General features: G+C 43.9%; 3 protein-coding genes across 3 annotated transcripts; 1 reads left to right on the top strand and 2 right to left on the bottom strand.

Annotated features, from left to right (window-relative positions):
* Positions 1 to 27,235: 27,235 nt before the first annotated feature.
* On the bottom strand, positions 27,236 to 45,601 carry TASL (TLR adaptor interacting with endolysosomal SLC15A4; the record flags this gene model as incomplete). Its single annotated transcript, XM_082247831.1, has 2 exons — positions 45,471 to 45,601; positions 27,236 to 28,137 (listed from the first exon to the last, which is right to left on the bottom strand). The coding sequence occupies exon 2, from the start codon at positions 28,133 to 28,135 to the stop codon at positions 27,236 to 27,238; it is 900 nt and encodes a 299-aa protein (XP_082103957.1). The 5' UTR covers positions 28,136 to 28,137; positions 45,471 to 45,601.
* Positions 45,602 to 118,168: 72,567 nt separating this feature from the next.
* Positions 118,169 to 250,594, top strand: LOC309547216 (glycerol kinase-like). The gene is made up of 19 exons (XM_082247022.1): positions 118,169 to 118,335; positions 153,965 to 154,038; positions 163,207 to 163,313; positions 164,023 to 164,100; positions 175,696 to 175,775; positions 181,874 to 182,011; positions 184,696 to 184,805; positions 186,200 to 186,266; positions 187,779 to 187,814; positions 190,901 to 190,968; positions 198,569 to 198,611; positions 201,183 to 201,263; positions 202,964 to 203,042; positions 203,132 to 203,228; positions 205,820 to 205,904; positions 212,910 to 213,030; positions 216,650 to 216,793; positions 219,589 to 219,675; positions 250,037 to 250,594. The coding sequence occupies exons 1-19, from the start codon at positions 118,258 to 118,260 to the stop codon at positions 250,048 to 250,050; spliced, it is 1,587 nt and encodes a 528-aa protein (XP_082103148.1). The 5' UTR covers positions 118,169 to 118,257; the 3' UTR covers positions 250,051 to 250,594.
* On the bottom strand, positions 188,413 to 189,027 carry LOC309547217 (large ribosomal subunit protein eL20-like). The gene has a single exon (XM_082247023.1). It carries the CDS (start codon positions 188,997 to 188,999, stop codon positions 188,469 to 188,471), a length of 531 nt encoding a protein of 176 aa, XP_082103149.1. The 5' UTR covers positions 189,000 to 189,027; the 3' UTR covers positions 188,413 to 188,468.
* Positions 250,595 to 288,358: the final 37,764 nt, after the last annotated feature.

Raw genomic sequence — 288,358 nt, 5'->3', positions numbered from 1 at the left:
TAACCTTAAGACAGACCCCTTGACTTTTCAACCGACCCCTGCGGATATTGACGACTTTCTCGCACAAATTGAACTCCCTTCCCTGGTACCCCAAGATATTGACTCTTTGGATTTATTCACGATGCCATTATGGCATTATACTCCACGCCCTCTGCTGTAGTCCGTACAACGGAAGCTATTTCTACTTCGTTTAATATCACTAATGGCACTCGTCAGGGATGTCCACTCTCCCCCCTGATATTTAACATGATTATGGAAACTTTAGCCACACACATCCGCTCTAATCCCAAAATATCTGGTATACATATGGGAGATCAACATCATAAAATTAGTCTTTTCGCGGATGATGTGATACTTATGGTATCAGAACCAGCTACGTCCCTCCCGGAAATTCAAAGGATTCTTCAGTGGTTTGGTAAAGTCTCCTTTTACAAAGTCAATGAGTCCAAGTCCAACATACTGGGTATTGGCATCAATGCCACAATACGTAACTTATTACAACACCAATTCCCGTATGCGTGGACAGATCAAAGCATTTCTTATCTTGGCGTGCAACTGACTGCATCTACGAAAAAGTTGTTTCACCACAATTTCCTCTTGGCTCGCACTAAATTGCAGGACAATCTCAAACATGTGGCTTCCTTTGAATTCTCCTGGCTGGGTTGTTTAGCCGCGTTTAAAATGATGTATTTTCCCCAACTACTGTACCTTTTTCGTGCCCTTCCGATCCCCCTCCCAAAGTCTTATCTTAGCTCCCTTCAGTCCCTAATCTCCAAATACATATGGCAAAACAAAAAACCTAGATGTGCTCATGCTAAACTGATTAAACATCGTTTGGCGGGTGGGGCGGGATACGTGGACATCTCTGACTATTACTTGGCATCAGTATTGGCTCCACTGCAAGATTGGTTCAGGGAAACCCCTAATACATTGTGGAGTGCGATGGAGGCCACATACTGCACCAGACAGAAATTATCTGATTGGTTGCTGGCGACTACCCTAGGCACCAAATTGCCCTCCTTTCTCCCTCCGTTCATGACTGCTGCAGCTAGGGCGTGGAGAACCCTTGTAACACAAGATAATTCAGCTTCTAAAGGTACCCCACTCAATATTCCATTGTCGACATTACACTCGCTTATACCCCACATTGACGTTTCTGTCTGGCTAATTAAAGGCGTTACCCATCTTGGGGACTTATATGAAGGCCCCAAACTGATTCCGTTTAGCACACTACAAGCGAAATCCGACCTTCCCAGATCCGCTGTATTCACGCATCTTCGGGTGTCACACTTCCTTGATTCCGTGCACTCAGGGCCCGTGACTGTTCCTTCCCAGGCTTGGCAGTTCCTGTCAGATTCAGGACACTCTAACCAGAAAGGAATAACGGTCTTTTACAATCTTCTCCAGGGTAAGACTTTCTTCTCCAAGTCCGTTCCCCACGTTCAATGGGAAAGGGATATTGGTCAAGAATTTACTGACAAGCAATGGAGCAGGGCTATCCGTTCCATCTATTTGGCTACCAGTTGTGTCAAACTGTGGGAGTTACACATAAAGTTTTCCCTCAGGTGGTATCTCACGCCTTCCAGGATATGCAAGTTCAACCCCCAAAACGACGGTAAATGTTGGCGTATGTGTGGTCACGACGGTACACTTTTTCATGTCCTATGGAGCTGTCCAAAACTTGCCCGTTACTGGGCCCAGGTCTTTGATTTACTGGAAGAAATCTTACACTGTCCACTCACAATCAAACCTGGTCTAGCACTGCTGAATCTTGAGATTGAGCAGATTCCTACCCCCTACAGAAACGTTACGACTCACATTCTTCTGGCAGCCAGACTTACTGTAACACGTGCTTGGAAACAACCTGAACCGCCAAATTTTAAGGGAGTCATTGACCTTGTCAATACTCATCACACATTTGAAAGCTCAATTTCCCTCAAGAACCATGCTAGGGCCGCTGTTGTAGCCCGTTGGAAACCGTGGTGTGACTGGATGGAGCATTTGACACCAAGTTCTGGTTTATTATAAATGCCAACCTTGACATGTTTCCTACAGTACTCTGAGAGGATAGGAGCGACCACCCAATCACACTCCTCGCGCCTGGGCACAGTTTAGTTCCCGTTAGGGGTGCTCAGGGGCGAGGAGCTAAGCTAAGCTCTGTCTAGTATGATGGTGGTTCCTGTGAATGTTCTAGAGGTATGTCCCCATAGGCTCTAATACAACGTGTATGACAAGGGTGTAACATTTTTACGGTGTTCGGAAAGGCGAGGAACCCTGCATAATGTATATGCATTGTCTAGTTGATCCAGAATGTGGTTGCTATTTTGTGCTGTCTCTACCTAGCTCCTTTTGCTCAAGTTAAGAGTATACCTATTCACTGCCACTGACTTACACAAAGCTAAATTACTGTTACAATTGTTATGACCGTTGATGTCTCTGTACCATCTCTTACTTTATTTACATTGATGTATGTACCCCTGCTATGAGTACGAAGGTGGTAGCTTGTACGCTACTTGTTTTGTTTTGTATTGTTTTGAAAAATTCAATAAAAATAAGTTGAAAAAAAAAAAAAAGGGCAATTATGCCGTGAGAAAATGGGGGACTGCCATTGCTTGCATTCCTTTTAGGCTGTATGTTGACAGTATGGGGGTTATTTACTAAAAGTGGAGAGTGCAAAATGTGGTGCAGCTCTGCATAGAAACCAATCAGCTTCCAGGTTTTATTGCCAAAGCTTAGTTGAACAATCTGAAGTTAGAAGCTGATTGGCTTCCATGCACAGCTGCACGAGATTTTGAGTGCTCCAGTTTTAGTAAATATCCCCCCAGTGTATTTATTGGTTTGTGTCACTGACAAGGAACTGTTTACTTTGCCATTACTTTCTGCATACTTGTTTAGGGCCTTCTTACTTTATCGGGCAGCAGTAGTGTGCATTATAGCAATGAACAGTAATATATGCTATGCACCAATAGTGTGAATGACACCCCAACTACCCTTGCCAATTGACAGCCATTGAACATTGCAAAGCACCACAAAGCAAACACATTACTATGCCTTGTAGTGCATTGTGTTGCAAGAAAAAGTACAGGCAACCTTTTTTGGTGCGTTAGGTAAAAATCATGCAATGCATGATAACATGCAGATTGACGCCAGCACACCACAGCACAGCAGTAAATGGGCCTTTAAGGTCAGGGATGTAGGCAGGGCTTTTTTTCTCAGAGAATGGGTGCAGGAACTCCCCCCTTTTGAGTCACCCTTCGTTTCTGCTCTCTACTCACCTCTGAGCACTGTCTCTTGGTCCTACCTGTTACCCACCTCCCAGTGCCGCCCCTTTTAGAAAATACAGAACCAAGTATCATTTTGTGCTACTAAGTGATTTGCACTGAATTTTTTAATAACAAGAAAGACAGTAAAATAGATCCCCTGCAATGAGCAACAATAGACCCCAATTCAGCAATAGTAGACCCCCCAGCAAAAATAGATAGATCTTCCAAACAACAATAGATCCCTCCAGCAACAATGGACCCCGGCAACAAAATACCACCCCAGCAGCAATAGAAACCTCAGCAGCAAGAACAGATCTCCCAGAAGCCAGCATCAATAGATCCTTCTGGAGCCAGAAACAATATACATCTCCATCAACAGTAGATCCCTACAAGCAACAATAGCCAGCATCAACATAAGACACCCCCACCAGCAACAATAGACCTACCTAGGAACAATAGACCTCCATGTAACAATAGATTCCCACCAACGACAATAGATCTCCCAGCAGCCAGCATCAATAGACCTTCCAACACACCCCAGCGCTGCTTGCCATTAAAAACGATCATTGCTGAGGGTTCAGGATCTGCGTCCCCCCACGTTCCCGCTGAAAAAAAGCCCTAGATGTAGGAAGTATTTTAGCAGTACAGCTAGGCGACTAGGTTTAGAAGGAGATTAACAATTGCAGCCTTCATTTTCATCTCGGAACTCAATCCATTTAATGGAGGAAATAGAAAAGATTAGATATTTTGGATTCTCTTTCTTACAGTTTTCTGTTGCCAAGCAATAAAGTTTATCTAAGCTCCACTGATAATTTACATTTTGCATATTGACACACAGAGGTATAAAAATGTTTACACTGTGAGCCCACTGCTTCAAGAGGCAGTTTAGGGATTAGGAGGGTAAAAAGAATTTTGGGGTTAAAGTGGAACTGAATGTAAAACGTGAAGATTTAGTGTGTTATAGGCAACATCTAGAAGTGGTAATTGTGCTGGAGTAGCACGTCAAAGATTAAACCTTTGTCGTGAATTCCTCTTGAAAAATAGCAGTGCACTGTCTGACATAAGAGTGTGCCTAGAAGTATCCCTGTTCCTAGATCTGTACTATATTGTCTAAGGCCCTGTTGCTTCTGACTGCTAGTTTCTGGGGAACTGAATTGAAATTTGCTGATACCACTATTATGCTGCTCGCTGTTCCATAATCACCAACAGTCCCAGATTAGCTGGGACAGTCCCGATATTCAGACATGCCCCTCGAGATGTCTATGTCTCACGGTGTGTTCTGGCATCAGGGCTCTTTCAGTACAGTGCCCAGACTCCTCCCCTCTTTGTTTTAACCACTTTACCACCAGCCACTGTGCTGCTACTGCGGCACAGTGGCTCGTTATCATCCAGCGACGTAGACCTACGTCGCTGGACTCCTCCCCTTGTAGGCGGCGCTCGCGCGCCGCCGGAGGCGCGCTCTCGCTGTTTTCATTCACAGCGGGAGTAGGGCCAGGGGAGGAGCGGAGGTGATTGCCGCCGCTCTTCCCCGATCGTCGGGGAATCTAGTTTGGAGATCCGCCCGCTTGTGTAAACAGAGCGGGCGGATCTCCTAAGTGACAGGGAGTGACAGATTGGAGTGTTCAGCATAGCTGAACATCCGATCTGTCCCTGGCTCACTCAGTCACCTCCCCCCCCACACGTTAGTAAGCACCAGGCATACATTAACCCCTCCCTCTCCAATAAAATTAACCCCTTCCCTGCCAGTGTCATTTTTACAGTAACAGTGCATATATATATAGCACTGATTACTGCAGTAATGTCAATGGTACACCCAAAAGTGTCAAAAATGTCAGTCAAGGGTCCGATCAGGGGCGTAACTACAGGGGTTGCAGGGGTTGCAATCGCTACCGGGCCCCATGCTCCAGGGGGCCCGGTAGCAAACCAGTGGGTGAACTTCTAGGATCTCAAAGGTCACACTTGCGACCAGGCCCTGGCATTTCACCACTGTGGGAAGGCCCCAAGATTGCAGGAAGGGGGCCCACTGCAGAACTTGTGAAAGGATCCTGATGCGGGACCATAATAAAAGGCCATGCAATGAGATTAAAGAGCCCCAGGATTAGTGGGAAGAGCCCCGGGCTTGAAGGGAAGGGCCCCGGCCAGGGGTCTTGGGGGCCCTTCATGGTTTCTTGCATCGGGGCCCTGAAGGTTCTAGTTACACCTCTGGGTCCGATCTGTCCGCCGCAATGTCGCAGTCCCGCAAAAAAATCGCAGATCGCCGCCATTACTCGTTAAAAAAAAAAAACACCAAAAATGACAGAAATCTTTCCCTTAGTTAGTAAACGCAATAACTTTTGCGCAAACCAATCAAAATATGCTTATTGTGATTTTTCTTACCAAACATAGGTAGCAGAAAACAAATTGGCCAAAAATTTTAAAAAAATTCGATTTTTACATATTTTTTGGGAGGAATTTCATTTAAAAAATGTTAAAAATATTGTTATTTTTTCAAAATAAACGCTCTTTTTTTGTTTATAGCGCAAAAAGTAAAAATCGCACAGGTGATCAAATACCACCAAAAGAAAGCTCTGTTTGTGGGAAAAAAAGGACGTAAATTTCGTTTGGGTACGGCGTCGTTCGACTGCGCAATTGTCAGTTAAATTCGCACAGCGCCGAATCGCAAAAAGTGGCCTGGACGTAAGACAGCAAAATCCTCCGGTGGTAAAGTGGTTAAAAAAAGGCTCCTCTCATTTACATTGTACCTGCAATTGGGTGCACACCTTGCCATAGGATGAGATTGTGCTGGAAGGGGACACAAAAGTTCACTTGTACTGAATCTTTGCTGAAGGGGGGGAGGGTTCTGTACTGGGAGGGGGGTTGGCTGTATTGAGGGGTCTGAACTGAGGGGGGAGAGAGTCTGTATTGAGTTGTTTGTATTGGGTAGTGGGGATGAGAGTCTGTACTGAGGATAATGAAAGGTCTGTTCTGGTGGGAAGGGTGGATTTATGTGAGGGGTCTGTGCTAGGGGAGCCTGTGCTGAGGGGGCATGTGCTGGGGGGTTGGTCTGTTCCAGGGGGGAGGTCGGTCTGTACTGAGGGGTCTTTGTTGGCAGCAGTTGATCTGTGCCAAGGGGTTTTTCCTGGAGGGGGTCAGAGCAGAGGGGTCTGTGTCAGGGGGTGGAGGTGGAGTGTCTGTACTGAGGGGTTTGTGCTGGGGGTTCTATCTGTACAGAGGGGTCCCTGTTTTGTATGTGGGTCTGTACAGAAAGGTTTGTCCTGGGGGAATCTGTACTGAGGGGGTAGTCTGGGAAGGGGGATTTACTGATGTTAGAGGACATCTGAGCTGTAGGGGATTTGTACTATGAAAAGGGGGTCATTTTGGTTGTACTCTGAAAGTGACTGGTGTTATGCACTCCTAACTCCTACACTGTATACGCTTGCCCTCCTACTAAACTGGAGCGGTTTAGTGAATGGTCAGTTGTCCATTTTGTTCTGCAGTGATGTGTGGAAGGGGCTAGTGGGATGCGTGTTTTACCACATCGCGCAAATCTGTTGTTTTTTTTTTAGCAGCTCAGTGCATCATTCTGTGGGCTGTGGCATGTAGTTCCTTCCAGTTAGGTGAGATGAGATAAAATGCTGCATTTTTCCATTCCTTAGTGCACCTCACCTATGGGCTGCATTGAAGTCAGTACCTAACTGGATGGCATCACATGACACAGCACAGCAGAGCAATTGTTTTCCATGTGCCCTAGCAGTGACTGACATTCTTCAAGTGTGGGCATGACATGAAAAAGCAAAGCCCTGCCTCTACCAAGATGACCACCACCATAAGAGACAGCACTGGGTCAATTCAGTAACATTTATCACTTGAGGTATTTGCGTTTATACAGAGTATCTTATGTGTTATGTGTCAATTCACTACCAGTAAATACTGCATTTGTGGCAAAAACTGCAAATGTGGTCATTCCTGCAGTAACCATTGCAAAACAAAATGCGATATTACATGAAAGTCAATTCATTAAAAAAACAAAAATACTAATTATCTTGTGGCCTAGCCACTCGCTATTTAACAAATGTATTACATAAGAGTTTAATAATTTTGCAGTCTAGTTTTTACCATTGCTAAATGGGACAGTTCCAGCTCAAGGATGCTGGTTGTCAAAGAGCTGGCACCCGCTGGCATTCTAACAAGCAGTGACTCATCCCTGCCTGTGGGGATGTGGTCTGGTATGATTCTGGAAGGAGGAGGTGTATGTCCCCCCCCCCCCCACCTTTCCTGACCTGTCAGACTGCATGCTCAGAAAAGGTTTGTTATGGAATGGAAAGAAAAGGGGGTTCAATAACCCCCTTTATCTATGGGATAGTGACAGGTCTAGCTCAAGCAAAATAGAGCTAATTTGGCGGGCTTAGAATGTGAGGAAACCTTGTTGCTGGGGTAGAAAAGGTCTGTAGCGTTCTGTTTGGTGAGAATAAGCCCCAATCAGCTTAAGCCTGCCCCTGTAGCTAGGAAGATTAGGTAGCATACCTGTTTGTTCCTGTACTTTCCCGCCTCCAGAGCTCGCCTCAGCACTATTTAAGGGGACTCACAGTGACCAGACCTCACATTACCTCACAGAAGTCAAGCCGTGTTGTTCCCCTCCCCCCCCTCCCCTTTTGTTTGTCGCGGCCAGTATATTATTTGTAGGGTCACCTTTGCATAATGCAAAGGGGGATGATATTTTATTGGATTTGTTTTAATAATATGTTTTAAGTGTGGATAATTGATTTATGTATTATTTATTTGTTTTAACCTGGGCCGTAGTGGCCGGGTTATTTTGACTGCTTTGAATTGATGTTTCAAGTTACAAGTGTTTTTTAAACAAATAATAAACGGCCGCGGCCTTTTTAAATCCAACAGTAAAGTGTGTAGTGTCATAATTTTAGTATAAGTTTTAGAGTATTAGAAATCCTGTCTACTATCCCATTTGGGGGAAACCTCACAAAATTTTTTGTTTTTTAAACACTGTCTTCATGCCTTAAGAGCCGGTTCACACTGGGGCGACTTGTCAGGCGACCTGGTCGCCTGACAAGTCGCCTGCCATAGATTAGCACAGGACCCATTCTAATAGGAGCGACACAAGTCGCTCCAACTTAGAAAAAGGGTCCTGAGCTGCTTTGGGGCGACCTGGAGCGACCTGCATTGACTTCAATGATATGAAGTCCGTGCATGCCGCTCCGAGGTCGTGGTGCGATCTGAGCACCGCGACTTCACAGGTCGCCCCGGCAAGTCGGGTCGCGCCTGTGACGAGACCCTTGCTCGCCCTGTCCGCTCTCCCGACACTCCTCTGTTTCTAGTAAGTCCGCTTGCCGATCGCAACGTCTGATGGTTCGGTCAACCAAGGATCCGGGATCCGAACTACAGCTATGTGCCATCCGGAATCCATTAGAACAAAACACCAGGCAAGCTGTATGTACGTTCAAACAGGAAGACCATTTATTGGAAGAACACAGCACACTTTATACAGAAAGTGGAATATACATGCAAATGAGGGCTTGAAATGAGTCAACAGGGATTGGTCAGATAGCTTTGACCAATGCAAATGAGGGCTTGAAATGAGTCAGTAGTGATTGGTCAGATAACTTTGACCAATGCAAGGAGACAGAAGCCCCAGGGGGCAATCAATGTACACAATAGTCAGACACAGAACAATGGTTGTCTAACGAGCCCTGAATACACATCACTCTGTGTCAATACCTCCCTTAGCAGACAACAGGTGCGGTCATTAGCATTAGCCCACCTGACAATAGTTGAATGGGGAGCCACCCCCAGACAGTCCGGCTCCTCAGAACTTCCTGGGATGACCATATTAGGAATGGGCTTCCTGCTCAGAAACCTCATGGCAAAGGGAACAATTGACCTTGCTGACAAAAATGAAGCAATTCAACCCCTCACCCATCTGTCTATAAATTCCAGTGATGGTGAACACCATCACATATCTTCCCCCGGGTAAACAGTCCAACAGCCACAGTGGGACCCCGAACGGGTCAACTCGAGGATGTTGGAAAAGTAGTCTTAAGGTTCTAGGTCTGTCTGCCGGGATAACCCATCCGCATTCCCATTTTGAGGCCCAGGCCGGTATTGTATGGTGAAATTGTATGGTTGCAACGCCAGGCTCCACCGTAGTAATCGCCCGTTCTCTCCCGCCACCCGGTTAAGCCATATCAAGGGATTGTGGTCCGTCATGACGGTAAAAGAGCGTCCATACACGTAGGGTTGCAATTTCTTTAAAGCCCAGACTAAGGCCAAACACTCTTTTTCCACGGCAGCATATCCAACTTCCCGGGGTAACAACTTGCGGCTGAGATACGCCACCGGGTGCTCTTTCCCGTCCTCACCAATTTGGCTTAGTACAGCTCCCAGTCCGAACATGGAGGCATCTGTATGAACGACAAAGCGTTTGTTAGGATCGGGTGCCGCCAGTATGGGAGCTTGCGTTAGGGCGGTTTTTAACTGATGAAAGGCTGTCTCGCACTCCGAGGACCACAGGACCTGTTTCGGGAGAGTCTTTTTGGTCAGGTCCGTTAGGGGTTTGGCTATGTCACTATAGTGGGGTACAAACCTCCTGTAGTACCCTGCTGTCCCTAAAAATGCAAGTACCTGGGTCTTGGTTCTGGGAATCGGCCAGTTTAGGACGGCCTCTATTTTGGCAGGTTCTGGCCTCTGCTTCCCACATCCCACTCTATGTCCCAGATATTGCACCTCAGACATCCCGATATTACATTTGTCTGGCTTTAGGGTCAGGTTTGCGGCTCGGATTCTATCTAGCACTATTCCCAGGTGTCTAAGATGTTCCTCCCAGGTCTGGCTATAGATTGCGATGTCGTCAAGATATGCACATGCAAAATCTTGCAGACCATCGAGGAGTTCATCTATCATCCGCTGGAAGGTAGCCGGAGCATTCTTCATCCCAAATGGCATCACCAGAAACTGGTAAAGGCCGAACGGGGTGATGAAGGCCGACTTCGGAATTGCTTCCGCGTCCAAGGGAATCTGCCAGTAGCCCTTACACAAGTCAATAGTCGTCAGATAATGTCCCTGGGCTATTTTGTCCAGCAATTCATCCACTCGGGGCATAGGGTAGGCATCTGTCACAGTACAGTCATTCAGTCGCCTATAGTCCACACAAAATCGGGTCGTGCCATCCCGTTTTGGGACTAATACTACAGGGGACGCCCAGGGGCTTGTTGATGGTTCGATCACCCCTAACTCGAGCATTTCCCTAATCTCTGCTCTCATCCCTTCTTGCACTGCTCCGGGAATCCTATAGGCTGGTTGTCTCAGGGGCTTCTGCCCAGGAGTCTCTACCTTGTGCACAGCTATGTGAGTATACCCAGGGAGTGCCGAGAACATCTCCTGTCGGTCCTGGAGTAATTCTCTGGCCTGTTCTCGTTCTTGGGATCCTAATCTATCTCCTAGCTGTATATCCTCCACCCCCCCAGAACAGTTATTGATTTCGGGAAGCTCCAGCATCGGTAGATATTCAGAGTCCCCGGTGGCCGGAGCGCATATGGAGGCTACTGCCTCAGCCCTCTCATTAAAGGCCTTCATCATATTAATGTGGAACGTCCTCTTAATGTTGGTGTCTGCACAGCTGGCAACCACGTAGGTGGTATCGCACAGCTGTTTTACCACCTGATAGGGGCCCTGCCAGGAGGCCTGCAATTTATTTTGCTTCAGGGGTTTTAGTACCAGGACTTTCTGTCCAATATAAAAGCTGCGATTCCGCGCAGACCGATCATACCAAACCTTCTGCTGACTCTGGGCTGATTGCATATTCTCATGGACTAGCTCAGTAAGGTCCCGCAGTCGCTCCCTGAGTTCCAAGACATAACTAAGGATGGGGAGGCCTTCCGGATCCTCTGCCCCCTCCCACTGGGCCCTTACTAAGTCTAAGGGTCCCCTAACCCTTCGCCCATATAACAGCTCAAATGGGGAAAACCCTGTGGACTCTTGGGGTACCTCTCTATATGCAAACAGTAGATGGGGAAGGTATTTCTCCCAATCCTTCCTACTCTCCACGAAGGCCCGAAGCAGCTGCTTCAGGGTCCCATTAAATCTCTCACACAGCCCATTAGTCTGAGGGTGGTAGGGGGCGCTCTGGAGGGGTTTAATCCCACAGAGACGCCAGAGCTGCTGCGTCAGTTCCGCTGTGAACTGGGTACCCTGATCGGACAATATCTCGTGGGGAAACCCTACCCTAGTAAATACCCGCAGTAAGGCATCTGCTACTGTATCCGCCTGGATATTGGATAAGGGAATGGCTTCCGGGTAGCGGGTGGCGTAATCCACCACCGTAAGAATATACTTCTTCCCGGTGGCACTGGGGCGGGCCAGTGGGCCTATAATATCTACCGCTATGCGGCTAAAGGGTTCTCTAATAATTGGCAGGGGTTGCAGCGAGGCTTTTGGGTGATCCCCTGTCTTCCCTACTTTCTGACAAGTCTCACAGGTCCGGCAATATTCTCGCACCTCCGCATGTAATCTGGGCCAGAAGAAAGCATGAGACAACCGACTCCGGGTCTTGGCTATCCCTAAATGTCCGGCCAAGGGGATGTCGTGAGCCAGTCGCAATAGCTCCCGTCTGTACTTCTGGGGTACAACTAGCTGTTTGTGGGGGCCCTGTCGCTTCCCAGTGCCCATTCCCTCAGTGTAACGATAAAGAAACCCCCCCTCCCACTCTATTCTGTCTTCCCCCACCCCACCTGGATCCTTGCCCGCCCTGTCCCGATAACCCGCTAAAGTTGGGTCACTCTGAGTCTCTTGCCTAACGTCAGAGGGAGAATCCCAGGACACGGTGTTGTCAATTCGGGGTAACGTAGGAGGATTTGGTCTTACCTGGGTCCCCATAGGAGTGGAGTTGCCTTGGAGTTGGCTCTGACGTCTGGTGGTTACGGCCATGGCAGCCTCTGGGGCATACGAGGAAGTTAAATGGCCCAAATCATTCCCCAAAAGTACTTCTGCGGGTAACTCGCGTAGTAATCCCACTCGCACATGTCGCTCCCCTGAGCCCCAATCCAAGAGGACTTGGGCGGTGGATAAACGTAGCACCTGGCCCCCTGCTACCCTGACTGCAACAGTCTGGCCGGTCCGGGCTGACTGGGGAATCATGTGAGGCTGGATGAGGGTAATGGTAGCCCCGGAATCGCGGAGTCCCTGGGCCGGCTGCCCATTAACCCATACTGCCTGGCGATGGTGCTGCCGATTATCTCCGGCAGCAGCTTGGACAGGATCCGCTTCGAAAAGTTCGCCGCACTCTTCCTGAACATCTCGATGGTTGGGCTCATTCTGGTAGCAATGAGCCGCTGGTCTGGACGGATGATTAGTCTCTCGATACCTCGTGGATTGGCTAGGGCAATGTCGTTGCAGATGACCAGTTCGGTTACAGGTATAGCACTTAGGTCCGGTAGGTGGGTTGGGTCGGGCTGGGGGTCTCGAGGCGGACCACGGAGGTACTGAAGTTGGCTTAGAGGCTGGTAAACTGGGCCGAGATAGTGGATAGCGCTCGTTTTCACCTGACCTTCGAGAGTCCAGATATTCATCGGCCAGAGTAGCTGCTTGTTGTACCGTCTGTGGTTGTTTATCTCGCACCCAATCCCGTACTACCGGAGGGGTGTGGTTAAAAAACTGTTCTAATAGTACTAGCTGGGTGATGTCCTCTATGGTATGAGCGTGGCTTCCCTGGAACCAGCTCTTAAGGTTCCGCTGCATATGATGTGCCCACTCCACGTATGTTGTGTTGGTTTGTTTCCGGGATTCTCGAAACTTAATCCGGCTGGCTTCGGGTGTAATGGCAAATCGGGCTAGCAAAGCTTCTTTTACCCGGTCGTAGTCTTTAGCGGCTTCGTCCTCCAGGGCCCGAAATGCATCTGCCGCTCTGCCAGTTAAATTACTCGCCAGTAAAACGACCCAATCTTGGGACCGTACTTCATGTATCTGGCATAGTCTCTCAAAGTCCTGCAGGAATGCGTCAATTTCCTCCTCTCCTTCCTTAAATAGTTTGAACGCCCGAAAGGGCAACTTACGGACAGTCGCTGCATCTTTAAGCGTTTTCTCCGATTGACGTATTTCTGCCATTTTCTGCTCATGTTGCCGCTCTCGTTCCCTCTCTTGCCGTTCTCGTTCTTTCTCTTGTCGCTCATCCTGCAGCTGGATGTCTCTAATGGCATTCTGTATGGCGGTCTCTGATGGGTTAGCACCATATAATGCCAACCGCTCCCGAACTCGTTGCTGAAAAAAGTCTTCAACTGACCGGGGTCCTGCATCACCATCCCTCTGATCCATCTCGGCTAGCTCACTGATCAGGGTGGCCTTGTTCTTTGTCCCACCGGTCCCTCCGCGGCTCTCAAGTAAGTCTTTCAGCGTGGCTCTCCTGCATGCTGCATAGCTGGTCATTGACTCTGGTGGTCTGGAGTGTCCCGGTAACTGGAGAGCAAATCCCACCGCTGCCAACCAATGTGACGAGACCCTTGCTCGCCCTGTCCGCTCTCCCGACACTCCTCTGTTTCTAGTAAGTCCGCTTGCCGATCGCAACGTCTGATGGTTCGGTCAACCAAGGATCCGGGATCCGAACTACAGCTATGTGCCATCCGGAATCCATTAGAACAAAACACCAGGCAAGCTGTATGTACGTTCAAACAGGAAGACCATTTATTGGAAGAACACAGCACACTTTATACAGAAAGTGGAATATACATGCAAATGAGGGCTTGAAATGAGTCAACAGGGATTGGTCAGATAGCTTTGACCAATGCAAATGAGGGCTTGAAATGAGTCAGTAGTGATTGGTCAGATAACTTTGACCAATGCAAGGAGACAGAAGCCCCAGGGGGCAATCAATGTACACAATAGTCAGACACAGAACAATGGTTGTCTAACGAGCCCTGAATACACATCACTCTGTGTCAATACCTCCCTTAGCAGACAACAGGTGCGGTCATTAGCATTAGCCCACCTGACAATAGTTGAATGGGGAGCCACCCCCAGACAGTCCGGCTCCTCAGAACTTCCTGGGATGACCATATTAGGAATGGGCTTCCTGCTCAGAAACCTCATGGCAAAGGGAACAATTGACCTTGCTGACAAAAATGAAGCAATTCAACCCCTCACCCATCTGTCTATAAATTCCAGTGATGGTGAACACCATCACAGCGCCTATGTGAACCGGCTCTTATATTCCCCTGTCAGGGGGAAATCCCAGGCTGACAGCTGAACGGGCAGGGGTGGGTCACTGGATGCTAGGATGCCAGTGGGTGCCATCTCCCTGACAACCAGCATCCCTGACCTAGAACTGTAACATATAGCAATGGTAGGAATACCGCTTCTAAATGTTTCACATTCTACTGCAGCCGGTGGTCCAGTCTACGGTAAAATAAGGTGCAAAAAAAAATGTTTTGCAGTAATTAACAAATGTTCTTTAGTGAATTGTCTATTTCTGCGATAAATACTGCATAACTTATTTGAACAAAGAATTTCATGCAATATATATCTCTTAGTAAATTGACCACACAATGTGAAATTCCGAAAGAGTGTTGTAACGCAGCTTTCAACAGATTTATGTAAGTCTTTGTGAAGTGTAAATGAATGTGTCTCAGAGTTGTCTCTGAAGATTTTTGTCTCAGGCTCAAGTTCACATGTAGGCGTTTTGGGGCGTTTTTCTGCTCTAGGATCAGCTCAAAAAACGCCCTACAAGACAAATCCTATTCATTTCAATGGCCCCTGTTCACATCTGAGCGTTTTGACATTTTAAGCAAAACGCCCAACGCTCAAAAAAGTACACAAGCTTCTTTTTGGGCAGATTACAGGCGTTTTTATTTTTTTCCATTGGTCACTTGTCAACCTAAAAACGCCTGCACAAAAAAGCCTGTAAAAACGCCTGTAAAACGCCTGAAAAAACATCCATAAAAATGCCTGAAAAAACGCCTATAAATAGCAACGCCAAGATGTGAACGTAGCCTCAGAATCATCATACGCGTGCAATACAATTTACTCCAACATGGAGGCCTTATTTGCCTCCAATTTTTTTTTTATCACCACTAAGGTGGTATTTCTTTTATAAACTTGTTACAAAAAATAGCAACAGAGAGTAACTATGTGGCAAACAAGAACTACACGAATTTGATATACACATTGGTACTAATAATAAAAATGTTGGAATTTGGTGTAAGGCTTTCAACTACACCCACATCTCCAGAAACGTGTCACAAAGGCCTTATTGAATCATCCCCACGGTGCAGAACATGTTATGACAAGTCAGTAAGGTTATGATCCGCTTCAGGGAGTTAGGAGGCAACGGGTGACTGGTCCTTTGCCCTGTGCTGGCCTTTTTTTTGGGGAACCCTCATTAAGAGAGGGGGGTCGGCAATGGAAATACTCAGATAACTGAACATTACTATTTATCTTAATGTACACAATAGGGGTGTGCGGTGAGGTCAGTTGCTGCTGAGGCACTGGCTAGTATCAGAGCCAGATACAACCCCCACATTATTTGGTGAATAAACCCCACATCACCATTAAGTGAATAAACCCCACAGCATAGTCGAGCGCTGTGAGATGAAAAAAATTCAGCTTCATCTTCAGCCAATTGGCTTACGCTTAAAAACCCGCGCGTCAGGACGCAGGCAGTTATTCAGATTTCTGCATTCTGTAACAGCCCTGTAAATGCTGAGATTTCACTGGTCAAGTACAGGGCTGTTACAGAATGCAGAGATAAAAAATAAAAATTACTCTGTGCTCTATATCGCTACCAACAGTCCTGATTTTTTTAAAACAAGTCCTTATGTTGGGGCGCTTTTCCACTGCATGGAACCATACCGGTTCGGCACGCTTTTGTGCTTTTCCACTGCTGGTACCGCATGGTATAGGGTCGGAACGGTTCGGTACGGTACGATATAGGTTTGCTTTTCCACTGCATGGAACCGAACGGTACGGTACGGTATGGCTCTGAAAAAACAGTACCTACTCGATTGTGGTTCCAACAGGTACCAAACTGGTACCATATCCCACAATCCTTTGCATGCAGTCACTACTAGCCACTGATTGGTCAGAGAATCCCACCCACTCCGTTGTTATCCCACCCACTTAACTTTAGTACTACTTTAGTGGAAAAGCAAACCTATACCGTACCGTACCGAACCGTTCCGACACTATACCATGCGGTACCAGCAGTGGAAAAGCAAACCGGGCCAAGCAGGGCCGAGTAGAGCCGAGCTGGTACGAGCCGGTACTTGCAGTGGAAAAGTGCCATAAACTATAAGAACTAATGAAAGTGCCATATATAATCTATATAATAAAAGAATAGAACCTGAACCATTCTCTGATTATAAAGATTATATATAGCACCTTCATTAGTTCTCATGATTTACTAATTTAACCGGTTCCCGACCGGCCACTGCCTTTTTACTGTAGCAATGTGGCTCTGCTGCGCGAATCGATTAGTCTTGCGCAGGCAGCTAGGGGGTGAGTGCACGCCGGCGCGCTCCTGCCCCCATTAGGCAGCGAGGAAGCCGATGCACGGGTCAGGCGGCTCCGATTGCCGCCTGACACCCGCGATCGCTCCCCGCTGAAAGAGAAGAACGGTCAGCTGTGTTTACAACACAGCTGACTGTATTAATGTCACGGGTCCCCCCAAAAGTGTCAAAAATGTCAGTTAGGGGTCCAATCTGTCCACGGCAATGTCGCAGTCCCGCTAAAAATCGCAGATCACCGCTATTACTAGTAAAAAAAACCAATAAAAATGACATAAATCTTTGCCGTTGTTGGTAACTTTTGCGCAAAACATTCAAAATACGCTTATGGCGATTTTTCTTTTTACCAAAAATATGTAGCAGAAAACAAATTGGCCTAAAATGTTAAAAAATGTGATTTTTAAATTTTTTTTTGAGAATGTTGTATAGCAGAATGTGAAAAATATTGTTTTTTTTTTAGAATTGACGCTCTTTTTTTGTTTATAGCACAAAAAATAAAAATCGCACAGGTGATCAAATACCACCAAAAGAAAGCTCTATTTGTGGGAAAAAAAAGGACATCAATAAATTTATTTAGGTTCAGCATCGCACGACCGTGCAATTGCCCATTAAATGAACGCAGTGCCGAATCGCAAAATATGGCCTGGTCATAAGTGCTGGTTCACATTAGGGCAATCACAGAGATCGCATGTAATTCGGAGCGCACTGCTCCTAAAGTTACATGCGATCTCTGTGCGGTGCAAATTCAGCCTTACAGTTTGTATGGCTGAATTCGCACCGCAATCGCACTAAAAGACGCACAGGTCCCTTTTTTTGGTCCGCAGCAGAATCGGATCGCATGGTGGTTCACACTAGTGCGATCTGATTCTTTGCGAACTTACAGATCGCACTGCGATATGCGATCTTATCTGGGGGTGTTGTTAACCTTTAATTGACACCGCCAGCGTATCGCATATGGCAGTGTGAATTGCCAGGGGTGCAGATGCGATGCGGGAACACGCTGTATATTCGCAGCGTTCCCGCATCCCACAAATGCGAACCGGCACTTAAGGGGGAAAATCTTCCGGTCCAGAAGTGATTAACCAGCAGAAGGATTTGTTTTAGCATATGTAAACGGTGTTCAAACCACACATGTGAGGTATCACATAGTATTGCAGGGACAGTATTGTGATATCATAACACTCCAACCAAGATATAAAGTTATATATAAAGCTATATAAAGTTCAGATAAGAGAGTGTTCCTCTGGACACCATAGGATAGATTTACTAAAGACAAATAGACTGTGCACTTTGCTAGAACAGTTGCACTCAGTGGCGGCCCGTGCATAGGGGGCGCCAGGGCGCCGCCCCCCCTACCCCCTAAAAAAAAGAAAAAAATTACAAAAAGAACAAATAAAGTTTTGAAAAAAAAATCGTGTTCGCCGGCCTATGTGCCTATGTGGTGGCTATGGGGGGGGGGGGGTTTACGACCCAGAAGAGGCGCCGATTGGCTGCCTTCTGGGGGCGTAACCTGGGCGCAAGTCATTGCGCTAGGGCACCCCCACTTTCCTGATATCCTGGCTGTGATTGGTCCAGTCTACAGCCTGGACCAATCATCATCCAGGACATCCCATGGCCCCATGCTGACCCTGCTGACGTTGCGTGCGTCAGTCACGCACTGACTGGAGTGGATACTGGACGGTGGACGGACGGTCACGGCGGGAGTGACGGCGGCACCGGCACTGCAGAGCGGAGCGGAGAGGAGACCGGACCGGAATCTGATCCATCCAGACCAGGCAGTCACCAGGCCGCGCAGCGTCTCGGAGCGGAGGTCATCTGGAAGAGACACCACACCAGTGCAGTGAGTGGAACACGAACAGTCAGTCCAGTCGGTCACCACCGGTAAGTGACTCCTCAGTCGCAGTCCTCTCCTGTGTCAGTCCTCCTCTCCTGCAGTCTTCTCCTCATAGTTACATAGTTACATAGTTACATAGTAGGTGAGGTTGAATAAAGACAATAGTCCATCCAGTTCAACCTGTGTAGGTATGTGTGACTGTAATCATCTAACATAGCCCTTTATCTCCTGATCCTTGAGATGTAAGTCTCAAGGCCCGTACACACGTACCGATCGTCGGCATACAAACGTCGGTGGACGAAGGATCTGCCGATTGTACGCGTGTTAGTATGGTGCCTCCGACAGATGTCTGCGCACAATCCGCGGACAAAAGTCTTTCGTGCAAACATGAAAATATTTGTATGCCGACACCAGAACGGACGATTGTTCGCCTGTCAGTACACAATTCGGCCGACAGACCGCAGATTTGCAAGACTGGGCATGCTCAGAAAATAGAAAACACAGGGAAAGTTAACCATTACATGACATCACTTCTGCAGTCGGCGGACAAAATTCTTGTGCTGTCCTTGTGCTGTCTTTGCACTTTTCAGCAGACACCGACATCCCGGGGAGAAAAGAGGAACATTTGTATGCCGACCATCGGTACGTGTGTACGGGGCTTAAGAGTCTTTTGAAAGTCACCATACTACCCGCAGAAACCACCTCTTGTGGTAGACAATTCCACAATCTTGTAGCCCTAACAGTAAAGAACCCCCCACGTTGCCTGAGGTTAAAACGCTTCTCCTCTAATCGCATTGTATGTCCTCGAGTCCTCATGCAATTCCTTCGAATGAACAGCTTTTTTTCTAAGCTGAGATCCCCATTAAGATATTTATAAATTGCTATCATGTCCCCTCTCAGACGTCTCTTCTCCAGGGAAAATAAATCGAGCGATTGCAGCCGCTCTTCATAGGTAAGGTCCTCCAATCCCCTAATTAGTTTAGTTGCCCTTCTCTGGACTCTCTCCAGCTCCAACACATCCCTCCTGAGGACTGGCGACCAGAACTGGACAGAATACTCCAGATGCGGTCGGACCAGAGTTTTATAAAGTGGAAGGATTATAGTCTTATCTCTGGAATACATCCCTTTCTTTATGCATGCTAATATTCTGTTGGCTTTGGAAGCTGCCGCTTGGCATTGCATGCTGTTGCCTAATCTATCATCAACCAAGACTCCCAGATCTTTCTCCATTTTTGAGTCCCCCAAGGGTTCCCCTCCTAACATGTATTGTCATGACCTATCACTAAATCTAAGTCATGGTTTCTCACTAAATCACTAAATGTGAATTTGCCATCACCAATGCCATCCATGCCTGTACCTACCTGTTCTGCCATGGGCTGGGTCAATCCATCCATCCATCATGGATGGTTGGATGGACCCAGGCCAGGCCAGAACAGGTAGGTACAGGCATGTCACGGTGCAAGATTTATCAAGTTACCCAGGCCGGGCCCAGACCAGAGTGTGCACAGATATCCTTATATATATATATCATCATGGATGGATGGATGATACATCCATCCATGGATTGATATATATATAATCATAGCTCTGCATTGGGGACATGTATACTGGTGGTCACTGGCTGCACTGGAGACACGCAGGCATAGCTCAGCATTGGAGACATATATACTGGTGGTCACTGCACTGGAGGCACGCACGCATAGCTCTGCATTGGGGACATGTATACTGGTGGTCACTGGCTGCACTGGAGGCACGCACGCATAGCTCTGCATTGGGGACATGTATACTGGTGGTCACTGGCTGCACTGGAGGCACGCACGCATAGCTCTGCATTGGGGACATGTATACTGGTGGTCACTGCACTGGAGGCACGCATGCATAGCTCTGCATTGGGGACATGTATACTGGTGGTCACTGGCTGCACTGGAGGCATGCACGCATAGCTCTGCATTGGGGACATGTATACTGGTGGTCACTGGCTGCACTGGAGGCATGCACGCATAGCTCTGCATTGGGGACATGTATACTGGTGGTCACTGCACTGGAGGCACGCACGCATAGCTCTGCTTTGGGGACATGAATACTGGTGGTCACTGTTTGCACTGGAGGCAGGTACGCATAGCTCTGCATTGGGGACATGTATATTGGTGGTCATTGCACTGGAGGCACGCACGCATAGCTCTGCATTGGGGACATGTACACTGGTGGTCACTGCGCTGGAGGCACGCGCGCATAACTCTGCATTGGGGACATGTACACTGGTGGTCACTGCACTGGAGGCACGCACGCAAAGCTCTGCATTGGGGACATGTACACTGGTGGTCACTGCATTGGATGCACGCACGCATAGCTCTGCATTGGGGACATGTATACTGGTGGTCACTGCATTGGAGGCACGCACGCATAGCTCTGCATTGGGGACATGTATACTGGTGGTCACTGCACTGGAGGCACGCACGCAAAGCTCTGCATTGGGGACATGTACACTGGTGGTCACTGCACTGGAAGCATGCACGCATAGCTCTGCATTGGGGACATGTATACTGGTGGTCACTGCAATGGAGGCACGCACGCATAGCTCTGCATTGGGGACATGTATACTGGTGGTCACTGCACTGGAGGCACGCACGCATAGCTCTGCATTGGGGACATGTATACTGGTGGTCACTGCACTGGAGGCACGCACGCATAGCTCTGCATTGGGGACATGTACACTGGTGGTCACTGCACTGGAGGCACGCACGCATAGCTCTGCATTGGGGACATGTACACTAGTAGTCACTGCACTGGAGGCACGCATGCATAGCTCTGCATTGGGGACATGTACACTGGTGGTCACTGCACTGGAGGCACGCAAGTATAGCTCTGCATTGGGGACATGTACACTGGTGGTCACTGCACTGGAGGCACGCAAGCATAGCTCTGCATTGGGGACATGTATACTGGTGGTCACTGCACTGGAGGCACGCACGCATAGCTCTGCATTGGGGACATGTACACTGGTGGTCACTGCATTGGAGGCACGCATGCATAGCTCTGCATTGGGGACATGTATACTGGTCACTGCATTGGGGACATGTATGCTGGTCACTACATTGAAAGGGGGCATTTATACTGGTCACTTTATTGAAGGGGGCATGTACTGTGGGGTTTGTGCTAGGGGCCTGTACTGTGGGGTTTATGCTTGAGTTGTTTGTGCGGGGTTTGTGCTTGAGGGGTTTGTGCTGGGGGGGTCTGTACTGTGGGGTTTGTGCCACTCTCAGTCCATGTATCCCATAATAGGATGTCTCTCACAGTATATCCCATAATAGGGCCCCTGTTCCCTATTATGGGATATACTAGTACTGATAAACCCCTTAATATGTGATATATTGGGAGAATTGGTTCACGCAAGCAAAATACAGGGGACAAAATGGGTGGAGTCTATAAGGGGTGGGGCTTCAGAGAAATGGGAGGAGTCAAAGTGGAAGGGCGGGGTCTTGCGCCCCCCCCATCTTAAAACTTCACCAGCCGCCACTGGTTGCACTAATTTCCCCCAGAGCTTAGTAAATGTGGTAAAGCTTCACCTGGTAAAGAATGCCCAATCGGGTGCAAGGGAAATAAATAAAAAAACTGAATTTTTGCTTGCACATGATTGAATGATGGAAATCACCAGAGCTTTTCCACATTTACTAAGCTCTGGGAGAAATGAGTGCAACTGTACTTGCAAAGTTTGCCTTCAGTAAATTCACCACTTTGCTTTAGGCTGGGTTCAAACTTAAAACGGATGCAGCTCACAGCAGAAGTCTGGTGTGTCCCTGTTCTCCGTTTCAGGGACAAATCAGGCCTGAATTCAGACCTGAAACTGAGCCAAAGACATGCAGGACCCCTGTGCAATTTGCTCCACAGCCGCCACGGAGATGTGGGAACCGGCTCTATTGAGAGCCGGGCACACTCTCCTGTCATGTGAATTGGATGTGGCATTTTTTTTAATAAAATGTTTATAAATAGTAACATAAATTAAAAAAAAAAAAAAGGTGGAAACAATAGAAAAAACTTTAAAAAAAGTGAATAAATTGGACCAAATATAACTGCCCCATAGGAGATATACTGCTACAGGGCTGCCCTACTGTGCAGAATCATGTATATATACTGTACGTGAATCTGTACTTCTGCCTAGGTGGGCGCGTGCCACCGGGTGGATGTCCGCTGGATATCGGCCAACAGCTGCTGATCGTTAGGAAGGGACACAGAACAGAGCTCTGCCAATGTAAACAACGGATGGGATGGGATGGATTTTTGTGTCCATGCAAAGCAGGGAATAAGATCCATCACTTCCCTAAATAAGCAGCACACATAGTAAAGTAAAACACTGACTAGGCACACAGTTGCACTAGATGCTTAACCCCTTCCCAGCCAGAGTCATTAGTATAGCGACAGTGCATATTTTTAGCCCTGCTGGCAGAAAGTAAAAATTATTGTTTTTTTTTTTTTCAAAACTGTCGGTCTACTTTTGTTTATAGCGCAAAAATTAAAAAATGCAGTGATGATCAAATACAACCATAAGAAAGCTCTATTTGTTGTAAAAAAAATTATATACAATTTTGTTTGGGTACAGCGTTGCATCACCACGCAATTGTCAGTTAAAGTAACGCAGTGCCGTAGCAGAAAAAAATGGCCATGTCATGAAAGGGGGTAAATCTTCCAGGGTGCAAGTGGTTAATCATGGTAGAGTCTTTATTACATATTTATTACACAGGTCTGAAATAGAATACGTCAGCTAGTTCAACAAAGTATATATCCCTTAAGGAGTGAGTGCATGTACAGGTAGGTGTTGGTACCCAATATTCACATTCAGATGCCTTACAGTCTTTTTTCTTTTGTTTCATTAAATAAATGAACATAACAAAAGCATTAGTCATAATAGACTACCCAATGCAAACATACTCATTTCAACCTTTTTGGAGTACAAAGGTAACAAGTAGTAGAAATTTATGTTAGGCCCCTTTCACACAGGCGGACCGTTCAGATCCGCCTGTCTGTTTATTTGGCGGATCTGAACAGATGCCCCATGCATACCTATGGGGCATCGGATGCCAGCGGAGACATGTCCGCTGACATCTGATCCGAACCGATCCGTCAAATCTGGACGGATGGAAACCCTATTTTCCGTCCGTCCAGCGTATGGGATCGGATGAGAACGGACAGACGGTCCGTTCTAATCCGATTCCCCCAAAGAAAACAGTGGGGACCTGACAGCTCTGTCTCCGCAAACAGCAGGGAGACAGAGCTGCCATCCGCCTGCTCAGCGGGGGATCGATGGACGGACTCTACAGTGTGAAAGGGGCCTTAGGCTGCCTTGGAAAAGTATGCATAGAAGAAAGAACTTCTCTGGTTTTCTCTGGAATATCACTACTCCCCTGAACAATAACACATGGACAGTACTGATAAAGCCCATTGGGCCAGAACCACAACAGTGTCATTTACTTACTTGAGCACCAGAAAAAAAAAACTTGTCCAAACGATGCAGAAGCTTTTGATATCTTGGATTAATCTATCCAGATCCAAACTTTTGTGTGTACAGAAGTTTACTTCCATTCATTTTTATAGATAAAACAAAAGGGAAAAACAAAACCAGTTCTGGTATATCATGCACTGAGTTTAGTTGCTGCTTGGATTGCACTAAATACTGATCATTGAATCTAAATATAATCTTGCTGATTTTTTGGCTTTGCGATATTCTATCTTCCCTCTACTGAACATGTCTACTTTAAGCTAAACTATATTAATATTTGCATAGCTTTTTGCTGAAGTGATTACAAATATTAAATTAAATCTGTTTGGGTTCCACACAAAAGTGAAAGCTCCGCTTATCTACTTCCTCCCTCCCTCCCTCCCTCCCTCCAGTGCCTCCTTTGGCACCTTTCGGGGGGGGGGGGAGTGGATAACTGTCAAAAACAAGTACCCGCTCCCACTTCCTTGTAAGGGCGCCGCGGGGACTTATGTCATTTGCGGCCCCTCCTCCTTCCCCCCTCTGCCTTCTGGGAGACACAGACAGGTCCCAGAAGACAGCGGGACCATTCAGAAAGCGCAGGGCGATTTGTGCATGCACAGTAGGAAACAGGCTGTGGAGCTGCAAGGCTTCACTTCCTGTTTCCCTTAGTAAGGATGCCGGAGCCTGCACCCGGAGCCAATGGACAGGTTCGGCTTCGGGTGCAGACATCGCGGGCTCCCTGGACAGGTAAGTTTCTTTATATTAAAAGTTAGCAGCTACGGTATTTGTAGCTGCTGACTTTTATTTATGTTTTCAATACAGGCTGAAACTCCGCTTTAATTTGCTGACATGCACAAACAGGTGGCCCGGAGCATCACCAAAAAAGAAAAAACATTGTGGGGGATAGGGACATCCATTTATTGCACTAGGAAGAGGTGGTCCTGAGGGTTCAAATGGAGAAGGTAATTCATTGTATGAGAGATAGAGAGACTCACAGGACTTAAATATGAGCTACACTGAAAAAGTGATTTATTTAGATACCAATGTTTTGACTAGAGGTAGCTCATCTCCGTCAGGGCCTTCATAAGTCAAATATAAACCTCTATACAGAATGGATGCTAGAATCTGAATGAAAAAGAAACAATTGCGGAAAATATTTATCAATGAAGTAGGGATCGACCAATTATTGGCAAGGCCAATATATCGAGGGTCGATATTGACTTTTGTTGATATATCTGTATCGGCCCCGGAACTGGCCGTTATTGCAGATATTCCAAATATTGCTCATGTAAAGGGTAGCATAATTCCGTTTACAAATGTTATTGAATATGCCTCTCACTTATGTACAAATTAAAGATACAAGCAATTCCACATTAGCAGATCTGCTGGCAGATTGGTATCTCTCACTTAATTGCCATAAGTGATACCCGGGTGATACCGCTCCGTTCGGCATCCACTCAATACTGCTGTCTCTCACTCACTCCATCTCCCATCCACCAGATACCAATCCGTCTCTCACCCACTTGCCGTAAGTGACACCCGGGTGATACCGCTCTGTCCGGCATACGATGACGATCTCGGAGGTAATGTGGTCACGCCGGGCGTGACCGCACACGTGACCTCCGAGATCGTATGCCGGACGGAGCGGTATCATCCGGGTGTCACTTACGGCAAGTGGGTGAGAGACGGATCAGTATCAGGTGGGTGGGAGATGGAGCGAGTGAGAGACAGAGCAGTATTGAGTGGATGCAGAACGGAGCGGTATCACCCGGGTATCACTTATGGCAATTGGGTGAGAGATACCAATCTGCCAGCAGATCTGCTAATGTGGATTTGCTTATATCTTTAATTTGTACATATGTGAGTGGCATATTCAATAACAAATGTAAATGGAATTATGCTATGTTACATCATTTTACCCTTACATGAGCATCACCACCTAATGGTTGGAGGAGGAGAAGACTAGTCTCGGACCCTGACATAGGACGTACAAAATATCGGCCCATATCGGCCGATACCGATATGCAATGGCCAAAATATCGGTATCGGCAAGGAAAAAACGATATTTATCGACCCCTACAATGAAGTATAACAGCATGCATTGAAGGCAGTTAATATACATTTACTGGACCAGAGTTTTATTCTAAAAGAAGAGGCAAGAAGAGAGAGACAGAGAAAAAGAAACAAGAAAATGAATCCTAAACATGCCCTAAGGCTTGTTTCACACCTATGCGTTTTTAATGCTTTTTGCAGAAATGCACTACAGTCCATTTAACATGGCTTCCTATGGGATATGTACACAATAATGCTTTTTTCAGCCACTGTGTTTTTGGAAATGGTCAAGGACTTTTTTTAACCAGTTCAGGTCCCCCCCCCTATAGCAGTTTTACTGCTACAGGGCGGCACCTGTCTGCTAGATCACGTATATATACATGATCTGACACTTCCGGGTAGGGGCCGTGAATGCACGCCGCCTGCGGCTCGCTTCTGCTGTGATTAACGCAAATTTGTCATGATTTGACTAAAAAAAAAAAAGCATATGGAATGCAAAGCGCAGAACGTATCAAAAAACGTGTGAAAAAATGCATCATAAACGTGTGTACGAAAAAAGCACTGCAGAAATGGATCAAAAGCAAACTGCAAAGGTGTGAACCGAGCCTAAAGTCTGACACGCATTACATTTTACATTTTTGTGCCATGTATGTAGTGGGGACACGCTATATTATATTTTGCAAAAAAAATGATGATGAAAACCATTCTTCTGCTTCCTTGTAACACAGGATCACCTCAAATGGCAAGTCCCATGTGCAATACACACTAGAGCAGGATTTCTCAACCAGGGTTCCTCCTGAGGTTGCTAGGGATTCCTTGAGAAATGGGCAATTTCTGCCTCTCAGATAAGTTTCCAATGACACCATTGTTCTATTTAGCTATCTGTAAGGGGGTGATTCTTCCCAATGATGACAAGAGAAAGGAGTATTCTTCCCACTGACTGTCACACAAATGTGTCATGAGTTGTAGATTTTTCATTTTTAGCAGGGGTTCCCCGAGACCAAAAATTAACTTCAAGGGTTCCTCTGTGTTGAAAAGGTTGAGAAAGGTTGCACTAGAACAATGTGAGCATGTGTATCTTTACACAAATCTGAGGTCTGCATGTAACTTCCAGCCCCGTCTATGCCTGCGGTTAAGTTAAATTGGATGATATCTGCAGATCAGGAGTACTGATACAATTAGATTGTTTTTCACTTGCAAGCCTGAGTAGATAACTGATGACCATGTCTTTAGCTTTGTTGGTTTCCATATTTTGTTCCCGTGACAGCTGCATGCTGATCTGCTGCACATTGTTCATGATGAGCTCTGAGGCCATAATATGAGCAGATGTACTGCAGCTCATGTCCATCATGTACTGCTTGTAGAGTTCAATGACTTTCCTCTCCAAGTATTCATTGAGAATGGAATTGGACAAGGGTTGCTCTTGGATCATGATGCTCTTGTCTTTAATGCTGCTCACTTTCCAGCAGGAGGACTCGCGCTTACAAAGCTTACTAGGCAAATCATTTGTTGCTACACATAGGGAATCCATAGCTGGGGGAATCTGAGAAGATTGAAGAAATGGCCCCTCACCAAATTCAAAGCTGGGTTTGCAAGTGTATTCAGTCATTACTGAGTTTATAGCCATGACCTGATCCCCAGCTACATGCAAGTCATTATAGTCTCTACAAATATTTTTACAGGATGATGGTACCAGATATGTCTCTTTATTGGACTGCGAGTTTGCACTTTCACTGTCAGGGAATGATTTATCAGTTTCATATACAGGATTTTCTGTTTCTTGCAACAACTGTGCCTCCATGGCGCTCTGCGCAGTATCTTTCCCTTGTGTTTCTGGAGCTTTTTGTTCAACAGATCCATATCTCCTGAAAACTCTTCTGCTTCCGGTCTCATATGCAACGGTATAATTTAGAGTGCACACTCCGGCCAGTTCTTTTCTTTCTCTAGTCACCGTTACCTCCTCCGAATGCAGTTTTGCTATGCCATCTTCACACCATGACCGAATTTTGCAAAGGTATCCCTCAGATAGCATATCTGCAAGAAAGAAATAGGGTTCATAAATCTCTAAAATCCACAATAAAAACAGTCCACTCAAAAGGTTTTTCTTAATGGCATCCAACACACCTGTCTACTTTTATTGACATTGTTAGGAGCTTAACCTCCCTGGCGGTATGATTATGTCAGGAATTATGTACCAAAAGCAGTACAATTTTTTTCATGGAAATTTGGCGTTATGTATTATAGGCCTACAATTCTTAGTAATTACTGACTTAAACCTGACCAAAACAAGAGTCTAGTAGACATCCCAGATGTGATAAATTTGAAACACAAACGCATGAATTATAATCTAATCAATAATATAATTTTATTATATAATATATAATATAATATAATATATATATATAATACAATTATATTATTGATTAGATTATAATTCATGTTTTATATTATACATATATATATATATATATATATATATATATATATATATATATATATATATATATATATATATATATATAGGTGTATGTATATATATATATATATATATATATATATATATATATACATACATATACATATACATACACATATATATATATATATATATATATATATATATATATATATATATATATATATATATGTACATACATACATATATATATATATATATATATATATATTATATAAATGTTATGTGTGTGTTTTGTGCAACGTTCAATGTTTGAATTTCCCTCCCTAATTCCGCTCCCATGCAGCATTGCTGCTGCTGGGAACGGAACTAGGAAGTCATCACACCGATGGAGGACGGACGAGCGACGGGGATCTCAGATGACTGGCGATCTCAGCAATAGGAGATCATCGCTGGATCGTCAGGAGAAGGTAAGAGACCGCTGCGCACTCTGCCCATCCACCCCGAGCGTGACTCGGGGATACCGATCCTAGCACAGAAAATCCACCCCGAGTCACGCTCGGGGTTACCGCTAGGAGGGTTAAAATCTCATCTTGGTCATACAGACATCTAAGCCACCACATTTAAATACATACAGCGTAAAGGTTTGTATCCATCTTAATGCAAAACTCTGAATCCATCAGACACAAAGATGTTTTAAAAACTTAATCGAATAAATAAATCTTGCCCAGCAAGTCAATTTATGATGTCAGTTTTTAAGCACTACAGTAGAAAAAGATTTGGTGGTACTGTTCTGGGATGCATCACTAGAAGGATCACCAGCAGAAGGAAGGAGTGTTAAGATATATGACATTTTGTTTATATGCCCTTATACAGCTTATCCATTGATCTACAGTCATATGAATATGTTGTCTGTTTGTTAACCAGGAAGTGTTTAAATAAAGTTGCACTCACTAAAAAAAAAAAAAGAGAAAAAAGAGGCAGCAGAGACTGCAGTGTGTGTTCCTGAGAAAACTAAAGCATGGTGCCTGTGTAAGTCTGTCCTCCATCAAAGATCTGCTATAATCCGGTTATCCTATCTCTTAAGGAAAAAATGGCAACAGGTTATGGGCCCAGGAGAGAGGGAACAAGCCGATGGAACAGGCTGCTTTTCGATGGAGATGAGAAAAATTATGAGCTGTGGGAGACAAAATTCCTAGGCCATCTGCGCTTGATGAATCTTAAAGAAACGATCCTGCAGGAACCACCAGACGGAACAGACCCTGTACAAGACAGGAATAAGAATGAGGAAGCTTATGCTGAGTTAATACAATTCCTGGATGATAAAAGTCTATCTCTTATAATGAGAGAAGCAACTGATAATGGAAGAAAAGCGCTGAAAATCCTGAGAGATCATTATGCTGGCCAAGGTAAGCCACGTATCATAAATTTATACACAGAACTAACATCTCTTCAGAAGTCTGAATGTGAAAGTATCACAGACTATATCATACGCACAGAAACAGCGATTACAGCACTTAGAAATGCAGGAGAGACCCTCAGTGATGGACTATTAGTGGCTATGATTCTTAAAGGCCTGCCTGAATCATTCAAACCATTTGCAATCCACATAACACAAGGTAAAGAAGATATGACGTTTACTGACTTTAAAACTCAGTTAAGGATTTTTGAGGACACTGAAAAATATCACAGCAGCACAAGCACTGATAATGTAATGAAAATCAGCACCCCTGTTGTACCAACAAGGGAGAAAGACATCATTGTCTGCTACAGTTGTCATCAGAAAGGTCACAAAGCTAATGCATGTCTTTACAGAATGAATAAGAGGAAGACAAAGTGGTGTAATTATTGCAAGAGCTCCACTCACAGTGAGACATTGTGCAGACGAAAGGCACGAGACAATGTAAAGCAGGTAGTGGATGATACAGAACAAACATTTGCTTTTAAAATAAGTGAAGACCAGTTAAACAATCCCAAAACAAAAAGCCTGATGGTAGATACAGGAGCAACATCGCATATTATCACAGACATCAAGAAATTTAAAAGATTTGACACCTCGTTTAAGCCAGAGAAACACTACATGGAGTTGGCAGATGGGAAAAGAACTTCCGGTGTAGCACTCAAGAGAGGCGACGCTGAGGTATACCTAATGGACAGTAAGGGAAGACAAAGGAGGACATTGCTACAAAACGCATTGTTTATCCCCACATATCCACAAGACATTTTCTCTGTTGAAGCAGCAACAAGAAATGGGGCGTCTGTTGAATTCAGACAAGATGACAGTATTCTGATCCATAAGAATGGTACAAAATTTGTTATAAAGAAATACAACAGGCTTTACTATTTGAACACCTATAAGGAATGCGATGACAGTTGTTACGGTTGTTATGATATTCAGACATGGCATGAAATCCTAGGTCATTGTAATTACGATGATATCTTGAAACTACAGAATCTAGTAGATGGAATGAAGATCCAAGGTAAGGTTGATAAGTCCAACCTGAATTGTGAGATTTGTATCCAAGGGAAATTTGCTCAGAGTAGAAACAGGGAGCCTGACACCCGTGCAAAATACCCACTTGAACTAGTACACACAGATTTAACAGGTCCTATAGAGCCAGTTGCAAAGGACGGATTCAAATACGTCATAGGATTCACTGATGATTATTCTGGTGCAGTGTTTGTATACTTTCTGGAAAACAAGAGTGACACAGTTCTAGCCACAGAGAAGTTTATCGCTGATACTGCCCCCTATGGGATCATCAAGAGAATGAGGTCAGACAATGGTACCGAATTCACATCGAATGACTTCCAGTCACTACTCATAAAGAAGAGCATAAGACATGAGACTTCAGCACCTTATTCACCACATCAAAATGGAACAGCTGAAAGAAACTGGAGAACACTGATAGAGATGGCAAGATGTATGCTAATAGAGAGCAAAGTACCAAAAGAGTTATGGACATATGCAGTGATGACAGCAGCTATGATTCGAAATAGATGTTTTAACAATCGTTTGAAGCAAACGCCATACAACATACTGACAGGGAAGAAACCAGACTTATCAAAAATGAAGATTTTTGGGTCAGAATGTTTTGCATACAAACACGATAAGAAAAAGCTGGATCCAAAATGCACAAAAGGAATTTTTGTAGGATATGACAAAAATAGTCCTTCTTACCTAGTGTATTACCCTGAAACTGGCAAAGTCTTCAAGCACAGACTAGTAAAATTCGTTGAAAAGGATGTAATCGAGAAACAAACTCAGACTGAGCTGTTGGACAATAATGATGATTTCTATGAGGAAAGGAGTGTAATTCCTGTATCAGGTCCAATGACTAATGAGACCCCAGATTCTTTAGAGAAGATTGTAGAGGACAAAGATGAAGACCATGGTACAAGATACCCTACAAGAAATAGAAAAACTCCTCAGTATTTAAATGACTATGTACTAGAATCTGTTGGTGATGATCAGGTACTAATGAACATAGATTACTGCTATAGAGCACATGATGTACCTCAGACCTTCAGAGAAGCTATGGAAACACCCCAGTCACAAAGTTGGTTAAATGCAATGAAAGATGAGATGGAGTCACTAAAGGAGAATGATACCTTCAAATTGACCACACTACCAGAAGGCAAACATTCAGTGGGGGGTAGATGGGTGTATGCAATAAAAAGCAATGCAGATGGAACTGAAACGTACAAAGCCAGATTTGTGGCAAAAGGCTATAATCAAGTAAAGGGAACCGACTACATGGAAACTTTTTCTCCAACTGCGAATTTTACTTCATTACGCATTTTGATGCAAATGGCAGCACAATATGATTTAATCTTGCATCAAATGGATGTGAAGACAGCTTACTTACATGCCCCAATTGATTGTGATATATATATAGACCAACCAGAAGGTTTTGAGATCAAAGATGACACAAATAAAAAGCTAGTTCTCAAACTAAAAAAGTCACTGTATGGTCTTAAGCAATCGGGAAGAAACTGGAACAAGATGCTACATGATTATCTATGTTCAAATGCATTCATACAAAATTCTGTAGACCATTGTGTTTATGTCAAACAGAACAGAGATGAACAAGCAATATTACTAATATGGGTGGATGATCTCATCATTGCTGCAAGCAATGAAAAACTACTCAATGATGTGAAGTCAACACTTGCGACAAAATTCAAAATAAAGGATCTTGGAAAACTGAACTATTTTTTGGGCATTGATTTTAGACAGACTAGTGAAACGGTGAAGATGAATCAGAAGAGATACATTTTGAAAATGATAGAAAGATTTGGTATGTCAGATTGTAAACCGAGATCTACTCCTTGTGAACAAAAATTAGATTTCGATGACAAAAGTGAACTTGCAGATGTAAAAAGCTATCGGGAGATAGTAGGCAGTTTGATTTATGTGGCTACGTGTACAAGACCGGATTTGAGTTGGACTATAAGCAAACTGTCACAACACTTTTCACAACCAAGTGTACAACACATGATCACGGCCAAACACGTACTGAGATATTTGAAAGGAACTGTCAATTTTGAACTATGCTACAGAAAATGTAAAGAGAAGTTAAAACTAGAGGCGTATAGTGATGCCAGTTGGGCCTCAGACCAGATTGATAGGAGAAGCACAACAGGATATTGTTTTAGCCTGACTGAAAATGGACCTCTGATTTCTTGGAAATCAAAGAAACAACCAACAGTTGCACTATCTTCATGTGAAGCTGAATATATAGCATGAGCTGCAACCACACAGGAGAGTCTATATCTTGCACAACTGCTGAGAGAATTGGACAGTGAATGTCAGTTTGAGCCAGTGAAGATTTTTGAAGACAATCAGAGTGCGATAGCTCTCGCAAAGAACCCAGTTTACCATCAAAGATGCAAACATATTGACATTAAATTCCATTTCCTTAGGTCTATTCTGAGTGAAGGCAAGATAGATCTTGAGTATTGTTCTACGGATAAAATGGTAGCTGATGTTATGACTAAACCAATAACAAAGTTTAAGCTTGATAGATTTGTGAGTTATATTTTTGGAGTATAGAGAGTAAAATGATGTAACTGTACTAAACTATTTTTCATAAGCAGTATAAGAGCAAGTGGGGGTGTTAAGATATATGACATTTTGTTTATATGCCCTTATACAGCTTATCCATTGATCTACAGTCATATGAATATGTTGTCTGTTTGTTAACCAGGAAGTGTTTAAATAAAGTTGCACTCACTAAAAAAAAAAAAAAAAAAGAGAAAAAAGAGGCAGCAGAGACTGCAGTGTGTGTTCCTGAGAAAACTAAAGCATGGTGCCTGTGTAAGTCTGTCCTCCATCAAAGATCTGCTATAATCCGGTTATCATATCTCTTAAGGAAAAAATGGCAACAAGGAGGTTCTGATTCCCCCATTATAGATCTTTAGTGAGACCTCATTTAGAATACTGGGGTTGATTTACTAAAGGCAAATAGACTGTGCACTTTACAAAGTGCAGTTGCTCCAGAGTTTAATAAATGAGGTAAAGCTTCACTTTGCAAAGAAAACCCAATCACATGCAAGGAAAATAAAAAAGGAGCATTTTTGCTTGCACATGATGGATGATGGAAGTCAGCAGAGCTTCTGCTCATTTACTAAGCTCTGGAGCAGCTGCTCTTGCAGAGTTCAACTGTACTTTGCAAAGTGCACAGTCTGTTTGCGTTGATGCCCTGTTCACACTTGAGTGTTTTTCAGATCGTAAAACGCTCATCTCTGAAGTCTCTAAACACCCAACAAGCACAATTCCATTCATTTCAATGGACCATGTTTATATCTGAGCATTTTGTTGCCTAAAGTAAAATGCCTGAGCTTCTTTTTTGGCAGATTACAAGTGTTTTTGTTAGATGCCTCCAAACACCTGCAAAAGACACCTGAAAATGCCTTAAAAAATGCCCAAAAAAACAAAACGCCTGAAAATGATACGCTCAGGTGTGAACCAACCTCAGTGTGTCCAGTTCTGGAGACCTCACTTACACAAAGATATTGATAAGACAGAACGAATCCAAAGACGGATTACAAAATTGGTGAAAGGTCTGGGGGATTAAACATGTCGAGAGAGACTTCAGGAACGTAATTTGTAAAATCTGGTGGAAAGCAGGGAAAGGGGAGACAGGACTGAAACCTTTAAATTCCTCAAGGGGGTGAATAATGTTCAGGAGGGCAGTTTTTTTAATATCACATTAAAATCAAGAACACAGGGACATGACCTCACACTAACTGGAGGAACTTTCAAAACTAATCTTAGAAAGTAATATTTTACTGAAAAGGTGGTTGATGCTTGGACTTCCAGTAGAGGTAGTGAGCCGAGGTAGTGAGCCAGTCAACAGTAAATTGCTTCAAACATGCTTAGAACAAACCCAGATCTATACTTAGACAAAAAAAAAAATTGGTGAAAAAATAAAAACAAAACAAAAAATACAAAACATGTATGTAAAAAAATAATAAAAAAAATAAATGGGCAGACTCGATGAGCCACTTTGTCTTTTTTCTGCTGTCATTTTTCTATATTTATGTTTCCAAGTGCTATCCACTGTTCCACTACTTGTGTACATTATAATTTGCATTTTCCATAGTGGTAAATGCACATGGGTTTCAAGTCGCCAGTCAACCCAAAACTGATAATAAAGTAAATCTGTTACTTATTAAAGTTTATTAACATGCCATACTTACAAAAAAAAGAATAGGAATACTTTCTTCTCCTGCTGCCAAACATAACTTTCCTGCTGCTATATGTGTTTGGCCAGCCTAACTTTATTAGTCTGCATGAGTACATTTCCTGTTGTTTTTTTTTTTTTTTTTCAAAAATACTTGCACTTTTAAAATGAAAGAGCAGTCTTTTGGGAAAAGGGACCCTTGTGTCTGCTTTAGGACCCATTCACGCTATCCACACGATAAATGCTTAGCTTTATCATGCGGGCAGCTATCAATTTTGGCTGTACTGAGTCATGAGGAGGGGTTGTCATGATGTGCTTTTCGGTGCATCACATAGTTTCCTTTTTTTGTTAGCTTTATTTGAGGTGCACAAAGTGACACCTAATGTTTATGTCTCCGCACAGCTGGGTGGTGATAAACAGTGTCTACATTTGTGCCATGGTAAAATGCAGCATGTCTGCATTTTAACACCACTCACTGCACCACACCTCTGGGCTGCACTGCAGTGTAAATGAGACACGTAGAAAACAATTGCCCTATTAGTGACTGGCATCCAAATTTCAGTCATCACCCTTATGCAACAAAGGATACCATTAACTCATAAGTCCTTGGTGGACTTTAAAGCCTAGTACACAGGGGCTGAATGTTGGGTGGCATTGGCCGGTTCAATAGAAACCGACATTCGCCCTATGTGTACTGGAGTTTGGCTGGCTTCTGTTGAAGGGGCATGACAAGAAAAGGTCTGCCGATCGGCTCCCAATCAATGCTCTCAGCCATTGGCTGACTGGAGTTTTCGGTGGGGGGACATCCCCCTGTCAGAACACTATAGAAACAGCTGTACTAATATTGTATAGTTAGTACAACGGCTCCTCCTGAGCTGTCAAGTACTTTTCATTTAGCCCTGCTGGAACCAGGTCCCTTTCCAGGAGGCCACCATTTTCCACTCCAGATGGCCATTATGCTGGTGAAGGTGTAGGCAGAGGTGAACCCTATACTTATTTTATGGCAATGCCCTAAAATACGACCATTTTGGCAGTATGTCAGATTACAGATTAGGAAAATTTGGACATCGATTTTCCTGATGCTCCATTATTCTTTTTGTTTCATGTCCCCTCTTTGCCCAGCAAACATAATAGGAAATATACTTTACCACATTTCCTAAAAGCAGTCAAATGATTAAAGTATAACTAAACGCAACGAGTAGAGATAGATTTGAACACCTGTCAGCTTTTATTGCTGTCTGTGCCTACATTAGGTAGATTACCCCTCTCTATTTGTCCTATTTACCATTATCATTGAAAGTGAAAGTAAAAAAAACATCCCAAATTGTGGGTTGTCCTCAGAAAAGAAATATAGGGAAAATCTTCCAATGGTGACACTAGTTCTGATGACCTGGGGCCCCTCTTGGCATTTCGTTAATTTGCAGGGATTTCCTCTCACTTCCTGTTTGGCAATGGGACAGGAGGTGAAGGGAAATCCCACAAACTGACAGGTGTTACAACCCTCTCTTGCTCTATCCAAAATGAAAAAACATTTTTTTTTGCTTTTAGTTCTACTTTAATTGCTACATTCCGAAAATGACTTGCTATTCATATCAGACAGGACTAGGTTAGGAACAGGGACTGACTGGTAACTTTTGGCCCAGGGGGCAAGTACAAACCAGAAGCCCATGGTGCAGCGACTCGCCCCCCCTCCCACTCTCCTTCTTCCCCCACCTCCTCCTGACTCCTGACCCCTATTCCATGCTAAAGCTCTGCTCCAGGTAATCTCTACTTTGCAGCCAAATCCGGGTTCCCGACCTGGCCAGCGGAGGCTGATTGGGAAGAGCTGGCCGGGGGGGGGGGGAGTCTCCAGTGGGGCATGGAACCGGCCTGTGGTCAGACACAGTTTACACCATCCATGCTGGGGGGAGGCCTGCGCTCTGTCCTTGTTTTCATCCCGCACTCGGTATGTAAGCAGCGGGGACTTTTTACTTTCCTCAACCAGGAACCCTTTAGGTATGTCTGTGGCAGAAGCAGTGCAGCCTTTTTATGAGGCATCAGAGCAGCCCGGGGGGCAATTGCCCCCCTGCCCCCTGGCCCAGTCCTCCTCTGGTTAGGAAGGTGACTGACATCATGGAGTCCAAGCTTTGGGTTACCACTTGCAATGACCAATACGATAAGTTTTATAGTATATGGGCTATCTGCCATCACTATGTGACATGTAAATAATGTCACAAAACAGTAAACCATAAGTAAATACTCCCACAAAAACCCCTTAGACAGTTATAATTGTTTCACTTCATCAAAAAAGGATAGTTGTGTATTTCTGTGCCACCTGTACACTTCCATGTAACCACATAAATTGGGAAGTAGTGCTTTCGAAAGAGTGACTGTGGAGTGCATGCTAGTTTCACTTTTCAAAAAATCCCCAGCGGCTATATTATTTGAAGATATACTTACACACTGTATCATGACACTTTAAAGTCACCATAATATATTCATATTCTTCCACAATGCTTTAGATTAATGCTAGAAGTATTCATTGAAACAAGCTTTATAGGGCAACCACACACAGCCAATCTGTGCAAATAATTGTGACTGATTTTTGCATCTCTTTTAACAATTAGACCATGTAGGGATTAAAAGTGACCTTCATCCAAATTTTCATTTGGGTAGACTAATGTGGTGTGAGATTGTCTGTCAAACAATAACAATTTTTATTGCTCAAATTGTCTCTGTTAGTTACAATTAATTCCCCCCTCATTTCCTGTTCTCGTGACACCTATATATTACTTTGAAGTATTCACTACCAAGCCAGTGACATTGTCACCAGCCCTGAGAAACTGTCCAGCATCCACTGGAAAAGTCCTGGTGAAGATTTATAGGAAAAGTGATGTTGTTTATTCAATAGATTTACTGTAATGTGGTCTTTGCTGCTCAGAGGTAGTACTACATTACAAAATTAAATGGTTGGGAGGTAAGAGCCCACATAGGAACCCTTCTGCATATTGAGCACTATAGGTCCGGTACCACATCCTCCATACATATACAAAAAGAAAACCCTAACTAAAGAAATGTAGGACTTTAATGGTACCCAAAAAAAAAAAAAATAGGGTCGCTCAGACCTTTTGATTCCTACCATGGATGGCACAATGCACATAGGTTGTAGGGGGACCCTAGACCCAGATCAATATAGATGTTATTCTGGATGGCTTCATAAAATCTGCTCTCAACTCCAGTACATCAATAGGAAACATCCCTTGAGGCTCTGTTCACAGCTAGGCATTTTTGGGCGATTTTCTGCTCTAAGCCTCAGCTCTAAAAACACTCAACAAGACAAATCTCATTCATTGCAATGGCCCCATTCACTTAATGTAAAAAAACAGTTTTTTATAACTGCTTATAAAGTATGGCCCCGTTCACACTGGGGCGACGCTACTTGCTGGGGCGACCTCTTAGGTCACGGCGCGCTGCTCGCACCGCGACCTCGGAGCGGCCGGCACGGACTTCATAACATTGAAGTCTATGCAGGTCGCTCCGGGTCGCCCCAAAGAAGCTCCGGACCCTTTTTCTAAGTCGGAGTGACTTGTGTCGCTCCTATTAGAACGGGTCCGCAGCTTCTCTATGGAAGGCGACCTACGGCGACCTGTCAGGCGACCAGGTCGCCTGACAGGTCGCCCCAGTGTGAACGGGGGCTAAGCTGGGGTTTATTTTTGCACAGTTTATTATTTATGCACAGATTATTTCAAAAGAAAAATATTTTTTATTTTTTTATTTTTGGTACAATCACATTGCACTTTGTATAATTTTGCACAGGCACTTTCAGTACATGGAACACTTTGTCATTTAGTATTTTTTAGAGATAGGTTACCATTTTTTGGTATCATATTGTTAGTAGAGCCACTTTGCACTTTTTGCATGGCGCACTTTCCATGCATATGCACTTTGCTTTAGGTTTACATACGAATAATTTATTTACATCTATTACACACAGACACATATAATTAACACATTTTTTTCCACCACCGGTGGCATATATTATTCTGAGCACTTTTTCATTGCATCATAGTGACGTGGAGATGTGGGGATAATTTGGGGGTTTTGCGCTGAATATCACTATTTTTCTTACTCTGATGCAGATTATCTGCAATTAATCAGCTGCACATCCTCATCCCTTTAACCACTTGCTGACCGCCGCAAGTACATATACTGCAGCGGTCAGCCCCTCACAGGCAGAGTGACGTATCGGTACGTCACTAGCCTGGGAGGGTCTGGGGAGTGAGCGCGCGGTCACGCACCCCCCCGCGCGTGTGACCGGCGGACCCGATGTCCGCCGGTCACTCTGCGATCGTCGGGGGAGAGGGAGAAAGGCAGTCAGTTCTCCCTGTGTAGAGACACTGATCATACGGTTCTACTATGTAGAACCGTTGATCAGTGTAACTACACCTCAAGCCACAGCCAATCACAGTTAGAATCACGCCTCTAGGGACACACACAGCCCCTCCCTCTCAAATAAAGTTAACCCCTTCACTGCCAGTGTAATTTTACAGTAACAGTGCATATATATAGCACTGATTACTGTAGAAATGTCACTGGTAACCCCAAAAGTGTCAAAAATGTCAGTCAAGGGTCCGATCTGTCCGCCGCAATGTCGCAGTACCGCAAAAAAAATCGCAGATCGCCGCCATTACGCGTTAAAAAAAAAAAACACCAAAAATGACAAAAATCTTTCCCTTTGTTAGTAAACGCGATAACTTTTGCGCAAACCAATCAAAATACGGTTTTTGCGATTTTTTTTACCAAACAGATGTAGCATAAAACAAATTGGCCGAAAATGTTAAAAAATTTTGATTTTTACTTTTTTTTTTGGGAATTTCATATAAACAAATGTGAAAAATATTGTTATTTTTGCAAAATTGACGCTCTTTTTTTGTTTATAGCGCATGATCAAAAAATCGCACAGGTGATCAAATACCACCAAAAGAAAGCTCTGTTTATGGGAAAAAAAGGACGTCAAATTCGTTTAGGTACAGCGTCGCACGACCGCGCAATTGTCCGTTAAAGTCACGCAGTGCCGAATCCCAAAATACCCCCTGGTCTTTTAGCAGCCAAATCCTCCGGGGCTTAAGTGGTTAACAATTGGCCTTGGGGTCCTTGGCGCTTGATTATCTTTTTCTATCCATAAGCTAGAGTTTGGCTTCAGTTTATTAGTATATTTAAATCTGCTAGTACATCTAGCACTCCCCTGCCTCATCTGACCGTGTGGTCCTTCATCCTTCAGTGTGGTGCTTGTATAATACAGAATGAGCATTACTGGCCAAATATACAGGGAAAACAGAAGGGAAAAAGCCTACAAAAAGAAAACGAATGCAGACAGCACATCCAATGTTTGGTAAGCTACAACATATTACATTTTTGCTAAACAATACAAAAAGGTGCGCTCAGCTGCAAATATGTGAAATCAAAAAACTGCTGCAATCAAACACTCCTTGAATAACGAGGAGAAGAAACGTTGTAAAATAAATAAGATGCGCTGTTTTTGACTGAGATATTACCCTAAAAGTGATTCGATAACATATGCAATAAATAAAATGCAGATAAGTAAACTCTTGTCACCTGGAACGAGGTAACAAGTGAATGACATCAAAAATCATTTTTTTTAATAAGTAGCCACGATCTGTTCACAAAAAATGACAAATAATAAATAGTGCAAACAGTTCATAAATAGTCCAGTGCTCCACAATTCAATGTGTTTAGTGAAAAGATGACCCTCCAACTGTTTGTAGTGCAGCTGAAATAATCCACAATGGAACGCGTGTCACCGCTGTGCTCTATATGTGAAAATTGGCTGCTTATCAAATCAAATGATCCCACCAAAAAATCATATGCGCCTTAGTGGAAGCGCCTCTGAAGACAAGTGGTCAGCCAGCTCCAGGGAATGTATCCAGGCTTATGGTGCCCCAGTATCTCGGTAATCACATCATGTGGTTATAAAAGATAATGGAAAACAATCATAGTGCATTAATGCGTACAAAGCTGGCTTATTGACCACTTCTGGACCGGAAGGATTTAGCGCCTTTTTGACCCGGACATTTTTACAAATACGGCACTGCGTTATTTTAACTAACAATTGCGCGGTCGTGCGATGCTGTACCCAAATAAAACTGATATTTTTTTTCCCCACAAATAGAGCTTTCTTTTGGTGGTATTTGATCACCTGTGCGATTTTAATTTTTTGCGCTATAAACAAAAAAAGAGTGACAATTCTGAAAAAAAAAGAAAAAACAATATTTTTTTACATTCTGATTCATAACATTCCCAATAAAAAAATTAAAACATCTAATTTTTTCTTCATGTTAGGCCAATATGTATTCTGCTACATATTTTTGGTAAAAAAAATCCCAATAAGTGTATATTAATTGCACAAAAGTTATTGCGTCTACAAGCTAGGGGAAAGATTTATGTAATTTTGTTTTTTACTAGTAATGGTGGCGATCAGCCATTTTTAGCGGGACTTTAACATTGCGGCAGACAGATCGGACCCCTAACTGACATTTTTTACACTTTTGGAGGGGACCAGTGACATTACTACAGTGACCAGTGCTAAAAATATGCATTGTTACTGTACTAATGACACTGGCAGGGAAGGGATTAACACCAGGGGCAATCAAAGGGTTAAATGTGTCCCTAGGGGGTGCTTTCTAACTGTGTGAGGGATGGGCTTGCTGAATGAACACAGAGACCTGTGTTCCTAAATAAGAGGAACACAGGATCCCAGTGTTCATAACTGACAGAACAGTTCTGTCTCCACGGGAAGCGATCGTGGATTCCTGGTGGCAATCACGGGCCACCAGACCCGCTGATCAGCTTCCCCTGTGGCGAATGGGTGCGTGCGCCCCCCGATAGCGGTCCCACAAAGCGGCATACAGTTACGTCATTTCACGGGACAGAGCGGACCTGCCGCAGTAAAACTGCGGCGCGCAGTCATTAAGTGGTGAAATAAAAATTGCACTTATATCAAGGGCAATGAATTTTAGCGATATGCTCTGAATTGGCGTATACAACAGTGTGTTCCAGGTCCTGCCAACATCCAGCAACTTCGCACCGCCATTGAAGGCCACAATCAACAACCTGATCAACTCTATGTGAAGGAGATGCGTTGCACTGCGTGAGACCAATAGTGGTCACAGCAGGTTCTGACTGGTTTTCGGACCTACCCCCAATACAGTAAAACTGCACAAATTTAAAGTGGCCTTTTATTGTGGCCAAACTAAGGCACACCTGTGCATCATGCTGTCCAATCAGCATCTTGATATGCCACACCTGTGAGGTGGATGGATTATCTCGGCAAAGGAGAAGTGCTCACTAACACAGATTTAGACAGATTTGTGAACAATAATTGAGAGAAATTGGCCTTTTGAGTACATAGAAAAAGTCTTAGATTTTTGAGTTCAGCTCATGAAAAATTGGGGCAAAAACAAAAGTGTTGCGTTTAGAATTTTGTTCAGTGTAGATGTAAAAGACCAAATGGTATGCACAATCATTCCAAGTCCAATCAGATGCACTCCAGATAAACAAAAACCCAGGCTGCCAAAGTAATCGGGGATGTTCACGATTAACCCCTAATATTGGGTCAATGACACATCTCAACTCGTTTTGCTAGTTGCAGGCCCTATCCTATATTAATTCACATGGACATATTGTTGTTATAAAATCATTGCAAAGTATATGACAAATGTACCCCATACTCATTCATGTAGGGAATGGCAGCTAGGAGCCCCCTTGTTACAGGGGGCTTCCAGTTACCGAAAAGCCCCCCACCGGCAGACCCCCACAACCACCGCCCAGGGTTGTCGGGAAGAGGCCCTTGTCCCCATCAACATGGGGACAAGGTGCTTTGGGGGGGGGGCAGAAACCCCCCTGAAAAATCCAGCAGGAGCTACAGAATATAAAAGAGAAAAGAGGCACCTCTAAGTGTAGCAATATGGTTACATTTAATGAAGGTACAACATTTAGCAATTCACATGGTTGATGATTAAAACAAGCACAAGTATGCAGGCATCCAGGGTAAAGCTGGCCACAGACTGTCCTCTGTACCACCAGCTCTCACCACTGTCTGTCTGCAATCGTGACCGAGAAGACTACCCTGCAGTTGAGCGATCTGAAAGCGAGGCATGAAGCACTCGTGGAGCGCAGTGTGGAAGGGATGAGGTCGATGGCGTTGCAGAGAATGGTGTATGTGGACAGCTTAACCCCAGATGCCTGCATACTTGGATGTGCCTGTTTTAATCATCAACCATGTGAGTTGCTAAATGTTGAAGCTTCATTAAATGTAACCATATTGCTACACTTAGAGGCACCTCTCCTACTCTCTTGTGACATGACGCTACTTGTATATCAGTACATCGTTTGTTTATCAAGTCACAATTTATTAAAACATTTTGCTTATCTTGCAAAGTGCTCTTAAACCAAGTTACTCTCAATCCAAGGTTTTACTGTGTAGAGAAAAAATCCCCAGAATTTTGAAAAAACAAACAAACATGTTTTTCTTAGTTTCTGTTACAAAATGATGAAAACAAATAATCTTTCTTCATACATTTAGGCCAAAATGTAGTCTGCTACATTACTTTGGTAAAAAATTATCCGAATCCGGGTATGTTATTTAGCCTGTGTGAATATTAAAGAGTCCACAAACGATGGTATATATTTGAAAATGAATCAATCCCGATGTACTGACAAAATCTCATTTGTTGAGGCCCTTAAAATGCCAGGACAGTACAAATACTCCCCAAATTGCCCCTTTTTAACATCAGGGGTGATCAAAGGGTTACATGTGTCCTTAGGGGGTGCTTTCTAACTCTGTGGGGGATGGGCTTGCTGAATGAACACAGAGACCTGTGTTCCTAAATAGGAGAAACACAGGATCCCTGTGTTCATTACTGACAGAACAGCGGTCTGCTGTGTTTACAACGGCAGACCGCCGTTCTGTCTTCACGGGGAGTGATCACGGGTGCCCAGCAGCAATCGCGGCCACCGGACCCACTGATTAGCTTCCCCTGTGGCGCCCCCACTAGCGTTCCCGTGTAGCAATGTACAGTTACATTGTTTCGTGGGACAGAGCCGACCTGCCGCAGTATATATAATGCTGGCGGTCGGCAAGTGGTTAACTTAATTATTACTAGCAAACTTAAAAGAAATTAGTTTGCTTTTATATAACTTACTGTTCAAAAGACAATGAGTAATGCTGGCCATACACTATACGAAAAATCGTTCAAACTCGTTTTGAAATAATGAACACTCGGCTGTGAGGGCAAACGATTTTGCCATCGTGTAATGACCGAATTTTGATCAAGAAATCATTCAATGGACATAAATGAATCCCGTTTTTTGTTCGTTTTGTCACATATGCCTAGTGCAAACAGTTTTGATGAGAAACACATTAACCTTTCAATTTACTGTTCATTCGGCAGAAATTTTCCAAACTTGTACTTTTTTTTTGACTCAAAAACATTACAGCCGATTACTGATTTGTGCCCATTAACTAGCCAAAAAATGCACAAACTGTCCAGATTTTTGAACGATTTTTCATCTAGTCTATGGGCACCATTAGGCAAAAATAAATACAGTGTACATTTATACATGTTATGAGTTTAGGATTAGAAATGTGATTAGGATGACTTTGTTTTGTATCAATTCTAAAGGGGGGCAGCTGTCATAAAGGTAGCTACAATGTAATCATTCAAGGGATGATTTTGACTGTGCAACACATAGGACTTGTTATTTATATTTCACATTTATATTTCACATAGGACTTGTTATTTATATTTCACATTTATATTTCAAATAGGACTTGTTATTCAGATCAACAATTAACCATGCTTTTTAGATGAAATCCATCTTTTACCAATGAAGTCAACAAAGTGTCCAATCTTTGGCTAACAGGAATAAAATGTCACAATCAGCCCAAGCCTAATGGGCCATACACGCTATACAATTGTCTTTAGATTTTTTTCCTTTAGATTTACCAAAACCATATAATATGAGGTCAAACCTAAACACTTTCAATTTGTATGCAATCGGGCAGGTCCCTGAACTACATAGTTGAAGGTAAATCTACAGGAAATCTAACAACAAAAGTTGTATAGTGTGTATCCAGCTTAATTGTTTCTGCACTTGTTGTCACCCAAAGCCCACGTGGCTCCACTATAAATGTGCACTGGTAGACGTAATTCTCTGTCAATGACACTGTGTATATGAATTAGAGAACGTATTTAGTTTCCTACCTGGAAATATCCGTCTTGTATTCCAAGAAAGTAGAAGCGCTTGAAAAAAAATATTGAATGCCTATCCCTTTGCTGAGCCAAAGGTTCTGAGCAGTATGACAGTTGTACTATCCCTCTAAAGATCTGTTAGCACAGAAAAGGAAGTTGCTATTGCACAAATCTTAATATTGATGTTCAGTGACATGAACTTCCTCTTTTTTTTGGTGTGGTGAATGCAGAACTTCCACACTATGTACAGTTGCAGTCATACACTACTGGCTTAAACAGCATAATAAAACACAAATAAAGAAATTAATACACTAAAAAAATAGATTTTTTTCAAGGCAATTCAACTTAATCTAACTTCTTGACATTCATATAAAGCTGAGGTTTAGTCTGCTTATATTTTTCTTTTCCTGGTTTTTTTTTCCCTCCCCCTTTTCCCCTCATCAACATTTATTCTATTTTTTTAAATAAAGCTTTTCTATTTTTATTACATACATTAATATAGTGCCAGTGATGTCACCACTGAGTCTCTGTGCTTCTCTATGTAATGCAGGCTGATCATTGTTGGTGAGAGGGCCTTGCAGGGCTCTGTGCATAGCTTTCTGAAAACATTAACCTCCTTAGCGGTATTCTCGGGGTTAACTTTCAGTACCAAAAGCGATAACCCAAAGCCACACTCGGGATTACCCCAGAATGTTACTCACCTTCCCTGCGATCTCCTGCCGTCCTCCCCGCTGTCCTCGCCACCAGGGCCGGTGCAAGGATTTTTGCCGCCCTAGGTGAAACCTCATTTTTCCGCCCCCTTGGCTCCACCTCCATTGCCCTTCCCACTTATTCCCCTACCCTTTTATTCACTGTTACCAAGGGGGGGGGGGGGAGAAGGGGGGGGAAGAGGGGGGGAGAAGAGGGAGGAGGAGGGGGGAGGAGAAGAGGGAGGAGGGGGTGGGAGAAGAGGGAGGAGGGGGGAGGAGGGGGAGAAGGGGGAGGGGGGAGAGGGATGAGGGGGGAGAAGAGGGAGGAGGGGGAGGGGAAGAGGGAGGAGGAGGGGGGAAAAGAGGGAGGAGGGGGGGAAAAGAGGGAGGAGGGGGGGGGGGAAGAGGGAGGGGGGAAGAAAGAGGAGGGGGAGAAGAGGGAGGAGGGGGGAGAAGAGGGAGGAGGGGGGGAAGAGGGGGGAGGAGGGGCGGTGAAGAGGGAGGAGGGGGGAGAAGAGGGAGGAGGGGGGAGAAGAGGGAGGAGGGGGGGAGAAGAGGGAGGGGGGAAGAGGGATGAGGGGGGGGAGAAGAGGGGGGGGGATAAGAGGGGGGGGAGAAGAGGGAGGAGGGGGGAGGAGAAGAGGGAGAAGGGGGGGTGAAGAGGGAGGAGGGGGGGTGAAGAGGGAGGAGGGGGGAGGAGAAGAGGGAGGAGGAGGGAGGAGAAGAGGGAGGGAGGAGGAGGGGGGAGAAGAGGGAGGGAGGAGGAGGGGGGAGAAGAGGGAGAGGGGGGAGGGGGAAGAAGAGGGAGAGGGGGGAGGGGGGAGAGGGGGGAGGGGGGAGAAGAGGGAAAAGGGGGGGGAGAAGAGGGAGGAGAGGGGGAGAGAAGGGGGAGAAGAGAGAGGAGGGGGGGAGAGAAGGAAGAAGGAGGAGGAGGTGGGAGAAGGCAAAGGGGGGGAGAAGAGGGAGAAGGAGAGGGAGGAAAGTTGAGAGAGGGGGGCTTAAAACGGGGGTGTAGATGAGAGAGAGGGACCTGAGAGAGGGAGGTGAGTGGAAGGGTTGAGAGAGAGAGGGGGGCCTGAGAGGGGGCGGGGGAGTTAGGGGGGAGATAAGAGAGATCCCCTAGCCCTGTCTCTATCTGCATTATCCCAGTCTCTGTCTGTCTTCAGATCGGATCGGCATATGTATGATGAACAGTACCTTTCATGCAATGCTGTCAGTCTGTCTCTTTGATCTGCTTTCAACTTTCCAGTTCCAACGACTCCCACAGCAGCCTGCGCGGCGTGCCTCCCACTCGTCTTCTGTCACAGCTCGGTCCTCCCAGTCAGACTGTCCTCCAGCTCTTCGGCTCTTCACGTTAGAGAGTGAAGATGAAGTTGGAGCAGTCCATGCTCTGGAAGCACGGGTACACTGCGCCCGCTGCTTCTCGTCTTTTCGGGGGGCGGGTCAGGGGGGGCGAGGTAAAGGAGGAGGTGGTGCTGCAATTGGAGCTCTTCTCCCGATTCTGCCCTCAGCCGGCCCCTCACTGATCACAGCCGCGTGGCAATGGATGTTCAGCTGCCTGCAGCCCGAAGGTGCTGTTGATTGCTGCTGCGCCGCCACAGACAGGGCCTGTGTTAGACAGCGGGGTAGAGGATGAGGCGCACTGACAAAGTCCAGGCGCCCACTCCTCCCAGTGGAAAGTAGGTAACCCAGCGGCCGTAGCTGCGCCCTAGGAGGCAGTGCGCTCTAGGCGGTTGCCTAATTTGCCTAGCGCTAGCACCGGCCCTGCTCGCCACCATCCTCCCTGGTGTCCTCACAGTCTTTCCCCGCTCTGTGCACGGCCGATTGCCTGCACTTGCCATCCGGTTCCCTTCCCTGCGAGCGTTTGCGACGCAGGGGGGTAGAACCGGCGGCAAATTCAAAAGTGTAAAAACACAAATGACATGATACAAAGCTGTGATCCTAATGGATTACACTGTACTGTATCATGCCATTTCACCACAGGATTTCACCTGGTGACTTTTCCAGTGCCCTGCCTGTGCTTTTCCAGTTCTTTGTGCCTGGAAAATTTTGAACGACAATGGCGTCCAAAAAGCGTTCTTTTTGCGCAAAAGCGCTTTTAGACGAACTGGAAAACCGTGACAGCTATGCTGAGAGGACTTCGGGAGGACCGCGGGGAAGGACGGCGGGGGATCGCAGGGGAAGGTGAGTTTTAAAATGTAAAACAACAGATTTCCATGCAAAAGAATGTACCGCTTTTAGCACAGAAATTTGGACATAATCAGACTGCCAGGGAGGTTAAAGCATCCTGTCTTAGCACTCTTCTCAAAAGTTCTAAGCCCTGGAGCAAGTAGTGGGTTGGCTCCTGGGTGAGCGATATACAAACATAAAAATGCCTCCTCCATGGACAGGTGCCAGTCTGAAAGAGTAGGTTTTCCTAGGTAGACTGCAGACCACCATAACTAATGTCCATATGTGATGCTAATCCTCCATGATTATTTCAAATTTGAAATCCAATGAATGAGTGGGAGGGGAGGGGCAGTCTGGCTGAAAAGAAAATGACTTGATGTTGCTGGATGTCCTCCAGCCAATGAGTCAGGAAAGTTTGGCTGTAGCTGACTTACTGAAATTTCTAATACTCCTTATGAGAAGCTCTAAGCATCAGAATAAGTACTATCGGGGTAGCACAGTGGCTAAGTGGTTAGCACTTCAGCCTAGCAGCACTAGCGTCATTGTTTTGAATCCCAACCATGGCACTACCTGCATGAAGTTTGCATGTTCTCCCTGTGCCAGTGTGGGTTTCCTCTTATACTCCAAAGACATGCTGGGGGATTTATTGGCTCCTGTCCAAATTGGGCCTAGTATGTGTATGTATGTGAGTTGGAGACCTTCGATTGTAAGCTCCTTAACCTCCCTGGCGGTAACCCCGAGCGTGACTCGGGGTGGATTTTTCATACCAGGATCGGTAACCCCGAGTCACGCTCGGGGTGGATGTGCAGAGAGCGCAGCGGTGTTCTCTTACCTTCTCCTGGCGATCCAGCGATGATCTCTCATTGCTGTTACCGCCAGCCGAGATCCCCGCCGCTCTCCGTCGGTCTCCGTCGGACTGATCACTTCCTAGTTCCGTTCCCTGCAGCAGCAATGCTGCTTGGGAGCAGAACTAGGGAGGGAAATAAAAAAAAAAAAAAAAAAAAAAGTTGCACAAAACACAAACACATTACACATTTTATATTATATATATTATATGCACACACACACATATATATATATATATATATACACACACATATATATATATATATATATATATATATACACACATATATATATATAATATATAACGCATGAATTATAATCTAATCAATAATATAATTTTATTATATATATTATATATTATATAATAAAATTATATTATTGATTTGATTATAATTCATGCGTTTGTGTTTCAAATTTATCACATCTGGGATGTCTACTAGACTCTTGTTTTGGTCAGGTTTAAGTCAGTAATTACTAAGAATCGTAGGCCTATAATACATAACGCCAAATTTCCATGAAAAGAATTGTACCGCTTTTGGTACAGAATTCCTGACAGAATCATACCGCCAGGGAGGTTAAGGGCAGGGACTGATGTGAATGTACAATGTATAGTAAAGCCTTCGATTGCGAGTAACTTGGTCTGCAAGTATTTTGCAAGGCGACCAATTTTGTTTTATAAATTTTAACTTGATAAATGAGCGATGTCTTGCAATATGAACAGCAGCTAAGTAGAAGCTTGCGGTCACTCCGGGTACGATTTAAAGTAGTGTGACTTTAACCACAACTTTGTATCAATTCGATATAACTTCAGCACTACTTCTGTGATATTTGTAACAATTCGATATAACTTCAGCACTACTTCTGTGAGATTTGTAACAATTCCATATGACTTCAGCACTACTTCTGTGAGATTTGTAACAATTCCATATGACTTCAGCACTACTTCTGTGAGATTTGTAATGATTCAATATGACTTCAGCACTACTTCTGTGAGATTTGTAATGATTCAATATGACTTCAGCACTACTTCTGTGAGATTTGTAATGATTCAATATGACTTCAGCACTACTTCTGTGAGATTTGTAACAATTCCATATGACTTCAGCACTACTTCTGTGAGATTTGTAATGATTCAATATGACTTCAGCACTACTTCTGTGAGATTTGTAATGATTCAATATGACTTCAGCACTACTTCTGTGAGATTTGTAATGATTCGATATGACTTCAGCACTACTTCAGAACTACATCTGTGAGATTTGTAACGATTTGATATGACTTCAGTGCTACTTCAGTGACAGGGGCTGTCCATGTCACAGGGAGGAACAGTGATGTTATGAACAAAAGTTTACCTAGCAAAGGGTTAATATTTAATGTTTAATATTTAACTTCTTTCAAGCTTAAGTAAGAGCAGCGCCTGTAGCAATATGGTTACATTTAATAAAGGTACAACATTTTGCAACTCACATAGTTGATGATTTAAAGAGGCACATCTAAGTATGCAGGCATCCAAGGTAAAGCTGTCCCCATTGACAGTCCTCCGCACCCCCGGCTCTCACCGCTGTCAGTCTCCAATCGGGACCAGGAAGACTACCCTGCAGTAGAGCGATCTGAAAGCGAGGCTTGAAGCGCTCATGGAGCGCAGTGTGGAAGGGATGACATTGATGGTGCTACGGAGGACAGTCTATGTGGACAGGTTTACCCTGGATGCCTGCCTCCTTAGATGTGCCTGTTTTAATCATCAACCATGTGAGTTGCTAAATGTTGTACTTTCATTAAATGTAATCATATTGCTACACTTAGAGGTGCCTCTCTTCTCTTTTAGGCCCCATACACACAGGGCCTCAGAAAAAAACGAGTGGCAGAGCCACTTCTAATGCCAGGAAAAAGCAGCTGTACAAACGTGCTTTTAGTAGCTTTTTCCATTGCCGTTATTGCATGTTTGGCCACGTTTGGCTTTTAGCAGCATTTTTCTGCCTCCATTCAAAATCAATGGTTGCCTAGGAGCCGTCTTTGATACGGCGTTCAGCCCATTGATTTGAATGGAAGTCGCATCATAAGTCAGATCCGACAGGATGATCCGACTTGTGGTGCGACTTGCGCTCTAAGAATCTTGAGGCGGAACTCCATGCCAAAATGGGAATAAAAACGGCGTGGGGGGTCTCCCTCCAGGTTCCAAACCAGGCTCTTCGGGTCTGGTATGGATTTTGATGGAAGTCCCACGCCGAAAAAACAGCGTGGGGTCCCCCCCAAAATCCATACCAGACCCTCATCGGAGCATGCAGCCAAGCAGGCCAGGAAATGGGAGGGGACGAGCGAGCACACCCCACCCCAAAGCACCTTGCCCCCATGTTGATGAGGACAAGGGCCTCTTCCTGACTACCCTGGGTGGCCTCTTCCTGACTACCCTGGGGGTGTGCGGGCAGGGGGCTTATCGGAATCTGGAAACCCCCTTTAACAAGGGGGCCCCCAGATCCCAGACCCCTCCCTATGTGAATGGGTATGGGGTACATAGTACCTTATACCCATTCACCCCATAAAAGGCAGTGTATATAAATAATGACAGGAGACGTTTTGAGAAGTTTATTAAAAATCTTCATCCAGTCTTCTCCACTCTGGTCTTCTCCCCTCTAGTCTTCTCCCCTCTGGTCTTCTTCCTCTGCTCTTCTCTCCTCTGGTCTTCTTCTTCCTCCGGTCCTCCTCCGACGATGTCTCCGGTAATTATGCCGTCTCCGGTCTATGCAGCTTGTTATATAGCCATTAGGGGCGTGGCCTCCCAGAGAGGTCATTCGGAGAGCCCGTCCCCTTATGTCATCACCCTATACTCTGTAGCTTCTGCTGGATTCTGCGTTGTGCATTCCTCATTGACACTTTTTTTTTTTTTTTTTTGGATGTAGAACAAATTCCATTATTTCTTATGAGGAAATTTGCTTTGATATTCAAGTACTTTGGATTACAAACACGTTTCCGGAACTAATTATGCTTGCAATCCAAAGTCTTACTGTATATGTAAAGCACTGTGTAAATTGACAGCATTAAATACAGTAAATACCTGTAATAAATAATCAGTACAGTATATGAGTCTATATAAATATGCAAGTTTGTCCCCACTGTCATTTAGACTATCACTTGTCCCTTAGTTTGATGACATTTGGTCTCACTTCTTGTGTCTACAGATTGGCAAATGGAGAGATATCTCTCCAATGGGATACAAATGGCTAAAAAGAAAAGGGTTTAATCATCCCCTATTTTCCTTTCTCTCTAAAAAAAGAAATAAATAAGAACAATAAAGTTCCTAATTACCCAACAACCACAAATACAACTTTAAACATCCAACCTTAAAATGTCCCTTGCCCTTGAAGTGTTAACCGACGTTGTGGCAGAGAACTAGAAATGTGCAAATATGTGTGCTCCTAGTTCCTAGACCCGCTGTCAATCACAAAAATTTGGTCACAGAGTCCTAGACTCAAGGTAACAGAAGCTTGGTCTTGGGCATATAGGCTTTCAAAATCGAATAAATATAATGTAAAAGGGAAGATTGGTAAGCTCACCACAATGGTAAGGCAATGCAAAACAAGTGCAAATACCAGGCAAATTAAAAGGTATTGCTCCAACTGCTCACTGTCCCTGTTGACAGGGTTTCCATTTTCACCCGGTCTTCCTTTCAGGTTCGTGGGCTCCGAACCTGTCTATATTATAGACCTATAATATAAGGTCTATAATATAGACCTTATATTATAGGTCTAATTGTGTTCAGCACAGTGACAATCTTTAGCACTCACTGTTAGTGCACTCACTGTTAGTTATCAGCACTTAGTTCATAAGTTTAAATCCCAACCAATGCAAATCAACACACTGCAATGTAAAACATGTTCAATACTGTCTGATATTTTCAATTTTACAGATTTTACAGATGATATTTTGGTCACCTGCAATTGAATTGGAGGTGGTAATTAGGCATTTGTCTTTTTAAGTACTGTATATCCTTCATTTTCAAACTTAAGCCATAATGGAGGTGATGCCATCTTTGGTATTTGAACCCATGGTGAGAGTAGTTATAGGTGGTAAGGCTAACCATTAAGCTATTGGGATCAGCACAACTAGTCTTTGGATTTGCAGCTGTCCCATGATTCACAAATGAACATAGATCAAGAGAATCTATATTCTCCTAAAATACAAAATCATTGCTCAATTCACAGACATTATGAGACGTGACTTGTTTTGCAGATAATTATCTTCTTAGCATTGATGTTAGAGTCATACCGCTGTTATATATATGTCAAATATTTGGAATGTCTCATTCATATTTGACTCCTGTGCTGCTTCCTGGGCTGCCTCCTGGGCCACCTCCTATTCTGCTGTTTCACAAAGGGGAGCAGCAAAAACCGCCAGCCCCATAGCTAAAGCATTTTCAAGCTCTGCCATTTTGGAATTAGGGGGATCTCGCTGGCTCACCGGCGTATATATATATATATATATATATATATATATATATATATACACACAATCGCAAACAATTAGCCATGCCCAAGTGTGCTATAAATTGACCATATGGGACTGTGGGCTTTGTGTGGTGTTGGAGTTGGAGTGTGGTGCAGTGATTTGGAGCTTCGCTGTTTGCTTGGTAAGCCAATTGTACTGACCTATTTGTCTATTAAGGTCCTGTTATTACTTAATGGAATTTATTTACTTTTGTTGTTTTGTCACTTTTGTTGCTTAGTGGGCTGAACCAATACTTACCAAGACTCAGGTCCTGAGTTCAAACATATGTTGCCATATGTGTATTTGGATTTGCCATTGCTACTTCACACAGGTGGGGACATTCAATTACATATCATCTGAAGCTACAAAGAGAATATTTGTCATGTACTTGAGCTAGAACTGGAAATGTTTAATACATGTAACGCTGCGGAATAGCAGATCTCACTCAGTAGTACTCACAAAGAAATGTCTTTGTTGAACATGTTTACAAAGATAAATAAGATTCTTACTAGCAGCTAAAAATGTACGGCATAGGTATGGTGCTTAAACTATTCCTATGTTGTACAGAAATGCACAACCAGTAATCAGCATGCATATGCGTAACACACACAATTGTGATATATATTGGCCATTTTGGATTGAGAAAATGGAAGCAAGAGATGAATGGCAAAGTGTAACAATGTGATGCATGTAGAGATCAGCTTATATTAGTACTATTTATTATTTAGACAAGCCGTGATTTAAATGTTGTACCCTGACATGAGTCTCTACAGATGCTATTAACACACACTTAAAATCTCTCAAATGTCTCAAGACATGTCACCTACCCCTTTAAGTTGCCTCTGATTTTTCAGCTGTGTGCTTGCAAGCACATGTGCAATTTACATGAAGACAAAAAGCAAGTCCACTTCCATGTATCGTAGGTTCACATTCTGTCAGGTTCCTGTTTCCCAGTTTGCAGCTCCTTCCTGTTCTGGGTTATCAGTTTTTTAACCTATGCTTGCCAAATACCACGTCTCTCGCCCTGATACTCACACAAAAAGCTTGATCAACCTCTCTTTTAATGTTCCTCTTCCACCTTGGGATTCAGTTCACACATGGCAATTGGATATGGGTTTCCCCACATCCAATTTGTCTGGCGGAAGAGTGTGATTGGCTATCAATGGAGCTGTATCACACCTTTGGAAATGGTGTGTTGCGTTTTTGGCTCAGTTTCATGCAAATGTCTGTCAAAATGCACAGCTGATTTGCACATTAACCCTTTGAACAGGGAGGCATTGCGACTTGGCAAGCAACTACAAAATTGCATGTCCAGTTGTTTTCCTCTGCTGGCCATTCAGATTTTTGCTAATTAAAGTGGCAGTGACTTCAAAGTGGTTCATGAACTACTTTGGACCAACTTTTATGCAAGTTGAGTGCCATAGACGTCAATGTCAACCTGCAGAAGTTGCATGAAACTCTTTTCTAAATGTTAAATGCAAAAGTTGTCCATTATCACTGGGCAAAGCCAAAGTCGTATCCAAGTTGCACACATCCAAAGATGGCTCAAAGTTGGCCCAACTTCGCAGTTGAAAAACAGAAAAAGAAGCATGAGTGTCATAGCCAACCTCTTGGGTGTGTGCATTTCACCTGGCCTATTAGCAAATGCCTGCAGCTTCTGCAGTTGATGGCAGACTAGTGACTTATTTTTGGGTTTGTCCCCTCACTTTTTAGTACTAGTCTAAAAAATGTGGCACTTACCTTAATTCGGTGTCTGTTTGTTGGTGTGCATATCTTAAGTGTCTGTGTTCCAATGAGTGCTGTGTCCTTTCAAGTGTGGCTAATGATCTTATTCTTTTTCCTTTTCTGAAGTTTTCTTCCCCCGGCTGCTTCACCTATGTTTTATTTTCATTGTGCGTTTGGTAAGTGCCTGTTCCCCTGAGCGCTGTGGTCTTTCAAGTTTGGGTACTGACTTCTTAATTTTTCTGTTTCCTTTGCAGATTTATCTGGATTTCATCACTCCCCCGGCAGATTCGCCAGTTTTTTGTTTTGTGCATTTGGTAAGTCTCTGTTCTTGAAGCGCGTTTTAGCCATTAAAGTTCTGCAACTTACCTTGTGTCTCTTTCCTTTGCAGATTTTGGCCAAATTCCCCCTTGCTGCTGCTGCTAATCAGTCAAACTACCTGCCCACCTGGTCCTCCCATGGTCCCCCCCAAGAGTTGTAAGGGGGGGGGGGGCACGCTGCTTCTCCTTCCAGCCCTGGAGAGGGTACTTCTGGAAGAGGCAGTGTGGCTACTGGCTCCCGGCTTCCCAATTTCACCCCCACAGAGAACCGTATCCTGGTCAGTTAGTATCTTCGAAACCACAATGGAATTGCAGGGACCAGGGCCCAGATCACTTCCAAAACGGAAAAGCAACGCCTGTGGGGGGAGATTACTGACGCTGTAAAGGCAGTGGGTGACAGTGCACTCTGCGAGGAACATCTCAAAGCGCGTGCAGGACATCAGTGGTGCCATCAGGAGGAAGCTGGGTGTGTGGGCTCAGGAGGGGCATAGTTACATAGTTACATAGTTAGTGAGGTTGAAAAAAGATATCAGTCCATCTAGTTCAACCTATGATGTATGTGTGTGTTTGCTTTTAACCGTACATTGTATACCCCTGTATGCTGTGGTCTTTAAGGTGTCCATCTAATAGTTTTTTGAAACTATCAATGCTCCCTGCTGATACGACTGCTTGTGGAAGAGAATTCCACATCCTTACCGCTCTTACAGTGAAGAACCCCTTACGCACTTTAAGGTTAAACCGCCTTTCCTCAAGTTTTAGTGAGTGGCCACGTGTCTTATTGTATCTCCTTTCTCTGAATAGTTTGTTCCTTATGCTCGGGTCGCCAGTACAGTATTTGTACATTGATATCATATCCCCCCTCAATCGTCTCTTCTCCAGAGAGAATAGGTTCAGTGCTTGTAGTCTTTCCTCATAGCTGATGTCCTCCATTCCCCTAATTATTTTTGTTGCCCTTCTCTGGACTTTCTCCAGTTCCAGCACATCCTTTCTGAGGACCGGTGCCCAGAACTGGACAGCATACTCCAGATGTGGCCGGACCAGAGTCATGTAGAGCGGGAGAATAATCTCTTTATTTCTGGAGTGAATCCCCTTTTTTATACATCCCAGTATTCTGTTGGCTTTGCTTGCGGCGGCTTGGCATTGCATGCCACTGCCAAGCCTGTTGTCTACCAGTACCCCCAGGTCCTTTTCCATCCTAGACTCACCCAGAGGTTCCCCCCCTAGTGAGTAGCTTGCTTTCTGGTTTCTGGCCCCCAAGTGCATTACTTTACATTTTTCAACATTAAACCTCATCTGCCATGTAGTTGCCCACCCCGTTATTTTGTTCAGGTCCGCTTGCAAGGTTTCCACATCCTGCATAGAAGATATTGGCATGCCTAATTTAGTATCATCCGCAAATACAGAGATTGTACTAGATATCCCCTCCTCCAGATCATTTATGAATAAATTAAACAGGATTGGTCCCAGGACAGAACCCTGGGGGACCCCACTTTCCACACCCGCCCAATCCGAGTACTCCCCATTAATCACCACCCTCTGTACTCTCCCCTGGAGCCAGTTCTCTATCCAGGTACTCACCTTATGGTCCATACCTACCTTCCTTAGTTTGTACAGTAAGCGTTTGTGGGGAACGGTGTCAAAGGCCTTTGCAAAGTCCAGATACACCACATCCACAGGCTTACCTTTATCTAGGTGGCAGCTCACTTCATCGTAGAAGGTTAATAGATTGGTTTGGCACAAACGATTTTTCATGAATCCATGCTGATTACTACTTATAATACCGCATGTTACCAGGCAGGGCCTGGATCCAGCATGTATGCCACTTCTTAACCTCCCTAGCGGTATGATTCTGTCAGGAATTCTGTTCCAAAAGCGGTACAATTCTTTCCATGGAAATTTGGCGTTATGTATTAAAGGCCTACAATTCTTAGTAATTACTGACTTAAAACTTACCAAAACAAGACTCTAGTACACATCCCAGATGTAATGAATTTGAAACACAAACACATGAATTATAATCCAATCAATAATAGAATTTTATTCAAGAAGGCAAGGAAAAATAATGAAATTTGTCAAAGAAATTCAATACACATCCTGAGTGTGAAAAAGTTTAAAGCAGGGCACTAGACAAAGTCCGACATTGCAATCTGTGCAAAAGTACCGTGTTTCCTTTCGGACTTTTCTTCCATTGCCATCCTTTTTAGAACAACAGACGACGCACATCCTGGTAGGCGCCAACTTTTTTGGGGTGGGCGGTACAAAGTCCACAAAATGACGGCCTGTCAGGCGCTCTGGATTGCCAACATCAACAGCACGTCGTCCGGGTCTGTTTGCAGATACTGATGATGGTGTCGGGTGGTTGATGAAAATCTGCTCAGCCACCTTCCAGACAAAGTCCGAATGAACGAGGGGTATGGCAGTGTTGGCTTTGTAAAGAATATAGGCGTTCCAGAGGCACTGTTCTAGGAGATGCCTAAAAATCTTTTTATAATACTTTTTTTGTTGCTTCCGCATCGCCAGGTAAAAGGTCATTGCCTGATCGGCTCGATCAACACCTCCCATCGTGTGATTGTAGTCGATCACGACTTGCGGCCTCAGCATATCTGCTCCCTGTTTTGTGCGGACCATGGCAGTGGTGGTGTTGTGCACGGTGCTCATGAGACACACGTCCTTTTTGTCTCGCCACCGCATTGCCATCATTTTACCCTTTTGAAAGGCAACCATCTCTCCTTTTTTTAGCTTTTTCTTGCTAAACATGGATGGCATGTCCCGCCGGTTTGGCCTAACAGTGCCATACACATCTGTTTTGTTTCGGATCAAAACTTCAAATAGTTCCGGAGAGGTATAAAAGTTATCTGTTGTAACACAATATCCCTGGTTCAAAAGGGGGTCCAGCAGTGAAAGGACAGAGGATGTGGCCATCCCATAGCCGCTGTACTTGGGATCGAACTTTGTACCTTTCCCGGTATAAATTACAGCATTCCATATGTATCCTGTGGACGACTCACAGAGCATGTAAGATTTGATCCCGAACCGCGCTCTTTTCGATGCAATATATTGGATCCAGCTCAGGCGTCCCTTGTAGGCCATGAGACTTTCGTCCACACAAACATCCCTGTCTGGCACATAGGTCTGCTGGAAGTTTTTAACGATCGTTTGGTACACCTCCCAGATTTTCTTGAGTTTGGGCGCAGGATGCGTGGCCTCATCAAACTCCTCGTTGTTTGCAAAATGCAAATTTTTCATAATCAGAGAAAATCGGTACTCGGACATCACTGTGCCAAAAAATGGAGTGGCCAGCATTTTATTCGTGGTCCAATACCATTTTTGGAGTGGTTTTCCCACCACCCCCTGAAGGATGATGAGTCCTAGAAACTTCCAGATGTCCTCGCTACTGACTGGTTCCCATTTTCTGGAACGGGAAAATTTGGCGCGCAGCGTAGCGCACTGCTGCTCCTGGTAACGATTGGTTTCAGCGACTATCTTTAGAATTACCTCCTCCGTTAGGAATAACTTGAGGTACGCCAGGGGGTTGTCTCTCTCCACGTCAACCTTCATCCCCGGAGAACCAGTGAAAGGGAATCTCGGGGGCGCTGCCTGGTCCGCGTCGCTGTCCAAAGGGCACCAAGTGCGCACATCACCTAGGTCAGGTGCGGGATCATCGGCGTCACTTTCGGGATCCGTGTCGGTGCCAGAGTCAGATGACAGATCTCCGCACGACTCACTGTCGCTCTGTTCTGCGAGCAGCTCCGTGTCGCTGCCGCTGTCGCAGTCGCTCAGCTCATCCAAAAGCGCATATGCGGGACAGCGCTTTTTTGATGCCATTTTCCAATTATTTTTATTCACGCAAAGGACAATGGCAAGGGGGCACTGAGAGGGCACTGTGTCTTTTACCACTTTTAGCAAAGTGATACAGTGTAATCCTCTCAGATTACACTGTATCACCTCCCTTTTATATGTTTGTGTTTTGGTGTTACTTTAATTTTTACTCCCAGTTCCGCTCCCATGCAGCATTGCTGCTGCAGGGAACGGAACCAGGAAGTCCTCCTACCGACAGACGAGCGGCGGAGATCTCACTGGCGGTCACAGCAATGAGAGCTCATCGCTGGATCGCCAGGATAAGGTAAGAGAAGCTCCGCTGCGCTGTCTGCACGCTCTGCCATTCACCCCGAGCGTGACTCGGGGATACCGCTAATAGAAGAAAATTCCTACCCCGAGTCACGCTCGGGGATACCGCTAAGGCGGTTAAGGATTACCAGCAGAAATTTCTGCCAATCATTGGGATAGACACAAACTTAGAAATATCATTCCGTGGGGATACTGATAACTGGCAGAGTGGTAATTAACTAACTCTTGGATCTTACTTGTGTGAGTTGTTCTGAAATTTGTAACTAGTATCCTATCTGTAAATTTAGTGTACGTTTATACTTGTCCTGCAAATGTTCTTTCTTTCCTTTTGTCTGTCCTCTCCAGGCGGGAGCGGCACCCCTTCTTGATTCCACCCACGCAAGTAATGAGGAGGATGGCACCCACATGGAGGAGATGATGTTCATCCCTCCTAGTAAGTCAAAAATGGGAATGTGCCAAGCAATGTGTAAGACTGTTCTCACCTCTACAAATGCTAACTCACATGGCAATGCCCTATTTACAGTACAACATCAGCAGGAGGAGGAACATAAACCCCCACTGCAGCAAGGCCTGGAGGAAGGTCTTAGTATGTATTGCTAATGTGATGTGGATAAATCTTTGTGTGACTCCAGATTAGCCAATTAACATTTTTTTTCAGAGTGTTGCCCTAAATATGTGTGTCCCCAAAAAGACAGGACAAGTCATTAATGGGTCCCCTGCTTTAGATTCATACCATGCCTTTTCAGACACACAACTCTGTTATTTTGGAGTGTGTTAGCAAGTGTCCTATGATCCCTGCAAAACAATAGGAAATCAGTTTGGAATGTTTGGGCCTAGTGCTTGATCAATTAAACCCATTAAACCATGTTTACAAATGGCAAATAATCCTTACAGACGAATGTTTGTTCCTAATCAATGTATTGCCCTTTTTTGTAGAACATCTGGCCCCACGTGAAGGAGGAGAGGAGAGATTGGCGCAAACAGATGGTCAGAACTGCATACAGTATCTATGCATAGAGCAAGGTATGGCAAGGTGGGCTTCGGTACACAAAGTCCGGTGTGGCTTGCTAAACACTTCGATGGCTGCCTCCAGTGAAGGGTGAAGTAACCCTGTATGACCCAAAACAAGAAGAGAGAAGACCGGGCGCCGATCTAAGTGTAGCAATAAAACATTTTATTAGCAATAGCAGGAGTACTACTCACAGGAGTACGGTAAAAACAGGCATCTCAATAATGGTGTATATGCAGAGTTCGTCCAGGGGGTCCTCCCAAGGTCCTGTTGGAGCTGGTGCTGAGAGGGATAAGCTGCGGTCTCCTGGTGCGGGACGCGCTGATCGCTCTGTGATGATCCGGCAGCGTGAGTCCGTAGGATGGAGGGCCGTGGTGTCACTTCCTGGTCGACTCTGTGTGCTTGAACGGCGACGCGTTGCGGAGCATGCGCTCCTTCTTCAGGCCGTGCAGGGGCCATATTGGATGTGGGCTTATATGCCAGTAGTGTGGGGAGCTGGGGTACGGTGGCTCAGTACGGGCAAAAAGATACTAGCACTGCAGCAAAGCGCCTCGAGGATGTGTGACAGGCAGGGAACAGTGTGGAAAGCCGGGATGAAGAAGAGAGCAGATGAGGGGGGGGGGGGGCGGATGAAGAATGTATGTAGCTGAATGGGATGTTGTGGAAGTGGATCCTTAATTGGCGACATATATTGTGGTTGGTCCCAAGAGTAAATGGCATAAGTGTGGGTCTGTAATAGATTTGGGAAAGGGGATTCTGATTATCGATGGGACTGGGGATAATGGTGATGGCCGGGATCACTAATGGAAGGTTGGAAATTCAAATTAAAAATTAAAAATTAAAAAATTAAAAATTAAAAATTAAAAAATGAAAATAAAAAATTAAAAAGGAATGTCACAGGTGTAAGGAAATACGGACCCGTATAGCCACATACACATGCACTATCTGCATATATATGCATGCTCACGTGTCCACGCATAAAAGATGTATATATAAAAAAATGTATATATAAAAAAATGTATATATAAAAAATCCTGTGCGGAATGTATATAAGGATATAAAAATACGGCCTGAAGAAGGAGCGCATGCTCCGCAACGCGTCGCCGTTCAAGCACACAGAGTCGACCAGGAAGTGACACCACGGCCCTCCATCCTACGGACTCACGCTGCCGGATCATCACAGAGCGATCAGCGCGTCCCGCACCAGGAGACCGCAGCGTATCCCTCGCAGCACCAGCTCCAACAGGACCTTGGGAGGACCCCCTGGACGAACTCTGCATACCCACCATTATTGAGATGCCTGTTTTTACCGTACTCCTGTGAGTAGTACTCCTGCTATTGCTAATAAAATGTTTTATTGCTACACTTAGATCGGCGCCCGGTCTTCTCTCTTCTTGTTTTGGCCCACATGAAGGAGCAGCTGGAGCTGGAGCTGGCGAGGATTCTGCATCCAATGTTGGGGTATGTGATCTTACGTAACAAGGTGGACATGTTCCAAGAAAATGTTGGTGATGTTACTTGGATGTGACCTACATTCTCCACTTTTAATTTGTGCAGGGACATTCAGGCACTGCACCTGCCAATCCACCTGCAGCAGATGAAGCAGAGCCTGAATGTCCGGTAAGAATTTTCATTTTCTAGGTCCCAAAAAGGTTCCTACAATTAGAGACAAATTCCATTCCTGCCAGGCTAGGATTTGCAAAAGCCAACTTGATGTGTGCCGTGGCTTTTTGTGGAGTGGAGTATTGCTTAGGCATGATTTTCTACTAGCTAGGTGCATTTTCCACGTATGTGGTGTAGTAGGCCACTTTGTGGAAATCACAAGAATGAAGCTAGCAGTCTTGGGCAAGATTTGAACTGTTTGATGTCCAAACTGTTAAGCCATTGTAATATTTGAAACGCTGATATAATGTGAATTCATTATTGGAAGTGTTCCTAGCTTGCCTACATTACTATGAGCAAGTGTTTGTTGGAAGTCCATCCACCTGTCCTATTGTATGCGTATGGTGTTTCTGATGTGAAACTATTTTTGTAGTACCTTTTTTTTTTGCCAGCATTGGATGCAGCTGGATCTGCACCTCTCCCACCTCCTCATAATTCCCTTACAAATCTTGCATAGAGGCTGGCTACCCAGATAGAGATACTAAATGAGCAAAGGAGGCCTGCTGAACCAAGTGACTTAGTGAGGTTACTGGGGCTCATACAGCAATCTGTGCAGAGGTTGACTGAAAACCAGGCAATCTTGAAACAGCTTCAACAGGATGTGCTTCAAAGCCTGGACACCATGGCCAGACATCAGCATACCGATCCGATGTATATAGGGAGTCAACTACTGGCCATACATCAACTGTTGGAACATCAAACGGCAACATTGCTGCAGGCCTCACAACCCGCTCAACCTACAAGCAGTGGTGGTTTGAGGCCCACGACAATGTTGTCATACACTAATTTGTTTGGGTTTGGTGCCTCAAACCAAGGAAAAGTGGGACTTTATGGGCAAGTAGAAATGAGAGTTTTGCATATATAAGTAAAGTTAAACAATTTATTAAAAGATTGCATTTGAAAGAATTACACGTATCACATAGGCCCATTGGTGAAGAAAATATCAAGTTGGTGACATGGGTGAAATGGTGACTGTTTAGAACATTTTTCTCTTTCGTTCCATGCGTATGATCAGGCTTGGAACTTTGCAGAGAAAATATATGAAAAACATCCTACGCGTTTCGGCTGGTTATAATAATAAGCCTTTGTCAAGGAATAGTCACCATATATGAAAGTACAGTAAAATATATTTAAAGAACACATATGCAAACCAAGGGATACATTTCCATTGGTGCAGTATGATCGGGTACATACATATCACTTATTTGCCTGATTGATGTATGGAGGTTGGTTCCCTCGGGTCCCCGAATCGCATCGAGAACTTTGTGCTGCTTCTGCGGATGGTATATATATATATATATATATATATATATATATATATATATATATATATATATATATATGTGGGGGTTAATAATGTGTTTTTATGGAGTTCCATCGAAATATAGTGTAAGGATTCATAGTTTACTCACAGGCTAATTAGCAGGGATTAGAAGCTGTGCTGGGTGAATCCAAAGGTTTCCCTGATTCCCATCAAAAAGTTTTTAAAATGTGACTGGCAAGAAAAAGAGTGACAATATCAAATTTATGGTGAGTGATTTTATTGTGGAAAAAGCCAAAAGTGCAGATGAAAAAGGATTCCTCCTATGTTTAAGGTAGGATTTGCAGGCAGGTTCCACGATTAAACTCACTTTTTGCAGTCTGATAGCAGTCTTCAAGGTCCGTTAGGCAGAGCTTCCAGAGGTGTGCATCTCTCCCTCACAGCGAGGGAAGTGACATCCAGATTAGTTCCCCGGCCTATTATAGCGGTTCACGCATGTGCAGTACTCTGCTGCGTGATACCATGTGTCACGGCCGTCACGCGGCCGTGTTCCCAGTGCGCGTGTGCCTGACTGGCTATAGTACCTGCCGACACAGAAGGTGGAGCTGATGCCCCGAAGGGAATCAGAGGGGGTAAAGATGTGTACCATCCTCTTAGGCTCCTTGAAGCCCCGGTCTGGGGGACCCCAGGGCTTTCCGTGCCAGGTGCAATTCTGGTGGAACAGATGAGGGGCAAGCATTCACGGTATCAGCATTACAATAATTCTTACAGAAGTAATTGGTAAATACTGCAATAATGGAGAGAACAATAGTGTCATTTTGTTGTTAGTATTAGTAATTAGTATTAGTATTAGTAATGTATACGCAAATAACATCATGCTCTGGCAAAGATTTATTGACGATATTCTCATTATCTGGAACGGACTAGAAGATATGATTAACGACTGTCTCAAAGAAATGAACAAAAAACCAGTACAACATGTTCTTTACTATGAACTACAGTAAAACTCGAGTTTCCTTTCTGGACACCTGGATTTACAAAGATGAAACCGGACAAGTGATGACAACGTTATACAGGAAAGAAACAGCAGGAAATACAATACTGCATGCCTCCAGCTTCCACCCTACACCTCTCAAAAAGTCCATCCCCTATAGCCAATTCCTAAGACTAAAAAGGAACTGTACCAATTCAGAAGACTTCCAAAACGAAGGGGACGCCCTCAGAGAACGCTTAATGCAAAGGGGTTATATAAAAACATACCTAAGTAAGGCCTTCAATAGGGTGAAAAAAAGAGACAGAGAGCATATTCTCTTCAAAGGAAATAAAAACGCAGAAAATACTAGGAAGGAAGAAAAACAAACAAAGCTTCCTCACCACCTCCTCACACACCCAACACACAATGTAGCAAAGGCTAATCACCAATGTGCTGCTCCTCTGTCTGGCAGTTGATAAATAGGTGAGTGGCGGGGCCAAATTGTGATGTCACCTGGTGGCCCCACCCCCTTGTCACATTACCAACCAGTGCTTTTTTGTTTTGGGCTGGCGAGGCAACAAGCGTCCTAATTGACAATGGATCTCCAAGATGGAAAGTTATGTCTACTATTGTACCTTATAGAAAGGACTTTTCAAAAACTCATTATGTAATTATCTTAGAGAATCGTGTGTGGCTGTGTCTAATAATATTAATAATATCAGCAGAATATGGTATCTTTGTATACCAGACTACTTTTGGGGTATGTACCCATTAATTTGTTGTACTAAGTTACAATTAATACCCTTTCCTCTATTTTACTCTATCCTGCTCATAAACAACAATCAACATTAATGTAATTTTTATTTATACTTTTTCCCCAGGGTGTATACCCCTTAGTGACCTTTTTTTTTTAAAGGCACGCGATACATTAAATTGTGACTTTTTCCAAAAATCCTTTCTTTCCCTGTTGGGTTGAAGTTTAATAACTACACAGCATCAGTGGATAGGGTATGTTTTATATGTTTATTATACTATAGTAATAAATCTCCCTCTTTTTCCTCTTTTGTTTACTTTGTATTATATGGGTGCTGATGTGCGGGATATGGGCGCCTCCGCCCCCTCTCCCAGGGATAAGCTTCTTTCCGGGCACTTATGTCCCCCTATTTTACATCCAGGTGGTGGTGGCACTGTGTGGTGGGTACTTTGATTCCAGACCACTTCATTTATGTATAAATTCATGTTTAAATTGGTCACTTTGTAGTACACTTGTTGATTGATTATATTTTTTTACAAAACTACTTATCTTTATTACAATGATTGTCTATTTGTTCCAGTTAGATTGCTAAAGCTCCTGAAGAAGTGGCAAAGCTGTGGAACATGTAGAGCGTGGATGGGCTTATACTCGGCAGATACAGATTAGACCTAATATTGTTGCAGTTGCTACATTGGGAAAGTATGGATATATTGCCCAGGAAGCCTTAAATCCATTTGCATGCTTAAACCATCGCACTGTGAACAGCCAACTGTATGCTCTGTAATTATTTCCAATGTCTTGTGTTATTTTTGATTTGTATGACAAATATACTTTAACCTTTCTTTTTTGTTAAATTAATAAATACATTTTGATACTTTTTAATCTGCGACTTCTCTAATACAATTTGATACGGTACCATTAAAAGTCCCAAATAGTCTCTCTGTGGTATATAGCTGTGGCTTACCTCACTCTATATCACTTCTCAGGACAGGAGGGGGTGAGGCAGTTTGTGGACCATGCAGTATTAATTGTTTACATGTAATTATCTTAGTTTTATTGTGCAATTATTTGGTGCTCAACGCAACCCATTGTCATTCACGGGAGGGAGGGGCTAGGATCTGGGGGCACACTTGTTAAAGGAGGCATCCAGACATCAATAAGCCTCCTGGCCGCAGAGCCACCATAACCACTGGCCTGGGTTCTGTGGAAGAGGCCCAAGGTGCTTTGGGGTAGTGATGGCAGGTTTGCTATGGATTTGGTGGGGGCCCCCATGATGTGGATTTATGATACCTTTTTGCATGGGGTTTCCCTTAAAAGTCATACAAGGTCACCGTATTCATTGGTGTGGGGGGGGGGGGGGGTTGAGAAATGCAGGATGTTTTATTAGGTTTCAATTGGCATGAAAAAGTCACCCTTAGAAATTGGCAAAATATTTCCATATGTGATTTGGCATGATGCATGGTCTAGATACGGTACCGAATACCGATGCACCACTTTACAAGCAGACTAAGGCGAACACCCAGGCACTTTATTTATTCAAAATGTTTACTTTTCTTGTTTCACTTTAAAAAATCCTTAACCCCTTGGCGTAGACTACCACTGGCACTTTATGGGGTTTGCTATGGTTGGCACCTCATCCCTTTAAAAACATACACAAATTACACCTTAGGATTGGCTCTTCTGGGAGGTGGGGCCTATGGCCATTTGACACCCCATGATTGGCAGTCACATGATCTACAAAGTCCCAATTACAATTAGTGAGCATGAACTTGCAGTGAGCTGCCAATCACTGTGCTAGGAGTGTGCAAGACCAAAGGTGCGCATTCAGCACTGCTAGCAATATTGCATGCAAATATGCAAATACTCGGTGACCAGGCCCAGTTGATGACAGGGTGCATATTTGCGAGTGCACAGCACCAACTGAATCTAATCACTGCTCCTTTAAAAATAAGATTGAAACATATCAAAATATATACACACACATATATTTATAGATATATACATACACACACACACACACACATATATACAGTATATAGATATACAAGTAGCACTGCAACCTAGAGGACTGCTGGATAAACACCTTATGGATTCCCCTGGGTTACCCGCAGCAACAGCTTGCAGACACATCACTTTAAGTACTTGGCTCAGTCAATGATCAGTCCAGGGGATGTTGTTTTGTAGTTTTATTTAGAACTGGGATAGGAGAAGGGATGAGTGGGATAATCCAACTAGTAACTATTCACAGTCTTGAGGACATCTGACTTGAGGATACGACAGCCGCTGCTTCACTCTGCCACTGGAATGAAGGTAATTAAGTGTTCCTACTTGTATTTATCTTCAGGGTTCTAACTTGGAACCCCCTTTCTCTCTCTCTGTGAATCTGACACCCGTCCACTGACTCCTACTCTCTGGAGTGGTCCCCTTCCTGGGCAGCCCCCGGGCAAGTTCCTCTTTACTCATGGACACTGTTTGTCCAGAGTCACCAATGCCCCTAGCTCCACCAGTCAGCTTCTCTTGGACCTCCAGATTAAGCCACACACTCTGGTTCACCAGGCTGACCGCCTGTGACCACCATCCACTGCTACAGAAGGGGAGACAGCCGTCACCCTCCTTCTGGGACCTGGCTTCCCACCCAAAGACCCTGAGCACGTGTCCTTGGCTTTATATACCCTGCCCCATAATGCACAGAGACAGGCAGTCTGTCGCATTATAGTGAATTAGGCCCCATTGTCTCCAGCCGATGACATCACTGACAGATGCGTAGAATGCTCTGCATTTAGGGCACACTGAGTGCCATGTCATGATAGTGACTCCTGTGTGCATAGGCGGAAGTGATGTCCTTGTGGCCTGGCCATTCAAACAACCAGAGAACTTGTGCTAAAAGAAGACCAGGCAAAGATGAAAGCACTGGGAGTGGTGACAGCTCAGTTCTTGAGGGCTTTGTTTGAAAGGTAGGTCTATCATAGTGTGTTAGTACATACAAGCACAATATTAAAAAAAATGTAGCATTCACTACTGCTTTAGCCCTAGTTCACAATGAATGACTTCACTTGAAATTGCACAATTTCAAAGCTGCATATCAGTGCAACTTCAGGTGCGACTTGGCTGACATCTGTGCAACTTCAAACCTGAAATTGGCAAAAGTAGTGCAGGAACTCATTTTTAAAATCGGTGTAGCACTGCACCGCACCAATTTTAACAGTTTCATTGCCAACAATAGGGTGCGACTTTTCATGCAATTTGACAGATCGGACCAGTGTGAACGAGGACTTCGTGAGATCAGACTTAGATCTTGAACATTTATCTTTCCAGGATTGCAGAGGTAGGGGGTGCAAGCAAACATATAGTACACAATTCCCTAAAAAAAAAAGTAGATGTGCTGTACATTTCTTCACATTCCTCAAATAGAGAAGTTTAGAATACCTGAACAGGCAAAAACACTGGTGTCATCAGCATCCTTTCAGATTCTCTATAGGACTTTGCTATGCAGAAGTTACACTCCAAAAAGAGAAAACAGGACAACACTTTTTATCTCTAGTAAGCACGTTATATAGTGACCCAGTTGCGAAACTGTCTATTAAGGGTTACGGATCCCCTTTCTTGCACATTAGGAGGGGCACTAGACAGGGGTGTCCTTTATCCCCGCTCTTATTTATCTTAGCCCTGGAACCATTGGCCATTAAATTGCGATCCAACCCGGACATTAAGGGCTTACAATGTGGGGGGGTGGAGCATAAGTGCGCCCTATTTGCAGACGACATCTTGATGTACCTTTCGGCCCCACTGATTTCTATCCCCAATTTACTTAAGGACATGGCGGAGTTTGCGTCCATCTCAGGTCTCCAAATAAACCCCTCCAAATCTCGGGCTCTGAACCTAACACTGGATAATACTACCCTATCTGCCCTCAGGGACAACTTTCCCTTTGCATGGCAAGAAAGGTCACTGCCATACCTTGGAATTCATCTCACGGCCTCAATAACCACCCTTTATGCCTGTAACTACCCACCTTTATATAAAAAACTACGGGAAGATCTTGCTACTTGGTCTGCTAGCCCCCCGTCATGGTTCGGTAGGTTGAATTCGGTGAAAATGAACATATTGCCTAGATTGTTGTATCTATTTCGCACTCTACCCATAATGCTTAATATGACTGATATTAAGGATTTTCAGGGGTCGGTCATCCGGTTTATATGGGGGGACAAGAGGCCCAGAGTCAATAGACGGACTCTTTATACCCCTAAACTCAGAGGGGGACTGGGGGTCCCGGAACTGAGCAAATATTACCATGCCGCTCAGTTGGCCCAACTGGTACGCTTCCACTCCCGGGACCCTCTCCCGATCTGGATGCGCATGGAGGCGGCCCACTTGGGGATTCCGATCCACCACGCGCTGTGGTTAAGAGCTAGGGACAGACCGGGGGTGCTCTGTCCTGCCCTCTCCCACTCCCTGGGGGTTTGGGATAGGCTGTCGGGCAGGCACTCCTTTAAGTCCCTCCATGCTCCGCTGGCGCCCCTACTGGGCAACCCTTTGTTTCCACCGGGTCTGACCCCGGCAATGTTTGACTGGTGGACAAACAGGGGGCTTCTCAGGTTGGCGGATTTATGCGACCACCGAGGACTATTTACCAGATCCGAAATGCAGGAGAAGTATTCCCTCCCTGAGGGGGAGTACTTTCGCTACGCCCAGATCTCCCATTTCGCAGCCTCCCTTAGGCGAAAAAGCGATATCACTACCTCCACACCAATGGAGTATCTTTGCCGCACACTAGACAAGCAAAAAAGCTACATATCTACGATTTATAATATACTCCACGGAGATGACAGTAAACTGCCATACATGTTACGCTGGGAGGAGGATCTGGGAGAGTCTCTGGACAGGGCGGAATGGAGTGCTTTAGCACAGTTTAACTCTAGATCCATACTTAATACTTCTTTGATAGAAGCAAACTTTAAGGTGTTTTTGCGTTGGTACATGGTTCCGGTCAGGTTGGCAGCGGCGGTGAGCACTGCATCCCCCAATTGTTTTCGGGGATGTGGCCAGGTGGGCACGGTGCTCCACACGTGGTGGACTTGCCCGAAAGTCCGCCGATTCTGGATCCGAGTCTACAATTTTGTTTACTCCTTGACTCAAGTCAATTTGGCGAAAGACCCCCAAAATGCCCTTCTGGGTAAACCAGTGGAGGGAGCAACTAAGCCCGCTAAGCGCCTCATTGCCTTTGTGTTCACGGCCGCTAAAATAGCCATAGCCCGCTCGTGGCGCACCCCCGTGGTGCCATTTGAGCTCTTGAAAGCCAAACTGACCTGGATCATGTTAAATGAACGAATGGTGGCAATATTGAATGATAGGATGCGCATGTTTGATAAAACTTGGGACCCCTGGATAAGGTACCTGGCGGGCCCCTCATAGGGGTGCCCGGGTGCCTTGGTAGCATTGGTTGGGTTGTTGTGGGGGGGATTTCCCCCGGCGGGGCGGGCGGGGCCTGGATGTCGACCCTCGGCCTTCTATTTTCTCCATAGCCGCTGATGTCTCTTTCTTCTCTCTCCCTCTTCCATTCCTGCTGCCCTCCTCTGCAGTTTCCTCCTTTTCCCCCAGTCTGGTCCCTTTCCCTCTATCTATTTTTTCTCTTTTTTCTTAATTTCTGATATTTTTCTGACGGTGCACGGACGACAGGCTGTGCCCCCCACTAGTGGAGGGTTTGCTATAGGGGTTGGGGTTCGCCCCCTCTGGAAGGGCGCAGTGAGTTCCCGTAGGGGCGCCATTGAGGGGTCGGGCCCGGACCGTCGGTCCTGTAGGATGTAATAGCGGGGGCGCTGTCTGTCTGGGTGCCGCTATGCTCTCGCACTGTTGGTTGGATGCCTAACTTAAGTTTACATTTTAGGTTATAGTCTTATTGACTACCCATTTTGCTTTTGTGTTTTTCTGCATTGGCACTAATGTATGTCTTGTTTTCTGAGATATTTACTGTATACATACGAAGTATTTGAGCCATGTTGGCTCCTAGTGCACTGTTAACGCTTTCTTTCCAAAAAAACTTTAATAAAAACATTGAAACAAAAAGAGAAAACAGGACATTCAGGTCAAAGCAAAGCACTGGCTGCCACAGTCAGAATGGGGGTGGAATATATCTTCGTAGAGGAGTCACACGAAGACCAGGCAGGAGAGTGAGCCCCACTCACCCAATAAAAACAATTGCATAGAGTCTCAAGGCTCGGTTCATATTCGTGCAATGCGGGAAACCTGCAAATCCACTGCCACATCGCATCCGACTCACAGGCAGTTCACACTACCATATGCGAACCGCTGGGAGTGTCAATACAAAGTTAATGACACCCCCAGATCAGTTCGCATGTCGCAGTGTGAACTGTCAATTCGGACAGGATGTGTACACCCATGAATTCGGATGTGAACACCCATGCGATCTGATTCTGGTGCAGACCAAAAAAAGGGTCCTGCACGAGTTTGGTCCGAATGCAATGCAAATTCAGGCATACAGAATGTATGGCTGAATTTGCATTGCAAAGACATCGCATGTGTAGCACCCTACAAGGTAGGTGCTAGGTAAAGTATAGTGGGCCTTAGCTGCCTAACAGCAGGGCCATGATTTTCAGCTGGGCTGCCATGTCTCCCAGGTGTAGCTGTTGAGACTGGGGAGTCTCCCCACTGTGCCCCATGAGAGGGTTCTCATTGGGCAGTGGAGAAAACCCAGCCAATGGCACACTCAGGCCTGTATCTAGCCCAGAAGGGCAGATTCTGCCGCACAGGATTCTGGGAGTGGGTATACGTTTGAGGGGAGCGCATGATGCAGCGTCTTTGGCGGGAAGCAGAGTCCCAGTAGGGAGAGTATGGCTGTCTCTCCTCCTGTCAGCAGGATCGGGTGTCTTGCCTGAGGGGACGGAGTGAGCTGAGCTAAGCTGCAGAGAGGATCCGGTGTGCCCAGGACCAGCGGAGCTGAGGGGGTCCAGTTTCAGGAAAGCATTCCCCGTTCGTGAGTACTGTAAACTGCCCCTGGGGGTCTGCCTAGCAGAGGGGACCACTCCGGTGAAGGTCCAATGGATCCAGGAGCCAGCTAGCGGTTAAGGGGGCGCCAGAGCTGACCCTGAAGTGTAGAGGGGTGCCTAGTGAGAGGACCCTGAAGTATAGAGGGGGTGCCTAGTGATAGGACCCTGAAGTGTAGAGGGGGCGCCTAGTGAGAGGACCCTGAAGTGTAAAGAGGGCGCCAGCGGTTGGGCCTTGAAGAGTTAAAGTGTACAGCGTGCAGTGTGCAGTGTACAGTGTTGAGAGTTGGCAGCACAAGCAGTTACAAAGAGCTACCTCAGTCAGTGAAGGGCTGGAGGGAGCTGTTCACAGGACTTTATGAGCTAACCAGAGTGTCAAAAGTCAAGTTTAAGCACAAATTCAGCAAGTCAGTATTTTTCAAGTGCCAGCAAGCGTTGGTCGGCATTCAGCCGGGGTCAAGACAGCGCTAACAGGCATTTTTCTGCAAAGTGTCCCAGTCCTAGTTGAGCCAGAGGAGTATCCCACTCATTCCCTTCTCCCATCCCCATTATCAAATAAACAAAACAACCCAAAGATGCCGGAATGGTCATTGTCTCCAATCTCACACTTGGTTATTAAGCTTAAATGGGCTGAAGGTGTCACCAGTAACAATGGCAGACCCAATGCCTGGAAAACCTGCTACACATGTGTTTTGTACAGCAGTGCGGTGTGAATCACATGCAATGTCTTCCATCGCACCAATGTGTCATTTAGCAGACCATGTAACTGCTATTTGGCAAATGGGGACCAACATTAAGATGTCAACAGACACCTTGTTTCATGAACTAAATGTTCCATGACTAGTATTTGTTCTTGAGGTCCCCCCTACCAGCTGCTGTGTCTGTGCAGATGATTCTATGGTGTCATACTAGATAGTATAGATATGGGATAGTAAACCTTGCACAGTAACTCATTAAAATATTCAAATCAGATGGTGTTGTCACAACAAGGATATTTATGCACTGCATATATGTGATTGGCTTTTTCAGCTACAGAATGCTGAAAAGCAGCAAACATAATTAAATGTTGTAGCAATCTACTGTAAAGTCTTTTCTATACCAGAAATTATTTTCAGGAACACTTTGTTACTCTGTATAGCACCTACTAAGATTATCAAAATAATTACGGTAATTATTGGACACATATATTTATTACAAAAATACATGACAGAGGACAACCCGCCATAGGGATGCTCTCATCCCTTCCACATCCCCCAAAAACCATGGGTCCAGTCTGCCATGCAGATACTGTATAGCTTACATGAGGGGTGTCCCAACTTTTTTCAAAGAGGGCCAGATTTGATGAAGTGAACATGCGTGAGGGCCGACCATTTTGCCTGACATTCTTTGGACCATTAAAATTAAATGCAAATTAACTATTTTATGCAAATTTGATTGCAAACGGCATACTTTTCATTTCATCTCACGGATGACAAATCTAAACTGGTGTTAAATCACTCTGCCTTTCATATCTGAAGGCCAGATTAAAAGAAAATTTGGGAAGCTGAAGTATGTCAGGAACATTGTAAAGTACATTACATATTATTGGTAATAAAGGTTGTCTGTCAACTTTAAAGTTAAAAAAATATGAACAGGTACATAACACCAAGTATACATGTTGTGTCCAAATATATTTAGAACTGATTTAGACCAACTGACATTACCTGAGATTTTACAATGTATTCATCTCAATTTGAAGCATGTGTCAGACTCGGGGAAAGGAGGACCAAAACGGGGCTTGAACTGCTATAGAGCCACTGGTGGTGATCGGTATGTGCGGTGACCCAATGCAGGGGAGCGTGAGGAGTGCCTGTTTCTCGTATGGTTGTCCTAACAACTTTTCAATGTTCTATTTACTACATTGGCATCATTCATGACTATTAGAGATGGCCTTGCGGTTCGCCTGGTGGTCGGTTCGCGGCAAATTTTGCTTGTTCGCTACCCGCCAGATTTGTGGACACATGGCGTCGTTCGCGGTCTTTTCAGGGCTGGTTTTTCGGTATAGGTCTAGTATCTTTTGAGCCTAGGGAGAGGTATCCAGTGGTTGCTTTAGGGGCAGTTAGAGATCGGCTGCAGTCACACACAAATCGCTCTGCCAATGTCCACAAAAGTCATTTAAAGTGCTCCAATGTCATTTTAGGGTCTATTACAGTCTCTTTACTATAGGGAGAGGTATCCAGTGGTTGCTTTAGGGGCAGTTAGAGATCGGCTGCAGTCACACACAAATCGCTCTGTCAATGTCCACAAAAGTCATTTAACGGGCTGCAAATTTTTTGGTATTGCTGTGCAATAAAAAGGGGGGGGGGGCAAATCCACAGTATAATATACTTTGTAGAAAGCATATTATAGTGGATTAGTACTATTATTGTGCACTGTGCCGCATTGTGACAGGTGTGGTGGTGAGACTGAGCGTTTCTGCTGCAAAACTACACACAGCGACAAAAGCACTTATAATGTATTATAACTGGTGTGATAGACCAATTGCCCCCCCCCCCCCCAATAACACATCACCACAGTTACTGGCAAATTATTTGTATAACTGGTGTAATAAAATTGTGCCCCCCCCCCCCCCCATGCCACATTTTGAAGTGGGGTGTTATCTGAGTAAACTTTTTCAACTTTTTCAAGTGTATTTGTGTCATGCAACAATATTGCCTCGTTTGTTGAGTGAAGTCTGGTACACACAGCGCCAAACTCACTGGCCAATTTTTTGACCTGCAAACATTTGGCCTCTTTTGCTGTGATAACTGTGCTACACACAGTAACAATAGTTACTGGCCAATTATATGTAGAACAGGCGGACTGACGGGCCGGCAGATAGGGAGGAGAGGCAGGCAGAACTTGCATTGCACAAGAGGTACAAAGCAGACTGCAAATGTATCAGGAGCGAGCCATCAACCATGTACAGTCACATCTGGCGCTCCCAGGATGCTGTCACATGGCTCCGCAGTGTGGGCTTTTTTAAATGTGTCCGTTGCTGACACCAGTGTTGCCATCTGCAGCCTTTGCAGTCAACGTAAAAGTCGCAGTAAGTGCAACACTCACCTAGGGACAACCGCCTTAAGAAGGCACCTGAAATCCCATCACCAAGCCCAGTGGGAGCAACACCGTCAGAACCCACAAAGCCACACTCCATGCTCTCACCGTCCAGCCTCTTCTCCTTCTCCTGTCTCCTCACAGTTGTCCAACACTCCACTTTCCATGATGCCGTCATCACGTTGTTCTGGAAAAAGGCAGGCTTCTGTGGCTCAAATGTTGGAGCGTAAAAAAAGGTGTCCGACAGATGTCCGACTACATCGGGTTAACGGCCGATGTGGACGCTCTGAGGAGGGATGAACCCCTGGACTACTGGGTGGGCAGGCTTGACCTCTGGCCAGAGCTTGCACAATTTGCAATGGAACTGTTGGCTTGCCCCCCGTCCAGTGTCCGGTCCGAAAGGACGTTCAGCACAGCAGGGGGGATCGTGACCGATAAGTGCACTCGCCTAGCTCATGACAGTGTAGACTACCTCACATTTATAAAAATGAATGAGGCATGGATCTCTGAGGAATTCAACACATGTGACCAGTAGACCAGGTTTCATTGAAATTCCTCATGCCAAGCCACAAATATCCGAAAGACCGCCATCCACCCACAACAATTCCTGGTCCTTGGCTTCGCTAAATACAGCGGCATAAAAGGCATTTCATGTCCATTGAATGGCTAATTTTTGCAGCCTATACATTTACCGTTCTGTGTACTGTGAATGCCTACTGTACCTCTAGCCATCGTATACTATGTTCTTTGCTGTCAGTTCAACCCATGTGAGCTAATTTTTGGAGCCTATACAGGCCGCCACTTCTGTATACTGTGAATGCCTACTGTATCTCTAGCCATCATATACTACGTTCTTTGCTGTCATTTCAACCCATGTGAGCTAATTTTTGCGGCCTATATAGGTCGGCACTTACTTGTGTATACTGTGAATGCCTACTGTACCTCTAGCCATCATATACTACGTTCTTTGCTGTCAGTTCAACCCATGTGAGCTAATTTTTGGAGCCTATACAGGCCGCCACTTCTGTATACTGTGAACGCCTACTGTACCTCTAGCCATCATATACTACGTTCGTTGCTGTCAGTTCAACCCATGCGAGCTAATTTTTGGAGCCTATACAGGTCGCCACTTACTTGTGTATACTGTAAACGCCTACTGTACCTCTCGCCATCATATACTACGTTCTTTGCTGTCAGTTCAACCCATATGAGCTAATTTTTGCGGCCTATACAGGTCGCCACCTACTTCTGTGTACTGTGAACGCCTACTGTACCTCTAGCCATCTTATACTACATTCTTTGCTGTCAGTTCAACCCATGTGAGCTAATTTTTGCCGCCTATACAGGTCGCCACTTACTTGTGTATACTGTGAACGCCTACTGTACCTCTAGCCATCATATACTACGTTCTTTGCTGTCAGTTCAACCCATGTGAGCTAATTTTTGGAGCCTATACAGGCCGCCACTTCTGTATACTGTGAACGCCTACTGTACCTCTAGCCATCATATACTACATTCTTTGCTGTCAGTTCAACCCATGTGAGCTAATTTTTGGAGCCTATATAGGCCGCCACTTCTGTATATTGTGAACGCCTACTGTACCTCTAGCCATCATATACTACGTTCTTTGCTGTCAGTTCAACCCATGTGAGCTAATTTTTGGAGCCTATACAGGTCGCCACTTACTTGTGTATACTGTGAACGCCTACTGTACCTCTAGCCATCATATACTACCTTCTTTGCTGTCAGTTCAACCCATGTTAGCTAATTTTTGCGGCCTATACAGGTCGCCACTTACTTGTGTATACTGTGAACGTCTACTGTACCTCTAGCCATCATATACTACATTCTTTGCTGTCAGTTCAACCCATGTGAACTAATTTTTGCGGCCTATACAGGCCGCCACCTACTTCTGTATACTTTGAACGCCTACTGTACCTCTAGCCATCATATACTACATTCTTTGCTGTCAGTTCAACCCATGTGAGCTAATTTTTGGAGCCTATACAGGTCGCCACTTACTTGTGTATACTGTGAACGCTGTCTGTATCTCTAGCCATCATATACTACGTTCTTTGCTGTCATTTCATTAGGGCAACTTTTTAAATTGCAATACTTCTGTTATGACATTGTCCATGTGCTGGGACTATTTGTGCACAGCTAGTACATCTTTTGTGGCTGAAAATATGACCTAAAAGTTCGCCTCCCATTAAAGTCAATAGGGCCCGCCGTGAACTCGCGGTTTGCGGACTTTTGAGAAAATTTGCGGCTGGCGTTCGTGAACTGCCTCGGCCGATGTTCGTCCATCACTAATGACTATTATTGCTGCTATCATTAATCATCATCGGGAGGTAATATAGTGCTTATAAGTGTTTAATACTTGTGTGCCTGATACTTTTGAACATCCCTCATAGTGTGTTTTGTTCCCACACAGCTGCTACTTGACTCCCAGGTGTTATTGCAATTAACATGGAGAGGGCGCTGGTCCTGAGATCCCAAGGGTCCTGAGCAGCGCTTGGGGATTCACAGGGGCCACAACAATAGATTTTTCCAAATTACCTGTGGAGCCGTATTAAAGTGGCACACGGGCCGGACTTTGAACATGCCTGGCTTATATTATTAAAGTATCTAGCTGCTGGTTGACCTTCAGGTAGGCTGTGGTGCTCATAAGATACCTAGGATGATCGGCTCACTGGATGTGTATATCGGACCGAGGATAACCATCTCACATATTAACCATGTGCCCTGTTTTGGAAAATCGTGCGAACAAACCTCTGTTGGAAATTGTGTGCTAGCCAAGTCTGGACACACAAGGTGACAGTCTCTGTAATGATAAAGTGTGTGTGGCAAAATCCTGTAATTAGCCTCCACTCCAGACTATGTATGGGGCTAACTCATATGCAGCACTACAGTAGCTGTCAACTCAGTGATTTACACCACGGCACTCCACTAGTGTATGGCTCAATCCTCTTTGGCTGGGTTTGGTAAACCAAGGGCAATAGCAAGTGTAGCGTGTACAAGCAAGTATATGCTGGAAATCAGTTCACCACTCACGTCAATCCATAAGAGGTGTATGCATCCAACTGTTGTTAGTTTTATGTAAACATCCACATTGGATATTCTGTTGTGTTGTCGACTGTTAATCCATAAGGTCCTTGGTATTCTCATAGCTAGGGCATGAATGGAAACCCTACTGGATCATATACACCGGCATTTACACCGGTATGGTGCCTAGACCTCGGACCATGAGGAGGGGGCGTGTCCCCTTCTGCCTACACGTTTCACCCCTTCCACTGAATCGGGCTTTGTCAGGGCGTACGCATGTACACTGCTGCTCCAAAATGTGAGTTTAGGAGCTTTTGGTGTTTTTTTTTTTTTGCCAAAGCTCCTGAACTCAACTCAATAAAAGCCTATTATGTGTCAATGTACACAGCTTTTATCAGAGTTTAGGAGCAGCAGAGTTTAGGGGCAGTTAAATGTCCCTCTCTTGAACACACCTTCAGCATTTTTCTGCTGCCAAGAGAGTTAAGGTTTAGGGGTGGCCAGTGTACATGTAACCTAATGGGCCATACACACTATAAGATTTTCTGAAGACTTTTTCCTTTAGATTTACCAAAACCAGATAATATGAGGTCAAACCTAAACACTTTCAATTTGTATGCAATCTGGCAGGCCCTTGCACTACATAGAAAAGGTAAATCTGAAGGAAAAAGTTTTCAGAAAATCTTATAGTGTGTATGGCCCTTTAGTGTGTCTAGTAGAGCTGCACACGTAACTGTTAAAAAAATCAGTCTCGATTCAACCCCCCCTCACGATTATAATCCGGCATTTCCACTATTCATACAGTGCAGGGCCATTCTCTGCTCACTCGCAGCTGTAAAAAAAAAAGAAAACCCTCCAGAAAGCATTTATTAACATTGCTCAGTGCTCAGAGATAATTATAACTAATGTATCATTTGGTTCTTTTAGATCAAAGGGATGAACTTCGGTCTGTAAATGAGGGCAGTTTAATGACTTAAAGCGGTTGTATACCTAAAAAAAAAAAAAAAAAAAAAAAAAACCTGCAAGACAAAGACATAATGAGCTAGTATGCTTCGCATACTAGCTCATTATGAAACACTTACCTTAGAACGAAGCCCCGACACGGACCCCCGGACACCGCTGTGGGAGCAGACATGATCCCTCGGCGTCTCTTCCAGGTTCTGCGGCTCCGACGCTGTGATTGGCCGGAGCCGCGATGATGTCACTCCCGCGCATGCGTGCGAGAGTGATTTTCCGGCAACTTCCCGGCAAGGAACTCTGAAGACCGTGTAGGTTTAGGAGATATTAATTGTACCTACAGGTAAGCCTTATTATAGGCTTACCTGTAGTTAAAAATAACAAAAAGCGGTATACTACCGCTTTAAAAAGACCAAGTCTTTTTCTGACACTTGTAGCTTACAAGAAAAATCTGTATTGTTTTCTAGAAAATTACTTAGAACCCCCAAAACATTATATTTCAGTAACCTTTACCTTCAATGACACATCTCAATTGCTGTAAGTATGGTTGGCCGATTTATATGACTCACATATGGATAAATTTGTGCTCCATATATGTGTTGTATACATATATTGTATGATACTAATGTTATTATATTGTATTTATAGAAGAATCTTTTCTGTGCTTCGCTTTTTCCCTGAAGAAGGAATTATCCGAAAATCTGAAACATGTAACTTGGGATGCTCATGTGAACAGGGGATGTCCATGTGTACAGTATCTAATCTGCTCTCATACTTGTAGAAGTTGTATACACCATGTTCCACATTGTCAGCACTATATTCCTTAGCTTATTGTGTGTAATATTTTATGACATTTTGGAGTGCATTGCTATATTCACTCTCTTTTAATACAACTTTTGTCGTTTTTTATCTACTATTCTTACTTCTGCTACTTGTCGACTCTTTTGAAAGTGTATTCCTTGTTAAAACCCCATTGGGAATTCTCTGTGGTCTTGTCTTCTAAATAGCCATCTGGCAGCTGAACATTACAGCCTGCTGGCTTCTGGGAGACACCTGCTGGTGGAAACTGGATCCGCAGCAATCAGCAGGTGAACTCAATCCTAACAACAGGGTTGGTTAGAAGCATAACAATATACTAAATGTTTTCATAAAAAAGAATGTTAAGATGCTCTTTAAAACCTAAACCTATGATTGGGCAGGTCTCTAAAAGTGGTATTAAACTCAAGAAAAAATTGAGTTTTTGTAAGAACTTACCGTAAAACTCTTTTCTCCGAGTCCTCTGACAGTTGCAGCCCGTTCAGTATACCTTCACGAGTGGGTAATGGCTCCCTCTGCAGGAGAAAGCTAGGCAGTGAAAGGTTAATAAAAAAACTTCACACTGAGACACACCTCTAGGGGGCTGTCCCTCAGCCATTATCCTGACACAGTGAGCACTGTTCTCCAGTTTTGTAACAAGCAGTACCGGAAGGCATCAATCCCAAAGAAAAAAAACAGAAGGGCCCGGGGCTGCGACTGTCAGAGGACTCAGAGAAAAGAGTTTTACGGTAAGTTCTTACAAAAACTCTATTTTCTCCTACATCCTCTGACAGTCGCAGCCCGTTCGGTATACCTTCATGAGTGGGACGTCCCAAAGCAGTGCAGGTGGGAGGGTTGGGAAGAAGCAACCTAAAGAAAAGGCAACGTGTCAACCAGGCCAGAGAAAAAAACGAGCCAACAGGGCAACAGCAGCTCAACAGGAGCTAACCCAGAACAAAAAACACCCCAGAAAAGAGACGTAACAACACGTCTCTTCAAACAACCGCCGCACTCCAAACTTTGCGGCCAAAGGAAGCACCCGAGGATGCCATCACATCAAGTTTGTAAAATTTTGTGAAAGTGTGCACAGACGACCAGGTCGCCGCTTTGCACACCTGAGCCACAGAAGCCTGATGGCGAAATGACCAAGAGGCACTGATAGCTCTAGTATAATGTGCCCTCACAGGGAAAGGAGGTACCTGACCCTTTAGTGAATAGGCCTGAACAATAGTCTGTCTGATCCATTTGGAGATGGTTGCATTGGACGCAGCCGAGCCCTTCCGAGGTCCCTCGGGAAGGACAAACAGGGAATCAGACTTCCTAAAAGACTCCGTGGCAGACAGGTAAACCCTGACCGCCCGGACCACATCCAAGGAATGTAAGGCAAATTCCTTGGGATGCTCGGGTTTTGCACAAAGCGAAGGTAAGACAATATCTTTGTTCCGGTGGAAGGCAGATACCACCTTAGGAAGAAAACATTCATTGGGTCTCAAGACTACTTCATCCCTATGAACAACCAGATAAGGCGAGTGGCAAGACAGAGCTGCCAACTCAGACACTTTGCTAGCAGAGGTGACAGCCACCAGAAAGGCAACTTTTTGGGACAACACAGGCAGAGGTATTTCTCTGAAGTTCTCGAAGGGAGGCCATTGCAAAACGGATAAAACCGAATTCAGGTCCCAAGGAGGCAATGGAGCCTTCCTCGGGGGAGCCAGATGACGCACCCCTTGAATAAAGGTGTGAATAAAGGAATTAGTCGCCAAGGGACGCTGGAAGAACATGGCTAAGGCCGACAACTGACACTTTATCATGGCCGGCACCAAGCGCCGATCCACACCTTCCTGCAGGAAGGCCAAAATCCTCACCACCGAGAAGGAGCGTGGATGAAACCCTTGCGATTCACACCAGGCAATATATGCCTTCCAGGTACGATGGTAAATCTTCCTGGAGGTAGTTTTCCATGCCTTCAGTAAGGTAGGAATGATAGCATTCGAGATACCCTTGTCTCTCAAAACTTGGCTTTCAACAGCCACGCTGTTAAAGCCAGCGACTGTAAAGCAGGATGGAAGATCGTCCTTGAGACAGTAGATCATCTTTCAGCGGAAGCCGCCAGGGAGGCTCGACGACCATCTGCACGATGTCTGCATACCACAACCAACGCGGCCAGTCTGGGGCCACCAGAATTCCGTGCACCCGTTCCGACGCCAACCTGCGGAGGAACCTTGACAGCAGTTGAAACGGAGGGAAGGCATAAATCAGCCGATACTGGTGACAGGGCACCACCAACGCGTCCGTGGCGTCCGCCAGAGGATCGCGGGTTCTCGCCACGAACCTTTCCACCTTTTGGTTGAGACGGGACATGAACAGATCCACGTCCAGAGTCCCCCACTCGGCACACAGGAGGCAAAACATGATGCAGGGACCACTCCCCCTGGTCCAGGGACTGGCAACTCAGATAATCCATCTGCTAGTTTTCCACACCCGGAATGTGAACAACCGAAATCGATGGAATGTGCGTCTCGGCCCAAGATAGGATCTCAGCCACTTCCTTGGCCACCCGGGCACCCTTGGTGCCCCCTGGGGGATTGATGTAAGCCACCGCCATGGCCTTGTCTGACTGAACACGAACCGGGCGACCCTGTAGCCGAGTCATCCAATGGAACAAGCAGAGCTTGATTGCCTGGAGCTCCAAGATGTTTATCGGTAAGGAGGATTCCTCCGCCGACCACATCCCCAGGGCACAAAGTGCATCCAGAACTCCACCCCAGCCCGACAGGCTGGTATCCATGGTCATCCGTGGTCATCACCGTCCACAGTAGAGGCTGAAGATTTGCCTTGTCAGAGCTAGCGAAAGGAGCCACCACAAAAGGTTTGTCCTTGTGTGGTGGCTCAGAGATATCCTCCTGTCCAACGACTAAGGTTTTCTGTCCCACCTGGCAAGAATCTCTGCCTGCAGAGTTCTCATGTGGAACTGAGCGAACAGGATGGCTTTGAAGGCTGAAACTATCAGACCCAGAGACCGCATGCAGGCCCGCAACGAGGAGAGATTGTTGTCCCTGAGAGACTTGATCTCGCCCTGTAAGGCCCGAAGTTTTTCCTTCGGGAGAAAAACCTTTGCTTGAGCGGAGTCCAAGACCATCCCCAGGTAATTGAGGGGAACTGACGGAGTCAGAGCTGACTTTTGAAAGTTATTGGTCCACCCGAACTCCTGGAGCGTCTGAACCATGACTGTCAGATCGCTCACCAAAGTGGCACACGAGTTCGCCCTTAACAGGAGGTTGTCCAGATAATCGAGGACCGCAATCCCCTTCATGCGCAGCAAAGCCAGCACTGGAGCCAAAACCTTGGTGCATACTCTGGGAGCTGAAGCGAGACCGAAGGGTAATGCCACAAACTGAAAATGCTCCTCTGCCACTGCGAATCGGAGATACCGCTGATGACCCTTGAAGATAGGAATGTGCAGATATGCATCCTTTAATTCGATGGAGGCCAGAAAGTCCCCTGGACTCAACGATGCTACCACCGACCGGATGGATTCCATCCGGAACTTTTGTACCCGCACAAAGCGGTTTGGTGACTTTAGGTCCAGAATTGGACGCACCTTGCCCCTTTGAGATCACTTAAACGATCGGGAGTCAGACGGAGATTTGATGGAAAGAACCTGTCTGCGGGGCGAGATCGAAACTCTGAACAAATCAGTTTGTGAATCTACCTGTCCCGAATTTGGGACAACCAGGGTTCCTGAAAGTACCGCAGATGTCCCCCCACCCCTGCAACAGGTGAGGGCATCCCTTCAGGCCTCGGGTTTCCCAGACCATGGCTTCCTGGAGCCGCCTGAAGTCTTGAAGGATTTACCTTTTTCCTGTGCCCCTGAGGCCCGAAAGGACCCATGATGAGCCTTGAAAGAAGGACCCCGCCCAGCGTGGAGAGATTTTCCTTTAGAGGCTTGGGGCAAAAGGGTACTTTTACCACCCGTAAGACCTTTGATCAACTCATCCAAGGTATCCCCAAAAAGGTGATTACCCACATAAGGGACATCAGACACCGTCTTCTTGGAAGCGTTGTCAGCCGACCAACTTTTTAGCCAAATAATGCGGCAGATTGCGACCCCAACTGCAGACAACCTTGCCACCAAAGGAGCCTCGTCCAAGGCTGCATCACACAGGTACATCACAGCCTGGGCCATTTGATCCACCATGTCAAGGGCAGCTGGAGAAGCCGATTCCGCCACTAAGGTGCGCCTAAGCACCTTGGACCATTCCGTAACAGCTTGAGAAACCATCACCGAAGCAAACACAGGCTTTAACAGGGAGCCCGCCACCAAATACATGTAGCGGGAAAGCATCACCAAGCGCCTATCTGCCAGATCCTTGAACACCGGGGAGTCCTCCACAGGTATCAATGTGGATTTATTCAACCAAGAAACAGTGTGGTCCACCTATGGTGACACCATCCAACGATTGTCCACAGGATCCGCAAAGGGATAGCGGTATTTAAACTGCTTAGGCACCACCAGCATATGCTTGATGCAACGCCATTGGTAGTTAACAGTTTCGTGAAACTCCTCGGGGCAGGGAAAACCTGACCCGACTTCTGGGATTTGCGGAACCCGAAGGAAACCCGCTTACCTGACTGGGTGGGCCATTCATCAATATTTAAAGTCTCCCTGATGGAGCTAATGAGTGCATCCACTATATCGCGTTCCCGCGCCGCAGTAGAAGAGGTCTCCTTCCCTTCCGAATGTGCGGACTGGGACCCCTTAGGGCAGACGTTGTCCGTGGCAACCAAATCAGGCTCTGAGTCTGAAGACTGAGAAGGCATCGGCCATTTTTTAGTAGTGCGTTCGGACATCAGCAGATCCACCCAGGATGCCAAAGTCGCAAGTGCAGCAGATAAGGAGGCCATGGAAAAGGATTCAGGGGTTCCTGAAGCATCGACCAGGTCATGATGGGAATTTGTTATCCTGGGACTCCATTTTCCAATAAAAAATTTTTTTGGAACACTGGCCCTTTAAAACGGCGGTTCCCGCGGTCCACACTGCAAATCTGCACCCCTGGTGGAGACCCCTTAAAAACAGCTATAGCCACAGAGAAAGTACAGTTTTGCATGAAAATGCCCGAAAAAAAAGAAATTGCCCCACAGTGTTGCAGTTTTTTTCTGCCTCTAAACTCCTCTAAATGCCTATAGTGTACATGGACACATAGCTTAACACGGAAGAGAGTTTAAAGGTAGAGATAAAAAAGTTCAAATGCCTGTCACCCCCAGTTCACATTGGTTTGATTTGACATGTGACTTGACATGTCAAATTGCATGTCAAATCGGAGCCAATTGCCGGCAATTGCACTGTCCGAATCAGTACGATGCTAACTTTGCAGCGCCGCACCGATTCCCAAAAGTAGTTTCTGTACTACTTCTGGTGACTACGGGGGCAATTTCCATAGACATCTGTGCAGGAACCCGCACATGTCTGTGAAATCGCCCCCAAAGTCGGACTGAGTTTAGCTAACATAGATAGACTGTGAGTTCCCCCTTGTTTCCATATTGTGATACGATTGTGATACGACTGTATCAGAGAGAGTGAATAGTATATCAGAGAGAGTGAATAGTTAAAAGTAATTGAATCTTCACCAAATAATGGATGCCATTATTATGTGAACAAGGGTTGTTTTATCAGACAAAATAGAGCTGACGGTGAGAACCAGCTGTCATCAAATTATTTCATGGGAATCAAGGCCGCTTCAGGTTGAGAACCTGTTGTTATCATAGATATGACTTGTGGGAATAAAATGAGCAGTCTTGTGGGAATAAGATGAACAGACATTAAAAACATTAAAAACTCCGCATGAGTCGTCCATGCGCCGGATATATGGACTGTGCATATCCATGCACACTGCTTACACAGCAAATATTTATCACGCATGCGTGGCAAGAATAACTTGACAGAATTATGGTATAAACGAAGGGGATTCTCTGGGGAAAATCTGGACTTTTTTGAAGATGCAAGACGTGCCTTGAGTCGATTTCCCGGTGCTCCCCTTGCTGATTGCTGGAGTCCCCCAATCGTAGAGGCAACGGGTGATGCTACAATATCCGGTGATGTATTGATGCTAATTCTTTGCTATATCTATTGATTCTGTAACAAATCATTGAATGTTAGAATTATTATTATTACAATAAATTGAATCAATTGTTTTGCCATTGATTAATTTGTGCCTATCTTGTATGATAGTGAGCGTAGTAGTAGTGGTTCAAAAACAATGTTTTATTAGGCAAAACATAAATTGGCGTAGTTGGCAGGATACTCTGAGGTTATTTTCTATAGAATTATAGCTAATGAGAAATAACACTTTGCCCATGGTTCCTTATGTGCAGGGGAGTCTTGGTACAACATCTTGAAAATTGGCTACTTGCCAAGAGGGTTAAAATGTAAATATCTTTGTTCCTATGATAGTTATAGAATACATCTTTGGACATTAAGGGTTACCGCAATTGATGTGACCATTAAACCCTATTGGCACTGAGCCAAAAGTTTTAAATGAGATTAACTTTTTATCTGATCACAGTATTTAAGTGATATTTTAGGGGCATCCTCTTTTGAAGGAGGGGAACCTCTGGCCAGATTTTTGAAAAGTGGCACTGAGCCAAAAGTTTTAAATTAGATTAACTTTTTTCTGATTATAGTATTCAAGTGATATTTTGGGGGCATCCTCTATTGAAGGAGGGGAACCTCTGGTCAGATTTTTGTAAAATTGGTATAAAGTCAAAAGTTTCAAATTAAGTTAACCCTTTATCTAACCGTAGCATTCAAGTGATATTTTAGGGGCGACCTCTATTGAGGGAGGAGAACCTCTGGTCATATTTTTGTAAAATGGGCACTTTGTCAAAAGAGGAAAATCTCAGAGTATCAATCAAGAAGAACTATAAAATCATGTTTAAAAGGGGAAATAAGGAAAAATTAGGAGAGGCAATAGAGATTCCCAGTTGGACCGAGAGTCCCTATAACATTTTAGCCCAAGAATTATCTGGGGCGGGATTAGCAGAACAATGGGATAGCAAATTAAAAGGTATTGACCCCCTCAATGTTGTAAAGGTACTCGAGAGGGTCCCTGCGAATGCAGGTGATTTAGAGCCCTTCAATGTTGTAAAGGTACTCGAGGGGTCCCTGTGAAAGCAGGTGATGTAGTTGCCATGGGCAGACGCAGTTGGATTTTACTAACTGCATATAGGAAAGTGCATAAGAAACTTCAACAGGTATTGAAAGAATACCATCAGATGGATAAAAAACTATAGAACAGGATGGCAAATTGGTGATGCTTCAGTGTGGGCAAAAGCTGTTGCGGGACAAATTGGAGCATTACCAAGATGTTGCTGAAAAATCAGCAGTTAAGGTGGCTCAGATGAAATATAGAAAAAGGAAGAGAAGGGTTAACAAAGGAAAAGTTCATAAAGTAATTGCCTCAGCTTCTCTTGATTGGGACCCCGATAAATGGGATGCTGATGTATGGGACTCATCCTCATCGGATGATTGGGATGACTGTCCTGGGGGTCCAGATTGCCCGGATCCAGGAATTAATCCACCCAAGATTATACACCCAGTAACTGGTAGACAAAATAATACTAGACATAAATGGAAATTTTGATGTTAAGTTGGGTGATGTATTTAGGGACAGGCATTACAACTAGTAAATTCCTAAACATAGGAAGCCAAAACAGACAAATTAGAGTCATACTGTATAGGAATAAAACATTTTTGCCCTGGCTCAAACAGAATACTTTATATGTTGTCAGAGTGAAAAGATGGGATGAGCATTATGGCTGCCCGTCTGATCATAGGAACTAGAGTAAGTTAGGGAGGTAAAACTAACTTAAGCAGGGAAATAAGGTAAAAGAAAGTGAGAGAACGATATGCATGTGTTGTGCACAAATGGAAAAAATGTAAGTAATTTTAGAGAGATAATTGTGTATGTGTGTGAATGCTGGAACTGTTAGTTTTACATCTTGTGTGTGTTAAGTTAGCTGTGTGCAGATGTGACCCCCTCCCTTTTCTCTTGTTCATGAAAGGAATGTACTAGGATGAGACATTAATGATATCTGGCAAGGTCACCCATGATATGACTACATGTACATCATAACAATATGTGTGGGGTTAATTATTCTAATGATAAAGAATGTGATCACAGTTATTTTGAATCTGTTTCCCAAACAAAATGGTAAAATGAATGGTAAAGTGCATACAGTATAGAATAACACATATTAAATATCCTTTGTAAGTGGAAACAATTTTATTAGTAATATAGACACAATTTAATTGATTTAGACAACCTTTGGTTGGAAAAAAATACAGGTTATTGGGAAAACCTGTAATATGGGATTAGTTTAGACTAAGATGAGGATGATAATTATAATACAGCTGTCCTAATACTGAACACAGCCAAGATGGATGGGACACATAAGGAGAGGTAAGTTGCCTGGATAGATCTGGCAAATGGATTTCATTGGACCTTTACCAGAGAGCAGACAATGTAAGTATGTTTGTACAGCAGTAGATACATACTCAGGGATACTGGTAGGATTTCCATGTCAGTCAGCCACACAGTGGAGTACCCTCCAAACACTTGACTTGCTAACACTGTATTATGGGACCCCTTTGCAAATACATAACAGATAATGGATCTCACTTCACTGGCCAACAGGTAAAAAATACTAGTCAGAATAATATAGAGTGGGTATATCATATGCCCTACTATCCACAAGCTGCAGGAATAATAGAAAGGGTGAATGGTATCCTTAAAAGTACCCTAAAGAAAACACAGGGTTCAGATTATTTTGGCCAGTGGAGGGATCATTTGTTAGAAGCTTTACAAATTATTAATAATAGATCAATCACAGACTCCATTACTCTCTTAATGAGGATGTTAACACCGAATTGAACAATGATATAGTTAAAGTAGAAACTTTAATTTATTGGAAAATGCACAAGGATGCTCAGATGCCATTTAGGGCCTCCCCAGATGCTGCTGGATTGGATATTCACTCCATTGAAACAGTGGTTATTCCGCCAGGAAAGGTGAGTATTATTAAAACAGGGATAGGGTGTCAAATTCCCTTAGGCCATTACGGGCAACTAGCTACAAGATCTAGTATGGCATCAAAGGGAGTGGTGGTCCTTGGAGGAGTTATAGACTCAGATTATCAAGGTGAGATTAAGGCGATCCTAGTGAATCTAGGACCGGAACCATGGATAGTTTCAGTTCAGGAAAGGATAGCACAATTGCTGTTAATCCCTTTATATTTTGCTCAGATGAAAGAAGGAGCAGCACCTACTACATTGACAGTAAGAGGTGATGAAGGTTTTGGTTCAACTAACACTATGAATGTAGGGGCAAAAATCTGGATTCAAAAACAGACAGGACCACCTGCACTGGCTGAAGTGATAGCTGTAGCAATAGACCGTACTTTATTAATCATGAGACCAGGAAAGGAAAAATGGGAATATATCACGCAAGAAAAATTTTATTTGCGAGAATGATTTATATACTATTTCTGTTATAGATCAATGAAAGACATGTCATAAGCCTTGGAATCCTTGGTATCATGTGGTTGGCCTCATTTGGAACAGAAGCCTGGACTCCTGGCGTTAAAGTGACAAATACCAAACAAACCCGAAGATCATGGGGATGATACAGTCTATAGTACCAAAGAAAGATGACAAGATAACTTTACATGTGATATATTCACTATTACTTTTAATGGTTCTATGTGGTCTGGAGCACCAATATCTACGGGATATGGGTCACTAACTGGAACTTTGATCGGTTTTGATATAGAGACTTTAGCTAATAAACTACATAATGCTGGCAGTAAAATCAATGATGGGATAACGCTTCAAGCATGGTGGATGCCTACTGTATTCCACCCAATTAGTGTAGCAGCTGGAGTAGATACTGTAGTAGATACTGTAATGCTTAATTTGATTAATGCAGCTAATAATTTTGATTATGGCTTTAATCGAAATATAACAAAGTTGGTAATTGGACAGTGTTTACATTGCAGACTATATATGGACAACAACAAAAAAGCAATATGCAAACAATGCTTATGACAAGAAATGAGCAAGTATGGAGGACCACGTTCATCTCCAGTATACCCCAGGATGCATGGGTGCACCTGGAAGCTTTAACCAGTTTAAGACCGGAAGATTTTACCCCCTTGCTGACCAGGCCCCATTTTGCGATTCGGCACTGCGTTATTTTATCGGACAATTGCGCGGTCGTGCGACTCTGTACCCAAATGAAATTTATGTCCTTTTTTCCCACAAATAGAGCTTTCTTTTGGTGGTATTTGATCACTTGTGCAATTTTTAATTTTTGCGCTATAAACAAAAAAGAACGACAATTTTGAAAAAAAAAAAAAATATATATTTTTCACATTTTGCTATATAACATTCCCGAAAAAATTTTTTAAAAAATCCAAATTTTATAACATTTTAGGCCAATTTGTTTTCTGCTACATATTTTTGGTATAAAAAATTGCAATAAGCGTATTTTGATTGGTTTGCGCAAAAGTTATCACGTTTACTATGGGAAAGATTTATGTAATTTTTATTGTTTTTTTTTTTCCTAAAAATGACGGCGATCTGCGATTCTTTGCGGGACTGCGACATTGTGGCAGACAGATCGGACCCCTAACTGACATTTTTTTACACTTTTGGGGGGACCAGTGACATTACTAGAGTAATCAGTACTATAAATATGCACTGTTACTGTAATAATGACACTGGCAGGGAAGGGGTTAACCCTATGGGTGATCAAGGGGTTAAATGTGAGCCTCATGCTTACTGATGTGTGTGGGGGAGGGGGGGGTTCTGAGACACAGATAGAGATTGCAGGTTCAGCTATGCTGAATCCTGTGAGCTCCTCCTGTCTGTCACTGAGAAGACCCGCCTGCTTTGTTTTAATAAGCATGGGGGGGTCCTCTTACAGTTTCTCCGACGATCGGGGAAGGGAGGCAGCAATTGCCACATCTCCTCCTCCAGCCCGACTCCCGCTGTGTCTAGCGGGTCGGAGGTATCACTATAAGTCCAGCGACGTAGGTCCACGTCGCTGGACCTAGGGGAGCTGCACTGCCGCAGTAGGATTACTGTCGGCAGTTGGCAAGTGGTTAAAGATGGTCTGTAATAATACACATTGTTTGAGAAAATTAAGTATGTATAATGTCCCTAAAACAGTGCTTATGTGTAAATTTATATGGATATGGCAAACTTCTAATTCGCTTAGGGAATTAGGGAATCCTTAAGGATCCGTTCACCATGGATCCTAGCTGTTGGTCCAAGCTACCTCTTTTTCGTCCACAGCCTGGGGAAAAACAGTGATCACATAGAGATCTCCCATTTGGAACCCGAGAGCCGCATCCCCAGCACTCATTCTTGTCTGGGTAATGAGAGGATCCGGGCAAGGAGGTTGGGTCCCTACTGTGCTGCCTTGAGCCAGAAGGGGACCTGCCCCTGGACCTTGAGGAAGAGTGCCAGTGTTGCGATTTTGAATGACCGTCTTCTAGGCATGCGGTGCATTGGGGATCAGACCTAGAAGGGCTTCAAAAGAAAAGGAGAGAAAGAAACACACAGGAAGCAAGGGATATGATGCACTGTCAATCCCCCCCCTCAGCACCCACCACAGCTGTACCCTGGCATAAGACCCCACTAGGTAACTGCTGCAAGAGGGCTGGCCCCATTTCTGCAAAAAGCATGAAAAAAACGCATTGGCGTGAACCGAGCCTTAATGTCATCAAAGTAGATCTGATCACCGGAATGTAGGGGAGAAAAGGCTGCGGAGGGTGGTCTAGCAGCACAGGGGAGCCTGTAGCAGTGGATGGCACCCTAAACCTAAACAATCACAAGGATAAGTTCACCTTTGGTAACACCAAATTTAACATGCACCCAGTGATGTAGCCGCTGCCCGCTGTCCCCCCCCCCCCCCCAACACCCCCCTCCCCCTCTCCTGTGGCAGCTGTACGGATTGGGAAGCTGCTTTTCAGGTTCCCAAAAGCAAAAAGTAATGAATGCACATTTTTTCCCCTTCAAAAAATGTGCTTTTATTATTTTTTTCTAAAAAGTTAACTTTTCCTTTAAACCTTGTAGTGAAGGGGCAGCCTCACTGCAGTGGAGAGTTTTTACTTCCCCCAGAGTACAGCTGCAGAGCAGGATTGAAGTCTTCAAAACTGGGTGTATATATATATATATATATATATATATATATATATACGTATATATATAGCCTTACTGTCTGCTAGCAATTTGTTTTTAGGTATATACTGCCTGTGGTGCAAGTGCAGAGCAGCGCACGTTCTCTGTATCTGTAGTTAGATCATTACAAACCAGCAGGAGGAACTAAAGCAGCCAGCAAGGAGGCAAATGTTTGACTCACCCGACTGTCAAATACTTGCAGAGCCTGAAAAGGGCAATGTGGTACCATTTCAATACATGGGCCACCAGGAAGACAAGTATATTGAGGCTTCTTCTACAGGTGAGCTATTCTGTAAAAAATTCTCTGTAGTGATGAGGTAACTTTAACCACTTCCCGCCCGCCCTATAGGCAAATGATGGTGGGAAGGTGGTTACATTATCCTGACCGGATGTCATATGACGGCGGCAGGATAATGCTCTCTGTGCGCCCCCGGGGGGTACGCAGAGCGGCGATCGGTGCTGCGGTGTGTCACTCTGACACATCGCATCTCCGATCTCGGTAAAGAGCCTACTGATGTAGGCTCTTTACCATGTGACCAGCTGTGTCCAATCACAGCTGGTCACATAGTAAATAGTAAGTGCCGTTGATCGGCTTTGATCAGTTCGTGCCTGACAGGCACAAGTAGAGGAGAGCCGATCTGCGGCTCTCCTGACAGGGGGGGGGGGGGGATCTGCACTGGTAATCAGAGCATTGATTGCCAGTGCAGACCCTTGGGGGGTGCCACTAGAACCACCAGGGATGCCCACCCATGACTTCAGGGATGCCCACCATGGCCACCAAGGATGGCAATCAGGGCTCAAAGAGCCCACCAGTGCCCTCCCCATCAGTGTTGCCCACCAGTGCCCTCCCCATCATTGCTGCCCACCAGTGCCCATCATTGCCATCTATCAGTGCCGCCCGCCAGTGCCCATTATTGCCCACCAGTGCTGCCTATCAATGCCCATCAGTGCCACCTATCAGTGCCCATCGGTGCCATCTATCAGTGCCCATCAGTGCCGCCTATCAGTGCCCACCAGTGCTACCTATCAGTGCCACATATCAGTGCTACCTACTGTATCAGTGCCGCATATTAGTGCCACCCCATCAATGCCTCCTCATCAGTAAGCTATTGGTTAAAATCTCTAGGTTTTTTTTTTTTTTTTGCTATCTGGGTCCCAAAGGAAAGATTTCTCTTTACTTTCTCTCTGAAAACGCAACAGGAAGTGAGAGGAAATCAAGGAAATTTCTCAAGAATTTGTTTCCGAGACAGTTGTCACTGGAACAACTATCCTCATTGGAAGAATTCTTCTCCCTATTCCAGCGACAACTCAAAAGTTTGGATTTTCATCACTTTCAGTCCTGATGAAAGTAGCTACAAAGACAAACAGAATGAGTGAATCTTCCTAACTGGGATACATTTTCTTTATTTTTTTTTCTTTGAAAACGTGAAAATTGAAAACTGCCCAATACCCCGTCATGGCTGCCCAAAACACAGCAACAAATGATTTTTAAAGACTTGGTTTTCTGTACCAGCACTCAACCCTCCTCTTTTCGCCGCACAGGCTTGGGACTAGCCATGGCAGAGTTAGCATGGTTTTTTAAATGGCACTTTCCCAGCATATTACTTTTTTGGAAAAAAACTCAAAATAAGAGCAAGATGATGAGCATCCCATTGTGGGACGCGTGAAATAAAAGTAATTGTCAAAATAGTAACCTAGAGATTGAAAGGCTGAGGGATTCATAGAATAAGCCTGAAAATGTATTTTTATATCTGCCTTGGTTCAACGCCAATTGCCTATTTTCTAACATTCTAATTTTGTAGACTGCCCATCAAAAGTCACATAGAGGATGAGGATTATCATCTAGTCAAAGTTTCTTTTAATTTTTATGGTAGATACTTTTTCTGGAAGATTTTATATCTGATTTTAGATCTGTTGGAGATTTTTACTTTTTTAATGACACAGTGGGTTCTATTAAATTTTCTGTAGTTTGGAGGTTGCATTGGTGCGCAGGCACCTGACATCCTAGTTGGAAGAGGCTAGTTGAAAAACATTGTCTTGTTAGAGCTATTTTCCATTTTAGTTGCAATTGAAATTTTTGGCGATAGTTTTAGAAAGAAAAGGATCTTTTTTTTTTTTTCTACAGATAATAAAAGTTTTATTTTACTCTAAAAACTGCTTGTCATCCAAACCCACTTCAGCGCTGGTATCTCCCATTTTTAGGTGTCTTAGCCTTAACATTTGAATCAAGGCATGGCATATTCCTGGAAAGTCTCCAATCCCAGAAGACGGTTTGGATGGGGAAACACGTCGGATGAAGCTAATTTTGTGACGTCATGGCGCATGGGCACGCTTGACGACATTGCAGACATGCTGGATAATTTTACTGCTTGATACTTCCTCATGTGTATAAGTGTAATTCTTCAAAAAAATCTAATATTTTTGCTACAGTATAGCACTGTGAGATTTCTTCCTTTGTTTTTGATATATACTTGTGCTGGAGCATGTTGGCGGAATAAAGGCCAAGTGTTACACTCTTACAGTAGGGACACTGCTGTTGGAATTGTCTGACAGGGTCGCAGAGCTCTTGTGAGATCCCATGGTTAGAGCGTCGGCTACGGAATACACAAAGCGCTATTGATCTCCTTACTGTGAGATCATATGTGTCTGGTAAGAAACTTCTTGGTCTATAAGCACTTTTTAACACTGAAGCACTTTTTCAGTATTCCCAGCACTCAGCACTTTTTTCAAGCGCCTGCTGTGACGGACGTGGGTATCAGATTCCTGTCCTTCTCACTAACTCGTATGAAAGGATGGCCAATCTCACACCACGCTGTCACTTACGTAACAATGCCACTCTCAGCTACATCCTGCACAAAGATTTTCCAGCTTGCTGGACCACAATCAAGGTGCCAGCAGTCTGAGAGCGATTGTCTGTGATTGAGCTAATTAAGCATTTAACCCTTTCAATGCCACCGCCTCCATTTTGGTTAAGTGGGAGGAAGCTCATATTTCTAGCAATATAATTTATGATTTTAGAATAATCATCTCTAACACACACTGTCACCACAGACCAGTATGTTCAGGGGATTTATTCTATACAGTAGCACTCTTCAAAAGACAGGTTCTTTGTTAGCTTGCATTAAAAGCTTAGGGAGAAGATTAGCACTTTTCAAAATAAAGTTTTAATAATGAAAACGTCAAAGTTTGTGCAAATAAAAAGTTTACAGAAAAAAAAGGTGTTTCAAAGAAAAAGGGACATAATTCAACAATAGAAAAATAGGGTAGAATTGAGGAGGAAGAATACTTGCAATCAATTTCCTGGGTGTTATCAGAGTTCAGTCGATGAGCCAGGTGTGGTCTGTTCTCAAACTTGACAGATGTCCCTGCTTTAATGGTAAAGGAGAACTGATCACTGGTTAGGGGGGTCTCCCTTTTTCTCTGGGATCAAAGGGGTGTTGACAGATGCCCCTGATCAATAAAACGGAGTGTCCATGGGCTTTTCTGAGATCATGACAATATCAGATCCCTCCTCTTTGGACAGTTTTATACCACTATTCATATCCTCCAAAATGTACCAGTTACATTCTTTAAACTGATAGTTTATCATTCAGCATGTAATTTTGCATTCAGGAATACTAAACACGGAATGTCTCAGATAATCTTGTCACCCAAGGAATATCTGACAGCTATGTTCCCTTTTATATGTGCTAGTGTGGTCATGTATGATTCGTTCAGTATGACATTTCTCATCCAAATATATACTTATTATTAATATGTCATGTTCCTGTCTGAGTTTATGAATTGTGTGTGTATTTGTTAGGTTTTGGATTGGGCAGGGCTCTATGATTGCCTTTTACGATCCCCATTAGTTCTGGTTATCCTGAATGGATTTGGTCAAAGTTTTGATGTCTCTGAGTTGAGATTACGGCTCTTTTGAAGTGTAAAACCGATGAATTCCATGAATTTAAGTAGGCGGGGAGGGCGATAATATTGCTGCGTGCATAATTGTTCTGCAAGACTGTCATGGCTGACCTATAATGACTGAACAACGTGGCCGCTTGCTACAGCTTTTTTTGTGTCCAGTATGGGATATCATTACACCTGGAAGAACCCTTTATTATAAAAAGATGAACTTTTTGATTGAATTTTTGCTTTAATAATTACTTTGATAATATGAACATTATTACATTATATAACATTGCACAATAATGCTCTTTTGCACATTATAGGAGACATCAATACCACATGCCTATAAGGTATAAGGTACAAAAAGAATAAATGGAAAGAAGTGGGAGTTGTCACCTCCTAGCAGAATGATTCTCAGTACACATATATAAGTTAAAAAGAATTCTTTATTACAAAATAGGTTTAAAAGATAGTACTGGGGATATATACATCCCTTAAAATCATGAAATACTTTCACAAATCAAATTCCAACCAAAACACCCTTGAATATAGAGGTCCTTCCCTATGCATATATAGCACAATTCATATGAACATTACATGTTTTTGTACACAGTGGCGGCTGGTGCTCAAATTTTTTTTGGGGGGGGGGGGGGGTGGGGGGCGCAAACAGAAAAATGTAATAGGCATTGCTTTGCGGCAAAAAACCCTGTAAAAAATTGCGTGACTTTGAGGTCACAAAAGTGCGAAAGGGGCCTTCAGTAATTAAGGTATAGCGTGCCCCCTTTCAATGCAGAGAGACCAGTGTGCCCCCTTCAGTGCAGAGATCATCGTGAACCCTTTCAATGCACAGTGACCAGCGTGCCCCCTTTCAATGCACAGAGACCAGTGTGGTTCTCTCTGCAGGTTCCGCTATAACCTTAGACTTGTGATCTCCCCCAGAAGGGTGCACACAGGGGGGCAGGTACACTTCATAGAAGAGCAGATACTGATGATGGGTATTATAGACAGGACAGGTGCTCTACATAGAAGGACAGATACTGGTGATGGGTATTTTACGCAGGACAGGTACTTTGCATAGCAGGACAGATAACTGGAGGTGATTGGTAATATAGACAGGACAGGTACTCTACATAAGAGGACAGATACTGAGGACAGGCATTGTAGATAAGACATGTACTGAAGACAGGTATTTTAGATAGGAGCACTGTACTGTAGATAGGAGGACAGATTCTGGGGAGGTCCATAAGTTTAGGTAGTCACCTTTTGACAGCTTTTGACAGTGAAATGACAGGAAGACCGAAATTACAGATGGATTGGTCTGCATTAGTGCTAAAGAGAGACAGGTGAGCAGATACTGTTGGTCGGCATATACTGTACAAAGACACCCAGCTAGATATAATGCATGCAATTCAGCAAGGTAGCTCTTGGTACACAGGTAAGTGATGTGTATATATATATATATATATATAGTACTTACAGTACATGCTAGAGGATAGTTGGGATTGGTGGCAGCGGTGGTGGTGGAAGGGATGGGTGGCAGCGGTGATGGGATGAGTGGCAGACGTCGGGGGGAGGGGGTGGGATGAGTGGAAGCAGGGATGGGATGGGGTGGGATGAGTGGCAGCAGGGATGGGGTGGGATGAATGGAAGCAGGGATGGGATGGGATGAGTGGAAGCAGGGATGGGATGGGGTGGGTGGAAGCAGGGATGGGGTGGGATGAGTGGCAACAGGGATGGGATGGGGTGGATGAGTGGCAGCAGGGATGGGATGGGGGGGGTTGAGTGGCAGCAGGGCTTGGGATGGGGTGGGATGAGTGGCAGCAGGGATGGGGTGGGATGAGTGGAAGCAGGGATGGGATGGGGTGGGATGAGTGGAAGCAAGGATGGGATGGGGTGGGATGAGTGGCAGCAGGGATGGGATGGGGTGGGATGAGTGGCAGCAGGGATGGGGTGTGATGAGTAGAAGCAGGGATGGGATGGGGTGGGATGAGTGGAAGCAAGGATGGGATGGGGTGGGATGAGTGGCAGCAGGGATGGGATGGGGTGGGATGAGTGGCAGCAGGGATGGGATGGGATGAGTGGCAGCAGGGATGGGATGAGTGGCAGCAGGGATGGGATGAAATGAGTGGCAGCAGGGATGGGATGGGATGAGTGACAGCAGGGATGGGATGGGATGAGTGGCAGCAGGAATGGGATGAGTGGCAGAGGGGATGGGATGGGTGGCAGATGGGATGGGTGGCAGCAGGCATGGAATGGGATGAATGGCAGCAGGGATAAGATGGGATGAGTGGCAGCAGGAATGGGATGAGTGGCAGCAGGGATGGGATGGGAGGAGTGGCAGCAGGGATGGGATGGGTGGCAGATGGGATGGGTGGCAGCAGGGATAGAATGGGATGAATGGCACCAGGGATAAGATGGGATGGGATGAGTGGCAGCAGGGGTGGGATGGGGTGGGATGAGTGGCAGCAGGGGTGGGATGGGATGAGTGGCAGCAGTAATGGGATGGGGTGGGATGAGTGGAAGCAGGGATGGGATGGGTGGCAGATAGGATGAGTGGCAGCAGGGATGGGATGGGTGGCAGCACGGATGGGATGGGGTGGGATGAGTGGAAGCAGGGATGGGATGGGGTGGGATGAGTGGAAGCAGGGATGGGATGGGTGGCAGATGGGATGAGTGGCAGCAGGGATGGGATGGTGGCAGATGGGATGAGTGGCAGCATGGATGGGATGGGGTGGGATGAGTGGAAGCAGGGATGGGGTGGGGTGGGATGAGTGGAAGCAGGGATGGGATGGGTGGCAGATGGGATGAGTGCAGATGGCATGGGTGGCAGATGGGATGGGTGGCAGATGGCATGGGTGGCAGATGGGATGAGTGGCAGATGGCATGGGTGGCAGATGGAATGGGTGGCAGATGGGATGGAATAGGATGAATGGCAGCAGGGATGAGCACTGCCCTCTCCTGCCTGCCTCTATGAAAGCACATCCTGCCTGAACGGTAAGCAGCTTCTTCTCTCATCACTCCACATGTGCTTCTTGCAAAACACACAGAGTGAGACCTCCCCCGAGAGCTGCACTGTCGCTGCCTGTGTGTTTCCTCTCACTCTGCAATCTGCATTGTCTGCACACACACACAGGCACACAGACAGGACAGAGAGGCACCACACTGAGTCTGTCTGACTGAGGCACTTACCTGTCACTGCTGCCTGGCATGCTGCTGCTCTCAGGAGTCGGCCAGTCGGGACTCTCTGGAGAGTGGAGTGAAGACAAGACGTCCTCTTCTCTTCTTCCTCCGATGCGTGCCATCCCGGAGCCCGCTCTGACCATCTGATGGCGGGAAGGTGACCGCACCGCCCCCAGCAATGATGTCCTGAATCATGATTGGTCCAGGCTGGAGTCTGGACCAATCATGATCCAGGACATCACAAAAGGGGGGTGTTGTAGCGCAGTGCTCTGCGCCCTGGTTACACCCCAGAAGGCCGCCAATCGGCGCCTCTGCCGGGTGGAAAACCCCACCCCCCCATAGCCACCAATGAGTCCGGCGCCCCTAGTGGGCAAAAAATTGATTTTTTTTTTAATCTTTTTTTTTTCTTTTTTTGGGGGGGGGGGGGGGGCGGCGCCCCTGCGCCCCCTATCGGCCGGCCGCCACTGTTTGTATATATGGAAATATCACAGTAAGGAAGATAACTCCGCCCGACGTGTTTCACCATATCAACAATACACATGTATTTGTACATATGGAAACATCACAGTAAGGAAGATAACTCGGCCTGACACATTTCGTCTATATAAACATTACACATACATTTGTACGTATAGAAACATCACCTGGGAAACATAACTCCACCCATCGGATTTTGCAATATGAACATTACACATGTATTTGTACATATGGGAACATCACAGTAGGGAAAGATAACTCCACCCAAAGCATTTCACCATATGAACATTATGCATGGATAAGGAAACATCACAGTAGGGCATGAAAACTCAACCCTATGCGTTTCACAAAACATTATACATGCATTTGTACGTATTGTAAAGAAATATACTATGTATATTAGCGCGCCAGAGAGGTGGTTTCAGAAACCTGGTATGAATAAATAATGTGTAAAAAAAATAAATAAATTCTGTGATTATTAAATTAATAGCAGCTGCTATGTAAAGTGCGGGTGCCAGTGATAAAAAGAAAAGTAATCACAATAGTGATACCTATAGCGCTTGCTATTTGCTCCCTAGTGGAGATTCATAAATTAACTATTACTAAAAATACATTGCCAAAAAAATATATATCAAATACACTGATAAATATAAATAGTGTATAAATTAATAAACCACTCATAAATAAATGTCCATCCAGCGTATGGTGATAAATTGATCATTTAATAAAATTAATAAAAATAAGTCCAAACACAACTTAGGTGACTAAAGTGCTGGTGCTTCTTCCTTTGACTTCTTGGTGCTTCCTTCACCGTGAAAAATAAATGAAATGCCCACTCACCAGATACTGTGGGTCCTATATGTCTTATGACATTAGAACCAACCGTGCTTATTAGAAGATCCTTTCCAGGTTCGGATTCCCTCTCCCTGGTTGTAGACAGCCGCTGCGGTTAGACTTCCACCATGAGATGTGTCTCCTCCAGCCACGATCCACTTAGTGGGATGTGCTTCCCCTGTAAATCACCTCCAATCACAAGCCGTGATGGGGGAATAAACGGATAGTGTGGTATTTGTACGTATGTAAACAATATGTTGTATGTATTTGTAAATACGAAAACTATATGAATTATTGTTAATTTTTGCATATTATTTTATATGAATATATGCATATTCATATATGTGAATTGTTCACTTTTTGATGTGACAGATACTTAAAGAGACAGTACACTTTCCTTTGAGTTATATATTCCTGGTATGAGCAATGAGATTGCAGACTCTCTTTTTCATTTGCAGATGAACAGATTCAGATTGATTTGTCCCAATGCAGACGAGAAAGAATGTGTTGTCTTCAGCATTTTTGGGATTTGATCTAGGTACCATTTCAAAAATATTTAAATATCTATCATTTCTTCAATGCTGGCTGGCAGTTTGGTTTCTATGGCTGTTATTTTCTATTCATTAAATGTAGAACATTCAGCTTTTTATGAGCACTACCTTTTCACTTTCATGCTTTTTTTGATGTGCAAGGGACAATTCCTGGGCTCACATTAACAAAACTCTAGCAGGCATCTCTTTTTTTCTTGAAATTACAAAATACACCTTCTTGCAACAGTTTCTTTTCAATGAGACAAACTTTGATACAATAAAGATACTTTTATAACAGATGACAGCAATCCCATTACGCTTTTTCTTTCTAAGCTTTGCTCAGTTACTATCGTTGTATGTTTTTCTATTTTTGAATCTATATTGTTTAGGGCAGTTCCCCCCAAGTCTTTTTCACAGCTTTCAGGATTTTCCTCACCTTGCCAATGTCCAAATTTTAGAAAAAAGGGTTGAGAAATAAAATCTAACTTTCTCAAAAGCAATGGACTCTGCGGACACAACATGAGGCAGTAAGTGTAAAAAAAAATTACAATCTTTATTACAAATATTCTTAAAACAACACACAGAATTATTACAAATATTCTTAAAACAACACACAGAATAAAAAAATATTACAACATCATCTACGCAACAGTAGGTCAACAGGTACCCAATCACAGACATGGAGGCATAGAACCAATTATATGAAAAGTACAGAAATCCATTAATAGAGAAGAAAATTTGGGTAGATTTCAATGGTCAGGCCAAACAACTCCTCCATGCGTGCTTGTCAAAGCATTTCACAAAATGTATTTGCTTCCTCAGGACAGATTGAGTGGGTGCTGATTAACCTTGGAAAAACAGATTAAGGCTTCTTTCACACGGTCCGCCTCCGTAGGCGGATCCGTGCTGCTCAGCGGGGGGATCAATACACAGATCCCCGCTGAGCAGGCAGGTGACAGCTCCCTTTCCGCTCTGTGTGCGGAGAGGGAGGTGTCAGAGACCCATGCATCTCTGTGGGGGAATCGGATGACAGTGGACCGCCTGTCTGCTGTCATCCGATCCCATGCACTGGACGGATGTAAAATAGGGTTTCCATCAGTCCGGATTTCACGGACAGGATCGGATGCGGGTGTCAGCGGGTGTCAGCGGACATGTCTCCGCTGACATCCGCTGCCCCATAGGGATGCATGGGGGATCCGAACAGATCCGCCTAAAAAACTGACAGGCAGATCTGATCGGATCGCTCGTGTGAAAGGACCCTATGGGTGAAAACAGATCCTGGGGGTGGACATAGGGGCCTTCAGAGAGGGACCAAAGGACACCAGATGACAAAATTATATCAAATTCTCCCAAAACCTGGGCCAGTCGGGGCCCAGCTCCCAAGATAGCCAAAGTGTATGACCAGTCTAACAAGGAGAGGAAGAGGTATGGGACAGTAGGTAGGATTCAATAACAACTTAGCATTTTTACTTAAGTAAATAAAATAAGAAGCAGACACCTGTATTATTTGGAAAATATATAGGCCGCGGCCGTTTATTATTTATTTTAAAATAACTTCAATAAATAAATATATAATTAAAAATTTAAACACACTCAACAGCCTAGCCACCACAGCTCAGGCCGGATAAATAACATCACATTTCAAGCATCAACTTCCACTCATAAACATATAAAAATGCCCTTTTGCTATAGCAAAAACGACACCACTTACCTATTATATATCTATATATATATATATTTTTTTTTTTTTAAACAGCCGCGACAAAAAAGGGGGGGGGGGATGGGGAATTCACACTGCTAAATCTTCTGAGGCGAATGAGCCCCTCTGAGGAGAGCTCTCCCTTATATAGGGGCTCAGAGGGCTCTAGAAACTTCTACCCTATACCTATTCCTATAGGTGCTCTGACCCCTGCAACACCACGCCCACTATTTCTATTCCCTCAGGATACCTTAGGAGTCCCTCCCTCTTTACCTGAGGAGAAAAGGAGGGAAAATTACCTTATGAACTATTCTACCTATTTCCCCAGCCACTCTCCCATGAGGAAAAGGGGGCTTATTACTGTTCCCCTTTTCCTTTCATGGGACAGTAGGCAGGATTCAATAACAACTTAGCATTTTTACTTAAGTAAATAAAATAAGAAGCAGACACCTGTATTATTTGGAAAATATATAGGCCGCGGACGTTTATTATTTATTTTAAAATAACTTCAATAAATAAATATATAATTAAAAATTTAAACACACTCAACAGCCTAGCCACCACAGCTCAGGCCGGATAAATAACATCACATTTCAAGCATCAACTTCCAAAAGACAGAAGGGGGAAAACTAACCCCTTCTGTCACCAACGACCCCGCACCACGGCCATATCAACACAATCCGACAGGTCTGCGTTAAAAACATCCAATCCTATCTCGGAAAGATGTACCCCATCATCCCTGTACAATCCTTCCGTACCCCCTTCCAATTCCCTATGTCTGAAAGACATAACACCTATCCTAGGCAAAAGTTTAGCCAATGACCTGTTAATCCTTCTTCTTATCTTTTCCAAACTCTTCAAATAAGGTGAAAATAACCACCTCAGCCTTTGAACGATTTCAGAAAAGATAATAACAGTATTTGGCGACGACAACCCAAAACTAAAAAGATCATCCCTGATTCCGAAGATCAATTCCAAAGTTTTTTCCTGACCAATATCGTTTCTTCCTAAATGCACGATAAGTGCATCCGGAGGAGGAAACAATGATTGTAACCTGTTTAACTCAAATAGTAGATCAGCCCAAACCATGCCCCTCCTACCATACCAGTATACTTTGAATTTCTCTGGATCCAGTCCCAAATTTTCAGAGTAAACCCTCTGTCTTGCCCTCTTGAACGCCCAAAAGATATACGAATGCCCGACAATCCAAATGATCCTTTTTCCATCTGAAAAGAATCAAACAAATGAATTAGGTCGGATGTATGATTGATAGCAATCTGACTTCCACCTTCCAACCTTTTTTTATTATTGAATCTTCCAATCCTAATCTAGATGCCTCAGTGGCTGCCCCTATCCGAAAAGAGTGTGATGTCAAATGCATTCCTGGTAAATTTAACTTGACCACACATTTCTTGAAAACGCTATTAAATTGATATTTAGATAAGTTTGCACCTGATGCATGAATAAAAAGAGCCTTTTCACCAAAACTTGGTCTTAACTCAAGATACTGTTGCAATGACTTAACTGGGCATATGAGAGAACCACTGAGAGCATGTAAACAAATAACACATCCTTTACCTACCTGGTCTGTTTTTGACCTTCTTATCTTAATCCTCACTAAGTTACCCTCCAGACTTACCTCCTTTTTTAAAATATTTAATAACTCTGAAATCCGCAAAGCTCCAAAAAATGCTAGAGAAAAGGCTGCTTTGAACAGGGCAGCTTCGAAAACAGAAAAACAAACCTCACCTGTGGCCATACATAGGTCCAAAAGAATTTTTGGTGTAATTGGACTGCGCTTATCACTGCTATAACTCCTCCTCCTATATCCTTTAAGCGCCTGCTTAACTGTAAAAAACGACACACAAGATGGTAAATTTCTCATTTTTTGAAAAAACGAAACTCCGGCCAAGATTTTATTCACGTGTGCCCAGGAGTAATTTTTCTTGAATAAACTATTTAAGAACAACATTACAAGTCCTTCAGAAAAATTATGTTCATCTTCTTTTAGATCCTTCAGAAAAGAAATCCACATCAGCCAAGCTGACTGGTAACCTGCCATGGTCGAAGGGGCTATGGAGTGTTTGATATTCTCTGTAACCAGACTTATATCAACTCCCATAACTTCCTTGGGAATTTGGTACCCACTGGATCCGCCTCTGGTAATAGTTGGAAAAATCTGCTCATCTGTTGGCGAGATAGCGCATCTGCCATGTCATTGCTCTTACCAGGCACATGTCGAGCCTTAAGCCATATATTATATTTCAGACATAAATAAATCATATATCTCAAAAGAGCAATGACTGGTGGAGACTTGGATGTTAAACAATTGATAGCGTACATTACTCCTTTGTTATCCGTACTAAGCAATATCCTTCTATTACTAAATTCTTTTCCCCATACTTCCAGAGCGACTATTATGGGAAAAAGCTCCAGAAGAACTATATTTTTCAATAGACCTTTTCCTCTCCAGCTTTGGCTCCAGCGATCTGCGCACCAATGGTTTCGCCAGATCGCTGCAAAGCCTACCGAACCAGCAGAGTCAGTAAATAATAAAAATTCTTCATCAATAATGAATTCCTTCTGCCATAAACTCCTCCCATTGAAATGTTCTAAAAACTGAAGCCAAACTAACATGTCTTCCCTAATATCGCTGGTCACCCTAATATGAGAAAAAGGGGATTTTAGCCCAGAGATTGCCAAGTACATTCTCCTGGAGAATGCCTTTCCTACCGGCATGATTCTTGAGGCGAAAGCCAGTAGGCCCAAAAGAGATTGAATCTCTTTCAAACACACTTTCTTTCTCCTAACCAGATTAATTAACATACCTTTAATCCTTTGAATTTTTTCTTCCGGCAATCTGAACTCCAGCGCCGCTGTGTCTATTGTAATTCCTAGGAACTCCAGACATGTGGTGGGATACACCATCTTTTCCACCGCCAATGGGACTCCAAACTTACTACAAATATTGAAAAACGTATTTAATAATTGAAGACATTCTAACGATTCTGCTTTACCCATGAACAAGAAGTCATCTAAGTAGTGAATCATAAAGTTAGAACCTGCGTCTTTCATCACTACCCATTCCAAAAAACAAGCAAAATCTTCAAAATATTTACATGAAACTGAACACCCCATCGGGAGACATTTGTCGAAGTAGAATTTGTCCTTAAAGAAAATTCCCAAAGAGTTAAAACAAACCGGGTTAATGGGGAGTAGACGGAAAGCGGATTTTATGTCCTCTTTAGCCATTAAAGTCCCTGCACCTAAAGCCCTAAGCTTTTCAAGGGCATCCTCAAATGAAGCATATGATACTGATATTAAGTTTGGGTCTATCTGGTCATTTAAGGATTCCCCTTTGGGAAATAAAAGGTGGTGAATTAATCTGAAAGAACCTTTCTCCTTCTTTGGGACAATACCTAATGGGGAAACTCTAAAATTTTTAAAAGGAGGTGAAACAAAAGGACCTTCCATCCTTCCTTCCAAAATTTCTCTATCTAATTTTTCTTGGACCACACTAGGGAACTGATCAACTGATTTTAAATTATTAAACTGCCTACAACCTAAACCTGAAAAGGAGGGCAACAAGAAGCCCTCCTCAAAGCCCTCAAACAGTAGTTGAGCCCTCACCTTGTCTGGGAAAACTAACAGGTAGGGCAACATTTTTTGTAATTTCACTGGGGAGGTTGCCTTTTTGAAGGTTCTGTTGGTTGTTAGCGGACAGTTTCTTAAAACATTTTGACACCGGGTGACTTCCCCCGCAAAATGCACATTCATGCCTATATCGGCATGTATGGGGCCATTTACACTGTCCATCATTATAGTTAAAGCAGATCCCTTTTCTATATGTAGTGGTGGACTGCTGCGAGGAGGGACCAGGCTGCTTGACATAACCTGATTTCTGGGGTAGAAAAAGGTTAAGCCACAATCCTACGTCCTTAATCCCCCATCTTAAATTCCTGTGCACTGACAGTTTCTGTCTAAAAGCCTCATCGTAACTATACCATCCAAAACCACTGAAGCTCTTGTACGCTTCTAAAATAATATCCAAGTGTTGGAAAAGTCCAACACTCTTCTCAGGTGACTTCTCACAAAGAACTGCAGCAAAAATAAAAAAGGATTGCAGCCAATTGTTAAAATTCTTAGCAAAAGGCCTTTCCCTATCCTCTTCTGACTTATCATCTTTTTTGTCACTCTTATTAATAAATTCTCTAGCTGATGGCAGAAGAGATAGTATATCCATAAACTCACCTCTCCAAATCTTTTCTTTTATCCCCGGTGATAGATGGAAGCCCAGCGGTGACACCTCACAAGGTATAGCTTCCTTAAGACATGTTTCAGGAATATTTTGTGACCTTGCCACCTGTCTACCATCTAATTCAACTAAATCCACCATACTCTCCTGCATACTCCTGTCTTTAGCTAAGCCCCCACAAGGTGGCGCCCATACTTCTGCTGCTGACAAAGCTGGCTCTGCAACCTGGCTACTCTGAACCAATCTACTGTTTTGCTGCAGCTCCCTAACATCTCTAGACAATTTAAATAACATTTCAGATATATTGGAGAGAATTGGCAGCGTTGTCCACTCACCATTCTCATTATCCTGCTGTGTTTGTAGTCTCTCCTCCAGCTCCTCCCCGACCACCGGGATTGCTTGACCTTCCACCGCCGGCTCTTCAGCTCTCCTTCCGCTCCCGCCCTGTATCTCTTGCCGCGGAGACTCTTCCGGCACCGGAGCTTGTCTTCCACGACCGGAGCCTTCCTCATTTCTTCCGCTCCCGGCGCCGCTTGATGACGCTGACTCCCGGTCACCGCGCCTGCGCTGTGTCCCGGTCCCGGGCCTTCTCGCGGGAGGTCTCGCTGGTGACTGTGAGTGCCGCCTGGCAGGCGTTCTCTTCCTCTTCGTCCGTCCCTCCGAAATGACGGTGCTTCTTCTCACTTGACCCGGACCTTCTTCCATCTCAGCCGTATCTTCTTCCGTCGGCGGGGCATTCAAAGCTGGAATCACCTCAGCCCGCACGTCCGCAGCAGAAATCCCACCGGCTGCTTGTCTCGCATTCCTTGGTAAGCTTAAGCACATTCGTAACCACTCTTCACCACCGTCCTCCCCTGCTCTTTCTATAATTTGTCTCAATAGGCTCATCCTCTCGCCTCAGAAGTCTCCTATACTCCAAAAATTGGCAGCTCCTGAATTCACACTGCTAAATCTTCTGAGGCGAATGAGCCCCTCTGAGGAGAGCTCTACCTTATATAGGGGCTCAGAGGGCTCTAGAATCTTCTACCCTATACCTATTCCTATTCCTATAGGTGCTCTGACCACCATACACCACGCCCACTATTTCTATTCCCTCAGGATACCTTAGGAGTCCCTCCCTCTTTACCTGAGGAGAAAAGGAGGGAAAATTACCTTATGAACTATTCTACCTATTTCCCCAGCCACTCTCCCATGAGGAAAAGGGGGCTTATTACTGTTCCCCTTTTCCTTTCATACCAGATATCATAGAGTGTAAATGGATAACCATAGAGCTTAAATTATAGATATATAGGTGCAGAGGGACCCCAAACATACGGTACAAAAGTTGGTATCTATAGGGCAAATTCGCCAAGGCTGATGTATAGCCTTGTCAAACTACAACAAAAAGCCACCCCTCCAACAATGCTTCTTGCTTGAAAATTCTCAACTTAGGCTTACTGGTCTTCAGGTAGAGATTAAAATACCTTCTCACATTAAATAAAACACCTCCAAAGGGAACGATATGCCCCGCTTGGGAGCGCTCAAATAGAGCTTAGCCAATCATCCGATAGGTTGGGGGTGCTTTACTTACAATATCCAAAGAGCTGTGATGTCCCCACCGGCCCATGTTACTATTGTTGTATGTTTTTCTGTTTTTGAAGCTATATTGTTCAGGGCAGTTTTTACCTCCCCCCCCCCACAAGTCTTTTTTGCAGCGTTTAGGGTTTTGGAGATGGTTTCTTTTAAAATGTAAATCAGGTGTTTTTGCATGTGATGTTTTATTTGAGGATAACAGACAGAGTTAGATTTTTTTTATCAAAAGTCAAAAAGCGGTGAAGTGGAAAAAGGAATTCAGCTTTATTTGAACCCTTTTCCTGGTTCTCCTATTTGCCCATGTTTCTATAATTTAAGTCAAGTCCTAACACTGACAAGGTATTTTTTTTATTCATCAAGATGGGCCTCCCTTACCTTTCAGTTTATCCCTTTATTTAAAAGATTCTTGAAAGCCCTGAATCTGGGTCATGTTAGTTTGTCATCTCATTCATTTTACATAGGTGCTGTGACAGGAGCAGCCAGATTTGGCTTAGATATAGTAATAAAAGAGCAAGCCGTGCTTAGTGCTGAATAAAAAATAAAATACTAATCTATATTACACCAACAGACATCTGAATATTGTGATATCTACACAAATACATAAAAATAATGTGTTGCACTGTTACATTCAAATACCCAAATCAACTGTAAAGGTGAAACAAAACCATAAAGTCCAAACATGAGTCCACTGTGAAGCTTAAAGTGGAGTTCCGCCCTAATTTTATACTTACCTCCATCTTCTCGCTCCGGGTCACCTGAAAAACAAATGGCTAATCGCATTTTGTTTTTTTTTTTTTACTTACCTCGTAGCGAAGAAAATATACTTACCTTACTTCCTTCTTCCTCCTTCCGCGGCCCGTCGTCACTTCCTGGCTCTGCAATGATACCTGGGAGCTGAACGTCATAGCTCCCAGGAATCATTGCGCCTGCACCGGCCCCGACGTCAGTTCCGGGGCGCGCGCGTCATCCCCTTCTAAACAGCTTCTGGGCATGCCCAGAAGCTGTGGAGGGATGACGTGCGCGCCCGGAAGTGACGGCGGGGCCGGTGCAGGGCATCGTGGGACCGAAGAAGGCGGAAGAGGACTCCGAAGAGGATCGCGCTGGCTTCAAGCTGCCCACATCTGAGATGGCAGCGCTGGACAAGACTTTTTCAAGGTAAGTATTTGTCCTAACAGGTAAGTGCAACCCGGGACAGATCAGAGGCTAGCCATTGTGGAATGCACTAGCCCTGACTGTCCCGGGGGTATTTAAAAAAAAAAAAAATTCCAGGGTGGAACTCAGCTTTAAGGTGATTGTAAACGTGATTTTGCACAGAGCAGCCCTGATCCTCTTCTGGGGTCCCCTGTCGGTGCTCCAATCCCCGCCTCTTCATCAGGTGCCCCAACGGAAAGCAGCTTTTTATTGGCACAGACAGCTCACCCCTGCCCCCCGCTCCCGTGTCACAGCTTTTGATTGACAGCAGCGGAAGCCAATGGATTATTCTGTCCAATAAGCAGAGCGACAGCTGCTGGAGCTGCTGTGATTGTGCACATCGCTGGAGGGGGGTCTGCATAAAATGCATTAAAGTGAAAAACCCTAAAGCTTTACAACCACTTTAAAGTGTTCGTAAAGGCTGAAGTTTTTTTACCATTCTATGCATGAAGGTAAAAAACCTTCAGTGTGCAGCATCCCCTCAGCCCCCCCTAATACTTACCTGAGCCTGGTCTTCCTCCAGGAATGTGCATGAAAGTCTTGGCTCTCCAGGGACACTCCCTTCTCATTGGCTAAGACAGCTGCGGGAGCCGTTGGCTCCTGCTGCCGTCAATCACAGCCAGTGAGCCAATGAGGAGGCGGAGTCGAGCTACAGCTCTGTGAGTGAATGTGCAAGCTGCTTGCTCTAAGGGCACTTGGCAAGAGGGAGGAGCACCAGGTTGGGAACCGAGAAGAGGAGGATCGGGCTTCTCTAGAAACCAACTGCAACAGAGCAGGTAAGTATAACATGTTTGTTATTTTTTATTTTATCTTACTTTAATTTAAAATCCCCTTCACCAACTTCAGTTCTCCAACCATATCTACTTGCCAACCAGTGACGTACCCGTACGTCACCGAATTTCAAGTGATCCCCTGGATTTCAAGTGGTTTTAACAGGATGATGCCCGCAGCCTCTACCATTTTTAGAGTTGATGATTGGCTCTCCTGTAAAAGAAATCCTAGCGGCTTTACTGGGATCTCCTGTCCCACTGAGAGTCCTGATTGACCAGCTGGCCGATGAACTCCTCCCCATAGTCAAAAACAAAACTAAAAAAGTAAAGCGCTTAGTATTATTTTTGATTATCACATGTGGGAAACACAGCTAGTGTAGAGCAGCAACCTCAAGTTACTTTTTAGATTTAACTACTTGCTGACTGCCTAACGTACATTGGCTCTATTGCGTGAAATCTCATATCTGTATGTAATTTCATGCAATAGCCACTAGGTGGCGTGATCGCGCGCTGACTGGACAGAGGGGGAGCAAATCAGCAGGCCTGGCGAACCCGATGTCCGTCGGCCACCCGCGTTCCCGAGAGAGGCAGAACGGCAGTCTGCCTATGTAAACAAGGCGGATCGCCATCCTGACAGGAGAGAAGACCGAGATCTTGTGTTCCTGCTAAGCAGGAACACAGATCTCTGTCAGAACACCCCCCACACAGTTAGCAAGCATCCCCTAGGGACACATTTGATCGCCCCTGATGTTAACACCTTCCCTGCCAGTGTCATTAGTACAGTGATAGTGCATATTGCCAAGCCGCCGCAAGCAAAGCCAACAGAATACTGGGTTGTATAAAAAAGGGGATTCACTCCAGAAATAAAGAGATTATTCTCCCGCTCTACAAGACTCTGGTCCGGCCACATTTGGAGTATGCTGTCCAGTTCTGGGCACCGGTCCTCAGGAAGGATGTGCTGGAATTGGAAAGAGTCCAGAGAAGGGCAACAAAAATAATTAGGGGAATGGAGGACATCAGCTATGAGGAAAGACTACAAGCACTCAACTTATTCTCTCTGGAGAAGAGACGATTGAGGGGGGATATGATATCAATGTACAAATACTGTACTGGCGACCCTAGCATAAGGAACAAACTATTCAGAGTAAGGAAATACAATAAGACACGTGGCCATTCACTAAAACTAGAGGAAAGGCGGTTTAACCTTAAAATGCGTAAGGGGTTCTTCACTGTAAGAGCGGTAAGGATGTGGAATTCTCTTCCACAAGCAGTCGTATCAGCTGGGAGCATTAATAGTTTCAAAAAACGATTAGATGGGCACCTTGGAGACCACAACATACAGGGGTATACAATGTACGGTTAAAAGCAAACACACACACACATCATAGGTTGAACTGGATGGACTGATGTCTTTTTTCAACCTCACTAACTATGTAACTATGTAATATTCTCAGCACAATCACTGTAATAATGTCACTGGTCCCTAAAAATGTGTCAAAAGTGTCAGGTGTTCGATTTGTCCGCCGCAATGTCACAGTCCTGCTAAAAATTGCAGACATATATAAATACCATAAAAGCATCCCATAGTTTGTAGACGTGATAACTTTTGCGCAAACTAATCAATATGCACTTTTTGGGATTTTTTTTACCAAAATAATGTAGCAGAATACAAATTGGCCTAAATTGATGAAGAAATTTGATTTTTACAATTTTTTATTGGATGTTTTAGAGCAGAAAGTAAAAAATAGTTTTGTTTTTTTTTCACAATTGTTGGTCTCTTTTTGTTGTTAGCGCAAAAAATAAAAATTGCAGAGGTGATCAAATACCACCATAAGAAAGCTCTATTTGTGGGAAAAAAGGACATTAATTTTATTTGGGTACAGCATTGCTCAGCCAGTAAAGGAAAGCAGTGCCGTATCGCAAAAAATGGGCTTGCTATTAACCACTTAAGCCCCGGAAGATTTTACCCCCATTCCGACCAGGGGGTATTTTGCGATTCGGCACTGCGTGAATTTAACGCACAATTGCGCGGTCGTGCGACGCTGTACCTAAACGAATTTGACGTCCTTTTTTTCCCACAAACAGAGCTTTCTTTTGGTGGTATTTGATCACCTGTGCGATTTTTTGATCACGCGCTATAAACAAAAAAAGAGCGTCAATTTTGCAAAAATAGCAATATTTTTCACATTTTTTTATATGAAATTCCCCCAAAAAAAAATGTAAAAATCAAAATTTTTAAAAATTTTCGGCCAATTTATTTTATGCTACCTATGTTTGGTAAAAAAAATCGCAAAAAGCGTATTTTGATTGGTTTGCGCAAAAGTTATCGCGTTTACTAACAAAGGGAAAGATTTTTGTCATTTTTGTTGTTTTTTTTTTTAACGCGTAATGGCGGCGATCTGCGATTTTTTTTGCGGTACTGCGACATTGCGGCGGACAGATCGGACCCTTGACTGACATTTTTGACACTTTTGGGGTTACCAGTGACATTTCTACAGTAATCAGTGCTATATATATGCACTGTTACTGTAAAAATACACTGGTAGTGAAGGGGTTAACTTTATTTGGAAGGGAGGGGCTGTGTGTGTCCCTAGGGGCGTGGTTTCTACTGTGATTGGCTGTGGCTCTAGCTGTAAAGACACTGATCAACGGATCTACATACCAGATCCGTTTTATCAGTGTCTTTGCAGCGAAGAGAATGACAGGCAGTTTGTTTACACAAGCTGCCTGACATTCTCCCTCTCCCCCGCCGATCGCCGAGTGACCGGCGGACATCGGGTCCGCTGGTCACACGCGCGGGGGGGTCCGTGACCACGCGGGAGCGGGAGCGCGCCCCGGGGGGCGCGCGCTCGCTCCCTAGACCCTCACAAGCAAGCAACGTAGCCCTACGTTAGTTTGCCTGTGAGGGGCTGACCGCCGACGTAGATAGTCGTGCGGCGGTCGGCAAGTGGTTAAGGGAGTAAAACCTTCTGGGGCTGAAATGGTTAAACACCCACCTACTATAGAATTATTCATGGTAGAGCAGAAGTTTTTCTATTCTTTTTCATTCCTCTCCTATAGTACTGCCCTCCTTGTCTAAGATCCTATACACTACGACATGTGACAATAGGGGTTGTGCACTTGTGTTACTGACATAGGGCAGCCTATTCATTTCAATGGGTTACCTTATGCTTGACAAACACAGCACAGTAGCTCTTGCACCTTTTTGAGTGCTTTGCATATTTAACTGTGCATTTTGTCACATTTTGCATGCAAAAAAAATGCGTCTGCATGCAATGCTTGGAATGCTATTAACAATGAACATCACACCAGAAGCGCAACATGCATTTTATAAATGTGCAAAAAATTGCACAATTTTGCACGCTTTCAGGGCCACTTCACACCATAGAAACGCAGTCAAGATGCGTTCCAGATGCTTCTCACTCCACTGGTTCCAGTGCAGTTCCAGTGCGTTCCAGTTCCAGAAAAAAAAGTAGCGCATGCTGCATTTTTCCTGCACTGGAACGCTGTAAAACGCATCAAAAATGCACCTAAGCTGCACTGGAACACACAAATCCTTATTTAAAGCAGAGTTCCAGCTGTATTTTTTATTTTTGTATTTTTAAAACCCAGTGATGTTCTATTTAATCCATGTTATATTAGCTAAATATATGAATGGTTGCTGTATTATAGATTATTTTTATATCGAACTAACCCTTATATTTCTTCAGCAGCAGGCTCCCATCTTAATTGCAGGTATGTGAAGCCCACCAGTGCCTTCTTTTGGGTATAGATGCTGCTGGTTACCCAGCATGCACCTCCGGATCTCACGTGTACGCAAAGGACAAACGGCGTGGTGCACAATTGAGTCTCTGGTTGCCATATTAACGGCGGCATCGTAGTAAGGTCCCACCCCATTGTTATAACAACAAAAAGTAATTTAGAAAATGGTGCTTAGCACGGCATCATTTCCTGTTTTGAAATAACAAGATGTTAACAGGTGGCGATGCCCACTGAGAGCCGGTTCACACTTCTGCGTGTGCCGGGTTCGCATGTCATGTCGGAGCGCACTGCTCCGACATGACATGCGATCAGCTGTGCGGTGCGAGTTTAGCCATACAGTTTGTATGGCTAAATTCGCACCGCACCCGCAGCAAAGACGCACAGGAGGCATTTTTGCTGCCGCATCAGGATCGGATCGCACAGCGGTTCACACTTGTGCGATCCGATCCTGTGCGAACTGCACGATCGCACTGCGATATGCGATCAAACTGGGGGTGTCGTTAAGATTACATTGACACCCCCAGCGGATCGCATATGGCAGTGTGAACTGCCGGGGGTGCGTGTGCGATGCGGGAAAAGGCTGCGAATTCGCAGCCTTCCCGCATCGCAATAGTGTGACCCGAGCCTGACTCCTGGGAATGATGGCACACATCTCCCAGGAACCCGTGTGCCACAGGAAGTGACGTACCTGGCTGCGGTGTCGAAGGAGGAAGAAAAATGCTTACCCCCTAGCAACAAGGTAAGCAGGTCAAGGGAAAACAAAAAGTCCCCTATGCTGTTTTCAATTTAAGAATGCCAGCGAGTTGTATAAAATTAAAAACATGGGTGAAACTCTGCTTTAAGACTTAGAAAAAAAGGGGTGCACTTGACTGCACCAAAAATGAGTCAAAAACACGCACACAGAAAAGCATTTGAAACGCATCCAGACTGTGCTTCTATAGTGTGTACTGGCCCTGAGTGCCCTTTCACACCACATACAATCCGCTGAGTTTTTTTTTTTTTTTTTGTTCTTTTTTGCATCAAAAACTCATGGATAGTAGGTCATGTGGTTTTTAATGGCATAGTTCACACCAGTGTGGTCAGTTCCAGAAAAAAAAGTAGAACACGCTGCACTTTTTCTGTACTGGAATGCTGTAAAACGCATCAGAACGCACTGGAACACACATATCCTTATTTGAGGCTAAGAGAAAAGAGGGGGGGGGGGATGCACTAGACTGCATCAAGTCAAAAACGCGCATGCAGAAAAGCATCTGGAACGCATCCGGACTGCGTTTCTATGCTGTGAACTGGCCCTGAGCGCCAGTTCATAACACATACAGTCCAGTGCGATTTTTTTCTGCATCAAAAATGCATGGATAGTAGGTTGTATGGTCTTCAGTGGCATGGTTCACACCACTGTGGGCTGTTTCAGAAAAAAAGAAGTAGAACATGCTACATTTTTCCTGTACTGGAATGCTGCAAAATGCATCAAAAATGCACCGGAACACATATGTTCTTATTTAAAAGGATTGTAAAGGCAGAATTTTTTTTTTACTCTTAACCACTTGCCGACTGCTCACTAGAGCACTACTTCGGTAAAGTGGCTTGATAACGTCTGACGACGTAAGCCTACGTCGCCAGACATTCCCCTTTCTCGGCGCCGCGCGCGCGCCGCCGGAGGCTCGCTCCCGCTGTATTCAGTCACAGTGGGAGTCAGGCCAGGGGAGGAGCAGCGTCGTCGGGGAATCGAGTGTGTAAACACAAGCGGGCGGATCTCCTAAGTGACAGGCAGGGTCAGATTGCAGGGTTCAGCATAGCTGAACATCCGATCTGTCCTTGTGTCACTCAGTCACCTCCCCCCACACATGTCAGTAAGCACCAGGCATACATTAACCCCTCCCTCTCCAATAAAATTAACCCCTTCCCTGCCAGTGTCATTTTTACAGTAACAGTGCATATATATATAGCACTGATTACAGTAGTAATGTCACTGGTACCCCCAAAAGTGTAAAAAATGTCAGTCAAGGGTCCGATCTGTCCGCCGCAATGTGCCAGCCCCTCAAAAAAAAAATCGCAGATCGCTGCCATTACTCTTTAAAAAAAAAAAAAAAAAACACCAAAAATGACAGAAATCTTTCCCTAAAGGCCCGTACACACGTGCAGATTGTCGGCCAAAAATGTTCGGCCGCCGAACGATCTGCCGATTTTCGGGTTGTTAGTATGATGCTTCTGACAGCGCACTTTTGGCCGAAAAGAATCTGTCGTGCAAGCATTAAAATTTTTGTATGCCGACACCAGAGCGGCCGATTGTTCGCCAGTCAGTACAGAATTCGGCCGACAGACAGCAGATTTGCAAGACTGGGCATGCTCAGAAAAGAAAAAACACAGGGAAAGTTAACCATCACATGACATCACTTCTGCAGTCGGCTGTAGTCGGCGGACAAAATTCTTGTGCAGTCTTTTGCACTTTTCAACAGACACGACAGCCCGGGGACAAAAAACGGCCGATCATTCGGCCGACGATCTGCACGTGTGTACGGGCATTAGTTAGTAAACGCAATAACTTTTGCGCAAACCAATCAAAATACGCTTATTGTGATTTTTTTTACCAAACATAGGTAGCAGAAAACAAATTGGCCAAAAATTTAAAAAAAATGTGATTTTTACATTTTTTTGGGGGGGAATTTCATATAAAAAAATGTTAAATATATTGTTGTTTTTTCAAAATTTACGCTCTTTTTTTGTTTATAGCGCAAAAAGTAAAAATCGCACAGGTGATCAAATACCACCAAAAGAAAGCTCGGTTTGTGGGAAAAAAAAGGTCGTAAATTTTGTCTGGGTATAGCGTCGCACGACCGCGCAATTGTCAGTTAAATTCGCACAGTGCCGAATCGCAAAAAGTGGCCCAGACGTAAGACAGCAAAATCCTCCGGTGGTAAAGTGGTTAATGTATTCTATCGTCAGTGTGCAGCAACTCCTTCAGCCCCAACTATTGTATGCTGGATTTTTGTGCCAGCTCCTGGCAGAGGGATTATTTGAATACCCTGTGTGAATGCAGCCTAGGAAAGCCCTGTGTAAATTGCCATTGATAACCCCAGCAGGACGATGAAGAATGTCAGTCCCTGCACCCCCAGACAGCTCCTGGCACCCTGCCCTCTGTATGCTGACCCCCATGTTGTGTGAAACACCCAGTACTGGAAATCTCGTTATTCCTGGCTGGCGTACACTGACCGGAAGTAACGTCGTTGGAGATCTCGGCAAATTGGAGTTTTTGGCAGAACACCGCCTGGCTGGCTGCCTGCTGCGTGACGTCACACCCATACACACACAGGCGAGCGGCCAGCATGGATGAAGAGCCAGTGGGAAGCCGGGTGACGTCGGCGCTCGCACACCCCCGTTCTCTGATTGGCAGAGCCGGGTCAGCGCCCAGTGATGTCACAAGCTGTGTGGCATGGTTATGTGTAAGCCCGGCGAACCCGGCAGCGTGCAGTGGAGAGGTCGGCCGATCAGTCATCTCGGGTCACACTACAAGGAGAATGGCTGCCTCCAATAGAATTGCCTTGGGACCGCTAGTGGGGGCCATCGATCAGGGCACGGGGTCCACCCGCTTCTTGGTAAGTCATATGATTGGATGCCGACTCTTATCTGTAGGTGTCATCTCCTGTGTTGTCAGCTGACAGGTGGGGTGTGCAGTCATTATCATGATATAGGAATCTGGACTTTCTCTTATCGATCTCTCTTAGAGACATAATCAGCATTCTCTGAATTATTTCTGTCCAGAGGGTGGGATTATTGCAGTATGGCTTGGTGACATTGGAATCACACAGGTCACTATAGAAAGACACTTGTTACTGCATATCGGTCTTCATCGTTTTCCTTCATACTATAGGCTGCCCATAGATGCATTGTCTCTTACTGATCAGCCAGGGAGACTGATCGAAAAAACAAAACCGATTTCCCCATCCACACAAATGGGGTAGATGGGGCAATCCTCCCTGTTGTGCCATTATATTCTGACACTGAGGACCCCATGGCTGTCATAATACACTGATCAGTGTCTGCAGCAGGGCCAGATCTAGGCTATCTGATGTGTCAGGGAGGCAGAGGATGCAAAGTCAATAGGATAGTGAATAGGAGTCAGTAAGGCTGAGGATAGGGTCAGCAGTTTGTAGAGCAGTGTGTCAGCAGGGCAGAGAACAAGGGTCAGCTGGTTGGAGAGTAGGGGTTATCGGGGCAGAGGACAGGGATCAGTGGACTGGGAGACAGTAGGGTAGTCTACAGTAGTCAGCAGGAGGACAGGGGGGTTAGTAGGGCAGTGTACAAGGGTCAGCAGGACAGGAGGGGTCAGTAGGTTAGTGTACAAGGGTCAGCAGGACAGAGGGCAGGAGGGGTCAGTAGGGTAGTGTACAGGGGTCAGGAGCACAGGGGGTCAGTAGGGTAGTGTACAGGGGTCAGTAGGGTAGTGTACACAGGGGTCAGCAGGACAGGGGGTCAGTAGGGTATTTGTACAGGGGTCAGTAGGGTATTTGTACAGGGGTCAGTAGGGTAGTGTACAGGGGTCAGTAGGGTAGTGTACAGGGGTCAGCAGGACAGGGGGTCAGTAGGGTATTTGTAAAGGGGTCAGTAGGGTATTTGTACAGGGGTCAGTAGGGTAGTGTACAGGGGTCAGCAGGACAGGGGGTCAGTAGGGTATTGTACAGGGGTCAGTAGGGTAGTGTACAGGGGTCAGCAGGACGGAGGACAGGGGGTCAGTAGGGTAGTGTACAGGGGTCAGTAGGACGGAGGACAGGGGGTCAGTAGGCTAGTGTACAGGGGGTCAGCAGGACGGAGGACAGGGGGTCAGTAGGCTAGTGTACAGGGGGTCAGTAGGGTAGTGTACAGGGGTCAGCAGGACGGAGGACAGGGGGTAAGTAGGGTAGTGTACAGGGGTCAGGAGGACAGGGGGTAAGTAGGGTAGTGTACAGGGGTCAGCGGGACGGGGGTCAGCAGGATGGAGGACAGGGGGTCTGTAGGGCAGTGTACAGAGTTTTACAATGCCTCATTGGATGTGTAGTTCCCCAACAGCTAGAGGGCCGTAGTTTAAGGATCCCTGCTATAGACCATCAAAGTGAGGAAATGTCATCAACACACTAAGGATTCCTCAAAAGGGTCCAAAGCTTTAATTTCATGGTCACATGGTAAACATTTGGCAACATTGCAGAGTCACGCAGGGCCCCCTTTCTCAGGCAAGTGATGAAGAGGCCCTGCATGTCCCCGAAACATTGCTGTATGTTTACCATGTGAAATTAAAGATTTGGACCCTTTTGAGGAATCCTTGATGTGCTTATGACATTTCTTCACTTTGATTGCCAGCCAGAGATTGGGGACACCACACAAGAGACTAGGGATGCACCGAAATGAAAATTCTGGGCCGAAACCGAAAATGCAGGATGCCCTTGTCCGAAAACCGAAAATGACTTTTTCCCCCAAATAATTTTAAAATAGATAGAAAAGGGGCATACACCAAAAACAGGCAGCGAGGTACACCTGTTACTGCCACCCTGTAACAGTATATGTACTGTGACGGGTTGGCAAGAGGTTAGTTTAATTACCAATGTTATTTGTATTATGCAGCATGAGGGGGTTAATGTATTGCCACTGCTGGTCACTGATGCATTAGTGACCGACCAGTGGCAGTTAATTAACCCCTTTGTGCTGCATTAGTGCAACCAGTATCAGTGTTAATTAACACTAGTTGCACTGATGCTGGTTGCACAAAGGGGTTAATTAACTGCCACTGGTCGGTCACTAATGCATCAGTGACCAGCAGTGACAATACATTAACCCACGCATGCTGCATAATACTAATACCAATGGTAAGCTCGCCTCAGCTTCCCCCCCCCCCCGCCTCAGCGTCCCTCTCGGCAGTACACCCCCCCCCCCGCCCCGCCCCGCCCCGCCTCGCCTCAGCGTCCCTCCCCATCCCATGGATGCAATCTCCTTACTGTCACTCTGCTCCAGTCCTCCGGTGTCCTTCCTTTCAAAAGACGCGCCTCTGGCCAGCGGCCCGCCTCCCTGTGATGTCACCACTACTACGATCTGTGCATGAATGAACTAACACACCGGGCGGGCGGGTGAGCGGCCGCTAATAGCTATAACTATGTGAGCGCTTCACTTCCCTGTCAGAGAAGATACCCGCCTGATAGGGAAGTGAAGCGCTCACTTAGTTACAGCTATTAGCGGCCGCTTGCCCGCCCCGCCCGGTGTGTTAGTTCATTCATGCACAGATCGTAGTAGTAGTAGTGACATCACCGGGAGGCGGGTTTTTTTAAACCTGCGCCCGCGGCGGCCATCTTTAGTATCGGCATGTTTAACCCATTTTCGGCCGAAATGGAATAAGCCCATTTTCGGCCGAAAATTTCAGTTGCCGAAATTTCGGTGCATCACTACAAGAGACAGTTCCTTAAATATAGATATAGATGACTGCTACCACATTTGATATACTCTCAGTAACATCCATTATAAAGGATCAAAGAAAGAAATACAGAAAAAGTAATAAATGATAGCAAATCATAGAGCTAGTAGAAAGCCATTTAATAAATCTTGTCCATCACTGTTCCTGAGTGGAAAAACTTGGCTGCAGGCTGGGCACCAGGACTCTAAATGGAGGAATGTTACTTTAAAGTAGGGATAGACCGATATGGTTTTTTCAGGGCCGATATTTTGTACATTTAAAGTTTTTTGAAAAATAAAAACAAATTTTTTTTTTTTAATTCTATTTATTGAAGTTTTGTGAAAAAACTGCATACAAAACAGAGCCGTGTGGGCATACCCAGGCTCAACAACATATAAAGCCATAACATAACAACCAAAAAACAACTTAAAAGTAAAAATAAACCCCACCAACCCCCCAACAAGGCTGCAGCTTTAAGAAGGTCATGAGCAGCTCAGGTCTGAGTACCTACATTCCAACATTCAGGTAATAAGGACAGCACGGTCCAGTGTGGTCAGGGAGGTGCAAACATATCACATCAGTCTACATACAATTTTTGGCACAAATCTGGTACTGAACATGCTAATTTTTGTTTAATGCTTAATGGCTGGCTGGCATCCTGTGGTGGGTGACTGGATGGCTGGCATCCTGTGGTGGGTGACTGGCTGGCTGGAATCCTGCGGTGGGTGGCTGGCTGGCGGGCGCCCTGCGGTGGGTTGCTGGCTGGCGGGCACTCTGCGTTGGGTTGCTGGCTGGCGGGCACTCTGCGTTGGGTTGCTGGCTGGCGGGCACCCTGCGTTGGGTTGCTGGCTGGCCGGCACCCTGTGGTGGGTGGCTGGCACAGGGGCTGTGGGTGGCTGGCTGGTACAGTGCCTGTGGCTGGCTGGCACCCTGTCTGTGGGTGGCTGGCTGGCACCCTGTCTGTGGGTGGCTGGCTGGCACCCTGTCTGTGGGTGACTGGCTGGCTGGCACCCTGTCTGTGGGTGACTGGCTGGCTGGCACCCTGTCTGTGGGTGACTGGCTGGCTGGCACCCTGTCTGTGGGTGGCTGGCTTGCAGGTACAGGGCCTGTGGGTGGGTGGCTGGCAGGCACAGGGCCTGTGGGTGGGTGGCAGGTACATGGCCTGTGGGTGGCTGGCTGGCTGGTACAGGGCCTGTGGGTGGGTGGCTGGCTGGTACAGGGCCTGTGGGTGGGTGGCTGGCTGGTACAGGGCCTGTGGGTGGCTGGCTGGCTGGTACAGGGCCTGTGGGTGGCTGGCTGGTACAGGGCCTGTGGGTGGCTGGCTGGTACAGGGCCTGTGGGTGGCTGGCTGGTACAGGGCCTGTGGGTGGCTGGCTGGTACAGGGCCTGTGGCTGGCTGGCTGGTACAGGGCCTGTGGCTGGCTGGCTGGTACAGGGCCTGTGGCTGGCTGGCTGGCTGGTACAGGGCCTGTGGGTGGCTGGCTGGCTGGTACAGGGCCTGTGGGTGGCTGGCTGGTACAGGGCCTATGGATGTGGGTGGCTGGCTGGCACCGGGCTGCTGTGGGTGGGTGTATGGCTGTGATACGCTCCCGCGTCTGTGGGTGACTGGCTGGCTGGCACCCTGTCTGTGGGTGACTGGCTGGCTGGCACAGGGCCTGTGGGTGGCTGGCTTGCAGGTACAGGGCCTGTGGGTGGGTGGCTGGCAGGCACAGGGCCTGTGGGTGGGTGGCAGGTACATGGCCTGTGGGTGGCTGGCTGGCTGGTACAGGGCCTGTGGGTGGGTGGCTGGCTGGTACAGGGCCTGTGGGTGGCTGGCTGGCTGGTACAGGGCCTGTGGGTGGCTGGCTGGTACAGGGCCTGTGGGTGGCTGGCTGGTACAGGGCCTGTGGGTGGCTGGCTGGCTGGTACAGGGCCTGTGGGTGGCTGGCTGGTACAGGGCCTGTGGCTGGCTGGCTGGCTGGTACAGGGCCTGTGGCTGGCTGGCTGGTACAGGGCCTGTGGCTGGCTGGCTGGTACAGGGCCTGTGGCTGGCTGGCTGGTACAGGGCCTGTGGGTGGCTGGCTGGTACAGGGCCTATGGATGTGGGTGGCTGGCTGGCACCGGGCTGCTGTGGGTGGGTGTATGGCTGTGATACGCTCCCGCGAGACTAGTCCCGACTCCAGACGAGGCTGTCCAAGGCCAGGGAGGTGGCCTAAGAAGGCAGAATGTCACAAAAATATCGGCAATATCGGCTAGTTCTGGAGCCGATACCGATATATCGGGAAAAGTGCATATCAGCTTTGCCGATAATCGGTCTATCCCTACTTTAACCACCTCCCACCCTGGCCATTGTACATATACGGCCGGGTGGGAGTCTCGTCCTTCTGATCGGACGTTCCGGAACGTCCTTCAGAAGGAGAGAGATTGCGCCGCCGTGGGCGCGTGCAGCGGCGCAATCTCGATGTGCCTGTGTCCCTAGGACACAGAGCAACAAGATGCAGCAGGAGGGCCCTGTGATTGGCCCTCCTGATCACATGACGGCTGTGTCCAATCACAGCCGTCATGTAATGTCAATGCAGCCGTTGTAACGGCTTCGATCTCTTCTCCTCCTGACAGATCCTGTCAGTGAGGAGAAGAGGAGAGGATCGGTGCTGCAGCCGGGGGGATCAGTGAGTATTTCTAATTACTCACTGATCACAGGGGGGGTCTGTGCTGGTAATCAGATGATTGATTACCAGTGCAGCCCTGGGGGGAGGGGGTGCCACTAGATCCACCAGGGATGCCCACCCATGACCACCAGGGATGCCCACCATGGCCACCAGGGATGGCAAACAGGGCGCAGTGAGCCTGCCAGTGGTGCCCCCTATCAGTGCTGCCCACCAATGCCATCTATCAGTGCTGCCCACCAGTGCCCGTTATTGCCATCTATCAGTGCCGACCACCAGTGCCCATTATTGCCCATCAGTGCCTATCAGTGCCCACCAATGCTGCATATCAGTGCTATCTATCAGTGCCACATACCAGTGCCCATCAGTGCTGCATATCAAGGCTACCTATCAGTGCCCATCAGTGCTGTATATCAGTGCCACCCCATCAGTGTCTCCTCATCAGTGCCTGTCAGTGCGGCGTAATCAGTGCTCATCAGTGCAGGAAAAAACGTATCTATTTACAAAACTTTTTAATCTAAACAAAAAAACTTTTTTTTTTTTTTCAAACTTTTCGGTCTTTTTTTATTTGTGCACCAAAAAAGAAAAAACCTGGCGGTGATCAAATACCACCAAAAGAAAGCTCTATTTGTGGGGAAAAAATGACACAAATTTGGTTTAGGTACAGTGTTGCATGACCGCGCAATTGTCATTCAAAATGCAACATCGCTGAAAATTGGTCTGGGAAGGAAGGGGGTTTAAGTGCCCAGTATTGAGGTAGTTAAAGTACTATTTTTATTTTTTTATTTTTTTTTAGGGCTCGTTCATGGCTGAACACTATTCAGCTTTAGAGTATTACCGTACTGCAGCCAGGACCATCATGTTTTTAAGATTAGCTGTGGACAGGAAAACTGTACAAATCAATGACAGGCTAGGAGCCTCTGCAGCTGTCCACATGTATTTGCAAGTGGAGCTACTACCTGTGGCTCCACTTGCAAATACATGTGGACAGATGAGCGGCTCTAGGCGTAACCAGTCTCATCTGTCCCTAGCTATGGCCAAGGCAAGAATTAAACTCCCTGGTACTGCCAACCCAGCAGCTGAATAGGTTGGTAGCGTGGGATTTTAGGGGGACATAATGCCTTGTCAACTCCTGTGAAATGCCCTCTGAAAAGAAATCCAGTGCCGATCTGTCTTCATAGGGCTAACATTAGTGTAAAATAGCCCTCAGTGTGCAGCATTAACACATGCAGTACCACCCACTTTATTGCAGTATGCTGCAACCCAAGGTGTATGTGCATTTCTGTTCATCCTGAATGGCAGCTTAGGATATGTACACAATGCACCTGTGCTACAGTGCATTGTACTATACCATGATGCACATGGTATAGTACAATGCACTGTAGCACAGGTGCATTGTGTACATATCCTAAGCTGCCATTCAGGATGAACAGAAATGCACATACACCTTGGGTTGCAGCATGCTGCAATAAAGTGGGTGGTACACTGGTGTGCCAAAGTGAAAAAATAGCTGCAGGCATAAGTTCTACTGCACTCAAAATGAATAGGCTATTGTGCCGCAGCTTGGCACAGTGCAGTATAGTGCAAACATGTCCATAGCTGCCACCACAATAAGTGTTCCCATCTGAAGACTTTCCCCTTGATTTCTTTTTTGATAATAACTCAGTTTGTTTTTTAGTTCCAGATATGGTAGTCACCAGGACAAATAGAGGTGTTAAATCTCTCCAACAGGGACACAAAGACCGCAATAAAAACTGACAGGGATTCTAACCTTACCTCTATTATATCCAAACTAATAAAACAAAGTTTTGACTTTGGATACACTTTAACTATAAAATGCCTTCATTTGTTAGTGTTTAGCCAATGGAACATTGTAGCTGTATTCACTAGTGTTGTTAATGTATACATGGAATATAAATATGCAGTATACTGCATATAGAGGAATAAAAAGCAGCAAGGTTTTTTTTTTTTTTTTTTTACAATTAATTATGGAAAGGTCTACGTCAGGCATGTCCAACCTGCGGCCCACTGCCCCCTGACAATTTTTTTTTTGCTAGGAAGGAAGTCAGGTCGGGGGCACGGCCACAGCAGCTGCCAACTAACGGTAGGCAGAGGCTGCCTCAGAGGGGAGGGGGGGAGGGGAGCATGTGCAGTGTTTCTGACACCTACCACCATGACCACTTCAAATCACTGAAGTGGTTATGATGGTTAGAGTGTTCCTTTATTATCGCTCAGAAGAAGTAAACCTCTGTATACTGATCCCATTTCATTTGATCATCCTCTAATTGTATTAAATTAGTGCAGGGGGCGTGGTGGCGCGGGAAGGGAGTGGTGGCATTTTATTACTTATATACCTTAACTATAGTATATATTTTATATGCGGCCCGAGAAAATTTCTCTACACTCAATGTGGCCTAGAGAAGCCAAAAGGTTGGACACCCATGGTCTACGTGGTAATCACTGTGTGGCGATGATTCATAAAAAGTGAGTAATAGAGTTGACGTGCCTACATTTCATTTCTACAATAGCAGTAAATTGAGCAATTCTATCACACATGAAGCAAGATCCTGGGGTTGAAGAACTGACGTAAAAAAGACACAAACCCTTTTGAAATTCACACTTCTGGTGCTGAGTAATCGGCCGTGAAGAACTGGAGATCTGGGCACTATTAATGGCAATCTGACATTTTATGGGGAGTTGTTTGGAATCAAGGCTTTCTATGCTGCGTTGAGCATGGACACCACAAAAGTTTTCAGCCTGGCAGTAAATTTTGTACTGCAGTTGAATAGCATCATGTTATTTTCCTTTACAATATTTTATTGCTTCTTAATAGGAGGAATATGACAATGCAGTTGAGTGCAATAGGTTTCCATACAAATGTCTAAGTTGACAGTAACAATCAGATGGTGTGTGTATATATAAGACGATAGATTGGGTCTGGAGAAGGGATAAGGGATGGTTTGGATTTTACGTGGAAAGTAAATGGAGAAGTGCATGGGCTTGCAGTCTTGAATGTTTGTTATGGGGACATGGGAGGTAATTAAACTATAAATTAAGCAACTATGAAGGGTATTAAAATACAGGTCATGACGCCTTTATTGGTATCTTGAAGGGCTTAGAATTCAGTTAGTAAGAGGAAAAGAAGTGCAGTGTGGAAGTGATTGTCCTGATACCTCCTTGGAATGTGTGATTTGAGTATCATGGACTGTCCATGATGGACAGCTTCAAATGCTGGTGGCCCGGGGTTGACAACATTCTCACCTCGGTAAGAAAGATGGTAGTGTGGGGCCAGATCCCACAAAAAAGGTATTTTAAGAAGAAGTCCATGCATCAGTATGTTCTAGTTTGGACCAGTGTAACTATGTATAGGCCATACGTGGCCAATGCCCCCGGAAGCTGGAATTCACTTAAAGAGGAAGTAAACCCTCCTCTGACACTTTTACCTATAGGTAAGCCTATAATAAGGCTTACCTGTAGGTACTGTAAATATCTCCTAAACATGTACCATTTAGGAGAACTTTACCTTACCTGCAGCCAGTGACGTCACTGGCGCATGCGCTCCGAAGGAACGGCCGCTGGTGCCGTGACTGTCGGCTCCCCCAATCAGATGGCCGGATGCCGCAAACCCCGGAAGACGGGCGACTGGACATGTCGCCCGTCATAGAGGTAAGCGGGCCGCACGGCGGGGGCTCGTTCTAAGGTAAGTATTTCATAATGAGCTAGTATGCGATGCATACTAGCTCATTATGTGTTTCTCTTTCAGCTTGTAAAAAAAAAAAAAAAATGTAACTGAGTTTACAACCTCTTTAAGTAGACACAGCTAATCCAAAGATCTTCATTTTGCTTCTGGGTCCTGTGTTGAGCAGCTGCACCTCTACTTACTGAACACAGATGATGGGCATTCGGCAAGTGCGCCATTCAGAGAATGCTTCAGATTTTTTTAAAGAATCCAAAGGATTCTTTGATTGGACGAGGTGCTTTGGTAAAATCATGTTCTCCACGTTGTCCAATCCGAGAACTTTTTGCATTTATTCAGAAAACGTAAGCATGCTCTGAACTGCACCCATGCAAAGTGCTCAACCTCCTGAGTTCACAGTAATGGTGTTTACGTCAGTAATTTCCAGCTTCCTAGGGAATCGGCCAGGTAAAATATATACATAGTTACATTGATCCAAGCTCTTCCAATGTAAATTTGTATAACACAACGATGCCTAGAATTATTCTTTTAAAATAAAAAAACTAAAAAAATGTTAAAGTTCAATTGTGTTGAGGGAGCGATTCGGCAAATCATGTAAAGATTTTTTTACACGGAGCTCTACAGCGCAGCACTGTCACGGTTCTTTGACTCTTCATCCAGTCTTCCTTTTCTGGGTTTGCGGGCTACGGCTTTATGAATGGCAAGAGCTTAAAGGGGTTGTAAACCCATGAAACTTTTTTTTTTGCAACCTGAAAGACAAACACATAATGAGCTAGTATGCATTGCAGGTAGCTAAGCACAGCGATTACTGCAACATCATAGAAAAGCATCAAGAGCAATTGTGTCTTGTGATTTTTGCCGTCAAGTCGAAACACTGATGAATCTTGATCGCTGAGCGACAAATCGATTTCAAACTTTTTCTGAACTTTCGTGATTTTCTAATAGCCAGTAATGTAAAAGTCTTCCTTTTTTTTTTTTTTTTTTTTTTTTTTTTATAGGTAATCTTTTCTAGGTAAAAGGAATAGGAAGCACTTATTGTGCTACCCTTTATAACTATGCACAGATATGAGTGTCCTTAGAAAACCCGTGTGGCCTCTCTATGGCTTCCTCTCGTCTCCTATCTGCTTAAATGCTGATTGGTTGTGTCCCTGCTGTTTGTGAAGGACAGCTCTTCAGAACAGTGTGATCTTCAGGTATGGAAAGTCCTCGGTGAGCACTTGAGCATGGATTCGTTGATAAACACCTGCTGCGCATGCCATTGACTTTCTAATCGATGGGTCATTTAGTATATGTACTGTTTACTTCTGTAAGCATTGTGAAGGTTGTGGTCTGATCCTGAAGGTCATGTAGAGCGGAGTGAAGCTGAGTGGAAATCTGGCCAGCAAAACAGGAAGGCTATCACTGAACAATTGGAAATTAGGTGTTCACTGACTCCATATCATTAGGTTGCACTCTGTTACTAAGTTGCAGCAATTAAACATTGTCTACCCTTCCTCAGACAGGAGGCAAAGAGAACGAGAAATAAAGATTTACAATGTTAATTTTTTTTATTTTTTACTTTCCATGTACTTCTCTGCAGGCTGAATATTTACTTTAGAGCTCCAACTAAAGTAAGAACAGTATTATTACAAGCATTTATATAGTGATTTACATAGGCTGTACATTCATATCAGTCCCCTGCGCTCAAGGTGCTTCAAATCTAAGATCCCTATCTCATACATACAGGTGCATCTAATTTATTTCAGTAATTCATTTCAAAAAGTCAAACTCATATAGATTCATTACACACAGTGATATTTCAAGCATTTTTCTTTTTAATTTTGATGATTATGGCTTACAGCTAGTGAAAACCCAAAATTCAGTATTTCAGAAAATTTGAATATTACATAAGACCAAAAAAAAAAAAAAAAGGATTTTTAATACAGAGATGTTGGCTTACTGAAAAAGTATGTCCATGTACAGTATAGTATGCTTCTTTTGCATGCATTACTGCATCAATGCGGCGTGGCATGGTGACGATCAGCCTGTAGCACTGCTGAGGTGTATTGGAAGCCCAGGTTGCTTTGATAGCGGGCTTCAGCTCATCTGCATTGTTGGGTCTGGTGTAGGGCTGCACGATATTGGAAAAAAAGTACATTGCGATATTTTCTTTTCAACGATATGTATTGCGATATTGAGAGGAAATCATGGAAGTATTGCAGCAGCGCAGCCTTCTTCTGATTGTAATTGCAGATTGCACCATACAGCCAGGGCAGGCCAGGGTTAATGTTATTGTAGTGATTGACAGCTACAGTCAGTGTGGATTAGGCACAGTCGGGACTCACAGTGGAGGCAGGAGGTAGAAGAACACAGCCTGACATGACATCCATCCAGTCCCACACATTCGACGGTGTGGGCAGACTAAACGTGTGGGACGGATGTCGGGCTGTGTTCTGCTACAACCACTGTGAGTCATCCCGACTTCTCCCTGCCTAATGCCTATACCTTACATCGTATCTTCGGCCCATGCCCATAGCACGATAGTCTATCACATCTATCTATCTATCTATCTATCTATAGTCTATCACATCGACTATCGTTCAGCCCTAGTCTGGTGTCTCCCATCTTCCTCTTGACAATACACCACATATTCTCTATGGGGTTTAGGTCAGGCGAGTTTGCTGGCCAACCAAGCACATTGATACCATGATCATTAAACCAGGTTTTGGTACTTTTGGCAGTGTGGGTAGGTGCCAAGTCCGGCTGGAAAATTAAATCAGCATCTCCATAAAGCTGGTCAGCAGAGGGAAGCATGAAGTGCTCTAGAACTTACTGGTAGAGGTTTGCACTGAACTTGGACTTGATAAAACACAGTGTACCAACACCAGCAGATGACATGGCTCCCCAAATTATCACTGACTGTGGAAACTTCACACTGGACCTCAGGCAACTCGAATTCTGTGCCTCTCCACTCTCCCTTCCGACTCCAGGATCTTGATTTCCAAATGAAATTCAAAAGTTACTTTCATCCTAAAAGAGGACTTTGGACCACTGAGCAACAGTCCAGTTCTTTTTCTTCTTAGCCCAGGTAAGACATTTATGACATTGTCTCTGGTTCAGGAGTGGTGTGTGGTGGCTCTTGAAGCACTGACACCAGCCGTAATCCACTCCTTGTGAATCTTCCCCAAATTCTTTAATGTCCTTTTGCTTCACAATCCTCTCAAGGCTGCGGTTATCCCCATTGCTTATGCACCTTTTTCTACAACACTTTTTCTTTCCACTCAACTTTCCATTATTATGCTTAGATACAGCACTCTGTGAACAGCCAGCTTCTTTAGCAGTGACCTTTTGTGAGTTGTCTTCTGAACAACTGTCAAGTCCGCAATCTTCCCCACGGTTGTGTAACTTACTGAACCAGACTGAGAGACCATTTAAAGGCTCAGAAAACCTTTACAGGTGTTTTGAGTTAATTAGCTGGTTAGAGCGGGACACCATCAGTCTACAATATCGAACTTTGTCACAATATTCTAGTTTTTTGAGATGCTGAATTCTGGGTTTTCACCAGTTGTAAGCTAAAATCAAAATTTAAAAGAAAGAAATGCTTGAAATATATCACTCTGTGTGCAACGCATCTATATAATATTAGCGTTTCACTTTTTGAATTGAATTACTGAAATAAATTAACTTTTTGTTGATATTGAAATTTTTTGAGAGGCACCTGTACATTCACATACTAGGGCCGTTTTAGAAAGGAGCCCGTTAGCCTACTAGTATGTCTTTGGAGTGTGGGAGTAAACCAGCGTACTCACAGGAAATCCACACAAGCGCTGGAAGTGTCCTGAGCACTATTAGTACCAAGGACCTTTAGTGCTGCAAGGCAGAAGTGCTAACCATTAAGCCACTATGCTGCCATTTTTTATTTAGTTTGGGATCAGTCTGTACCTTTTTGTCCTTTTACTGCAGTCTGTGCCTGAAGGGAAATTTCCACTCACAGAGACGGGACGATTTACTAAAACTGGAGAGTGCAAAATCTGGTGCAGCTCTGCATCAAAGCCAATCAGCTTAAGTTTTTTTTTTTTTTTTTTTTTTTGTCAAACCTAATTGAACACTGTGGAGTTAGATGCTGATTGGCTACCATGCACAGCTGCACCAGATTTTACACTTTCCAGTGTTAGTAAATTAACCCCATGCTGTCTCTGTTGACCACTGCCTTCAGCATACGAACAGAGGGGAAATGTACCCAGTGATGTCCTTCTCAGAAAAATTGCATCCTGTAAAGGTTACTAGTATCACTGGAACAGGAAATATCCTTCTCCATTGAGGACACACCATTTCCAAGCATTGCCACTTGGAACATTTTGACTGACAAGTCTCTTGCGTTCTTTGTGTCTCTGGCAATTTCCAGCTTTCAAATTGGCCATTTCCTTGCTAGCTACATTGTTGGAAGGCAAAAGCAGTAGGAGGGGTACCCTATCTGACCTCACAAGCTAACCTTGGACAGCTTATGGGAATGGGAATCCAAATGGTAATTGGATTTGGGAGTGGAAAATAGAAGAGGGCAGAGAAACGCTACTAAATGCGCATAACGCCAATGCAAAACGCTACTAAAAGCCCGTTTATGCAGCCACTTTTTCCTGGTGTCGGTACTGGCTTTGCAGGAGAGGCCTCAGGAGATCAGCAATATTATTTTCCCTATAGATTTCCAGCAGAGCGAAAGAGATTCCTTTTTAGCACCTGCTTGTGAAACCTGCCATTGTGTTGTAGCTATTAAAGTGTTCATCATATTTTACTAGTCAGGCTACAGCCTTTCAAATAACGGAACTTCCACAGGGAACTGTATTGGGCAGCCTTTTATACTTTTACCTCAAGGTGTGCCTTATGTCCTCATTCATTGGTGGCCTGTAATGAGGTAGCTGGGTTATAGATTTTCTACCTTTTTGTGTTGTTAGTCGTGAGAAAATTTCCTCAGTTCCTGCTGTTTTATAAATGGAATCTGATTTGGACATCTGATTTGGACATCTGAAGAGAAGGATTACAAAGCAAGTGTTTTGGATTCCACGACCTGTGGATTATTAAAGCATGTGCTGTGTCAGCTTACTACTCAACAAAAGTGAAACCTTGCTTGTTCAATACACTGCTCATAAAAATGAAAGGAACACTTTTTTTTTAATCCGAGTATAGCATCAAGTCAATTAAACTCCTGGGCTTTTGATCTTGTCAGTAAAGTAGCAGAGGGGGTTGTTAATCAGTGTCAGCTGCTTTGGTGTTTAATGAAATTAACAGGTGCAATAGATGGGCAACATGGAGACAGTCTTCAAAACAGTAGTGGTTTTACACGTGGAGGCCACTGACCTTTTCTCCCTAGTCCTCTTTTCTGACTAGTTTTTCACTAGTTTTGCATTTGGCTAGGGTCATTGTCACTACTGGTAGCATGAGGCGATACCTGGGCCCTATAGAGGTTGCACAGGCAGTCCAACTCCTCCAGGATGGCATATCAAGATGTGCCATTGCTAGAAGGTTTGCTGTGCCTCCCAGCACAATCCCAAGATCATGGAGGAGATTCCCGGAGACAGGTAGTTACTTTAGGGGAGATGGACTGGGCCGTAGAAGGTCCTTAACCCATCAGCAGGACCGGTATCTGCTCCTTTGTGCAAGGAGGAACACTGCCAGAGCTCTACAAAATGACCTCCAGCAGCCCACAGACCAAACAATCAGAAACAGACTTCATGACGGTGGCCTGAGGGCCTGGCATCCTCTAGTTGGCCCTGTGCTTACTGCCGGGCACCATGGAGCTTAATTGGCATTTGCCATTAAACACCAGAATTTGCAGGTCTGCCACTGGTGCCCTGTGCTGAGAGCAGGTTCACCCTGAGCACATGTGACCAATGTGAAAGGGTCAGGAGAAGCTATGGAGAAAGTTCTGCTGCCTGTAACATCATTCAGCATGACCAGTTTGGTGGTGGGTCAGTGATGATCTGGGGAGGCATATCCATGGTGAGACACAGAGAGTGAGACTGGACAATGGCACCCTGACTGCCATTAGGTATCGGGATGAAATCCTTGGACCCATTGTCAGACTCTATGCTGGTGCAGTGGGTCCTGGGTTCTTCCTGGTACACGACAATGTCCGGCCTCATGTGGTGAGAGTATGCAATCAGTTCCTGGAGGTTGAAGGAATTGATACCATTGAACAGCCCCCACGCTCGCCTGACCTAAATACAATAGAACACCTTTGTGACATTGTGTTTTGGTTCATCCGATGGCTCCAGGTTGCACCTCAGTCTGTTCAGAAGCTCAGTGTTGCCCTGGTCTAGATCTGGGAAGGAATACCCCAGGACACCATCCATGGTCTCATTAGGAGCATGCCCCAACATTGTCAGGCATGCATACAAGCACGTGGGGGCCATACAAACTACTGAGTACCATTTTGAATTGCTGCAATTAAGTTTCAGCAAAATAAACTGGCCTGCTTTCATCATTTTTTCACTTTGATTTTCGGGGGTGTCTTTGAATTCAGCCCTCTGTAGGTTGATAATTTTCATTTCCATCAAACGATGTGGCATCCTTTGATTCCTAACACATTACTCGGTCCATATCAGTATAGATATCCAGCATGATATTTTTCCCCCATTGAGATCTGATGTGTTTTCAGTACTGACAAAATATTCTGTGGACAGATGAAACCAAAGTTGAGTTGTTTGGAAGAAACGCACAACACTATGTGTGGCAAAAAAGAGGCACAGCACACAAACATCAAAACCTCATCCCAACTGCCCTCAAGGAGCTTACAATATAAGGTCCCTAACTCACATTCATATATACACATATTAACCGCTTGCTGACGGTATAACATAGATACACGGCGGCTCTGCTGTGCCAGATCCCGTACCTAGTACATGATCTGGATCTTCCAGGTAGGGGAGCAGCACATGTTGATCAGTGGTGCCGGCCAATGGATTACCGCCAGCAACTGCCGATTATCTGGAAATGACACAGGACAGAGCCCTGCCTATGTAAACAAGGCAGAGCCCTGTCCTGCCCTCTGGAAAGTAATGAGTTTTCTTTCCCTGCAAATAAGGGAGTAAAATCAATTACTTGCTTTAGTGAAAGCACCCCACTGTTTACACTAAAACACTGGCTGGGCACACACCCTTTGATTGCCCCAAATGTTTAACCCCTTCCCAGCCAGTGACAGTGCATATTTTTAGCACTGATCACTGTATCAGTGTCACTGGTTCCCAAAAAGTGTCAGTGTTTGAATGTCTGCCGCAATATCGCAGGCCCGCTATAAGTTGCTGATCGCCGCCATTACTAGTAAAAATTCCAGTATATATCCCATAGTTTGTAGACGCTATAACTTTTGCACAAACAAATCAATATACACTAAATGGGTTTTTTTTTTTAAACAAAAACGTAGCAGAATACATAATTTTATTTATATATATATATATATATATATATATATATATATATATATATATATATATATATATATATAATTACACACACAGCTGCAAGAAAAAGTATGTGAAACCTTTGGAATGATATGGATTTCTGCACAAATTGGTTATAAAATGTGATCTGATCATCATCTAAAGCCTAGTACACACGTAACGATTATCGGCGGACCGATCTTCCGTCTTTTGTCCAGAGTGGTGTTTTGTTGGTTGGAATGTGCCTAGACTGCACACAAATTTTCCCGGCCGACAAAATGCTACTTCAGAAGTGATGTCATGTGTTGGTTTGCTTTCTTAGTGTTCTTTCATCTCTGAGCATGCCCAGTCTTGCTCATAAGATTTTTCCCTGTCGAAATCTGTACTGACTGCACGAAAATCGGCCGTGTTTTGACGGAGGACAAAAATTTTATAGCCTGCACACCAGATTTTTTTCGGCCGAAAAGTTGGAGTCGGTTGTCAGAAGCATCATACTAACAAGCCGAAAATCGGCAGATCGGTCGTCAGATGAAAATTCCCTGCCGATTTTCGACGCATGTGTACGAGGCTTTAGTCACAACAATAGACAATCACAGTCTGCTTAAACTAATAACACACAAAGAATGAAAAGTTGCCATGTTTTTATTGAACACACCATGTAAACATTTACAGTGCAAGTGGAAAAAGTATGTGAACCCCTAGACTAATGACATCTCCAAGACCTAATTGGAGTGAGATGTCAGCCAACTGGAGTTCAATCGATGAGATGAGATTGGAGGTGTTGGTTACAGCTGCCCTGCCCTATAAAACACACACACCATTTCTGGGTTTGCTTTTCACAAGAAGCATTGCCTGATGTGAATGAAGCCTCGCACAAAAGAGATATCAGAAGACCTATGATTAAGAATTGTTGACTTGCATAAAGCTGGAAAGGGTTATAAAAGAATCTCCAAAAGCCGTGCTGTTCATCAGTCCGCGGTAAGACAAATTGTCTATAAAAGGAGAAGGGAGTGGCCGTCCTGTAAAGATGACTGCAAGAGCACAGCGCAGACTGCTCAATGAGGTGAAGAAGAATCCTAGAGTGTCAGCTAAAGACTTACAAAAGTCACTGGCAAATGCTAACAACCCTGTTAGCGAGTCTACAATACGTAAAACACTAAACAAGAATGGATTTCATGGGAGGATACCACAGAGGAAGCCACTGCTGTCCAAACAAAACATTGCTGCACGTTTACAGTTTGCACAAGAGCACCTGGATGTTCCACAGCAGTGCTGGCAAAATATTCTGTGGACAGATGAAACCAAAGTTGAGTTGTTTGGAAGAAACACACAACACTATGTGTGGCGAAAAAGAGGCACAGCACACCAACATCAAAACCTCATCCCAACTGTGAAGTATGGTGGTGGGGGAATCATGGTTTGGGGCTGCTTTGCTGCTTCAGGGCCTGGACGGATTGCTATCATCGAAGGAAAAATGAATTCCCAAGTATATCAAGACATTTTGCAGGAGAACTTAAGGCCATCTGTCTACCAGCTGAAGCTCAACAGAAGATTGAGGACAATGACCCAAAGCATAGAAGTAAATCAACAACAGAATGGCTTAAACAGAAGAAAATACGCCTTCTGAAGTGGCCCAGAGTCCTGACCTCAACCCGATTGAGATGCTGTGGCATGACCTCAAGAAAGCGATTCACACTAGACATCCCAAGAATATTGTTGAACTGAAACAGTTCTATAAAGAGGAATGGTCAAGAATTACTCCTGACCGTTGTGCACATCTGATCTGCAACTACAGGAAACGTTTGGTTGAAGTTATTGCTGCCAAAGGAGGTTCAACCAGTTATTAAATCCAAGGGTTCACATACTTTTTCCACTTGCACTGTGAATGTTTACATGGTGTGTTCAATAAAAACATGGCAACATTTCATTCTTTGTGTGTTCTTAGTTTAAGCAGACTGTGATTGTCTATTGTTGTGACTTAAGCCCTGTACACACGCTTTGATAATTGGCCGTGAATTTTCGGCCAACGTCCGATCGGCCGATTTTCGGCTTGTTAGTATGATGCTTCCGACAACCGACTCCGACTTTTCGGCCGAAAAAAATCTGGTGTGCAGGCGATATATTTTTTTTTTGGCGTCAACACAACGGCCGATTTTCCGGCAGTCAGTACAGATTTCGGCAGACAAAAATCTGATGAGCAAGACTGGGCATGCTCAGAGAAGAAAACACACACTGAAAGTAAACCAGCACATGACATCACTTCTGAAGTAGATTTTTGTTGGCCGAGAAAATTTGTGTGCAGTCTAGGCACATACCAGCCAACAAAACACCACTCTGGACAAAAGTCGGACGATCGGTCGGCCGATAATCGTTGCGTGTGTACGAGGCATTAGATGATGATCAGATCGCATTTTATGACCAATTTGTGCAGAAATCCATATCATTCCAAAGGGTTCACATACTTTTTCTTTCAGCTGTGTGTGTATGTATGTGTATATATGTGTGTGTGTGTGTGTGTGTGTGTATGTGTGTGTGTGTGTGTGTGTGTGTGTATATATATATATATATATATATATATATATATATATATATATATAATATAGCCCAACTTCAGGCAACTAAAAAAAAAATTATGCCTTTTTATCAGGTTCAGGTAAAAATGATGCCTTTCATCATTAACGGGTAAGTAAAACTGTTTCTCCTCTCCTAAAAAATATTTGAAATGACCATGCTGGCAAAGCTCTACTGCAAGGGCTCATTTTAAATAATTTTACATCTTTTTAATATGCTCCTCGGAGATTCCTTATGCAATTGTCCCCTGGCAGTGCTGCTACATTGGCGTTCTCTGTGCCCCCTATGCAACTAGGTCCTATGGAGTCTTGTGAGTCCTAACGTTTACTCTCCTGCTCTGCACCACAACAATATGAACAGCCATTCCAAATGTCGCGCACACACGGGGCAGCCAATAGGGGTGTACAGGGGGGCCTGGAAAGCAGTGAGATGGGGGCACAGATGCTAGAACTGATCCCCTTGCACCACACCTGGAGGGAGCGGAAGAGAAGCCGGAAGCGCTGCAGAAGAGGATCGGTGTCTGCGGTAAGGTAGTATAGATGGCTTCCTGCTCATCAGGTGCCTGGGCCTCCCTTTGAACTGATGAGGCCTGGGCCCAGTACAGGAGGGCTGGCTGTACTGCCTTATTGGCTGCCCCGTGTGTGCGCGACACTTGGAATGGCTGTACATATTGTAAACAAGCGCTGTGCATTCATCAGTAAAAACAAAATAGAAAAATCTGCATTTTTGGTCAGTAATTTAAGCCTCAATGCACGCAAATATACATGAATAAGCAGGATTACACGCAAATACATAATAAAAAAAATGTCTGGAAAAAGTACAGGAGTATTGTGTGCAAGAGGCCTTAAAGTTGTCTTATCCAATCAAAGGTGATGGTAAAACTTTGAAATGATCAGTTAAAGAGGTTGTAAACTCGTTTGAGTTTTTTTTTTTTTTTACACCCTGCAAAAGAAAGACATAATGAGCTAGTATGCATCGCATATTAGCTCATTATGCAATACTTACCTCAGAACGAGCCCCCGCCGTGCCGCTCACTCACCTCTATGACGGGCGACATGTCTAGTCGCCCGTCTTCCGGGATCGCGGCATCCGGCCATCTGATTGGCTGGAGCCGCGGTGACGTCACTCCCGCGCACGCGCGCTAGAGCCGACAGTCACGGCACGGGGCTCTGAAGGAACGGCACGATCGGCCGTTCCTTCAGAGCGCATGCGCCAGTGACGTCACTGGCGACATGTAAGGTAAATATCTCCTAAACGGTACATGTTTAGGAGATATTTACAGTACCTATAGGTAAGCCTTATCATAGGCTTACCTATAGGTACAAGTGTCAGAGGAGGGTTTACTTCCTTGTTAAGCAGGTATTCATTTTTGTTAAATCTCCAACCTGCTATTTCTGTTTGGGTGTAAACTTTTCTTTTTTCCCTCCCTGTTTTTCATTGTACATGCATGCTTGCACTTTGACCTAGTGTGATAAGCAAGGTTGTGTATGTCTGCTTATTCCACAGGTCTCAAGGTTAGATCTAATTACACCCTAATGTGAAGTTCCAAATGTCACAATGCAGTGTTGAAACACACTTAAGCTTTTGGCAAGCAAAGTACAATTCCAGTGTTAACTTGTATCCTGGTCACTGTTTTACGTAATATTTACTTTATCATAGCTTGAGCTGAAAATCCTTGGAGAATTGTACACGGCTGACAAGCGCACCAGCCGGCAACCAGCATTTCTTGTTTTTCCTTTTCTTGTACACCCAGCACAATTACTAGCCCCTAGCTAGTAGATGAGAACTGCCTGAACATCCGGATAGGAGCAGGATCTGTCCATGGTCATAGTGACAATTGTGCCATCAGACTGGAGCACACACCCTTAGATAATAAATCTCCCATGTTAGGATGAGGACTGGTGGCCAAGTGTCACTTTCTCAGTGGTACCAGACTACTATTAGAGATGGAGGGATGATTTCACTATGTAGATTTAAATAGACTACCGCGTCCTAAGGAAGCTTTAGTAGTTTTTAGTAATATTTGTTTTATATTTTCAGCATTTATAAACTGGTATGATTTGATCATTTGTTTCCTATAATATCCTGTATAATATTATTTGCCAAATAAACACTTAACGATAATGTTTTATGCTTTTGTGTATGCAGTGCATGGTTGCCCATCCATATAAAAAAAGAAAACCTAGCACTAGCTTTACACTTGCTTGTTGCTCCCATTGACTGAAGGTCTTATGCCTCGTACACACGCATCGATAGTTGGCCGTGAATTTTCGGCCAACGTCCAATCTGCCGATTTTCGGCTTGTTAGTATGATGCTTTCGACAACCGACTCCGACTTTTCGGCCGAACAAAATCTGGTGTGCAGGCTATAAAATTTTTGTTGGCCGTCAACAGAACGGCCGATTTTCCGTCAGTCAGTACAGATTTCGGCAGACAAATATCAGATGAGCAAGACTGGGCATGCTCAGAGAAGAAAACACACACGGAAAGTAAACCAGCACATGACATCACTTCTGAAGTTGGTTTTTGTTGGTCAAGAAAATGTGTGTGCAGTCTAGAGCACATTTCAACCAACACAACAACACTGGACAAAAGACGGCCGATCGGTCGGCCGATAATCGTTGCGTGTGTACGAGGCATTAGAATAAAGTTGGACAGAGATGGTTAGTTGGTGGAAGGAGGAGAACCCCCTTCTGTCCAGCAGGGACAGCCACACTGATCAAAATTTGGCCCATCCTTGTTGAACCAGACAAATTTTAACCCATATTTGGCCAGCTTGAAGGTGTATGTGTCCCCTTCTCTTAATCAATAAAGTGGTTCTAAGCCCCGGTTCACACTTATGTGATGCGGGAAGGCTGCGAATCCGCAGCCTGTTCCCGCATCGCAAACGCACCCCCGGCAGTTCACACTGCCATATGCGATACGCTGGGGGTGTCAATGTAATCTTAACGACACCCCCAGTTTGATCGCATATCGCAGTGCAATCTTGCAGTTCGCACAGGATCGGATCGCACAAGTGTGAACCGCTGTGCAATCCGATCCTGATGCGGCTGCAAAAAAGGGTCCTGGGCGTGTTTGCTGCGGGTACGGTGCGAATTTAGCCATACAAAGTGTATGGCTAAACTCGCACCGCACAGCCGATCGCATGTAATGAAGGAGCGGTGCGCTCCGACATTACATGCGAACGCCGCAGCCGCATGAGTGTGAACCGGCTCTTAAGGCAGAATTTTTTTTTTGTTTTTTTTGTTTTTACCTTAACAGGGATAAAGTCTCATTAAACGCTTAAAAAAAACAAAAAAAACATGCCCACCTGCAGGTTTAAAGTGGAGTTCCGGCCTATTTTGCAGCTTTAGTGATTCCTGGAGTGCTCGCTATGCTGATCAACAATTGGGCATTTTCAATTTTTTTTTTTTTCGGGGGTCCCTTACTTTATTTTCAGGGCATTTTTGATTGTACTTCCTCCTTTTCCCCCCTCTGTGGCCACAGCCACCAACATCACTTCCGCCTTTGCATTGCATCCTGGGAGCTGTTTGTCATCACTCCCAGGAGGCTGGAATCAGGAAGAACTCCCAGAACATTCCCTGGAATCAGGAAGAAGGACACAGCAGATTACACTGTGGCTTCAGATGCCCACATCCAAGATGGCCGCATTCAGACAGCGTTTTTTAAAAGTAAGATTTTGACTAAAATCCAATACTGTACACCTTGTAAGTATGAGAATAGCGGTTCTGTAAAGGACAATCAATGGATTAGTATTATAGGGGTATTTTTATTAAAAAAAGGTATTTGAGGCCGGAACTCCGCTTTAAGTCATAATGTACTAGTATGCACCACAAAATACATTTTGACCTAAGTTTTTGAAGAACGAATATTTCATTTATAACCGAAATGAAGAAAAACGCTTAATTTTTTTTCAAAATTTATTGTCTTTTTTTTAATTTTTTTGCAAAAAATCTAAAACCCAGTGGTGATATCACCAAAAGAAAGCTCTATTTGTGTGAACAAAATAACGATTTCATATAGGTACAGTGTTGCATGACCGCACAATTCTCATTCAAAATATGACAGCGCTGAAAGCTGAATATTGGCCTGGGCAGACGGGGTGAAAGTGCCCTGTATTGAAGTAGTTAACAGACCAGCCATTAGCAGTTCATTGTTTTTATACGCTTTAGGATTTTCCTTTTATACTCTTGTTTTGTCTCTTGATCAAATATTTCTCAATAGCCATTTGTTCAGCGTTGGGTGTTTGCACAATAGCGTAATTATTCCAACGCAACCCATAATTCCTCCTGTTGTGGGTAAAGCAATTCCATGCGTAATTTCAGTTCAAAAGGTTAGATTTTTTTTTTTTTTTACAGCAATATGCATTAACACATAGCACTTTGTGTGGTATAGTGTGTGTGTTGTATCTGGCCTGCAGAAATACAACATATTCCATATGTTGCAGTGCCATGCATCAGCAACCTAATTAAAATTAATCTGATTCCCTAAATATGCAGCAAGATCTATTCAAATTTTATTTTTTATTTTTTGCATTTATGTGCATTGCAGCACTTTCATTTTGAATGTAGCATGCCTCCACACATGAAAACATATTATAGCATAATAGTGTGTCTGGGGTGAATGGACTCTAATTTGTGCAATGGAAAATATCCCTCATACCACAACAACCAGATTGAACAGCTGATACAAGGCAGGATGGATCCATGCTTTAATGTTGTTTATGCCAAATTCTGACCCTACCATCTGAATGTCACAGCTGAAATCTAGAAGACCAGGCAACGTTTTTTCAATCTTTTTCTATTGTCCAATTTCCTGTGCAAATTATAGCCTCCGTTTTCTGTTCTTAGCTGACAGAAGTGGTGCGGTTTTATGCTGCTGTAACCCATCTACTTCAAGGTTCAATGTGTTGTGCGTGCAGAGGTGGTTTTCTGCATACCTTGGTTGTAGCGAGTGGTTATTTGAGTTACTGTTGCCTTTTCTATAATTTTGAACCAGTCTGCCCATTCTCCCCTGACCTCTGACATCAACAAGGCATTTTCCTCCACACAATTGCCGCTCACTGGATATTTTCTCTTTTTCGGATCATTCTCTGTAAACCCTAGAGATGGTTGTGTATGGAAATCCCAGTAGATCAGCAGTTTTTCAAATACTCAGACCAGCCTGTCTGGCATCAACAACCATAGCATGTTCAAAGTCACCTAAATCCACTTTCTTCCCCATTCTGATGCTCGGTTTGAACTTCAGCAAGTTGTCTTCCCCACGTCTAGTTGCCTAAACTATTGAGTTGCTGCCATGCGATTGGCTGATTAGCAATTTGTGTTACCAAGCAACTGAACAGGTGTACCAAAATTAAAATTGCTGGTGAGTGTATACACCAGTGCATCATTCTGTGTGTTGGTCTCCTGTGTGTGTGTGTGTGCCTAACGGCTGTCTAGCGTGATTTTTTTTGTTTGTATTTTTTTTTTTTTTTTTTCCTGTAAATTATTTCATGTAATAATGAAGTCAGTTTGTCAACTTGAGGTAAACACTGCAAATTCGGTTAAATTTGTGAAGTATATTCAATATTAAAAAAACAAAAACACAATTTCATTATTTCATGGTTCAGACAGTTAAAATTTTAGGAATGTACAAAATAACGAGAGGAACTCTGTGCTGGCCTGCAAGTTAAAAAGAAAACCGTGTACAGTATGAGTGTGGTAATGTTATGCCCTCAGTCTAGGTTCACATCTATGGGGGGTGCTTGACTATGTGTAAATTGCACACGTTCTCACACCCACAGAAAAAAAGCACTGCTATTTAGCACCATGTGGCTTCTGTGAGGGTGGGATTTTAGAAGAGGTTCAGGAACCTTTTCCCTGTGTTTCCCGCAGGTACAGCAGCCGATTCAAATGAAATGCAAAAGATACAGGTTGTAAAGAATTCATTTTTTTAAATCAACTAATAAACTGTATACTTGCTCTGTGCAATCGTATTGCACAGAGCAGCCTTAAACCTCCTCCTATGGGGTCTCCTCTCACCGCTCTCAGCTCCTCCCTTTCTGTGTATGCCCCTATAGAAAGCTACTTGCTGTGGGGGCATGCCTGCAGGCTCATTCCCAAACTGGCTCTGTTTGTGTCCATAGACTCGTCCCCGCCCCCTCACATTGGATCTGATTGACGGCAGCAGGAGCCAATAGCTTCCATTTCTGCCTCTGTGTCCTGTGGGGAGAGGAACATAGACCAGTGCTGCTGCAGGTGTGCACAGTGCTGAATCGAGAGAGGTCTCAGGTAAGTATATAGGGAGTTTGGGGGTCAATACATCTACTAGGACATTTTTTTTTTCACCAGGGAATGCATTAAGGTAAAACATATCTTACTTTTTAGAACCACTTTAAAATAATTTGAATAACTTAAAAACGCACTTTATTTAACAAATATAGTAATGTTAAACAATGTTAAACTGTTTACCGATATTTAGCACCTAAATTGTTTTTTTTTTCACAGGCTTACAATGCACCAGATAGAAGACATTCTAATGTGACTTCATTCACAGAACGATCTCCCTGTAGTGCAATGTTACAAATAGTTTAAGGTCCCTAAAGCAGAACTACACCACAATCCAAAAGCCCAATCTATTTCATTTTTATTTGTCAAAGCAAACATTCCATATATCCATGTGTAGCGCTACCCCCCCATGTGGGTCACTCAAAGATTCTGTACCCCGCTGGTTGCCTTGACCTTGCAAGTCCTCCAACAACTCTGACAATCTGGGTTCTGACATTTCTGTTATAAACAAGAACTTAAAAGACCACACACGTAAAGTAAACCAGCTAGATTTCTTTACTGGCAGATTAAAAATAATGAGTTCAGCAATAAAGAGTTGGCAACATGCAACCGATAAGAAAAAGTCTATAAACTTGGTGGCAAAGCCAATCAAGAAATAGGCAATTAGACCATGTAAAACATATAATCAGCGGACTCTAGCCCTGTACAGAGTCTATGGCTACAGTGACTAAGCTTCCGTCAAACCTCTCTTTAACCCTCTGACACCACACTCCCAGTAATGCGTAACTCCAAATTCAAACTAAGCAAACACTGTTTTTACCTGTTCTCTAACAAATGGAGTCCTTGGTTAATATATGTGCCTTGGTAGGCACTGAATGTTCTATTCCCTTGTGAGGGGGGATACTCTGTAGTCCTTTGAAGAGGAAGGCTTGGAAGAGGCTTGAGTCTTCAGCTAACTCTTTGAAATGTGCATAATGCGTTCCGGAAAACCAAGATGTACACTAGATTCTGTCCGAGAGGATTAAAGTGAAACGGGTCCCCTCCCAAGCTCGGTGGCATGAATAAAGTAACCGTGTCTGCATGCAGTGTCCTTTTGTGTACAAAGAATAGGCAAGTGCCTGCTCACCAATCCCAGCGACCTTTTGGTGTTTAAAGACAGGCGTGAGGGCTCCGCAGCAGACCCCTGCAAAGTTTGATTTAAAGGAAAACGCTCGACCCCACGTCACACTAAGCTGTTGTCCAGCTGGATCTAGCGTGGATGTGACGAGGGCGGCCTCCAGGCTGCCGCTGAACGATCAGATGTGGCTGGCAGCGTAGGCACCTGCGCACAATGACTGACTCTCTGTAGCACAGGCTGCCACCCAGCCACAGCACAATCTAGCACCCAGCCACTGCATGCAGATTCAGGCCATGGTCACAAAAGAGTGATTCTGTCTCACACAGGCTTTTTATTTCCTCTCCCAGCCGACTGGTACTTGTAGTCCATAACAGTCTGAATGCCAAAACTTGACTCTTTTGGACTAAATGTCCCAAGATACTTTTCTCCACTCTTGGGTCTTGTTCACTCATGCCTTCAGGATGTGATAACATAGAGTTCGGGCTGAGCACTAGGAAAGAACAGTCTCACTGTAGCAATTCTGCAGAGTGTTTTGTGATAATGCAGGCAGTATTAGCCAGCACCTGGCAACACATGTCTCTGTGCTTTATTTTGCTGAGAAATCACTTACTAAAAACCCCCTAGCATTTCTGGCCATGGCCATCTTGAGTAAGGGCAAATAAATATGTAGCAATTAATTCCTGGAATCCATCTGCCCTTAGCGCAGGCAGGGAGGTGTCCTTAGCTGAGAAAAACTCCTCCTCCCCTATTGAAGACTCCTGGGATGTAGGACATAATTTGCCTACTCATGGAATCACAATCATTCCAAGGATGGAAAGCAAGGTGCGTCCAATCCTGGACCTCAAGGCGCTGAACTGCTTTGTGCGGGTGCAGAAGTGCAGGATGAAGTCCATTCGTACAGTGGTGGCATCCCTGCGTCAGGGGGATTTTCTTGCCTCTATCGACCTCAAGGATGCTTACCTTCACATTCCAATATGTGCCAGTCACCAGAGCTTCCTCGACTTTCCTGGGGGAGAAGAGCATTATAGGTTTATCGCGTTACCCTTTGGTCTCGCCTCTGCTCCTGGGGTCTTCACAAAAGTGTTAGCCCTGGTGCTAGCATTGTTACACTACCGGGGGATCGTGGTACTGGGCTACTTGAATGACCTCCTTCTGCGAGTGGAGTCTCCTACTGCTCTGGTGCAAAACGTGGAAATGACCATACAAACTCTGAGGGAGTTCGGCTGGATTCAGAATTTTCTGAAGTCTGCTCTGGTTCTGTCCACAAAGCTGGACTATCTGGGTCTGACTCTGGACTCGACCTTAGCCAGAGTGCTCCTTCCTGGACAAACTCCAGAAATTGCAGGCTGCAATTCATCTCCTGCTGTCCAGCAGATGGTCATCCCTCCAGACTTGCATGCAGGTGCTGGGCCAGATGGTGTCTACCTTCGAGGCGGTTCCGTTTGCACAGTTCCATATGAGGTCCCTGCAAAGGGAGATTCTGGCCAAAAAGGGACAAGACTCTGCAGTCTCTGAACAATCAGATCTGACTGAGCCACGGATCGAAGGAGTCCCTGATATGGTGGCTTCGTTCTCCGGTGCTTCAGCTGGGCAAATCCTTCCTCCCCTTGTATTGGACAGTGGTCACCGCAGATGCCAGCCTGTCTGGCTGGGGAGGCGTCCTCGGCAGAAATTCTGCTCAGGGGCTGTGCCCTCTGGAAGAGTCCAGTCTACTGATCAATGTCTTGGAACTACGAGCAATTAGACTGTGCCTGGACCATTGAAAGGATTATCTTTAGGGATGTCCAGTGCGCATTTAATCGGACAGTGCCACAGCGGTGGCTTGTGTCAATCACCAGGGGGACACAAGAAGTGTCCTTGTGGCTCTGGAGGTAGCCGGCATTCTAAGATAGGCAGAATGGTTCGTTTCAGCCCTCCCAGCTGTACAAATTCCTGGGGTGGAAAACTGACAGGCGGATTATCTAATTCGGCAGGCATTGAACCAAGGGTAGTGGTCCTTTCATCCGGAGGTGTTTCATCAGTTTTGTCTCCAGTGGGGCGTCACCGAGGTGGATCTGTTGGCGTCTTGGCTCAACAGAAAGGGGCAGAGGTTTGTGGCTTGGTACGGGACTCCTCTGGCGGATGCTGCAGATGCGCTGGTGGCCCCCATGGGGTCAGTATCGTCTGAGTTACGCCTTCACTCCTCTCAAGCTTCTGCCAAGCCTTCTACACAGAATCAAGGCAGAAGGGATTCTGATTATCTTAGCGACTCTGGACTGGACTCGCCATGCTTGGTACACTGATCTGGTGCGGCCGGTTGCCAATGTTCTTGGAGGCTGTCTCTCAGGGAGGATCTGCTGTCCCAAGGACCAATCTGCCATCCTGCTTTAGTCGCTGGCTATGATGGCTTGGCTGTTGAATGCCAGGTGTTGAGGGATAAAGGTTTGTGTGTATCGGTGATTCCAACACTGTTAGAAGTAGATTTCCTAGCTTTTAGGAAAAATGTACCATCGTACGTGGAAGACGTACATTGCGTGTTGTGAATCTCTTGGGGTTCATCCTCGCTTTGTCGGTGGTTCGGATCTTGCCCATCCTTCAACGGTGGTTTGAGCAGACCCTGGCCTTGATTACTATCAAAGGCCAGGTGTCGGCCTTAGCGATCTTCCTTAACAGGCCTTGGCCACACACTCCCTGGTGTGTACTTTTCTTCAGGGAGTTATGCACTTGGCCCCTCCAGTGTGGTCTCCGTTGTCCCCTTGGGACCTCAATTTGGTGCTCTGTCCTTCAGAAGCCTCCTTTTGAGAATCTTGAGGATATTCCCCTGCTTATGCTGCCCCAGAAGGTGGCCTTCTTGGTGGCTATCACTTCTGCGAGCAGGGTGTCGGAATTGGCGGCGTTATCCTGTCGTTCACCTTACTTGGTGGTTCACAGAGATAAGGTGGTTCTTTGTCCCTGTCCGTCATTGCTTCCAAAGGTTGTGTCTAATTTTTGCATTTGAATGAAGACATTTTGTTGCCTTCCCTGTGACCCAGGCCAAAACATTTATAGGAAATTGCATTGCGTGCCTTGAATGTGGTCCAGGCGATTAGGCACCTGGCAGCTACGGAGTCTTTTAGGAAGTCGGACTCACTATTTGTGCTCACTAATGGGCCTCAGAAAGGGTTGTCCACTTCCTCCATGACCATTTCCAGATGGATCAGACAGACAGTGATTCAGGCTAGTCCATCAAGGGTCCGGTTCCTCCTTTCCCTGTCAAGGCACACTCTACTTGGGTGCTCAGTGCCTCCTGGACCTTCCATCATCAGGCGTCAGTGACGCGGGTTTGCAATGCGGCTACCGGGTCGTTGGCGCACAGTTTCACAAAATTCCACAAAGTGGATGATTTGGCATCTGCGAATGTTTCTTTTGGCCGCAAGTATTTGCAGGCTGCTGTTTAGTGAACCTGGTCCTCTTAGAGGGTGTATTGTTTTGTTTTTTTCAGATGAGTTCCAGTTTTGGTTGAGCTCCTGTTTACCTGGTTGGCTATAGGTAGCCTTGGGAATTTTTTTTGTTGTTCCCACTCCTCATGTTTACCACTGCTTTGGGGGTCCCATTGATTAAGAAGATCAGGAGCTCTGTCCGTCAATGAACGAAAGAGAAAATTGGATTTTTGACTTACTGTAAAATCAATATCTGTGATGTTCATTGACTGACACCGCACCCACCCCTCTGTGGAGTTGAACTTCTGACACTGCTGGTAGCAAAACCGAGTACCTATAGCAGAAAGAGGGAGTATATCCCCTGGGACTGCCCATAGGCATAGCCAGACTTTTTTCTGCCTAGTGTCCTACTCCTGTAGGGGGCAGCATTACCCCAATGGTTAAGAAGATCAGGAGCTGTGTCCGTCAATGAACATTGGAGAAATGGTTTTAATGGTAAGATAAAAATCCATTTTTTTTTTTGGTGTGCATGGGGGGGGGGGGGGGGGGCTGGATGTATGAAGGGAGGGTTGGCACTGCCATGACAATGGGAGTGGGGAAGGAATTTCCCTTCAGTGGCCATTACCGGAATCCAGTTCCTGGAGTCATCCAGCCAACTGGTAGAAAAGTTTGTTTGTTTGTATCAAAACACAGTTCAAGCTAACATAAAGGACTTCATTGTAGAGAAGAGTTGATTGATCTGGTGGTAGGGGTGGGGTCAGAGTAGGGTGGCTCATTTAGGGTATCCTGAATTCATAGGTGTCTTTATTCTATTGCTCCTATGGCTAATACCCAGTTCAGGGGCTATTTTACTAGTCAGTTTTAAAGTTGAGTTGAAGCAATTTTATCATGTAATAGCCACTTATGAATTATCCTTCTTGGAATATGTCCATAATCTTCTTTGAGCATTTTAGTGTGAGTTTATCTGCTTATTTTCCTATTTAATGATGTATTTCTTCTGTAGGCTGCCATCTGGGCTCACAGCCCAACCTGTCTATTGTATTTGGTCTTTTGCGGAGCAAACAGCCAGGCCTTTTAAATCACACTGAGTCTGCTATAATGGCTTACTAATGCTATCTGTGCAGGTACCATGCCGATATCCAGTTTGGCAGTTCGCCTAAGAAAATAAAATCTATTTGTGACCATCCGTTTCTTCCTTGTTATACACCTGATGGGTATTGCCACGTGGAGCATAAAATAAACGGATGAAGGCATTAGTAATGCTCCCTTGAAGTAGCTTGAGATTTCATTTTGCTTTGTCCTTGCAACAGTCTTAGTTGGCTTTAATCATTTTTAAGTCCGTGACTCAGATAAAATGTATAGCAAGTGAAGTTAAACTCTTGAGCTGCATACTTGTTCCAAGTCAAGGACTAAGAAAGTGTTAAAGCCAAAGGGACATGACAGCCAAGAAACTGGTATTTTTTTTCAAAGGCGAGATCTGCAGTGTATTTCTCTATGCACAGGCCTGCACAAACCTGGACAATTCAAACTCAACTCTGTTGGAAACCATGCATAAAGAGAAACTACCTCTAGTGAAAACAGCATGAAAAAATGGTCAGGCAGTCTGGGGATATGGGCAGATATACGGCGCATCTCAAAAATTAGAATAGCATCAAAAGTTAATTATTTTAGTAATTTAATTTAAAAAGTGAAACTCATTTTATATACATGTGTATGTCCATGTACAATATAGTATGCACTCAATACTTGGTTGGGGCTCCTTTTGCATGAATTACTGTATCAATGCGGCCTGGCATAGAGCCAATCAGCCTGTGGCACTGCTGAGGTGTTATGAAAGCTCATGTTGCTTTGATAGCAGCCTTCAGCTAGTCTGCATTGTTGGGTCTGGTGTCTCTCTCATCCTTCCTCTTGACAATACCCCACAGATTCTCTATGGGGTTTAGGTCAGGTGAGGTTGCTGGCCAATCAAGCACAGTGATAATATATGATCAATAAACCAGGTTTGGTACTTTTGGCAGTGTGGGCAGGTGCCAAGTCTTGCTGGAAAATGAATTCCGCATCTCCATAAATCTGGTAAGCAGAGGGAAGCATGAAGTGCTCTAGAATTTCCTGGTAGAGGGCTGCGCTGACTTTGGACTTGATAAAACACAGTGGACCAACACCAACAGATGATATGGCTCCCCAAATCATCACTGACTCTGGAAACTTCACACTGGACCTCATGCAACTTGGATTCTGTGCCTCTCCACTCTTCCTCCAGACTCTGGGACCTTTAATTTCCAAATGAAATGCAAAACTTTCCAGTCTGTGATGATTGAGAGTTTCCTTGGCTTGTTCTTGGATTCATTGTCTTGCTAAAATGTCCACACTTGTTTCATCTTTATCATCCTGGTAGATGGCAGCAGATTTTTATCAAGAATGTCTTGGTACACGTTTGCAATCATCCTTCATTGCCAGTACAGTATGCTGGAAAACAGCCCCACACCATAATGTTCCAACCTCCAAACTTCACTGTTGGTTTGGTGTTTTTGGGTGATGTGCAGTGCCATTTGACTTCCAAACATGGTGTGTTATGGCATCCAAAGAGTTTAATTTTGGTCTCATCTGACCAGACTATATTCTCCCAGTATTTCACGGGCTTGTCTAAATATTGTGCAGCAAACTTTAAACAAGCTTCAACATGCTTTTTCTTCAGTAAGAGCCGGTTCACATTAGAGTGATCCGACTTGCCGGGGCGACCTCACAAGTCGCGGTGCGCTGCTCGCACCGCGACCTCAGAGCGGCCGGCACGGACTTCATAACATTGAAGTCTATGCAGGTTGCTCCTGGTTGCCCCAAAGAAGCTCCGGACCCTTTTTCTAAGTCGGAGCTTAGAAAGTTAAGTGTGTCGCTCCTATTAGAACGGGTCCACAGCTTCTCTATGGCCGGCGACCTGTCAGGCGACCAGGTCGCCTGACAGGTCGCCCCAGTGTGAACCGGCTCTAATGGAGTTTTGCGTGGTGAGTGTGCATACAGGGCATGGCGGTTGAGTGCATTACTTATTTTCTTTGAAACAATTGTACCTGCTAATTCCAGGTCTTTCTAAAGCTCTTCACAAGTGGTCCTTGGCTCTTGGACAAATCTTCTGATAATTTATTTTCACTCCTTTGTCAGAAATCTTGCGAGGAGCACCTGGTCTTGGCTGGTTTATGGTGAAATGGTGTTCTTACCACTTCCTGTTCATGGCCTCAACAGTGCTCACTGGAACAAAAGTTTAGAAATCCTTCTGTAACCAATGCCATCAGTATGGTTTGGAACAATAAGGTTGCGAAGGTCTTGAGAGCACTCTTTGCTTTTACGCATCATGAGATGTTTCTTGTGTAACACCTTGGTAATAAGAAACCTTTTTATAGGCCATCAGATGAGAGTGAACCAGCTGGTATTGATTTGCACTGACTGACAGGATTGCTTTCTAATTATTGAGAGATTTCAGCTAGTGTCTTGGCTTTCCATGCCCTTTTCCACCTCCCTTTCTTCATGTATTCAGTACTTTTTTCCCTGTGTCATTCTGTTTTTTTTTTTTTTTTTTTTTTTTTTTACACATAACTTAATTTCTGGACTTATTTGTTTTGGTTTCTTTGTATGTTTTGGATTTCATGCATGTGGTGACATGTTCATGTCAGTAGCACCTGTAGAAACCTATTTATCTAGAAAAATGGTGACATGTTCTATACTGTTTATTGCAATGTACAGATTTCAGTAGGGTGTAGAGAAGTGTACATGTATCTGTAGGGCAGATGACAGTGGTGAGCAGGGCAGAGAACAAGGAATTTACAGGGCAAAGGACAGAGGGTCAACAGGGAAAAGGACAGAGGGCAGTGTAATGAGGGGGCGGGGTCAGAAAGGCACAGTACAGAGAAATCAGGAGGGCCTGGTACAGGGAGGCCAGAAAAGCCTGGTACGGGGGGGGGGGTCAGGAGGACATAGTAATGGGAGGGGGGGGAGCATTAGGAGGACACGGTACTGGGAGTTAAGAAGGGACAGTCCTGGGGTCCTGATGGCATACTACAAGTGTGTCTGGAGGGCATGATACTGGGGGGATCAGGAGGGCATTCTACAGGGGAGTCTGGAGGGTATGGAACTGGGGGGCCAGAAGGGCTAAGGGGTGGCACACTAAAGAGGGATTAGGAGGCCGTGGTACTGGGAGTCAGGAGGGTCCATAAGTGGTTTCTTGATTCAGAGCAGCGCAGGGAAGCTGCTGTGACAGATCTGCTTGTTTTGTTGCGCTGATCTCCGTTAGCCCTCTTGTCACATATCACCCATAAGCACCTTAGAATTAACTGAATATGAGGGCCAGAGGGTGTCAGAATACTGCACACAGAGGTACAAGAGCCCAAACATGGAGCGCTGTCAAAGCCGACAACGAATCCTAGGAGACAGAGGCATTCCCTGCCCCGCAGTCGCACATGCAAGGGGTGTACTGCAGGGCAGGGAATGCCTCCTTTACCTAGGAGACTCCTTGACTGCTTGGCTTGTGAGCTCAGGAGCTAAGACCCATGAGTTAATCGTGTCTGTTCTCTGCTCTGCCACTCAGAGTCAGGAGGAGCACTTGAGGGTCGGCAGGGAAGAGACTCGAACACAATCTACCTGTCGCCTGCCAGCGATCAACAGGTAGCTCATAATCAACAGGTTGCTGACATCCGATCTAGGCTCCCTCCTCTTGAGTCTCTGTACTACTCTTATAATATGCAAAGAGGCTTCACTGACCTATAAAGAGGGTAAGAAGGGATCAGGTCTATGCTCAGCCTCCATAGGAAATGTCAATTTGCATCTCTTGACCCACTGGTGAGATTATGTGCCTTTTCCACTGATGGTGTGTTTTATGCATTGTATGCTCAATGTGGATTTCCTGTGTTCTCTACATATTTACCTTAATGCCAAACTCTATTTAATATTTTTCATCTTGCTCTGAAACATGGAAGGGCTAGAAGCTTTCCTTTATTTCTATTTTCCCCCCCACTGGGGAGTGTAATTTGAACAGGAAGTGATCAATGTCTCCAACCACAAATGGACAGACATCTAGTACCGGAGGAAGAGTTAGCATTTCTGGCAGTGTTTTCATGGCTCCTACCCTGCGACACCTGCCCACAATTTTTTTTCTATGTGTAGCAAAGTGGCTGGAAATGAGGGAAATCTCCGATTGTGTTCACAGACAGAAAAAAAAAACTGATAGGAATGTTACATGATAGGAATGTCACGCTTCACTATATTTTAAGCTAAAAAACAATTTGGGTTAGAGTTGGGCTTTTTTTATGAGGAGATGGTAACTCCTAATGCTAGCTTTGTATTGCTTTGTGTCCCTGTTGGGGAAGTGTATCTTCTCTGTTTGGCTTGATGGCCATAATTGCAAAAAGTTAGAGGAAACTGGACATGATGTGTTGGCTGACCAGGAATAGAGGGGAAATCCTTGCAACAAAGTCTCCTTTTCTGGCGACAACTAACACGTGCTCCCTCATTTTGGAGAGATTTCCCCTTATCTAGTGCTTGTAAAAAAAAATAAAGTGAAATCACCCCAATGATGCACAGACCAGTGATTTTCACACAGAGGAATAGGATGTTTCTTGTAGAATATAAGACTGAGAAATCACAGCATGAATATTTACCCTGCAAATTTTTATGTCTTTTTATCTTGTAGTACTAAAAAATCATATCTTGCTTTGTACAGGTCTTTAATGCCAAAACAGCTGAGCTGCTTAGTCACCATCAAGTGGAAATTAAACAGAAGTTTCCAAAAGAAGGGTGAGTCAATGTCATATGTTGTTCATTCGTGCCATATTTTATAGTTGGCTGTAAATCTTTTTTATGCATGCTGTGTACTGGCTTTCTGAGGAATAGAAGGACCTACCTTATCCTTCTGATTTCACTTTGATTAGTACTTTTTTTTTTTTCAGAACTCTGTTAATTATTAGATTATGGACTTATTGTCTACAATTCAAGTCCAACTGATGTAATACTATTAAGCTTGGCCCAAACGAACGATGTCGCTAACATGAGGCCGCTGGTTGTGCAGTATAAACAATGTAGCTGAGGCTACATACAGCATACCGCACTGTGTTCCGGGTTCGAGCCGAGACCTCCTGTCTCATACCCAGAACACAGTAGAGTCTATCTGATGGGTGCTCAGCTATTCGGAGAAAGCAATGTATTCTAGCAATGAACACAAAACTTCCTCTGATTGGCTGAGTCAGAGAGACGGGCTGAGGATATCACGACTTGTGACTCAGCCTATCAGAGGAAGCTTCTGTATTCATTGCTAGAATACATCACTTTTTCCAAATGGCTGAGCGCAGATCAGATAGACTTTACTGTGTTTCGCGTATGAGACACAAAGTCTCTGCTCAAACCCAGAACACAGTGCGGTATGCTGTATGTAGCCTCAGCTACATACAGTTTATAGCACACATCCAGTGGCCTCACATGTTAGTGAGGGACTGGGCCAAGCTGGCCCAAACAAACTATGTAAATTATATCAAAAGCTGGAGTTCCGCTTTAAATATCTTGTGCAGGCAGCATGTTAGAGGGTCAGACCACTGTTGTCACACACAACAGAGCAGCCCAGGTTTCCACTAGTCCAACCTGCCCCCTGCACACTGCTTCAATCAACAATACTGCTCAGGGAGTGTCAACACTGTAAAGCCCCGTACACACGCGTCGAAAATCGGCAGGGAATTTTCGTCCGACGATCTTCCAATTTTCGGCTTGTTAGTATGATGCTTCCGACAACCGACTCCGACTTTTCGGCCGAAAAAAATCTGGTGTGCAGGCTATAAAATTTTTGTCCGCCCTCAAAACACGGCCGATTTTCGTGCAGTCAGTACAGATTTCGACAGGGAAAAATCTAATGAGCAAGACTGGGCATGCTCAGAGAAGAAAGAACACAAAGAAAGCAAACACATGACATCACTTCTGAAGTAGAATTTCTCTATCGCTCATTGACAGACGTAGTCTTCTTGATTCTCAAGAGCTGGGTTATGTTGTCTCCGCAGGAGTAGGACTAGGCAGAAAGACAAAACGTTCTGGCTCCACCTTAGGGGCAGTCCCTGAGGGTATATCCTCCCTCTCTCTGCTACAGGGAATCAGTTTTTTTCTGTCTAGTCAGGAGTAAGGACCTAAGTTCCTTGCTGGGATCTTTTGGTCCTGGCAAGACTTTTTTCTTTAGAAAGACTTTTTTTAGGTAGTTTTTCTCCAGTGTTTTTCCTGTGAGATCTTCAAGCAAAGATGCCGGACTGGGCGACACTTGTGGTCACCCCAGCCGGCCTACGAGCGCGCGCAGACCATGGCATTGCGCTTGGTCGGCCGCGACACATTCAAGTAAGTATGCGGGGCCGGGCGACAGGCTGGATGTTGAGATCCAGTGGTCACCCCGGTTTCTGCCTACGAGCGCGTGCAGACCAGAGCTCCGCGCTGGGTCGGCCGCAACGGAGTCCCAGTGGAGGGACTGACCTTGCGAGTTAAAAGTCTCGCTTGGACGCCAGGAACCAGAGAGTCGAGGCGTCCGGAGTGGTCCACAACCCCCCACCCCGGTGGAGAGGGTATTGTGAAGAGAGGGTGCCTGTCGGTTTGGTATGGTGAGTAAACGTCCCCTTTTTTCTTTCCTCGTTATGAGGCAGTATGAATTATGGGCCCCTCCATATATGGTCAGTATATATCTGATACTAATAAGTCCCCCTTGTAATACAGCATGTGTTTGTGGGAAGTGGACTTGGTTTGAGAGCTAACACTCTACCCAGCAGACTGTAACATTACAGCAGACATAGGAGGTATAATCCTACCTTATTTGTAGTGTATCTCCTGTAGATCCATATATCGCCTCTTAGCAGAGATGCAGGTGGATGTGCTGGGAAAACGATTTCGGCGGTCCGCCGCCATTTTGCCGTAGACCAAGTGCATGTATGTCCTCAGGTCACGCCGGCCGCCATGTTTTTGGAGTCTTATGTCTCTTCTATGGGGGCGGCCATGTTTCGTGAGCCCAGCTACCTCGTGGAGAGCTGGGAACGCCGGAAGGCGTACACAGGGGGCGGAGCCACGTCCTTCTACCCGGGAAAAAGCAACAGCTCCTTCCAGTCTGTAAAGACAGACGCTGACTGCAGTTGGTTGGAAACTTCACTGCATCGGTTGGTGAGCCTTGGGGGTCCCTCTCTCTCTCTGTGGGATCGAGAAGCAGGTACTCTGAGGGGCGCTATTGCGCTAGGGGGAGACACACAAAAAAAAAAAAATAAAAAAAAAAAGAAAAAGTTTTTTTGTTTTTGCTGGCAAAGGTGTCCTGAATTAACATGGACCCTGCCACTCATGTATCTCCTCCGGATCCCCTCGTGGGGTCTGCAGGATCCTCCAGCACCCCACTGACAATTGAATCATTGTCCGCTATTATGGAAACTATTATGGTGGAAGTGGCTTGTCAGGGACAGGGCGCAAGAAAGCGACCCCCGCCTACCCCCATTTTATCTGAAACCTCGGATTCAGACTCTGAGCCTATTTCTGCAGTTGCAGGTACTTCATCTGGGATTGGTGTCTCGGGTCCTGTCTCTTCAGACAGCGAGGAGGATGTTTCGGCATCAGCCATAGCCCGAGAGGAAGCGTTGGTAAACGCACTCATTGTATCTGTTCAAGAAACCTTAAGATTACAGGGTATTCCATCGGAAATAGCTGAAACTGAAATCCCTTTTGGGACTAAAAAACGCATCAAAGTGGCGAAGGTTTTTCCATTGCCCAAATGTTTTGGCAATCCAATCGAAGAAGAATGGCGTCTGCCAAAGCGCACTTTTACTATTTCTAAACGCATTAACAGGCGTTATCCGTTTGAGGAAACCCTCATTAAGAAATGGACAGAACCACCTGTGGTGGATTCACCAATTGCTAGATTGAATAAAGCCACGGTTATTCCTCTAGAAGACGCTCCGTCTTTTAAAGATCCAGTGGATCGCAAGATAGAAACTATGTCTCGCACCATGTTTTCCTTGATTGGATCAGCTTTCAGACCTATAATAGCTATTGGTCTGGTTTCGCAGGCTGTAACTGAATGGACCAAGTGGTTACGCCGGGACTTAGAAGAGGTCCCTCAGGCGGTATCAGATTTGTTGGTACAAATGATACAGGGGTTACAGTTTGTGTGTGATGCGGCGTTAGTCGCCACTCCATTATTGGCGCGAGCATCAGTCTCAGCAGTGGTTCTCAGGCGTACACTGTGGCTAAAAGGTTGGTTAGCCGACCAAGGTTCCAAAAAAGCATTGGCTAATATCCCCTTTTTAGGAGAGCGTCTATTTGGAGCCAACTTAGATGAGATCATTAAGGATCTCACGGGTGGAAAGAGCACCTTTTTACCGCAAAATTTTAAAGGTAAAGGAACTCGTCAAAGACGAGGGCCTTCTTTTTCTGCTCACAAGAGGTTTTTTCGTCCCGTGGGTGAAAAAATTAAGTCCTCCAAAGCTCCTGCAGGAGGCGTCAGGGGTCGTTGGTCGGGCAAGCAAGAGCCCGCCCCCTCCAGACCTGAAGATAAACCGTCCAAAGCCTGAAGGTGCGCCCCCACCCATAACTGGGGTGGGGGGGCGTCTTCGCCGGTTCCCGGATCCATGGCTTTCCAGAATCCCGGACAGATGGGTTTGCGAAGTCATAAGGTCAGGGTACAAGATCGAGTTTCGATCTCTCCTACCGGCGCGATTCTTCCCTTCCAATATCCAACTATCCCCGGATCGTTTAGAAGATCTGCGGAGAGCAGTCACAGATTTACTACAACAAGGAGTGGTAGTCCACGTTCCTTGGACAGAACGGTTTCAAGGGTTTTATTCAAACCTATTTACAATACCCAGGAAAGAGGGCAAAGTGCGTCCAATTCTGGACTTAAGGGCACTCAATTCTTTTGTCAACATAAGAAGATTCAGAATGGAGTCCATTCGCACAGTAGCAGCCTTCCTGCATCCAGGGGATGTCCTAGCGTCCATAGACATCAAGGACGCATATCTTCACATTCCCATTTTCGCAGGACATCAGCGGTTTCTACGCTTTTCCGTAGAAGAGAACCACTATCAGTTTGTGGCGTTACCTTTCGGTCTCGCCACGGCTCCGCGGGTCTTCACGAAGGTGTTGGCCCCAATGTTGGCACTTCTGCGCCAAAGAGGCATATCGATCCTTGGTTACCTAGACGATCTTCTGCTTCATGCAGAGTCTCCTCAGACCTTGCTACAAAACATAGAAATTACTATGATTTCTTTACAGGAATTCGGGTGGCTGGTGAACCAGCAAAAGTCATTTCTGGTTCCCACCCAGAGGCTCGAATATCTGGGTCTAATTCTAGACAGTCAGGACAAGAGTTTTTCTTCCGGTAGGGAAACTCCGAAAGACCGAAAGATTCAATCAGCAGTCCAGTTGTTACTGTCCAACAGCTGGTCTTCCCTTCGGACTTGCATGAGGGTTCTGGGGTTGATGGTGGCTTCGTTCGAAGCAGTCCCATTTGCCCAGTCCCATACCCGAATTCTTCAGCAAGAGATTCTTCTCAGATGGAATCGGAATCCGGAATCCCTGGACAATCAGATCCGATTGAGCAAACAGACCAGAGAGTCTCTGGTCTGGTGGCTTCGGTCTCCGATGCTCAGCCAGGGAAAGTCATTTCTGCCAATATATTGGACGATAGTGACCACGGATGCCAGTCTATCCGGATGGGGAGGAATTCTCGGTCAGTTATCTGTCCAGGGACTTTGGTCCCCGGAAGAATCCAGGTTACCGATAAATGTATTGGAACTGAGAGCGATCAGACTTTGTCTGATTCACTGGACAGAGCAGCTCCAGGGCAGCCCGGTTCGGATCCAGTCGGACAATGCCACGGCCGTGGCTTATGTCAATCACCAGGGGGGCACCAAGAGTGTCCGAGCGGCCAAAGAAGTGGCTTGCATTCTTCGCTGGGCGGAACGATTTGTTCCAGCAATCTCTGCGGTGTTCATTCCGGGGGTGGAGAATTGGCAGGCAGATTATCTCAGCCGTCAGACTCTGGATCAGGGGGAATGGTCCCTCCATCCAGACGTTTTCCACCAGTTGTGCCTACGGTGGGGCACCCCGGATGTGGATCTGTTGGCATCACGATTCAACAGGAAAGTTCAGAGATTCGTGGCTCGCTCCCGCGATCCTCTAGCAGAAACCGCAGACGCACTGATCGCCCCGTGGGGGCAATACCAGCTAATGTATGCCTTCCCTCCTCTCGCGTTACTGCCAAGACTTCTTCGCAGGATAGAGGAGGAAGGAATTCCAGTAATTCTGGTAGCTCCGGACTGGCCTCGTCGAGCTTGGTACGCCGACGTGGTCAGACTGGTGGCGGACGTCCCGTGGAGACTTCCTCTCAGGGAGGACCTACTGTCTCAGGGACCGATCTTCCATCCTGCTTTACGATCGCTGGCTTTAACGGCCTGGCTATTGAGACCCAGGTGCTGAAGGACAAAGGTTTGTCAGCTTCAGTTATTCCTACTCGAGTTGAAGCAAGGAAAGCGACTTCCAGAAAGATTTATCATCGCACATGGAAGTCCTACATTGCATGGTGTGAACCTTTGGGGTTCCGTCCTCGGTCTTATTCGATTAGTCGAATATTAGCTTTTCTGCAACAAAGGGGTTGAGCAGAAACTGGCCTTGAGTACTATCAAGGGTCAGGTCTCAGCATTAGCTATCTTCTTTCAGAAGCCTTTGGCTACTCATTCCTTGGTGCGGAATTTCATTCAGGGGGTGCGACATCTGGCTCCGCCAGTGCACGCGCCATTACCCCCCTGGGATCTTAATTTAGTGTTGTCGGTTCTTCAGTAACCTCCCTTTGAAGATATTAGGGAGATTCCTCTACCTACGTTGTCCCAGAAGGTGGCCTTCTTGGTGGCTATTACTTCTGCACGCAGGGTGTCAGAACTGGCCGCATTATCTTGTCAATCATACAAAAATGTGATGCGCCAGAAATATAAAATCAAAAAGTGATGACAATAAATCATATCCAGTTCATAAGGCACATAGCAATGTGTGTGCTTCCAATAAAATGATATAAAGAGTGTCCCGTGTTCAGATGAAGAAAATCCAGTGATGAAAACAACTTGTAATCACCAATATAGTGAATCCCTCCACCAGGTGAATCAGCCTCTCACCTTTCTGAAGGACCCAAACGGGCCAGCAATCACATGTATCATTGATCAGACTTCCAGGAAAGAGCCACACTATATTGCACCTCGAGGGATCCCGGGACATATAGAAAACAGATGAAGAAATCTAGTGCTCTCCGCTTACTAATGAGGGTATGCTTTATTAGAGAAAGGCAGATGAACTCACATTTGTCGGGCACTCAGCTGTGCCTGCTGTATAATCGATGTCAGCGATCTGTTACCAGAGAGAGACTCTGCGTCGGCCACGCACGCTCCGCCCCCCTATACGCGTTACGTCGAGCGTAATGCTCCTTTGACTTCCTCGGTAGGGGTAGCATTATCTTGTCGTTCACCATATCTGGTGGTTCATAGAGATAAGGTGGTTCTTCGTCCGAATCCATCCTTCCTACCAAAAGTGGTTTCAGAATTTCATCTGAATGAAGAAATTGTGTTACCTTCCCTGTGTCCTAAGCCCAGTCATCCTCGGGAGTTTGCTTTACACTCCTTGGATGTGGTCCGGGCGATCAGGGTATACTTGAAAACGACAGACTCGTTTCGCAAGACGGATTCACTTTTTGTGATCCCGGATGGACCCAAAAAGGGGTTGCCTGCATCTGCCGCGACCATTTCCAGATGGATCAGACAGACGGTAGTACAGGCTTATTCTATTAAGGGTCGGGAGCCCCCGTTCCCTGTTAAGGCGCACTCCACTCGGGCGCTTAGTGCGTCATGGGCCTTTCGCCATCAGGCGTCAGTGGTCCAGGTGTGCAAGGCGGCTACCTGGTCGTCGGTGCATACCTTTACAAAACATTATAAAGTTGATGTAATGGCATCGTCTGATGCCTCGTTTGGCCGCAAGGTTTTGCAGGCCGCAATTTGAGGAGACCAGTGGTCTACCTCGAGGGTTTTTTCCGTTGGAAATTTTTCTTTTAGTCTCATTCTTTGTTTATAATGAGCCTTTAAAACTTCTAGTTTGGCACCGGTTGGGCCTTCTAGATTGGATTTGATTTTGTCAATCCCACCCCTCATTTGTGGCACTGCTTCTGGATGTCCCAGCTCTTGAGAATCAAGAAGACTACGTCTGTCAATGAGCGATAGAGAAAAATTGATTTTTGTAAGATCTTACCGTAAAATCCTTTTCTCTTAAGCTCATTGACAGACGTAGTACCCGCCCCTCTATCATTGAGTTGGGTTGGGTTAAATTCTCTGTTACTGCTTTAGAACAGAACTGATTCCCTGTAGCAGAGAGAGGGAGGATATACCCTCAGGGACTGCCCCTAAGGTGGAGCCAGAACGTTTTGTCTTTCTGCCTAGTCCTACTCCTGCGGAGACAACATAACCCAGCTCTTGAGAATCAAGAAGACTACGTCTGTCAATGAGCTTAAGAGAAAAGGATTTTACGGTAAGATCTTACAAAAATCCATTTTTTGTCGGGCGAGAAAATTCGTGTGCAGTCTAGAGCACATTCCAACCAACAGACACCACTCTGGACAAAAGACAGACGATCGGTCGGCCGATAATCGTTGCATGTGTACTAGGCTTTAATTTGAGCAGTGTGTGTGGATGGATGCATTCGATTGCTGGATACCTGGGTCTCTATGTTGTGTGTATGTGTGTGTGACCGCAGCAGTCCGACTATCCGACCTGCTGCAGGCAAAGGGTGTTTTAATCCTTGCTGCAGCACACAGAATGTATGGAAAGAAAAAAAATAACAAGGACAAAAGCTTATTTATTGCTGTAGCCTGACAGGATTACAATAATATAAAGGCTGGTTTGATTGGGATTTATAGAAATCCTGTCCCAAAGAAAGAAAACATTCACATAACAATAGTTCATATAGAAACCGTTCTAGCTTGCTTATGAGCAAACTGCATATGGCACTTACAAGTATTGTGCATGATTTAGCCATTTTTTAACCTGTTCAGGGGAGGGGGCTTTCTTAAGAGCCTGTGTCAATGGCATCATTTGACATTAGTTTAACATCTGAGATCATTCAGCGTTCATTGAACTGCATCTTGAAGCCAATTAATTTTTTAAAAAAATGATACTATAATAAATATTTTTCTTATTTTTGTTTTAGATGAGATGAAATATTACATATGAGTATATTTTATTTTCAGTCAGCAGGTGTCTCTTTATTTCCTTTTTACATGTTCCCTAGACCAGCATTTGTCAAGAGGGGTGTTGCAAAGAATCTTCAGGGGTGCCATAGCAAAAGGACAAAAAACTGCCTATACAGTCCGATCTGAGTGTGTTCTGTCTTAACTCCTGTATACAGAGAGGGGGAGGAGAGCACTGCCTGCACCTCCTCCCGGCTCTCTCATCCTCTCTGCTGCTATCTTCACTATTGGTTCCAACCCAGAAAGCTGTGCCGGCCTAGCTACCAACCGATGATATCATCTGTTGCTAAGGACATGTTGGGCGCCCCCACGTCTTTCTGTGTTGCTGACAGGAGTACAAGAGCAGAGTAGGGGAAAGAAACGGGAGGAGGTGCGGCCTGTGCTTTCTCCCTCCTGATCTGCGTCATCAGACAGGACTATGCAGGGAAGGGGTTAATTATATATGCACTAAACCTTTAGCCCTTTAGAAACTTTTTAGCATTTTCATACACTTGAAGCATCTAATCTTGCACATTGGAATTAGAAAAAAATGGAAGTTTGAAAGTTTACAAACAATCACTTTTTTTTAGATTGTACAATATTCATACGCTCTCAATAATATTTAGTGCCTTAAGAGAAAATGCCTAACCCTTTTTAAACACTTCTTCTGTTTGTATTGCATTCAGTATTTTTTTTCCACTTTGCAGATGGGTGGAGCAGGATCCAAAGGAAATTTTACAGTCTGTGTATGAATGTGTAGAAAAAACCTGTGAAAAACTAACTCAGCTAAGCATAGAAATCACCAACATCAAAGGTAATTAGGAAAATATATAAATGAGATGATGGTATGCAATGCGCAGATCACAAGCAGACAAAAATTTCCCAGCTCACTTACCAGCTTGCCTTCAAAAAATAAATAAATATGGGATCCCTACCACCTCACCAAGGCTCCTCTGTATAACGGCACAGGGATGCACTGGATGCCCAGCAAGAGCATAATGGTGTCTGGAGGCATCCAATTTGTCCCCATGCCAAATCCATCGAACAAGCTATACAAAAAGATAGCAACCACTCCAATTTATCACTAGCATTTGCAGTAAGTGCACATGGAAGGCCTTTGCACATCAGATAAAAGTTTTTCAGAAGCACACTTACCAGCAAGCTTGCAAAAAACACCAAGTCCCTGTCTAACAATTCACATTAAGAACAGAGGGTTTAGTTACATACATTTGCAAATATATGTGGAAGCTGCAGTGCTTACACCAAGGCTTCTCTGCATTCTTCATTCCTGACACTATAATTTTGAGAGTCTCTAAGTTGAAGCACATATAGCAGTAAATTAATGTAAGGGCAGGTTTGCCTGTGCACAGCTTCATCTGTTTATAATGTCTTGGACTGACAGCTGACTTTTAATACAGAGGATCCATTATTTGAAACTAAAGTATTGTATTCATATTTAGAGTGTATATATTTTGTTTTATATTCTGTTGTTGCAATGTCTTGCTTTTGTTTTGTTTTTATAGCAATTGGCGTAAGTAATCAGAGGGAAACAACTGTTGTGTGGGACAAAACAACTGGAGAACCCCTATATAATGCTATCGGTGAGTCTTTGAGCCTTTTACAGGTGATTTTCTGCTTTCTGAGAGGGAAAAGAAAACTAAAATTAGCTGAATGTCAAAGCAAGTAGTGCAGGGTCTATTAATTTGAACTGGCAACATAGATTACATTTAGCCATTTATAACCCCTGGTAAGCAATCGATAGCCAGAGGGCATCGGGTTCAGGAGATGCAGGAAAGCATTTTAAGAATGAAAGGTATTTATGGTGCATAAAGGGTTAAGACCATAGGTCTAAGTACAAAAAAAGTCCAATTAAATGCAATTAAAGCGCAATGTGGTGTCCAAGACAAAAACACCATTAAGGCCGCTTCAAACTTGTGGCTGCTTTCCATGAGCTAGAAGTTAACTCTAGCAAAGGGTGCAAGTAGAAAGATGGCACTTCCCTCTTACTGTTTGCAGAAAAGCATTTACCTGATTAATTGGTGGTCCGGGGTTCTAATATACACCACAGAATTAGGGCAAACACTGGCCCAAAAAGGAAGATATACAGTGGGTACGGAAAGTATTCAGACCCCCTTAAATTTTTCACTCTTTGTTATATTGCAGCCATTTGCTAAAATCATTTAAGTTCATTCTTCTTCCTCATGAATGTACACATAGCACCCCATACTGACAGAAAAACACAGAATTGTTGACATTGTTGCAGATTTATTAAAAAAGAAAAACTGAAATATCACATGGTGCTAAGTATTCAGACCCTTTGCTGTGACACTCATATATTTAACTCTGGTGCTTTCCATTTCTTCTGATCATCCTTGAGATGGTTCTACACCTTCATTTGAGTCCAGCTGTGTTTGATTATACTGATTGGACTTGATTAGGAAAGCCACACACCTGTCTATATAAGACCTTCCAGATCACAATGCATGTCAGAGCAAATGAGAATCATGAGGTCAAAGGAACTGCCTGAAGAGCTCAGAGACAGAATTGTGGCAAGGCACAGATCTGGCCAAGGTTACAAAAAGATTTCTGCTGCACTTAAGGTTCCTAAGAGCACAGTGGCCTCCATAATCCTCAAATGGAAGACGTTTGGGACGACCAGAACCCTTCCTAGAGCTGGCCGTCCGGCCAAACTGAGCTATCGGGGGAGAAGAGCCTTGGTGAGAGAGGTAAAGAAGAACCCAAAGATCACTGTGGCTGAGCTCCAGAGATGCAGTCAGGAGATGGGAGAAAGTTGTAGAAAGTCAACCATCACTGCAGCCCTCCACCAGTCGGGGCTTTATGGCAGAGTGGCCCGACGGAAGCCTCTCCTCAGTGTAAGACACATGAAAGCCCGCATGGAGTTTGCTAAAAAACACCTGAAGGACTCCAAGATGGTGAGAAATAAGATTCTCTGGTGTGATGAGACCAAAATAGAACTTTTTGGCCTTAATTCTAAGCGGTATGTGTGGAGAAAACCAGGCACTGCTCATCACCTGTCCAATACAGTCCCAACAGTGAAGCATGGTGGTGGCAGCATCATGCTGTGGGAGTGTTTTTCACCTGCAGGGACAGGACGACTGGTTGCAATCGAGGGAAAGATGAATGCGGCCAAGTACAGGGATATCCTGGACAAAAACCTTCTCCAGAGTGCTCTGGGCCGAAGGTTTACCTTCCAACAAGACAATGACCCTAAGCACACAGCTAAAATAATGAAGGAGTGGCTTCACAACAACTCCGTGACTGTTCTTGAATGGCCCAGCCAGAGCCCTGACTTAAACCCAATTGAGCATCTCTGGAGAGACCTAAAAATGGCTGTCCACCAACGTTTACCATCCAACCTGACAGAACTGGAGAGGATCTGCAAGGAGGAATGGCAGAGGATCCCCAAATCCAGGTGTGAAAGACTTGTTGCATCTTTCCCAAAAAGACTCCTGGCTGTATTAGATCAAAAGGGGGCTTCTACTAAATACTGAGCAAAGGGTCTGAATACTTAGGACCATGTGATATTTCAGTTTTTCTTTTTTTAATAAATCTGCAACAATGTCAACAATTCTGTGTTTTTCTGTCAGTATGGGGTGCTATGTGTACATTCATAGGAAGAAGAATGAACTTAAATGATTTTAGCAAATGGCTGCAATATAACAAAGAGTGAAAAATGTAAGGGGGTCTGAATACTTTCTGTACCCACTGTATGTGGGACCATGCTGCATTAGTAGCAGGCTTTATTAGTGAAAAAATATTAGATACAAAACAGAGCTAAAAAAACACTATCCTTCATCCCACCTAGATAAAAAGACAACATTGTCTCTACACACAGAAGCTGCTCATACAGGTCACACACACGCCAACATCTCAGTGAACTACAGATATAATAGGACAGTGCTTGTCTGCAAGACCAGGCGTAGGTACCCATGGTAAAGGAGTGAAAGTGGTGGAAGTCAACCAAACAGACTGTAAAATAGGCTTAGGAACTCCTGAACCAGGTAAACCTCTCTTGAGCCTCACTCAGAGAAGTCCCTAAAGGCCCACAGGTAATCTAAAAGCAGACAGTGTCTCATATCAAACTGGAAGCTGTAATAGAAACAGTCATGTAGACTCCAGGTAAATGCAGTGAACAGTATATAAAATTATATTATATACTGTATCAAAGCTTATGGTACTGTTAGTCCACATGCTTACAAAAAGCCATCCCTGAAGAAACCCAATCTAATTGGGCGAAACATGTTGGATTCCACGTCACTACGATCGTGACGTATGTGAAGTCTCTGCTCTTGGTGGCTGCCCCAGGTCCTATACATGCTATGAACATCCATATTGCTTGTGTTTTCCAAGTCTGTACTTGGTTACTCTCGCAGTAAAGGGAAAAGATCGAGTGAGACATTCAGCACCCCACATTGCCACCAGGTGGGCAGCGGAGGTACTGCAGCTTCCCTGTGTTCTCCTGCTTATGCCAAGAAGAGATGGCGTGAATATATCGGTATGGGTGAGCTGTGGTTATAATCTTCCTATTCACTGCTTGGCCAAAAAAAAGTCGCCACCTGGAATTAACTAAGCAACTAAATAAACTAAACTAAGCATGCAGTAACTATTCTATTGGATAGTTACTGCATGTGCCCAAAGGTCAAAGGTAGGTCAGCTGACTACCTGAATATATTAAATGACCAGGTTATTCCATCTATGGATTTTTTTTCCCTGATGGCACGGGCGTATTCCAAGATGACAACTCCAGGGTTCATCTGGCTCAAATTGTGAAAGAGTGGTTCAGGGAGACATCATTTTCACACATGGATTGGCCACCTAAGTCCAGAAATTAACCCAATTGAGAATCTTTGGGATGTGCTGGAGAAGGCTTTGCGCAGTGGTCCGACTCTCCCATCATTTGTTGAAAAAATGGATGCAACACTGGACGGAAATAAATCCTGTGTCATTGCAGAAGCTTATCAAAACAATGCCACAGGGAACGCATGCCATAATTAAAGCCAACAAAATATTAGAGTGTGTGACCTTTTTTTTTGGTGGCGACCTTTTTTTTTTTTTTTGGCCTAGTGTATATCAAACAGATGTCCCTACTACTGTCTACACAACGACACTTTATGGTCCAATTGATGACCGTTCGTAACTAAGCTTTGATATAACAGCAGCAGTTTATCAACTTTTGTGTCCATTTACAAGGAAATTACCTGGAGTCTGCAACTGTTTTTTATTACTGCTTTTAGTTTGATATGAGACACTGTCTGCCCTTAGTCCATTTGCATTACTCGTGGGCCTTTAGTGACTCTCTGACTGAGGTTTCAGAGGTTTACCTGGCTCAGGAGTTTATAAGCGTTTATTCCAGTCTGTTTGGTGGACTTCCACCACTTTCACTTCTTTAGCCTGAGTACCTACGCCTGGTCTTGCAGACAAGCACTATCCTATTATATCTGTAGTTCACTGAGATGTTAGCGTGTGTGTGACCTGCATAAGCCGCTGCTGTGCAGAGACAATGTTGCCTTTTTATCTAGGTGTGGTAAAGGGTAGTGTTTTTTTTAGCTCTGTTTTTGTATTGAAAATTTTTTCTATATTTTTCACTAATGAAGCCTGCTACTAATTCTGCATGGTCCCACATTAAACTTCCTTTTTGGGCCTCTGTCCTAATTCTGTATTGTATGTTCTTTGCTGGGTTATATGATCACATCCCTGTAGTGGTGGGTCAGCAGTAGATATTTGGCTGGTTGGACTATTTTAGTTTAATAATTTTGTTTATCCGAAGAGTGGTCTTTGGCGGAATGTTTCGTTCTTTTTGTGTTGTAGCGTGTAACAACCACATTGATCGCCATACTTCAGACATCCGTGACCTAACCACACACGAAAGCACTAGCTCTTTCTTTCAGAGTAGGAAAACCTCAGAGAGGATTTTTTCCTATTTTTATTTCAGCTGAAGGCTTTCATTTAAGTCAGCGGTCTTCAAACTTTCTAAACAAAGGGCCAGTTTACTGTCCTTCAGACTTTAGGGGGCCAGACTCTAGCCAGTGGGAGTAGAAAATTCCCCATTATCGGTTTTAGTGAAAGTAATAGTGCCCTATTGTTGGTATCAGCGGTAGTAATAGTGCCCCCATTGTTGATAACGGTGGGAGGAATAACACCCCATCATTGGTGTCAATAGGAGGAATAGCTTCTCCTCATTGGTGTCAATGGGAGGAATGTTGTCATATCATTAGTGGCAGTTGTAGATGGAATAGTGCTCAAAGGACGGGATAGAGGCAAGAAAAGAGCCACATCTGGCCCCAGGGCTGCAGTTTGGAGACCACTGATTTAACTTATTACAGCCTTCAACTTGAATTTAAATAATATGCCAGAGCTGACAAAGTGATCACATGACCCAGTGCCCACTGTAATTGGTTCCTGATAATTATTAGAGACCCCGGCTGCCCATGACTGCTAGGAGCCGCACATAGTTTCGGCTGCTTGTTTACAAAAAGGAAAACCTGTATCTATTTATCCTTGGCATGGTGACTAGGGAAGTTATTATGCAGTTTGTGGATGGCAGTTAATGTAGGGGACTGTTATATATACTTTAAAAAAAAGTGGAAGCAATAAATGCAAACTACAAAGCCTGTTTGCATAACCTACTGCTATTGCCATAGCTAAATCTACACTAACCTCTGTCTGCACCTACAATGAAAACCTATGATAACGTTTGGTTTTGATAGTAGTAGGAGTATACACCTCAATGATATAAAAGTTTGGGCTTCAAGATCTGAATTGTCTTCGTAAACAATTAGAGTCTCTCTTATTCTCCTATATATATATATATATATATATGTGTTTGTGACCTTAAACATAGGCTATGGTTAGAGTTGGCAAGAATAGCAGCTTTTGTTTCAGAGACTTCCAGTTAGAAGGCCTTCCCTGCAGGATTCTATGACCAGTTGGCCAGGCATAGGACACATTCTGTACACACAAACTGCAGAGAATCATGTGATACTAATATGCTGTCCATCCTGCTTTTGAAGGCTCATACAGACAACAGCTATATTGAGTGCAGCCAATGCTTTGTGAATAGCAATGCAGCAATAGAATGCTCTTTTTGTGCCAGATTTGTAAAGAATCTTCTGCCTCCATCCCATACTAATGTTGGTTTTCAAGCCTTTTTATTGTTCTTAAGAAGTAACGTTCCAGTACATTGTTTATGTTCAATCAGTTTGCTTCAGCGAAAAATATCAGTACCCGAAGTGCAAAGGTTTGCATTTAGATGACTAAGCAAAGTAAATTATCAACCTGCTATTTGTTTTTACAACCTTTTTAACATCAATAGCGGACACGCATGTCAATCATTAAACAAGTTATTTCTACTTAAAAAGTCATTTCTTATATTATGTCAACAACGAAAAGGATGACACTTTGCCTGTCTTTGGGCAATCAGAAATTGTCAGTGCTTTGTAGATTTAACAATCCGTAAATGTTCTCCATTTTAATTCTACAGATAGTAATGTGTTTGTTTGACTTTCTTTATAGAATTTGTCCAGAAAATACAGTAGGGAGGCTGACCGTTCCGAAATAAACTAGACTAGTCTAGTTGTAAAGCAGCAATGTAAGAACAATGCACAGAAGGATTTACAGGGGAAGAATAGAGGTCAGAATTGGTGTCCTGGAAATGGGCCCATTCAATTTAATACATGTGATTCCAGGGCAGTGTAGATGGCAGGGAGTGTGTCTGCAGCACTGCAGATGGTGAAGGTGGTGCAGAGGATACTGAACATAACACAGGAGAAGTGAAATTGGTGTCCTGGAAATGGGCCCATTCAATTTAATACATGTGATTCCAGGGCAGTGTAGATGGCAGGGAGTGTGTCTGCAGCACTGCAGATGGTGAAGGTGGTGCAGAGGATACTGAACATAACACAGGAGAAGTGAAAATGGGCCCATTCAATTTTTAATACATGTGATTCCAGGGCAGTGTAGATGGCAGGGAGTGTGTCTGCAGCACTGCAGATGGTGAAGGTGGTGTAGAGGATACTGAACATAACACAGGAGAAGTGAAAGTGGTGTCCTGGAAATGGGCCCATTCAATTTAATGCATGTGATTCCAGGGCAGTGTAGATGGCAGGGAGTGTGTCTGCAGCACTGCAGATGGTGAAGGTGGTGTAGAGGATACTGAACATAACACAGGAGAAGTGAAAGTGGTGTCCTGGAAATGGGCCCATTCAATTTAATGCATGTGATTCCAGGGCAGTGTAGATGGCAGGGAGTGTGTCTGCAGCACTGCGGATGGTGAAGGTGGTGCAGAGGATACTGAACATAACACAGGAGAAGTGAAATTGGTGACAGTAGAGGTTTAAAAAGGGGGCACTAAAACTGAACGTTTTCTAGTAGTGAGTGTGTCATGGAGTATACAAATCTCCCAACTAAGGAACAAATCACAGTATTATTACATCTTTAGACGGAGTCGACTTGGCTCACTGTAGGTTCAGCAACCATTAGGGCAGGCTGCCTGTTTAGTCCATTGGTCTAATACTGCAGTGATGTCCACATCTGGAGTTTAATCTTGTTTATTATATATCATGCAGTTTAATGATGATTTAGATTTGTGAGTATATTGCCATTGTTCATATCTAAAGGGAAAAAAAAAAAAATTAAAATGAAGAATTAACAAAAATAAACTTATGGCCATAAAGGAGAATTACATGGGTGTGGAAGTGCACTCTATAATGCATTGGCACCAAAACCTAAAACTAGTTGTAAAGCTGCAGGGAGTGTATGAGCAGCACTGTGGATGGTGAAGGTGGTGCAAAGGATACTGGAAATGAAACGGGAGAAGTGGAATTGGTTAGGTTTTAAAAAGGGGACATCCAAACTGAGGAAGGGTATTATAGCAGGGACTGTGTCATGGAGTCTAAAAACAGTGTAGGTGGCTGTGGTGGCAAACCTTGGCACCTCAGATGTTTTGGAACTACATTTCTCATGATCATGCAGTGTGCGTTGTACTTAAGCATCATGGGAACTGTAGTTCCAAAACATCTGCGGTGCCAAGGTTCGCCATCACTGCTCTAGGGAAATGGGGCAGTGGGGCTAAGATCACCATTGGATCAGGGGCAATAAAGATGATACTGTTTGTGGAGTAGTGCATTGAACAAATGTGAAGGAGTATACTGTTTGCACCAAGGAGGGGTTAAAGTGGAACCTAACTGTATCTGAGTAGCACAAACTAAAAATGGAATTTAATGAAATTGTTATTTTCAATGCAAACTTGCCCCCATCCATCAATGTCTGTATTTTGTTACAGAATCAATTTGAAAAATACCCTCTAGCCTTTCTAGACATGGCCATCCTAAGTAAGGGCAGATGATTCATGTAGCATTTACTTCCTGGAATCAATGTGCCCTTAGCTCAGGCATGCAGACAGGAGGGCATGCTTAGCTGAGAGAGCCCATTCTACAACAATGTCCATGGAGAGTCCTGGGGTGTATGACATAATTTTGGCCTAGGCAAGAAACCAGGAAGCAACTGAACACATTACTTGTTTTTTTCTTAAACATGTTATACCTTCCTATCTATTTACTACTGTAATGCTAGCAGCATGAGGATTAAAATAATTTATGTTGATAAGAGAAAGTTTAGTTTCACTTTAATGCACAAAGTAGATATACAGAGAAGTTATTACACACAGTATCTCACAAAAGTGAGTACACCCTCACATTTTTGTAAATATTTTATTAGATCTTTTCATGTGTCAACACTGAAGAAATGACACTTTGCTACCATGTAAGGTAGTGAGTGTACAGCTTGTATAACAATAACTCAAAACACAGCCATTAATGTCTAAACCGCTGGCAACAAAATTGAGTACACCCCTAAGTGAAAATGTCCAAATTGGCCCAAAGTGTCAAAATTTTGTGTGGCCACCATTATTTTCCAGCACTGCCTTAACCCTCTTGGGCATGGAGTTCACCAGAGCTTCACAGGTTGCCACTGGAGTCCTCTTCCACTCCTCCATGACGACATCCTAGAGCTGGTGGATGTTAGAGACCTTGCGCTCCTCCACCTTCTGCTTGAGGATGCCCCACAGATGCTCAATAGAGTTTAGGTCTGAAGACCTGCTTGGCCAGTTCATCACCTTTACCCTCAGCTTCGTTAGCAAGGCAGTGGACGTCTTGGAGGTGTGTTTGGGGTCGTTATCATGTTGGAATACTGTCCTGTGGCCCAGCCTCCGAAGGGAGGGGATCATGCTCTGCTTCAGTATGTCACAGTACATGCTGGCATTCATGGTTCCCTCAATGAACTGTAGTTTCCCAGTTCCGGCAGCACTCATGCAGTCCCAGACCATGACATACTGGGGAATGGCTGTTGAGGGGTTAACACACATACCTAAGAGATTGGTTGCTGAGGGATTTAAATGTGCTGGGTACTGGGGTTTACACATGTACTGGCGAAGGAACAGGGACTGCTGTTGAACTTCCAAACTGTGTATTTGGGTTCAGTGAATAATGTGGGGAGGAAAGGCACACTGTTCATCATACATTGTGTGGGTACTACACAGTGAGGGGTCTCTAGAAGGGAAATTGAAGACTGTTTGTTTGGTCCTTTTCCTGTATCCCCTCTGCCCCAACAGAACGTTTTTTTTGCTAGAGGTGGGATCTCACAGGGGAAAGACCAGTGTGCTGGGGGTGGGATCTCACTAGGGAAAGACCAATATACTGTATATGCCGGAGGTGTGGTATCATTGGCGCATGATCTTGTATAACCTAAAGATTGGATGCAAAACACCCTGGTGCCCATGGCAAAGTGAAAGTTGTATTTGCATATTATGTTAATAGATGGCACATTCTCCCCCCCCCCCCTTTTAACTCATAATGTCCTGCTGCGTACATCTGTGCATGCTCATTTCAAAATCTCCTCCATTCATATGTAGAAATTAGGATTTATAGCAGAACTTACATTTGAGTTAATTTCACTTCCCGGTTTTCCTGAGGTACTGGTGACGAAGCCATAGCCTTACAGCAGCCCTAGGAAGGCTATGTTATCAGAACCTTCCAGGGAAATCTAGCCTGACTTTGCAGGTGTGTCGTATGGGATCTGGCGTTGTTTGTTGAAAAATAGCAAACCAGTATAGAACATGACTGAGACCTGGCTCAGACTTAATCGGACCTGCACAGAATAAGGAAGAAGCAGATGACCGCCAATTACTGAATTATCCCATCCACAGGGGGGCAGACCAAGCACACTGCATAGGCCATAAAGGAAAGGGGTAACGATACATAACACATTTTATTGTTGTTTTTTTTTTTCTTTAAATTAAGATTACATTGCTGTTGTCATTTGTATAATGGGGAAATGTCAACAACTTAATTTGTAAGGAAGATCACTGTAACCACTTTTGTCTTAATTTGCCTATTCTGTTTTCCTTTATACATTGGAACTGAACTCAAAGTAAAGATTTCCTACAGTATAGAGACAAATCAGAATTTTTTTTGTATCTTAGCAATACTGTGAAAATGTACCTTTTGTCTGGAATTCCTGCAGAAAACTAGCAGTGCACATCCTGGTATGTGAGTGTGTGTAGCCACTCCTGTGCCTACAGCCTTAGATCTCACACTGTAGATATACAGTAACACTCTAAGGCACTGTTGCCTCTGACTGCTATTCGTAGGAAATTTGGAGTGAGGTTTAGTGATATCACTACTGTGCTGCTCACTTTTTTACTTGCTGGAGGAAACCAATGTTCTGGCATACAAGGTATGGTAAGTTACTAATAGATACAAATCAGCTACAGGGAGCCTTCATGCAATACTGGTGACTAGTCCTTATCCCTCCACTGGCTTCCACTCGCTCAACAAATTCAATTCAAAATACGAACAGCAACTCAAGCCATCCACAACTCTGCCCCGCACTATATCACTAACCTAGTCTCAAAATAACAAACAAGTCGGTCTCTTCGTTGCTCCCAAGACCTCCTGCTCTCTAGCTTCCTTGACATTCCCTCCCATGCTCGCTTTTAGGACTTTTCCCAAGCCTATGGAATTCCCTACCCTAATCTGTCCCACTATGTCCTACTCTGTCTACTTTTAGACGATCCCTGAAAAACCATCTCTTCAAGGAAGTCTAGCATTTGCATTACCATGGGGACATTGTATTTTGTTCCATCCATTTTCCCCAGTTACGTACCTTATGTGATCGCATTTCTCAGAGTCTTCCCATTCGCCATCTTAGGGGCACGTTGTATTCTTTTGGTCTCCGGCTGGGAGGCTGTGTAAGTTTGTGACAGCTGCTGCCGGAGGGGGATTTTTCCATCCATATCTCGCAGCTAGCCCAGCAGTCCAGCAGCCTGTATAGCTTTTTCAGGCGTCGGCATCAGAGTGGGTAGCCCAAAGGGGTCCTTTTGACCCTTGACGTCCAGGTTGACTACACCATCCATCGACCATCCATCCTGAGAGTGAGGAAACCAAGGCACGGCGTGCATGTCAGACTTTCAGACCAGCTCTTCATCTAGCAGCCGGCAGCTCTGCAATCCGAACTCTGTTCCTATAATAACTCATCCATCCAGCTGCACGTTTGGGATAGTGCCATCACCACAGGCTGATCCTCCCCCTGGCTTTTACATGTTAATTTCCTTCTTGTTTTTGTGAGTATACATCTTTTAATCTTTTCTATTAAAACTTGTTGGAACCTACTACACTAGAGTGGTGGCACTGTCTCCCCTTTCCCCCGACCTTATTTTTTTTCACAGATGGAGTCCCTCCTCCATTTTGGTAGCAGCACCCCTAGTTAGTCCTTTGTCTAGTTTTTGGGCTACCCGCTCATTAGCCCCCCGTTTCTCTATTGTTATCATTATTGATTGCAGGCTATGTTTATATTGTTTATTTACATATAATATCATCTGTGTCCTAATTGATTTTGAGTGGTTAGGTGCTGGTAACCAAGTGTAGTTTTTTGGCGTAAGGCATTTTTTTCTTCTGCCCCTAAAACTCTGTACTTTTATTTTCTCCATCAGTTCATCCCCACAAGTTATAACCTTTTGTATCACTTGACCCTCCCTTTTAGATTGTAAGATCTAACAAGCAGAATCCTCTTTTGAATTGTATTGTAACTGTATTGTCAGCCCTCACGTTGTAAAGTGCTGTGCAAACTGCTGGCGCTATATAAATCCTGTATAATAATAATATACTTATTGTTTTTGCTAGTTTGGCTTGATCTGAGGACCCAGTCAACTGTTGATAGACTGTTGAAGAAAATTCCAGGAAGCAAAAATAATTTTTTCAAGGTAAGGCAATGTAGGAACCAAAATCACATGTGATATTGTGTATTTTTTTTTTAATATATATATATATATATATATATATATATATATATATATATATATATATATATATATATATATATATATATATATATATATATATATATATATATATATATATATATATATATATATATTATTGCGTGTGATAATTGATGAGTCGATTTAATCAAAGTAAAATATCGAATATGAGGTAATTTTGTAAATATGTGAAGTAAATACTGCAAAAATGTAAATGAATCATTAAAATCGGTTTACCATTAAAAAAAAGTTATTTATTTCATGGTATAGGACAGTAGTTGACATGTCTGTAATTTACAAAATAACAATAAGGGGAACCCTGCACTGACCAGTAAATTAAAGTGTAAGTCCAGTTCGCCATTTCAGAAAAAATGAATAGGTGAACGTTATAACACTCTTTTCCTGCTGCACTTACCACTGTGGGTGAATACAGTTTCAGCATCCACACAGCAAGGTGCAATATGGCACTGGAATGTGACCATGCAGACCAATCTGAAACACTCTGATCTGTCCAGACCATCCCTAGGGGAAAAAGCAGGAAGAACAGCAGTTTTAACCAGGACCGCTGCACTGGGCTGCATGGATAGTGAAACTATATCACCCACAGAGGCAAGTGCAGTGGGGATCATGGGGTGTTCACCTTTTTTCATTTTTTTTTTGTTTTAGAATTCTTTATTTAAAGGTATGCGTCAAAACATTACAGTTATGACATTGCAAACCAAAATCGAGGATATCTGTTAATAGTGATATATAAAACAATAGCCAGAAATTTATATATATTGAAAAAGTAACAGACGGTTCTAGGGCAATGATGTGGAGTGACCGTAGATTTCAAGCTGTAGCTTCCACAGCAAATAAGTCCTGCAATGTGAAGTAGAACCTCTAATGAGACATGAATTGCAAGCCATACTGAGGGAACACAGAATATAAAAAAGGCACTAACCAGTATGTACGGAACTCGTAGGGTGGGGGATAGCGGGACATAGGCGTAACAATATGAAGGACCTTATTCGTCTTCCCCACACTAGTTATGCCTAACTTTTATAGCATACCCAGAAACATTGTTTTAGTTTTACGGTAGGAGGGGAAAGGCTCAATTTAGGAGTAAGTCAAATATTCATCCAAAAAGCGAAACCGATCTCAGATTAGCCAGCGAGTATTGTTTCTCCACCTTGTCCCTAAGGGCAGACATCATATATTCCATTCGTTGAATATCGTTCACCCCGGTGAACCATTGCACTACAGTAAGTGGGGGATTGTTGTTTCCATTCGCTGGGGATGCAGGCCCTGGCTGCATTCAGAACGTGTTTCAGCAGGGATTTACAGTATCTCTTGCTGGACATTGGAGTTATGTTAAGGAGTACTGCTCTTGGATCACCCAGAAGGGAAATATCAGCAAGTATGTGAACTATCTGTAGTACCTGATGCCAAACGGGGCTCACATTTGGGCAATGCCAGATTGGGTACCGCATCGCCAGCATAATGGGTTGTGTCCAGGACAAATTGAGGCTAGCACAGCTGGGATCTGGTACCAATGTGACTAAATTTTAAATGTGATCTCCTGGTATTAGCTGCAGAGGGAACACTTATGGGCAAAGAGAAGAATCTGGTTCTTTTGATCCTCCGAGAACGTAGTGTTAAGGTCTCATTTCCATTTGCTCAGATACGGAGGGTCAGTTTGTGTGTGTGTGGGGCGGATAAAGGAGGCAGGAAGGTAGTTTTTATTACTCCTGAAAAGTGCAAACTATTTTCTGTAGACTTTGCTGTCTATCAGACTGATGACAGCTAGTTGTGCTCTGTATATCTGTAGGTGCGGTCAAGGCTACCTATGTAGGATTCACGTGTCCATTTTGATAGTGTTGTCCTGGGGAGCACTGACAGCTTGGCAGAGACAATTCCTGGACATATAGTATATGGAAGTATGTAAAAGTTATAGCAGTAACTTGAGAATTGATGTTTAAAAAAAATCCAGCTATATTGCATGCTGTTTTTTTTAGATGGCTACATTTCAGGCACATCAGCGATGCTCACTGTGGATTGTCTTTGGTGAATTTCCTGCTTGTCCTTCCGTTTTTTTTTTTCATTTTTTTTTTTTGCGATAAACAGATCAAGCATGTGACTGCCTTTGCTGACATCTTGTGGATATTTTACTAACTGCAAGTAATTGGTTCATTTTTTTTTTTTTTGCCGTTTGGCTACAGTTTGTGGAAATAGCAAATGTATTTATAAAATATGTTCCAACTGAACATAATGCTCTAAATATGAGATTCAGAACTAAATAGAATACACGGTCTTCTAAATGTCTTAAATGCCAGGCTTCTTTGCACAAGCCATTTTGCATGCCATCCTGGATATCCCTGCTTTATATAGTATTGGGTAACATAGCGCAGCAGCACAATAGTGCAGTGTACAGGCAATGCTTGCCACCTAGTAATCAAGCGAAGAAGGAACTATATAGGACATGTAGGTTCAGCACAGCTTATGTTATGTGTATGCTAAGCTGTGCTCCACGTGCTTTAGTGTTTCGTCTATTGGTATGGCCAGCGTACAAGAACACCAGAAGGAAGCAATAGGAATAAAATAAACAGTAACTAAAGCTAATTAATAAAATAGTAACTAAAGGTTGATTTGATACAGCAGTTCCCACTGATATTTCTCCCCTGGTGGGAGGACAGGACATTGGGTGAAATGTGGGCTTTTTACATGGTTGCTGTGTGGTTCCTGCTACGATTTGTAACTATCCTTAAAGAAGGGCTATACAATCTGTACATTTTAGCAGTGTTACCTTCTATGTCGTGCCACCTAATTTTTCAACTTTTGATGGATGCAGCTAAAGTGTTTATCTTTTGTATGTGATGACATCTAGTGGATACTTGGCTAATTGCAGAAAGCAGCTGGACACTACTGGGTATCACACCTGGGCAGTGCTGACCTTGTTCATCCTTAGTGTGACTCCACTATAAACACGCTAAGAGATCTGCATATTTTTTAAATTTAAATTGCCAATTTTAAATCTGTTAAATGTATTCAGAACTTGCTCCACATTTTGCAGTATACTTTGCTTTAATATTTACTTTGGATTACCCCAATGCCATGCACTATGCTGTAGTAAATTATGCATTAGTACAGCTGGGAGATTTTTTATGTAGACCTAGAAAAGAAAATATGATGGCTGTGAAAGTCTGCCCCACTCCACGCATGATGGAGAAATCTGATCTTGTGGAGTTACTGCACTAATATTTCTGGGTAAAGTTCCCTCGAGCTACTACATCTGTGTTTTGAGCAGTCATGGAAGCTGCAATGTGAATAATTTACCTGATGCATATTTTTGTATAATTTATGCCTTTTTAGTATTGATTTAATGTAGACCTGTCATTGGAGAAATATAGGAGCTGCCACTTCTGAAACTGCTTGGTGCCCTTTAGACTCTTTAGCATAAATACTTTCTGCATCCCTGAATCATGGCAAGTAAGCAAGAACATTGGAGAAAAGTATTTGTAAGTCATCTTGAAGCAAAAGTAACAGCGTAACTGCCAGACAAGTAGCATTTTTCCAAGCGGTGGTCAGCAAAGAAAACCTTTCTGTCTCTGTTTTGATGGGTTTCCTTTGAACTTGTATATCTTGTGAATGCTTGGGTAATTGCAGATGTTTAGAAAAAGCTGCTTGCCAATTGATGGTTATGTTGTCACCCACTGCATCATGTATTCAGTTTAACTTTAAGCTTGTGCAAACTGACCCCTGGATTTTACTTGCAAATGAACTAGCTTTTACATAGCTGTTAAAGTCACCAGCAGCTTCATCAAAAAATATCAGTGAATTCACTGAGGTCCTTGTCTTATTTTTCCTTCATATAAAATTAAGGATGGGGCAAAACGTATTGGTTTTGAAGCCGATGAAAATGGACCCCCCCCCTCCCCTCTTATCTCCATTCTTTACCAAAAAAACCTTTTGTGCTGCTGTGAATGATTGCAGCATTTGCAGAACCCCAATTACTCTGCACCTACAATGATAACGATAAAACGTATGGTCTCTGATGCTACAATGTCTTTCCCTATTCTTTTTGTCCTGTGTTAAGTCAGAACAAAGCTGTCAAGATTGTTGCTTATCTGCATTTATGCCTAAAAGCAGATAATTAAAGCAGAGTTCCACCCATTTTAATAAGTTTAGATGTATGTAATCCCCTTTTAAAAATACTTTTACGGATGGAAACTATTTTTTTTCTTGCAAAGAAATACCTTTTTTTTCTTCTTTATTCATCTGCACTTCCGGGTCCAGCTGCCTATAGGCGATTACGTCACTCGGGGATTCGCCTCCTCTCAGTGAGTTCTAGGGGATGTAATGCTTGCAGTCCGAGCTCACTGAGAGGACTCCAAGCAATCCTTCGCTGAGTACAGCTGGTGCCGGTGTAATAATGCGAGATTTCGTCACTAGGCGATTTGCAAGGGCTGCTGGGATGTATCGCCATTACGTCACTTGGTGAATCGCCAAGTGACGTAATCGCCTATAGGCGGCTGGACCCGGAAGTGCGGATGAAAGAAGAAGAAAAAGGGGTATTTCCTTGCAAAAAAAAAAATTGTTTCCATTGGTTAAAGTATTTTTAAAGGGGATTACGCACATCTAAACTTATTAAAATGGGTGGAACTCCACTTTAAAGTGGTTGTAAAGCCTCACATGTACCCAGTGAAGTGAATGGCCTCAGATGAATCAAAGAGATGAAGCAAATCCTCCTACAAAGATTTTACTTGTTTAACTTCAGTCTTCTCTTCCCTACACACCTTCAAAAGTGCAGGAAGTGTGAAAAATCTTTCGTTATCTGTCAGGAGTACCGAGGAGGGGACAGAGAGGCTGCAGTTACACTGTGAGAGCTGATTGGAGGAAAGGAACAAAACCCCCTTTACACATTGCAGAACTGTGTTCTGAATAGGCAAGCTCTGTGCTCATACCCCCCCCCCCCCTCTCCCGACACAAATTTTATCTTATGTGTCGGGAAAACGTCTCAGAAGTGACTCATTGTCTCATTGTTATAACAGAGGAACGAAGCACCAGATAGAAATTACACTAAAGCCTGATGCACACAATGATTTTATCGGATGAATGATCGTCCTTCTTTTTTTTTTTTTTTTGCATGCTAGTCTCCTTATCCAAAAAGGGATTTTTATTCTGTCGTACGAGAAGAATAACCTATTCCTAAGTAATTTATTTGTATTGTATTTTCAGATGAAATTTGTACTGATTAAACAAAAATTGTACGATCTGGTATCGTACGAGAAAAATTTTCATGTTTGTCTCTTCAGGTAATTTCGGACAAGGCTGTGTACTGACGATCAGATTATCGTACAATCACTTTGAAATACAATATTCTGATCATGTGTACTAGTCTTTAGAGCTTTAGAGAGAGACAAGTAAACACTACAGATATATGTGCTTTGTTCAGATTCCATGGGTGAGGTTTACAACCACTTTAAAGTCCTTAGAAATTATTTATTGATAGAATAGGCAAAAGGAACTAAACCCATTGATTTACCAGTGTCAACCGAACTGTCAAACCACCAAATGGCTGGTATCATACCCGATCACATGTGCAACATAATTTCAGTTTATAGGCCAAGATAGCAGATTCATGGCTTTAAATCCCAAACATAGCCAAATTTTTTTTTTTTTTTTGTAGAGTTTAATAGTGGGTGGGGAATTTATTATTGCTGTGTCCCTATTTGGGGGATAATTTCCTCCCATTCTGTCAATTTTACAGGTGTTTTACAGAACACTACATATTTTTAGTATCGTGAAATTTCTATCAAGTTTTTGTTGTTTTCTGTTCCCTCATTAGGGAGATTCCTATTTACTTTTTGTCAGGTGACAAGTGTTAAATAATGTTTTGCCTGGATCTTCTAGGTATATTTTAGCTCAATGCAGTACAGTGATGTGTGCATGAAGTCCCAAAGTGGTTAAACTTAAACTTGTTTATTACCCATACGAAAGAAATAATAACCAATAAGTTATTAACCTTAAGTTTTGCCCTCAATGTAACTGTTATTTTTTAGAATCGAACTGGTCTTCCCCTGAGCACCTATTTCAGTGCAGTAAAGCTGCGGTGGCTGTTGGACAATGTGGAAGAAATCAGGCATGCGGTGGAAGAAGGCAGAGCCATGTTTGGAACTGTAGACTCCTGGATTATCTGGGTTAGTGCTTTTTATAATTGAATCTATTTCACTAAACCCGGTTTGATTTTCTAATTGTCATTGTGTGTGCTTTTTTTTTTTTTTTTTTTTGGTTACAAAATGTTAGGCATTTACAAGTCTATAAGCTTATTCAATGAGTCATACAGTAAAGGTCAGGAGCCTAAAGCACTTAACATGAATCTGACCGTTGTATGTTACAGCCCTTGGAGTGTTTCTTCCCCAAGGCAATACTACTTTTTTTTTGCATTATTTCTCCTGAATAGTTCTAACAACAATGTGTAGTGATCTATAAAAAAAATGCTATATCTTGCGAGCTGCTGTGGGTTATTGAAAGGTAAGTATAGTGATTCGCCCACGCCTTCCACAGTCTCATATGCATGTGTCAAAAGATATATAAACAAACTGGTGCCGCGCTTCACAAATATTCCAAGTACAAAATAACAGTGCTGTAGCATTCCTTAAATATTGTAAGCACACTGGTGTATATTACCATCATAAATTAACAATAAATACTGTAAATGTGTAAAGTCCATTATAAAAAAAAAAAAAAACAATAAAAAGTAGAATAAAAATAAAATAGTCCCAAATATTACTTCATAAAAGGGTGCAGTAGTGATAGAAAAAAAATATTCAGAGTAGATTGCTCTTCACTCACTTCCTAATTCAATCCACCAAACAGTGCCAATTCCACTCCAAGTGGCTTGTGTGCCCTCCACCAAATGTACTTTCACCTGGGATCAATGACCATATAATGCTATATGGTCTTTAACACGCCTGGATCCCACCAATGTGGACTAAAGTAAGTTTCCTCTGAATTTCTGGATGTCACAGGTACCCCACACCATCTTCATGTATAAACTCCACTCCTCTCAATACCTCCACTCAGCCTACATACAAAGAAAACCATCACCATACATAGTGCTTTATCCTCTTATTTGTTAAACTCTAGACATACACTCACATTTATCAGGTGAACCAAGCTATATCAACATGTGTATCAATCGAGCAATAGATGCAGACAATGTTCCACAGAGTATAGTTACTGCAGTGCTTTGTGTGTAGAGTGTTGTGACATCATTGGGTCACTCCCCTATGCGTTATGCCACAGGGTCACGTGGGTTCCTCAGTGACAAGTTTTTAAAGAGGATAAAGCACTATGTATTGTGGGTTTTTTTGTTTTCCTTTGTATGTACGGCTGAGTGGCGGTATTGAGAGGAACAGAGTTTGTGCATGAAGGTGGCGTGAAGTACCTCTGGCATCCAGAAATTCGGAGGAAACTTACTTAAGTCTACATTGGTGGGACACAGGCATGGTAAGACCATACTTCATTGTATGGTCACTGATCCCAGATAAGAACATCTGGTGGAGGGCACACAAGCCACTTGGCAGGTTTGGTGGATTGACTTAAAAGGAGTGGGCTGGATTGATACACATGCTGATATAGCTTTGTGCACTAGGATCACCTGATAAATGTGAGTGTATGTCTGGAGTTTTTAACAATAAATTGATTTTAAAGAGGACAAAGCACTATGTAGGGTGATTCTTTCCTTTCTATGTACGCTGAGTGGAGGTATTGAAAGGAGTAGAGTTTATACATGAAGATGGAGTGGGGTACCGGTGACATCCAGAAATTCAGAGGAAACTTTCTTTAGTCCACCTTGGTGGGATCCAGGTGTGTTAAGACCATACATCATTGTAAAGTCACTGATCCCAGTTGAAGGTATATCTGGTGGAGGGCACACAAGCCACTTGGAGTGAAATTGGTACTATTTGGTGGATTGAATTAAGAAGTGAGTGAAGATAAATCTACTCTGAATATTGTTTTTCTTTCACTAATGCACCCTATTATAAAGTGACATTTGGGGCTATCGTCATTTATATTTTATTGTTTTTTTAAGTGGATTTTACACATATAGTTGTACAGTATTAATTTGTGGTGGTAATGGGGTGCACTGTGTTTACAATCTGTAAGTGAGAATGCTAGAGCACTGGCATTCTGTAGTTTTAAAATATTTGTGAAGCATAACCCCAATTTGTTTTATATATGATGTATTGATCTATGTTGGGAATGGAAGTGGGACTTGTTCCCTGAATGTGTCCGATATAGACTGGAATATTTGTGAAGGCTAAGTGGATTCAGGAGCCAGATTTAGATTCTATAGCAACAATAGACACAATACAAGAGTGGAATATGTAGGGGAGGGACATGGTAGTTGAAATGAATGCCTTTGCCTTTTTGGTGGCAACATTGGCTTTTGTGCCATTTTGTTATGCACCCATGGCTGTGTAATTCATAAATAACAGTAATTATCAGAAACATACTGAGTATATGGCAGCCATGATATGCAAAGCCATATTTGTGTATGTGGCATAATGTCACCAAAGCTGATAGGGAAGTAACATGTTTACTTGTTATCCTTTACCTTTATGGTGTCAAGGAGAGGGTGTGCATAGCTTGTAGTGAGTTTTACACTTGGTGCAATGGATTTTTTGTGTTGCTTTGTAACATTAAAGAACATATACCAACCCATAATTACAATCTTTAGGAAGATAAAAGTACTCCTGCTATAACGGCCCTTTTTCCAGGACATGTAGAAATGTAACCCTAGGTTATAAATAAAGGGCAATGGAGAGTAGCCTAAATAAGATAATTAGCTTTTTTTATTGCTTTCTTCTGTCTGTAGAGCCTTACTGGAGGGAAGAACGGTGGTGTGCACTGTACAGATGTGACCAACGCCAGCAGAACTATGCTGTTCAATATCTACACTCTGGAGTGGGATGTAGAGCTCTGCCAGTAAGCTTTCGGTTTATTCTATATTATATTCTCATTATCTAAAGTGTTTATTGGGTCATACAGGTGGATACTTTGCAAAGCGTCTTTATGTGCACTGCATGAAAAGGAACAAAAACTGCTTTGTTTTTTGTGTTATCAGTGTAAACATCGCTAAATGTACCCTTATTTGATTGCATTTAAAATGTTTTTGTTATTTTTGATAAAGTAGGGTATGATTAGAACCCTAGTCAGGGTTTATTGCAGTCTGTTCCCAGGGGCACAACAGGAAGTAGAAATCTAACCCAAATGGGAGGAAATGTCACACCATTGAATGGTATCTCTTCTACTCCTGTTCTTGTGAAAACTGTACAAAAGCAGAGTGTTGTAATGCGTAAATGTTGGATTCCCCTCACTATTTGTCTTCTTGACAATGGTCCCTAGGACAGAAAGTGAGGTTAGAACTCCCCAGCTGGGATTCAGCCAGCATTACCCTTTCGAAAACCAGAAACAAAGTTTTTTGCCTAAAGGTATGCATAAAAGAAAAAGCAGATAAATCAGAGAGATTCTAAAACAGGGGTGTTCAACATGGACTGCATGCCTCCCAAGACTGCTATGAGTGCGGTCCAACACAAAATTCTAAACTTACCTAAAAAATTTAGATTTTTTTTTTTTTTGGAATTTTTTGTAAAAGTGCGTTTACACTTAGCAAATGCGTGTCGCAGAAGAAAAAATTGACAGTCTCTTTGCTAGACTTTTTTATAAGTGTTCTCTTCCCAAAGAAAAATATTCCGCCCTTCACAATCACGCCTTATTCATGTCATTAGTTTTTGGCAGCACCTATATTTTTGAGCAACTATTTTCAAAGATGAAGCACACAAAGGACAAGATTGGAACTAAAATATCTGATGAGCACCTTGAGAATTCATTGAGAATCGTTACTCTATCTAAACCGGACATGGATGTGTTAGTTTATCAAAAACTGTGCCAAACATCGCAATCATTTTATGTTGCCCTTCTATAATAAAAAATATTACAAAAAAAAAGTGAAGTTTTATTACTCAGGTACATATTATCTATATCGGTGTTTTTTAACTTGCGATCTGCCCAATATTTTCTGCTTATTAGCTATCCTTATTGTTAGTGTAGTTTTACGTGTGGCCCAAGACCATTCCTCTTCTTCCAATGTGGCCCTGGAAAGTCAAAAGGTTGGACACCCCCTGTTTTAGAACAATGGTGGTCAACTGGTGTGTGTTTTACATATATACAGACAAACTGTTTAAAAATGATGGTGCAGGATGACCCTCTAATTTCGTAGCTCTTTTTTTGTATGAGAGATTCTGGTTCTAAAGTATAAAGTTTGCATGGCTTCCTACTGATAAATATTAAGATGCACCATCTCGGTTTCTTATTTTTAGGTTTTTTGATGTTCCCATGAGTTTGCTGCCAAAAGTGAGAAGTAGTTCTGAAATCTATGGACTAATGGTAATAAAACATTTTCTCCTTGCTTTTGTTCTTTCATACCATAAAATTGTAAAGCTTTGTGAGTAAAAACAAAGCCAAGCATAAAAATCTCACTTGCATCATTGCAGTTATACTGGCCATACACTAGATTAGTGATGGCGAACCTTGGCACCCCAGATGTTTTGGAACTACATTTCCCATGATGCTTACCTACACTGAATCATGGGAAATGTAGTTCCAAAACATCTGGGGTGCCAAGGTTCGCCATTACTGCACTAGATGATTATAGGAAGTGGGCAGATTTTAGAGTAGCTGGTAATAATCTAGTATAGTTGATTAGGGTTTTATTATTAAATGCCGCAATACATCTTACCTAGCTTCAGTCGAATAATGGTAATGGCGACCTATGGGGAAAACAGAGAAGTAGCAGATACCGAACATTAGGAAGGCATGATTAGGACAGTCTGTAATCCGACATAATTAGTCCCAAGCATCTTCTATTGTGAAAGTAGCTGGTTATATTAACTGAATATGGGAGATTTTACATAACTGTAAAGGGTTGGTATAGTTTGTACTGCTGAAAAGTGTGCGTAACTATAAAGACTCCTATAATATTCCAGTAGCTGGCTGAAAAAGATGAGACCAGCAGTTTTAGGTGGTAAGAAAAAGGAAAGTCTTTATTGGAAAGAAAACCTATTCCCTGATACAGCTAGTCCCAGCAAAAGACTTCCCAAGGCTAATCTACTGTTACCTAACGTATCGTTTGATCCAGTGAATTTCTCCTTTTGTAAGCTACAGGTAAAAGTATAACTTTCCTTTGTGGTGAACTATTTCTGTCCTTTTTGTTTTTTTTGCCTACCATAGAAAATCTGTCCTAGCCTGGTGAGTAAAGGTTCTTCCTGAGTTCTTCACCAGTCATGTGTCACGCGCACTTGGGTTTAAACCACACGATTTCCAGTTAAAGTGAAGCAATAGATTCCAGTAATAGAACTCCACCAACTTTATTTATTCTGCTCTGACTATGCATCTGTTATACATATACCTCTACACTTTCATTTATTTAATAGATCATTTTGTCATTCCTAATAATGCTAACCTTTATTATCACAAAAGAAATGTACTATAAAAAAATATGTGATATCCATTCTTGTATGCTCGTGGCCTTATTTGGCCATTCCTCAGATGGTGGCTGCATTCCTTTTACCACCCTCTTGTATAGTTACTATCTCCTGACAATGCCCATTGTAAGTCCTGGCTTCTTACTCCAGTACTTCCTAGTAAACTTGGACAGAACATGTGCTGTAAACAATAACTGGAAATGTGCTTGGTTGCTTTATGTGGTTTCACAAAAAATTGTATGGACACAAAGTCACAATTATTATTAGCCGTTCAGCTGCACCCTTGTTGCATATTTATGGAGACGTTTGCTTGTTGCTGGCCGTAGTCCTTTTGGGCACTATTTTAAGACATTAAGAAAAAAAATAATCTATGCAAACGCAAATCTGATGTTTGAATTGTTTGTTTTCATTTTAGAAATCTGGGGCCTTGACTGGTGTTCCAATATCTGGGGTAAGTTTATTAGTTAACCTTCATTACAGTACACACAAAAGTAATGGCATTCTGCATATAAATGATTCAAGATCGTCATTTTACCCTCTTAAGAAATGGTTCTATTATTACTCTCCCTGGCAGTCTGATTATGTACAGATTTCTGTGCTAAAAGCAGTACATTCTTTTGCATGGAAATCTGTTGTTTTTACATTTTAAAACTCACCTTCCCCTGCGATCCCCTGCCATCCTCCCGCCGTCCTCCCGATGTCCTCCTGCTATGTGCTCGGCCGATGCCGACACCTTTCTTCCGGTTCCCTTCCCTGCGAGCATTGCGAGGCACGGGGGGTGGAACCAGCAGCAATTTAAAAAATGTAAATGCACTAAATGACATGATACCAAGTTGTGATCCTAACAGATTACACTGTATCATGCCATGTCACCACAGGCTTTCACCTGGTGACTTTTCTAGTGCCCTGCCTGTGCTTTTTCAGTTCTTTGTCCCTGGAAAATAGAGAATAACCATGGCGTCCAAAAAGCGTTCTTTTTGTGCAAAAGCGCTTTTAGATGAACTGTCGCTGTTTTCCAGTTCGTCTAAACCCTTTTTTTTTTTTTTTCCTTTTTTCACAAATAATTTTATTTGACCAGAGAACAAAAAGCGAGTTTTTGACTTGCTTAAAAGAAGGTGTTTGGTCTCTTGGTTGTGAAGCGAGGCTTGTGCTGGCGACGCAGAACCCTGTGTGGCAGAGGGAACTTGATCTTTGAATCGTGGAACTGCTTGATGGCAGGTCTGCGACACTTGTTGGCAGGAATCGCCTCAACCTTCATGATTTGAATAGCATGGGCACGAGCACGATGGCGTGCACCCATGTCACGATAGCACTGTGTCACAGCTCCAGCTGTAGTCAAGTCTCTATACTCACTGTACATATTGTGTGTTCCACTACGGGAGTCATAGCGTAGCCAGATGCCAAAGTTCTTCACCTTCAGTGGAGATTTCTCAAAAACTTGTCCACAGTACACTATCTCTCCAGATGCCTTCTTCATCTTTTTCAGTTGAGAGACAAAGTACCAAAAACTAGACTTTGCAACAACATGGTTGGGTGCGAAAATTCGCATACGGTAAAGAGGTGGAACAGGTGCCTTAACAGTAGGCAGACTGCGCCCGATGACTTTGTACTCCCTTAGAGCGCCAGACGCCTTCATGCTGCCTCAATCCCTGCCGCCGAGCGAAAGCGTCTAAACGCTTTTTTGCGCGAAAAGAATGCTTTTTGAACGCCATGGTCGTTCAAAATTTTCCAGGCACAAAGCACTGAAAAAATCACCAAGTGCAATCCTGTGGTGAAATGGCATCACAGCTTGGTATCATGTCATTTGTGTATTTACACTTTTGAATTTGCCACCGGTTCCACCCCCCTGCGTCGCAACGCTTGCAGGGAGGGAACCGGAAGGCAAGTGACCGCAATCGGTCATGCACAGAGCGGGGAGAGAGTGTGAGGACGAATCACAGTGAAGGTGAGTATGATTCTGGGGTAATCTTGAGTGTGGCTCGGGGTTACCGCTTTTGGTACTGAAAGATAACCCCCGAGCCACACTCGGGAATACCGCTAAGGAGGTTAAAGTACATTGCTGTACAGCAGCAGTTTCTGGTATCTGCATCCTTTCTCATTTGAGAGCAACTAACTAATGTGCAAGCTTGTTGTCTCTTTTAGGATGTTGTAGGAGCATAACAGAGGAGATCATGTTAGTGATGCTTAACATACACTCTGTAGATATACAATTACTTGCTGATTAGGGATTCCATATGCTAGGCTCACCAAATCTAAGCCCTTATGCCCCGTACACACGTGCAGATTGTCGGCCGAAAAGATTCGGCCGACGACCAATCGGCCGATTGTAGGCTTGTTAGTATGATGCTTCCGACAGCCGACAGCGCACTTTTGGCCGAACAGAATCTGTCGTGCAAGCATTAAAATTTTTGTATGCCGACACCAGAACGGCCGATTGTTCGCCAGTCAGTACAGATTTCGGCCGACAGACAGCAGATTTGCAAGAATGGGCATGCTCAGAAAAGAAAAAAGACAAGGAAAGTTAACCATCACATGACATCACTTCTGCAGTCGGCTGTTGTTGGCAGACAATATTCGTGTGCAGTCTTTTGCAGTTTTCAACAGACACGACAGACCTTGGACAAAAGACGGCCGCTCGTTCGGCCGACAATCCGCACGTGTTTGAGGCATTAGGCTCAATAATGTTGCCTTTTTCTGTATATTTTATTTAATAATCGTTTAGATTGCCTTTTTTTATAAGGCCTAATTCACAAGGACACTGAGGACTGCTGAATGGGCCATTTATTTATGTGGCTTGAGCTCCCAAAGGCTGTGTGCAGGCAGCTCATGTCAAATTATAGGCATGTGCTGACCATGTCTATCCTTTTATGACTACAGTGTACCCATCTTCTGATGGCTACTTCCAGCAGGATAATGCACCATGTCACAAAGCTCAAATCATCTCACCACTGGTTTCTTGAACATGACAATGAGTTCACTGTACTCCAATGGCCACCACATTCACCAGATCTCAATCCAATAGAGCACCTTTGGGATGTGGTGGAACAGGAGATTCGCATCATGGATGCGCAGCTGACAAATCTGCAGCAACTGCGTGATGCTATTATGTCAATATGGATCAAAATCTCTGATGAATGTTTCCAACACTTTGTTGAATCTCTGCAATAAAGAATTAAGGCAGTTCTGAAGGCAAAACCAGGGGTCCAACTCGGTACTAACAAGATGTGCTGAATAGTGGCCAGTATATATTACTGTAGATTTGTGGAAATTGGTGGATAGAGAGTGTGGACACTAAATGTACTTTCTGATGTATTGGTTAAAGAAAACCTGATAGGAGATTATACTCATCCTCTTATTTCAGTACTTTTTGTGGCTGAACCCCAAACAATATTCAGGTTAGTTTAGGGACAACTGCGCAACTAGAATTTTCAGAAGGAGGCGAGCTATGGCAACATGCATGCATATTTCTCACTTGAGAAGTTTCTTAATGGGTTCTATCATTTTATAAATTATATGCACCACTGTTTTTCCCCACAGTGTCTCGGTGACCAATCTGCTGCACTGGTCGGACAAATGTGCTTTCAAGATGGACAAGCTAAAAACACGTGAGTGAAAAGGCCAATTGCACCTAGAATCAAGCTTTTATTAGGGATCGACCGATATAGTTTTTTCAGTGCTGATACCTATTTTCCTGGCCACTCTCCAGGCTGATATTCTGCACATTAAAAGTCTTTATTTTTACACTGCTCTTTTTTAATTTTTTTTTATCACATTTATTGCTGCCACAAGGAATGTAAACATAGCTTGTGACAGTTATAGGTAGTGGCAGGTACTCTTTATGGAGGGATCTGGGGTCTAAAAGACCCCAAACCCCTCCTCTGCACTTTAAAAGCATTCAAAATGCCAAGTTTGTCTGTTTTGAATGCTGTCATTTTTGTTTAAATCTGGAGCATTTAAGGCTCCAGTACTCTGAAGTGATGTCATGGTTTATACATCAGACACCCAGTCAGAGCAGAATGCGGCTTTGTACCGGTCTTCGGCCACCCAGTGGGATGGGAGACCCAAGCGAGCCACGGGAAGGGTGTCCCCTCCCACTTCTTGTAATGACAAATGGTGATTGTTGTGTTTGTAGTTTTAGGTGTTTTTAGTGGGTCTTTTCTTGCAGTTTTTTTACACCTTTTCTGTTACTTTTTAAACAGCCCTTTTTTTTTTTTCCTTTAGACTACTAATTAGGGGGAGTGGTTAGTCACAGGTGCTTCAGGTCCTATATAACTTTCTGTAGGACTCAATTCTGAGCTTGCTCATTCTTGAGCTTGCCACCTTTTTGCTTGCGAGAGCTCTGCTCAAGTGGAACTTGACTAAGTGGTGAGTTAAAAAACCGAGTTTAAAACGGGAGATTAGAACAGGTGTCTTCAAGACTGTAAGTTACATCTCAAATTTTCTGTTAGTAGTATTATTGTTGTAACAGGGAAAATGTGTGCTAGCAAGTTTGAAGATTTTGTGCAGTGCACAGTGTGCCGCATGTATACAATAACTGATCAATCTCTCCAGTATGGATACTTCTGCGACAGATGTGAGTGTGTTGCCCTTTTAGAAGCTCACATTAGAGATCTGGAGGAGCAAGTTGCAACACTGGGCAGAACGGACAACCTTGAAAGGGGTCCTCTGCTTGCTGAGCAGGTGGCTAGTGGGGTTAATGGGGAGGGTGGAGGGGTAAGTCAGGATTATCAGGTAGGAAGATGGATTAATACAGTCAGAGGGAGTGGTAAGGGCTCACAGAAAAGGAAGGCCATCCCTGGATTTGAGCACCCGAACAGGTTTGCCAAGTTGGATGAAGATGTGGGGGTAGCAATCGCAGCGGTGGCAGCCCTAGATGTCACTGCTATCCCTAACAGCTGGGAGAGCAGCCCATCTAGTAGATGTAGTGCGGGTAGGCCTAGACAGTTGGTGGTAGTAGGAGATATTCTAATCAGAAGGACTGAATAATTTGTCGCCAGGATTGCCTCAACCGAATGGTTTGCTGCCTCCCTGGTGCCATGGTTCGGCATGTGGTGGACCGGGTTGATAAATTACTGGGAGTGGCTGGGCATAATCCAGCTCTCTTGGTCCATGTTGGAACCAATGAAAGAATATATGAAAGGTGGAGGCTCCTTAAGAACCAATTTATTGAACTAGGCTGCAAGTTGAAGGGAAGGACCTCCAAGGTGATATTCTCTGAAATATTGCCTGTGCCATGCACAACACAGGAAAGACAGGGGGAGATTAGAGAGCTGAATGCATGGCTAGGGACCTGGTGTAAGAAGAAGGGATTTGGGTTTTTAGAGCACTGGGCTGACTTTTCATTGGGGTACAACCTATATGCTAAAGATGGTTTGTACCTAAATGGAAGGGGGCCTGCTTTGCTGGGGGGAGAGTTTTATAGGAAGGCTGGAGGAGTATTTAAACTAGGATTGAGGGGGGAGGGTGAATTAGATTATCATGGGGCAGACAGGTCAGACAGGGGTCAGCCCTTATTGGTGGGTGGAATGGGGAAAGATAAGGGGAGAGCTATGGCAGAGGATAAGAAGGTTCCCATGTTACAAACAACCATTGGAAATGGTACGATTTGTACTAAAATATGCAAAATGAAATGTGCAAAATGTGACAATTAATTAAAGTGCTTGTTTACCAATGCCAGAAGTCTGCTAAGCAAAATAGGTGAGTTGGAAGCTCTGGTGCAGGAGGAAAACTATGATTTAATTGGTATTGCTGAATCTTGGCTTAGTCTTTACATGACTGGGGTAATAATATTCCTGGCTATGCTCTCTTTTGGAAAGACAGGGTAAAACAGGGGTGGTGATGGTGTTTGTCTCTATGTGAGAAGTGATCCCAAAGTGAGTGTGAAAGAGGACCTAGTTGATGGAGAGTGTGATGAGTCTGAAGCAGTATGGGTGGAAATGTACATGGGTGTGCGTAATACAAAGATTATCATTGGAGTTTGCTATACACCTCCCATTATTGAGGAGGAGGAGGTGGAGACTCCGCTCCTTTCACAGATAGAAAGGGCTGGGGCAGTGATAATAACGGGATATTTTAACTACCCAGACATTGACTGGAGTAATAGCATTGCTGAAACAGTTAAAGGGCAAACATTTCTAAACATAAGACAATTTTATGGTGCAGTTTATTGAGGCCCCGGCTAGAAATGATGATCTGCTGGACCTGGTAATCACAAACCATGCAGAGCTTATTACCAATATTCATAAAAAAGAACATCTGGTGACCCTAATATGATTTAATTTAATGTTAACTGTAAGCAACAAATGCATACAGGAAATATAAAAAAGAAACACTTAACTTTAAGAGCAAATTTTTCAAGGATTAGGGCTGATCTCCAAGACTTGGACTGGGAGGAAACATCGGCATTGATGAACACAGAACAGAAATGGGAATTCTTCAAAAAAAAAACTGTGTGAGCACACTGCAAAGTATATTCCCATAGATAATACGTTTAAAAGGCTAAAAATAAAACCTATGTGGCTCACGGCCAAAGTTAAAAAAGCTACAAATAAGAAAAGTGCTTTTAAAAACTGTAAAAATGAATAAACCCTATCCTTGTTTAATTGGTACAAAGAATATAACGTAATATGTAAAAAGGCAAACCCCCAAAAAAATCTTCAAATATATTAATAGTAAAAAGTTCAGTTCTGAGCATGTAGGCCCTTTAGAAAATAATCAGGAGTGGGTGATTGGGGACAAAGAGAAGGCAAATTTATTAAATACTTTCTTCAGCTCTGTGTATACAAAGGAGTATGGGGGGAGCTCATGACCATAATGAGGATGGTATTGGCACAGCCCCAAATGCTGCACAATGGCTCAAAATTGATATGGTCCAGAAATATTTCAACAGAATAAAGGTGGATAAAGCACCTGGACCAGATGGCATCCACCCACGCATCCTAAAAGAATTGAGCTCTGTTATTTCAAAGCCTTTGTTTCTAATTTTTAGGGACTCGTTAAGGACTGAATAGTACCGCTGGATTGGCGTAGGGCCAGTGAGGAGCCTATATTTAAAAGGGATGAAAGTCTTTGCCAAGTAACTGTAGACCAGTTAGTTTAACTTTGATAGTGGGGAAGATACTGGAGAGTTTAATAATAGACCATATAGATGAGTTCTTGCTGGGAAAACATATTTTAAGCAACAGACAGGATTCATGAAAGACCGAAGTTGTCAAACAAACCGGATTTCTTTTTATGATGAGGTAAGTAAAGCCTTGGACAGAGGGTTGGCTGTGGACGTAGTATACTTTGATTTTGCAAAAGCGTTTGACACAGTTTCCTACACATGGCTAATGTGTAAGGTAAAGTCTACAGGCTTGGAAAGATCAGTTTGTAAATGGATAGAAAACCAGCTAAAAGATAGAATTCAGAGACTAGTGGTTAATCATTCTCACTCTGAATGGTCTAAGGTTTTCAGTGATGTACCCCAAGGTTCAGTGTTGGGACCCTTACTTTTTAATATCTTTATAAATGATATAGGGTCTGGGATTAAAAGTGCCATTTCAGTCTTTGCAGATGACACCAAGCTATGCAGTGGAATAACTTCTTTACAGGATGTCTCCAACTTACAAGCCAACCTCAATTCACTGTTTCATTGGGCAACTATGTGGCAAATGAGGTTTAATGTTGATAAATGTAAAGTTATGCCCTTGGGCGCTTAGATTATGCATGCATCATACATACTAGATGGGAGTGCAACTGGGGGAATCCATAGCGGAGAAGGATCTGGGTGCTCTGGTAGATCATAAGCCTATTAATAGCATGCAATGCCAAGCAGCGGTTTCCAAAGCTAGCAAAGTACTTTCTTGTACTGGGAGGCATTGACTCCAGAGAGAGAGAGATCATTTTGCTCCAGTACAAATCATTAGTAAGACCCCATCTGGAATAGTTTAGTTCAGTTTTGGGTACCAGTTCTCAAAAAGGATATCGGGGAACTGGAGACAGTGCAGAGAAGAGCAACCAAACTGATAAAAGGGAAGGAGCTGCTCAGCTATGAGGAAAGATTAGAGGAACTGAATTTATTCTCTCTTGAGAAGAGGAGATTAAGGGGGGATATGATCAACATGTACAAATACATACGGGTCCATATAGTGAACTTTGTGTTGAGTTATTCATTTTAAGGTTATCACAGAGGACAATGGGGCACTCTTTACATCTAGAGGAAAATATATTTTTGTCTCCAAATACGGGAAGATTTTTTTCACAGTAAGCTGTGAAAATGTGGAATAGACTCCCTTCAGAGGTGGTTCTGGCCAGCTCAGTGGATTGCTTTTAAAAAGCCCTGGATTCTTTCCTGGGTGTACATATTATAACTGGGTACTAATATTTATAGGTAAAGTTGATCCAGGGAATATTCTTTCTGATCCCCCGAGAGGCAATCAGAATTTTTTCCCCTGCTGTAGCAAATTGGATCATGCTTTGCTGGGGTTTTTCACCTTCCTCTGAATCAACTGTGGATATAGAATTCTGTATATGGGATTGTATGGTTGTGTTTTCTTTTTTGTTTTTTATTGGTTGAGCTAGATGGACTGTCTTTTTTTCAACCTAACTATGTAACTAAGCATCGGTTGTCATTACAAGAAAGCTGACTGTTGGCTCTAAACAACGGTACTGGGGTGATGCCTATAGCTTCAGACATAACTCCAGTACAACCACTTGAAGCAATATCCCCCATATTGGCAAGTTTGTGGCCGATACTTAATAAAAAGTGAATGATAATTGGCTCCACCCATACTCGGCCGATCCCTACTTCTTATATAGGTTCAAGAGACATTTTATATCTATCCAACAGGGCTTTCTTACACCTGTAATTAGTAAATTACTTAAGTTCAAGCAGTGGAATATGTAAGGCTTTGTGACAGTCGTGATAGCTAGGCAGAACTGTGGTTTCTACTCTGTCACCAGTGGAATCTCTGAGAGAACAAAAAAGCCAGCAAAGACATGGTTTGTTAAAACTTAGATGTACTAAATAGAACATTTGAAAAGTGGGACCCAAGAACCAAACTAAAAAATAAAAACAGGCGTAAACTTATCCTTTTAAGACCTTTACAGTGCAGATGCCAAGCCAAATTGAATTTGCATCCAGTAAGAGAGAATACATATAAAAAGAAGGTTATAACCGCGCTAAAGGCAACAAATAATGAGCTGCGACTTCAAGTGTGACCACACCCTTAAAAATTATATATTGTATAAGTCGCGCTAAATTGAAAAATAAACAGATGAATGTCCAACTGTTTACAGTCCCAAATAACATAAAGTGACTGGTGATGTATGAAATCTTGTGCTGCTTCCAAAAGATCCCGTAGGAATTGTGCTTACCAGAACGGCAATTTTAAATTGCAGAATTCATGTGATGAGATGAGTTCACGAGCCCAGGTGATCCAATGGAATTCTAGCGCAAGGAACTCCCAATATTGTGGTCGTGTATCATGTGAAGGAAAAATAATAATCCATAGCGTGATACCGTAAAGAATTGTCAATAATATAACTGTGTAGGACTACAAATACTGTGAATCCTTCACCAATTGTGCAGCCGCTTACCAAATGACTAGTGAAAAGGCATGTAATCAAATCAAAAGAAAAGGACCGCCACCAGACGTAGAGCCTCTTACCAGATAGATCTTTATAGATGTGTTCTATCCAAGTATAGAAAAGGTGAACCACCACCAGACATAAGGCCTCTTACCAGATGGAAATGAAAAGCCAGCAGAACATTGAATCCACATGCACCAATATCAGCAAGCCACCCAAGAGCGCATAAAGCCTCTTACCAGACCACAAGAAAAATGCTCGATAACACTTGGTATATTTTCCCAATGGAGAGGTAACTTCAAGGTCCCAATGACAATCCGGGCAAATCACTGATAAGTACCACGATGTACCGCTTAATGTGCCTAGGTGGCCTCTCAGACCCCCTATGCCACAAGCTGAGCCACTGTGTTTCTCAGGGTTGCAACGCCAGACCAGCCTCCTCTTCTGCCAGCTCCAGCAATGTCTTCGCTCTACTTCCTCCCTAAGGAGGGAGGAAGTAGAGCGAAGACATTGCTGGAGCTGGCAGAAGAGGAGGCTGGTCTGGCGTTGCAACCCTGAGAAACACAGTGGCTCAGCTTGTGGCATAGGGGGTCTGAGAGGCCACCTAGGCACATTAAGCGGTACATCGTGGTACTTATCAGTGATTTGCCCGGATTGTCATTGGGACCTTGAAGTTACCTCTCCATTGGGAAAATATACCAAGTGTTATCGAGCATTTTTCTTGTGGTCTGGTAAGAGGCTTTATGCGCTCTTGGGTGGCTTGCTGATATTGGTGCATGTGGATTCAATGTTCTGCTGGCTTTTCATTTCCATCTGGTAAGAGGCCTTATGTCTGGTGGTGGTTCACCTTTTCTATACTTGGATAGAACACATCTATAAAGATCTATCTGGTAAGAGGCTCTACGTCTGGTGGCGGTCCTTTTCTTTTGATTTGATTACATGCCTTTTCACTAGTCATTTGGTAAGCGGCTGCACAATTGGTGAAGGATTCACAGTATTTGTAGTCCTACACAGTTATATTATTGACAATTCTTTACGGTATCACGCTATGGATTATTATTTTTCCTTCACATGATACACGACCACAATATTGGGAGTTCCTTGCGCTAGAATTCCATTGGATCACCTGGGCTCGTGAACTCATCTCATCACATGAATTCTGCAATTTAAAATTGCCGTTCTGGTAAGCACAATTCCTACGGGATCTTTTGGAAGCAGCACAAGATTTCATACATCACCAGTCACTTTATGTTATTTGGGACTGTAAACAGTTGGACATTCATCTGTTTATTTTTCAATTTAGCGCGACTTATACAATATATAAGAGAGAATACATATAAGGAATCAAATAAATGTCAACCAACAAATAGCATTATAATGCAACACAAAAAAAAACATGTAGTGTAGAGGAAGAGCTAGCAGTGCAAAATTGGTTTGGTTTAAAGTTATAATTTTGGAATTTGGGTTCCAAAAGCACAATGCTTTAGTGTAGTGAATTTAGCTCTTCCAGGTCCTCCTCCGATTTCTGTCACCCTTTATTCTGGTTCAGTCATGACAAAAATATCATCAATTAGTAAGTGAAATCACTTGTATTTATTCAATCAACACATTTTTTTTTTCTTTTTTTCTCTGCAGATACGGTACTGGTTGCTTCTTGCTGTGTAACACAGGGCCGAAGGTGAGGAATTTGAAGTGATACCAATACTTTTTTTTTTTTTTTTGAAGATTAGGCCAACACATTCAAATTATGTATAGCCCTCTTCTGAAATGTTTTTTTCCCTCCTGAAGCTGGAGGTCCCAAGGCTACTATCCCTGGTTTGCTGATGTCTCCTTCCCTAGCCGAGTGCTAAAGAGACACCCCTATGTGTTGCATCCCTGAGTTGAGCCGTGTGCTTCTATACAGCACCGACAAGCCACACCCCTGCTCCCCTCTTTCATCAGCCTGACTGGTAGCAGCAGGAGCCTATTGCTCGCCGGTGTTCAGTGACTGCTGAGAATCCAGGTAGTTCAGGGAACAGCATTATTGGATCCTGGACCCAGTGGGTGTGATAAAAACGAACACAGGGCTCAATAATCATAACTACTGGGTTATATTGCCTCCTCCAGGAGTAGGACTAGGCAGAACAGATAAAACATCTGGCTACACCCATGGGCCATCCTCCACTTGGTATATAACTCCCCTCTCTGCTCTAGGTAATCAGTTTTAATCTGTCTAGTTAGGAGTAAGGACCTGGGCTCCCGGCTGAGATCTTTGGTCCTAGCAATTTTTTGTAATTCCTTAAATTTTTTTTGTTTTTTCTCTCGGGAGGTCTACACTCAACTACCGGGCTGGGCGACGGGCTGGATACTCTAGATCCAGTGGTCCCACCAGCCCAGCCAAAGAGCGTGTGCAGACCACAGCTATGCGCTAGGTTGGTCGCGACATAGCCTCACGGACAGAGGCTGTTCCGTGAGTTAAACATCTCGCAGGGTCGCATACGACCGAACTTGGGTCTGAGTCTCAGCGGATCCTTGGACGACCGCTCCCCTACTTCGATGGCGTGGATTCTGTCTGGAGCGTTACCCGCACCACGGAAGGGTAAGTACAGTCCCCCCCCCCCCATCTCCTTTTGGTGTTTTTTTTTTTTAGGGTGGATGCAGATAACCTCCTCCCATCCTTAAATCCCTCAGTAAGCTGGACCTGGAGTCTGGTGGGGGTCCCAGGGCAGAGAATGCAGCGGAGAACCTCCTCCCATCCTTAAATCCCTCAGTAAGCTGGACCTGGAGTCTGGTGGGGGTCCCAGGGCAGAGAATGCAGCGGAGAACCCTGGGGTCTCCCTCGCTATCCCCACTTTGTAGGAGTCCTGGGATAGTGTGTGTCCTGCCCCAGTAGTCTGGAGGGGTCCCATTGTAGGAGACCCCTAGGTCCATGCCCTACTGTTTGCAGTGTGGGTAAAGTGCAGGGGGGTCTAAGTGCAGAGACCAGTGCAGGGTGTGCAGCAGTCTTCCCCAACGTATCCTACCTTGGGGGATCCCCTTGCAGAGGGTTCAGCGTTGCAGAGGGCGCAGGGAAGATCCTGACAGCATGCTTCAGTGTTTGTAGCTGAGTGTGGCCTTTTTCCCTTAGTCTGGCTGGTCTCCGGATGGCGGCCATGTTTGTGTAGTTAGATGTTATGGGGGCCATTTTCCCTTAGTCCGTCCACGTCAGTACTCTGCTGGACACAGATAGAAGTCACAAGACTGCCATAACTGCAGAAGGTATTTAGCAGTTTATATTTACTAAAACTATTGCATTTCCATGTTCTGTGCACTGTGGGAGACCAGATATAGTGAATGCAGGGTCCTGCGTTTAGTAACACTTTAAGTTAGCATGACTGTTAAACCCATTACTTAGTATAAATAAAGCTAATTAAGGACTTTGTAAGATCAGTGTTAACTAGATGCAACTATGTAAAGGTATCTGAATATCTCTTAATAGAGCAATGGTAACTTAGTAAACATATCATACAGCTTTTAATTTAAGAAGTACTCCAAATTCAGCTTTACTATGCAAATATATAGTGGTAAAACTGTTATGTACCTGCTGAAGTCTGCCCAAGTCTTTCATATTAGAATAATAAATTGCTAGTATATGGGTGGTGACAACTGACTGGTGAGTATATTTAAGCCATGGCAACCGATCATGTTCATCCAACATGTAAAACTTTGTGGGGCACAGATTTGAAAAAAGTATGAAGTTCATCAGTTCTGACTTCCATTTTTACTTTATAGTCAGCATACTTTTTCCAGGTCAGTGACTCTGAAAGTATGGAAGCCAGAGACAACCAGAAGACTAGTATCTTTAGAAGGAGGTCACTGCTGACAATCCTAGTAATTTTGGTTGGAGGTTTCCGGTAAGAAAAGTGCTGCTCCATGCTCCCTACATAGCTGGCCATATGTCTGAATGCCTAGGCACTTGATCTTTATGATCTCTTTCAAAGGGGAGATGAGAAAATGTGAAAACTGACCCCACCCCTCTTTAGAGATCACATGACCAAGTACCTACACCTTCACATTGGTGGCAAGCACTTAATAAAAACAGAAAAACTATTTTCTCTACAAAAAGGTAGGAATTTTAACTTTTCTGTTTGTATTTAGCTGCTTCAAGAAGACTTAGCATGACCTGAGAGTATTGATCCACTTGTATGACACCTCCCAGCTAGCTTTTAGTTTCTTTACTATTTGTTCTTATATTGTGCAATGTATACTAATCTAAGGTTATGTCTTACAGCCTGTTCTGTCTGATCATGGTTTGTTGACCACTGTAGCTTACCAGCTTGGCAGAGATAAGCCTGCTTGTTATGCGCTTGAAGTAAGTTTTTTTTTTTATTTTGCAGACTTTTTTTATTTATTTTTCTTGCTTCTTGTTATAATGCTTTTGAAGCTAATATTTGTTTTAGATAGATTTCAATCTTTTTAAAATTCATTTGGAAATGTTAGAGCCTAAGTGTAGCAAAAATAAACACCCAAATCAGCACAAGGGACATGACCTAAGCCAGCCATAGACAGATTAAATCTTGGCTGGTTCAGCAGGACCGGCCAAGATTCGATCCATCTATGGGCAGACTGGTTGTACTGAAGTCGATCCATCGATCAACTTCTGTACAACCAGCCTCACAGGTTTTCTTCATGTGATCACTGCTGGTGGCTATAGTTGCTGGCAGTGACCATTGTGTTCTGTCAATAAGGAAGGCTCCCTGCTGGCTGAACACAGTAGCACTGCGGAGGCATTCCCCCATCTTATACTGACTGTTGATGGGCGAATTGAGCAATCTTCTTTCCTTCCACCATAAATTCTAAAATCTATTGGCTGCTTTACTATGAATTTGTTGTGTTCCTTGTGCTGCTGGCACCTGGTTTCCTTACAATTTTCCTCTTTTGAGGAAGCTTTCCCTATCTCTGAAAGTCAAAGCGAGGCTAGGAGGAGTGGGAGCATACTCCTGTTCTGCGTCCTGATTAATGTGAAAACATATGGCATCAAAGATGGTGCTGGGGTGGAGGTGAAGTTGGTTGGAGCTGTGTTGAGATTCTTACACAGACACAATGATTCCAGGAAATGCCTTTGAGCAGCCACATTCTGTTGCACAGGCACGCCGTTATCGGTAAAGCTCAGGAGGATTGTTGATTTGTCTAGATTAGACTAATGTTTCTAATCAGATAATCAGCAATTACAATAATGCATATGATATAAGTTTTATTTATCATACATACTAACCAAGGGCAGATTTTCATATTTAATTGGAATTCCACTTTTAAGGCTAATATGAACCTGCTTGGTTTGTGTTTTTTGGACAGGTGGTATAGAGATAGTTTAGGCAGTTCATATTGATCCACCCCTGTTTGCTTCAGTCAATATGGAAAGCTACACTGAGAGCATAGGTGTTCGCAGCCTATTGCATTAGGGTGTGGACCCCGAAGCTCAAACACAAATCCCTTTCTCTGCAGCCTCAGCTGCACTGGACAGTGAATGAATGAGAAGTGCTCTGTGCTGAGCGACTTCCTGTTCATTCACAAACTGAAGCATAGTAAACACTTAGTAAGTAAAACGCTTTACTATGCTTCAGCTATGAATGAACACTGGGTGAATGTGTTCACGATGTTCATTTAAAAAATGAAGAGCCTGGTAAATGACATATCGACTAGCCCTTTTCCCTACTCTCCATCCTGAAACATCCTCGCAGCAGCTGGGAGGGGAGGAGTGAAGCATCGGCACTGCACAAAGTGATTAGGGTGTGCCCAGGCACAACCCCTACGCACGCCTATGACTGAGAGCGAATATCTTTTCAATATTAGTCACTATGGATTGTCAAGTCCCTTGTAGGTCATGCTGCCTATAGCTTGGGGAAAAAAGAGATGCTGTCCAATCTGCCATGTGTGGGCACCTTTATTGCTGGCAAGTCCAAGAAATTTAGATCTGGAAGTCTTACCCAACCAGTGTCCACCAAAAACTGAAGATATAAACTTTGATGGACTTGCATTTTATTATTTACCTGTCTTTTGATCATTGTTTAGGGCTCAGTTGCCATAGCTGGCGCTATGGTGCGGTGGCTAAGAGATAACCTTGGCATTGTTAAGACAATAGAGGAAGTAGGTAAGAATATCAGATAACCTTTCTACAAGTCAATAAGATGTCAAGCAGATTTGATATTTAAACTCCTGTATATGTGTTTTGTTTCTTAGAGAGACTTGCTGCTGAAGTTGGTACATCATATGGCTGCTACTTTGTTCCCGCATTCTCGGGCCTGTATGCACCGTACTGGGAACCAAGTGCAAGAGGGTAAGTCCCTACCTTGTGAAAATTCCTTCCCACAATGTTTAATCAAGTCACATATTTGTGTATTATTCCCATACATTTACAGAGTGTCCCATCAATTTTACAGAGTGTAACAAAACTACAGGCCTAGTTATAGAAAATGTTAATTGCAAAGGCAAGTTCTCATAAGCAGGCCCAAGTCGGTCTACCAGTAAGAAAAACTTTTAAAACTTTTTTTTTATAAAAGAAAATATGCATGTTCCATTGCATGTAAGAATATGGGATTTCCTTCTGACGATATAGAAACTCTGGCAGGGAAGGATGAACAGGCCACTTCATTATTTTTACTTCACTTGTGTTTTAGCTTCCCATGTACAGCAGTTTTGGGTGGCCAAACCTATAGTGAAGACTTAATTTCCATCTTAAGGAGTGTTATTTTCTGAGAAATCCAGAAGTGCAATGTTAGAAATTCTTTCTAACATATTTATAAGATGGAGCTGCAAGATGAACTGTACATTACCTCTATCACAGGATATACTGCTAGTGCAAACGGAATCTTGTTTGTGGGGTGAGATGTTCCTCTGCTGAACTTTAGAAAATAAGTCATTCTGTTCTTCTGAGTTGACCCCCAGTGATGTGCAGGGTAGGAGCATGTGCTAGCATGAAATCCCTTGACCTTGCAGGACATATACTATTAAATTTAGATTATAAAATTTTTTTAAAATAAATTGGATGAATCTGCAGCTAAAGCAGAAAACATTGGCTTTGAATATAGGACTTTAAACCAATAGTTTTAGAATATATATCGTTTTCTGATATTGAGAGATTTAAAACAATAGTTGAATAAAAATAAAATCCTATTAAACTACAATTTCTCATATAGTGAAAGTCTCCTGTGCATATTGTTTGTAAACTACTATAAAGTCTCAATTTAAAAATTACCCAGAGCTATGGGAAGAGTCCCTCAATTCCATCTTTTTGGCCAGTCTCATGTCTATGGGTGTTTGAAAACTTGTCCTACAGCCGTGTTAAACCACTTCAATACTGGGCACTTTCACTACCTTCCTGCCCAGGCCAATTTTTAGCTTTCAAAAAAGGATTTTGCAAATAAGTCATTTTTCTAATTTGCTGATGAGACTGCACTGATCACTGATGAGGCGGTACTGATAATCAAGACACTGATTATGAGTGCCCTGATTATCAGTGTAAAAGTTCCCTGTCACACTTGCTGGTTACTGGCTCTGCTCTTTACATACTGGTCACATGGTAATGGGCCGCTGTGATTGGCCTTTACCTCGATCTGTGATCCGCTGTGCCCTCCCTGATCTGGATGACCGTGCTGTAGCCATCTTTTGGCTATAGCGTGGTTAAAGTATAACTAAAGACAAAACTTTTTTTCCCCAAGTTTTGGGTAGAGGGGAAATGGATTAGAACACTTGTCAGTTTATATTGTTGTCTGTGCTTCATGTTTATTTGTCCTGTTTACTGTTATCGTTGAAAGTAAGAAAAAATGCCAAATTTTGGGTTGTCCCAAAAAAGTAATGGATGGGAAATTGTCCAATGGGGACACTAGTTCTGGTGGAAGAAAGCATCCAGTTCTCAGTGTGAACCTGGCCAAAGCTAGGGATAAATTAGAAGGCAGTACACAGCACAAAAATAGGTCTGCTTGGAAGAAATGCAAATGTACAAATAGTGTAAAAAAATATTCTGGTGGGGCCTTAAACCCTAAGTGAATAAATAAATAAATACCCTTGTATGCTGATATACAATGAAAGTGCAAACTTAAAAAAATTAATAGGCTTATATGCTGATATTCAAATAAAAGTGCAAAATAGTGCTATTGTACCAAATCTGCATAAAGTGCAAAACAGTGCTAATTCACCATACTAGATATATACACATATAAATCAATTGAAAAATATTGGGAAATAAATATTTGCAAATCTGCTCTTGTTCCTTAAAAGTCCCAAAACAGTCCAGTATAAGCAAGTATCCAGTGCAATGTGCTCCTTATTAAACAGATCAGTGTCAATCCGTGCCAATAAAGTGCAAACATGTGCGATTCCACTCCCTTTTGGTGGTCCACTTCCCAGACTGCGAGGACCCCGTAGCAATACTGCATGTGGGTCAGATGTGCTATAGTCCGGTGTGGGGTGAGTTGCCTTAAAATCTCATATAGGATGGGATATCCTTATGGACCTTTCTCAGTTGCCGATCTCCCCAGTTGGGCATGTGTTTAGTGACCATATAAAGAGAAAAACGCTCCCATGGTGTAATAAAATCAAATCAAGCTATTTATTAAGTAAGACAAAAGATGTACACTTACAAAGATTCCAGATCAAAAAAACGCGGTGGAATATAATACAAGCTTCCTGATTACATGTGGCCGCTCATGTCTCCCTCGTCCCTGTTTGCGTTCTTTTCCAAAGCTAGGAATAGGCCAGTGTCTTCTGCTTCCCCTCTGCACTTATCTAAATCTATATGTTTGTCCAACACCAACATATATGTGTATGGAGTGTTTTGTTAGATTGTATGTGCAAACACTCTAATGTTTTGGGTCAGCCTTTATTTAGAATGCTTTACCTGATTGCCTGTTTTTGTTTCCATGTGTATAGAATCATCTGTGGTCTCACTCAGTTCACAAACAAGAACCACATAGCATTTGCTGCTCTTGAAGCTGTGTGTTTTCAGACCAGAGAGGTGAGCAAGCTTTTACTTTAAAATCCCTGTGCTCTGCGATTGCTGCAGATACATGAACATTTTAGGCTGTCATTTGTCTCCTGCTTTTTCTATTTTACCATTTTTTGGAAGCAAACAAATTAAACAAAGCAATAAAGTACAGTATCGCGTAGCAGACAGTCACAATTCATTTTTCACTGACCTGCCTGCAGCAAACTAGATCTGGTTAGTTGCTATAAATGGATATTCTGTGGGTTGCTTCCCCTTAGCACATTATTAAAAATGCTTTGCAACTCTTTATTGCTTACGCCTGTGTAATGTGTCACTATCAGCTTGTTATATTATTTTTCACTGAAACCAACGCCTAAACTAGCACAGTACATATTTGTCAGCAATTCCTGGCTGTAGTAATTCCAGTTTTGAAAACTCTTGTATGCGTCTTGTCTTAAATAATTAAGTCTGTAAGAGGTTTCCAAATATAAGCCCACAGCAACTTCTGCCTTGACTGAAAAAATTCAGTATTCCTTCTTTACTGTAAATAATCTGTGTACATTCTTGTAAGTGTGTTGGCCTAGACCTAACCTCTGCCTGCACATTGCAATCTGAGCCCATAACATGACATTATTTTTGTACCTGGGTGGCTGGAGATCAGCATATGGATCTAGATTATCCTTCCTATCATCTGATTTCTTTGTGTAGCACCGCTCCCAAGGGAGCTGCTGGTTACGGGTTCCCCTGGGTTACCATTAGCAACAGTAGAACATTTAGACATGTTTCCAAGTGTTTTTACCTCAGACAAGAACCAGTCCAGTTTCTTTTGGTTTTTATGTTTTTATGTTTTATTAGGAACTTGGATAGGAGAAGGGATGAGTGGGATATTCCATCAGAACTAAACTATGGACAATAAGCAGGGACGATCTGATAAATGCTGATTAACTGGTTAAATGCTGGGTAACGCTGAGTTGAGCTAGTCACGGCTAGGCCGCTTAATTTACCTTGCCTTTTGACTGTGAAAAGAGTCCTTTAGCTTCCTAAGGCACTCCTTTCCTGAGGTAGCTGTCCTCAAAAGGAGACTGTATTGCTGAGTAACTTCAGGGCCCTTCCTGGCGCCCCTTTACCCCCTAATCTTCAGGGCTTACAACTTGGCACCCCCTTTTACAGTAACACTTCGGGTTAGCTGGCTCTTGGATCCCCTTGACCTTTCTGGAGTGGTCCCCTCTCTTAGGCAGACCCCTGGGCAGATGCTTAGGTACTCACGATACTGTTTTCCAGAAGAATCCTGCCCAGCTGCTCCACTTGGTCAGCACACACTGGATCCTCTACAGCACAGCTCATCCCCTGGTCCCTAGGCTGACTGCCTGGACCACCTTCCTCAGCAACAGGAGGAGAGACAGCTGTCACCCTCCTCCTGGGATCTGGCTTCCCGCCCAAAGTCACACTGTCACATTCTCCCTCCAGATTTATTCCCAATCCCAGGATGCATTGCAGCAATGCCCACCCACTGGGACAGTCATAAACCCTGGTGTGCTATTGGCTAGGTTTCCTCCACTGTCCAACAAGGTCCCTCAGTGGATACAGTGGGGAGACTCCCCAGACTCAACAGAACACATCTGGAAACATGTGACAGGCTAACGGACAGATCAGACCCTCCTGATGAGCAGAACAGGGTCACACACATGTTTTTCCTAGCACCTACCTGGGAGGGTGCTACATTTGTTAATGATCTGAGAGCATACCAGGTTATTAGAGGTTTACCTACATCTAATAATTAAATGAACAGTGGTTATAGTACCCTTCCATATTATATAAAATGCATAGCATTGAGTGCCTTGTGTAGCATATGTTGCAAAAAGGAATTATTTGCTATATGGAATGCATCAGCTTCCATCGCTGACCTTTCATTTTAAAAATGCTTGTTTTCTGGCTGATGCTATGGCTTCAGTACTGACACTGACCTGGAACTAGATTACAGTGCACACACATACCTCCCAACTTTTTAAGATGGGAACAAGGAACACCTATTCGCATAGGACTCGCCCTCTTAAAGGAAAATTGTACAAAAAAAAATGATTAGTTAAACCCACAAGTGCTTTTTTTTTTTTAACCACTACTATTCCTTTATATTGGCTTTTGAAGTTTACAAAAAACAGCAATTTAGAAATGGGATGAAAGGTTTAGCACTGGGTAAAACTTTTTGACAGATGAAAAGTGCATTTTATATACAGTACAACTATATAGATCAGACCAAAATGAGGGACCAAATGATGAGGACTTGAAATCAGGGATGGGTGGGAGCTATGCACCTAGTATTATTGTAAGGATAGCGATAATTTACAGTGGTGGCATTTGCTATACAAGCGCTAGGTGGTTCACAGCTCATATACTAGACCAAACCCTTAAAAAAAAATGTAGATGGAGCACACTAGGATATGATACACAAGTCATGACTCATTCAGTTGTTGAGGGAAATCGGCAAGTACAAAGGCCACGGTTGTTTGGGCTATTCCCCCATAAGTCAATTAGTTATTTTCCAGGATGTGATATGTATTCATTTTTTGTATCTGAGAAGGTGGGAAGCACATCTGTTGTTGCTTTATTAACATTGAGAGAACATACAGTATATGAGATAAAATACACTCTGCTTTTAGGATATAAGAATTCAGAGGTTCTGTCACCATTTGTAAATGCAAGCCTCTGTCCAAGTCTATCTGTAAATAATCACAAAACTCTACACTGAATGCAAATATAATTTTTTATTTATTTTTTGTCTTTTTTAAGAGTTTACTAAATTAATAATGTCATGTACTGTACAAGTCAGACTCCCACAAGGGACAATGGCATAAAGATTCAAGGTTACAAACAGTCCATATAGTTCATAGAGGCCAGTACTTACAGGAGGGGGACCCATAGTCTGACATCCTCAAGCAGGTGATATGAGTAGGCCCAAACTGTAAATTCCCTTCTGGCCAAAATAAAAGCTTTGCAACTACAACCTAAGGACTGATGTTGTCACACAGAATACAGGTGGCCACTTATCCCAGTAACAGCTTCTACTACCTCGCTAGCATCCCACCAAGCTTTTGTGTGTGTGTGTGTGTAGATATACACTGCTCAAAAAAAAAATAAAGGAACACTTTTTAATCAGAGTATATAACGTCAAGTAAACTCCTGGGATATTGATCTGGTCAGTTAAGTAGTAGAGGGGGTTGTTAATCAGTTTTTTTTTTTTTTTTTTTTTTTAAATTAACAACAGGTGCACTAGACGGGCAACAATGAGACAACCTCCAAAACAGGAATGCTTTTCCAGGTGGAGGCCACTGATCTTTTTTTCTGTACTCCTCTTTTCTAACTCTTTTTCACTAGTTTTGCAATTGGCTAGGTTCAGTGTCACTAATGGTAACATGAGGCGATACCTGGACCCTATAGAGGTTGCACAGGCAGTCCAACTTCTCCAGGAAGGCACATCATTACGTGCCATTGGCAGAAGTTTTACTGTGTCTCCCAGCACCGTCTCAAGAGCATGGAGGAGATTCCAGGAGACAGTTACTCTAGGAGAGCCGGACAGGGTCGTAGAAGATCCTAGAGGGCCATAGAAGGTATTTAACCTCAGCAGGACTGGTATCTGCTCCTTTGTGCAAGGAGGAACAGAATGAGCACTGCAAGAGCCCTACAAATGAGCTCCAGCAGGCCACTGGAGTGACTGTCTCTGACCAAACAATCAAACAGACTTCTTGAGGGTGGCCTGGGGACCTGACGTCCTAGAGGGCTCTGTGCTCACTGCCCGGCCCGATGGAGCTTGATTTGGCATTTGCCAGTGAACACCAGAATTGGCAGGTTTGCCACTGGCACCCTGTGCTTTTCGCAGATGAGAGCAGCTTCACCCTGAGCACGTGTGACAGACTTTAAAGGGTCTGGAGAAGCCATGGAGAATGTTATGCTGCCTGTAGCATCATTTAACATGACCAGTTTGGTGGTGGGTCAGTGATGGGCTGGGCAGGTATATCCATGGAGGGACGCACAGACCTTTTCAGGCTAGACAATGACACCCTGACTGCCATTAGGTATCGGGATGAAATCCTTGGACCCATTCTCAGACCATACACTGGTGCAGTGGCATAGGCTGTGGAGATACCCAAAACTGTTTTTATATTGGTAAAAGGTGGTTAATACATTCAACTTCACTTTCCAGGCTAAATATCTGGTATGGCCAAAAAAAGCTTGTAAACCTTTTCTTGACACAAAATTCCAATTGCTCAAAAATTGATTTCTCCTTTGCGAGGCTCTGGGAACACTGGCTGAGGACCTCTAGCTCCCGTTACCTTGAATACTTTTAGGATAAGTTCAACGTTTAAAAAAATAATACATGCACATCTTTTTGCAGGTAAAAATAATTAGCATTTAATATTTTTTTAATGGGAGCCTGGAAAGTATTGCACCCACGATCAGCAGATCGGTGATGCCATGCAGGTCTCCTGCAGACTGTCAATGTGTGAGCTGTCTGCCCTGTCCATCATACGGCCAAGCAGTTACACACGAACAGGAAGCATCAATGAACTACCACAGTACTCAACAGCGGCATGGTGGTTCATTGAAAACTGCATCTATTATGTATGCATATATCCAAAAAGTTCCCTACCTACCCAAGATTTACATTTCTTAGGGTTACCCAGTGACAGAAATTTTAGTTGATTTGCCCCCCACTGACAGTAAAGAGTGAAAATCATCTGTTGCACCTTTCGCCTCATTGTACACTTCGTAACCTAACCTTTAGATCTTTCTGTGCGGTTTTGTTTCGATCTGCCCATTTACATACATGAAACTTGTGTAATTATGGTTAATTCTGTAGAAGCCAAATCTAAAGCAAAGGCAATTTGTTGTTTTGTGATTTAATTTTCATGTGTGGAATGAAAAGGAAAGAATTGGCTGTAACAAACTAAAAAAAAAAAGAGAAATCCCTAGTTAGATAGCATTATGGTAGCATTTAAAACACATCAATAATGATTCAACATTTATCAATATTGTAAGAACTAAAAAAAAAAGAAAAGAATGGAATTGATCCTGCAACTGGGTAAATATTATGTGAAAGAGCATTTGCCGATCCATAATACGCTTTAGCTGTGCAGCCAGAAAGCAGACCCTTTCCCCTTAGATTGCTGTGAATACTCCCTTTTTTTTTGCTTTATCACTTCTCATTTGTAATTGTTGAAATTCTACTCCAGTTGGAGAGATTAATACAAAGTTGAAATACTAATATTTTCTGTGTAAGGATTTTTCATTTTGTGTTTGTACAAAGGATTTGTAGTCGCGTCTCTTCCATACTGCACAGCCCGGTAGTTTATGTTGCTTTTTCTTTCTTAGGCCCCTTTCACACACGGTAGTCTGTTGGCGGACTCAGTTTTTCTCAACGGGGGATCAATCCGCTGATCCCCCACTGAGCAGGCGGATGGCAGCTGTGTCTCCGAGCTGTGTGCGAAGACAGCACTGTCAGGTCCCCATTCTTCTCTATGGGAGAATCGGATGAAAACGGACCAGACTGACAGAAAATAGGGTTTCCATCCGTCAGGATTGGACAGATCGGATGTCAGCGGACATGTCTCCGCTGACATCCAATGCCCTGTAGAGATGCACTGGGCGTCTGTTCAGATCCGCCTGAAAAATGGACAGGCGGATCTGAACTGTCCGCTTGTGTGAAAGGGGCTTTAGATTTAAATGAGATTATTTGGCAAATAAACAGTAAACATAGATGTTCTTAAAGTGACTCTGATGCTATAATTAAAAGAGCGCAAGCTGTAAAAGAAAAAAAAAAGAATACTTAGTGTAGGGGGACGAGGCATCAGACACACCAGAACGTAGGTTGGATGCTGAAGATTCTTTAGTTCTTCAAGTTTTACATCTCTTAAATCTAGCAGCACAGTTGCTTTTGTGAATGTATACGAACTCCTCATCTCTACTACTATTCGGAAAGCGCAGCGCAACTCGTGCATGCACAGTAGGAAACAGGCTGTGAAGCCGCAAGGCTTCACTTCCTGTTTCATTTAGTGAAGATGCCAGCGCCTTCACCTAAAGCTGATTGATGAATCGGCTAGGGGTGCCGACATCGTGGGATACCTGGACAGGTAAGTGTCCTTCTATCTATCCAGTATTTGTAGCTGCTGACCCTTATTTATTTATTTTTTTACAGACTGGAACTCCGCTTTAAGGCAGGGGGATTTACTAAAACTGGAGCATGCTCAATCTAGTGCAGCTCTCCATAGAAACCAGTCCTCTTCCAGGTTTTATTGTCAAAGCTTACAGTGTCCGTAAACTGTAATCTTGTAAAACAACCCATTTCGTTTAAAATAGAAATGAAAGGCAAAACATTTGTGCAGAGATATAAAAAAAAAAAAAACATAACTTTTTTTTTTTTCCCTTTTTTTATAAGTGATCACACAACCTCTGTTCTTCGCTGCATAAGATCTGGGGCAATAGAAACAGCAGCAATGCCGATCTTCCCAATGAAAGGCTGTACAGGGGGAGTGTGTCAGGACAAGTCTGGTCATTGGAGGAGAGCAGACTGAATTCCTAGCACAGCTAGAAAACTGGCCACGGTGTGTGTCCTCCTGCTTAGTGTGGTCAGTTATTAATAGGAAAACAGAGGGACTGACCGGGACACCAGGGATTTCACACAAAGGAAGCAATACCAAGAGAACAGGATACTTTTTCATACAAGTATATGGTACAGCAGGTACAGATCAGAAATATGAAGTGTTGGGTTTTACATATTCTTTAATTGAACCAGCTGAACTTAGAAGCTGCTTGGCTACCATGCACAGCTGTACCAGATTCTGAGTGCTCCAGTTTTAGTAAATCTCCTCCCATTAGGTCCAAAGAGGATATTCTATTTACAGAGTTTTAATGTGAACAAAATGTAAAAACGGCTTTAAATGATGCAGCTAATTTCTTTAACCCAGGCAGTAGTTCTTCTTGCCAAAACCAGCATGTTTGTCTTAAAGACTCAGCAACCCCTATTTTATTGTCTCACATCAGATTCTGGATGCAATGAACCAAGACTGTGGAATTCCTCTAAGCCAGCTACAAGTTGATGGGGGCATGACTAACAATAAGATCCTTATGCAGTTACAGGCTGATATCCTATGCATCCCTGTGGGTAAGCAATTCAAGGTTTGTGCTCTGTGTATGTATTTATCTATTACTTCTTGCCTTCTCATACGATCAGGTTGGTAATCGGCAGTGCTGGTAGTAGAAGGAAATATGTTTTTAGTAGTATTACTTTTAGGCCTATCATACTAAATGTAATCATTGATAAATTTGAGTTTCAAAAGGAGGAATAGGTTTAAAAAAAAAAAAAAACAAAAAAAAAAAACACTTTTTGCTTGATTGGTTTTAGTACATATGTTATCATAAATGACAGCCATCTTATACCTGGTTATAGAACATTAGAATATACAAAACGTATTGCTGCAAAAACAATCTCCAATAAGCGATTGTTTGGCTCCATTAGACTGTTTTCAATATTTTCTGGGTTTACTAAAATTAATATTTCTTCACTTAGGACATAAACAGGATGTGCAGTTCTATATTCCTATTATTTTAAAGCAGACATTTATTTAGAGAAAAATCTTTGCAGGTTTAGCCATATCACTTACCTGTAATAAAGTATCTGTCTTTGATGCGTTGTTCAGGCAGCTGAATCCTAGTGAAATCTTCACTGCAGGGATGCCTGTTCTCATCTACCAACCGTGCGCTGGTTAACCACTTCTGGACCGGAAGATTTCCCCCTAATGACCAGGCCATTTTTTGCGATTCGGCATTGCGTTATTTTAACTGACAATTGCGCAGTCGTGTGACGCTGAACCCAAATAAAATTGTTGTCCTTTTTTTTTTCCACAAATAGAGCTTTCTTTTGGTGGTATTTGATCACCTGTGCGATTTTTTTTTTTTTATTATTTTTTACGCTATAAACCAAAAAATTGCGACAATTGTGAAAAAAAAAATATGGATTTTACTTTCTGCTATAAAACATTCCCAATTAAAAAAAAAAAAAAATTAAAAATCTAATTTTTTTTATCGTTTTAGACCAATCTGTATTTTGCCACATATTTTTGGTAAAAAAAATCCCAATAAGTGTATATTGATTGATTTGCGCAAAAGTTATCACATCTACAAACTAGGGGAAAGATTTGTCATATTATTTTTATATATATATATATATATATATATATATATATATATATATATATATATATATATATATATATATATATATCTAAAATATATAGTTTTTTTTTTTTTTTTACTAGTAATGGTGGGGATTAGCGATTTCTAGCAGGACTGCGATATTGCCGTGAACAGATCAGACACCTATATAGAAAGTAGTTGGTGATGCAAGACCCTCAAACACTTGCCCAGCGCTAGTGATCAAAATGAAATACTCTTATTAAGCGTTATATTATAATTGCTTGTCTCTGATAGCAGCTACTGTAAATAAATCAGAAATAGAACAAATGTAACAAATACTGCAACCTTCTCAATGCACAGAATTAATCACACTCAGCAGTGCTTATATATGTTCGCACATAACCTATAATCATAATAAATTGTCCATATAACATGCACATTCAGAGTCCATAATGTCCTTATATTACTCTGATCACCAGTGAGTCTATCTCAATCAAGTGTCATGAGATCCACACATTTGGGTTCAACAAATGATGGTACTCCCAGTGCTTGGATGAATCTAGTTTGTCCTTCACCACACATCCAGTGCACCCCTGAGAAATTGACACTCACCGGATCAATGGTCAATCATAAGCTTTTGGATATTTGCTTCAGAAAAGCTCCTCTCCATTCCTCTGGCTTATAATCCCACACTTGCTCCGACCTGTAACTTCCTGTTTCCACTCCGATAACCAAATCACATGTGAACCGACCAGCAGAAGAGAAGGAAGAGACTGATACCGCCCGGCATGTTTGTGGAGCTCAGCCCGCACTGCACAGGAGAGCACTCCGACACACACAGCATCCCGACACAGCACTACACACTCCGCACACCGAGCTGCCACTACACTGAAAGGCTCAGGGGTGCACTGGATGTGTGGTGAAGGATGCACTAGATTCATCCAAGCACTGGGAGTACCATAATTTGTTGAACCCATATGTTTGGATCCCATGACACTTGATTGAGATAGACTCACTGATGATCAGAGTAATATAAGGACATTATTGACTCTGAATGTGCATGTTATATGGACAATTTATTATGATTATGAGTTATGTGCGAACATATATAAGCGCTGCTGAGTGTGATTAATTCTGTGCATTGAGAAGGTTGTAGTATTTGTTATAGATCAGACACCTAACTGACATTTTTGACACTATTGGGGGGGACCAGTGATATTACTACAGTAATCAGTGCTAAACATATGTAGTTACTGTACTAATGACAAAAGGGGGCAATCAAAGGATTAAATGTGTCCCTAGGGGGTGCTTTCTAACTGTGTGGGGGATGGGCTTATGCAATAAACACAGGGATCTGTGTTCCTAAATAGGAGGAACACAGGTGCCCTGTGTTCGTTGCTGACAGAACAGCGGTCTGCCGTGTTTATAACTGCAGACCACCGTTCTGTCTCCACAGGGAGCGATCGCTGGTGCCCGATGGCAATGGAGGCCGCTGGACCTGCAGATCAGGTTCCCCTGTGGCGAATGGGCATGCCCCCCACTCAAGCTCCCGCAAAGTGATGTACAGGTACATTGTTTTGCAGGAACGACTTGACCTGCCAGCTGGTCAGCCAGTGGTTATCCGCTTCAGATCATCAGGCAAAACAGCAGTATAGATGGACCGAAAGGGGCACGCCCTCTCCTGCTGCCTTCTCCATTGAGAAGTTCTTTTCAGACTCCTCCCCCCTTCACAGATCATGTTATAAGTAGCGTAATTGATGAAAGAACACTTTTTAATGGTGGAGGAGGAAGGAAGGGTGTGTCCCCCATCAGACCATCTTTACTGTTGTTCTGGCCAAAGACCTGAAGCTGGTAACTATTGTACCATTGAAAGTTCAGAAACAGGAGGACAGGCATTCCTACAGTGAAGATTTCCAAAGGATCTAGCTGCCTGAACAACATGGGCAATAATTTATTACAGGTAAGTGATGTGGATAAAGCTGTAGGGATTTAAAGTACTGCCTAGGAGCAGACACCTCATGATGCCTATTCATTTTATAAATGTTCCCTTTGTAAATAGTGCCTGACCCTCCTTGAATTTAAGCTAAAGTTTGCCAACTCTAAATTCAATGTCCATTCTGACTGGCACAGTGGCAGGTAAGGGCACCGTCACTGGACAGGGGTATAGCAGTTAGTGAAGCTTAGCCATGAAGTATGGGAAAGTCGGGTGCATACAATATTTGTTACTGAGTGGGTAGAGCATAGCTATTGTGTTATATCTCCCAATAATGCCCATACATTATAAATGGAAAGCCAACTTCACTGTATGTCAGATTTGATGGGGGAAACAAGAGAGGTGTTTACTCACTAAATCTATATTACAAGCCCAGCCTAATATTCTATTCTGCGGTCAGACAGCTTTGTGGACAGAGAGATTTTTGAAGAATTCAGCAGTATACTTGCTTTATATTAAATATTCATGTCCTATGCCTCAGCTTTAAAAGTTGCATTTTTTCATAGAAGTCTTAAGAATTCAGAAAAAAAAGCAGTTCTCACTCTCTGAAAGTGTAGATGATGTGAGAGTGACCTTTTTTTTTTTCTTTTCTCAGTAAAACCTTCAATGCCTGAAACAACCGCATTAGGAGCTGCCATGGCTGCAGGAGCTGCTGAAGGAGTGGGTGTCTGGAGTCTTAACCCCAGTGACTTGACTGCAGTAACTTGTGAACGCTTTGAGCCACAGATTAATCCAGAAGGTGAAAAGCCCAGACAGTTTTTGCTGTCTTTGCAAGAATACCAACAAAACTCTTAATTTTTTTTTTTTTTTTTAAAGACATTTTATTGAGTTAAAATGGAATGACATAACAAGTAAAAAAAATTAAACAACACTTGTAGGCATATGAAGTGCATCAAATGAAAAAAAAAAAAAAAAAACAAGGGAAACAGCAACATTACATACTGTGAATAGGGTTGTATGAGCAAACCACGATATAATCAGACAGTGGAGTATAGGAATAAACAAGATCATCACAAGGCAGGCATTGTAAACCGTTTAGTAAGGAGATGACAATCTTGGTCCCCATATTCATAGTTCAGGGCCGTGGGGGGAACACGTAAATAAGAAACCGTTGCAACGTTTATCACGATTGCGTATGATACGGATAAGGCTACGTCAAGGGCACATGCGGTTCCCCCCACATGTCCGGACACCCCCATGGGGGAACACGCTGTATCCGGGCATAGGGGGCAACCGGCAAACGCGTGTAGGCCGTCTTGGGGTGGGTAATTCCGAAGAAACCCACACGAGGGACTAGTGAAGGGAAGTGTTCCAGCCCGCGGGCGGGATCGGGTCTGCAGCTTGGGGGGAGCAGGGGAGCATCAGGGTAAGGGGGGAAAGGAAGGGGTGAACAGAGGGAGGTGTAGGGAAAAAACACGAGGAGAGGATATTAGATAGGAAGAAAAAGAGAAGAAAGGGACAGCGTGAGGAAAAATACTCCGAAGGTGGGTTTGATGGCCGTGGTGCCGGCGAGGGGTCTCAACCAAAGAAGTAAGCAGCGGTAGATGGGAAAAGACGTCCGAAGCATCCCGCAACCGGCAGGACTTAACTAGCATCTAAGATGCAGTGGTCAGTGTTTGAAAGTCAGGGAGAGTCGTAAAATGTATCCAGGAAGCCCAGGTCGTGTAATATTTGTGGTGGGTATCCTTAGCCTGCGCAATAGTGTCCTCCATTTCTGCCACCCTCTGAACCCTCTTCAGCCACTCCGCAACTGTGGGGGGGGAGGTAGAACGCCAGTGACAAGGCACACACATCCTTGCTGCATTGATAAGGTGCAGCGTGAGGGACTTTTTGTAGCTAGAGTAGGGCAAAGACGTGAGATGCAGCAGGTATTGTGCCGGAGTAAAGTCGGGAGTATAGGTGGTGATCCGGGGAATCAGGGAGTGTACCTCCCTCCAGAATGGCTGGACGACAGGACATTCCCACCAGACATGCAAGAGGGAGCCTGGGTGTAGGCCACACCTCCAACATGTAGGAGAGTTAGCTGCTGAGAACCTGTGCAATAATTCTGGGGTTCTGTACCACTTAGTATAGAGTTTATAGCCGGTTTCTTGCGCAAGAACGTTCAGTGATCCCTTATGCATGTGATAGTAAATTCTCGTCCAGTCATCCTCAGAAATGTCCCTGCCAAGGTCTCTCTCCCACCTAGACCGAAGCGCCTCCGTGTGTGCATGGGCGGTCGGAAAAAGCATTGTGTAGAGTATTGATATCAGATGGCGATGTGGCCCCGTCGCCTCACAGAGTTTTTCGAAGGAAGTAAGAGGGCGAGTCCAGTCTGCTACCGGTTGTGCGCTGTGTAAAAAATGTCTAATCTGTAGAAAGCTGTAGAACGGAATGTCAGCAGACGGGTATTTAAGGCGAAGGGCTTGGTGTGTGAGAGGGTGAGAGTCGGCAAAGAAGTGACGCGCTTGAAAGGGCATTTCTGTGGATGGCCCCATAGGCGGGACGAAAGGGAGATCGGGCGGGAATTCTGGGGAGGCGTATAGAGGTAGCAGTGGACTAAGTTTCGGAGAAAGGTCCAACTTGCGGCGTATCGTATGGAAGAGGCGCAGGGTTGCACCCGTAACGGGGTGAGTCAGGATGGAGCGTGGAGTCTTGGACGGCGTCACCCAAGGGAGATGATGCGCAGGGACGGCAGACACTGCAGACTCCAAGGACACCCAATCCTTAGAACCTGCATGCGCGTGCCAGTCAATTATCCGGGTAAGATGACAGGCCCAGTGATACTTAAGCAGGTGTGGCAAGCCGACCCCCCCTTCTGCTTTGGGGCGAGTGAGCGTGTCCCACCGGAGTCTCGACCTTTGGGATCGCCATACGAAGTCCGAACATATACGTTGGTAGGACTTGAAGAATGACGGAGGAACATGAATGGGGAGAGCATGGAGGATGTAAAGTAGGCGGGGAAGAATATTCATCTTCACTATTGCGACCCTGCCAAACCAAGAGAAGGGTCCTTTAGACCACGATTGGAGGTCCGATTTAACAGATTGTAGGATTGTCAAGTGGTTCTTGGCGTATAAGTCTGAAAGTTGGCGTGGTAGCTGGACCCCGAGATATGTGATGGCATGGGGATCCCACTGGAAGGGGAAGTTGGTTTGGCAGAGCCGCAAGAGCGAAGTTGGAAGGGAGATGTTAAGGGCGCGGGACTTGGAATAATTGATTTTGAGATTGGAAAGAGCTTGAAAAGATTTCAGGGCCGAAAGAAGATTAGGGACGGAGGTCAGAGGGTCAGTAAGGAAAAGGAGAATGTCATCCGCGTAGGCAGCTAGTTTGTAAGTTTTGTCCTTTATGGAAACACCCTTGATATTCGGGTCGTTGTGGATTTGGCGGAGAAGGGGCTCCAAGGTGAGAATGTATATCAGGGGGGACAAAGGGCAGCCCTGTCTCGTGCCATTCGACACGGAGAAGGCGTCCGAAAGAGCACCATTGACCCGGACCCGCGCCGAGGGACCAGAAACAAAACTCTTAATGATCTCTCTAAATGTTCTCTTTCAGAAAGCGAATATCGCTATGCTCGATGGAAAAAGGCAGTTAAGAAATCAATGGGTTGGGAAAGCTCAGAACCTACAACCAACGGAAACGGTATCTTCTTTTTTTTTTTCTGAGGTTATCCATGTATGCTTAGTATATATATTTCTTAGCTTACTGAGCATTAACAGTGTTTGTTGCTGGTCATAATGTACTAGTTTCTTATATTACATCTTGCATAAAAGTCTCTAAGGATGGGGTCTGGTGTTAGTGTAATCATCCATCAAGAAAAAAAGCTCACCTAGAAGTTTTTATTATATGCCTGTCTTTGTTTCAAAAAATACTAAAACATAATTTCCTGTAGTAAATAATGGCAATTTAAAACACAGTGGGGTTGATTTACTAAAGACACTGACTGTACACTTTGCAAGTGCAGTTGCACTCATTTTCCCTATAGCTTAGCGAATGTGGTGATTTTCCACCATACAATCGTGTACAAGCAAAAGTTTTTTTTTTCTCTTGCACTTGATTGGGTATCCTTTACAAAGTGAAGCTTCGCCATATTTACTAAGCTCTGGGGAGTGAGTACAACTGCAAAGGGCACAGTCTTTTTGCCTTTAATAAATCAATCCCAAAGCATTTTAGTGCTGTATTAAAATAGCATATTTTAAATATACATCCACCCTTTGTGATACTGCAGACATGTGCCATCTCTTTATAGAGACATAGATGTGTGTAGACACAACCTTTAAAGTATCTATATGTGAAAAGTCCCCACACTACTTGCATAAACTGCAGTTGCAAATTAATGGGGAGCTGTTGATCTTACCCATTTGCAAGTGATATCAAGCAAGATATGTTCATTTTATTAGACTATAACATGACTGGTGACTGTACCTAGAAGTAAGCTTTTTATATATTTGAGATTTTAAATATTTTTATATGGTAAATATTCGAGAAAGAAGACCTAAGTCTTAAGATAGGCTCTGACTTGCAGCCTTACAGTCCTGCCTTAAAGCGGAGTTCCAGCCACAAAAAAAAATTTCAACATACATACCCCCGGGACAGTCAGGGCTAGTACATTCCACAATGGCTAGCCTCTGATCTGTCCCAGTTCGCACTTACCTGCAAGAAGAAATACTTACTTTTAAAATTTCTTCTCCAGCGCTGCCATCTCAGGTGTAGGCAGCTTGAAGCCAGCGCGATCCTCTTCTGCGTCTTCTTACGTCCTCTGCGGTCCCGCGATGCACTGCGCCTGCCCCGCCGTCACTTCCGGGTCAGCAGTGTCATCCCTGCACAGCTTCTGGGCATGCCCAGAAACTGTTTAGCAAGGTATGACACGCCTGCACCGGAACTGACGTCGGGGCCGGTGCAAGCGCATTGATTCCTGGGAGCGATGACGTTCAGCTCCCAGGAATCATTGCAAAGCGGAAGTGACGGCGCGGGCCGCGGCCGCCAAGGGAGGAAGTGGGGAAAAAAGGCGATTGTTTTTTTTTTTTTTTTACTTACCTTGTAATTGCAGAAAAACATAATCGTAATTATCCATTTCTGTTTCAGGTGAGCTATAGCAAGCGGATGGCCCAAAATCGACTGTCGATTTTGTGGCTGGAACTCCGCTTTAAATGTCTGTCTGAGAATTCATGTGTTAGTATGGGCTCCACTCTGCTGCTTTAATTAGAAGAAAATAAAGTTAGGATCACTGTGTCCTGTGTGTACTGCATTCTGTGCCTGGTGCTAGCAGTAGTACTAAGCTGGCATTTCACAGTAGCAGTTGCAGGAAACATTTTTTCCCATACATAGGGATAGACCAATAGTACAACTTACCCCGATCCAAAATTCAGCAGTTCTTGCTGATTCTATTGTTCCATCTGTTAGAAATTGTCATCAAATACCCAGACAGATTGGAGTAATGTGTTGAATGATGGGCACATTTGCATAGCGCTAATTTTTCTGTCATTTATTTGTGAAAAGTCCCCACACTACTGCACAAAAATATTACTCAAAACAAAAAAGTACTGCAGAACCAACACCAAAACAATTGTGTTATCACCACCCCTTCAAACCAAACGCTAAGCCAAACAAATGGTGACACCATTCCTGTGCATGTGTATAACGCATGTCATTATATATAACACATGTTTTCATAATATCACGTGATATGCTAAAAAAAAAAAAAAAAAATAATAATGCAGGCGCTCTTATCAATCGACTTATAAACAGTCTCTTAAGATCCACTAACAGATAACCTAAAAAAGTGAGCTACATATTGTATATATGAAGTCCCAATCATTCAAAAATCCCACAAAGTTTGTTGATGACTTCTCTTTGATTTTCAATCTGCATACCACCACCACCACAATAAGTAAATTGGTGTGCCCTCCTCTTTAAAATTCAGTGAGGTCCAACTTTTAGGAGGTCAAAAAGCGCTTATGATATCCACAAAACACACTCCAGGTGGTGCTCCTGTTGAAGCTTTAAAGTAATTGTAAAGTCTTGTTTTTTGTTTGTTTGTTTTTTTAAAATAACAAACATGTTATATTTACCTGCTCTGTGCAGTTTGTTTTGCACAGAGCAGCCCGGTTCCTCCTCTTCTCTTGTCCCTCTTCTGTGCTCCTGGCCCCTCCCTCCTGTTAAATGCAAGCTGCTTTCTGTGGGGGCAGCCGAGCAGAGTCACAGCTCCCTGTGTCCATTCAGACGCAGAGCCGCGAACTGGCCCCGCCCCCTCTTTCTTCTGATTGTCTGACTTACTTTGACCGCAATGGGAGCCAATCGCGTAGCGCTGCTGTCTCAGCCAATGGGGAGGGGAGTCCCAGGCAGATGAGACACTCTTGCAACATCGCTGGATAAAGGTGGGCTCAGGTAAGTATCAGGAGGGCTGGGAGGGGATGCTGCACACAGAAGGTTTTTTATCTTACTGCAGAGAATGCATTAAGATAACAAAAAAACTTTTGCCTTTACAATCCTCTTAATCTAGTCACTTCTTCATATGCAGGTCTTCTTTAGTAAGGCACTCAAAGGCCAAGAGCAAGAAAAAAGTCCAAAGCCTAAAGCCATGTGTTTAATTAAAACACTGTGGTTCCACCCAATGTGATGACATCACGAAATTCCTCTCATGTAACGTCGGCTCCATCTAAATCCATATGTTTTATTAAAATAAAATGTTTAAAGTTAAACTCAAAAACCTTTTGCTTTAAGAGAGCTCAAATACAATAGTAGGGCTATCGAACCAGTAGTTCAAGATGGCGCCGACGTTGCGCGAAAGGAGTTTCGTGATGTCATCACATTGGGTAGAACCACAGTCATTTAATAAAACATATGGCTTTACGCTATGGACTTTTTTCTTGCTCTTGTCCTTTGAGTGCCTAACTAAAGAAGACCTGCATTTGTAGAAGTGCCTAGATAAGTTTCAACTGGATCACCTTGAGTGTGCGTTGTGGCATACAATAAGCACTTTTTGGTCTCTTTAAAGTTCAGTGAGGTCCAACTTATGAGGTGAGGGCCATTCATCCATTATAAGGTGAGGGCCACTCATTTACATATTGTGGTGGGTGTGCCCTCACATTGTATATGAAAATTAAAAATCACAGAGAAGTCCTCAACACAGATTGTGGGATTTTTGATTGATTGGGACTTCATACATATATATATATATATATATATATATATATATATATATATATATATATATATATATATATATATATATATATAAAATATATATTGTATGTTTCACTTTTTTGTGTTATCTTTTAGCAGATTTTAAGAGACTGTTTTGAAGTCCATTGATAAGAGCACCTAGGAGATAAACGCCATTAAAAATCACCCAAGTTATCAGACATTTAAAGCTCCCATCTGACTTCTTGCACTTGCATTTGTGATTTGAAACTGCTGAATGCACTTTATTATGTTAATTGGGGCATAGAATGATTAAACAACATTTCAAAGGGAACCTAACAAAAACACATGTGGATATGATTATTATTATACAGGATTTATATAGCGCCAACAGTTTGCGCAGCGCTTTACAGTGTGAGTGAAGACCATACAGTTACAATACAATTCAATACAGGAGGAATTAGAGGGCCCTGCTCGTTAGAGCTTACAATCTAGAAGGGAGGGTCAAGTGAAACAAAAGCCAATAACTGTGGGGGATGGACTGATGGAGAAAATGGAAGTATAGTTGTTAGGGGTTGGTAGGATAGGCTTCTCTGAAGAGGAGGGTTTTCAAGGACCGTCTAAAAGCTAATAGAGTAGGAGATAATCGAACAGATCTGGATAGGGAGTTCTATAGGATTGGAGAGGCTCTGGTAATGTCCTGGAGGCGAGCATGGGAGGAGGTGACGAGGGAGCTAGAGAGCAGAAGGTTTTGAGAGAAACAAAGAGAGTGATTAGGTTGGTATTTTGAGACTAGGCTGGTGATGTAGCTGGGGGCTAAACTGTGGATGGCTTTGTAAGTTGTTGTTAGTATTTTGAATTTAATTTGTTAGGTGAGCAGAAGCAAGTGGAGGGCTTGACAGAGAGGAGTAGCGGACACTGAGTGATTGGTAAGGTGGATGAGTCTGGCAGCAGCATTCATGATGGATTGAAGGGGGGATAGCCTATGTAGAGGTAAGCCAATGAGAAGGGAATTGCAGTAGTCGAGGCACGAGATGACCAGGGAGTGAACTAGGAGCTTTGTTGTGTCATTGGTTAGAAAGGGGCGTATACATGATGAACAAAATGTATGAGCTGAAGTCACTTTCAGTGACAAACATGTCGAGATGGTTAGTAGATCTACTATGGCATCTGTAGTTGTACATACATTATGACTTGCTGTAAAGATCAGGCTTTGCACATGTTTATGGTTTCTTTTTTTAATGTCCGCATCATAGACCAATAAGGAGTTTGACATTTAGAGGAAAATCAAGGTTTCATATAGTTCCAAAGTCTGACTCTACTGATCCTTTTTGACATAAGGTTTTTCACTAAAAGTAAAAATCAATAATACCACTCGCCACCTATTCACGCTGGAAAAACTCAGTGCGGTAAGATTTTAAGGTCTCACTCACACAGGGTGTATCTATGTCAGTATTTTTCAACCTTTTTTCAGCCAAGGCTCCCTTTTAAAATTATGCACACTCAGGGCACCACATTCTAAAATACAAAAAATGTAATGATTAGTTTTACATAATATAACAGAATCCACACACCTAGGATGCCCAACATTAGAGGTGATTAATTCTTCCAAACCAAATACACTTTTGCACACTGGTACTGATTAGTATTCCAATGTTTATCTTCTCCTTCAGTTTCTCTTCCTTGCCCAGCTAATGTGACTCCAGTGCTTATGGAGAGGGGTGCGGAAGGGGCAAACAAGAACATGTAATGGTGCATAATGAAAACCTGTGGCTTTGTGTAACTAATAAAGCAAACCTCCTGCGCTCAAGTAGAATCTGACGGAGTAGAGAGAGGTGCACTTCAAACTCAAGTGTTAAAAAGCTACTGGTCCTGCTGCCCCCTCAGGATCAAGGGTATCCAGAGCCAACTGGGAGAAAAGACAAAAAAAGAAAAGAGGGCGCACCGACCTAGTGCATCACCACTAAAACCATTTATTAAAATATTAAAAGGTGTACAGAATACTCACAAGACTAGTGTGTTAATACACACATCAACATTGCATGTACAATCTCCAAGGTAGCCAAGGTCCCAAATGTAGCAAATAGGTATGCAGATGGTCGCATGGGGCTGCTGTGGCTGGGCTGACGCGTTTCAGGGGCGAACCCCCTTCCCCAGAGCCAGAGAAATTGCTGCTGAGTCACACTCCGGACGGCCAAAGGGTAAATGGGAGCTGGCCACACCTCTTTCTGCTCCGCCCCAACCCCACTCCTGCGGTTGGGGCGGAGCAGGAAGAGGTGTGGCCAGCTCCCATTTACCCTTTGGCCGTCCGGAGTGTGACTCAGCAGCAATTTCTCTGGCTCTGAGGAAGGGGGTTCGCCCCTGAAACGCATCAGCCCAGCCACAGCAGCCCCATGCGACCATCTGCATGCCTATTTGCTACATTTGGGACCTTGGCTACCTTGGAGATTGTACATGCAATGTTGATGTGTGTATTATAACGCTTTGTGTATCTAAGACAGGCTTTATCCACCCACTGGCTTGTATACAACTTTTGGATATTTTTTAGGCATTTTGAAAACCCTGGTTTGAAAAAGCCTGATCTATGTGTACCCTGTGTGAGGGCCATGTTTACCCTCACATTTATGGACAGGTGTTCTGCATACCCCTGTGCAGGCAGTCACATTGATGTCTATTGGGATGCAAGAGCTGTATGGACACAGCAACTGCTCCCAATTTGACATCTGGAAGTATGTCGGTGCACGGCACTGAATGCAGATAGTGTGAGTTCAGGGACATGCACCCGCATGGATTTTGGATTGTCCATGTAGCCGCTGCGTCCCAGTAGGCATCAATGACACTGCCTGCATGAGGATGCTTGGGACACGCTTATCGCAAAGGGTATGCAGTGATACGCTCTGTGTGAAGGAGGCCTAAATGTAGAGAGTCTGAATATTGGGCTGGCTGCTTCTACACACTGTAGGGATTCCATGTTCACCTTGGGTTGTGGTAGGGATGAGTAATTAAGACATGCTGCTTAAACCAGTTGTTGATGAATTGCTGTGCAAACTTATATCAACAATATCCAACTGTGGATGTTTTGTAAAGCCATGATGGAGGGAGAGGAGGGACAGCCCCTTCACAGGAGAGGAGGTACAGCATTGGTTTTGCAGCATTTAATTTTTATAATAAACTTGGGTTTGTACTTCAATATATTGATGTGGCACTTCATTTCCTAATTATTCATAAGTGATACAGTTTGCACTGTACAACAGTGTTTTATTAGCAACCAAAAGAGCAGCCCACTGCACCTAAATTAATGTTGTCACAGAGTTCAACAGAGATGATGTTCCTTGTTCTGGCCATCATCAGTGACAGTAGGTGCATAGATTGCAAGGAAACAAAAGATTGGGATACTTGCATATGCTGAGATCCCTGCACTATTTCACAGCATGAATCGTTCATGTTTTGCAGTTTCAGATTAATGGGGAGCTGTTGATTTTACCAATTTTTTAAGTGATATCAATCAAGATATCTTCATTTTGTAGACTAGAACACCACTGGTGACTGTACCTATAAGTGAGAATTTGTATAATTTAGAATTTATATATTTTCATGACAAATATTAGAGAAAAGACCTAAGTCTAAGTTGCAGGAAAAATTATTCCCATAAACCAGTATGCATCAGGGCTCAATTTCACTCCCAAGTCCCATTTACCCCAATCCAAAACTCTGCAGTTCTTGCTGTTATGTTTGTTCCATCTGCCAGAAATTGTCAGACAATACCCAGAGAGATTGAAGTAATGTGTTGAATGATAAGCACTTTTGCATAGCACTCATTTTTCAGTAATCTACTTACACAAGGGATTTGTTTTACTTATGTAGCCTTATTTTGTGTTTTGTCATTTCTAATCATGGCTGGCATAATCCTTTTTAATATGCTGCTTAACTGGCAACCACAGATTCATTGCTGAATGCAAAAAAAGTCCTACATTTTACTATTATTTGTGTGTAATATCAGAGTATGTCAAGGACCAGTAAACCTAAATTGCAGTTCTATATCACATGACTTCCCTTAAATACTGGCTGGCCATTTACTTTCAACAGCAAATTTACAAGAACATAATAAAATTCCAGATACATATTAAAATCAAAAACAATTAGACAGTAAGTAGTTCTAAAGCCCTTGTACCTCTTGATGGCACTAATGCTGTTAGAGTACTGTTGCTATAGTGCAGCACATTGCTTTAAAAGGTTTGTACAGACAAAAAAAATGAAAAGATAGCTCAGATCCACTAAGCAGCCTTGTTTTAGGCTATTTTCCACTGATATATATTGGCTGACTCATGGGATCAAGCCTTTCTTTGCTCTTAAGAGAATGATTTGATCTTGTGTAAGTGAACTGGAGCTCTGGTTTATGCACATCTAAATACTGTTTCTTTATTATCTGCACTCTTCCGCCTATTACTGCTGTAATTTACAATTAATTTGTCTGTTAATATCGACTGTCATATTGCACACATTATGACAGACTCTTACTCTACAAAAATAAATCAGTTCAGCTTCATACATGAATACCCACTGAGTTATACGAATATGACTACTTTCCCATCTAGTTGCAGATATCTCCATTTTTGTCATGTTTCTAAGTGCAGTTTGGGTTTTACGAGTGGTTATGCAGTTATATTGTGTGTTTACCACACACTGATTCCCACCATAACCACACTGGTAGATGTATTTTTACATAAGGATACATGATGTATACACATGTATACAGTTCCAGTTGTAGGTAACACCACACTGGAGCCTAAGCTTGATAAATCCTGGGATCAAGAAAATGTTTAGTGGAGAAACAATATAAAGCAGTTAAAGCGGAAGTAAACACATCCATTTAACAGTTTAAAAAAACAGAAATGTAACACCCCCATTGGTTGTGCTCTCAACCAAACTGTAAAACCATCCAATGGCTAGTGTCATAACTTATCACATGTGCAGCATCACGGCAGTTGTAGATTAAACAGAGGCCAAGATGGCAGTTTCTTGGCTGCAAACGATAGGAGGGTATACTTTTTACTTTAGGCCGGCCATAGGTATAATCTTCTTTCCTATAGTAACGGGTTGCAGGAAAAAATATCACTATATTCCCCAGTCAGTGTTGATGGGGGAATCCCTCCCGTTGAACTATTGTGTTCTCCCGGCGGGGGGAGGTAGCGCAGGAGAACTCTGTGATTATTGCCAACCGATATTGTCACTGGCAATAATCACATGTAAAAATCCAGCATGCTGGTTTTACTCAAGTCGCTTGATGAACTGACTTTGGTACAATCGGCGTACCCATAGATGTTTCGCATCTCGGCCGCTCCCTGCTGAACCGACCAAGATTCGAACCATCTATTGCTGGCTTTAGTCCATGCAAAACTGATATTTCTCTATCGCTCATTGACAGACGTAGTCTTCTTGATTCTCAAGAGCTGGGTTATGTTGTCTCCGCAGGAGTAGGACTAGGCAGAATGACAAAACGTTCTGGCTCCACCCTAGGGGCAGTCCCTGAGGGTATATCCTCCCTCTCTCTGCTACAGGGAATCAGTTTTTTTCTGTCTAGTCAGGAGTAAGGACCTAAGTTCCTTGCTGGGATCTTTTGGTCCTGGCAAGACTTTTTTTCTTTAAGAAAAAGACATTTTTTAGGTAGTTTTCTCCAGTGTTTTTTTCCTGTGAGATCTTCAAGCAAAAATGCCGGACTGGGCGACACTTGTGGTCACCCCAGCCGGCCTACGAGCGCGCGCAGACCATGGCATTGCGCTTGGTCGGCCGCGACATATTCAAGTAAGTATGCGGGGCCGGGCGACGGGCTGGATGTTGAGATCCAGTGGTCACCCCGGTTTCTGCCTAAGAGCGCGTGCAGACCAGTGCGCTGAGTCGGCCGCGACGGAGTCCCAGTAAAGGGACTGACTTTGCGAGTTAAAAGCTCGCTTGGACGCCAGGTACCAGAGAGTCGAGGCGTCCACAAACCCCCACCCCGGTGGAGAGGGTATTGTGAAGAGAGGGTGCCTGTCGGTTCGGTATGGTGAGTAAACGTTCCCTTTTTTCCTCATTATGAGGCAGTATATATTATGGGCCCCTCCATATATGGTCAGTATATATCTGATACTTACAAGTCCCCCTTGTAATACAGCATGTGTTTGTGGGAAGTGGACTTGGTTCAAGAGCTAACACTCTACCCAGCAGACTGTAACATTACAGCAGACATAGGAGGTATAATCCTACCTTATGTGCAGTGTATCTCTGTAGATCGATATGTCACCTCTTAGCAGAGTGCAGGTGGATGTGCTGGGAAGACGATATCGGCGGTCCGCCGCCATTTTGCCGTAGACCGAATGCATGTATGTCCTCAGGTCACGCCGGCCGCCATGTTTTTGGAGTCTTATGTCTCTTCTATGGGGGCGGCCATGTTTTGTGAGCCCAGCTACCTCGTGGAGGGCTGGGAACGCCGGAAGGCGTACACAGGGGGCGGAGCCACGCCTTCTGCCCGGGAAAAAGCAAACAGCTCCTTCCAGTCTGTGTAAGACAGACGCTGACTGCAGTTTGTTGGAAACTGCACTGCATCGGTTGGTGAGCCTTGGGGGTCCCTCTCTCTCTCTCTCTGGGATCGAGAAGCAGGTACTCTGAGGGGCGCTATTGCGCTAGGGGGAGACACACAAAAAAAAAAAAAAAAAAAGAAAAAGTTTTTTTTGTTTTTGCTGGCAAAGGTGTCCTGTATTAACATGGACCCTGCCACTCATGTATTTCCTCCGGATCCCCTCGAGGGGTCTGCGGGATCCTCCAGCACCCCATTGACAATTGAATCTTTGTCAGCTATTATGGAAACTTTTGTGTCCCGGGTGGAAGTGGCTTGTCAGGGACAGGGCGCAAGAAAGCGACCCCCGCCTAACCCCTTATTATCTGAAACTTCGGATTCAGACTCTGAGCCTATTTCTGCAGTTGCAGGTACTTCATCTGGTATTGGTGTCTCGGGTCCTGTCTCTTCAGACAGTGAGGAGGATGTTTCGGCATCCGCCATAGCCCGAGAGGAAGCGTTGGTAAACGCACTCATTGTATCTGTTCAAGAGACTTTAAGGTTACAGGGTATTCCATCAGAAATAGCTGAAACTGAGATCCCTTTTGGGACTAAAAAGCGCATCAAAGTGGCGAAGGTTTTTCCATTGCCCAAATGTTTTGGCAATCCAATCGAAGAAGAATGGCGTCTGCCAAAACGCACTTTTAATATTTCTAAACGCATTGACAGGCGTTATCCGTTTGAGGAAACCCTTATTAAGAAATGGACAGAACCACCTGTGGTGGATTCACCTATTGCTAGATTGAATAAAGCCACGGTTATTCCTTTAGAAGACGCTCCGTCTTTTAAAGATCCAGTGGATCGCAAGATAGAAGCTATGTCTCGCACCATGTTTTCCTTGATTGGATCAGCTTTCAGACCAATAATTGCTATTGGTCTGGTTTCGCAGGCTGTAACTGAATGGACCAAGTGGTTACGCCGGGACTTAGAAGAAGTCCCTCAGGCGGTATCAGATTTGTTGGAACAAATGATACAGGGGTTACAGTTTGTATGTGATGCGGCGTTAGACGCCACTCCATTAATGGCGCGAGCATCAGTCTCAGCAGTGGTTCTCAGGCGTACACTGTGGCTAAAAGGTTGGTTAGCCGACCAAGGTTCCAAAAAAGCATTGGCTAATATCCCCTTTTCAGGAGAGTGTCTATTTGGAGCCAACTTAGATGAGATCATTAAGGATCTCACCGGTGGAAAAAGCACCTTTTTACCGCAAAATTTTAAAGGTAGAGGAACTCGTCAAAGACGAGGGCCTTCTTTTTCTGCTCACAAGAGGTTTTTTCGTCCAGCGGGTGAAAAAACGAAGTCCTCCAAAGCTCCTGCAGGAGGCGTCAGGGGTCGTTGGTCGGGCAAGCAAAAGCCCGCCCCCTCCAGACCTGAAGATAAACCATCCAAAGCCTGAAGGTGCGCCCCCACCCATAACTGGGGTGGGGGGACGTCTTCGCCGGTTCCCGGATCCATGGCTTTCCAGAATCCCGGACAAATGGGTTTGCGAAGTCATAAGGTCAGGGTACAAGATCGAGTTTCGATCTCTCCCACCGGCGCGATTCTTCCCTTCCAATATCCGTCTATCCGCAGATCGTTTAGAAGATCTGCGGAGAGCAGTCACAGATTTACTACAACAAGGAGTGGTAGTCCACGTTCCTTGGACAGAACGGTTTCAAGGGTTTTATTCAAACCTGTTTACAATACCCAGGAAAGAGGGCAAAGTGCGTCCAATTCTGGACTTAAGAGCACTCAATTCTTTCGTCAACATAAGAAGATTCAGAATGGAGTCCATTCGCACGGTAGCAGCCTTCCTGCATCCAGGGGATGTCCTAGCGTCCATAGACATCAAGGACGCCTATCTTCACATTCCCATTTTCGCAGGACATCAGCGTTTTCTACGCTTTTCCGTAGAGGAGAACCACTATCAGTTTGTGGCGTTACCTTTCGGTCTCGCCACAGCTCCGCGGGTCTTCACAAAGGTGTTGGCCCCAATGTTGGCACTTCTGCGCCAAAGAGGTATATCGATTCTAGGTTACCTAGACGATCTTCTGCTTCATGCAGAGTCTCCTCAGACCTTGCTACAAAACATAGAAATTACTATGATTTCTTTACAGGAATTCGGGTGGCTGGTGAACCAGCAAAAGTCATTTCTGGTTCCCACCCAGAGGCTCGAATATCTGGGTCTAATTCTAGACACAGTCAGGACGAGAGTTTTCCTTCCGGTAGGGAAACTTCGAAAGATTCAATCAGCAGTCCAGTTGTTACTGTCCAACAGCTGGTCTTCCCTTCGGACGTGCATGAGGGTTCTGGGGTTGATGGTGGCTTCATTCGAAGCAGTCCCATTTGCCCAGTCCCATACCCGAATTCTTCAGCAAGAGATTCTTCTCAGATGGAATCGGAATCCGGAATCCCTGGACAATCAGATACGATTGAGCAAACAGACCAGAGAGTCTCTGGTTTGGTGGCTTCGGTCTCCAATGCTCAGCCAGGGAAAGTCATTTCTGCCAATATATTGGACGATAGTGACCACGGATGCCAGTCTATCCGGATGGGGAGGAATTCTTGGTCAGTTATCTGTCCAGGGACTTTGGTCCCCGGAAGAATCCAGGTTACCGATAAATGTATTGGAACTGAGAGCGATCAGACTTTGTCTGATTCACTGGACCGAGCAGCTCCAGGGCAGCCCGGTTCGGATCCAGTCGGACAATGCCACGGCCGTGGCTTATGTCAATCATCAGGGGGGCACCAAGAGTGTCCGAGCGGCCAAAGAAGTGGCTTGCATTCTTCGCTGGGCGGAACGATTTGTTCCAGCAATCTCTGCGGTGTTCATTCCGGGGGTGGAGAATTGGCAGGCAGATTATCTCAGCCGTCAGACCCTGGATCAGGGGGAATGGTCCCTCCATCCAGACGTTTTCCACCAGTTGTGCCTACGGTGGGGCACCCCGGATGTGGATCTGTTGGCATCACGATTCAACAGGAAAGTTCAGAGATTCGTGGCTCGCTCCCGCGATCCTCTAGCAGAAACCGCAGACGCACTGATCGCCCCGTGGGGGCAATACCAGCTAATATATGCCTTCCCTCCTCTCGCGTTCCTGCCAAGACTTCTTCGCAGGGTAGAGAAGGAAGGAATCCCAGTAATCCTGGTAGCTCCGGACTGGCCTCGTCGAGCTTGGTACGCCGACATGGTCAGACTGGTGGCGGACGTCCCATGGAGACTTCCTCTCAGGGAGGATCTACTGTCTCAGGGACCAATCTTCCATCCTGCTTTACGATCGCTGGCTTTAACGGCCTGGCTATTGAGACCCAGGTGCTGAAGGACAAAGGTTTGTCAGCTTCAGTTATTCCTACTCTAGTTGAAGCAAGGAAAGCGACTTCCAGAAAGATTTATCATCGCACATGGAAGTCCTACATTGCATGGTGTGAACCTTTGGGGTTCCGTCCTCGGTCTTATTCGATTAGTCGAATATTGGCTTTTCTGCAACAAGGGGTTGAGCAGAAACTGGCCTTGAGTACTATCAAGGGTCAGGTCTCAGCATTAGCCATCTTCTTTCAGAAGCCTTTGGCTACTCATTCCTTGGTGCGGAATTTCATCCAGGGGGTGCGACATCTGGCTCCGCCAGTGCACGCGCCGTTACCCCCCTGGGATCTTAATTTAGTGTTGTCGGTTCTTCAGAAACCTCCCTTTGAAGATATTAGGGAGATTCCTCTACCCACGTTGTCCCAGAAGGTGGCCTTCTTGGTGGCTATTACTTCTGCACGCAGGGTGTCAGAACTGGCCGCATTATCTTGTCGTTCACCATATCTGGTGGTTCATAGAGATAAGGTGGTTCTTCGTCCGAATCCATCCTTCCTACCAAAAGTGGTTTCAGAATTTCATCTGAATTAAGAAATTGTATTACCTTCCCTGTGTCCTAAGCCCAGTCATCCTCGGGAATTTGCTTTGCACTCCTTGGATGTGGTCCGGGCGATCAGGGTATACTTGAAAACGACAGACTCGTTTCGCAAGACGGATTCACTTTTTGTGATCCCAGATGGACCCAAAAAGGGGTTGCCTGCATCTGCCGCGACCATTTCCAGATGGATCAGACAGACGGTAGTGCAGGCTTATTCTATTAAGGGTCGGGAGCCCCCGTTCCCTGTTAAGGCGCACTCCACTCGGGCACTTAGTGCGTCATGGGCCTTTCGCCATCAGGCGTCAGTGGTCCAGGTGTGCAAGGCGGCTACCTGGTCGTCGGTGCATACCTTCTCTAAACATTATAAAGTTGATGTAATGGCATCGTCTGATGCCTCATTTGGCCGCAAGGTTTTGCAGGCCGCAATTTGAGGAGACCAGTGGTCTACCTCGAGGGTTTTTGTCCGTTGGAAAATTTTTTCTTTAGCCTCATTCTTTGTTTATAATGAGCCTTTAAAACTTCTAGTTTGGCACCGGTTGGGCCTTCTAGATTGGATTTGATTTTGTCAATCCCACCCCTCATTTGTGGCAGTGCTTCTGGATGTCCCAGCTCTTGAGAATCAAGAAGACTACGTCTGTCAATGAGCGATAGAGAAAAATGGATTTTTGTAAGAACTTACCGTAAAATCCTTTTCTCTTAAGCTCATTGACAGACGTAGTACCCGCCCCTCTATCATTGAGTTGGGTTGGGTTAAATTCTCTGTACTGCTTTAAACAGAACTGATTCCCTGTAGCAGAGAGAGGGAGGATATACCCTCAGGGACTGCCCCTAGGGTGGAGCCAGAACGTTTTGTCATTCTGCCTAGTCCTACTCCTGCGGAGACAACATAACCCAGCTCTTGAGAATCAAGAAGACTACGTCTGTCAATGAGCTTAAGAGAAAAGGATTTTACGGTAAGTTCTTACAAAAATCCATTTATTTAGTCAGCGGTCCAGATTCTTTTAGAGAATCCAGAAGCATGATCCCTGCCAGGTGTGCTAAACAATGTAGTCATTATGGGGGGGGGGGGGGTTACTCTTTGTCATTATCCCTTATAGTACATCAAAAAGAATGTAGCAGGAGTAGTGAAACGGTGTGGTGGGAGAGAACTCCAGAATGGGAAATAACCCTTGAATCCTCTAGACCAGTGGTCCTCAACTCTGGTCCTCAGGGCCCACTAACAGGCCAGGTTTGCAAGATAACTGAAATACATCCCAGGTGATATAATTTGCTGCTCAGTAATTGCAGTACTCTAGTCTGCATCTCCCCAAGGTAATACTTAAAATCTGGCCTGTTAGTGGGCCCTGAGGACCGAAGTTGAGGACCACTGCTCTAGACCAGGGATCTTCAAACTATGGCCCTCCAGCTGTTGCGGAACTTCACGTCCCATAAGACATTGTAAAACTCTACTATACACAGACATGACTAGGCATGATGGGAATTGTAGTTCCTGAATTACTGGAGGGCCATAGTTTGGAGACCCCTGCTCTAGACCTTAGCGATAGCAGAGGATTTATACCTACTTTCCACAAATGAATGACATTTTTTATTTTTTTTTGCCTCGACTGTAAACCAGACCCACCTTGAGATCTTTCTACAGCTTCTATTGTAATCTGTTTCGGACATCGCATGGCTGTCTTTACCAATGTATATACAGTATGTTTGTACTGCTCTTTTTGCTTATGCAATGAAAGCGCAATCATTCTATCAATTGCTAATGCCTGTCATTTTTTCTCTGCTGTTGATTTTAATTGATTCGTGACGCCAATGATCAATTTTTTATATTTTTTCCCCTTCTGTCTGACTTGGTTGGAATCCCCTGCTTCTGGATGTCTACAGGTGAAGCTAGTATCTTCACTAGTCTTCCTCTGGGCTTTTATATAGTGAGTAGCATGGTAATGTTAATTGGAGCAAAGTATATAAACAGGTTAGTTTTCATTATCTTATTTGGATCCCAGTGTTGACTGTTGAGATGATGTGCACAGTGCAGCAATCTGTAGCAACCAAAAAAAAATATCTTAACTCGTCTGTGTACAGTATACTAAAATCTTGTATTTCACTTTGCACATGATTGTTGTGCTGTTTTGTTGAATAAACCAGTATGCGTTTATCCGTCATCAGCATGTTCTTTTCAGCTTTTAACTCCAGGTATATGACATTGAAATTGGCTGTACCCGTCTATATTTTGTCAGCTTTTCACATTTAGGAACTTGACACACAACACAGTTGCCACATGAGGGTGCCAAAAGCTAGTGTACGGTTATGAAAGGATATCATTAGGGCCCAGCATTCCATTGTGCATAGATATAATTAAGTTCTTCCACTAGTAAGGTACTGGGTTATAGCTATAATTAAGTTTACCAGTTGTCCTTCACATTCAATTTACTTCAGATATAAAAGACAGGTTCTTTGTAATTAGTGAAAGAGAAACATGTGTATTAATTACTACACCTTTTATAAAGTGTTAGGACTGATTATTGCTAATTAAGCTTAACCTAAAATATTTTCTGAGCAGAAATAATCCTTTTGGGACATAGATTTATATATGAAGTTGAATGAGATAATAAAGTAAACTCTATCACCCTTGGAAAGATATCTGAAATGAGGCTTGGTTGCTGAGCTACTGCTACATTAATGGATGCATATAATTGTGTTGAGAGCATTGAGATTAAAGCTGAAGTTCAGGTACATATATACAACCCCCCTTTAATCTGGATATGTATTTTTAGTAATCATCTTTTAATGTGTTTTTAAAGGCAGCTAATATAAAAACTTCAAATCTATCCTTATATTAGCCTTATGTAGTCCCCTGCACAGCAGGATTTGGGCTGTGAAGGGGAGGACTGGCAGTATCAGACAATCAAAGCTCTTTTGCATTGCTCATTGCTGTCTGTCTAGCACTTTGAACTTGACTACAGGATGGGAGGGCACAGAGGTTACATCATTAGTGTGCTGCTGCTCCTTTATCTAATCAGCAGTCTTAAATAGGAACACCACTGTATTAAGAGAAAGTGGTGTCACCCCCTTGACTGTGTGCTATGTCGTAATCAAAAATGGGTGAATTAAAGGCAATATTTTCGGCAGATGGAACAGTTCACAAGTGTATTTAGGTGTTTAAAGTAAAATCAGTTTTACCAGCAATAAAATTGGCTCTGGTCTGAACTATGTTACGTAGAAATTGGTGCCCATGGTTTACTACACATAACAGCGCAAAGAACAATATAAAACCCTGCCAAGCACTGACTCTGTATTAGCTACCCACCTGTTGGCAGGCAAAGTATTTAAAATGTTCATTGGTTTAATAATGGATTTCAACAACCCCTCATTTAAAACATGCTCTGCCCTTTGCTTAGCTGTGATTTCTTTCCTAAGCAAATTGAAATTGGTGCACAAGATTTCTTTATCATAAACACTGAGATATTGCTTGGTGTAAACTTTACCTTCTACTGTATACAGAACAAGAAATGCACCTAATTGTTTACATAGTTTTTGATTAAAGTTGTATATACCAGCTATTAAATATCTCTTAAAGAAATTATTTATGCATGCAGGAGTTATTTTAATTAAAGCTAAAATCCATGCAGAAATAAGACACAAACTATGTAGCTCTGTATCGGTTAATCTGTTAAAATTGATAAATTCTTAATTACATGCAAGCAGTGTAAGTATCTGAATATGATTTAATATCACCCCTTGCAGTCCAGGAGAGCTGCAGTACAGTAAAGCTTAAACTGAGGGAACAAAGCAGAAGAACCAAATCAGTTTTCTCTGTCGCTCATTGACAGACGTAGTCCTCGTTGATTAATAACAACTCGGGTTATACTGCCCTCTACAGGAGTAGGACTAGACAGGAAAGAAAACGTTCTGGCCACACCCTAGGGGCAGTCCCAGAGGGTATATCCTCTCACTTCCTGCTACAGCAAATCAGTTTTATCTGTCTAGTTAGGAGTAAGGACCTAGATGCCTTGCTAGGATCTTCGGTCCTGGCAGGATTTTTTTTCTTAGAAAGATTTTTTTAGACAGCTTTTTTCTCTAGTGTTCCTGTGAGATCTTCAAGCAAGAAAGCTGGAACTGGGCGACGGGCTGGATGTTGAGATCCAGTGGTCACCCCAGTTCAGCCTACGAGCGCGTGCAGGCCATAGCTCCGCGCTGGGTCGGCCGCGACATAGTCCCACTGGACGGGGACTGACCCTGCGAGTTAAACGTCTCGCTTAAACGCCAATGACCATGAGTCACGGCGTCCGTATTGGTCGACAGCCCTCCCACCCCGGTGGAGAGGGGTACTGTCAGGAGTTGGCGCCCGCCTGGTTCCGGTATGGTGAGTAGTATGTTCCCCCTTTTCCCCCTGACGGGTTTGTGGTGAATGCTGGCCCCTCTCTGAAATGGTAAGGATGGGTCTCCCCTTTATCCTATAACATGTCACAGATCCCCCTATTTGAGTGTGATTTTGTGAACAAGAAACCAGGAGGCTTGGTTTGGGAGCTGACAATCTGTCATTTCAAAACTGTAAAGATGACTGAAGTCAGTGGCAGTACTAGAATATTACTGTGGTAGCATAAGGTATCCTACCTGTCAGAGGTGTTCACAGAGCGATGTCTATGCATGTATAACTGCAGTCCAGATCGCATTCCTCCAGCAAGGGCAGGCTGCCTTCCGACGGCCCAGGGTCCGGCCAGGCTGATCACCATCCAGGGTGAAGTTTGGGGGGCCGATGCACTCCCGCAGGCCGCTAGGCCGAACACAGCATCCCGCAGGCCGCTGCTAAACCGCCGCTATCCTAACAGGCCGCCGCCATTGTCTTGCAGAGCACACAAGGCCGCCATATTGGCGTAGCCTCGTGTCTCCAGCATGGGGGCGGCCATTTTTGAGGTGATCAAACACCTCGTGGAGCCAGGGGGAGGCGCCGGAAGGCATGTTAAGGGGCGGAGCCGCCTCCTTTACCCAGGAAAAAGGGCCAAAGACTTCCTGTCTGTAACAGGACAGCACTGAGCAAGCTGATGAAAACTTCTGTGCATCAGGGATGAGCCTTGGGGTCTCTCTCTCTCTCTCTGCGGGGTCCAAAAAGGCAGGTAACACTGAGGGGCGCTGTTGCGACTGGGGGATACAAAAAAAAAAAAAAAAAGTTTTTTACTTTGTCATTTTTTGTCGCTGGCAAATGTCTTGTATAAATCATTGACCCTGCCGCATAGGTATCCCCACCTGATCCCCTCAAGGTGGCCGCAGGACCCTCCAGTACCCCACTTGTTTTTAATGCATTATCGGCAGTTTTGGAGTCTTTGGTATCCGGGGTGGAGGTGGCCTGTCAGAGACGGGGGTCAAGAAGCGACCCCCGCCTACCCCTATTTTTTATCTGATACTTCAGATACGGATTCGGAGCTGGTCAATGCAGCTGCAGGTCCCTCTTATGGGGCTGTTGTCTCAGGTAATGTCTCCTCAGCCGTGAGGAGAACGTTTCTGCCTCCGCCATAGCACAAGAGTGGTGGATGCACTAGTTGTCCGTCCGGGAAACCTTTAGTCTTGAGGTTACACCGGCAGAGGTAGCGGAGACTGAAATTCCTTTTTGGTACTTGTTAGCCTACCAAAAGGGCGAAGGATTTTCCTTTACCCAAATAGGGTCGTTTTGAAACGAACCCCTGTTATTTCCTAACGCATGGCTAGGCGCTATCCGTTTGAGGAATCCCTCTTTAAAGGATAGGCGGTACCACCTGCTGTCTTGCCACAGACTGTTAGGATAAAGAGGACCTCGTAACCAACGAGGACCTTCCCTTTCTGCTCAAAGAGTTTGTTCGTTCCGCGAGGGCGGGCGATAAGGCGAAACCCTCCAAAGCCCCTTTAGAGGGGTTTCAAAGGGCTCTGGTCAGCTAAACAAAAAGTCCGGCTCAGCCAAGCCTGAAGAATATAGCCTGATGCGCCCCTACCCATCTCTGGGGTGGGGGGAGGTCTTCACCGGTTTCCGGATCCATGGCTTGCCAGAACCCCGGACTAAGGGGTTCGCGAGGTCATACGGTCAGGATACAGGATCGAGTTTCGATCACTTCCACCGGTGCGATTCTTCCCTTCTAACATTTAACGGTTTCAGGGGTTCTATTCGAACCTGTTCACAATGCCCAGGAAAGAGGGCAAGGTGCCTCCAATTTCTGGACTTGGGGGAAAAATAGAGTCCATCCGAACAGTGGTGGCCTCCCTGCATCAGGGGGATTTCCTGGCGTCCATAGACATTTAGGATGCCTATCTTTATATCCCCATCATCGCAGGACATCAGCGTTTTTCTTCGCTTTCCCAAAGATCATCCCTGGTTCCCACCAGGAGACTGAACTATCTGGGCCTAAGGTTGGATACATCCTGGGCAAGAGAGTTTCTCCTTGCGGAGAAACTCCAGAAGGTTCAGTCAACGATTCGGATGTTGCTGTCCGTCAATTGGCTGGGACTGATGGTGGCCTTCTTAGAGGCAGTACTGTATACCCAGTCTCGTACCCGAATTCTCCTGAAGGAGATTCTTTTCTAATGGAATCAGAATTCCGATTCCCTGGACAATCGGATCCGGTTGAGCGAGTGGACCAGGAAGTCTCAGATGCTCAACCAGGGGAGGTCATTCCTTCCGATAGTATCCAGGTTACCAATAAGGGTATCGGAACTGAGAGCGAAAAGATTTTGTCTGATTTACTGGATCAAGCAGCTCTAGAGCAGCCCGATTCGGATCTAATCGCATATGGCCTCTTCATCCAGAGGTTTTTCACTAGCTGTCCCTTCATTGGGGCACCCCGGATGTGGATCTGTTGGCACCTTGGCTCAACAGGAAGGTGCGGAGGTTTGTAGCTCGCACCCGCGATCCTCTAGCGGATGCAGCAGAAATGCTGATCGCCCCGTGGGGGCAGTTTCAGCTACGGCATGTCTTCCATCCTCTCTAGTTACTGCGGGAACTTCTGCGCAGGATAGAGGTGGAGGGAATTCCAGTTATTCTGGAAATTCCGGACTGACCTCGTCGAGCCTGGTACGCCGACTTGGTGAGGCTAGTCGCGGACGCTCCTTGGGGACTTCCTCTCAGGGAGGATTTGCGGTCTCAGGGACCGATCTTCCATCTTGCTTTACAATCGCTGGCTTAATGGCCTGGCCATAGAGACCCAGGTACTGAAGGACAAGGGAGTGTCAGCTTCAGTTATTCCTACCTCTAGTTAAAGCAAGGAAAGCGACTTCCAGCACATGGAAGTCTTGTATTGCGGGGTGTGAATCTCTTGGATTTCCCCCACATACCTATTTGGTGACCCGAATCTTGGTCTGTCTGCAACAAGGGGTTGAGCAGAAACTGTCCTTGAGCATATCAAGGGTCAAGTTTCAGCGTTAGCAATCTTCTTTCAGAAACTTTTGACTAATCATTCCTTGGTGCGGAATTCCATCCAGGGGGTGCGACATCTGGCTCCGCCAGTGCGTGCACCCTTACCGCCTGGGATCTTAATTTAGTGTGGTCGGTTCTTCAGAAACTTCTCTTTGAAGATATTAGGGAGATTCCCTTGCTTACATTATCCCAGAAGGTGGCCTTCTTGGTGGCCATTACTTCTGCACGCAGGGTGTCAGAACTGGCCGCATTATCTTGTCGTTCCCCATATCTGGTGGTTCATAGGGATAAGGTGGTTCTTCTTCCGAATCCATCCTTCCTTCCTAAAGTGGTTTTCAGAGTTTTTCATCTGAATAAAAATATTGTGTTACTTTCCCCGTGTCCTAAGACTAGCCATCCTTGGGAGTTTGCATTACACTCCTTGGATGGGGTTCAGACAATCAGGGTACACTTGACTACTACGAACTGGGTTCGTAAGACGGACTCACTTTTTGTGATCACGGATAGCCCTAGAAGGGGGTTGCCTGTGTCTGCCGCGACCATCTCTAGATGGACCAGTCAGACGGTGGTACAGGCTTATTCTATTTAAGGGTCGGAATCTTCCATTCCCTGTTAAGGCGCACTCTACTCGGGTGCCTAGTCTTTTCTGGGTCTTCTGCCATCAGGCGTCAGCGATCCAGGTTTTCAAGGCGATGACTTGATCGTCGGTGCATACCTTTACATCATTTTATAAAGTTGATGTGATGGCATCGTCAGATGCCTCTTTTGGCCACAAGGTTCTGCAGGCCGCAATTTGAGGAGACCGGTGGTCTACCTCGAGGGTTTGTTGGGTTTTTCACTTAGGTCTCATCTTTTTACTCGATGAGTCCTTGATGCTTCTGGTTGGCTCCGGTTGGGCCTTCTGGATTTTAATTTCTGTTATCCCACCCTTCTTTTGTGGTACTGCTTTGGGACGTCCCGAGTTGTTATTAATCAACGAGGACTACGTCTGTCAATGAGCGACAGAGAAAAATTGATTTTTGTAAAATCTTACCGTAAAATCCTTTTCTCTTAAGCTCATTGACAGACGTAGTACCCGCCCCTCTGTTTTTGAGTTGGGTTGGGTTAAATTCTCTAAACACTGCTTTGTGACATAACTGATTTGCTGTAGCAGGAAGTGAGAGGATATACCCTCTGGGACTGCCCCTAGGGTGTGGCCAGAACGTTTTCTTTCCTGTCTAGTCCTACTCCTGTAGAGGGCAGTATAACCCGAGTTGTTATTAATCAACGAGGACTACGTCTGTCAATGAGCTTAAGAGAAAAGGATTTTACGGTAAGATTTTACAAAAATCAATTTTTACTGCAGCAAAGAGTACATTAACAGGGAGAGAGCGCAGTGACAGAAAGATGAGATAATCAGTTTGCTGCTTCTCCTTTCACAGTCCAGTCACAGCCTGGGGGTGGGGGATGAGACCTGTAAGAGTAACTGAACTACAGTACAGCTCTATGTTACCTTATGGAGGTATTACCTGGGGAGAAGAAAGAGCCCTTGCTTGACCTCAGGTGCAGTGAATAGGGCCTTTGTTTTTACAGGGAACCTGCTTGGTGCAGACAGTTTTTGGTTCCCTCCTAGTGGGTAATCCTCTGGAAACCAGACGTGACCCATTTTGGTCACCTGTCCAGTAGTGATAATGAGGGCTGTGCCAGATTTTGAATTTGGTGCTCAATGGGGCTTGCCTTTTGCAGCTTTGCACCATTCTGCTTCTGGGCAAGTCCCTCTATGGTTTTGTGCAGATACTGGTGCTATTCTGTAATATCCTTTGTACCTGCATCAGTTCTATGATCCTTAGGATGGTACCTGGGCTCCCTGCTGCCTTATCAGTGACCTGGTGATAGACACCATTACCCCTTCTGCTTTGGCAGTGAAATTCTGAGTACCTTTATGGGCAGTCTCTCACTTTGCTCTAATTTTGCAGAGCATAAGCGCAAGGGCAGTAGTCCTGGGGGCCTGGTCAGTTTGTGATCCGCTAACAGTTCCAGGGGATCTTGCATTGTCCCCTCTATAAGACCCGACACCCAATAGCACAGGTCACTGTCCCATGCTGGAGTTGCAGCACTCCTGAGTTTTCCTTAACCCCTTCAGGGGTTAATTCTTCCTCTTTATTGTCTAGGGGAAAAGCCTCTTACGATCTGAGTTTAAGGGGAAAATTGCAGCTATAAAAGCGGACTTCGAATGCAAGTGCATGCTTCCATGCCCTCTCCTCCAGAATCCATCTCTGTGCAGAATCCACTGCAGCCTCCGAGAATTCAGTCAGCCAAGAATGAGATTTTTTCCTTATTCTTATTTGAGTATTTGTTGCCCAAGACAGAGTCTGCAGGCATTACAGAATTTAATATATCTTGATCCTTGTTGATGCAGTCAGTTGATGCCTGTGTTGGCTACACTTAAAGTGGGTAGCCTGGGTTCTCTTAGGAGCTTTCAAACTGTTAGGACTTTTCATGGCTTTCCCCATTGCATCTGGTCATGTATAGTATTTGGCCTAACCCAGAAAAAAATCTTTGCTTCTAAGTGTTTTGCCCAGCAATACCCTATGAATGGTGGGTTCCTAAAGAAGTGGCCTGGCCCCATTGTGGACCCAGCCAATTTTCTCTCTTAACAAGAATCTGACTATTCCTGTTGAGGACAATTGTGTTTTTAAAGACCCAGAGAATAACAGGTTAGGAGGCCTTTCTAAGGTCCTATTCTCCCTCTCAGGTCCTTCTCTGCAACCTGAAATTGCGACCATGTCCATCTGTCAAGTTTAAGCTTTCTGGTTCAAGGGTGTGGACAAGGACCCTGGATCTATTCTGACAAATCCCCTGTCCTTCAGCAATTGGAGCTCATGCATGTTGCCCAGCTGTATTGTGTTGAGGAACTAACCGATATTATACACCAAATATCCAGAATTGTCGTCCTTTTGGGATCCTTTGCCTCAAATGTTGGTCTGCGGAGTATCAGAACAAGAAATGTCTCTTGTTTATTCCCTTTGATGGCAAATCCATGGATAGCTTCATTAAGCAAGTCACTAGGGGAATCAGTACCCTAGTGCCCCAGAAAAAGCAAGGAAGAATCTCTGCCCTCTATTCCTTAAACAAAAAGGCCCCCTTTCGTATGCTGTCCTGCATGCTTGCCTGGTCCCAGGATAATTCCAGACATATTTAGGTCCAGAATGTTATATTCAGGAGCTTCAAATTTGATTTTCAGTCTGTGCCTCCACCCTACTTCCTGTTTTCAAACTTGCCAACATTCCTGCAAAGATTGGTGGACCTTTTACACTGCTTTAGTGCAGTTCCTCTCTTAAGTGATCATAGATATTATCCCAGAAAAAGGGAAGGACTCTTTTGCAATCTGAAAATTGTCCCCAGAGCAAAAGGAGGCACCCACTCAGTACTAGATCTAAAGTTTTCTCTGCTTACAGAAATTCTATATGGAATCATTCTAAACAAATGCATCCAGGAGAGACCTCCTGGCCTGTGTGAACATCAAGGATGCCTACTTGCGTTGCCCCATCTTCCCTGTGCATTAAGCCCCCGTTCACACTAAGCCGACCTGGTCGCCTCACAGGTCGCCGTAGGTCGCCTTCCATAGGGAAGCTGCGGACCTGTTCTAATAGGAGCGACACAAGTCGCTCCGACTTAGAAAAAGGGTCCGGAGCTTCTTTGGGGCGACCCGGAGCGACCGTCATAGACTTCAATGTTATGAAGTCCGTGCCGGCCGCTCCGAGGTCGCGGCGCGCTGCTCGCACCGCGACCTCGGAGGTCGCCCCCCCCAAGTCTGATCACCCCAGTGTGAACGGGGCCTAAGGCTTACCTGTGTTTTGATGTGGGCATGTGACCTTAGCGAATTGTGGTCCTTGCTTTTGGCCTGTTCATTGCAAACAGTGTCTATTGGACCATGCAGACCTGACAGAGACTCGGGTGGATCCTAAATCTCCAGAAATCAGTGCTGGAACTGTTTTATGACTTGGCTGCTTCCTAGTTCGGCTTCCTAGTTTGTACTCTGCAGCCCAGGAGCCAATCGACTCAATTTTCCATGAGGGCCTTTGGTGTCATCCTTAGACACAGTGTAATATACCCAGTTTCACTCCAGACTATTGCAACTCAATATCCTGGCAACACGGGACAAGAGGGTGCAGTTTCTTGGACCGTACATCTGATCAGTAGGGCCAGGCATGAAGTGGCATTGTGGGTCACAAATTTGGCATTGGAATCCAGAAAATCCTTCCAATAGTTTGGAAGGTGCTCAGGATGGATGCCAGCTTATCAGGCTGGGAATAAGTCCTAGGTACTACCTTTCTTCAAAGGAAGCTCGACTCCTGATCAATATTTTGGAAATCAGGGAGATTTGGCTATTCTTTCAGTGCTGGACCACTTGTCTACGAGGTAATTTGACTGCGATTCAGTTTTAAAATGCCACAGTATTAGCTTGCAACAACTATATGGTTGTAGACCTCCTGACTTCCAGCTTCAACAACAAATAGAGCAGGTTTGTTTCCAGATCCAGGGATCCTCTAGCCTTTGAAGCTTATGCTCTGATAACTCAGTGGAATCAGTTCAATTTGATCTGCACTTTTACTACTCTGCAGGATATGAAATGGAGCGCATTCTGGTTAATTCTCATTGCACCAAAACTAGCCCAGGGGACATAGTACTTAGACCTTGTCAGGCTACTGGCACACTCTCTCCTTGGGCCCTCCAAGATCATCCATTTATTTTGCCCCAAGCACTGGGTTTCCACTCTGCTTCTTGGCAGTTGGTTTGGCTGGCTTGGCTGTTGAAGGTTTGGTTCTGAGGGACAGGGACCTAACCGATTCAGTCATACCTATGAAAATCAGCTTCTCACAGTCAACCATCAAACTTGGAAAGCATGTTTCTCTTGGGGCTAGGCCAGCAAGTTCCCTCTCTGAATGTTCTTTGTTGGATGAATCTTGCATTTTCTCCAATCTGGTCTGGATCAGTGTTTGCCAAGGAGTACCATTAAGGGTCTAATCTCAGCCTTAGCCTGCTTGTCACTACTGCGTGAAGGCCTTGGTAGGAGGTGTTGCTCACATTGTTCCCCTGTATGTTCCCCACGTATTCTGTTTGATCTCAACCTGGCTCTCTAGGTTCTTCAAAGACTGCCCCTTGAAACCACTAGGGATTTCCCTCTATTCCACTAGGGATTTCCCTGTATTGTCTGTCCCTAACTACAAGGTTGCCTTTTTGTCACCATCACTTCTGCAAGGCAAGTTTCTGAGTTTGTGGTCGTAAACTGCAAAAAACCCTATCTTGTCCTACACAGGAATTATATTTAATTCTTGAAGGTCCCTCTAGGAGACAGCCTCCTCCTCATTCCACCATCACTAAGTGGATTAGTCAGTTAATCATTAACACTTGTCGCAAGAGCAAGATTCTTCTTTTCCCTGTCAAAGCACACTGCACTTTAGTGCTTCATGGGCTTTTCATCATCCAGCATCTGCTTTTCAGAGTCGCTAGGCTGTCACCTAGTCTTTTCTGTTCACACTTTCATCGGGTATTACCAGATGGATGTTTAAGCCTTTGGTCGTACATTCTTCAGTTGGCTCTGTTGAGCTCGCTGTGTTAACCTGTTGGTTTTCATAATCCGGCTAATATGCTGTATTGCACACACTCATTTGGACTGCTTTTGGAAGTCCTAGTGTATCTGAATTCTTTTTTTATCCCATAGTGTATGGTTAAGAAAATAGGATTTTTGACCTACCATGACCTACCTTTTTATTTGAGTACATTATGGGACACAGGTCAGCTCTGTGTTTGTAATCCTATTCTCATAATCTAGTAACAAAACTGAGGCATGCTGGGAGTGGTAGGGGTTATACTGATCTGTCCTTACAGCTTTGTTTGACAGAGTCAAACCTCCTAAAGGCAGCAGAATAACCCAGTGTACCTGAATTATGTTGTCCTTTATGCCACTATGTACTCTAGGAAAAGGATATTACAATAAATTATTTTTTTTTGCCTCAAAATGTTTCACAAACACACAGCTTTATCTATGGACCAAGCATCCTTTCCTTGTCATATCTTCTTCTGAATAAATGTGTAGCAAAGAGCTCAAGCTTTAACCAAAATTGTCTCCTTGGTTTCCATGGGAGAAACCTGATCGCTTCCATAGATGTCTTCTGAAATTCGTTTCTTTGCGGTCATGGTGACTTTCTAACTTCAGTGCTTTGAGTCACAAGCCTGTAACAAATAAGGTGTTATACGTTTCTTTGGCTTTCATATTCTATATTCTTTTTCTGACAGCTTTCTCAAAATGAGATCAGCCATGGCAATGTCTGTATTTCCACTTCATAAATAGTGTGCTGGCTTTAGAGCTCTCCTTTTCCTTGCCTGACAACATGGAAAATCTATAAGTGGTCCTTGAGTATTAAAGGTGGGAAAAAGATTGAAAGACCTTTATTTAAGAGCACAGAGTCAGTGCTACACACAGTCCATGACTGTGCTCAACAATCTTCAGTCTGATTATCCTCCTGGTGGATGTACCTACCACTGTGCTGAACACGCTCTGGAAGCTGTGCCCTGCCTTAATGGTGTGTCTGGGTTAAGTTATTATCTACTTTTTAATATTTGTGTAAAGAGTAAGAATCTTTCAGCTTCCTCAATATCCACTGGAGCCCAGAGGACATTTCCATCAGTTGCAGCTTATTAATATGTCATGAGAGAGAACCTTAGGCTGCTATTGCTAAATCCCTTTTTAAAATGCATTTTGCCCTTGTATAATGCAGAACTTTAAAGTATATTAAGAACTTTTTCTTTTTTAATTTTGGATAGCATAGGGCAGGGTTTTGACAAATTTTGCTTTAAATCTAGCAGCCGCTAAAAAAAAAGTTGGAGCCAGTTTTTTTTTTTTTAACAAAGCTTACAGGTGGAACATGTAACATGTTCCCAAAGCTGAACTTATCCTTTAACCTTTTTTAATCTTTTAACTTAAAAAAAAAAAACACATTAAAAGTACATTTTAGGGAGCACAAAAACGCAATAAGTTACCCAATTTTTTTGGTAAAATATAAAAGCCGACTTTGCACCAAGTAAATGGATACCCAACATATCGCTGCCCTATTTTTTCCATAGAGGACATTTTAAAAGCCCCCCTATAGGTCATCAGTTTAGCGTTAGAAAGGAGCTCTGGTGCTAAAACTATTGCTTTCATTTCAGCGTGTGCAGCAATATGTAACGTGTTTCGCAATCAAGGTTTTCAGGCGTAGGCGTCCTACTGCGTGCATTTTACGTTTGTATGTGCAAATATGTTGAGTTCAGGGGCCTCAATTTTTCGGGGGATACTTTATGTGCTTGGGGGTAACATTATTATTTATAAAAAGTCCCCTGTGCAATGGATTTTTTTTTTTGATGACAGGTTCTCCTTAATGAGACATCCAGGGTCTGAACAACTCTTTATGCCCCCCCTGTGCTCCACTGAATTTAATGCAATGCACATTGCACTGCATTAAATGTTTTTCTGGCCTTGATGGCCCGGAAAACGGTTAATGTGGACCTGAAAGTGATGTGACACGTCACTTCTGGGTAAACCATTAGAAGGGGAGGAGAGTGGACGTGTGTCTGCTCTCCTCCCTCCCCTCTATCCAGCAGCACCCACTGTACCGGTCCTGGACGCACAGATGGGCATGCAGAGCCCGGTATACATAGTGGGGTGTGGGGAGGATTTGGGTGTCAACCCAGGTGCAAGGACAAAGGCATAGGGGAGAGTTGAAACCCTTTTAATTACAATAGAGATATTTCCCATCACTTCCTGTTTTAGAGACACATGAGGAAGTGACAAGGAATATCTAAAGTGAGGGGAATCCTCTTTTAGAAAGTTGTCACCTGAACAAGTATTCCTCTTAACCCTCCTCTTGTGTTAGGGTCAGAACCGACCCGTTTTCAGGTTTTGAATGTCTGTAACTATCACATAAATTTGTTTATTGCATCAAGATTTTTTTACTTTGTCAGGAACCTCTATTTAAACAATGTAATAGAAAAAGAATAATTTTCACTAAATTATAAAATACTGTGGTGAAAATTAAGACGTTTATGGGGTTAGGGTCAATTCTGACCCAGTTATAATATAGGATTATAGGACACTAAAGTGCCAAAACTGAAATCTTAAACACTCTCTCTGCTTAGTAACACTGACAGCCAATCACCTCTCAACCCTGTGAGCTGTAGTTAGGGAGGGGCCTATCTCTTTGCCTGCTTGTCTGCATCTCTAAATAAAGTGAAGAAACATAGGACCAATACATTTCAGAGTTGATGACTTTATTTTACCCTTTTTTATATTTGAAAATGAGAGGTATGCTATCAAAAGAAAGGTCTAAGGGGTCACACCAAAAATATTAAAACCAATATTTTCAAGGATAAAGAAGCCTAATAAGGTAACCAAGAGGTAAGAAACAAATTGGATGATAAATAATTGTTCAGAGGGTATTTTATGGCTGATTTAAGACACGGGTCAAAACCGACCCGTTAACATCATGGATAGTAACAGAAAGCTAACATAAGAGGAGGGTTAAAACTCAAAATCTTGGTTTTACCATCATGCTCAGTCCTGGTAGGTCACCACTGAAGATGTAAGCATAGTTGGCCCAAAACGGGGAAAAAAAAAAATTATATGGAGTGCTAACCCTTTCCTGCTCTATCCAAAACAATAGAATTTAGATACCCATACTTTGGAGTCCCTAACCAAAAACTGATATACAGCTGATTAGATCAGAGGTCTTGTTTCTAATAGTTTTTCAAGGTTAGTAACTATAAAAGTATCAACAGTAGTAACATCCTGGTAACCTACTGTTTTCAGAAGATGGTCCGTAGTATCAAGCCACATATTTTTTTAGTGGCTAACTGTCCATCCAGCAATAAATTGGAAATATCAAGAATGTTTATCTTTTAGTTGCGTCCCTGATAAATTTAAACATTTTACCTGTAGTTTTTGACTCGATTTTTACAGTTGGGTATTGTTTTCAACTAATATATTTGTTCTTTTTCTTTTCCCAGGGCTTGACAAATAGTTGATTTCTGCAAATCAAGTGTTGGTGCTGATTTTAGAGCCTTAGCTTGCCAACAAGAGGAAATATTTTAGTGAACTTTCCACCTGTCCCAGAATACTTTCCACCTATCTTTATTTAATTTGACACACTCTTCCTGCTGCTCAACTGCTGTACCAGCAGGCATAAGACTTTTCTGCTGAATGGCCTGCAATCTAATTTATGTGAAGGTTATGCTACTGAGACCTACTTTACCATGAGTGTACAGAGGAAATCTTTATCATTATGATGACAATGAAGGGAATACTAACCTCAGTCATTGCTATGACCGGACTTCTGAGGACATATTTGCACTTAGAGATTCATAGTAATAAAATCCTCGGGAATTCTTCTTTATAACATTGTGAATGACTGAACAGGGAAATTTGTACAGATATTTTTGATGAAACCATAATTGCTGAATGTCAAGTTAAAATAACTGGTAGTTTTCAAATCCAGCGCAGACAATTATAAGTGAGTTTTGTTATAAATTGTCAATTCGAAGTCACTTAAACATTAATTGTGCCTTTACATTCCCAGGCTTGTTTATATTTAAAGTTCTTGCATACATAATTGTTTTTGTTATGGTTCTTAATGTATTTCTCACAGTTGGGTGTAGAATTTTAATTAACAGTGCCATCAGTTGTTTTGCTAAAATGGAAAAAAAAAAAAAATAATTCTTGAAGGGTTCTTATAAAGCAAGCTGCTTCAATGTCTTAGGTACTTAAAAAGAATTTTCCCTTTAATTGAATAATAGTATTAATGATCCATTTTATAGCAATGAAATTGCAATACTGGTTCATCTGCAGGTTTATTGAACTGGTGTTACCAGTTATTACACATAAGGGCACCAAGTAAAGGAGTACATTTCTGTCAACATTGATAAACATGAACATTTAATTCATACACAGGTGTCAAGTTATAATATGGATACCCTCAATTTTCCTTTTTTTTTTTTTTTTTTTTTTTAAATATACCTTACATAATGTATACTTCATAATATACCCAATTATTTGTGCCATATCCGCAACCCCATAAGAATCTTATTCGTTATTGTCAACATTCAGATTATCACAGTGGTAGGCTCTTGGGCTGACCATGTATTTTTACGGACATATCCAGGTTAGGATCTACTATCACAATTTTAGACCCTCAAATTTAGACCCTCTTAATTTAAATTTCTAATTTATGTAATGGCATGTTTGACCTTGGACCTATTTTCTGTGATATGTTAATCTCCAATAATGGGAATAGTAAAGATGAGTTGCAGAGGCCCTGAAGATGTGTGGGATCTGAGCTGCAAACACAGGGGAAGTCTGCATGCCTATTCACATTGGACCTTATGTATGAAATAGATTAGTCTTTTGTTCCTATGTTTAAATTTGTCAAGGTAGCTCCTACATGAGATAAACACTACAGATATGTTGGACTGGTTAGAGGGCACTTCATGTATTTCTGAGGTGAGCTTGTACTGCTCAGTACATTTGAAATGTAGTATGTTCTGTCCTGAACTTGAAGAGCTGTGACCCACCACTTTTGTTTTTTTTGCTAGGAGTAAAGTCTGCTCCACTACAGCATACAATGAGAGAGTGCAGGAACTAATGTTCTTACAAACACAAGGTTGTCCTTTGTTTCAGATGCACCCAATAGGCCTCTCCCGTCATAGCCACAAGTTTATTTGTACAAAGTAAGATTAGTAAATTGTGATCTATGCTGGCTTACGAAGAAGAGCAAAATTTAAATGACAGTCCACCCAAAATATTTTAAATAGAATTGTATTTACCTCTCAGTTGGTGGGATCTTCCCACAGCAGGTAATAGTTTGCTTTCTTATTGCATAGAAGCTCTCTATTGCAGTAGAAGCTGTCTCACTTCTGTACAGAAATGTAAATGTTAAAACATAAATGCTCCTTGTAATGGATAAGGTCATTGGACAGACCAAATGCAGAGTTCTGCTGCTGAAATCTTGAAGAAAACCAAAGATGGGAATTGCAAATTATTTCAGAATCTTCAGTTATTTGTTATCACATTGTTTTGTAAATTATTTTCATGTTTAGCGGTAACTAACCCTGTATACATTAAGTTTACTATTGTATAAGTCTGTAAGTTATGGGCCCTCCAGCTGTTGTTAAACTATAAGTCCCATGCGGCATTGCAAGGCTGACCGTTCCAAGCATGCCTCGCAGAGGCATGATGGGACTTGAAGTTCTGCGACGGCTGGAGGGATTCAGGTGGAGCACCCATGCTGTAAGTCGTCATGTCAAACCAGAAATGTAGCAACTACAAAAGATTCAAAGAGGAAAAAAAGGCTTGCAGTCAGATTTTAGTAATTTTTGCTAAACATAGTATTTTTATTCTGCAACTAGTAAACAGTAATAGCCAACCTCAAATGTTCCAAAAACTACTAAAGTACCATTATAATGACTGGCGCATCCAGGTGCTTGCACATTAGTAGAACTATGCTTGTTAAAAATAGAACCCATTTATTTATACATTTGGCTGCTACTTTTTAACCTACAAGCAAACAAACCAATTCGCTCTGAAATTATACTTTCTATTGCATTCTTCAATCTCTTCCCTCCATCTCACAAAGTGCTTGTGACATCACAAAATGGAGGATGTAGAGTGGGACTAGGAGGAGCTACATAAAACCTTTGTCCTTTTTGCAGGGTATGCTGATGTACATAGGAGGGTGTGGTGATGGAGAAATGGCACTGACTTCTTAAATGAGGGAGCTAGAACAGATCCTGGCAGAGGTTACAAAGCCTAATGCCACAGGGGAAAACATTTCTGCAAGAATGCATTAATGTTCTTTTTTGCCTAGCAGTTTGGCAATAAATGCACGTATGTATGATATACTGTTTTACACAGCTCCCCACTACAAAATCTTAGCCACATTACCACCTTCCTTCTTCAACACCTCACTATGTGACCAAAAATATTGGACAAAATGGCAGCTGGGTAAAATTTGCATAATAGTAATTAACAAATTTTGGGCTTACAAGGCAATCAGTCGTAAGTGGTGTACATGCACATGGAAGTACCTGCTATTTACCAGGATTGTGGGTGAAGACTTAACTGGCAAGTAGGCATCTAGAGGTACCTGCTCTGTGATAGCACTTTCCAGAGCAGTGTACCTGCACCAAAGATGTCACATTGTAACCCGTTGTTGCAGTTTTGTCAAGATACTGTGTACATACTTTTTTTTTTTTGGCAGATTCTAGGAAGCTTATGCACTCCCAAAGGATACAGCTGGTACCTAGCTTGTCTGCTGTTGTCAGACCAGCTCCTGTTGTCTACGCCTACAGTACATTACAGTAAACCTGTTTTCTGAAAATGTTACATAAGTTACAAATACAAAGTACCATACATTACAGTGGCTTTTCAAAATTCCTCTCCAGCATGCCCTGGAATCCTATGCAAATGAGAACTCAGGTATGCCCATAGTATCTGTTAGGTGCACATATTGAACTGTAGGATATGTAAGGGTTCAGAGTTCCAGCTTAAAGAAAATTCATACTATGCATACTGAGTGCCCCAAAGAAAATTCATACTATGCATACTGAGTGCCCCAAAGAAAATTCATACTATGCATACTGAGTGCCCCAAAGAAAATTCATACTATGCATACTGAGTGCCCCAAGTATAAGGAATCCCAGGGAGCTCTGAAGCAGAATCTTTACGATCCGCTTGTAAGTACCACACCACTTAATACAATACCTTTCAATACTCTTAAATGGGGACTGAGAACTGTGTCCTGCCCATATGTAGTACTTCTAACACAAACATTACCATCCATGTAAACCCAACATTAACCAACCCTAATGTAAACTTCTCCCCTTGTTTTTATACTCCCCACATTGGGATCCCCCCTGCATTGAAGATTAGCCTCTCTGCTTCAAAAGATACCAGAGCCAGAATCCCAGTGCTGGAATTGAATATTTAAACATTCGTTTTTTTCACAATACTGTGCTCAAAAGAAACTTATCCGGACTTCTGCACTCTGAAAATGTTAGCTGTCTGGCTATCTTGCTTCAGTACTTTTTACATAACTGATTTCAAACTAGCTTGAAGATGAGGACTTTTGATTTCCCTGACCTGTATACATGCTTTATATTAGAGACTCTGGAAGTATTAGAGGGTTAGCTCTTGCTTTTCTCCTGACCGGTAATGAGGGAGCTATCAAATACTCTATCTCTCTTTGGCACACTGCATTGTGCATGATACACACATATACACTATGCATATAGTGTGTGTGTGTGTGTGTGTGTGTGTGTGTGTGTGTATATATGTATGTATATATATATATATATATATATATATATATATATATAAAATATCACAATGCAGTGTACTGGAGAGAGAATAGGCAATTCTCATGTAAAACAATTTGTCTTACCTTATCTGTAGTGGCACACTAGCAATTGCTGCCTTGTATTTGAAATACTGTAAATTATGCCAATAAATGTTTTGAATTGTCAGTTGTGGTTTTCTTAATGGGGATTCATGTACCATTTTATTGTGGGTTTTTTTTTTTTTTTGTTATATTTTTTTTAAAGGTAATCACTTGACTGAGCTTTAATAGTGCTTTTCTATGAGAATAGAAGAGACCGAGGTGTTTCCTAAAGCACCATTAAGCTATTTTGCTTTAAATTTCTAACCTGGAGTGGAAACGTGACAACTGGAATGTGACTGGAAGAAGTACACACAATCTGTGTGACCCAGAGCATATGGATTGAATGTAGTTGTAGTCTCATTGTTTTATATCACAGCAGTAATATGGAAAATGTTCTGTGCAATCTGTAACTATTCTATAATATGAAAACATCTGATGGTTAGTTCTGAAGAAAATATGTGGTCTCTAATACTTTAATTTGCTATGTTCTTGCTTAATGGTTATTTACCAAATTGTGTTCATTCTGTTTTTGTATGTTTATGTATAGAAAACATACTGAAAAATAACACTTCTTTAAAAGCACGGCAGTTTGCACTAAAACTGTTGTAGCCACATTTACCAATTAAAGCAGAATTGTGGCCAGGCTATGGGGCATTCAAATGTTTACATGTGCCTAACGTACGCTATGAGTCACAGAGCGCTCCCTCCTCACTGACTATGAGCCAATGACTCCTGCTACTGCATCCCCACTAATGAGGAGGGGGAGAGCCGCTGCCCTCATGCACATCACTGGTTTGAGATGGGGCTTAGGTAAGTATTATGGGGGGAGCTGCACACTGAATTTTTTTCTTTTTTACCTTCATGCATGGAATGTATAAGGGTAAAAAAAATTCAGCTTTTAGAACTGCTGTAAGTAAACAATACTGCTGAAATGCAGATGTTTTGTGATATGAAGTTTTGTTCTTTAACCACTTAAGCCCCGGAGGATTTGGCTGCTAAAAGACCAGGGGGTATTTTGCGATTCGGCACTGCGTGACTTTAACGGACAATTGCGCGGTCGTGCGATGCTGTACCTAAACGAATTTGACGTCCTTTTTTTCCCACAAACAGAACTTTCTTTTGGTGGTATTTGATCACCTGTGCGATTTTTTTGATCACGCGCTGTAAACAAAAAAAGAGCGTCAATTTTGCAAAAATAACAATATTTTTCACATTTTTTATATGAAATTCCCCAAAAAAAAAAGTAAAAATCAAAATTTTTTAACATTTTCGGCCAATTTGTTTTATGCTACATATGTTTGGTAAAAAAAAAATTGCAAAAAGCGTATTTTGATTGGTTTGCGCAAAAGTTATCGCGTTTACTAACAAAGGGAAAGATTTTTGTTGTTTTTTTTTAACGCGTAATGGCGGCGATCTGCGATTTTTTTTTTTTTTTTTTTTGCGGTACTGCGACATTGGGGCGGACAGATCAGACCCTTGACTGACATTTTTGACACTTTTGGGGTTACCAGTGACATTTCTACAGTAATCAGTGCTATATATATGCACTGTTACTGTAAAATTACACTGGCAGTGAAGGGGTTAACTTTATTTGAGAGGGAGGGGCTGTGTGTGTCCCTAGGGGCGTGATTCTAACTGTGATTGGCTGTGGCTTGAGCTGTAGGAACACTGATCAACGGTCCTACATAGTAGAACCGTATGATCAGTGTTTCTACACAGGGGAGAATGACAGGCAGCTTGTTTACACTTGCTGCCTGCCTTTCTCCCTCTCCCCCGACGATCGCAGAGTGAGCGGCGGACATTGGGTCCGCCGGTCACACGCACGGGGGGTCCGTGACCGCGCGGGAGCGCGCCCTCGCTCCCCAGAGCCTCACAGGCTAGTGACGTATATATACGTCACTTTGCCTGTGAGGGGCTGACCGCCGCAGTATATCTACTTGCGGCGGTCGGCAAGCGGTTAAATCAGTTTCTTTGCCATTATGGAACCTCCTTCGATTTTAGGTGCAGACCTTATTGCTGAAACTGACCATTAAAAAGATATATAATTTTTTTCCCCTACAGGACTAAGTACATTTAAGCCTCGTACACACGCACCGATTGTTGGCCGTGAATTTTCAGCCAACGTCCGATCGGCTGATTGTCGGCTTGTTAGTATGATGCTTCTGATAACCAACTCCTACTTTTCGGCCTAACAAAATCATCTGGTGTGCAGGCTATAAAATTTTTGTTGGCCGTCAACAGAACGACCAATTGTTCCTCAGTCAGTACAGATTTCGCCAGACAGAAATCAGATGAGCAAGACTGGGCATGCTCAGAGAAGAAATAAACCCACGGAAAGTAAACCAGAACATGACATCACTTCTGAAGTTGGTTGTTGTTGGCTGACAAAATTTGTGTGCAGTCTAGAGCACATTTCAACCAACACAAAAACACTGGACAAAAGACGGCCGATCACTCGGCCAACAATCGGTGCGTGTGTACGAGGCATTCGTTTCATGTTTTTAAAGTGCTTTTTAGCCTTTGACCTGCACCCTCTGCCCTCTTGATGTGGCGGATTCGACTGCTTTGAAGGAGATGTCTGACTCATAGCTGCAACTTGTCTTGGCTGTGAGCATTTTCATGAGAAAAGCAACAGCAAGAGTAGTTTAGAAGCCGACACCCTCCTCCCGCATTCCTCTTGCAATTGCTTGTCTCAAGAAGGAGCTCACAGCCACAAGTTGCACCTATGAATTGGCCATCTCCTTCAAAGCTGTTTTTGGATTGGCCATGGCAGAATGAAAGAGGGGCAAGTCAGGCTTCATAACTAGGGTTAGAAAGCACCTAGCAGCATGGTTCAAAGTACTACATGTACTTTATCCCACAAGGGACAGAACTATAAAAAAATAAAAAGTGACCTTTACAGCAGAAATAAACTCCCAAAATGTGGATAGTTTTATCTTACCACTGCCCTCCTCTGCAATCAGAATTACAGGGACTATTTTTAAAATATTTTACATTTTAGCTCACCTTCTGCCGCAGTTCTATCAGGTCAGTATGATGTACCTAGTTCTGCAGACTCCTGAGATACTTACATGACATCTCCCAGCAAGCTCTAGAATTTGTCCCCAGCTGTTGTGTGTGCTATCTGGAGGGTGGCTTTGATGCATCAAGTTGGCTGTCTGCACTGTGAAGAGGCAGCCAGCTAAAGAGGACCAAGAAGGCAGTGTGGGACCTGCTGTATTCCACCAGGATAGCAGCAATACACTGCTGGATTTGAATGTGCTTGGAAGAGAGCATTACAGCACAGAAGGTAATTGGGGAAAAAAAAAATGGCAATTCTGCTTTAGGTCATAATCCCTTGTGCTGCAAAGTCACTTTCATCTCACTGAGCAGTCCAGGACCAGAGTTCTTCTGGCTAATGATGTTCTAGAATCATGCCTCGTACACACGCATCGATTATTGGCCGGGAATTTTCGGCCAACGTCCGATCGGCCGATTTTCGGCTTGTTAGTATGATGCTTCCGACAACCGACTCTGACTTTTCGGCCGAATAAAATCTGGTGTGCAGGCTATAAATTTTTTGTTGGCTGTCAACATAACGGCCGATTTTCCGTCAGTCAGTACAGATTTCGGCAGACAAAAATCTGATGAGCAAGACTGGGCATGCTCAGAGAAGAAAAAACACACGGAAAGTAAACCAGCACATGACATCACTTCTGAAGTAGATTTTTGTTGGCCGAGAAAATTCGTGTGCAGTCTAGGCACATTCCAACCAACAAAACACCACTCTGGACAAAAGTCGGACGATCGGTTGGCCGATAATCGTTGCGTGTGTACGAGGCATTAGGCTGTTTATGACCTTTCAAAATGTCATCACTCCTTTTTAGTTTTGGGTGCAATGGGTCATGGTTTTAATTTTTTTTTGCACTCACTCACTGCTCTGTGCAACCCACATCAAGAACATTGAAATCCCCAGTGGTGTCCCACAGCTGTGGTCTATTTCACAACATTTTCTGTATATTTCTAGGGAGCATACGCTATGGCTGAAATGTTGCTTTGATTATAGGATTTTACTCACAGATGTTCTAAAGATTTTTGTAACGTTATTGCAAGCATTGCTGCAGGCAGTAAATTAGAAAAGGGAAACATAGATTTGGCATAAATATCTGTTCCAGAAATGTCACTTCCCAGAAGTTTTTCCCTTATTACAACATTTGGACTGGTCATAGGACTGATGCTGAAAGACCATCCTACTCCACACGCAAGTTGGAAATAAGTAGGATCCATGTGTAAGCTTTAGAAAAAAAATGGCAGCAGGCAGGAGTTTGCAATGATGTTTGAAAAAAAATGAATGCAATGTAACTCACTGGGACAGTGCTTTTTTCCAAGCAAAAGTGATATTACAAATTCAAACTAAAATAGTACATGGTTTTATGGTTATAAAAGAACCCCTACTTTTCATATTCTACAATCCCTTGAAAACATATCACTTTGCAACAACTGGACCATATATTTGATCAGCTGGATCTAGGGTTACTGTAAGCAGTTTGGAATCACTCAAGGCTTGAGTAAATAACATGACCCTCCTAAGAATGCTATCACAGATTAGGCAACATTTGCACAGATGTACTGAGCAAAGGCAAATGTTGTAAGAAGGCTTTTATGTTGGTAAGCACAGACTGTTAAAAATTACAGATGCCAGTTTGAAAGAAAAAAAAGCCTCAAATAACCTCATAACAAAGTTAACTTATTAGCCTATAGGGTAGTTTAATAATATTTGATCTACATCTTTGATTTTTTTTCTGACATCAATCTTTACCTGTCAACTAACACAAAGTAGGATCATCGACAATGTATGTCTATGGGATTGCGGATGTCAGCGGATGACACCGCTGACATCCGATTTTGCGTCCTTTCCGTTTTTTTAAACGGAAGAAAAAATAGGGTTCTGTTCCGTTCCAAAAAATGGAACAGAACTGAAAGGACGCAAATCGGATGTCAGCGAATGGTCATCCGCTGACATCCGCAATCCCATTGACATGCATTATGTCCGTATATCACCCGCAAACGGATGGGGTGATATACGGACATACGGAACGCCGGTGTGAAAGAGGCCCTTAACTGTGCTTAGGCCATATACACTCACTGGCCATTTTATTAGGCACACCTGTTCCATTGCTTGGTAAAACAAATTGCTAATCATTCAATCACAGGGCAGGAACTAATTTAAGCATCTAGACGTGGTGAAGGTGACTTGCTGAAGTTCAAACCGTGCATCAGAATAGGGAAGAAGGGTAGCCAAGGTAAGCAGAATACTATCTCTGAATGCACAACACATCGAACCTTGAAGCAGATGGGCTACAACCGAGTGCCACTAAGAACAGGAAACTGAGACTACAATGTGCACAGGGTCACCAAAATTGGACAATAGAAGATTGGAAAAATGTTGCCTGGTCTGATGAATCTTGATTTTAGCTGTGACATTCAGATAGTAGGGTCAGAATTTGGCATAAGCATGGTCTCATCCTGCCTTGTATCAATGGTTAAGGCTGGTGGTGTAATGGTGTGGGGGATATGTTCTTGGCACACTTCGGGCCCCTTCGTACAAATTGAGCATTGTTTAAACTCCATGGCCTACCTGAGTATTGTTGCTGACTTTTTCCATCCCTTTATGACTACAGTCTACTTTTGATGGTTACTTCCAGCAGGATAATGCACCATGTCACAAAGCTCAAATAATCTTGAACATGACAATTAGAGATGGGCTGAACACCCCCCAGTTTGAAGCTAGAAACTAACATTGCGAAAGTTCAGAGCTGGATAACAAATGCCATTAAAGTTTATGGGACCTGAACTGGAAAAATCTACAGTGCCCATTTTGAGGGCTTACATGCAAATTATTGGGCATACAAAGGATATGGGGGTCTGGGTACTACCCTGGGGGAGATATATTATTAAAAAAAAACAATTTGTAAAATACATAATCTTTAAATTAGCACTGATTTACTGATGCTTATAGTGAAACAATAAAATTGAAAAATTCCTTTAAATATAGTGTCTGGGGGAATCCCTTTGCCTGTAAAGTGGCATATCTGTACCATGTATAGAATCTGCTGCAGCAAAAATGACATTTATAAAGTCAAAAAATATTTTCCCTGGAAGCTTGCTTTCTTTTATAAACAATGGCTTGGGGAGCCAGTTTGTATGATGAGGCCACAATTTAGTACACTCGTAAACAAGATTAGAGATTTTTTGGATACATTCTGGTGTCTGTTTTGCAGACTTTGTAAAGAAGTAACAGATACAAAAATTGGGCTTTGGGTGTTAATGGTGTCTTCACACCATAACCCTATAGAAGTACTGTTGATTAAACAAATAATGCCTATGCATCGTTAAGGAGGAAGTGGCTAACGCTGCGTTCAAATAACTCAGCTGACTCCTCCATGCATGATTCTGGGGCATTGGCAGGAGTAGCTATGGACAAGGAGGCAGAATAAACCACTCTGGCAGCTGCAGTGGACTGCGCCCTAGTCTCTGCTTGGGTGATAGAAGGTCAGGAGGATGAGGATGGTTTAGTAAGCTAGTCCACCACCTCCTCTGCTAGATAGCACAGGTAACCTCACTAAACAGAGGAAATGGGGCCCTGCCTGAAGACAGACCCCGTCCACCTTTTCCTGTGGACACATACGCTGCTGGCCTGGAATTCTGTACTGACTGAGGAACAATCAGCCGTTCTGGTGTGGGCCAACAAAAATTTTAAAGTCTGCGCACCAGATTCTGTTCGGCCGAAAAGTCGCAGTCGGTTCGTCGGAAGCATCATACTAACAAGCCGACAATTGGCCGATCGGTCGGTGGCCGAATATTTACGGCCGACAATTGCTACGTGTGTACGGGCCTTAACTTGTTGGATAGAACAGGGCTCTGTTCATTGCTACTATTTCCACTCCAATATCACACTGTAAATGCCTGCTCTGGGAAAGACCTTTTATAGTGTGGGGTGGGACTATGAGCAATAAGCCATGATTGGAGAGGGTCATCATGACTGTGTCTAATCATAGCTCTGACAGTGCTATGTGCCCTAATTGGGCAAAGCCTTCATTACTTCAGCCAATCAGGGTTTCCAATGAACTGTGTGGTGCAAAGTGCATTGTGGGGCATTCGACGGCCCGGAAAAGCGGTTGAACGCCCCAGCAATTTGGGTGTTCGCCGAACGGGCAAACAGCCAATGTTGGAGCCTAACTGTTCACCCAACATTAATGACAATGACTTCACTGTGCTCCAATGGCCTTTGGAGGCCATGTGTGTATTTGTATATATATATATATATATATATATATATATATATATATATATATGTGTGTATATATACCCCTATACAGAAGTTCAGATGTCATGCCTGCCTCCAAAGACGCCCAAAAAATGCCCAATAAACGCCTTAAACTAAAAATGCCCAGGTGTGTTGTTTCAGACGTTTATTGGGGATTTTTTGGGTGTCTTTGGAGGCAGGCATGACATCTGAAATTCTGTATAGGGGTATATATACACACACAAACACACACACACATATATATATATATATATATATACACATACACACATGGCCTCCAAAGGTGTGAAAGGAGGGTATCACCATCCCTGCAAATAATTTCAGTAGCGCAGGGATAGGGTTCCGCTCCTTTCACACCTTTATGTGTGTATGTGTATATATATATATATATATATATATATATATATATATAACGGAAAATTGTTATCAAATACTTACCGTAATTTTCCTTTCCTGATGGACTCCATGGCAGCATACGTTTGGGTAGGCCCCGCCTCCTCTCCTACCTCATAGGACCCCACTCCCATAAATCTTTGCTCCCTTTCAGCATCAGTGTTCTGTAACTAGCCTACTCAGGAATTGGGAGGGGACTCCTGCTGCCATGGAGTCCATCAGGAAAGGAAAATTACGGTAAGTATTTGATAACAATTTTCCGTTTTCCTGACAGACTCCATGGCAGCATACGTTTGGGAAATAACTCGCTATACACTCCCAGGTGGGAAGATGCTGAACAAAGAAACTTTAATTGGCACTGTCAACTGACAAGACTTGAACGCCAAAATCAACGGAAGATAAAGCAGCAGGTTCAAAACAATAATGGGAAAGAAAAGTATTAACAGATGACCAAGATGCTGCCTTGCAGATAACGTCAGGTGCGACGTGCTTGGAAGCTGTAGAGTGAGCTGTAATCGCCTCTGGAGGAGCCAAGCCCTTTGCTCTATACGCCCATTGGATAGCCTGAACGATCCACGCAGCCACTGCTCTGGAAGATGCATGCATTCCTTTCTTTTTGCCATGCAGAACGAAAAGGAAATCCGATTGGCGGAAGGAGGATGTGGCCTCCAAATATTGACTTAGAGTGTTGCCCACGTCTAGAGGATGGACTGAAGAATTCTCATCAGTTCTGAAGGTGGGAAGAACTATCTCAGCATTTTCGTGGAAGACAGAGGTCACTTTTGGATTTGACCCCAGCATAGGGATAAGGACCACCCTGTCTTGAAAAAAGGTCAAAAAAGGTTCTTTGTGACCCAAATTGTGTATCTCGGAGACCCTCTTAGCGGAGGAAATGGCCACCAAAAATGCTGTCTTCAACGTAAATTCCTTGATAGACATGGAAGCAACATCCTTTGAAGAAAAAAAGTCCAAAACTAATGGAAGATCCCATTTTGGAAATCTCGGCCTTCTCTGAGGCCTAAGCCTGACTGCTCCCTTAAAAAATTGCTGAATCAGATGATGACTTGCCCACTGAATTCCGGTGAAGGCTGAAATGGCGGATACTTGCACCCAGAGAAAACTAACCGAGAGGGACAGATCCAGACCAGATTGCAAAAAACTTAAAATCTGCTGAACAGTAGGTGTACCTACTGGACCTGACCTCTGGGCCTGATGACTCACGAACCTGGCCCATATCCTTTCATATACCCTGTTGGTGCTGGGTCTTCTTGAACTCATGAGAGTCGGAATCACCTCCTCTGGACATCCGAGAGCTTCCAACCTCCCCCTCTCAAAAACCAAGCCCTGGGGTGCAGCCGTGCAGGGCATGGGTGCAGAGTAGGACCCTGAGACAGAAGGTCCGACCTGAGAGGTAGAGGGATTGGATCCCTGAAGCTCAGAAGGGACAGCAGGGGAAACCATGGCCTGTTGGGCCAGAAGGGGATTATTGCCACGATCTCTACTTCCTCCATCTTCAGTCTCCGCAGGAATTGGAGTACTATTGGTACTGGTGGAAAAGCATAAGCAGACTGGAAGTTCCACCTGTCCGTGAGGGCATCCACTCCGAAAGCTCGAGGATCTCTGAATCTCGTGTAGTACTTCCGAAGCTTCTTGTTGTGTGGACTCACAAACAGATCCACTTCCGGTGAAATCCCCAGGGACAGCACCCAGTTGAACACCTCCTGATGGAGGGACCACTCGTTGTTGTCTAGTTGGAAACGGGATAGGAAGTCTGCCTCCACATTCAACACTCCCGGAACAAAGACCGCTGAAAGATTGGCCAGATGATGCTGAGCCCATGTCATGATCGGCTCTGTTTCTTGGAGGAGAGACAAACTGCGTGTTCCTCCCTGCCTCTTGACATAAGCCACTGCCGTGGTGTTGTCCATCCTTAACAGCACTGAAGCCCCCTGTGTTAGATGGTGAAAAGCCTGGAGTGCTTTGAGGGCAGCTCGTAGTTCTAGAACGTTGGACACCACTCCGTGACCTGGGAAGTTCCATCTGCCTTGTGCCACTTCGGTCAGACAGTGGGCTCCCCAACCGGTACTGCTGGCATCGGAGGTTATCGTTATCCAGGAAATTGGAGCGATTGAGTGGCAGTTGGTCAGATTTGTACGGCGTAACCACCAGGGAAGGCATCCCTTCATGAATGGGGTCAGGTGAATAACTTGTGACAAATTCTCCGTCGTCCACTGTTGGAGAAACCCCTTCTGGAAGGGTCTCAGCTTCCACATAGCCCACTTCACCATGGGCGAGGTGGCCACGAGCGTCCCCACTACCTTCAGACACTGACGAGCAGTGAGACGAGAGGCAGCGAGAGCGTGAGACACCCTGCTCTGGACAACAGGAATTTTCTCCTCTGGCAGGGAAATGGTGCACTTCACCGTGTTGAACAGTGCCCCAAGAAACACCAGTGACTGTGTAGGCACCAGATGGCTCTTTTCTAGATTCAGAATCCAACCGAATTCCTGAAGCGTAGATGTCACTTGCTCCAGATGTAAGAGTAACTGACGCCTGTCTTGGGACAGAAGGAGGAGATCGTCCAGATAATGATGCAATCTGATGCCTCTGGTCCTGATGAGAGCCACAAGTGCCAGCAAGGTCTTCGAGAACGTGCAAGGCGAAGTTGAGAGCCCGAAGGGAAGACACGTAAATTGCATGTGAGCATGACCTACAGCAAAGCGGAGGAACTGATGGTACTCTTTTGCCACAGGAACGTGAAAGTACGCGTCTTTTAGGTCGATCGATGCCAACCAATCTCCTGCGAGAATCGAATGTTGTATGGTGACTAGGGACTCCATTTTGAACCTTTCTTGATGGATAGACCTGTTGAGATATGTGAGGTCTATTACCGGGCGCCAGGTGCCGTTCTTCTTCTGGACGAGAAACAGAGGTGAATAGACTCCCAAACCTCGTTCTTCCTCGGGAACCGGCACAACAGCTTGCTGAACCAGTAAGGAGTCCACGTAGGCGAGAAGAATCTTCTTTTTTTCTGCCGAAGGAGGAAGCGAGGTTGCGACAAACCTGGGTTTGGGAATGTTGTCGAACGCCCACGAATGTCCCTGAGACACGATGTTTAACACCCAGGGATCCTGGATCGAGGCCGCCCAGACCTCCCGAAATTGGAGCAACCTGGCCCCTACTGGGAAGGCCTGGGCGGGCCCAACCTCAAAAGGATTTGGTGGCCTCTCGGTCACCAGACGAAGAGCCTTTAGAGCCTTTCTGGAAGGTGGATTGCCTTGACTTTCAACCTCTTCCGTAGGACTTGCCTGGTCTGTAGCTGCGAGCTTCCCTGGCACGATTGGTGGTTTGTCTTCTCGGGAAAGAGCGCTTCTGAGCGCCTGGACGTTTATCCTGAGGGAGGAACCCAGACTTTCCACCCGTGGCCCGAGTTATGGCTGCATCCAATTTGTTCCCAAAGAGGGAAGAACCCTCAAAGGGAATTCGGCACCATGCCTGTTTGGAAGCAGCATCAGCCACCCAAGGCCTAAGCCAAAGGGCGCGTTTAGCCGTAACCGAAGCCAGCATAACTCGAGCCAAAAGGCGAATGGTGTCCAGAGACGCCTCCCCCAGAAAACCCGCAGCCATCTTCAGCTCCCGGATTGGGGAGCTCTGGAGCACTTCTTCCGAAACTCCTCCAAGCGTGCCCTAGAGGGCATTAATCCAGACTTCCATGGCCTTTGAAATTGTAGCCAAAGCCAAAGCTGGCTTACAGGCTATGCCGGCCGAAAGATACGCTCGTTTAAGGTCAGCGTCGATCCTCCTGTCCAACGGATCCCTAAAAGAGGCTGTATTCTCCATTGGAAGGGTGACATGCTTGACCAAACGCATCACAGCTGCATCCACACTTGGGGAAGATTCCAGGTACTTCACCTTTTCTTGTTTGAATGGATACAACTTCGCCATTTTTGTGGTCAGAGAATTCTTCCTTTCCACTTTGCTCCACTCTTCCGTAATTATGTCTCCCAACTCCCCTAAAAATGGAAAGTCCAAGCGCTCTTTGCATAGCTGCTTGAAATATTTTCGTTGTTTTGGGGAGGAGACAGCCGGATCTTCCCATTCAAGGGCTTCTCTCACCGCCTTCACTAGAGGGGAGACAAGGCTAAACTCAAAACCTGAACCGGAGTCATCTGAATCAGATTCGGACTCTGACGGAAGGATAGAAGGATGGCTGGGTTAAGAGGATTCAAAAGGATCCTGAACCAAAAGATCTCTTTCCGGAGAGCGGGATGGTCCTGCAGAAGTACTTGGCTTTTGTAACTCAGCTAAAGAGTCTTTGAGGACTCTGCGCACCACCTCCTCAATATGATGATCCGACTTCTCCCTTTCACCCGTGGCTTGGCTATAACAGGGTTTACACAGAGAAGAGCCGTCAGTTACTATGGTACTACAACCCCAGCATTTCTTCCCATGCGGGTGCTCTGAACGGGCCATGATGTGTGGAACCAGAAGATTTGCCATCACGTCCCCTATTATGGGGGGAACTACGCCTGGACCTAGACGAGGAGTGCCGGTGATGCGACTTTGAATGTCTGTCTTCGCTGCGTGCGCTAGGCTGGTGGCCAGACCTGGAAGAGCTGGAGACAGACACATGTAGCGATATAAACGAGAGAAACACACAAAGCCTCCCTCCCCTCCCCTAAATGCCCTGCACATACCTGGTATGAGCGGGCTGGCCACTAGGGGGCGGAGATGTGTCCATAAATGCTATAACAGATGGGCAAAGAAACTCTTCACAGCTTCAGAATGCCAGTCAGAGTCTGGGGGAGGCTGTATAACGTGCTGACCTTCCCACCAGCTCTGACACACTAAGGAGTTTAAATACGCCGCCTCGCGGCCGCCGATCATTACTGCGCATGCGCGAGTGACGTCACGCGTCACCCCCGCGCATGCGCACCGAGTCCAGAGACCGTCAGCAACTGCGCATGCGCAGAAGAAGCAACCCGGAAGCAGCGGCCGCAATCGCGGCCGTGGCGGGCCCGGGAGCCACCGGACAGACACACAAACTGACACAATAAGGAGGAATGAAATATGTGAGAAGCCGCAAACAGTAAGTAAAACAGCCCAACAACAAGATTAGCATTAGCATACACAGGAAAGTGAAAATAAAAGAAAAAGGTCCCATCACAGGGCTTACCACCCTGCCCAAGCAGAGAAAGTGTCCCAGAGGCACATCACCGGACTGTGTCTTCGGGCAAAATAAGGCCACCCGCGGCAGCAGGGCTCTCTCGGCCAGACCACAGCGATCCTGCTGAGGGTCTCTTCCATTGCCCCCTCCATACCCTGCTAATAGCCAGGGCTTATCGGAGTCTCCATGACCCAATCTGCTTCAAGGTATAGGACTTGAAAATAGTAGGAACATAACACCGTATGTATGAGGAGGACGAAAAAAGAACACTGATGCTGAAAGGGAGCAAAGATTTATGGGAGTGGGGTCCTATGAGGTAGGAGAGGAGGCGGGGCCTACCCAAACGTATGCTGCCATGGAGTCTGTCAGGAAATATATATATATATATATATATATATATATGTGTGTGTGTGTATATATACCCCTATACAGAAGTTCAGTTGTCATGCCTGCCTCCAAAGACGCCCAAAAAATGCCCAATAAACGCCTGAAACAAAAACGCCCAGGTGTGAAAGGAGCGGAACCCCATCCCTGCGCTAATAAAAATTCTAAGAAAAATGATCTTTTTTTCTGGTTCTGGACATGGTACAGAGCTAAAACTTCACAGGTACACTTTTTAGACCCCCCAGACACTAAATCCAAAGAAATCTCTTTTTTCTTTTTTCAATAATTTTTTCAATAATTGGCTCTCTATCAAAAACCACAATTTTTAAGAACTTTTTTTTGTGTGATTAATAGTCCCTGGGGCATGACCCAGAACCCTAAGCACTTTTTAGGGGCATTTATTGTGTTTTAGGGCTTCAAAATTGTGTTTTTTGATTATATATATATATATATATATATATATATATATATATATATATATATATATATATATACACACATATATATTTATATATATATATATATATATATATATATACACACATATATATATATATATATATATATACCCCTATACAGAAGTTCAGATGTCATGCCTGCCTCCAAAGACGCCCAAAAAATGCCCAATAAACGTCTGAAACAAAAACGCCCAGGTGTGAAAGGAGCGTAGCCCCATCCCTGCGCTATTGAAATTCTTATGCCCCGTACACACGTGCAGATTATCTGAAGACTTTTGTCTTCAGATTTACCTTTTCTATGTAGTGCAAGGGCCTGCCGGATTGCATACAAATTGAAAGTGTTTAGGTTTGACCTCATATTATATGGTTTTGGTAAGTCTACAGACAAAAGTCTTCAGATAATCTGCACGTGTGTACGGGGCATAAGAAAAATTATCTTTTTTTTCTGGTTCTGGACATGCTACAGAGCTGAAACTTCACAGGTACACTTTTTAGACCCTCAGACACTAAATCTCATTTTTTTTTTTCAATAATTGGCTCTCTATCAAAAACGATAATTTTTAAGGACTTTTCTTTCTGTGATTAATAGTCCCTGGGGAGTGACCCAGAACCCTAGGCACTTTTTAGGGGCATTTATTGGGTTTTAGGGCTTCGAAATGGTGTTTTTTGATTATCGAAGTTCGGGAAGTTCGAGTGTTCTGGCCGAACCGAACTTTTCAAACATTCGATCATCCCTAACTGCGGGGAGTATGGCTACTTTTAAAAAACTCTTGGACGTACATCTCAAGGATCTAAACATTCAGGGGTATGGGAAATAATTACGTCCACACACACCTACACAGGTTGAACTAAATGGACTATTGTCTTTATTCAACCTCAACTACTATGTAACTATGAGGGACCCTAGTGGGCAAGATATGTTGGATGACCTTGAACTTGGTGTTACCCGGGTGGATTGATACAGTGATGCCTTATTATATCTGTTTGGAGGTGAGAGTAGTTCTGTGAGCACAGAGGTGGCACAATGGGAATTGGCTTGGTTTCGGGTGTTACCCAAACATGAAAGAAGGCATTTATTTATGTCGTTGTTTACTTTGGAAGCTAAAGAGAGAGTTTTTGCACTATTTGTATTTATACATATTGCGATTTCATCACTAATGTGCAGGAGATGTATATTATGTCTGTATATGTTTAGAGTTTTATACTGTTTGTGATCATTTGGACAATACCTTAGTAATATTGTATTTTGTCTTTCACATTGTGTATTCACACATTTTTACAGATATTTGAGTTGAGCTGGGGCAGCGTGGCATTACACTTTCACATTAATTGTACTTTGTTTTGTGGGAACACAATTGGATGCTAGCAGCAGGCATACTAATAATGACTCCATCACATTTGGATTGGTAGCGCAGGAGTCACATTTGTTTTTATTAACCATTTCATATACTGCAGCGCACCAGTCCTTAAAAAAATAAATAAAATAAAAACCACTAATCTGACAGGTAGAACATTTTTTCTTCTGTCAAAAATGCTTCTCCCTGTCTGCCAGTGGTAATGTACACTTCATCGTGCGTGCACAGCTCGGTGTACATTTATGGCATCACTCTGTGCCACGATGATGTGACTTCCATGTGCATGCATGACATCATCACAGCCCGGCCTTTCAGCTAGCCAAATAGAGCAAACTTGGAAAGCTGGGAGAAGATGGAAATGCCTGTGACCAGTGGGAGCGCTGACAGTGCAATGCTGGAGGGCATCGTTTGACAGTTAAATCTGCCATAATGTGCTAATGTTGTGCATACTAGCATATAAAGGCAAAATTCGGCTTTAATGAAGATCTACTGTCAAAACATAAAATTCAGCAATAAAACATAAAGTTTAGGGCCTTACACTACCTGATAATAGAAAACAGTGGAACACAGATGGCAAAATAAACCAGGGAGGGTTTATAACCCTCCCTTACCTTATCCAAAATAAAAAAAAAAAAAGGTTTTGCCTTTAGTTCTACTTTCTAATGTGTAGAATAAACATCTGCGAAAAAAGGATTAAGAACAAGGATGGCATTAGGATCCCTCTATCTGTGCAATCTGCTTTCCACAATGGCAAGTCTAGCAGCAATGAATAGAGTAGTGGACATGGCTTAGCTAGACATATAGCCCACCTCTAGTGTTTTGTGATTACAGGAATGAAGTGCAGTATACAAATTCATTTGAGAGAACCCGGGTATGATATGTGTAGCAGATGTCTTGTTTCAAGTGATTGTAAAGTCTTGTGTTTTTTTAAATTAAATAACAAACAAACATGTTATACTTACCTGCTCTGTGCAGTTGGTTTTGCACAGGGCAGCCCGGATCCTCCTCTTCTCGGGTCCCTGGCTGGAGCTTCTGGCCCCTTCCACCCGTCGCTGCACTAATGACACTGGCAGGCAAGGGTTTAACATCAGGGGCGATCAAAGGGTTAAAGCGGTTGTAAACCCTATGAAAAAAAAAAAAAAAAAAAAAAACCTGCAAGACAAAAGGCATAATGAGCTAGTATGCATCGCATACTAGCCCATTATGTTTAACTTACCTTAAAACGAAGCCCCGACACGGACCCCCGGACATCGATGCGGGCGCTGCCATGATCCCTCGTCGTCTCTTCCGGGTTCGGCGGCTCCGGCGCACTGATTGGCCGGAAGAGACGGCTCCAGCGCGCTGATTGGCCGGAGCCGCGGTGACGTCACTCCCGCGCATGCGCGCGGGAGTGATTTTTCCGGCAAGCTCCCGGCAAGTTAATTGAAGGTCCCCCCGGACCTAGGGAGTGCTTGCTAACTGTGTGGGGGATGGTCTGCTTAGCAGGAACACAAGATCTCTGTCTTCCTCCCTGTCAGAACGGTGATCTGCCTAGTTTACATAGGCAGATCGCCATTCTGCCTCTCTCTGGAATGATCATGGGCTGACATCGGGCCCGCCGGACCTGTTGATTGACATCCCCGCTAGCCAATCACCATTCGATCATGCCTCCAGCACTGCGACAGCGCCAACTAGTGGCTATTGTACAGGTACATCTTTTCACGCAATAGAGACACACTGCTTCAGTATATACACAGCGGGTGGTCAGCAAGTGGTTAAAGCCGTTCTTCAGTCATAGTTTAAAAAATGAAAAGTCAGCAACTATAAATACTGTAGCTGCTGATTTTTAATAAGACACATGTCCAGGGATCCAGTGTTAGCCTGGTATTCAGGTCCCCAGTGCCCGTATACTGAGTTTGGGAAGCCTTGGGGCTTCAAAGCCAGCTCCACACTGCACATGTGCGAGCCAAGCTGCACAGTGTGAATAGTCCTGCAGACTCCTGGGACCTGCAACGTGCTCCAGAAGATTGCGGGCACGGAGGGAGGGGTGCAAACTTCCAGTGGGAATTGCCTAGGCAGTCGAAGCAGAAGTGGGGAGAGGGTACCTGTCAAAAAAAATGATGTTCCATAAGTAGAAGTAGGGAAGGAAGAAGAGTGGAACTTCCATTTTTCAGTGAAGCTCAGCTTTAAACTTAAATGTGAATCTTGTATTTTATAAATACCATGTCTTGGATTTGAATCGTTTCTACAGTAAAAAGCGTTAGTTGTGTATCCACAGAAATATATGGCTCACAGAGGACTGAAGATAGTTGTTGTTCCACTTGGTGTAAATCACATATATTGGCCCTCATAGTGTACCATCCTATGTAAGCCAATGTGACAGCAGTGATCAATGAGAATATTTGTACTGTAGCTTTCTGGAGTGTGATTATCAGACAATACTGCATTTCCTTCTCTCCTACAGAGCTTCATACCGTTTCAACTTGCATATAAATCTTCTCATACTCCAAAGAGTAAATTTACTATCGCTTACACGGTAATTGGAATTTTATTGATTACTTGTCTGGTAAATATATTAATGAGATTTTCCGGGATATAAATGTACAGAAAAAGATTTTAAAATAATAACAATTAGAATAAAAGATCCCCACCACTAGACATTTTACAACTTGCACAAATGGAACAAATTAAGCTAAAGGATCCTATTACATGGCATTTTTTTGTTTCACGTCATTAGTGAAATAAAATATATGTGTCAAACAGCATTAGCAACTTAGCATACTAAAACTGTACGTATTGCTTGGAAGAAAGATTTAAGAACATTTAAGGGTCACAGAAGGGTACTATGATGGTATTATTATGATGAAACAATCCAAAAGTTTTTATATCTCTAAAAGGGACCTACTATATACAAAACATTTTTTATATATTTTTCTGATTTTACTGTTTAGTGAGCCCAATTTATGTAGGCTAAAGAAAAAGAGTCTGTGTCATTTCAGACAGTTTTCTTAGGAACTTATTACATTTTAACCTAAAGCTATGGAAGATGAAAATTGTATTCTACAATTATAATAAGTCCATCTGCCTTTTGCAGTATAGAAAAATCAAATAAAGTGACTTTGTTATTTCCCCTAAAAATATAGGCCTCATGCACACTGGACGTTTTTACAGCTGCTGTTAGCAGCGTCAGACGTTTTTTTTTTGCAGCTGCAGAACGCCCATCCATGTTATTCTATGGCCTCATGCACACATAGAGCTTTTAGGAGCTCCAAGTGGCATAGGCGTTTTACAGCTCCAAAAAAAACCCAGGAACTGTGGGTTCAGGAGCTCCAGCGTCAAGCTGCAAAAAACGTCTGACGCTGCTAAAGGCTCCATAAGGCTCCATAACGTTGCTTAACGTGCGTTAAGCCACGTTATACGTTTTTTTTCTTCCATTCAAAATCAATGGTTCCCTATGGGAGCCTATTGATTTGAATGGAAGTCACACCGCAGGTCGGATCAGGGTGATCCGACTTGCGGTGCGACCTGCACTGTGAGAATCTTGAGGGGGAACTCCACGCCAAAATGGGGAAAAAAACGGCGTGGGGTTCCCCCCCAGGTTCCAAACCAGGCCCTTCGGATCTGGTATGGAATTTGAGGGTAGCCCCGCGCCGAAAAAACGGCGTGGGGTCCCCCCAAAATCCATACCAAACCCTTATCCGAGCATGCAGTCCGGCATGCCAGGAAAGGGGAGGGGACGAGCGAGCGGCCCCACCCCCCCTGGATCATACCAGGCCACACGCCCTCAACATGGGGGGGGTGTGGGTGCTTTGGGGCAGGGGGGGCTCTGCACCCCGCACCTCAAAGCACCTTGCCCCCATGTTGAGGGCGTGTGGCCTGGTATGATCCAGGGGGGGTGGGGCCGCTCGCTCGTCCCCTCCCCTTTCCTGGCATGCCGGACTGCATGCTCGGATAAGGGTCTGGTATGGATTTTGGGGGGGACCCCACGCCGTTTTTTCGGCGTGGGGCTACCCTCAAATTCCATACCAGATCCGAAGGGCCTGGTTTGGAACCTGGGGGGGAACCCCACGCCGTTTTTTTCCCCATTTTGGCGTGGAGTTCCCCCTCAAGATTCTCACAGTGCAGGTCGCACCGCAAGTCGGATCACCCTGATCCGACCTGCGGTGTGACTTCCATTCAAATCAATAGGCTCCCATAGGGAACCATTGATTTTGAATGGAGGCAGAAAAAAACGCTGCTAACAGCTACTGTGGCCAAACGTGCAATAACGCTAGTAGAAAAAGCTACTGAAAGCACGTTTTTACAGCTGCTGTTTCCCGGCGTTATGTAAACAGCTTTGGAGCACGTTTTTATGACGCCCTGTGTGCATGGAGCCATAGAGATTGCTCACTGCAAAAAAAGACTCTAAATACTTACCTCTTCAGCAGGTGGTGAATCCATTTGCTACGATTCTTAAGTGCTAAAATCTTCAACACTTCTGGAAGTTTTTTAATACCTGCATCATAGTGGGTTTGTACACATTTTCTTTATTTCCTTCTTATGGTAAGAAATAAAAAAAACTGTTTTCTTTCACGTTCATTGAACTAGACACAGGATTTGGAGACAACTGGGTTTCTGCCAAAAGAAGGATTAATACACTCGCAAAAAAAATGGTATAAACCCCTCACGCTCCCAGCATGTTTTAGAAGGCAGGACATCTTTTCTCTACTGAGACATGTTTAATTATTTCTATTAGCCATTTTTAAATTTTTTCTATATTTTGTTCATCACTAGGTGAAGTGTCACACCCACACACACTGCACACCCGTGCTTGCCTTTCAGCATGAAATTGCACCTTTCCTCCACTGCTACTTATCATCAGACACTTGTGGTATCACTTTGGTCAGTCCTTGCTGCTGCCTACAGTGACCTGGTCCCCTCAGGCCACTTGAACTTCTCCTGCTAGCATCAGTTCACCAGTACTCAAAATTGTACCTTGTATTAGAGCTATGCTGTCCTTGCTTGAGGTGCAACATGCAAATGCATAAGGACCAGTCCTGATTTATCAGTTTACTACCACTCACAATCCACAGTTCCAGGGTGGCCTGCAGTGTTCTCTCTGGCCTGATACCAACAGCCTGGAGTCTTGTCCTGTGCCTGAGTCCCTACATTCCAGAGTCTTCTTTAGCTTCGCTGGGTATGGCTCCCTACTCAGTTCTAACCCAGGAGGATTTCACTGCAGTTATGCAACTGCAATTTTGATTGCTAATTCTGACCAGAGAAACCTTCTCATACAGAATAATTATTTGACCTGCCTGCAGCTTTAGTGGCCTCTGAACCTTTGGCTGCGGAGGCTGTATCTAATGAAGAGTGGTCTCTTATCAGGTGAGTTTGTCCCTGAATAGTCACAAGCAGCCATCATAACTCCCAAGTTTATAGAGACCATTTTTGATCTTTTTGATGCGGTGCATATCAGCCTAAAGATGGAGGAGCAGCCTACAGCTTCCTCCAGTGCTGCTACCAGTCTAGGTTCCTTGAGAGGCCCTAAGACTATTAAAACCTTTCCCATGCACATGCTGTTCCCAGACATCCTATACACTAACTGTGAAGCTATCTTTACTCCATCCAAACATTTTACAATTCAATACCCATTTCAAGAGGCCTTTGTTAAGTAGTGGGCTGTTCCCACAGTTGATCCAGCAGTATCCTCTCTTAGTAAAGCACTGATGATTACTGTAGAGGATGTGTCAGTATTTAAGGATCCCATAGACAAACGTTTGGGGACTCTCATCAAAACCTTGTTTTCTCTGTCGGGCCCTGCATGGCAACCCTCCTTGGCCAGGATGTTAGTCTTTCAAACATTAGGGAATTTGCTAAACTTATTCTAAGTGATCCATCTCTATTTCATACTAATCCTCTGTGAATCTGTGAAGTGATTAGATTTCATACCAACAACCCTGCACAACTAATATGGATAAGTGGATGTCTCCTGCCTTATATCACAAAAGAGTCTATCAGTTATAATATGGAGAATTCTTTGGTTAAAATGTTGGGCTGGGGGAGGCATGTAAAAAGTGTTTACTACACAAGCCTTTCAAGTGAGGTCTTTTCAAAACTGCCTTGGACACCCACATCAAAGATGTTGCTTGGGGAAGAGTACTTGTCTGCCGTAGCAGAAGAAGCCTAGTCCTCAAATTGAGAAGAATCACCCCCTCTGAGATCAAGAAGATTTACTTTTGTTACACCCAGACTTTAACCTCTAAGCTAAAACTCAAAACAGAGGTCCAGTTTCACCAAAAACCCTGAGCCCCTAAATCCCCCAAAGAGATGCTCTTCAAATTTCAAAGTGGGGGGAGGACTGTTGGCCTATGCAAACACCTGGACAGAGGATATCTCAGATGCCTAGGTATGGTAGGTAACCTTCTGGTGTGACTTCACAGATTAGCAGACCTCCATACAGCCCTAGCAGGTATTCTGGAGCAAAGTTTTTATCCCCTCAGCTCCCAAAGCCAAAGGGGGCATCACCCTCTCCCCCCCCCCCCGGGTCTCAAGGCCCTGATGTTTTTTCATTCAGTCACAAAAATTGTATATGGAATCCACAAGGTATAGTCTTCCTCTATCAGGGAGACCTTCTGGCCTCTGTGAAAATTTTACTTGTGTTTTTCCAACATATCAGTGATTCATTCCTGGGCCCCAGCACTCGCAAATTGTAATCTAGCCATTTAGCCTTTCTACCTCAGCTTGCGTATTGACTAAGGTTCTAGCCCCCAAGCTTGCCTTGTTACATTTCTCCTCCTGAGGGAACAGTTGGTACAAGATCTAACAAAAAATTTGACATTAACAGTTTAGACCTTAAAAAGGCCCAGTTGGGACTTCCGGTTCCGGCGCCGTATGGAGAAGGAGTGAGCGCAGAGGCTCCGACTAACCTTCTCTACAAATTCTGCCATCCCCGCTCGCTGCTCGTCATTCGCAGCTCCTTCAGCGCCGGTGAGTCACCCCGCACCGCCCTGCTTCTAATGGATCGATTCCTCGTCCACGGAGCGAGCGCTACCACGGCCTCGCTGCAGCCCGATACAATACAACAGGCCGCTCCCCACCCCCCGGGCAATATGGCCGCCGCACCTGTTGCTGATGGCGCGGCCCCGCAGCACACACTGCCTACAGCAATGTCTGAAATGGACCCCCAATATCAGCTAATGGCCCAAGCGGTGGCTGCCATTATCTCACCCACCATCACTGATGCTGTGGAGCGGGCGGTCTCAGCAGGGATATCCCAGCTTCGCAAGGAGCTGGGTGATCAGGCAAAACGTCTCACAGATGTGGAACATAGGGTCTCAGACCTGGAGGACGAAATGCAATCCTCTTTCTCTAATGAAGCCAAAACAGCTCAGACACAACAGTACTTGCTGGATAAGATTGATGATCTTGAGAACAGGTCACGTAGGAACAATTTGAGGATCATAGGACTGCCTGAATCGTTCAATGCGGGTCATCTACCAGATATCTGTTCTACACGCATACCCCAGGCTCTTGGATTAACGACAACGTGTACCATTGAACGAGCTCACCGCCTTGGTGCGCCCTCCAACGACCGCAAGACCCCCCGTCCGGTCATAGTTCGCTACTTAAACTACGCTGACAGACTATCCATCCTAAAGTCTTTTAAAAATGCCAAGTCACTCGTCCTGGATGGCAGCAAACTACTACTCTTCGCGGACTATTCCCAGGAAGTGGCGCGTAGACGCAAGGCCGTTCAACCGCCGTGTAATGCCCTTTACCAAAAGGGCCTGAAGTTCACCCTTGCTTATCCAGCAACCCTTAGGTTCACAGACCAATTTGGCGAGTCTAAAGCTTTCACCCATCCGGAGGAAGCCATAGACCATATTCAAACCCATCTGCATGTGTCCATGGATACGCAACCCCCTGCTGCACCTCCCGTCTCCCCTGCTCATAGGGACCTTCGCAGCCCCCGAAAAGAATCTCCCAAGAGGGGCCGTTTCTCTTCCAACTCCTCATACAGGGACAGGTGCCGCTGAAGTCCATACTTCTCATATGGCCTCATCGCCAGCACAATGTCCTTGTTACGACCACTGACTCAAGGTTCCTGTCTGATACCGCTACTACCTATTTGATTCCTTGCGACAACTGCTCCTTGAGTCACGACATGCCCACCAAGGTTTTTGGCAACTGCGGGTTACCCCCCCCCCCCCACTCTTGTTACTTCATATTACCGCACCTGGATGCTACTGTTTTATGTTATATTTGTTCCTTTCTGTACACAGTCTTACCGCGGTTCCTGCTTCCACTTCGTCTCTACTGCCGGGGTGTCATGCCTGGAATGCCATCTGTTTTCCCTTTCTGCAGCATACCGTCCTTGTGCCCAGAGCGAGCGGAACCAGCTACAAACCGGTAACGCTGTCGGAGGTTCTGTTGCCGTATGGAAAAAAGTGAAGTCTACACTTGTTATGGTATGTTTTAGTTTTATTTTGGTTATCCTGTTGGTTTTGCCCCTCTTCATTCTGGTTTTCCTGGAATGCAGACGGCACAAAGCTTGTTCCCGTCCCACTTCCTTCCTTCATGCCACCCCTGTGCCTACTCCCATGCACCTATCTGACCACTTCCGAGTGCTATATTACTTCTCTATAGTGATCATCCCTGCCTGCAAGCAACTAATCCCCTTTTTACACCCCCCTTGACTTGAAAATAGTCTCCTGGAACGTGAAGGGTCTCCGTTCTCCCCATAAACGAATGGCGGTTCTGCGTCACCTGCGGCGTCTGGGCGCTGATATAGCTCTACTCCAGGAGTCCCACCTATCCCAGTTGGATCTAGACCGCATGAAAAGACTGTGGGTAGGTCAGATTTATGGCTCGGCCTCTCACAAGGGCAAGGCGGGCGTCCTCATATTGGTCCATAAACGGGTCACAATAGACATTTCCACCTTACACTCAGACACTGATGGTAGATTGCTCATTCTTCTCCTGGCTGATAATTCCGAGTCCCTTGTCCTGACCAACATTTATGCCCCAACCCCCACCTCTGCGCTTTTTTTCCAACAACTAATGGGTTTACTGGCTCCCCATGCCCATCTTCCTCTCCTCCTGGGGGGAGATTTCAATGCGGTTATTGATCCACTCACAGACAGATCGTCGCATGCCCCCAATGCACCTGTTACACCTCCCTCTCTCCTCGCTGATTTCGCTAACAGTCTCCACCTTACTGATGTCTGGCGCCTGGCGAACCCCACTGATAGGTCATACACCTACTACTCCCCTCCACACGACTCATTTTCCCGAATTGACTATTTCTTCGGGAACCCGTCTATCCTACATTCGCTGCACACCCCTGACATCATTGACATGGTCATTTCGGATCACTCGCCCATATCAGTTTCCCTCACAATCTCCGCCCCAAGATCTAACTATAAGCCCTGGCGTTTCCCATCCTATTTAGCAGGCAACCCCGAACTGCGCAATGTACTAGCCGACACATGGCGGGACTTTCTGTCGGACAACGCCCAGCACGCTGACAATCCTGTGCTGCTCTGGGAGACGGGCAAAGCGGTCCTTAGAGGGCGAACCATCGCCTTTGCCTCTGCTTACAAAAAAAAGGCAGCGGCTGGCTATGAAAAAGCCAGTGCAGCCCTGCAGGCTGCACATTCCCGTCTCCAGGAGCGGCACTCCCTCTTGCACGTAGCACAATGGAAAGAGGCGAAACAAGATTTTGACAAATGGGCTCTGGCCCAGGAACAGTTTCATAAATCTGTACAGGACATACAATATCACAAATTTGGGAACAAATCAGGCAAACTCTTGGCTCGCCTCTGTATGGGACCACACACTGTCACCTCGATAAAATCCTTAAAAGACCCCACGGGAACCCTCACCTCAACCCCGGACGGTATTAACAAGATCATGGAAAATTTCTATGCTACCCTTTACGGTCGAGAACCAATTGATGAATTGACAGCCCTCAATTTCCTTCGGGAGGTCACCTTACCCGAAGTCTCAGAGCTTCAACTCTCCCAACTTAATGCCCCTATTGATATATCGCAAATCATTGACACCATCTCCTCACTATCCCCTGGCAAAGCTCCTGGCCCAGATGGTTTTTCCTCTGAATTCTTTAAATTGACTAAGGATATCCTTTCTCCCTCCCTGCTTGCCCTTTATCAGTTCATTTTGGATGGAGGTGATTATATTCCTACCGGTGCCCAAGCGTATATAAAACTTATCCCCAAGCCAGGCAAGGACCCGTCTGAACCAGGTTCATACCGCCCTATTTCTTTGATTAATCTTGACACTAAATTGCTATCTAAAATCATGGCCAATCGGCTAGCACTCATAATGCCACCATTCTTCACCCATACCAATCAGGCTTCACTAAAGGCCGCTCAGCCACGGCCAACATCCGTAAAGTCTTAGCTGTACTATCCCAACAACAAAGCCAGCCACAATCCGATATTGCCATGCTCACGTTGGACGCCGAAAAGGCGTTCGATAATGTTAGCTTCCATTGGCTCCATCTTGCCCTTCAAAAATTCGGTTTTACGGGTCCCTTTCTACACCTTATCACCGCCATGTACAAATCCCCCACCTCAAACTTCTTGTCTAACGATATTCCTTTACACAAAGGCACCCGCCAGGGCTGCCCCCTCTCCCCCCTCCTATTTAATCTGGCTTTGGAACCTTTAGCCCGCTACCTTGCATGTCATGCCCCCCTTTCAGGAGTTTTGATTGGCAATGAGGAACTCCGGTCTGTCCTCTTTGCTGATGACATTTTACTTTTCACCTCCAACCCAGCACGGGATGTTGATCGAGTCAAGACCATTTTTGATAGATTCAGATTATGTTCTGGGCTCCGGATTAATTACACCAAGAGTGGGATTTTATCGTTAAAATCCCCACAACCTCCATTTTGGTCGGCCTCGTCCCCTTTCCCGCTAAAAACCACATTAAATACTTGGGAATTATGATTGGCAAGACCCCGTCTTCATTGTACCACCTGAACTACACTCCACTATTCCTTAAACTTACCAAAGAATTAGCTAGTTGGTCCAAACTCCCTCTCTCCCTTATTGGTAGATGCCACTTGTATAAAATGGTCTCCTTCCCTAAATTATTGTATGTAATTCAGACCCTTCCCTTACTTATCAAGCACAAAGACTTGACACTGTTTCCGAAGTCCCTTACTAACTTCCTTTGGTCCTCAAGGAAGCCCCGCATAGCTCTACACAAATTGTACCCCCCTAGACTCAGAGGTGGCATGAACCTCCCAGACATCAGACTATATAACTTATGCAGTCTAGTGAGGATAGGACTAGACTGGATCCACAGTACCTCATGTTTCTCAAATTTCTCACTGGAATCACAAATAGCACAACCATGTAATCTTGCAGCTGTCCTGCACTGTAAATGGGGAGACCTACCGTTACATCTTTGACAGCATATCCTCCTCAGGGACACGGGAACTGCCTGGAGAAAACTCCGCAAAAAACTGGGACTCCCTAAGCATATTTCCTGACACCTACCCATCAGTGGCCACCCTGCCCTGTCACACCTCCACCTGGAACGAATATACTCCCAATGGGCAGATCAGGGCCTCAAATTCTTTGCTCAGCTCTATGACCCTGTCTCTGGATCCCCACTCTCGTTCACCGACCTTCAAGTGGAATTTGGTCTATCCCTGCACCATTATCTCTACTTGCACCAACTGCATGCCTTTGTCAACTCCCTTTGTTCCAAACCACTAAGTCGCTTTGCCCATGATCCTCTGGACTCTCTTACTCTGCAGCCTACTTTAAAACTATCCCATTTGTACCGACCCATCCAAACCGCCTTGCACTCTAGTGCCAAAGACTACCTCAACTCCTCTTGGGATAAGGCTCTATCATCCAAAGCCATGAAGCCTCTAGTGTTGGCAGGATTCAACACCACCTGTGTCTATATCTGCAATGCTTTCTGGAGGGAGCAACAGTTCCGGATACTTCATCATGCCTACGCCCCCTTTTCCTCCTCTCCTGTACACACTCCCTACCAAGCCTGCTCATGGTGCTTGATACACCGACCCACTCTCTTGCACAGACTATGGTCCTGTTCCCACATCTCAAAGTTTTGGGACCAGGTGGAACTCCTGACCCTTAGGGTCACTGGTCTGAAGCCCACCAAAGACCCTCTCCCCCTTCTTTTTGGACACATGGATGGTCTACTAAACTCGGCCCCAGAGGCAGTGGACAGGCAAAGAAACACCATTATTCGGAAACACAAACCCTGGCTTGTCACTTGTCTCATGATTTCTAGGAGGATCATCCTTCGCCACTGGGTGTCTCCCACTATACCCAAGGTGGGGGAAGTCAAGTCTGACCTTAATGCCCTTTTACGAAAAGAGCACCTGGACTTGTCTCTCACCAAGGCTAATCCTCTCAAATTCTGGAGGAAATGGTCAGCCTACGCAGGACTTTACTATACGCATCTTCCCCGTAGCCCAAATGAGATGGCCTAGGTACCTCAGATAACGGAGAACCCGTTCCAAGACCCCCCCTGCTGATAGCCTTAACACCCAGGTTTACTTGACTATTGCATCTGATAGATTACTGTATTTTGTGTATTTGCTTGCGAGCAAAGTATAAATCTTTAGGTTGTTGACCACTCGGACTTCCCCCTCCCCCCCCCCTCTCCATTCCCCTTCCCCCTCCCCCCCCCCCGTCTGGGAATCATAGTCCATATTGGCACTCTTCATTGGTAAATATAAGATGTTTTTTCTCCCGCTCTTCCCATCGCGAGGGGTAGTAATTAGATGGTTTGGCAACCTAAACTCCTAGATACACTCTGTGTATCATCATTACTATCATCCCCCCCTCCACCTCACCTTTCCCCCCCACCCTACCCTGTTTTACGCTATTACTCCCTCACATGCTGTAATTACAGAAGTTATTTGGTTTCTGTTGTGTTTATTGCACTTTGTTCTTGTAATTACATGTCCTCTTGCATGTTTTTGTTACTTTTGAAATACCAATAAAAACTTCTTAAAAAAAAAAAAAAAAAAGGCCCAGTTGGATCCTAAGCCACCAGATGTCTGCATTGGAGCCAACACATAATTTCCACAAAAAAATCAAACTCTTCACTCCCAGACCCAGACTCTTCAGTCCTGCAGTCAATCAACTATTCATTCCTGCATGAGAGTACTGGGGTTTATGGTAGCCTCTTTTGAGGCAGTCTGGTTCGCCTGCTTTCACTCCAGCCCCCTCCACTTCAACATTTTGTCATTGTGGGATAAATTGATTCAGTCTCTGGACAAATTGATTTGCTGAACCAAGAACAAGGTTGTCTCTGAGCTGATAGCTCAGGAGCATAGCTCTTGAGTTAGGGAAACCCTTCAAATCTCTTGGAAGATTATTACAACAGATGCCATCCTGTTACGCTGGAGGGAAGGTGGGAGGAACTAGAAGTCTTGCTGCAGAAAGAGAAGTAGAAACCATTCTGCCTGGGCAGAATTTCATGTTTCAATTGTGTGTCCATCACATTACAGGTGTAGACAAATGTCAGACAGCCTCAGCTGTAAGTGGTTGGTCCCAGGAAAATAGTCCCTACACCTAGAGGTGTTTCAGAACCAATATCACAGATGGAGGATACCAAATGTTGACTTCCTGGGCTTCGTGTTCAACAAACTGTACAGAATTGTCTCCAGGTTTAGGGATCCTCAGGTAGAAGTAGTGGATGCACTGGGGGCTCCATGGGATCAGTACAACCTTATCTACACATTTTCTCCCAAAACTCCTTCAGTACCTGTTCTATAGAATCAAGATGGAGGGCATTCTGGTGATCCTCATAGATCTGGACTAGCCCAGATCGATATGGTACTTGAACCTGTTCAGACTCTTTGCAGATTCTTTGTGGGCTTTTTCAGGTCGATTGAATCATCTATCCTAAGGATCGGTTTACCACCCTGCTTCATGGTTGATGGCTTTAATGGCAAAGCTGTTGAAGCCCAGGTTTTGACGCATGGTGGTGGTGGTGGTGGTGATCCCTACAATGTTAAAACCTGGGAAGTCCACTTCCTGCAAGGTCTACCATCACTCATGGAAAACAAACATTCAGTGGGACAAATACTGACCTTTTTGCAATCAGGTCTGGATCAGCAGTTGACCTGAAGTACCATCAAGGGTCAGATCTCAGCCCTTGCAATCTTGTTCCAAAGAGCACCAATCTGTTTGTTGCATCTCCAACATATGGGGGAAGAGGAAGGATATATTTTTGATCATTTAAAATGAGTCCAGTACCATCTATTTATTATTTTTATAAAATTGTCCCAGTGTTCGATACACGAAGAAGATTTACTGATTATCGAAAAAGATTTCTTCCATCTCTCCCAAGAGATTTATTGAGCTAGATCCTTTTCCCATGTAATCATATGAGAATTTTTGGTATTGTACAACTAAGATACTAATAGATGGTAAAAGAAAGAAATACCTTTCCTTTTTTGTTCATTTTTTGTAGTAAAAAAAGATTGGTGAGAGGATTTCTACATTGGGTATTGGGATTAAAATCTTTTAATCAGGTGTATTTTTTAATCTCAATTAAGACTGTTGTTTTATATTGTGAGGGTAGGTTTTGAAATAAATGATGGCCCTGTTTGATCCATTTCCCCACCGATAAACGGATTTTACAATAGTTTATTATTCCTGTTGGACTTGAAACTTTAGTAATATCAGACAAATGTTTAGTTTTCGATAGGATGTGTTTCCACGCTGTTGTTGCAGATCTGATACTTAAGAGATTGGGTATATTCATTTTATGAAGAGTAATGCTAGCAATTATTAAGGCATAAAGATCATAAGCTTTGGTAGCCTCTATTTCAATGCTTAACCATAGTTTGTCTTCTGGGGAGGAGAACCAGAATTTCATTTGGTCTAGTAGGGTAGCATAATAGTGGTTTTTGATATCTGGTAAACCCATACACTCTAATGATTTATTGGTAGTTAATATTGAGAACACTACGCTAGGTTTCTTACCACTCCAAAGGAATTTTGATAGTTTTGTATTCAGTCGCATAAAAAAAACTAGCAGGAATTGGAATAGGTAAAGATCGAAAAAAGTACATAATTTTTGGTAATGTTTTCATTTTAAATGCCCTGCTATTTTACCTATCCAAGATAATTGGGTTTTTTGCATGTTTTGTATGTCCTTGTTGACTTGGTCAAAAAGAGCGGGGAAATTGGCCTCATAAATCTTAGTTGGTGGAAAGGTGAGTTGGACCCCTAAGTAAGTTATCAAGGGTCCATCCCAGTTATATAAATATGATACTAATACAGCACAATAATTTATCTCGAGATGGTAATCCATATGCACAACAAATTGTTACACATGTGAAAATAATTATATAACGTGAATCAACTGTGACAAGTTGTAGTTAAATCACAAAAAATGAAAGTGAAATCAAATGAAAGGGAAATCACCATAACACATTCATATAACAATGTATCTATCCACAAGTGAATGTGAAAAGAAAAAGAGTCCAAAAGGAAAAAATCTTCCAGTGATAATCCAAAACTAACGAATAATCGTGCCACCTTTGTGTATAGTGATCAATATGTAAAATAGGTGCCCAAACAATCCACCACCAGTAATTGTTAGCAGCTCACCTCCACCTTTGACTCCTGTTTTACCAGGGAGTCGAAGTACGCTGTTCCGTCTTAGGGATAACGGGGCTCTGAATAGATGGATGGATGTCCCTGGGTAGATCAGGATCCCACTTCTCCTTATTCATATATTTGCATGGTAATCGGCCATATGAAACAAAAATACAATATCTAGTGCTCTCTGTAAAAAGCGTGTTTATTGTAATACCAGTGTAAAAAAGTGCTCACTCACACAATACAGCACTAAGCTGTGCCAGCTGTTACAAGCTCATAGCTAAAATTCACCTCCACATGGCCATCAATAAAGTAATGGTTATTGGTCAAATCAGATGTCAGCTCCTGCCTCCAGATGCGTTGCATCCTCAAAAACACTTCTTCGACCCCACTGAAGAAGAAAAAGAAAAAGTCTTGAGACCTTTTTTCTCTCATGTGCATAGAACATATTCCAGAATAGATTTTTCTACTACAGAGAGACTTCTTCTTCCAAAGATCATGGATACCCGCATCCACAACATTACTTGCTCAGACCATGCTCCAATCACACTGGAAATCAATCCAGGCCACCCATGTACTAATTACACTCTTTGGAGAAACAACACCTTTATTCTTTCCCAGGAGAATCATCTGTCTTTGATGGCAAATAGTATAAAATAATTTTTTGCCTTAAGTGATAATAATTCTGTAATTGGTTCTACACTGTGGTGTACTCACAAAGCATATGCTAGAGGGCTTCTTATACAAAGGGCCGCTAGGGAAAACAAAAGAAAATTGAACACTATTATTAATATACTAAAAGATATATCCAATTTAGAAGTAATACATAAAGGGAAACCCTATGATACTAACCAATAATGTTGATGACTATGATAGAACTCAATAATTTGTGGTCTGAATTGCGCTCTGCACTTATAGCAGATCACGACAAATACCTTAAGAGGTTGAACGTGAAGTATTACTCCCAGGGTAACAAAGCCGGTAAATTATTGGCCTCTCAATAACGCCAAAACAAAAATAAAATCCAAAAACTGACCCATCACGCTACTGGGAAGGTAGAAATCCCCAAGAAATTGCGGAGACCTTCTTGGAATATTATGAATCATTATACAATATAAAAGATGATAGTAGCATCCCACAACCTGCCACTAATAATATAGCAGAATTTCTAGAAAAAGTGAAATTACCAAAAATTTACCCTATCTTCTTGGAACAACTAAATAATCCAATATCATTAGACGAGAGTTTTAAAAGTTATTAAAGAATTACCGAAAAATTAATTGCTAGGAAATGATGGGCTATAAGGGGAATATTCTAAAGCCTTTGCTGAGATACTAGCTCCTCAGTTAACCACTTGCCGACCAGCCGCCGCAGATGTACGGCAGCAGGTCAGCTCTCCCAGGCAAAGTCCCGTACATGTACGGCGCTCGCCTGGGAGGAGCTAGGGGGCAAGTGTGCGCAATCGGCAACACGCTCCCGCCCCCGCTCGTCAGCATGGAAGCCAGTATGTGTGACATGTGGCTCCGATGGCGATCTCCCCCCGCTGACAGAGAAGGACGGACGGCTAATGTAAACACAGCCGTCTGTCCTTCTCCCTGAGATGATCACAGAGACCATGCGATCCTGCTATATAGGATCGCATGTCTCTATGGTCATCTCACAAGCCCAACCCCCCCACAGTTAGAATCACTCCCCTAGGCTTACATTTAACCCCTTGATCACCAATAGTATTAACCCCTTCCCTGCCAATGGCATTATTACACTAACAGTGCATATTTTTAGCACTGATTACTGTAGTAATGTCACTGGTACCCCCAAAAGTGTCAAAAATGTCAGTTAGGGGTCCGATCTGTCAGCCAAAATGTCGCAGTCCCGCAAAAAATCGCAGATCGCCACCATTACTAGTAAAAAAAAAAAAAAAAAAAACAATAAAAATTACATAAATCTTTCCTGTAGTTAGTAAACTCAATAACTTTTGCGCAAACCAATCAAAATACGCTTATTGCAATTTTTTTTTACCAAAAATATGTAGCAGAAAACAAATTGGCCTAAAATGTTAAAGAATTTTGATTTTTACATTTTTTTTTGGGAATGTTATATAGAGAATGTGAAAAATATTGTTTGTTTGTTTTTTTCAAAATTGTCGCTCTTTTTTTGTTTATAGCGCAAAAAATAAAAATTGCACAGGTGATCAAATACCACCAAAAGAAAGCTCTACTTGTGGGAAAAAAAGGACGTCCATTTAGTTTGGGTACAGCGCCACACGACCGTGCAATTGTCAGTTAAAGTAACGCAGTGCCAAATCACAAAATAGGGCCTGGTCATTAAGCAGCAAAATCTTCCGGTCCTAAAGAGGTTAGGGAATATGTCTAACCAAGTAGCAAATTCTGAACTTTTCCCCAGAGAATTACTTGAAGCCATAATAGTCGCAATACCAAAACAAGGCAAAGACCCCTCTCCCCCCTTAAATGATAGACCTATATCTTTACTAAACTTGTAAAAAAATGTATGCAAAAATATTGGCTATAACTCCTTCTCTGATTGATCCAGAGCTGGTAAGATTTGTAAAAGGGAGGCAAGCACCTGATGGCACCAGACAGATGTTGAATTTAATCAACCAAATACATACCGATCAGATGCCCTCCTTGCTCCTGGCACTAGACATCGAGAAAGCGTTCGATAGAATGCATTGGGACTACATGTCCAATACACTAACGAAGTTCGGCTTTAAGGGCTTTATTCATTCGGCTATAATGGCACTCTACACACAACCCACGGTAAAAGTTTTTACATCAGGTATTATATCTAGAAGTTTCACCTTAACAAATGGTACCAGACAAGGTTGCCCCCTTTCCCCGATAATCTTTTCTTTAGCGATAGAACCACTAGCAGAATACATATGAACATCCCCTCAGGTCATTATGAACACAAATTGGGATTATTTGCAGATGATATAATTATCACATTAACCAATCCTAATTCTTCCGTACAAGCTGTCCAAGAACTATTTGGAGAAGTATCATACTACAAAATTAATCAAAATAAATGCTTTGTTCTCCCAATGAACCTCCCTTCAGATCTCTTCAGTAAATTACGCATGGAGTATGCATATAACAAGTCTTAATCAGTGCAATTCAATATCCTAGCAAATATATATATATATATATATCGTAAACCAAATATATAATGAATATATAGGTCTAGTGCCAGGAGTAAGGAGGGCGTTCAATCGGTATGTATTTGGTTGA

The sequence above is a fragment of the Pelophylax lessonae genome (assembly GCF_965119305.1).
Source record: "Pelophylax lessonae genome assembly, chromosome: 2".
Classification (NCBI taxonomy): Eukaryota; Metazoa; Chordata; class Amphibia; order Anura; family Ranidae; genus Pelophylax; species Pelophylax lessonae.
Note: the sequence above shows the minus strand (reverse complement) of the source record. Positions and strands in the feature narration are given on the sequence as shown.

Bases quoted from the DNA above. Each gene is read 5' to 3' on its own strand.
- LOC309547217 (XM_082247023.1), bottom strand. From the start codon at position 188,999: ATGAAGGCGTCTGGCGCTCTAAGGGAGTACAAAGTCATCGGGCGCAGT.
- LOC309547216 (XM_082247022.1), top strand. From the start codon at position 118,258: ATGGCTGCCTCCAATAGAATTGCCTTGGGACCGCTAGTGGGGGCCATC. The intron at 184,806-186,199 runs GTAAGCTTTCGG...TCTTATTTTTAG, and splicing joins TGGGATGTAGAGCTCTGCCA to GTTTTTTGATGTTCCCATGA. The intron at 198,612-201,182 runs GTGAGGAATTTG...TATGTCTTACAG, and splicing joins TGTGTAACACAGGGCCGAAG to CCTGTTCTGTCTGATCATGG.